Source organism: Macaca fascicularis, chromosome 1 (assembly GCF_037993035.2).
Source record: "Macaca fascicularis isolate 582-1 chromosome 1, T2T-MFA8v1.1".
In the NCBI taxonomy this organism is placed as follows: Eukaryota; Metazoa; Chordata; class Mammalia; order Primates; family Cercopithecidae; genus Macaca; species Macaca fascicularis.
Genome location: NC_088375.1, coordinates 69435503 through 69723860, shown reverse-complemented (window position 1 = coordinate 69723860; position 288358 = coordinate 69435503). Strand labels below are relative to the sequence as shown.

Sequence of the window (288358 nt, the reverse complement as noted above, 5' to 3'; positions counted from 1 at the left end):
TAATCCCCAGACTAGAAGAGATTGCTAGTACTTTGGATGCTTAAATCAATATTTCAACAGATTTCAACATGTACTTTGAAGTATCATGTTGTAGGTTGATATTTCTTGACATTAAAGTTGTTCGTGATGTCTTAAATGAGAGGAAGCAGCAGAGAGGCAGTGGGATATGATAGTTTAGAGCACAAATGTTTTAGAACATGGATCCTAATGGACTGCCCAGGTTTAAATCCCAGCCCCATTGCTTGCTCACTCGCACCTCACATTCCTCATCTGTAAAGTAGGGATAATAATATATAATCATATTACTTACTGCATCAGGTTAATGTAAGCATTATGTGAGTTAATAGGTATTTAAAAATTATAACTGCCTAGCACATAGTAAGCACGACGTAATACTATTTTTCTGTGTAGTTGTTTCGGTTATCAATTGCTGTTTTAGCAAACTAACCCAAAATTTAGTGGCTTAAAATGACAATTTACTACTTCCCATGCTCCTGTGGATTGTTCTGTATCACTTGGTACTAACGGGGGCTCTGGGGCAGCTCACATTTGGTACTGGGACATCTGGAGCTCTACTGGCGTTCTCAGCCACAGGATTCCGTTCTCCTCCGTGTGCGCCTCTTCACGTGGCTAGTGAGTCCTCCTCACATGGTGACTGGGCTCCGAGAGATGAAGGCAGAAATAGAGGTCTCTCAAGATCCAGGCTTGGAAGCTACCCAGTGTTACTTCCACTAAAGTCTATTGGCACAGACTAGGCTCAGGCCCAGCCTGGATACACCACGAGTGGAAACAGACCCCACTGTCAGTGAGGGGAGTGGCAAAGAATTAGGGGTCATTTTCAATTTGCCACAGATGTTTAATCCCACTTGTGTGTGTGTGTGTTCATGTGTGTGAGTGTGTGTGTGTTCATGTGTACGTGTGTGTGTGTGTGTTCATGTGTGCTGTGAGTGTGTGTGTGTGTGAGAAAGAGATAGAGAGAGAGAATGTGTGTATGCATAGAAAATGCCTGCAAGAATATATGCCAAAATGTGAACAATACTTATCTTGAAGAGGTAAGGTTACAATATGGTTGTCATTCTCTTCTTTATCTTTGCATGTTTTGCTTTTTCTCCCCATGAATTTTCCATGATTAAAAAAATCATGATTTTAAAAGTTAATATGAACCAAAATTGAGATCGTTCTACCAAAAATAAAATCAAAAGCTAGCTCGAATTTACACAGCATTACTAAAACCACAGTAGCTGGCTGTAGAACAAAGAAGGTCCCACTCCAACCCCCACACCCCCATCAGAGCCCGCTGGAGTGTGCGTGCAGTACTAAATTCTTAGCTCTAAGATTCACAAAGGGAAACATAACATGTCCAGCTGTGAGAGGAGAGACAAAGGTCTGTAAACTGTGTCTTGTGGAGAAGGACTTAAGGACAACTGGGAGGAAGAGGAGACTTAGAGGGGACATGGTATCATGAACACGCCCTCACTCGGTGTGGGGGAACAGCTGCCATGGGGAAGAGGCAGTAGTTCTGGTCCTACAGAATTAGGAACATTGAATGGCAGTGAAATAGAGGCAGAGTTAATATTTTTCATACGAAGAACGCTTTATTTTGTAAGAGAGCAGGCTGGTCACGGTGGCTCATGCCTGTAATCCCAGCACTTTGGGAGGCCAAGACGGGAGGATCTTCTGAGGTCAGGAGTTTAAGACCAGCCTGCCCAACATGGTGAAATCCCATCTCTACTAAAAATACAAAATTAGCCGGTTGTGGTGGTGGGCCCCTGTAATCCCAGCTACTTGGAAGGCTGAGACAGGAGAACTGCTTGAACCCGGGAGGCAGAGGTTACAATGAGTTGAGATGGTGGTACTGCACTCCAGCCTGGGCAACAAGAGTGAAACTCGGTCTAAAAAACAAACAAACAAAAAAGGAACAAAGATGGAACGAACTTCCCAGGAAGGCCACAACTCCCCCTGTTCTCCTGCAGACCAGATGCCCATGTCACAGGGGGCGTGGACAGCAGAATCCCACCCTGAGATGTGCCTGGCCCAGAAGACGTTCCAAGTCCCTTCCAAATCTCAGATTGTATGATCATAGGCTTATGTGGGAGTACAAATAAAATACACGCTCATTTATTTAGGAAGCTGAAATCTTATCCTGGCCAAAGGCAGTGACCTGAAATAAATGAGTTCCTAAGATTCCTTTTATGAGGCTATAAATGGAAATTGCCCTTCCTATGAAAATACGATGAATCAACAAATATGACCAGGTAAACACGAGACGTGTGGCAAGGTCCTGGGTGTTCAGAAAGGTCTCTCAGTCCATAGTCTTAGACTTTGAGAGGAAAGACATCTAATCACCGTATGAACCTAACATTCCTAAATATAGTCATTACATATGAGTACCTATGGGGGTAGCAAGGGCTGAAAGAATACCTGATTGATTTGTAATAGCAAAGAAAACTTGGGGCTTGTGGAGGCAGGAGGTTTAATAAGTTGTAACCAAGAGATGAGAGGAGTGGGGACTGAGAGAGGAAGAGAAGCCCTGCCCTGCATCTCTGTGTTAATGTGAACAGCTTTGGTGGAGGAAAGAAGCACATTGCCAGTGGAGGAAAGAAGGCACAATCTTTCCTAAACAGATCACAGATATCTTTATTGATGAATATAATAATTATAATTGGCTGGGCGCGGTGGCTCATGCCTGTAATCCCAGCACTTTGGGAGGCCAAGGTGGGCGGATCAGGAGTTAGAGACCAGCCTGGCCAACATGGAGAAACCCCGTCTCTACAGAAAATACAAAAATTAGCTGGGCGTGGTGGTGGGCGCCTGTAGTCCCAGCTACTCGGGAGGCTGACGCAGAAGAATCGCTTGAACCCAGGAGGCAGAGGTTTCAGTGAAACGAGATCGTGCCACTGCACTCCAGCCTAGGTGACAGATCAAGACTCCATCTCAAAAATAATAATAATAATTATAATTATAATCTCCTCCATTTACTGCGGGCCCACTGGGTAGCAGTTGCTTTACATACATTATCTCATCAAATCAGTGCAACAGCCAGGTAAAGCAGTGACCACTGTCTCCAGGGACCAGGGGCCAGAGATATGAAGAACTATGGCTGATGGCTTTTAGGGCACCTGCCTAACTGACAAGAGCCCTCTTCACTGCCCCTTGTCCACAGTGGTTCCTCCTAGCACCCTCCATTCAGTGTGAACCCTCCTCTCTGTCCTTGGCTGAGTCAGAGCCCATCCCTGAGAGGGCACACATCTGGAACTGTGTGCAAGAGAGATCCACGCTTTCCATGGGGTGGGAGCTGTAATTTGAAGCAAGGGCACAGGATGGTCATATTCTGCTATGCTGAGACAGAGGAAGATGGGAGTAGGGGTGGTCAGGGAGGGGGGAGAGAGAGAGAGAGAGAGAGAGAGAGAGAGAGAGAGAGAGAGGAAGCAGATGCCTAGAGAGATCCAAAGAAAGAGAGAGGCACCACTTGGCTCCCTGTAGGTGGCTGCCCACTTCCCTGTTTCTGGTTCTTCCTGGGATTTGGGGCCTTCCTGCCCTCCAGTAAAGACACAGCCCTATAGCTTTATAATAAATTGATTCTTATTACTTATGCCAGCTTGAGTGTCCATGACTCACAACCAATAAGCTCTTACTAATACAAGTGCTTTGTCCATCTGTTAAATAAGAAGCCAGTCTTCCAACACAAGTTTGCACCTATGCAGAGTCTGTGAGGAGCTCCTGCCTCTTTTCTGTCTGCTCCAGTGGCAGTTTTAAAGTAACATTTCCTAAAAGGAGGTCTAGTGGAATAACTCACTCTTTGCATCAACAAGGTGGGCCCTGTGCCAGTTAGGTGTCTCCAGCCTGAGGGTCAGCTGCTCTGATGAGCACAGGGGCTGACCAGCAGCAATGAAGCTAGTTCACAGAGTTGAGTGGTCACACACCTATCTCCATCATCACATTCTCCCTAGAACAGTAGTCATCTTTCCTACAACACTGTTGCTTTCCATGTTTTAATGTCATGGAGCAGGAGCAATTCCTTTAGGAGCTTGGCTTCCTAAGCCTCTGGCAGCTGCCAGCACCAGCTCCCACTTTCACTCTCACCACCCCAGAACTGCTCCTGCTTGCCACACACGTGCCTGTCAGAACTGCCACCATCACCACCCCTTTTTCTTAGCCTCCTCCTGGCCTCTGCCCACAGACTCCCGCCTGGTTGGCTTCACCCTGAACCTTGTCCCCATGTCTATGATAGCCCTGATGACACATTCCTGCTTCTACTTGTTTAGCTGCCTGTCTCCCACTTCTACCCTGAAGGGCAAGGTCTGTGTCCAGTTGGTGATGTGTCTCTAGTCCCTATCACAGTGAATGGCACATACTTGGTACTTAATAAATGTCTGTAGAGTGAATGATTGAAAGAATAAATGAATGATTAAACAAACTCATTTTTTTCCCCAGATTCATTTCATTCACTGTCCCTTCCCTCTGACAATGGAAGATGCTATGTTTTACTTCACTAACATTTCTTTTAGGATAACTTTGTCTTCCCTGTTTCTTTGTGCAACTGAAGGACTGTAGAACAAGGGCTTCCTCCTCTTTCCTTTTCTTTTTTTTTTTTTTTTTTTTTTGAGACGGAGTCTCGCTCTATCACCCAGGCTGGAGTGCAGTGGCCGGATCTCAGCTCACTGCAAGCTCCGCCTCCCGGGTTTACGCCATTCTCCTGCCTCAGCCTCCCGAGTAGCTGGGACTACAGGCGCCCGCCACCTCGCCCGGCTAGTTTTTTGTATTTTTTTAGTAGAGACGGGGTTTCACCGTGTTAGCCAGGATGGTCTCGATCTCCTGACCTTGTGATCCGCCCGTCTCGGCCTCCCAAAGTGCTGGGATTACAGGCTTGAGCCACCGCGCCCGGCCTTCCTCTTTCCTTTTCATACCTAGCACAAGGCTTCACATACAACTGGCGTCAATTTGTGTGTGTGGGGGGTTCTGTGTGTTTTGTTTTAGAGCTCAACATAATAATCTTCATGCTTATTCTTTCCCAGGGAGCTTCCCAAATAGCAATGCCATTGCTGTCCTGTCCTTTTCTTCCTCTCGTTATGGCTGCTCGCTTCTTGACAGTGGACGTAGTTCAGCATGAGGCTTTAGATTCAATGGGAGTGACGTTTGGCTTAGGCAACCCAGACAGGAATTTACTCAAACATCCAAAAATAGAGACATCTATTTAATCACCCTGATTGAGCTTAGGAAAATCTATCACATCACATTCCTGCGCTTTCTGACCTGCCTGAACAGAACAAACAAGAAGTGAAGTGCCTACTGGGGGATCACCCCTGTCCCCACCAGTCAGGCAGCAGGTGCACACGTGCAATGGGTGAGCTCCTGAGGTGGAAGGGCTACATAACATCCGCCCCCCTGCTGCTATAACCCTTACAGGCTATTTCCTTCACACGACAAGCCAGTGATAGTGGCCTTGAGGCTATATGATGAGGCTATTAGAGGAGAGAGGGCTATTAGAGGAGAGATGATGGTGATGGTGATGATGACAGTGGTGATGGTGATGATGGAGCTGGAGGTGATGATGGAGGTGATGATGAAGGGGAGAGCCAGCTGGGAGGGGCCTTGATGAGTGAGGAGAAGGCTGTGCATGGGTTATGTAGGTTGTCACCACCTCTTGGTGTTTAGGGTGCTGCTCCCCAGTAGTGGCACTTGCCATTTTACCAGACAACCCTTGACATTACATTGCTGCCACCACCTTTGCTCTGGGCTCTCTGGGCAGCAGCAGCTCCCTCTGCCATCCTGGCTTACATCACTTGGTTTTAGGTGAGCCAGGACAGCCCCTGGAGAGGAATAAACATGCTGAAAGGGAATTCACAGGAAGGGGAACTGACATTTAAGTGCCTACTTTATGCCAGGCACTGTGCTAGGCTTTCTTTTTCCTTTTCTTTTTTTTATTAAAGAGCATAAACATGAAATTCATATATCTTAAATTAGTTATTAGAACCCCACACAATTAATTTCTTTTTCCCATGTCTGGTTTGCTAAAAATTATTTAAGATCTCAATTCCCCACTGTTTTGGCAAGATATGATGAAATTGATAAAATATTTTTTTAAACTTAAAAAAGAAGGAAATCCTGCCATTTGCAACAATATGTATGAAACTTGAGGACATTATGCTAAATGAAGTAAGCCAGACACAGAAAGATGAATACTGCATGATCTCACTTACACACGAAATCTAAAAAGTGTGAACTCATAGAAACAGAGAGCAGAGGGGTGATTACAGAAGTTGGGGTGATTACAGAAGTTGTTGTGTAGCTACTGGTCATTCATTTTCATTGCTCAGTAGTATTCCATTGTAAGAGTATACCATAGTTATTTATCTATTCTTCATTGACAGATGTTTAGGTTGTTTCTAGGTTTCATTTTTTTTTTCACAAAACTGTACATAAACATTCTTGTACATACTTTTAATTGCACCTGTGCATGGATTTCTCTAGGGTATATTCTTAGGAGTACAATTGATGAGTTGTCGAGTACTTTACTAGAAATGCCAAACTCAAAGTGGTCGTACCAATTATACTTCTTCATGCGATATATTTGTGTTCTCTTTGTTTCATCGTCTTGTTTGCTATCTTCAGGTGTTTTAATTTTGCCACCCTTGTAAATATCTACTAGTGTATATATGGGGTTTAATTTATATTTTCCAATTACTAATGAGGCTGAGTATTTTTCATGTTGTTTATTGGCCATTTGTAGTTTCTCTTTTGTGCCTATTCAAAACTTTTGGAGAGAGCTCTTGGGTTATCTATCATTTTTATGTTAATTTGTAGGAATTCTTTTATGTAATCATTGATCTTTTACATAATGTTACAAATATGTTCTCTCATTTTGTGGCTTGTCTTTTTACTCCGTATCTGGTGTTTTGATGAAAAGAGTAGTTAAACTTAACATGGTTAAACTTACCAATCTTTTTATCCCTCAGTCTGTATCTCTTCCTATCTATGGTTCACATTCAGGATCTCTGAAAGTTCATCTAATTGGTTGACCAGGCACAGTATAGGGAAATGTGGTGTGGTTGATACTGTCATACCAGACCATTTCCTAGGACCTGGGCCACCTATGGATGTCTGCCTCGCAGTCAATGCCAATCTCTGGATCTAGTAGCTGGGGCCTAAGATGGAGAGTACCATTTAATTTTTATTTACTGATTTGTTTTTTTTGTTTGTTTTTTTTTTTGAGACAAGGCTAATTCTGTTGCCCAGGCTGGAGTGTAGTGGCCCGATTTTGGCTCACTGCAACTCCCGATCCTGGGTTCAAGAGACTATCCTGCCTCAGCCTCCCGAGTTGCTGGGATTACAGACACCTGCCACCATGGCTGGCTAATTTTTGTATTTTTAGTAGAGATGGGGTTTCACCATGTGGGCCAGGCTGGTCATGAACTCCTGGCCTCCTGTGATCCACCCACTTCAGCCTCCCGAAATGCTGGGATTACAGGTATGAGCCACCATGCCTGGCCTAGAATACCATTAAAAGCAATAAATAGGCCAGGCGTGGTGTCTCATGCTTGTAATCTCAGTACTTTGGGAGGTCGAGGCAGGTGGAATACATGAGGCCAGGAGTTCGTGACCAGCCTGGCCCACATGGTAAAACTCATCTCTAATAAAAATACAAAACTTAGAACACATGAGGCCAGGAGTTCGTGACCAGCCTGGCCCACATGGTAAAACCCATCTCTAATAAAAATACAAAACTTAGCCGGGTGTGGTGGTGGGGGCCTGTAATCCCAGCTACTTGGGAGGCTGAGGCAGGAGCATCACTTGAAACCAGGAGACAGAGGCTGCAGTGAGCTGAGATTGCACCACTGCACTCCAGCCTGGGCAACAGAGTGAGATTCCATCACAAAATAATAACAATAAAATTTAAATTAACAAATAAATAAATAATGGGGCAGGAGGAAATCAGACAAAGAATAAGATTGCCAAGTCTAGAAATATTACTCTTGGATCAAGAAAACATGATCTACATATACAGTGGAATATTATTCAGCCTTTAAAAAGAAGGAAATACAGTCATTTGCATGACATCATGGATGAACCCAGAGGAAATTATGTTAAGTGAAATAAACCAGGCACAGAAAGATAAATGCCACATGATCTCACTTATACATGAAGTGTGGAAAAGTCAGACTCATGGAAACAGAGTTAAATGGTGGTTATCGGAGGCCAGGGGTAGGGGGATTGGGGATATATTGATCAAAGGACACAGATTTAGACAGACAGGAGGAATAAGTCTAAGACGTCTATCGTATACCATGGGACTACAATTAATAGCAATGTATTATGTACTTGAAAATTGAAAGAAGAAAAATAAATATTATTTACTGATAAGAAAGCTCTTAATCCACATCCAGAGATGAAGAAAATAATTAGCAGGAGATTTCTTAGAAGTTATATAATTTCATAGTATGGGACTTTGAAAAAACTATTTGGTAATTGAATACCTAATAACAATAACCCACTTAAAATGTGATTTTTTTACAGTTTATTGATTAAATTAGGGTGATTCCAAAGTTAGTACCAGGAAGTTATAAGTTTAAAACTTCATGAGAGTCTGTTGAAATGGTAACTACAATTGCAATCTAACAGGTGGCAGTCCAAAGTCTAGAGGGAGGAGAGCCAGTGAGTTAAGATTTGCCAGGGTCCATCGAGGAATTTCCAGGAGAGCTGGATTGGATAGACAACATTCCTGTAACTTCAGGAAGCTCTGTTTCAGTTTTTGAAAATGAGAACGTCCTCCTACCAGAAGTCTCAAGCTCAAATGAGGAAAGGAGCTGCTGGGAACTTGCATGGGGCAGACTGCTAACAGGAAAACTCTGCAGGGAAGATCCAGAGAACCAGAAAACAACTATCCCAGAATCACTGACTCATGCAACCATATAAGCATTTATCAAATGCCTTCCATGTGCCAGATACTGTGGTGGACACAAAGTTGAAGATAAATTCCCTGTATCCAATAGAACTCTTCATGTTGCAAGCTAGAAAGAACTTGGCTCCAACTTAATAGCAATTGTTTTGGCTCATGTAAAAGGAAGTTCAGAGGTAGGACGGGCTTCAGGGTTAGATTCATTCAGTAGCTTTTGGGTCTTCTCCCATGTACTGGTCTCATCTTCAGACTGGCTTCCCTCATTGTGCCAAATTGGCTCTTTGTGACACCAGGATTTACAAAAGAGAGGAAACGTTCTAATGGAGGTTAGAACTTTCCCAGAAACACCTTTCCCAGAAATACCTAGTGAAGACTGCCTTGCTCTTCATTGGTTCACATTAGGTCACATGATCTTTCAAAAATTAATTCTTGTATCCAGAGAAATGCCATGCATTGTACGGTTCAGAAACCCAGGCATACACAAATTGGCTTGGCAAACAGCGTGGGATTGATTACCTCTAGATAATAAAAACTCATCTCTGGATATAGGGGTTGGAACCATCTTCCCCCAAAGTCAATAGGCCAGAAAGTGAATGCTGAGTGAAATTTGGGATACTATCAGAGAGTGGCAGAAAGCACACTGTGTCATCTTCCAATAAATATTCATTACAGTCTCAATTTGCAAGAAGTTTACAGTTTAGAGGGGAAGACAGGGCTGTAATTTACTCATAATGAAAAAGTGATATGAGAGATACAAAGTGTTTTGAGAAACTAGAGGAGAAGGTTGTTTATAGCACCTGAGGGATTAAGGAGCTGAGCTATGACAGATGCATTTTTGAAAGACACAAAAATAGAAATACATTTGTTGCAAGATCCTTGGGATCTCGCTTTTCTGGTCAGAAACCTCTGTGGCTGTTGGTGCTTTTGCTTGAGTTTTGCTCAGGCCTGCTGGGCTCGTACCATCCACTTGGCATGGCAGGCTGCACTCAGCTCATACTACTGGCCTGGATTGCACACCTGCCAAGGGAGAGCCAAGTGTGCAGTAGTGAGGGGTGTGTGAGCAAGTGAGTGTGGGGTCTGGCCAGTGTGCACAGTCAGGCACACCGGCTGCTGCAGTGGGGCAGGCAACTCCAGGTGCCAGCATGGGCACTGGCTCTCTGCAAGGCTGTGGCTGGACCAGGTGCACTGGAAACAGCTTCTCACAGCTGCCAATGGGGAACACGGTGGCACCTGGAAGCTTGGAGACTCCAGGAATCACAGGGCCCCAAAGAGGGAGTGACAGCCTTGGCTCAAGGAGCTCCCAAGTCTGGGCTCCCCAAAGGACTGTAGCTCTTCTCACCTTCTCTTCACCTGCAACTTGGTGAACAAGGGGCATGTTTCAGCCCTGTTTCTGTTATAGCTCTTTCAGCCCTGCCATTTGGTAGTTCCTGAGTTCTTGTCCTGCTCCAGGAAGAATGAGATATGTGGACAAGTGGAGGGTGAGTATGGAGAAGAGAAGCTTTATTGCATGACAGCTCAGAGGAGACCCTGGAATGGGTAGCTCCTCTCTGCAACTGGTTGTCCTGATGTCTCCCACTCTCAGCAGAGAGGAGGCCCTGAAGTGAATAACTCCTCTCTGCAGTTGGTCATCCTGATGTCTGCTGCCCTCAGTAGAAAGAAGGCCCTGGAGTGGGTAGGGTAGGTAGCTCCTCTCTGCAGCTGATTGTCCCAACATCTGCAGCTCTCAGTAGAGAGGAGGCCCTGGTATGGGTAGCTCCACTCTGCAGCTAGTCATCCTGACATCTGCTGCTCTCAGCAGTGAGGAGGTCCTGGAGTGTGTAGCTCCTCTCTGCAGCTGATCATCCTGATGCCTGCTCAGCTCTGGCTGAGCTGGGAGATTTTATGGGCCTCAGACCTGAGGAAGTGAGCATCAGTTGGTCCATGGGTGGCCATGGGTGGGCTCAGAAAAAGCACCACAAGTTCCCACTCTGGTTTGTGGGGACTGGCAGCCTAGCCCTCAGCCTTCAAGCCCTCCCTGGCCTGAAGGTGGGACCTCACCAGGGACCCACCCTCTTCCACCCAGGAGACTATTTGCCTCCCACTGCCATTAATGATGCCCAGGCCGTTTGCGGTAAGGAGCACCTGAAGGCCAATGCTGAGCTGCCCTCAGCCCCACCTAGGCTTCCCTTCCATGCGTGTCGGTGCCCAAAGCCTGGAGGGGGCCAAGTTGGCAGGGGGCTGTCATGTCAGCACTGCCCCAACCGTGTGCACACCCAGCTAGGTGCAACAGCACCTGGGCTCAGCCCCAACCTTGCTCCGAGATCAGATCAGGTGCCAGGAGTGGGAGAGACCAGGCAGTAGGCGCAGACACCTCTGAGCCTGTGGGGGAAGGGGGCCTTCCCAGGCTCCCAAGAGTACAGAGATGCCCAGCTCTACAGCCCCAGCTTGGATGACTGTAGCTGCACCCAGAGGGGTAGGGTTCCTGTATGCTCTGTGGAATGAGAGATGTGGGTCCACAGCTGTGATTTGGGTGACTGTAGCTGCACCCAGAGGGCAGGGCTCCTGCCTGCTCCCAGCACTCCCAAGAGCACAGGTAGGCCCAGGTCTGTAGCCACGACTTGGGTGGCTGAAGCTGTGCTTGGGAAGGTGGGGCTCCTGCCTGCTCCCAGCCCACCCAAGAACACAGGGAGGGGAGGTAGCGAATGAGTAAAATTTGTAGTAATATGGAAACATCCAAGTGAGAATATCTGAAGAAAATTTGGGGGCAGACAGACCTTGAGAAGCAGTGTTGGAAGCCATTAGCATAAGAGAAATGAACTATCATATATTAAATACTACATAGATGTCAGACTTGTTCTAAGCATTTTATTTGTATTATTTCTTTTAACTTTCATAATGCAGTACAGAGACTCCTGTCTTAATTTTACTAAAAATGAATCTGGCACTTGAAAAGGTAACTTACCAAGGCCATTCAGCTGGTCAATGGATGAGTAGGATTCAAATCCAGTAGCTGGGATCAGAGTCTGGGTGCTGAAGCTATGACTATGGCCAAGGTGGCTCAGGAATAGAAGAAAGAAGACATTTTGCAGTCTTTGTCTCCAAAATGCAGCAATCTTCGATTCACACGAATGCTTTGACTTTTTATTAATATATTTGTTCAAAATTCTTTTGTTGTCCATAGCTCTTTTTTCCCTATAATACCTGAGATCTTTTTGGCTACAAGTAACTGGAAACACTGACTCAGCAAGCCAAAGCAATAAGGAAAAAGTATCACTTCATGTAACAAGAAGTCCCAGCTGGGCTTATCGTGGCTCAGGCCTATAATCCCAGCACTTTTGGAAGCTGAGGCAGGTGGATCACTTGAGGTCAAGAGTTCATGAACAGTCTGGCCAATATGGTGAAACCCTGTTTCTACTAAAAATACAACAATTAGCCAGGTGTGGTGGCAGGTACCTGTGATCCCAGCTATTCAGGAGGCTGAGGTCGGAGAATTGCTTGAACCCAGGAGGCAGAGGTTGCAGTGAGCCAAGAATGGGCCACTGCACTCCAGCCTGGGTGACAGAATGAGACTCCATCTCAAAACAAAAACAAAAACAAACAAATCCCAATGTGGTCAGTTCCAGGGTTGATTAATTCAGCGAGTCAGCAACTCAGCATCATTATGAACCCTGATTATTTCCCATTTTGCATCTTTAGTATGTCAGGCCTTTAAGCAAACTCTCTTGATAGACCAAAGATAACAACCAAAGTTCATGTCAACACATCAAGACCTGACAACATCTGTGGGGAAAAGATAGGCCACCTCTTCAAGTTTGATTTTTTTTTTTTTTTTTTTTTTTGAGATGGGGTCTTGCTCTTGGCTCACTGCAGCCTCGACCTCCTTGGTTCAAGGGATCCTCCCAACTCAGCCTTCTAAGTAGCTGGGACTATAGGTGGGTGCCACCAAGTCCAGCTCATTTATTTATTTTTTTTTGTAATTGTTTGTAGAGATGGGGTTTCGCCATGTTGCCAAGACTGGTCTTGATCTCCTGAGCTCAAGTGATTCCCCACCTCAGCCTCCCAAACTGCTAGGATTTCAGTTGTGAGCCATTGATCTCACCCCCACCAACCCCACCTTTTTTCCTTAAAACAGCAACAACGACCAAAAAAAAAAAAAAAAAAAAAGATGGCTAATCTGCCCTCATATCCTGTTGCCCAGAATTGTGTTATACACCTATTCTTAATCAATCATTAGCAAAGAGAATGGGATATTGCTTAATTGATTTAGCAAAGTGCATGACCACATGGAAGACAATGGATTCACAACAACAATAAATTAGGGGCCGGACGTGGTTGCTCACACCTGTAATCCCAGCACCTTGGGAGGCTGAAGCAGGTGGATCATCTGAGGTCAGGAGTTCGAGACCAGCCTGGTCAACACGGTGAAACCCTATCTCTACTAAAAATACAAAATTAACTGGGTGTGGTGGTGGGCACCTGTAATCCCAGTTACTCAGGAAACTGAGACAGAAGAATTGCTTGAACTCGGGAGGCAGAGGCTGCAGTGAGCTGAGAACAAGCCACTGCACTCCAGCCTGGGCAACAGAGTGAGATTCTGTCTAAAAACAAAAACAACAGCAAAACAAAACAAAACAAAACAAAAAAAACCCCAATAAATTGGTGTTCTCTTAGGAGAGAAACCAGAAGACTGGGGGTGGGACTGAAGTAGTGAGGAGGTGGGAGATGAGAGGTTCGAGGAAGCAATCAACATGTCTACTAAATTTCCATTCACATCATGTATTCTCAACAGCAGTGATATTCCCCCAGGAGGGCAAATAAATGCTTCAATGAGGATTTTACTCTTTTTATATGTAAAACAGAAATATACATAGCGTATATTAACAGAAATATACATAGAATTCATTAACAGATATACCACATGTCTATAATATTAACATTTCATAAGAAAGATGATTAGAAACAAGTGCCTAAAGCAGCTTCCTAGAGAGGGGTGATCATTAAGAAAAGGTTAAGAAACACTGGTTAACATCAATATGTCTTTACCCAGAAATAGAAATTCCTAGAGAAAATTAGCTGTGCTGAACAGAGAACTGTGTGGTACTCAAGGTAGCACTTTGAGGACATCTGCAAAGGGGAGTAGCTGTGAGGCAGCTGCTGGTGGCGGTGGTGATGATTATAACAACACTAGCACCCTCTGACCACTTAGTGTATTCTGTCTCCATCTGGTTCAGATCTGTACATATCACAGCAGCCAACATTACATGTTTTATTTATACCTTTCACTCTGGTGAGTACTTGGCAAGTATCAACTTGTTAAGTCTTCACAACAACCAGTTGAAGAGGATATAATTATTATCTACATTTGACAGATGAGGAAACTGAGGCATGGAAGGGTTAAATGACTCTCATAAGAAAGTGGTTGAATGGGGATTTGAAAAAAAAATTTGTTTGAAATTTCAAATATAGGCATTCCTCACTTTCTATAGTAGTGCAAGTCTGTGAAAATGGTCATGCAAACAATCTGCAATAATCAATGGGGGAAAATTACAATTTGTTTCATGACCTTTAAAAATGTTTGTCAAAGCATTAAAAATGCTCTTACCTTCAGTTGTAAATGTATAGGGAAATGAAAAAATTATTTTTAAAACCCAATATTTATTTAGTACACTATAATTTAAAACATTAGAAACATTGAAAATAGGTGTTTTATTTCTTGGTAAAAAAATGTATCTGGATAATTTGAACAGTGCTTGCCTTCTCATTGTTTAACGTATGATATGGAGTGAACATTTTTCTTATGTCTTAGCTTATTGTCACACTCCTGAATTTGGATCAGCTTCCAACATTTTATCTTTTGCACTTTCAATGATGTAAAACATCTCCAAGTGTGCCCTTTTATGCCTAGTGTTCCATTATTGGAAAGCTAAGCTTGTGGGAGTTATCTTACATATTCTACTGCTCAAGGTCATCGCCAAGGTCTGATTTTCAAAATTCAAAAAATTGCATCCACAGGCATAAATGGGTTAATGTGAAGGTTTTTTCCCCCCAGTGTCACTTCCTCTGGGATATCTTCATCCCCTTTACTTTCTCCATTTATGTTGATGTCACTAGCTCCCCAGCTACATACAGAGTCTTGAACGGTGGCGGTAACGACTTTCCCATGGTTCACAATTTTCTCCTATAATTCTATTTGTGTTTGTCTTGAATTTCACTGCTATTGTTATCACTTTTCATTTGTTTGGTGCATTTTATTCTTTCTTTCTTTCTTTCTTTCTTTCTTTCTTTCTTTCTTTCTTTCTTTCTTTCTTTTCTTTTTCTTTCTTTCTCTTTCTCTCTTTCTCTCTTTCTTTAATTCCTTCCTTCCTTCCTTCTTTCCTTCCTTCCTTCCTTCCTTCCTTCCTTCCTTCCTTCCTTCCTTCCTTCCTTCTTCCTGGCCAGTTTCCTCTTTTAACTATCCATTTTTTTTGGAAAATGTCATGGGTTTATCACTAGGAGACAAGGAGGCAACATGAAACGTGCTCCCGTCTCTGTGTGAACTGAACCACAGATGGGCAGTGACCAATCATCAACTGACAGACTTTGAAAGAAGTGATGTGACTGACCACTGATCATGATGTGCATCTGTTATTTACACAGTGATTTGGGGACTGAAGCGCCAGCAGCCAAGTTTGTACTTTATGCAATTACTCACATTAATATACTGTGGAAACTGAAATCTGAACTGTGTTGTGGGGTGACTGATGTTATTTAACTAAACCATGGCAACTGAAATCCATGCAGATTGGAGCCATGCAAATTGAGAACTGCCTGTATGGCCATCCCTTAATATTCTTGGGGGACTGGTTCCAGGACCCCAGCAGAGACCAAAATCCACAGATGATCAAATCCATGATATAAAATGCCTAGTATTTGCATACAACATATGCACTTCCTCTTTAAATCATCTCTAGATTACTTGTAATACCTGATACAATGTAAATGCTATGTAAATTGTTGTTATACTGTATTGTTTAGGGAATAATGACAAGGAAAAAGGTCTGCAAGCCATGGGCCTGTAGTCCCAGCTATGTGGGAAGCTGAGATGAGAGGATTATTTAAGCCCAGGAGTTTGAGTCCAGCCTGGCCAGCACAGAGAGACACCCATGTCTAAAAACAATAAATAAGATAAAATAAAATAAAGTAAAACTGTACATGTTCAGCAGAGATGCAATTTTTTCCCATATTTGTGATCCTCAGTTAAATCCATGGATGCAGAATCCAAGGATGTGGAACCCACAGATCTGAAGAGCCCACTGTATATACAAAGCAGGCAGATTTGTACAGATTTGTACAGATTTAGATATACAAATCCTAATGTATCCAACACCTGGCTTCGACCATTATCAACTCATGGCCAATCTTGTTTCTGCAACACCCCCATTCATTTTGAGGCAAATCCCTGACATCTCATCATTTCATTCTTAAATAGCTCTATATGCAATTAAGACTGGGGATTTTGATCTAACTCTATCAAATTCCAGGGCAGGAACTTGTAAAAATACACTCACCAGCTTCTTGGGGAGGGCAGTAGACCCAGAGAAATGGAATGGCATACTAATAGGTATTTGCTCCTTTCATCCTGACTGCAACCCCATGAAGTTGAAGTCTTGTTGTCTTCATTTTTTCAGATGAGGAAACTGAGGCATGGAGGGGTTAAGTGACTTGTCCAAGGTCACACAGTAAGTGAATAGTTGAGTCAGGCATTATATTCAGATGTGATTCCACATGCCATTCTCTTCTTATACATCACAACTGCACAGAAGGGGGTCCTTAACCATCGCTGACATTCTCCTGTGTCCAACCTCCTGTACCAGTTAGCATCCCAGCTATGGCCAAGAACTTAGGAACCATATATTCTTTCCTTCTTTGCACCCCTGGTCTTCCTGGAATATACTCTCAGTGGGAAAAACAAAACAAAACAAAACAAAAACAAGGACTCAGCACACATCTTTGCTGAGGTGTTGACTTCTCCAAGTCCTGAGGGAGATAGTTCCTCCTGGCACTGAATCCATTGTCAGGGCCACACTTGTGCCATGCTGAGGAGGGCTCAGAAGAATCCTAGTCTATCAACAACCCCCTTCCGCAACAGTGTCCTCTGCCACTGACTCACAGAAAAACTAATGGAACAGGTTACTGTGTTGAAACCTACAATGCCCCTAGCTGTGCCTTATCTGGGTCTGGATTCAATGACTCTTCGTTTAGTGTTCAAACACCTTAGCCCTGGACTGTGGCCTTTCAGGGCTGAAAGTCTGGCAGGGGAAGGGACTTGCCTGGAGGGATCTGATACTGTTAAAACAGCAGAGGAGAGGAAGAGGGAAGGGGAGGGATGATGAAAAGGAGGAACAGAGGAGAGGGAGAAGAGGAGGGAGAGAAGAAGGAGCCGGAAGGAGGAAGAGAAAGAAAAGAGATCCTGCTTGCATTCTATTGGCACCTCTCTGAACACTGCCACCGATTCTAATGGGACTTGTGTCCCAGCCCATAATCCCTCAAGTGCTAAGAGAATAGGCCTCATAGTGGCTTTTCGGTCTTTTTTTTCTTTTCAACTACAGCTTTCTGATTTCTTTGGAAAACTTCCTTCTATTCCAGAACTAAGGCACATTTTTCTCTTGCTCCTAGAGGCTGTGCAGAGGGACAGGGTCTTTTTGGTCCCCTTTGGCTGGAGTTTCCCAACAGTCTCAGAAATGACTCTGGGTGTGGCTGGAAGATATTTAAGGAAGGAGGTAGGAGGCACTAAGAACAGAGGGACTGGGGGTTGATAAAAGAAGGAAGAAACAAGTGGCCCAGTTTATGTCTATTTAGATCCCAGGCATTATAGCTTTACATATGGCATCCCATCAATTGAAATAGATGGTGGCTTTTGTCTGCCCAAATCTATTCCCACTTTCCCAAACTCTTATTTTTTGGTAACAACATTTACACATACCCTGTCCTCTGGGAAATTTCCTCTCCCCATTCTCAAAGATTCTGATGGGAATGCCAATCACAAAACCCTCCTTGCCTCACAGAGGTAAGTGTGCAGCCCAGATCTGGCCAATCAGAGCCTTCCTTGGGCTTATATATATGGGTATCGGGAAAGAGAAGCCCTCCTTCCCTCTGGGGTTGCTAAGGAGAAATTAAATAAAACTAGAGTGACATGCACTGTAGTCCCAGCTACTCCAAAGGCTGAGGCAGGAGGACTGCTTGAGCTTAGGAGTTCGAGGTGGCAGTGAGCTGTGATTGCGCCACTGCACTCCAGTCTGGGCAACAGATTGAGACCTTATCTCTATTTTTTAAAAAACTGAAATTAGGCTGGGCGTAGTGGCTCATTCCTGTAACCCCAGCATTTTGGGAGGTTGAGATGGGAGAATTGCTTGAGGCCAGGAGTTTGTGATCAGCCTGGTCAATCCCATCTCAAAATTTAAAAAATAAAAAAACACCCTGAAACTATTTGCAACCGTTGCCACCATTTGTATGGAGGAAGCTCATTTGTAGTAGGAGAAAATAAGGGCAACACACAAAAAGAAGTGTGTGTGTGAAGAGAGAAAGATAAATTGAGATACATGTTTCCAGTTATTCATTTATCTATCTATCTATCTATCTATCTATCTATCTATCTATCTATCTATCTATCCAACCCTGACAATTCTATTTTAGTCTCTAAATTATGTTGTAATGTAAACTAGCAATACCTCTGTGAATAATTTGTGTGTGTGTGTGTGTGTGTGTGTGTGTGTGCATGTAAGCTGGTTTGAGTTGGGTTTTTCATACTTAGAACACAGACAGTCCTAACAGATTCCTTTAATCCTTACAGCAATCCTATGAAGTAGTCAAGGCTCAGAGAAGTACATTGTCCAAAAGTCATGTAGACAGCCCTGGAGAGTCAGGATTCATACCCGGTCTCTCTGATCCTCCAGCTCCGAAGCTGGTACTTGCCAGCTCCCAAATATGGGTTAAACCTGGTCCTGCCCCAAAGTAACAATGCCTGCAAGGAGAGTTGACCTTTATACAACTATAAAGCAAGACAGAACATAATGCTATAATATAATAAAGATACAAATACAATTCACTGGGATACACGAGAAAGTATTTGAGACCAAATTGTGCTTAAGGCATCCCAGGCCCAGTTTGGGGTGGGGGGAGATTCCTGCATACTTGGATGCCCAAAGAAATCCCAAAATGACCAAAGCTGTTTCAGGCTTTTGTGGGCACTGACCATTTATGGATGTGTGACCAGCAGCCTGTACAACCCTGAACAGAAACTTATTGTTGCGAGCTGTTGCCACTGTTCGCAGAGCGTGGTATTGCTTGTGCAGTTGCCCTGAAACCTTTGTTTCGAGAAATCCCACTTCCCTCCCTCATTCCCCATCACAGCTCTGCTGCCTGACCAGTTGGCCTTCATTACTTCTGCTACAATCACCGTGAGCCTGCAGCTGGTAGGGGCTGGCAAAAGGTTCAGTAAGGCTATTTATTTCCCGTGCATCTACCAAGGAAAATGAATTTGCACGTGCCATTTGCAAGCTATTTGCAAAGTGTGTGGTACATTCCGTTGTTTCCTAGAGTCTAAAAAAGTGGTTTTCAATCTTTTCTTTTTCCTATTCTAGGCCACTTTAAGCTGGGCAGAATAACCCACAGTCAATTTGCTCCACCCTTTCTCACATACAAGTGGAAAAATAACACAAGCATACTATTGAGGCATCAATGTAAAGTATCTTGGGCAGGGGGATTAGTTGTACACGTGCTTTCACGATCAAGGCGTAAATGACTCATATTCAAATTGCAATGCATAATTGTCTTTAGGTACAATTACCAGAAAATTAAGGGCCAAAAATACAATTAAAACAAAGATATATCACTAGTCACCTTAAGGTTCAAACAAATCCCAACGAACTTGATAATGATGAAGCTAAATTAACAGTAAATTACAATTAGAAGCAAGAATGGCAGCAACTGGAGAACTTGGCCCACACATGACAAACAACACTGATGGCAGACTGATGATAAAGCACCTGTCCACACAATGCCAGGGATGGGCAAGGCTCCAACAGCGTCGGGCCACACTTTCTCCAGAGGCCAAACTTCTCAGGGAAATACAAAATCAGAAACCTCAATAAAATTTGGTTGCACATTGACTTTTGTTTATAAATTCCAAACTAGGTTAACCTGTAGTCATTCACTTAGCAAGCTTTTAGTAAGTAGGTCTTGGATGTACATAAAAATGAGTGTGGATGAATTTGTAATTAGCTCTTCCTAAAGATAATTATTTACAGTAGTTCATCCTAAAGGGAAGACTTGCTTTCTTGGGTCAGTTTGAAGCCTATCAGGTGGGTCTTGGGTAGCATTTAAGAATCACTGGTTGGGGCCAGGCATGATAGCTCATGCCTGTATTTCCAGCACTTTGGGAGGCGGAGGCGGGGGTATTTCTTGAGCCCAGGAATTCAAGACCAGCCTGGGTAACGTGGCAAAACCCCGTATCTACAAAAAATATGAAAACATTAGCCGGATGTGGTGGTTTGCGCACCAGCTACTTGGGATGCTAAGGCAGGAGGATCTCTTGAGCCTAGGAGGTCGAGGCTACAGTAATCCATTATCGCACCATTGCACTCCAGCCTGGACAACACAGTAAGACCCAGTCCCCCTCCACCCAAAAAAAAAAAAAAGACTGGTTAAAAGGCATTGGAATGCAACTGAATTGTTTGTTATATGCAGGGGTCTTAGACTAAGACACATGAGACATGAGAACCAGAGACGTTTATTTCAACTCTCTTGCTTTCTACTACAAGAGTTATGCCAGGACCTCAGGCAAAAGCTAAGCATTCCAACCTGACACCACCAGTTAGGTTAGTACAGAGGTTAATGTGAGTTGGAAGATTTCACACTTGCTAATTTAAAAGAAGCAACTTCCTCAAAGCAACAGAGGTGAATGTCAGCAATTCACAGAAGCGTTATGATATTTTACCTTTGGCTTAAAAATTAGACAAAAGAAAGACTAGGAAGCAGTCTGCCAGAAAACCTAGCAGCAGCCATCTCCAAAGGGTGCAACACCCGGGTAACTCTGCCTTAGAATATAACACTTTATAATGGTGTAACACTTGAACCTCTCCAAACACATTTGCATGCGTTACTGCAATCTCCAGAAGGAAGAGTGAGTTTCTGAGGTGTCCTGACTCCCTGACCTCCTTTTTCTTTCCTCAACTCTCTCCTTCCTTCTCCTTGGGTCCACATGCCTCTGGATTTGTTCCTTTCTCTCTTGTTCTTGCCGTTCAGTTTCGCAGTTCCTGCTTCAGTCGCTTGCTCAGGCCTTGCATATCCTCAAGATGCTACAGGACTTTTCAGGGTTACTCAGAGTTCAAAAGGAATCAAAATCTAATTCAACCTAGATTTGTTGAGTCCTTTTTAAGGAATAAAACTACTTGGCTTTTGGCTGGGCATGGTAGCTCAAGCCTGTAATTCTAGCACTTTGGGAGGCCAAGGTAGGAGGAATGTTTGAGGACAGGAGTTAGAGACGGATTTGGGCAACACGGCAAAATCCTGTCTCTTCAAAAAAAATACAAAAATTAGCCAGGCATGGTGGCTTATGCCTATAGTCCTAGCTACTCTGGAGGTGAACATGGGAGGATCACTGGAGTCCAGGAGTTTGAGAGTAAGCTATGATTGCACCATGCACTCCAGCCTGGGTGACTGAACACGGCCCTATCTCTAAAAGTTAAAATTTAAAAAAAAGATATGCCTGTAATCCCAGCACTTTGGGAGGCCGAGACAATCCAATTTTTTAAAACTGATAAGAGGATCGGGCGCGGTGGCTCATGCCTGTAATCCCAGCACTTTAGGAGGCCGAGGTGGGCGGATCACGAGGTCAGGAGATCAAGACCATCCTGGCTAACATGGTGAAACCCCGCCTCTACTAAAAAATACAAAAAACTAGCCGGGCAAGGTGGCAGCCGCCTGTAGTCCCAGCTACTTGGGAGGCTGAGGCAGGAAAACGGGAAAACCCGGGAGGTGGAGCTTGCAGTGAGCTGAGATCCGGCCACTGCACTCCAGCCTGGGCGACAGAGCGAGACTCCATCTCAAAAAAAAAAAAAAAAAAAAAGATATGACTGTCTGAATGAGTAAGGTAGATCTCTTTATGTAAAGCCCGTTCATTCCTGGATAAGTAATTGAAGGCAAGCAGGTTTGGGAATCGTCAGGCCCTCATGTGTAGCACGGGCTGCCACAGGCCTCTAGCTTCACTGAGTCAGCCAGCATGAGCTGTGAAACCTCAGTTCAAAGTCACTGGGGGAGTACTATGTGTTGAATGTTTCTCCCTCCCCTGAAGTTCATATGTTGAAGTGCTCCTAACTTCCTGTACCTCAGACTGTGACCTTATTTGACTACAGAGTCTTCATAGAGGTAACCAAGTTAAAATGAGGTCATCGGGGTGGGCCCTAATCCAATGAGATACCAGTATGACTTATATCTTATGAGAAAGGAAAATGTGGGCACAGAAATACAGTGGAAGATAATGCAAAGACACAGGAGGAGACAGCCAGCTACAAGCCAAGGTGAAAGGCCTGGAACAGATCTTTCCCTCACGGCCCTCAGAAGGAACCCCGTCCACATTTTTTTATTATTTATTTATTTATTTGTTTGTTTATTTATTTTTAGAGATGGAGTTTCGCTCATCACCCAGACTGGAGTGCAGTGGTGAGATCTTGGCTCACTGCAACCTCCATCTCCTGAGCTCAAGTGATTCTCCTGCCTCAGCCTCCCAAGTAGCTGGGATTACAGGCGCCCACCACCATGCCTTGCTAATTTTTTTATTTTTAGTAGAGATGGAGTTTCACCATGTTGGCCAGGCTTGTCTCGACTCCTGACCTCAGGGGATCCACTGCCTTGGCCTCCCAAAGTGCTGGAGTCACTCCAGGAGTGAGCCACCATGCCCAGCCCCCTGCCCACATTTTGATCTTGAACTTCTGGCCTCCATAACTGTGAGAAAACAGATTTCTGTTGATTAAGCCATCCAGTTTGTGGTACTTTGCTACAGCAGCCCTAGTAGGCTCATTTAGAGAGCAACTAGCCCAGAAGACTAATTTTTCTCACCTCCTCACAAGGCGGTTTTAATAACAAAATGAGCTGATAGAACTAAAGCCCTTTGCAAATAGTTAAAGCTACAATGAAGATGAAAGGGATTCATATTAATAAGATAATGGTCCCTGGCTGCCATATTTAAAACTACTGGATTTTAAAAATTACCCCTCTTCTATGCATACAACTGAATCCTTTTCCTGGCTATATTTTTCTCTATAAAACACATATCACCTTCTAACATACTATGTTTTACTTATTTATTTTGCTTATTCTCTCTCTTCCCACGAGTAGTAAGCTCCATGAAGGCAGGGACTTTCCGTTTTGTTCACTGCTAGTCTCCAGCACTTAGAGCTTTGCCTGCCGCATGGCAGGTCCTCAGCATGCACTTATCATCCATGCACGTTGGATGAATGATAAATGCACATTTGCATCCTCATCTTCATTAGGCTACTGTCTACTGATCCTTTAAGGCCTAACTCAGGCCTTCTCTTTCTTAGGAAGCCTCCCCACACCACTTTCCTCTTTCCTGGTTTGGAGCTTCCCCTCCATTCTCTTACATGGGTCTTTCCAACACTGCAGTGACCACATTGTGCTTGTTTCCATGACTTCCTTGCTGTGGGCTTTGGAGGTGGGGAACACCCAGGTCTATACAACTTGTAGTCGAAGGAGGTGGCTCTGTGCCTGGCCCTTGGTGGGTACTCTGTGCTTCTCTGTTGAGTGAGGCAGTAGCTGGGGAACAAGGGAAGGGCATGGGCAGAGGGTGGATCAGAGGTGGCCCACAAAGGGGTACTGACCTTGTAGCCTAGGCTGAACCCTCGAACTAGAATAGTCAACAACACTAAACACTGAAAAGGAAGCCCACCACCACACGTTGCTGGAACCACAGAGGAAACCAAAGTGGAGAAGAGTGAGGCCAGCTGGGAGGATGACCTCAGGGTTTGGAATAGAAGAAGTAAAATAAAAATTGATAAATCAGAGCAGAAATATGAAAAGCCACTTTAAAGAGAAAACAAATGAAAGGTTCCTGGAAATGCAAAACAGAAGTTTCACCTGATGAATATGTTCACATAACTGAATATAGAATGAATTGCCTGGGGCTGAGATGGGGCATGGGGGTTGTCAATTAAGAAATTTTGGTTAGAGGTCAGGTGCAGTGGCTCATACGTATAATCCCAGCATTCTGGAAGACTGAGATGGGCGGATCACTTGAGGCCAAGAATTCAAGACCAGCCTGGCCAACATGGTGAAACCCTGTCTCTACTAAAAATACAAAAATTAGCTGGGCATGGTGGTGGGCACCTGTAATTCCAGTTACTCAGGTGGCTGAGGTACAAGAATCACTTAATCTGGGAGATAGAGGCTGCAGTGAGCCGAGATTGCACCACTGCACTCCAGCCTGGGTGACAGAGCAAGACTCTGTCTCAAAAAAAAAGAAAAAGAAAGAAAGAAATTTTTGTCAGAAAAGGGAGAACTGGCCAGGCGTCATGCTCATGTTGTAATCACAGCAATTTGGGAAGCCAAAGTGGGAGGATTGCTTGAACCCAGGAGTTCAAGATCAACCTGGGCAAGATAGTGAGACCCCCCACCTGGATTGAAAAAGAGAGAGAGAGAGAGAACAGGGAGAACTAAGAGGCCTTTGTCAGCTGAGCAGCTGGGTAGAGAGTGCCCGGACTGGGGATGAAGGTATCAGATCTTCCTAGGAAGTCTTTGATGGGAATTAAATCTCAGAGGTGGGGGTAGGGCCGGTCTGGTAAAGGGAGGGCAGCGTGATTAGCGAGTAATTGGAGGTGGAGCTCAAATATAATGGAAAATTCATGGTAAGAAGTCTCTGCCCCATGTGGAACACGGTGGTGGTGTCTGCATTTACAAAGGTAAAAAGTATGGGCCAGGGCAATGGCTCATGCCTGTAACCCCAGCACTTTGGGAGACCAAGGCAGGAGGATCACTTGAGCCCAGGAGTTCAAGACTAGCCTGGACAACATAGCAAGACCCTATCTCTACAAAAAAACCTGCACACCTGTAGTCCCAGCGACTCAGGAAGACTGAGGCAGGAGGGTCGCTCGAACATAGGAGTCTGGGGATCCAGTGAACTAGGATCACACCACAGCACTCCAGCCTGGGCAACAGAGTGAGACCCTATCTCCAAAACAAAAATAAAGAAAAAAGAAATAAAAAGGACAGGTAAGACCATCTGTAAAGGTCATTGTGCTCTGAGGGAAGAACTAAGGATCTCAGCTCATGCTGCTTGTCTACAAAGAATAAGGAAAATTATCACTGGCTTGCCAGGCTGAACTGCCTTTGGGATTTCACAGTCTTGAGGGGGAAATTGTCATCCTTTGATTGTTCATTCATTCATTCATCAAACATTTTTGAGCCAGATACTGTGCTACATCCTGGGATACAAAAATAAATGTCAACATCCAGTTCAACTAAGAACCTTGACCTCCCGGATTTGTGTAATCTATAATCCAGTTCAAACAAGCATCCTCTAACATCCCCCTGTGCTGTGGGGAGGAAGGTGGTTAGAGAGGACAGCTCAAGCACCAGAGGCAGCAAGGCTAATCAAGCAGAACAGAAGGCCAAAGTCCCAGAAGAGGAGTAAAATGCCAATCCACCAGGGGAGTCTGGAACCAAGGTTTTGCAACCTCTCCCTGGGAATGTTGAATGGTACCCACGAGAGCAGAAGTATAGCACCAATTAGGTTACAGGCACTGCCACTAAAATTCAGTGAGCCAAAATTATCATTGAACTGAACAACGAAATAATTTAGTTAAACAGATCTTTTGAGAATGCCTGCAGAGTCACTGGAATGAGTTGTTGACATTCTTCATCAACGAAGAAAATGTTGCCAGGGTTCCTGCAACAAAACAGATTTATATGATGCCACTCCTGACTCCCCAGAGACCTGCCCACCTGAAGCAGACAGATTAAAGCCAGCCTGGGACACACTTCCTGATTTTAAAAATAAACATTCTCCAGGTTTTGAAAAGTGAATTTTTCCAGGAAACACTTTATATAAGTAATACCCTAGAGTGTACATATTTTGTATTCTCTATACTCTGTGAATATTTCTCGTATTACAGACAGGAAGATATTCAGTGTTGACTTCAGATCTAAAGGGAGCACATCCTTGAGAAGGAGAGTAGAAAGTCCTTATCCGGCCTTTGTCCAAGTCATCATCTGTTTTCTGTTCATTAGACATTAGACATCTGTTCAACACTGTGCTGGGTACCAGGGTGATGCAGCAGGAGAGAAGGAAGAGGTAGATAACAAAAGACTTGACAGGTGGCCCTTTATATGCTTCCAGCCTAATGGGATGGTGTAGGTTGAATTCCCTGGGTCTGAGATAGAGAAGTGGGGGCAAGAGGTTTATTGGGGAATATACCCCAAAACAACATCTGTGTGCGACTGAAGGAAGTGGGCAGAGGTGGGGAAGTTGAGCTGTAATGCAACATAAGCTTGAGCGGGCTCCATGGGACACTCTGAAGCTGAGATGCCCTTCAGAGATGTCTCAAGTTGAGGCCAGGGAGAGGTGTCTGTGCCCTTTATTGAATGTGAAAGGGTGTGGACTTTCCCCAGGGAAGGAGAGTAGCCTTACACAAGACAGCTCCATTCTGTGGAGGGACATTTCTGAGAAGGAGCTGAGCCTGGAGCTTTCAGCAAGCAACATTCCTAGAAGCTGGGAAAATGCAAGCCTTGGGCCTGAACATGGGGATCTGGGCAGCACGCCACAGCAGCCACCACAAGGGAGCATAATACGATAGCATGAAGGGCAGTGTGACATTACGGTGCTGTAACGAAGGTACAGATACAGTAGAATGAGCATTCAGAAGGTGGAGGGACCGCATCTGATAGGGAGCAAGGAAAGCCTCCTGTGGAGGTTGAGGCCCCTGAATATGCACAAGCCTTCCACCCCTACCCCACGCTAAGGTAATTAAATCACACATTCCCAGCTGATGGGGAAGGAGGATGGAGCAGATGGGAGGAAATGAGATGTCTGCAATTATCTCCTTCCCTAGCACTTCCAGAGTCACAGCCCCAACTGGCAATCACTTCTGACTGCCACAGTTAAAGATTTCCTCAGGTCAGCAACCCCTTATAATAGGGTAGAGTGATGGCCACAACGGGCCTTCAGATGTGTCCACTGACTGCCCAGCTAACTGACTGGCTTACCTGATGGATCAAGCCGTGTTTGGTCCAGGAACAAACTGACCCAAGGTCATCCCAGAATCTACAATGCCTCCCATTTTCAAAATTATTTCTTCCTATCAAGTGAGGTTATTCATTCCTTTTTCAAGAGTGACTGTCGAGACTTGTGAAACTAGAGTCACCCTTCTGGGATCAGGGTGGATGGAAGCTCAGGATGTGAGGAAGTGCATGAGGCTCCACTCTCTAGCAAAGCAAAAACATTTTTTAGAATCAGTTTTAAGATTTATCCTTCTGTTTGGGATGCCTCCAGGCTAAAGGAAACAAATATTCCATGGATTTACCCCTAGAGAGCAACATGTCCCCTGTCCTAGTTTATATTTCTGCTCAAAAAGCTACTGTTTAACAGCCGAATAATGATTTCCCTTCTCAGCACTCTGTATACACTTGCACACTGCAACATACAGCTTTCTATGCCAAGGTTCAAAGGCATTGCTTCAAGTAAACAAAATTAAACAAAGCAAAGCACTTTGGCCCTATTCAGATAAAGCCTCATTTTCCTACATGTGAAATAGAGACTGGTCCTACTCAACAATCTTTGATTGCCAGGCCCTTCTATGCTGAATTACATTGACCTGAAACAGCTAAATTGAGACCCACTGGAAGGTATAATAGTTATATATTGCTGTGTAACGAATTACCCCTACATTTAGTAGCTTAAAACAACCAACATGTGGCTGGGTGCGGTGGCATGCCTGCAATCCCAGCACTTTGGGAGGCCCAGGTAGATGGATCACTTGAGGCCAGGAGTTCAAGACCAGCCTGGTCAATATGGGAAATCCTGCCTCTACTAAAAATGGAAAAATTAGTGGGGTGTGTTGGTGCACACCTGTAATCCCAGCTACTCAGGTGGCTGAGGCATGAGAATCGCTTGAATCCGGGAAGTGGACATTGTAGTGAGCCAATATCCTACCACTGCACTCCAGCCTGGTGAGACTCAAAAACAAACAAACAAACACAACCAACATGTATATGTCACAATTTCTTTAGGTCAGAAATGAGAGCAGCTCCACTGGGTGGCTCTGCTTGAAGTGTCTTATGAAGTTGCAGTTAGGATGTTGACAGGGGCTGCAAACATTTAAGGCTTGGCGGGGTTTGCGGATCCACTTCTAAGATGCTTCAACTTACACAGCTGTTGGAAGGATGCCTCAGTTCTATGCCACATGGACCTTTTTTTGTGATATGGTATCTGGCTACCAATGGAGCAAGTCCTAACTGGAGCAATCAGGCATGAGAAAGAAAAGGTATCCAAACAGTAAGAGAGAAAGTCAAACTATCTCTGTTTGCAGACGATAAGATTCTATACCTAGAAAACCTACATCTGATAAACAACTTCAGCAAGCTTCAGGATGCAAAATCAAGGTTCAATAATCAGTAGCATTTCTTTACTCCAACAGCAACCAATCTCCAAGCCAAATCAAGAATGCAGTTCCATTCAAAATAGGCACAAAATGACTAAAACACCTAGGAATACAGCTAATCAGGGAGGTGAAAGAGCCCTACAAGAAGAATTACAAAACACTGCTCAAAAAAATCAGGGATGACACAAACAAATGGAAAAACATTTCATGCTCATGGATAGGAAGTATCAATATTTTTAAAAAGGCCATACTGCCCAAAGCAATTTACACAGTCAGTGCTATTCTTATCAAACTACCAATGACATTCTTCAGATAACTAGAAAAATACTATTTTAAAACTGATATGGAACAAAAAAAGAGCCTGAATAGCCAAGACAATTCGAAGCAAAAAGAACAAGGCTGAAGGCATCACAAAGCAAAAAGAACAAGGCTGAAGGCATCACGTTACCCAACTTCAAACTATACTACAAGGCTACAGTAACCAAAACAGCATGGTACTGCTACAAAAACAGACACATAGACCTATGGTACAGAACAGAGAGCCTAGAAATAAAGCTACACACTTACAAACTGATCTTCCACAAAATTAACAAAAACAAGCAGTGGGGAAAGGACTTTCTAGTCAATAAATGGTGCTGGGATAATTGATAGCTACATGCAGAACACTGAAGCTGGACCTCTTACTTTTGCCATACACAGAAATCAACTCAAGATGTATTAAAGACTTAAGTGTACAACCTAAAACTACAAAATCTGGATGATAACCTAGGAAATAACACTGTGTACATGGGACCTGGCAAAGATTTCATGATGAAGACACCAAAAGCAATAGCAACAAAAGCAAAATTTGACAAATGGGACCTAATTAAATTAAAGAACTTCTGTACAGCAAAAGAAACTATCAACAGAATAAACAGACAACAAATGGGAGAAAATACGGGCCTCCCATAGAGAAAACTATGCCTCCGACAATGGTCTAATGTCCAGAATCTGTAAGAAACTTAAATTTATAAGCAAAAAAAACCTCATTAAAAAGTGGGTAAAGGACATGAACAGAAAGTTTTCAAAAGAAGACATACATGTAGCCAACAAGCATATGAAAAAATGGTCAACATCACTAACCATTGGAGAAATACAAATCAAAACCACAATGAGATACCATCTCACACCAGTCAAATTGGCTATTATTTAAAAGTCTAATAAAACAGATGCTGAGGAGGTTGAGGAGAAAAGAGAATGCTATTACATGGCTGGCAGGAATGTAAATTAGTTCAGCCATTGTGGGTGGGATAATTTCTAAAGGAATGTAAAAGAGAAGTACCATTCAACTCAGCAATCCCATTATTGGGCTTATATCCCAATAATCCCATTATTGGCTTATATACCCCAAGTAATATAAATTGTTACTTTAATATAATTTATGTATTTAATACAAAAATAATAATATATCATATTATGTAATTAGTATAATTTATATTTTAATATAATTTATATTTAATACAATATAATTTATATTTAATATAATTTTTATATAATATAAATTGTTACATAAAGATTTTTATATAATATAAACTGTTACATAATAATATAAATTTTTACATAAAGACACATGCACACGTATGTTAATCACAGTGCTATTCACAATAACAAAGACATGGAATCAACCTAAATGCCCATCAACAGTGGACTGGATAAAGAAAATGTGCATATACACCATGGAATACTACACAGCCGTGACAAAGAATGAGATCATGTCCTTTGCAGCAACATGGATGAAGCTGGAGGCCATAACCTAAGTGAACTAACACAGGAACAGAAAACCAAATACTGCATGTTCTCACTTATAAGTAGGAGCTAAACACTGAGTACACATGAACACAAAGAAGGGAACAACAGACATCAGGGCCTACTTGAAGGTGGAGGGTGGGAGAAGACAGAGGATCAAAATGCTACCTATCAGGTATTATGCTTAGTACCTGGGCGAAAAATAATCTGTATAACAAATCCTTGCTACATTCAATTTATGTGTATAATAAACCTGCACATGTACCCCTGAACTTAAAATAAAAGTTGAAAAAAAAGATAAAATGCAAAAAAGTAAAAATACAAAAAAAGAGAAAAAAAGATGAAGTATTTAAGGCTATAGAATAAAATAAAATAAAATAAAATAAATACCCAACATGCTGCACTTCCCCAAGGCTGTTATGATCCCTTCTAACCTCTGTGATAGGATAAGTACGAAGCCTAGTGATGGCTCACCTCAGAGAAGTCCTTCCTATCAGCCTCTGCATTGGGACCACAAACCCTAGAGAGATGCTTTGAGCCCCTAGTGGGTGAGCACAGTTTTGCTCCCTGAGCCCCTGTCTCCTCTCCCATGTTTCATCTATTGAGCTGAACCACATCCCATCCCAGAGTGGAAAGCAGACTCAAACCTGTTTCTTGGAGTCTTTCTGTGCTGGGTTTTGGAGGCTGCTCCTCCTAGGCCACCATTAGTCACTGTATTCTCTGGGGACCTACCCAACCAGGCCTGGATTCAGCAGGAACATGGACAGCTGGACCTGTAGCTGATTGGCAGTTTGCAGATTGAGCATCAGTGGTTGGTTGCAAACACCAGATAACAGGAAAAGCCCTGTTGATGCTTTTAGGTACCCAAAGAGTTCTCTCTCTTCAACTCCACCCTTGCAATAAACCTTCTTACTTGTATTAAGGCCCAGCTGAGAGTGTCTCTCAGCTTGCCCTCTCACTTTCAAGGGCAATCTAGCACCTAGGCTTAGCAACATGAGGGCTAAGGGCTAGATTTCTTCCTCCATCTTTTGCTTCCTCTCTGGCCCTTACCATGCACAGATCTGGGCTCTAATGTTCTCTAGTCAGACAATTGTGAGGGCCTTTCTACTGTCTTCCAGGTTCTGCTTGGCACACTTCAAACTATACATTGCTGCCGGCTTGCCCCCTCCAGTCATGTGCCCCAACAACTTTCAGTGGCTCTTTAATGTGTCTCCCGAATGAAGGATGCATTCTACTCCCTAGATCTTCCAGCCTCATTCCTACCACTTGCCTTCCTCCCTAGATGGGGTTATCCAGCCAAATTAAACTCTAGGTGAGTTTCCAAACAGATTCTGACATTTTCCCACCTTTGCTTATGTTGTTCTCTCATCTGTAATGTCTTCCTTCCTTACTGTCATTTCTTTTTTTGAGACAGTCTTGCTCTGTCACCCAGGCTGGAGTGCAGTGGCGTGATCTCCGCTCACTGCAACTTCTACCTCCTAGGTTGAAGTAATTCTCCTGCCCCAGCCTCCCAAGTAGCTGGGATTACATGCATGCACCACCACACACAGCTAATTTTTTTGTATTTTTAGTAGAGATGGGGTTTCAGCAAGTTGGCCAGGCTTATCTCAAACTCCTGATGTCAAATGATACACCTGCCTTGGCCTCCCATATTGCTGGGATTATAGACATGAGCCACCATGCCCAGTCTCTACTTCCATTTCTTTGTCCTTCAAATTTCTCATCGCTTTCACTTCAAGCTATGTCCCTCATGCGCATATATAAACAATTCTGTCCAAAATTTTAGCAAATCAACATTTGCTAAAAAGACAACACAGTTATAAAAGGACCACACACCATGGTCAAATAGGGTGTATCCCAGAATGTAAGGTTGGTGTACCATTAAGAAATCAATGTAATTCACTGTATTCATTTTCTTTTTTTCTTTTTTTTTTTTTTTTTTTTTTTTGAGACAGAGTCTCGCTCCGTTGCCCAGGCTGGAGTGCAGTGGCACAATCTCATTTCACTGCAACTTCCACCTCCCCGGTTCAAGCGATTCTCCTGCCTCAGCCTCCCAAGTAGCTGGGATAACAGGTGCACACCACCACACCTGGTTAATTTTTTGTGTTTTTTGTAGAGATGGGGTTTCACCATGTTGGCCAGGATGGTCTTGAACTCCTGACCTCAAGAGATCCACCCACCTTGGCCTCCCAAAGTGCTGGGATTACAGGAGTGAGCCACTGCACCTGGCCCATTGTGTTCATTTTCTGTTGCTATGTAAAAAATTGCCATGAATTTAGCAATTCAAAATGACTCAAATTTGTTAAGTTTCTGTAGATCAGAAGTCGAGGCCAAATTCTCTGCTCAACATCTTAACAGGGTGAAATCAGATTTGACCATTGCTGTGGTTCTCATGTGGGGCTCAAGTTTCCCGTCCAAGTTTGGAATTTCCATAGCCTTTTATTATACCTCTTTATATAGCCTATTTCATTGCAGAAATGCTTGTGTCTTTGTCTTATCCCCACCACATCCCCGGTACTGAAGGCTGAAACTGTCCTCTTATTCTCAGTTTTGTAGACCTGAACTAAGAAGTTCAAATGTGCTGGTGCTTTCCTTTTTTGCTTGAGCATTTTATAACAGTGAATAAAGAGAGAGTCATCTTCGGTTACGTATTTCTACCATTTTGCCACAGTCCTTGTCTGCATTCTTCCCATTTGGCTGTGCTTTCCCCTAGTCTGGTAGTCAGCATTTCTGACAGCTGTTTGGCATGGCTTTCAATTAGAGACAGCCATCTGTAAAAGGTACATTGCCATACAGCCCATTATGGCTCTAGAGCTGGCGATGTCTAGAGCAACAATGACAATTATTTATAATCTAGTGGGCCAAAGTATTTTTTTTAGAGCTCTTACCTGAACATGGCTCTGCCATTTCTGGATAAAATTTTCATTTTAAGAAATTGCATCAAGTATACTGAACTAGACAAAGACATACCTGCAAAACTGGAACAAATGCCCACACTCCCAACTAGGGGGTTACCTTTTGGCACGCAGGTCCAGGTAGTGCTATACTTCTTTCCTCATTTCGGCTGTACTTACTGCTTTTTACTTCCCAGTAATGGGTGTGGGCAGAGAATTCCACTATGGGAGCAGGCAGGGATTCCACCTCCCTTCTCCCATAGAGATCTCCAGCGGGAGGAAGTAAGCCAGTCAAGGAGGGTCAGGTACACAATACTAGTTAACAACCCAGCTGTCTGGGTTTGAATCCCAGGAATCATTTCTTAATATTTTGTACCTCAGTTTACTCACCTGTAAAATGGGAACAATAATAATACTTATCCAAGGCCAGGTGTGGTGGCTCATACCTGTAATCCCAAGACTTGGGGAAGCCAAGGCAGGTGGACACTTGAGGTCAGGAGTTCAAGACCAGCCTGGCCAACATGGTGAAACCCTGTCTCTACTAAAAATACAAAAATTAGCCAGGCATGGTGGCGTGTGCCTGTAATCCCAGCTACTTGGGAGGCTGAGGTGGGAGAATAGCTTGAACCCAGGAGGCAGAGGTTGCAGTGAGCCGAGATCATGCCATTTCACTCCAGCCTGGGAGACAGCGAGACTCCATCTCAAAAAAAACAAAAACAAACAAACAACAAGAAAAACCCCAAACTTATCTGATAAGCTTATTCCAAAGACTAAATGACTAAATGAGTTAATTCATTGAAAACAATGACCAACACATAGTAAGTACTTAGTAGTAAAAGTTAACTACTGTTACTATCTGTAGAACTCTTGTTCGCAACCTGGGTTGTATGTTCAAATTAATTGATTTGAAAGATTTTGAAAAATGCTGAGGCTCAGAACCCCATCCTAGTTCAGGGCTTCTCAGCTGTGGTACCACTGACATTTTGAGCTCGGGAATTCTTTGTTGTGGGGAACTTTCCTGAGGATTGTGAAATGTTTAGCAGTATTCCTGGTCTTTACCCATTAGATGTCAGTAACAAGCCCTCATCCCCAAGTTGTGATAACTAAAAATGTTTCCAGACATTGTGAGATCTTCATCCCCCGGTGGGAGTGCGGGGCGCAGGTAACTGGGAGATCCATCCCCTGAATGGATTATCAGATGGGTTGGCCCTAACTGCGATCCACTGCCCTACATCAATTAAATCATCATCTCTGGAGATGGGGCGGGGGCTTGGGCATGGGTCTTCCCGAGGGCAGATCCAAGTTGTGTGGGGCTTGACGCTTATAAAATTTTGTAATTTTTCTGTAAGAAAAATAACAAAGATTATAAATACAAATTTAAGTATGGAAGTGAATAGAATATTAGAATATTTAGAATGAGTAAAAAAAAGACAATAATTATTATTTATATGGAGATTTATATCCCTTTTATTTGAGATCACTGTGGGCAGTTTACCAGCAGAAATTCTTCTCGATCACGACGTGGCTTTCTCTCCCCACCTAGGTCACTGTACAAGTTTCAGCACTCACAGGGGCCTGTGTGATTGAGGTATCCTGAAGTCTAAATGTTCCGAGCAAGCTTCATGGTGAATCTACCTCTGGGCCTTCTCCTGCTACAGCACACTAGCTCTGGATGGAATCCCAGACCAGCAGAATAGGCATGAGGCCCACGAGGCCCAGCCATCTTAATCACAATTTCAGAAAACTTGGCATTGGAACATAGGTTGGAGGTGGGCAGGGAGCACAGCAAGAGGGAATTGAGATTGCAGCCAAAACCCGAAGCCTGGAGTACCCCCCAAGCCTGGAGTGGCTCCAAACTAGAAAAAAACAGCTCCAGCTACTCTGCTGAGCTTTGATTTTCAGCATCAGCACTGACTTCCTGGACAGGGTAACTGGGAGGAATTTAGGACTGGGGTGGTGGAAGCCAGGCAGCGAGGAGAGGTATGCCTCACAGGTCAACATGATCCCCTTCCATGTTCCTCGGGAACATTAAGTCCTAGATTCTCCCAGAAACCAAATGAACCAAGCAACGAAGAGACAGGCCACACAGGCACCCAACAGGCATAAACAGGGGGTCAGACTTCAGGTCTTAGATTGTAAACTTACTTCTCAGCTCCATGAGACGACATTGTGAGGGACACTAAGCCTGTAATATACTGAACTCCCCGCCTAGTCAGGATGGGATCAAGAACTGTATGAGGAGAAGTGGCTAGGACTGTGTGTAGAGGTCCAGAGTGAATGCAATTGGAAATTGCAGAGGATGAGATAATGAGGCCAGAGCTGATCCGGGGTAATAGCCACTAAACAGAGGCTCTCTTGACCCTGTGGATGGAGCATGGAGCTAGGTAGTCCCCGCAAGCTCTTCATAACACCAGCAGGGTATTACACTTGCTCATGGAAGTATCATGGAACTTGCTTGATGTTGATAAAGGGTTGAGGAATTTTTTAGACCCTTGAAATCAAGAGTTGGACCCTACCACCACCAATCCAGTCACCCCATCACCATCTGGATTAGCCAGATACTCATTTTATCAGAACTGGAGATGAGAACTATTTGACTGTGAGCTTTGCTCCTCAAGGTTAGATGGGCAAGCCAAGGATCACATAGGCTATTTGTTAATTGCCATCTTTAACACAGTTAATAGAGGGTGTCTATGTTATCAATGTTGTTACTGCTATTGTTTCAGTAACCAAGATTCCTGACAAGTACCGGATATTCATTCTAACAAGAACAGACTCCTTTTCTTCTGGAATTCCCGACAGTGTAGACTTTTGGGTAAGATTTTTGGGGAGATTGATTATAGCACATGTGATGGAATCTGGCACAAGGCAAAGAGGGACTTTTCTGGTCTCTACCCCCATGTAACTGTATTCATCTCCTCATCCCACCTGTGTTGCAGTTATCCCTAGGTATGGTTGCATGTGTTCTAATCTTTATATTATAAACCTTTAGGGAAGAGGCAAACTGCAAATTAAGGTGTGTGTAGTTGATACCCTAGTCAAGCAAGCTATACCAATGAACCAACAGATTCCCCTCTGTGGCTTCAAGTGTTCGTCTAATCACGGGTGTTTGAATCACTCAGCTAACTAGAAAATTAATTTTAACCAGTGATTTCATCCACTTTGCCATTCTTTTATCAAATATTTAATCAAAATTTATTTATGGGGCCAGGCGCGGTGGCTCACGTCTGTAATCTGAGCACTTTGGGAGGCTGAGGCGGGTGGATCACCTGATGTCAGGCATTTGAGACCAGCCTGGCCAACATGGTGAAACACCGTCTCTACTACAAAAACAAAAATTAGCCAGGTGTGGTGGCGTGTGCCTGTGATGCCAGCTACTCAGGAGGCTGAGGTAGGAGAATCGCTTGAACCTGGGAGGTGGAGGTTGCCGTGAGCCAAGATCACACCACTGCATTCCAGCCTGGGTGACAGAGTGAGATTCTGTCAAAAAAAAAAAAAAAAAGAAAAGAAAAGAAAAGAAAAGAAATTCTTTACGGACACGGGTCCATTTTCTTTTCCCTTTCCTTGCCCACGCACTGGTAATCCTGAAAATAGTTAATAAAGTGGTCCAAAGAAGGCAGTGGTAGAAAGAAAAGCAACAAGTTTGAATAATTTTCAAACTGAAACTTCAAACCACACCTTAAGCAATGAGGACAAGTTGCATAACATTAGAAGTATGTTTTTCCTCCCCAAATAACCAAAGTTTTCCTGTCATATTCCTAATTCTAGGAACTCATGTTTACTATAGAAAGTTGCTGTCTTATTCTTTCAGGTTTGTTATTTGCAAAGATTAACATTCAGAGGCCAGGTGCAGGGGCTCATGCCTGTAATTCCAGCACTTTGCAAGGCCGAGGTGGGTGGATCTCCTGAGGTCAGGAGTTCGAGACCAGCCTAGCCAACATGGTGAAACTCTGTCTCCACTAAAAATACAAAAATTAGCTGGGTGTGGTGGTGCACACCTGTAAACCCAACTACTCGGGAGGCTGAAGCAGAAGAATTGCTTGAACCCGGGAGGCAGACGTGAGCCAGTATTGCACCACTGCACTCCAGCCTGGGTGACAGAGCAAGACTCCATCTCAAAAAAGAATAGTGTTTAGATCTTTCTTTGAATTATGTTTATTCTCTAACACTACCTCTTTCTATACTTTTGCTTTTAACTGTTCCAATACATTTGAGAGACCAGAGGTTTCACCCTACTCCCCAACAAACAAGCTGCTATATCCACAGCACACTAAATGAAGATTACAAAAGAGTTAGAGAATTGTGCCCCTCACGGGATCTCTTCCATTACTATTTTCCCTACTGTGTTGGAGTCGGATCCCAAGTCTGTCAGAGCTAGGCCTGTCTGGCTTTGACATCCACACTCTATCCACTCTCTCCCACTGCCCATTTTCACAGAAGGAACAAGAGGAGAAACAGATGCTAATGATGATTTACTTTTTAGGAAATTCAGTATCGGCTTTTCATACTTTTGAATGTAACTATATATCAAGTTATTATTAATAGTTAATACAGTAATATCCCATAAATGCCTGTAATAGCTACCTCCCCAGGGTGCAGTGAGGAATAAATATAATGTATATAAAGTGCCTGACACATCAGTAATATTTATTAAATAGTAATTATTATTGATAATATGAATTTGCTCCAACTCTGGAGATAGACTGGATTTGAGGCCCAGCCCTGGTTGTGTGATACTGAGCAACTTATTGAAAGTTACAAAGCCTCAATTTCCTCATCTATAGATAGCAGGAAATAGTGCCTACTTCATAGTATTGTGGTAAGATTAAATATGATAATGCTATGATAAGGTAATGAGCATTGTGCCTGTCACATAGTAAATGATAAATAAACATTAGTTATATTAATGTTATTAGGAGGCACTTATCATTCTGTTTTTTTCTGATTTGTCCCTAATAGCATCACACATCCTACCTTCTTGTTAATGACTCCACATTCCTTTTTTTTCCATTTGACATACCTATGCTTTTGAAATTCTGAAATCTACTTGGAAGAAATCCATTGGATTCCTTTCTTCTTCTGATCTTTATTGTTATAAGGAAGGCATAGTACTTGTTAGGAATGTTGATTACTGAAACGACAGCAGTAATAATGTTGATAATATAGACACTGTCTATTGAGCATGCTAGAGATGGTAATTAGCAGAAAGAGCCCACATGATCCTTGGTGCACCATCTAACCTTGAGGAGCAGAAGTCATAGTCAAGTAGTCCTCATCTCCAGTTCTGATAAAATGAGTGTCTGCCCAACCCAAATTGTGGTGGGGTGACTGTAGAATCCAACTTTTGATTTCATGGGTCTAGATAACCCCTCATTTCAAGCCTTTACCTTGTATAACTAAGACCAAGTGAGAATTCAAAGAGAGTATAATATGTAATGTCTATCTGCTCAGGCAGTATGGATATGAGAGAACTTCAAAACCGGGATTGGGCGGGAATAGTGAGCACATATGTAAAAAAAATAAAAATATAAAAACTCTTTTAGTAGCACATTTGTTAAAAAAAAAAAACTATTTTAAAAACGTGTTCTAATTATAATTGCAGTATTAGCGTTAGCATTAGTATTCTGATACTGTGTATTTGACTTCATAATTATGAAGTTTTACCATTTTTTTTTTTTTTTTTTTTTTAGACAGTCTTGCTCTGTCACCCAGGCTAGGGTGCAGTGGCATGATCTCGGCTCACTGCAACCTCCACCTCCACCAAGCCCAGCTAATTTTTGTATTTTTAGTAGAGATGGGGTTTTATCATGTTGGCCATTCTAGTCTTGAACTCCTGACCTCAAGTGATCTGCCCACCTTGGCCTCCCAAAGTGCTGGGGTTACAGGTGTGAATCACTGTGCCCGGTCAAAGTTTTCTAATTCTATCATCCCACGTGTCCCTAGGAACTGAGATTCTTGGTATGGAATAAAGTTGTAATGTAAAAAATGTTATAAATAAAAGAGAGAAACTAACTAAACAACAGCAACAACAACAACCCTATATCCCTAAATTTGAATGAAAGTGTCATAAGGCCTAGAACCCTAGAAACAATTACCAATCCAGTAAAGATGAGCACTGCTAGCACCCAGAAAACAGTCTTAAGATACAATTTCACTAAAAGAAAGCAGGCTTTTTGAGGGCAATGGCTGATTCTAGGTCTGAGGCAGGAGATTTACAAAATGAGCCTGGCTAGCAAGGAAGCTATTAAAGATTACTAGAGTCATGTCAAAAGGACTTGGGAACTGACTAGAGTCTCTCTCTCAATGGCTAAAGACAGGATGATTGGAGCTTCAAAAAGTTCATATGGGAACTTCTGGTTTTCAGTCTGGTATGTAGGGAGCTTAGAAGTTGCTACCTTGTCCTAACAACTAGTCAAAAGCTTAAAAAACTGAAAAATCAGCCACTCTTCTTAGATCCATCAGAGAAGTGAGCTTAGGGGGCAAACGACTGCCCCCAAGAATGGAGAGAATGACAGACAGATACAGAAAATCATAACTGGCCAGAGACTCATGAGCAGAAAACACTATGAGAACCAGTGGCTGGGTAGGAAAATCCAAACTGTAATTGATGAATTGCTGGAAGCTCAGTGTGGATAAGCCTGAGCGATAACAATTCCAGGGGGATCCAATAATGCAGAGATTGGGGGTTGGGAGGAGAGACAATATTTGAGATTTACCCCCTGAAGCTCTACTAAATTCTCACAATGAGTATCTCAGAAAAATTCCCTTGGGCTTCTGGTAGGGAGACGGGAGAAGAAACCACTATAAAATATGCCAGAAGATTCTGTTTCTCCTAACAAAGTCTACCCTCAGGAGAAACTATTTTACCAGAGTCTAACCTGCTGGGGTTTTACCAGTGCTGAACCAATCTGGAGGAAGGAAAATAGCCACTTTCAGCTCTCTCTAGCCTTCCACATGGTGGAAGAGAAATACCCAACTCCCATCCCCTTTAGCAATCTTGTCCCAACTAAGGAGGGAAAAAGCAAAATGAAACTGAGGAGCACTGGTGAAGTTGATGTTCCAGGGGCACAGGATCACCAAAGACTGAGACCGAATCATAGGACTGTAGGACACTTTCCCTCCTCCCACACCTTACCATTAATTTACTAAAGGCCTGTATAGCACAGTTCCTTTTACTCAGCACATCATGTCTACCCTTCAACAAAAAAATGCAAGCATACTAAATAGCAAAAAACACAGTTGAAGAGACTAAACGAGTGTCAGAGTCAGATGTGGCAGAATGTTGGAATTATCAGACTAGGATTTATTTTAAAACTGTGATTAATGTGCTAAGGGTTTTGGTGAAAAAAGTAGACAAAATGCAAAAAAAAAAAAAAAAAGATGGATAATGTAAGCAGAGAGATTGAAAGTCTAAGAAAGAATAACAAATTATAGAGATAAAAAACACTGCAACATAAATGAAGAATGCCTTTGATGGGCTTATAGTAGACTGGTCACAGCCAAGGTAAGAATCACTGAGCTTGAATATATTACAATAGAAATTGCTAAAACTGAAAAGCAAAGAGGAAAAAAAGACTGAATAAAAAGACTAAGAACCATGGTACAGGTACATAGGGTGTGACATACATGTAACGGGAATATCAGAAGGAGTAAGAAAAGACAGAGATGAACAGAAGCAATATTGAAGCATTAATAACAGAATTTCCCCCAAATTAGTGTCGCACAACAAACCAGAGAACCAGGAAGTTCAGAGAACACTAAGTAGAATAAATGCAAAAAATCCCACTCTATCTAGACATATCATAGTCAAACTTCAGAAATCCAAAGATAAATAAAGATGTTCTCAGACAAGAAATTGAGGGAATTTGTTGCTAATATGCTTGCCTTGCAAGAAATGTTACAAGATGTTCTTCAGACAGAAGGAAAATGATACAGGTCAGAAAGAGATTTACATAAAGAAAGGATGAATGTCAGAGAATAAACAAAAGTAAAGTAAAAACCTTTATTTTTCTTATTCTTAACTGATCTAGCAGATAAGTTTGTTCAAAATAATAATAGCAATAATGTACTTGGGGTTCTTGATATTTGAATATATAGGCACATCCTTACATATAAGTGAAATGAATGACAGCAATGATGCAAAGGTGGACAGGAGGAATTAGGATTATTTTGTTATTACTTGCACTACTTGTGAAGTGGTATATTGTTATTTGAAAGTGAACTTGGGCCAGGTGTGGTGGCTCATGCCTGCAATTCCAGCACTTTAGGGGACCAAGGTGGGAGGATCGCTTGAGGCCAGGAGTTTGAGGCCAGCTTGGGCAACATAGTGAGACCCCCATCTCTACAAAAACACTAAAAACATCAGCCAGGTATGGTGATGTGCACCTGTGGTCTTAGCTACTCAGAAGGCTGAGGTGGGAAGATCACTTGGGCCCAGGAGGTCAAGACTGCAGTGTGCAGTGAGCCATAATTGTGCCAGTGCAATCCAGGCTTGGAGAAAGATATATAATGATAACACCAACTAATAGAAAATGAGAGTAGCTATACTAATTTCAGGCAGAGCAGATGTCAGAGCAAAGGAAATTATCAGAAATAATGTGCACTATTACAAAATGATAAGAGGGTCAAAATAGACAATCTGAATTGGCCTGTATCTATTACATAAATTGAATCAGTAATTAATAACTTTCAACCAAAGTACCAGGCCCAGATGAGTTCATTGGTGAATTCTACCAAACACTTAAGGAAAAAAAATTATACAATTTTTTTTACACTACTCCAGGATGACATAACAATCCTTAATGGGGATGCACCTAACAGAGTGTCAAAATATGTGAGGCAAAAACTAGTAGAACTGCATTGAAAAGTAGATAAATCTACTATTATAGGTGGAAATTTTAACATCTCTCTATTAGAAGTGGGTAGATCTAGAAAGCAGAAGTCAGTAAGGACAAAATTGGACTCAACAGTGTCATCAGTCAACTGGATATAACTGACACCTGAGAACTGCTTCATCCAACAACAGCAACTACACATTCTTCTTAAGCTAACATAGAACATTCACTAAGATAGATCATATTCTGGGCCATAAAATGCATCTTAACAAATTTAAAAGAATAGAAATCATGCAATGTAAGCTCTCAAACTACAACGGAATTAAACTAGATATCAGTAACAGAAAGATAGGTGAAAAATCCAAAAATACTTGGAGATTAAACAGTAGACTTCCAAATAACACATGGCTCCAGGAAGAAATATCAAGAAATTAAAAAAATACTTAAATCAAATGAAAATGAAAACACAACTTATCAACATTTGTGGCATGTAAGTAAAGCAGTGCTTAGAGGGAAATATCTGGCACTGAATACATATATTAAGAATAAAAGATTAAAAGTCAATAATCTAAGCTAAAAGATTATTTCTAGAAGTAAACTAGAAAAAGAAGAGCAAATTACATCCAAAAACACAGCAAAGAAATAATAAAAATTACCTGGGCACAGTGGCTCATGCCTGTAATCCCAGCTACTTGGGACCCTGAGGAAGGAAGATTGCTTGAGGCCAGGAATTCGAAACCAGTCTGGGTGACAGAGCAAGGTCCCATCTTTAAAAAAGAAAAAGAAAAGAAATAATAAAAAATTAGAACAGAAATCAATGAAATTGGAAACAAAATTAATAGAGAAAAATCAACAAACCAGAGACTGTTTGTTTGAAAAGATCAATAAAATCAATAAGCCTCTAGCTAATAGAAAAAGGGAGAAGATACAGATTACTTACATCAGAAGTGAAAGGGGGGACATTACTAAAGATCCCATGGACATTCAAAAGATAATAAAGGAATACTGTGAATGACTCTGTCCCATAATTGACAACCTAGATGAAATGGACCAATTCCTTGAAAGATATGATCTACTAAAACTCACACAAGAAAAAATAGACAATCTGAATTGGCCTGTATCTATTACATAAATTGAATCAATAATTAATAACTTTCAATACAAAGTACCAGGCCCAGATGAGTTCATTGGTGAATTCTACCAAACATTTAAGCAAAAAAAATTATACAATTTTGTAAAAATTATATAATTTTGCATAATTGTATAACTATACAATTTTTTTACAATCTCTTTTAAAACATAGAGGAGGGAATACTTCTTAACACACTCTATGAAGTCAGCATTACATTAATACCAAAACCAAACAAAGACAACACAAGGAAAGAAAACTACAGACCAATATCTCTCATTAATATAAATGTAAAAATCCTCAACAAAATATTAGCAAAATAAATTGAACAGTATGTAAGAAGAACCGTAAACCAAGACCAAGTGGAAAGTATCACAAGTATGCAAACTTGATTCAACTTCTGGAAAGCATTTAAGAGAAATCACATCGCCGGGTGTGGCAGCTCATGCCTATAATCCCAGCACTTTGGAAGGCCAAGGTGGGCAGATCACTTGAGGTCAGGAGTTCAAGACTAGAATGGCCAACATGGTAAAAACCCATCTCTATTCAAAATACAAAAAAAAAAAATTAATCTGATGTGGTGGCACACACCTGTAATCCCAGCTACTTGGGAGACTGAGGTGAGATAATCGCTTGAGCCCAGGAGGCAGAGGTTACAGTGAGCTAAGATCATGACACTGCCCTCCAGCCTGGGTAATGGAGCGAGACCCCGTCTGAAAAAAAAAATAATATAAAATAAGAAAATCACATGATCATATCAATAGATGCAGAAAAAGCATTTGACAAAATCCAATACCCACTCATGCTAAAAAACTCAGCAAACTAAGGATAGATGAAAACTTTCTCAACTTGATAAAGAACATCTACAAAAATTTATAGCTAACATCATGCTAATGGCGAGAAACCCGAAGCTTTCCTGCTAAGATCAGGAATAAGATAAAGATAAGGATGTCCCCCTCACAACTGCTTTTCTTTTCTTTCTCTTTTCTTTTCTTTTCTTGTTTCTGTGGGTTTTTTGTTTTTTGTTTTTGTTTTTGTTTTGATGGAGTCCCACTCTGTTGCCCAGGCTGGAGTGCAGTGGCTCAATCTTGGCTAATTGCACCCTCCACCTTCCTGATTCAAGCAATTCTCCTACCTCAGCCTCCCAAGTAGATGGGACTACAGGTACGTGCCACTATGCCCAGCTAATTTTTGTATTTTTTGGTAAAAACGGGGTTTCACCATGTTGGTCAGGCAAGTCTTGAACTTCTGACCTCAAGTGATTCACCTGCCTCAGCCTCCCAAAATGTTGGGATTACAAGCACGAGCCACTGCACCCAGCACAACTGCTTTTCAACACCATACTGGAAGTCCTAGCTAATGTAATAAGAAAAGGAAAGGAAATAAAGATATATGGATTGAGAAGGAAGAAGTAAAACTGTCTTTGCAGATGGCATGATTATCTATGTAGAAAATCAAAAGAATTGACAAAAATTACCCTCTTGGGTCTAATAAACAATTATAGCAAGGTTGCAGGATACAAGGTGAATATACAAAAGTGAATCAGTTTTCTTTCTTTTTTTTTTTTTTTTTGAGATGGAGTCTTGCTTTGTCACCTAGGCTGGAGTGCAATGGTGTGATCTCAGCTCACTGCAACCTCTGTCTCCCAGGTTCAAGCGATTCTTCTGCCTCAGCCTCCCAAGTAGCTGGGATTACAGGCAAGTGCCACCACGCCCAGCTAATTTTTGTATTTTTAGTAGAGACAGGGTTTCACCATATTGGCCAGGCTGCTCTTGAGCTGCTGACCTCAGGTGATCCACCTACCTTGGCCTCCCAAAGTGCTGGGATTACAGGCATGAGCCACCGTGCCTGGGCTCAGTTTTCTATATACTAGCAATAAACAATGGAATTTAAAATTTAAAACATATTTATATTAGCATGCTCAAAAATGAAATAGGTATAAATCTAGCAAAATATGTACAACATCTATATGAGGAAAACTACAAAACTCTGATTAAAGATATCAAAAAGGAACTAAATAAATGGAGACATATTCCATATTCCTGGTTGGAAAGACCCAATATTGTTAAAATGTCAGTTCTTCCCAACTTGATCTATAGATTCAACACAATCCCAAGCAAAATCCCAGAAGTTACCTTGTGAGTATCTCTTATAGAAAGTGACAAAAGACTCAGAATAGTGAACACAATATTGAAGGAGAAGAACAAAGTTGGAGGACTGACACTAGCCAACTTCAGGACTTACTATAAAGTTATAGTAATCAAGACAGGGTGGGCCGGGCATGGTGGCTCATGCCTGTAATCCCAGCACTTTGGGAGGCCGAGGTGGGCAAATCATGATGTCAGGAGTTTGAGACACGCCTGACCAACATTGAGAATTGCTTGAATCCAGGAGGTGGAGGTTGCAGTGATCAGAGATCGCGCCACTGCACTCCAGCCTGGGCGACAGAGCAAGACTCCTTTTCAAAAAAAAAAGACTGTGTGGTATTGGCAAAGGAACTAAGGAAGAGACAAATCAATAGAAGAGAATAGAGAGCCTAGTAATAGACCCACTTAAATACAGTCAAAGACAAAGCAGCAAAGGGAACATAATGGAGCAAAGACAGTCATTAATCTAGTTGTCCTGGAACAAGTAGACAACCACATGCCAAGAAACAAAAAGCAAAACAAACAGAAAGAAAACCAAAATAACCTAGACACAGACTTACAGCTTTCACAAAAATTAACTCAAAATTGACCAGAGACCTAAATGCAAAACTATAAAACTCCTAGAAGATAACACAGAAGAAAATCTAGGTGACCTTGGATTTGGTGATGACTTTTTATATACAATACCAAAGGTACAATACCTGAAAGGAATAATTGATAAGCTGGGCTTCATTAAAATTAAAAGCTTCTGCTTTGCTAAAGATATTTCCAAAGGAACAAGAAGACAAGCCACACACTGGGAGAAAGTATTTGCAAGAGACATGTCTGATAAAGGTATTCTTTGTGTATTTTAAGTAAATACTGACTTAAATATTTTTTAAATTGTTAAATACTTACTTAAATATTTACTTAAAATAGGCCAGCCGCAGTGGCTCACACCTGTAATCCCAGCACTTTGGGAGGCCAAGGCAGGTGGATCTCTTGAGGTAAGGAGTTTGAGACCAGCCTGGCCAATATGGTGAAACCTCGTCTCTACTAAAAGTACAAAACTTTGGCTGGGCGCAGTGGCTCACACCTGTAATCCCAGCACTTTGGGAGGCCGAGGCGGGCAAATCATGAGGTCAGGAGATTGAGACCATCTGGCTAAGACGGTGAAACTCTGTCTCTACTAAAAAAAAAATACAAAAAATTAGCCAGGCATGGTGGCAGGCGCCTGTAGTCCCAGTTACTTGGGAGGCTGAGGCAGGAGAATGGTGTGAACCCAGGACGCAGAGCTTGCAGTGAGCCAAAATCACACCACTACATTCCAACCGGGGCAACAGAGCAATACTCCATCTCAAAATAAATAAATAAATAAAAATAGTAAAATAAAAATACAAAAATTAGTCAGGTGTGGTGGTGTGCACCTGTAGTACCAACTATTTGGGAGGCTGAGGCAGGAGAATCTCTTGAACCCTGAAGGCGGAGGTTGCAGTGAGCTGAGATCGCACCACTGCATTCCATCCTGGGTGACAGAGTGAGACTCTGTCTCAAAAAAAACCAAAAACAAATATTTACTATTTACTTAAAATGTATGAAGAACTCTTAAAATTTAACAATAAGAAAAAACCTCATTAAAAAATGGGTGAAAGATCTGAACTGACACCTTATTAGAGAAGATATACAGATGGTAAGTAATCCTATGAAAAGGTGTTCAACATCATATGTCATTAGGGAATTGCAAATTAAAACCACACATCATTAGAATGGCCAAAATCCCAAACACTGACAACACCAAATGCTGGTGAGAGTGTGGAATAACAGGAACTCTCATTCATTGCTGGTAGGAATGCAAAGTGGTATAGTCACTTTGAAAGACAGTTTGTCAATTTCTTACAAAATGAAGCATGCTTTTACCATACATTCAATCCATCATGCTCCTTAGTATTTGCCCAAATGAACTGAAAACTTATGTCTACACAAAAACCTGTAGAAAGATGTTAATAGCAGGTTTATTTATAACTGCCAAAGCTGAAAAGCAACCAAGATGTCTTTTGGTAGGTGAATGGATAAGCTATGGTACATCCAGACAATGGAATACTACTCGGTACTAAAAAGAAATGAGCTATCAAGCCCAGAAAAGACAGGGAGGAAACATAAATGCATATTAGTACAAAAAAAAAAAGCCAGTGTGAAAAGTGTACATACTGTACCAACTACAATCATGCATTGCTTAGTCACAGGGATACATTCTGAGAAATGCTTCATTAGGAGATTTCATCATTGTGCAAACATCGTAAGTTGTACTTACACAACCTAGATGGTATAGAAAATTACTCCTAGGCTACCAACCTGTACATCATGTTACTGTACTGAATACTGTAGACAACTGTAACACAATGGTAAGTATGTGTGACTAGAATGTCATTAATCCAGCCCATGACTATATTTGACATTCCTGAAAAGGCAAAACCACGGAGACAGTGAAAAGATGAGTGGTTGCCAAGGGATAAGGGAAAGGGAAGGATGAACAGATGGAGCATGGAGGATTTTGAAGGCAGTGAAATTACCCTGTATGATACTATAATGGTAGATACATGTCATTATACATTTGTTCAAATCCACAGAATACACACGAAGAATGAACCTTCATGTAAACTACGGACTTTGAGTGACAATAATGTGTCTATGTAAATTCATTGTAACAAATGTTCCGCTTTGGTATGGGATGTTTATAGTGGAGGAATTTGTGAATACATGTGGACAGGGGATATATGCAAACTCTCTGTATCTCCTGCTCAATTTTGATGTGTCCCTAAAACTGCTCTAAAAACTAAAACGTATTAAATAAGTAAGAGTGATATGTACATGTGAGAGTACATATAACATTTTCCCAGCCTTTCTCCCCATCTGCCCCCTCACTTTTCCCTCCTGGCCTGGCCTCTCTTCCCCTGGTCCCATCCCTCACTTCTCATCGCCTTCCCATCCTTTCTCTTGCTTTTCTGTTTCTCCTCCCACCTGCTCCCTCCCTTCATCCTCCTGGTCCCTACCACCTGCTTCGCCCCACCTCCATCCTCTCTTTTGCTACTCCCTTTCCACTTGCCCCCTTTTTTCTCCCCTCCAGGCCTTACCCACCCGCTTCTCACCTCCTCCATTCTCTTTAGTCTCCTCCTCGTTCCCCCAACACCAGCCTCCTTCCTTCTTCCCCTGGTCCTGCCCCTCACTTTCCCAAGCCCTGCCATCATTTCTACCTCCTTGCCCCCTTGCTGCTGTCTGGCGGAGCCTGCACCCTTTATTTCCTTCAGTTTCAAATTCTTCAATCCTATCTTGTAAAAAAAAAAAAAAAAGAGAGAGAGAGAGAGAGAGAATGAGAGTACACATAACTTTAATTAGTCTTTAATATACCACCTGCTTTGAAATTGTTTCTTTTTTCCTAATACATAGTGTTGAAATATTGGAACATTAAAAAATACAGAAATAGAATCTAATTTTGAGGCCCCCTTTGAGATCTTAAGGCTCAAACCTAAGGGTCTTGAAACTGACCCAATAGTCCCACAGACAGTTTTTTTGTATAAACATGGAAATTGACCATTCTGGTCTTAAAACTGAAACTTCACATTCTTTTATCTGAGTTCCTTCCTCAGGAAAGGGACCCCAGGCCTCTCAGAAAGTATTAAAGAACTGAAACTCACCAGATCATCTCATCCAGACAGTGAGATGCCAGACCCCTCATACAGCATGAGTGCTTCCTTACCCCTCCCCTATTCCTACCCATAGTTACATTTCTTCCCTGCTACATAAGCCCCTAATTTTAGTTGGTTGGGGAGATGGATTTGAGACTGATCTCCCATCTGCTTGGCTGCAGCACCCGATTAAGGCCTTCCTCTTTGGCAATAATCGTTTGGCAATAATTATTGTCTCTTTCTGTGTGGTGTGCAGCAGGACCTAGATGGAACCCCTGGTATTTTGGTAACACTCTTCCAAACATCAGATGCAAACTCCAGGCCTCCTTTACCCTGTTTAGCTATTGGGGGGCTATTCATAATGCTAATTTCAGAAGCTGAAAGTGTTTTCCAATCAATTCTAGCTTTTCTAAGAATACATTTTAAATCCAAATATGTTTCATTCTGGGAAAAGATAAATAAAGTGTTCAAATTTATCCCACTTGGTACATTCTTACTATATAGTCATGAAAATAAATGTGTTAGAAATGTGTATTTAGACATTGTGTATTAGATAAGTGTAATTGAAATGCTCGATCTTGAAAACGTCATGGTTAGTGACAATACCAAGTTGTCCAGTATTATGTATAGCATACTATTTTTGCATTTATTGATTTTTTAATGACATTATTTATGTAAGGTATAAAAACAACAGGAACTTATGGGGAAGGAAGGAGAGTAGGTGGGATGTAAATGGAAACATAAGGACTTCAACTCTATTTTCAAAGTTTTCAAAATAATATATTATGAAATTTCTTCTAATTTTCTCAAAGGGCCCTAAGTGGTAAAAGTTCCTTACCCTTGGTAGGGAAAGGAAGCGGAATCCTTTAGTTTAACTTGAACAGGACAGGCATTCTTTGCTCATCCATATTGTCCTTCTGTTGCCCAGACTTCACGATTAATTCCTTCCTCAAGTAGGGGACAACAAACGGGCGTTCCTTCTCCTATGTTCAGGTGTATAATGGCCCTTGCTTTTGCTAGACTGTCTCTCCCTAACAACAGAGTGGGGCTTTCGGCATAATTAGAAAAGCACGTGAAAAGAGTAAAGTTTCCCAGTCACAACTTAGTGGCTGGGAGAAGTATCTATGGTGACTGGCTGTCCTAGGACCTCTCAGATAGTGAGATCTGGAGGACAGTTGTCTGGGACAGGAGAGTAAGATGGAGAAGGCCGTGCCAGTGTCCAGGAGACAGTTAACCTCCTGGCCCTCAATGGTCAAGCATACCCGGGGTTCTGTGAGTGTGATGGCATGGGCTGGCGCTTACCCCAGGCACCCTCAGTCCTGCTGCTGGATCATCTGGCTAGTGGCTTCTGACTCAGAGGACCTTCATCCTCTGGGTCAGTGGGCCTTCCAGTGATTCCCTTGACATAAGGGGCATGGACGAGGGGGCGGCTTACTTCTACTTGGACAATCTTTTTTAAAATGTCCTTGTAGACCGCACTGGAAGCAAGCCCTATTAGGCATTCGATTTGCCCAGCTTTTCCCTTTTCCAGAGCCTCCAAAGTCCAGTTGCCTGAGGGCCATGACAAAAGCGGTGGCCTTTTTTTATCCCATTTGTCCCGTTCCACCTGCTTCTCCTGATCTCTATTATAAAAAAACGAGGTTGCCAAGTTCAATAGGGTTTCTAAGTTTTGCTCCGGGCCTAAGGCAGACTTTTGATGTTTGTTTTCTTTTTTTTTTCTGAGACGGAGTCTGGCTCTGTCGCCCAGGCTGGAGTGCAGTGGCCGGATCTCAGCTCACTGCAAGCTCCGCCTCCCGGGTTCACGCCATTCTCCTGCCTCAGCCTCCCGAGTAGCTGGGACTACAGGCGCCCGCCACCTCGCCCGGCTAGTTTTTTGTATTTTTTGAGTAGAGACGGAGTTTCACCGTGTTAGCCAGGATGGTCTCGATCTCCTGACCTCGTGATCTGCCCGTCTCGGCCTCCCAAAGTGCTGGGATTACAGGCTTGAGCCACCACGCCCGGCCTTGATGTTTGTTTTCTAATGTCTGCAGCTGACTGAGTGATAAACTTATCCTTTAGGATTAGTTGGCCTTCAATAGAGTCAGGTGACAGGGAGGTATGCTTCCTCAATGCCTCCCTTAGTCTCTCCAGAAAGGCAGTAGGATTTCCTTCCTTTCCCTGTGTTATAGTGGACATCATTGAATAATTCATAGGCTTAGGCCCAACAAGGACTCCAAAAGATTGTTAAGGACCTAAAAGCCCAAGACCTAGTAAAACCATGCAATAGCCCCTGCAATACTCCAATTTTAGGAGTACAGAAACCCAAAGGACAGTGGAAGCTAGTGCAAGATCTCAGGATTATCAATGGGGCCGTTGTCCTTCTAGACCCAGTTGTCCCTAACCCTTATACTCTGCTTTCCCAAATACCAGAGGAAGCAGAGTGGTTTACAGTCCTGGACCTTAAGGACACCTTTTTCTGCATCCCTGTACATCCTGACTCTCAATTCTTGTTTGCCTTTGAAGATCCTTCGGACCCAACATCTCAACTCACCTGGACTGTTTTACCCCAAGGGTTCAGGGATAGCCCTCATCTATTTGTCCAGGAATTAGCCTAAGACTTGAGTCAGTTCTCATACCTGGACACTCTTGTCCTTTGGTACGTGGATGATTTACTTTTAGCCGCCCATTCGGAAACCTTGTGCCATCAAGCCACCCAAGCACTCTTTAATTTCGTCACCACCTGTGGCTACAGGTTTCCAAACCAAAGACTCAGCTCTGCTCACAGCAGTTTAAATAATTAGGGCAAAAATTATCCAAAGGCACCAGGGCCCTCAGTGAGGAACGTATCCAGCCCATAGTGGCTTATCCTCATCCCAAAACCCTACTAACTGTTGGATGTGTCTCTCCCTGCACTTCAGGCCATACATTTCAATCCCTATACCTGAACAATGGAACAACTCCAGCACAAAAGTAAACACTACTTCCGTTTTAGTAGGACCTCTTGTTTCCAATCTGGAAATAACCCATACCTTAAACCTCACCTGTGTAAAATTTAGCAATATTATAGACACAACCAACTCTCAATGCATCAGGTGGGTAACTCCTCCCACACAAATAGTCTGCCTACCCTCAGGAGTATTTTTTTTTTTCGTGGTACCTCAGCTTATCATTGTTTGAATGGCTCTTCAGAATCTGTGTGCTTCCTCTCATTCTTAGTGCCCCCATGACCATCTACTCTGAACAAGATTTATACAATCATGTTGTACCTAAGCCCCACAACAAAAGAGTACCCATTCTTCCTTTTGTTATCAGAGCAGGAGTGGTAGGCAGTCTAGGTACTGGAATTAGCAGTATCACAACCTCTACTCAGTTCTACTACAAAATATCTCAAGAATTAAATGGTGACATGGAATGGGTCTCCAACTCCCTGGTCACCTTGCAAGATCAACTTAACTCCCTAGCAGCAGTAGTCCTTCAAAACTGAAGAGTTTTAGACTTGCTAACTGCCAAAAGAGGGGGAACCTGTTTATTTTTAGGGGAAGAATGCTGTTATTATGTTAATCAATCTGGAATCGTCACCGAGAAAGTTAAAGAAATTCAAGATCGAATACAACATAGAGCAGAGGAGCTTCAAAACACTAGACACTGGGGCTTCCTCAGTCAATGCATGCCCTGGATTCTCCCCTTCTTAGGACCTCTAGCAGCTATAATATTGCTACTCCTCTTTGGACCCTGTATCTTTAACCTCCTAGTTAAGTTTGTCTCTTCCAGAATCGAAACTGTGAAACTACAAATGGTTCTTCAAATGGAGCCCCAGATGCAGTCCATGACTAAGATCTACCTCGGACTCCTGGACCAGCCTGCTAGCCCATACTCCAATGTTAATGACAGCAAAGGCACCCCTCCTGAGGAAAGCTCAACTGCACAACCGCTACTACACCCCAATTCAGCAGGAAGCAGTTAGAGCAGTCATCAGCCAACCTCCCCAACAGCACTTGGGTTTTCCTGTTGAGAGGCGGAACAGAGAGACAGGACTAGCTGGATTTCCCAGGCCGACTAAGAATCCCTAAGCCTAGCTGGCAAGGTGACTGCTTCTACCTTTAAATATGGAGCTTGCAACTTAGCTCGCACCCAACCAACCAGATAGTAAAGGGAGCTTACTAACAGGAGATAAAGAAATAGCCAATCATCTATTACCTGAGAGCACAGTGGGAGGACAATGATAGGGATATAAACCCAGGCATTCGAGCTGGCAATGGCTACCCTCTTTGGGTCCCCTCCCTTTGTATGAGAGCTATGTTTTCACTCTATTAAATCTTGCAACTGCAAAAAAAAAAAAAAAGTTCCTTACCATTTCCTGACCATTTAGTAAGGTAATGTTTTCATCTGACTTTAAATTGCCTTTCTATTTCGTCTGACTTTAGATTGCATGCCCTAATTATGGAATTCTGAAGTTTGTGAATTTAATTTTTTCACTCTATCCTTATCACTGTGATTTTATAGGATGTAGCCAGAAAGAGTTTATTCAGAGTTCATCAGACCTAGGGTTAAATCCTAGTTGTATCAGTTGTTAGCTGTTTGGTGTTAAGCAAATTATTTAGTTCTGTTCTTTTGTCTGCAAAATGGTGGCAGCAAAAACATTCCTCTCTGGTTGGTGTGAGGTAATATGTAATAGTGATATGGAAGTGCTGGGAAGGGAAGAGTGTGGTCCCTTTAAAGGATACAGAATGGGGGTTGGGGAAGGGAAGCGCTGGGTAGAGGAGGGCATGGTCCCTGGCTAGGGTTCCACCCCCATGGACCTAGGTGAGGACAGGCATTTCCTGCCCAAATGTTGCATTTCCCAAGACCACCCTGGCCTGCCACAACCCCATCCTGTGCCTATAAAAACTCCCAAGACGCTAGCAGGCAGACACAGGCGGGGGGACATCAAGAGGAACACATCAGCGGAAGAAGACAGGAGTGGCTGGATGGTGAAAAGATGTCAAGGGGAGCACACTGGCAGAAGAGCACATCAATAGATGCTGGCATGCTGATAGACCATCAACAGGCAGGATGAGGCAGAGGTTTGCCCAGGGCAGTTGGAGGAGATCTGGGGCTGCCCAGCGGCCCAACTCCAGGGGAAAACCATCTCCCTTCTGGCTCCCCCACCGGATGAGAGCTACTTCCATTCAATAAAATCTTGCACTCATTCTCCAAGCCCACGTGTGATCCAATTCTTCCAGTACACCGAGGCAGGAACCCAGGATACAGAAAGCCCTCTGTCCTTAAGACAAGTTAGAGGGTCTAATTGAGCTGGTTAACACAAGCGGCCTATAGGTGGCAAAACTAAAAGAGCACCCTGTAACACACACCCACTGGGGCTTCAGCTGTAAACATTCACTCCTAGATGTTGCCTTGAGGTTGGAGCCCCACAGCCTGCCCGTCTGTATGCTCCCCTAGGAGTCTGTGCAGCGGGGCAGTGAAGAAGTGAGCCACACCCCCATCACACTCCCTGCAAGGGGGACAAGGGAACTTTTCCCGTTTCAACAGTGGCTGGCATAAAGCTAGTACTCAATAAATGCTAGCTTCTTTAAGACTTAAATCATATTCTTCTTCAGTCCTTGAACTTTTTCAGATAAATAAATGACTGAATTCCAAGAGAAATATATAGTCTGAACATAGTAGGTACACTGAGGCAGCTGGCTAAAAGTTTTACAGGGAAGTTTAAGTGATATGATAAAAATTACAGTTCATGGATAAGTATATTTTAGGGATTAAACAAAAAAAAAGTGAATATTTCCAAACACACCATTGAAGAGGAAGCTTGCATGTTGTAAAATGTGTGATGTAAGCAATTAAGTGGTTTCTACCAGCTTCAAAATACATCAACTGATTTAGTTATGTCATATGACACATCCCATAGATTACCTGTATTAACTGGGAAATAAATGTTATGATCCAGAGTTACTAAGAATGAAATGGTTGGGGGGAAAGGTGGGAAACTGCCTAAGTTATTAAAAAATATGAAGGTGTGTCGTGGTTTTCAATGTAATAGCAGTTGTGGTTAATATGTGATCATATTCTAAAGTAATTAGGCAATAGTTAAAGATGCCCCTTAACAAATTACAATCAATCAGAACATTCAGGAGAGAAGTCTTGTTGTTGTTGTTGTTTTTACTATTTTATATTCTGAGGCTTCTTAGAGCGGAAAGTGGCTAGTCAAATATCTCTCGAAGTAGTCAAATATTTCTTAAGTGTGGTTTAAGTGTGCTTGTTGCTCCAACAAGAAGCAAGTGGATATCAAGTGTCTCCAGAGACAACACTCTGAAAAGGACATATCATTTATGTGAGATAAATCTCACATTTATGTGAGATAAATCTTGCTGTGTCACCCAGGCTGGAGTGCAGTGGTGTGATCTCAGCTCTCTGAAGCCTCTGCCTCCCAGGCTCAAGCAATTCTCCTGCTTCAGCCTCCCAAATAGCTGAAACTACAGGTGTGTGTCACCACACCCAGCTATTTTTTTGTATTTTTGGTAGAGATGGGGTTTCACCATATTAGCTAGGCTGGTCTTGGACTCCTGACCTCAGGTAATCTGCCCACCTCAGCCTCCCAAAGTTCTGGGATTACAAGTGTGAGCTACCACACCTGGTCATATCATTTATGTGAGATAAATATCATTTATGTGAGATTCCAGTCAGAAATGCATAACCTGAATCTAATCAACAGACAACGTCGGCCAAACACACAATAAGAGATGGTATATAAAAGAATTGGTTTTTATTCTTTAAAATATGTCAATGTCATAGAGAACAAAGATAGACTGAGGCACTGTTCCAGACTGAAGGAGAAAAAAGGAATGTCATTCTAAATATAACATGTGATCCTGGATTGAATCCTGTATGGGGAAAAAAAAAGTAGCTATAAAAGGCATTATTGAGACAATTGATAAAATTGTAATATGTGTTATATATTAGATAAAAGTATTTTATTAATGTTAAATTCACTGAATTTAATAACTGAACAGTGGTTGTGTAAAGAGAATATCCTTATTCTTAGGAAATATACACTGAAATTTTAAAGGCTATAGAGATGATATGTAACCTACTCTCAAATAATTTAGGAAAACATTTTTATATATAGAGAGAGAAAAAGATTGATAAAGCAAATATAGCAAAATATTTAAAATTGATGAATCTTGGTAAAGCATATGTGAAAAATTCGGGATTGTTTTCCCAACTTTTCTGTAAATTTGAGATTATATCAAAATAAAAAGTTAGTTTTAACAAGTATCCCCGAGTCACCTGAATCAGAATACTGGAGTATTTGCTACAGATGCAGATTCATGGGACCTGCCACTGACTACTGAATCAGAAATTCAGGGAGTGTGGACAGGAGAGGTTAGAGCCTGGCAATTCTCATTTACAAAAATATTCTTGGTGATTGTAATGTATACTGAAGTTTGAAAAACATTGGGAGTGTACTTCAATTAAAAATCGGTTATGACCAGGTGTGGTAGCTCACACTTGTAATCCCAGAACTTTGGGAGGCTGAGGTGGGCAGATTACCTGAGGTCAGGAGTCCAAGACCAGCCTAGCTAATATGGTGAAACCCCATCTCTACCAAAAATACAAAAAAATAGCTGGGTGTGGTGACACACACCTGTAGTTTCAGCTACTTGGGAGGCTGAAGCAGGAGAATTGCTTGAGCCTGGGAGGCAGAGGCTTCAGAGAGCTGAGATCACACCACTGCACTCCAGCCTGGGTGACACAGCAAGATTCTGTCAAAAAAAAAAAAAAAGTTATAATGTACCTGGGTACAGTGGCTCATGCCTGTAATCCCAGCACTTTGGGAGGCTGAGGAAGGAGGATCCCTTGAGCCCAGGAGTTCAAGACCAATCTGGGCAACACAGAGAGACCCTGTCTCAAAAACAAACAAAAGAATCATAATTATAATGCTTTCATTAGCCAATGCATTTTCTTTTCATCTTAAACAAAATTTTAAAACTCGAAACCTTTTAATCTTTATTCCATCTCTTATTTTTAAAATTTTTTTATTTTAAAAAGAAAAAAATTAAATTTTCTAATTGTCCACCTACCCTCCTTCAAGCCAATGCATTTTCTTAGCTTAATCAACTAAATGCCTTGAAGGATACTACCAATAGCTAAAATGTATCGTGTGTTTATCATGTGGTAAGCACCATACATATTTCATTCAATTCTCACAATAATTCCTATGAATTGCTATAATTATACTCCTTACAGATAAGGAAATGGGGTTACATAAATTGCCAAGGTCATATAGCTATTAAGGGATAAATCCAGGATTGGAACCCAAGGACAATCTGACTCTAGGGCCCTACTTCTGCCACTCTGCTTTTGAGCCTTGCTAGGAAACCACATGGTAAGGTTATTGCCTTTGGCTATTATAAAATTGACATGTTATTTATCTCTTTTAAAGTCAGCCTTTAATTGCATATTAAAGAAGAAAGCAGTGGTGCAGCTAATACAATGGATGTTATGATAAGGCATAGAATTCCCTCCCTCCGCCCCCCCCCCACCCCCACTAATCTTCCATCCTGGTGACAAAGCCTTGGCTCTGTGATTAAGATAAGGCTATACAGCCTGTTGTTTCTTCCTGAGCACTACTATGATTTTCCCATCACAGATCCTTAGATACTCTTCAGCCTGCAAGTACTAGGCTGGGTGAATCTGGGTATACCTTCTTTAGAGATCCACCCTTGGCATTGGAGGATTTCTTCAATGAAGTAGAACGTCATCACAGTTTTAAACTAGGAAAGGAATTGTCCCCAGTGAAACCCAGGAAGTGACTTGACTAAAATAAAAAGTAAGCGTTGCCCCAGGGCCTCTTCTGGTACCTCCATTCTTCTGAGTTGCAGTTCTCTGCAACAGTCATTCCACAGAGAAAAGCCTGAGGTAGCTCACTGGACTCTCAACAATAAGCCTGTGAATTGAGTTGGGTGAGCTTTAGTCTCACTGATAATATGGATAGAGCTGGATTGAAAACCAGCCTCCCAATTCCAGAGGCCAAGCTCTTCCATAAACCACAATGCCTCCTGAATAAAAGAGATCGATACTGAAAGTTTGTTGGAATCATGGTCTCATGTGTTTGTGCAGATTGATAAGTGCAACCCTTGCGGTAAAAAGTAAAACATGTTTTTTCAGCTGTGGCCAGCTGAAATGTAATATGTAAAGAGTTAGTAATAATTTTTATTAGGGGATTCATCTTTTCTAATGAGAAAAAAGAAAAGCTTTCAGCAAAAAATACATCACTATTTTGAAAAGATTGATGAAGCACCCCCAGCTCAGCCCCACCACAGTTGTTGTAATCCTCCATAAGAACCTTCAGGTTGCAGGTGACATAACCTTATATAAAAAAATCCTAAGAAAGCCACTTAAAAACCATAAGAACTGATAAATGAGTTCAGCAAAGTTGAAGGATACAAGATTGATATACAGAAATTATTTATATTTCCATATGCTTGCTATGAAAACTGTGAAAATGAAATTAGGAAACCAATTCTATATATAACAGCATCAAGAAGAATAAAACACTTAGGAATAAATTTAATAAAAGATGTATAAAACCTGTATTCTGAAAACTACAAAATATTGTTGAAAGAAATCAAATAAGACAAAAAAAGAAAAGATTTAATATTGTTAAGATGGCAATACTCCCCAGAGCACTATAGATATAACACAATCCTTACCATAATTCTGTCTGGCCTCTTTACAGAAATCAACCAGCCGATCCTAAAATTAATATGGTAATTCAAGGGACCCAGAATAGCCAAGCAATTTTGAAGAAGAAGAATAAAGTTGGAGGACTCACATATTGTGATTTTAAAACTTACTATGAAGCTACAGTAATCAAAACAGTATGGTATTGGCATAAGGAGAGATAGTTCATGCAGATTAATGGATAGAATTGAGAGACCACAAATAAGTCCTCACATCTATGGTCAATGAATTTTGACAAGGGTTTTAAGACCATCCAATGGAGAAAAGATAGTATTTTTAACAAGTGGTACTGGGAAAACTAAACACCCATATGCAAAAGAACAAAGTTGGATACCTCCCTATCTTGTACCACATATAAAAATTTATTCAAAATGTAGGACTAAAACTGAAAGTCTTAGAAAATGTAGCTGTAACTCTTTGTGATCTTGAATTAAGCAATGCTTTCCTAGATATGACACCAAAAGCACAAACAACAACAACAAAATATAAATTGGACATCATTAAAATTAGAAGTTTTGTGCTTTACCCCCCAAAAAGTGAAAAGAAGCCAGGAGTGGTGGCTCATGCCTGTAATCCCAGCACTTTGGGAGGCCAAGGTTAGAGGGTCACTCGAGTCCAGGAGTTTGCAACCAGCCTGAGTAACATAGCAAGACCTCGTCTCTACCAAAAAAAAAAAAAAAGTAGCCCAGTGTGGTGGTGTGCACTTGTGGTCCTAGCCACTCAGGAGGCTGAGGTAGGAGGATAGCTTGAGCCCAGGAGGTTGAGGGTGCACTGAGCTGTGATTGTGCCACTGCACTCCAGCCTGAGTGATAGAGCAAGACTGTCTCAAAAAAAAAAAAAAAAAAAAAAGAAAGAAAAAGAAAGAAAGAAAGAAAGAAAGAAAATAATGTGAAAAGAAAATCTGCAGAATGGGAGAAAATATTTGCCATATATACCTGATAAAGAAATTGCATTTAGAATATATAGGATATTACAACTCAGCAGTAAAAAGATAATCCAATTAAAACAAAGCATCTCAATAGAGATTTCTCCAAATAAAATATACAAGGCCAGATGCAGTGGCTCACGCCTGTAATCCCAGCACTTTGGGAGGCCTAGGTGGGCAGATCATGAGATCAGGAGTTTGGAATCAGCCTGGCCAACATAGTGAAACCCCGTCTCTACTAAAAATACAAAAATTAGCCAGGCATGGTAGTGTGCGCCTATAGTCCCAGCTACTCAGAAGGCTGAGGCAGGAGAATCTCTTGAACCCGGGAGGTGGAGGTTTTGGTGAGCTGAGATCATGCCACTACACTCCAGCCTGGGCAACAAAGTAAGACTCCGTCTCAAAAAAAAAAAAAATAGTAATGCAAAATGGGGACATATTAGGCCATTCTTACATTGCTATAAATAAATATCTGAGACTAGGTAATTTATAAAGAAAAGAAGTTTAACTGGCTCATGTTTCTAAAGGCTTTACAGAAAGCACGGTTCTGGCATCTGCCTGGCTTCTAGGGAAGCCTCAGGAAGCCTACAATCATGGTGAAGGTGAAGGGGGAGCAGGCATGTCACATGGCAAAAGCAGGAGCAGGCAAGGTGGGGAAGGGTGCCAATGCACTTTTAAAGACTAGATCTCTTGTGAACATAGTGTGAGAGCTCACTTATCACCAAGGAGATGGCCCAAGCCATTCATGAGAGATCCACCCCAGTGATCCAAACACCTCCCATGAGGCCCCACCTCCAATACTGGGGATTATATCTCAACATGAAATTTGGGTAGGGACAAATACCCAAAATCTCTTTTTTTTTTTTTTTTTGAGACAGAGTCTTGCTCTGTTGCCCAGGCTGGAGTGCAGTGGTGCCATCTCAGCTCACAGCAACCTTCACCTCCCAGGTTCAAGAAATTCTGCTTTGGCCTCCCAAAGTGCTGGGATTACAGGCATGAGCCATCATGCGCGGCCAAACTCTATCAGAGGAAATTTCTAGTAACTCTTTTGCTTAATGTGTCTTAAGATGCATGAATTACAACTTATCTAGTTGATCAAAAACTCATAAAGATGGTTGAAAATAGGTTTCCAGTTGGGGGTCAGAAGACAAGTCCTTTTGTTGAGACTGAGGAGAGAAAATTTAGATTGAAGTTTAAAGTAAAGAAGACATCGTATCTGAAATGAGACAAATAGGATGGGAAGCTGATCAAGGAGCTATAAAAGGCTTTCCAAGTCACTCAGGGCCTAATCGAGTTTGGAAGCCATATTGTATTGTGTTGCCCTTCTGTACAGAGTTGTGTGATTTTTTTCAACTGAGCCCAACATCCCTATATGAGTATGACAAAAAAGGAAAATGGATTCAGGGCCATCTCTCATATTGTAGGGCAGGTGTAATATAAAGACTAGGGGAGACTGGGTGCGGTGGCTCATGCCTGTAATCCCAGCACTTTAGGAGGCTGAGATGGGTGGATCATTTGAGATCAGGAGTTTGAGACCAGCCTGGCCAACATGTTGAAACCCCATCTCTACTAAAAATACAAAAAATTAGCTGGGTGTGGTGGCGGGCGCCTGTAATGCCAGCTACTCAGGAGGCTGAGGCAGGAGTATCTCTTGAACCCAGGAGGCAGAGGTTGCAGTGAGCCAAGATCACGGCACTGCACTCCAACCTGGGCAACAGAACAAGACTTTGTCTCAAAAAAAATAGACTAGGAAACAGGTAAGTTAAAGGAAATAGTGAGTTATTAAAGTGACAAGTGAGGTAATAAAAGCCCAGGGGAGAGATAGGGAGTGGGAGAAAGAAGAGTAGGGTGTTTCAAGGTAGCAACAGTGAGTGAGTGAGAAATAGAAGACCAGGAGGCTGTGGTCAGAGGCCTGAATAATGGAGCTTAAGATTTCATAATCAAAGCAGTTCTGGGTGGTGACCAGGTCCAAGGTGACCCTGAGAGTGGATGCTATATAATTCCTAAATCTGTTTCTTTGGAGCCCCTAGATGGTGGGGCGTCCTTTTAGCTTTTTGACTTAATCAATTATGCCAGAGCTGGAGGCTGGATTTATCACCACCTTTTAAAAGTAGAGAGAAACATATCTGCCCTTGTCATATATGCAAGTAATCTAAATGTATACTGGTCACAATCATAAGATTTTCAGAATAATTTCATTCATATTATTTTTCATGTATTTTACAATAAAGTTAATTCAAGCTAAAGTGACTAAATGCTGCAGGATGAAATTGGGCTATTTTATAGTAATATATAATAACATTAAGATGTGCTAATTATTATGTTGCAAAGAAAATATATATGTATTTCATTGACGTAAACAGTACAAAGAAGTACTCCTGTGGGCTTATTACAGATTAAATATATTAAATTAAATATAGATTAAATAAATACAAATGGAGAAAAAGAAAGCAAAAAAGTAATTTAAGTGTAAATTTTTATTCTACACAAAGCTTTTTTATTATTGTTTGCTTGGCTCAACCTCTTAATGGTAAAGCCACTAATTAGTTTTATGGTGCAAAAAGAGTGTTGCAATTAAAAAAGTATTCAAAAGGTCTTCCAAAAGTTCACGAAAAATGCATATTATGAAAAACTATGCATGAATTTCAAAACTTTTTTTCACTGAAACAAACTTGTACTAACTTGTTTGTGTCTGAACAGGATCGAGTTTGATGCACTAAGAAGGCTAACACATCAGTTTGATTTTCTCAAAATCCCAGTGAAAAAATGAAAACAAATCAGTTTGAAAAGAGCCCCTAGTGGAGCAAATTCTGCTAAAATGAAGCAAAAAGGAACCTCAAATTTATGGTGAAGCTTGAGTGGAAGAATGTTGTTGAAATCATTGATGCCTTATCAAAAGTTTATGGTGACAATGCCCCAAAGAAATCAGCAATTTACAAGTGGATAGCTCATGTTATGAATAAGAAGGGTTGAGACGATGTTGAAGACAAAGCCCACAGTGGCAGACCATCCATGTCAATTTTCAAGGAAAAAATAATCTTGTTCATGCTGTAATTGAAAAGGACCGACGATTAACAGCGCAAACAATAGCCAACACCATAGACGTCGCAACTGGTCTGGCTTACATAATTCTGGCTGAAAAATTAAAGCTGGCCAGGTGTGGTGGCTCATGCTTATAATCCCACACTCTGGGAGGCCAAGGTGGGTGGATCACTTGAGGTCAGGAGTTTGAGACCAGCCTGATCAATATGGTGAAACTCCGTCTCTACTAAAAATACAAAAAGTAGCCAGGCGTGGTGGTATGTGCCTGTAGTCCCAGCTACTGGGGAGGCTGAGACAGCAGAATTGCTGGAACCTGGGAGGCAGAGGTTGCAGTGAGCCGAGATCACACCACTGTACTCCAGCCTGGGTGACAGAGCAGGACTCCATCAAAAAAAAAAAAAAAAAATTAAAGTTGAGCAAACTTTCCACTCAATGGGTGCCAAAACTGTTGTGCTCAGATCAGTTGCAGACAAGAGCAGAGCTTTTGAAGGAAATTTTAAATAAGTGGGATCAATATCCTGAAGGATTTCTTTGAAAAATTGTAACCAGAGATGAAACATGGCTTTACTAGTATGACCTTGAAGACAAAGCACAATCAAAGCAATGGCTGCTAAGAGGTTAAAGTGGTCCAGTCAAGGCAAGAGCAGACTAGTCAAGAGTAAAGGTCAGGCCGGGCACAGTGGCTCACGCCTGTAATCCCAGTACTTTGCGGGGCTGAGGCAGGTCGATCATGAAGTCAGGAGTCCAAGACCAGCCTGGCCAAGGTGGTGAAACCCCTGTCTCCATTAAAAAAAAAAAAAAAAATTAGCTAGGCATGGTGGCAGGCACCTGTAATCCCAGCTACTCAGGAGGTTGAGGCAAAGAATTGCTTGAACCTGGGAGGTGGAGGTTGCAGTGAGCCGAGATTGCCCCACTGTACTCCAGCTTGGGCTACAGAGTGAGACTCCATCTCAAAAAAAAAAAAAAAAAAAAAAGAGTAAAGATCATGGCAACAGTTTCCTGGGATCCTCAATGCATTTTGCTTGTTGACTTCCTGGGGGGCCAAAAGAATGACAACGTTTATATATGATGAGAATGTTTAGAGATAGCTAAAGCTTTAGTAGAAAAATGCCTAGGAAAGCTTCACGAGAGAGTACTTCACCACAACAATGCTTCCGCTCATTCCATTCATCAAACATGGGCAATTTTGTGAGAGTTTTGATGGGAAATCTTTAGACATCCACCTTACATTCCTGATTTGGCTCCTTCTGACTTGTTTTTGTTTCCTAACCTTTAACAATCTTAGGGCACCCATTTTCTTCAGTTAATAATGTAAAAAGACTGCATTGACATGGTTAAGTTCCCAGGACCCTCAGTTCTTTAGAGGTGGACAAAATGGCTGGTATCATCACTGATAAAAGTGTCTTGAATGTGATGGAGTTTATGTTGAGAAATAGAGTTTGTATGTTTTATTTTATCTTTTAATTCCATTTTTCTATGAACTTTTTGCAGTCCCCTCATATACGCTGTTTGTTATACTGATTAAAAAGGTAAAACATATTCAAAGAATGTTAAAGCTATTACAAAACCACAATGATAACCATAAGTAAACAATAATTTCCTTCACTATGTTTAGTGCATGAGTTTAGAAATCTGATAGAACAAATGAATATTTGCAAGTGTGTCCAGAAGCACAGTTCTCATACCAATAAAACCTAGATAAGTAGCTCATGGAAACAACTGGAACACTTACTAGCAGGAGGAAAAAACATTTTAGAGCATATCTAGGTGAAAGATTTTCTTGGCTTCATTTCTAGCGAATCTGTGTGGGGTTAGGTGTGGTTGTTAGGCTATAAAGAAGATCATTTTCCTTGGGGAACACATTGATCTGAGGTGGTTGAAATGCCTAAAGGCAGCAAGTTAAAGAGACATAACTTTTCTTTATAGCCTTTGATTTTGGAAACTAAGGTTCAGACCAGAGAGTTTATTTGAGCATACCTCGTTTTATTGCACTTCACTTTATTGTGCTTTGCAGATACTGTGCTTTTTACAAATTGAAGGTTTGTGGCAACACTGTGTTGAGCAAGTCTTTACAAATTGAAGGTTTGTGGCAGTGCTGCGTTGAGCAAGTCTAACAGTGCCATTTTTCCAACAGCATGTGCTCACTTCTTGTCTCTGTGTCACATTTTGGGAATCCTCACAATATTTTCAACTTTTTCATTATTATTATATCTGTAATGGTAATCTGTGTTCAGTGATCTTTGATGTTACTATTGTAATTGTTTTGGGGTTCCAGGAACCTTGTCCATAGAGGGTGGGTGAACTTAATCGATAAACGTGTGTGTTCTGTTCATTCCACCAACTGGCCATTCACATCTTTCTTCCTCTCCTTGAGCCTCCCTATTCTTTGAGGCACAACAATATTGAAATTAGACCAATAACCTACAATGGCCTCTAAGTGAAAGTGAAAGGAAGAGTTGCATTTTTCACTTTAAATCAAAAGCTAGACATAATGAAGCTTAGTGAGGAAGGCAGATTGAAAGCCAAGACAGGCCAAAACCTAGGCCTTTTGCACCAGTTACCCAGGTTGTGACTGCATAGAAAAAGTTATTGAAGGAAATTAAAAGTGCTACTATAGTGAACACATGAATAAGGAAGCAAAACAGCCTTACTGCAGATAGGGAGAAAGTTTTAGTGGTCTAGATGGATCAAATTAGCCACAATATTTACTTAAGCTAAAGTCTAATTCAGAGCAAGGCCCTAACTCTTTAATTCGATGAAGGTTGAGACAGGTGAGGAAGCTGCAAAAGAAAAGTTGGAAGCTAGTAGAGGTTGGTTCATGAGGTTTAAGGAAAGAAGCCATTTCCATAACATAAAGTGCAAAGTGAAGCAGCAAGTGCTGATGCAGAAACTGCAGCAAGTTATCCAGAAGATCTAGCTAGGATCATTGGTGAAGGGGGCTACACTACACCCTAGATTTTCAGTGTAGACAGAATAGCTTCATATTGGGAGCAGATGCCGTCTAGAACTTTCACAGCTAGAGAGAAGTCAATGCCTGACTTCAAAGCTTCAAAGAATGGCTAAGGCTCTTGTTAGAGACTAATGTAACTGATGACTTGGCAGAAGCCAATACTCATTTACCATTCTGAAAATTCTAGCCCTTAAGAACTACGCTAAATTGACTCTTTCTATGCTCAGTGGGACAACAAAGCGCGGATGAAAGTGCATGTATTTATAACATAGCTTACTAAATATTTTACTGCTCAGAAAAAAAAAATCATTTCAAAATATTACTGTTCATTGACAATGCACCTGAGCATCCAAGAGCTCTGATGGAGAGGTACAAGAAGATTAATGTTGTTTTCTTGCCTGCTAACAAAGTATCCATTCTGCAGCCCATGGATCATGGAGTAATTTTGACTTTCACGTGCTATTATTGAAGAGAAATATATTTCATAAGGCTATATCTACTATGGATAGTGATTCCTCTGATGGATTGGATTAGGGCAAAGTAAATTGAAAATCTTCTGGGAAGGATTCACCATTCTGCATGCCATTATGAATGTGATTCGTGGGAGGAGGTCAAAATATCCACATTAGCAGGAGTTTGGAAGAAGTTTATTCCAACCCTCAGGGATGACTTTGAGGGATTTAAATCTTCAATGGAGGAAGTCATTGCAGACATGGTAGAAATAGCAAGGGAACTAGCCTGAAGATGTGACTGAATTGTCACAATCTCACGATCAAACTTGAATGGATGAGGAATTGCTTCTTATGGATGAGCAAAGAAAGTAATTGTTTGAGATGAAATATACTTCTCCTGGTGGAGATGCTGAGAACATTGTCAAGATGACAACAAAGGGTTTAGAATATTACATAACTTAGTTGATAAAGCAGCGTCAGGGTTTGAGAGGACTGACTCCAATTTTTAAAGAAGTTCCACTATGAGTAAAATGCTATTTAACAGCATAGCATACTACAGGGAAATCTTTCATGAAAGGAAAAGTCAATCAATGCTGCAAAATTCATAGTTGTCTTTTTTTTTTTGAGACGGAGTCTTGCTCTGTTGCCCAGGCTGGAGTGCAGTGGCGCGATCTTGGTCATTGCAACCTCTGCCCCTTCAGGTTTAAGCAATTCTCTGCCTCAGCCTCCGGAGTAGCTGGGATTACAGGCGCGTGCCACCACGCCCAGCTAATTTCTTTGTATTTTTAGTAGAGACGGCGTCAGCTTGGCCAGCCTGTCTTGAACTCCTGACCTCGTGATCCACCTGCCTCAGCCTCCCAAAGTGCTGGGATTACAGGTGTAAGCCATGGCGCCTGGCCCATAGTTGTCTTATTTTAAGAAATTGCCACAGCACCTCAACCTCCAGCAACCCTCACTGTGATCAACCAGTAGCCATTCAACATGGAGGCAAGACCATTCACCAGCAAAAAATTACAACTTACTGAAGACTCATAACTGTTAGCATTTTTCAACAACAAAGTATTTTTAAATTAAGGTTTGTATTTTTTAAGACATAATGCTACTTTACACTTAATAGACTCCAGCATAATGTAAACATAACTTTTATATGCACTGAGAACAAAAAATATTTTATCACTCACTTTATTGCAGTGGTGTGGAACCAAAATTGCATTATCTCAGAGGTACGCTTGTACTTTGGATAAGGCAAAATCCTCTTACATAGACCCCAGTATTTTAGTGCTCAAGAGTATATAGAGTAGTCCTATGTAGAATTTGAATCTAGATTTCCCTCTTGTATTTGAATTAATCCATGCAGTCTTAGAAGTAGCATTTCCATCTCTCACTATGTCCTGCCAATTTTACCCCTGCCAATTTTACCCCTAAACTTCTCTCAAGCCCATCCTTTTTTCCTCAACTCCACAATCATCACCCTAGCCCAAGCTACCATCCTCTCTTGTCTGGATACTGCAATAATCTCCTGTCTTATCAATTGCACTTCTTCCTTCCTACAGAAAAAATCAGATCATATAACTACAAGGGTGACCAATCCCTTGGTTTGCCTGGGGCTGCTCCAATTTTAGAACTGAAAGTCTCACATCCCTCAGTCCTAGGCAAACTGGGATGGTTGGACACCCTAGGATTCTGCTCAAAACCTGCCAGCACCTTCCAGTCATCCTTGGAATAAAACCCTTTATGATGGTCTGCGAGGCCCCATAGAGTGTATCTCTTGCCTGCCTCTCCAGCTCATCTCAGACTAGGCTCCCCTTGGACTCACCACTGTGGGTGCATTAGTTTTATCTTAATTTTGAGAATTCATTGTGATCTTTTTCACCACATGAACTTTGCCCTTCATTTCCCTTCAGAGGATGTACTTTCTGCCTCTCTTAGTTAACTCAGGTTCATCCTTCATATCCCAGCTTAATTGCACTTCACTACATTAGGTTCCTGTAATACAAGCTCTCAGAATATTTTGTTCCTTTCCCTCAGGTCATGTACCTTAGTTTGTCATTCTATAATTTTCCATTAGTAGTTTTATGTTTGACTCCCATACCAGCCTGTAAACTCTTTGAGCGTAAGAACCATGTGTGTTTTGTTTATCACTGTGGATTTGACTCCTAGAATGTGCCTGGCACATCTAAAAAGGGGTTCAATAAATATCCACTTCAGTTCCACTGCTAATGCCACAGGCCAGACTTGAGATTTCTGAGACATTTCCCCACTTCTAATCTATTCACCTTCCAAATCATAATACCCACTAGTGTCATGGTAATCTTCTAGATGTGGATATCCTTCTAGATGTGGATTTCCACGGATATCACTGTGTCCCATATTGGTCTGCTGATGTGCCCCTGTATATACTTAGAAAAGGTACATTTATTAAGAGTATTCTATGCACTAGCACTGTGCTAAATACTTAATATATTTAATATAATTTGCACCTCACAATTACCCTTGAGGGACATTCTTCCTGTTTTACACAAGAGGAGACAAAGGCTTAGAGAGATTAGGTAACTAATCCATTACCACATGGAGTTTATATGAGATGCAACCAGAATGGTGCCTGATGCATAATCCCTTACATTTTTGTCTTTCAATTGCATGTTTTATTAGTTATAATTAGGCTTGGCTATACATGACAAAGTACAATAGTGGCTTATGCAAGATAGAAAATTACATCTCTCTCATGGTTTCCCTCTGGTCTCTTCTGTTAAAGAGACCAGAGGAAAGCAGTCCAGGGTTAGGATGACCTGATCATCAGGGATCTACACATGTGCTGTTTGCTCTCCCTAGCTTGTGACTTCCATCTTAGGTCCAAAATGGCTACCTGGGCTCCAATTTCCTAATCCCTATTTAGTTAACAGGAAAAAGGAAGATGTGTCTCTCATCCTCTAAGGATACCTTAGAGAAGTCACAGCTTCTGTTTATATTTCATTGGCCAGATTATAGTCATATGATCAGACCTTACCGCAAAAGATTCTGGGAAATGTAGTCCATGCTTTTGTTGTCCATAGGCTGAACTTAAAAAAAATCCTCCTATAAGGAAGAAAGAAAGAATGGATATTGGGAGAAATAACAGCATCTGCAAAACACACGCTAGAGCAAGTTCTACTTAGGACTTTCAAAATTATCTACAATTTAGTTTCATTCTACGTAATGTTCTAGTTTTCCACCTCTCACTCACTTTAAACCATTGCCACAATGGGCCACTAACCTCTCTGTTTCCTAGACATATCAAACTCATTTTCGATTTTACTCTCCTTGCTTTTTCTCCTACTTGGGAGGGCTTCCTGTCAACCTACATAAATTCTACCCACACTTTACTGATTAGCTCATTAAAAGTTTCCTCTATATTAGCTTTCTGTCCCCCAAATAGAGTGGAAGAAGCAAAGTTCTGGGTACATAGCAAACACCTAGTAAATACTTACTGATTAATATATAAAATAGAGTTACTTAACTCCTTTAATTCTCATGTGGACCACTGCTTTATTCAGGATTTTTCAGGGTTAGTTTACCACCAGGGGACTTCTGTAGTCTCTCTCCCCATCTCTTGCAAAAATATACGCACTTAATGAATATTTATTAAGAACATGTTTGGTTTTATTTTATTGTTTTTGGAGACAGGATCTCTCTCTGTCACCCAGGCTGGAGTGCAGTAGTGCAATCACAGCTCATCGCAACCTCAAACTCCTAGGCTCAAACAATCCTCCTGCTTCAGCCTCCCCAGTATCTGGGACTACAGGTGCATGTCACCATGCTCAGCTAATTTTTTGTAGAGAAAGGATTTCGCTGTGTTGCTCAGGCTGTTCTCTAACTCTTGGCCTCAAGTGATCTTCCCTGTCTTGGCCTCTCAAAGTGCTGGGATTACAGGTGTGAGCCACTACACTCAACCATTAAGTACATATTGAAAGCCCCCATTGCTCCAAGTTATCCATTTAGAGCTCTCACTTGGTTTCAATTTCTGAATTGATGTGGTGGTATTTGCTGTATTGTAAGGCACTACTTCTGAAACTTTATATGCATACAGATCACCTAGGAATCCTATTAAAATGCAGATTCTGATTCAGGAGATTGAGGGTGGAGCCTGAGATTCTGTATTTCCAAAATATTCTAGGTGGGGCTGGGTGCAGTGGCTCATGCCTGTAATCCCAGCACTTTAGGAGGCCAAGGCAGGAAGATCCTTGAGGTCAGGAGTTTGAGATCAGCTTGGGCAACATAGCAAAACCCTGCCTCTACCAAAAAAAAAAAAAAAAAAAACCACACAAATTAGCCAGGCATGGTGGTGTGTGTGTCTTTTGTCCCAGATACTTAGGAGGCTGAGGTGGCAGGATCACCTGAGCCCAGGAGGCAGAGGTTGCAGTAAACTGAGATCACACCACTGTACTCCAGTACACCACTGGATAACAGAGTGAAATCCTGTCTCAATAAATAAATAAGCATAAATATAAATAAATAAAAAATAAATAAAATATCCAAGGTGATGCCAGTGTTGGCAGATGTAAATAGCAAGGCTGTAGAGATCCTCAGATTATCTGCCCCAGATCACATGAAGATGCATTCTAAAGCAAAAGATCCCTGGGTCCCACTCCAGACCTATGGGATCAGAATCTCTGAGATGGGACCCCAGAATCTGCTTTTTAACAAACTCTGTAGCAGATCTGCATATACACTGATATCTGAGTTTAAAAAGAACCCTAGATGATTTTTATGATTAGACCTGTTTATGAGTAGGCAGCTTTTTGAAATAATGTCATTCAGTTCAGCATAACATGGAGTAACTGAAACTACCAAAACTTAAGAAATTAAACAATGTATTAATACAACTTGAATGGTTCTAAATTTTTTTAAATCCCATACTTTAAGCTGCAGCATTTTAGCATCACTCTTTTGCCCATAGCTTTGTTTGATTCTTAGCACTTAGAGCAGGAGAACCTCCCCTGCCCCACTTTGGGATTTCTCATGGCTGTAGGCTTGCCAGCAGCTGGTTCCAAATAATTCAGATCTCTACTTCAGCTTATGCTTTGAAGATAAAATTTAAGAGAAACAAAAGGTTTGAAATTGTGTTTCATAAAATATTTCTTGAAGAGATTTCAAGAGAAAATCACTTATAAAGAAATTCTTTCCTTAACCTTATTCTTATTTCTTTTAACCAATAAGTACCTTCTTACTTAAGGGGGTTATTGATAGCATCTAACAAGATTGTGTGTGTGTGTGTGTGTGTGTGTGTGTGTGTGTGTGTGTGTGTGTGTGTGAAAGAACTTTGTCAACTGAAAAGCGCTGGAGAAACGCAAAGTGGCATGACTTTCATTACAACAGAGTATTAGCCAATGGGCTTAGCCCCAAAAATATAAATTAATCTTAAACATACAGTTGGAGTAGGAACAGAGTGAAAAGTTCTGCTCACATCTCTTATGATTTAAGCTGATGTGATGAGAAGCATGGAAAGAGCCAAGCTACACTACAGAAGGCTTGGATAAGAGGGGGAAATTTAACCCAGGTAAGGACAACTAATAGAATTTAGAGGAAACATTAAACACCACTATCGACCCTGAATGTCTTGTTAACCTCTGATATATCAGATCATCAGGGAGTAGGTAGAGCAGATCAAAAAGTGGGGAAGAAGGGGAGCAGGAAGGCTGGATCTCCGTAACCTAAGGGACTGTATGGGGACCCTGGAGCCAGGAGACCACGCACAGGGCCACCAACCATTTGTCAGGACTGAGGAATTTCCTGGGATGCAGGACTTTCCATAGTAAAAATATGGGTAAAGTCCTGGGTAAGCCAGGATGAGCTGGTCACCTCGATATCACACCAATTCAATTTCTGGTCTACTCTATGATGAACAAGCTGCATAAGTTCTCCACAACTTATTTTCCCCATTCATAAGTGGAATTATTCTGTGTTTTCTTTCTTTCTTTCTTTCTTTCTTTCTTTCTTTCTTTCTTTCTTTCTTTCTTTCTTTCTTTCTTTCTTTCTTTCTTTCTTTCTTTCTTTCTTTCTTTCTTTCCCTCTCTCTTTTTCTCTCTCTTTCTTTCTCTTTCTTTCTTTCTTTCTTTCTTTCTTTCTTTGAGATTTGAGAGAAGAGTCTCTCTCTGTCACCCAGGCTGGAATGCAGTGGCATGATCTCGGCTCACTGCAACCTCCTCCTCCCGCCTTCTGAGTATCTGGGATTACAGGCATGCACCACCACATCTGGCTAATTTTTGTATTTTTAGCAGAGACGGGGTTCACCATGTTGCCCAGGCTGGTTTCGAACTCCTGGACTCAAGTGATTCACCCACCTCAGCCTCTCGAAGTGCTGAGATTACAGGCGTGAGCCACCACGCCCCACCCGTCTTCCTTTTCTACAAAAAAAAAAAATTCCTTTCTCTTGTCAAATATGACTAAATTACACCATCCCAACACTAGAACAAAGATGTTCCAATTATTATTTTTTTTAATTTGTGGGGGGCCGGGCGCGGTGGCTCACGCCTGTAATCCCAGCACTTTGGGAGGCTGAGGAGGGTGGATCACGAGGTCAGGAGATCAAGACCATCCTGGTTAACATGGCAAAACCCCATCTCTACTAAAAATACAAAAAAATTAGCCAGGCGTGGTAGCGGGTGCCTGTAGTCCCAGCTACTCAGGAGGCTGAGGCAGAAGAATGGTGTGAATCCAGGAGGCGGAGCTTGCAGAGAGCAGAGATTGCACCACTGCACTCCAGCCTGGGTGACAGAACAAGACTCCGTCTCAAAAAAAAAAAAAAAATTTGTGGGGAAATCCAGAAACTTAGGTACTTAGGAGATAAAAGGTTCCAGAAGAAATTAGGGGCTTGCTGTCAATGATAAGACTTGAAGTTATAATATGAAAGAAAGCTTGAGATGTGAGATTCAGTGGTCTCCTGGAGATGCAGGTGAGGACAGAGGAAAGAGGGTAGAAATCAGGGCAAACAGCTTAATCTCCCCATTTGTACAATGTGGGTAACAATACGGTCCTTTTAAAGTCGTTGTGGGCTAGGCATGGTGGCTCATGCCTATAATCCCAGAATTTTGGGAGGCTGAGGCAGGTGGATCTCCTAAGTTCAGGTGTTCAACGCCAGCCTGGGCAACATGGCAAAACACTGTCTCTACAAAAAATACAAAAAAATTAGCTGGCTGTGGTGGCATGTGTTTGTAGTCCCAGCTACATGGGAGGCTGAGCTGGGTGGATTGCTTGAGCCTGGGAGGTGGAGGTTGCAGTGAGCCAGAGATCAGGCCATGGCACTCCAGTATGGGAGACAGAGCGAGACTATGTCTCAAAAAAAAAAAAAAGAAAAGAAAAGAAAAAGAAAGTCATTGTGAAGATTAAATGAATTAACGTATGTAAAGCACCAAGAACATGGCCTGGACTATTGAAAGTGATCAGTAAGTGCCAGTGATTATTACTTTTTTGACATAATCAGCAATAACATGTCATAATTTTGAATCGTATGTTATGAAAATACAAGTCTAAATCTGAACTTGTCTTATTCATAGGGGTACTATGTGATTTTGTAGGTTCTGTGAGTAGAGGAACTTGCCAAAATATCCTTTTCCAAAACATCTTACAAATATACTCATCCATTACAATACCTGATAATCTGCCAGCAGAAATACGTTAAGGCTTTGGGGGTTTTAGTTTCTTTATAAAATACTAATGCTTTAGGAATAGAGTTCTCTCTTCCATTTTTTAACCATAAGCCCCTTGTCATGGATTAGCTGACCACACCAGGAAGGGGAGATAAGGATTGAGCAAACATTGGACAGGTGAGAAGGAAGGTTCTAATCATCTGTTTGGGGAGCAGAGGGAGGCCTCATGTGGAGTCTTCAGGGCCCTTTGGAAATTAGGGATAATTTTAGTTTTAAGAAGGGAAAAAGAGGCCGGGCGCGGTGGCTCATGCCTGTAATCCCAGCACTTTGGGAGGCCGAGGCGGGCGGATCACAAGGTCAGGAGATCGAGACCACGGTGAAACCCTGTCTCTACTAAAAATACAAAAAATTAGCCGGGCGCGGTGGCGGGCGCCTGTAGTCCCAGCTACTCAGGAGGCTGAGGCAGGAGAATGGCGTAAACCCAGGAGGCGGAGCTTGTAGTGAGCCGAGATCGCGCCACTGCACTCCAGCCTGGGCGACAGAGCGAGACTCCGTCTCAAAAAAAAAAAAAAAAAAAAAAAAAGAAGGGAAAAAGAGAAGCTAGCTGAACAGCAGAGGAGCATGGAGGAGACACAATTGTTTACTTTACAGTATTGTTTAGGGTCAATCATGTTAATAAAAAGAGTTGCTGAAATGGCTGAGAGTTGCAGTCAAGTCTGGATGATTTTTTTTTTGAGACAGAGTCTTGCTCTGTCGCCCAGGCTAAAGTACAGTGGCATGATCTAGGCTTACTGCAACCTCTGTCTCCCAGGTTCAAGCGATTCTCGTGCCTCAGCCTCCCGAGTAGCTGGGATTACAGGCGGGCGCCACCACGCCCAGCTAATTTTTGTATTTTTAGTAGAGACAGGGTTTCACCATTTTGGCCAGGCTGGTCTTGAACGCCTGACCTCAAGTGATCTGCCTGCCTCAGCCTCCCAAAGTGTTGGGATTACAGGAGTGAGCCACCACACTAGGCCAAGTGTGGATGATTTGGCTCACCCTGTCTAAAAAATTTTAAGGTTATAAGCCCTGGAGCATTTTATATAAAAATAATTATTGACATGAATACAGAAGAGAACATCCACATATATTTCCATTTTTTGTTTGAAGTTAAAGCTGACAACAGTCAGAATGCATGACTCTCTTGGGCTGCTGATTTCAAGCTTGCAACTGTTTCCTAGTAATGTGGGGGGCCTGTGCCAAGTCATTGAAGGTTATTGCTGGTAGGGTTTCTCCCTAGACAGGAAATAGTTCATTGGAGCTTTAGTGCTGCAGAAACCAACACAGGTAGGTAAAAATGTTTTTATAATTGCCACTAGGAAAAAGAGAGGGCCCAGGAGGTACTCTTCTGCCCAATGGAACCCGTCCCTGGTTATAACCTAATTTGTTGTGTGTATGTGGACCAGATGGGTGGAATTAAACCTTCTAAGGTATTGTGGTTAGATTGCCAAGGTATTGTGGTTAGATGTGAAAATGACCAGCGATTCCAAGAAATGTAAGAAATTCTCTTTGTCTCTCAAAGGACCATTCTCTTGTGGTTCAAATGTGGGCTTTTGAAACAGAAACAATAACGTCTGTGGCTATAAGGTGGGGTCTGTTTGTTTCCCTTTTTTCTCTATTGGGGTGTACATGAAGGTGTTGAAATTGTTGGCTTCATGTTTGTGTTTTGATAAAGATGGCTCTAAGGTAGCAGGATAGGGCACTAGAAGCTAACTAGTCATCAAAGAAGATCCTTGTTTTCCACAGAACAGTCTACCCTGGAGAACTGGCTGTTTCAACCTTCCTGTTACACTCATTCAGAGCATTCATACATCTCTCTGTCGATGGTGCAATAAAATAGACTATGGAAAAATCTCAGGAGGTTTCCTAAGTAGTTGAAAGGAGGCAGGGCAAAAAAGTTGTAGTATAGGCAAGAGGAAGGTACAACTAACTAAAATGAACTTCAAAATGCGAGAAATAAATGCAAGCATCATCTGAAATTGTTCTCTTAAGTCAGCTCTAACAGTTTCTTATCAATAGATAAGGATAGGAGCTGAATTATCTTGAAACTGTGATACAGTGGTCAGAAAGTTAAGAAGATAACCCCTCTCCGACACCCTTGGCACAAAACCAGGGCATATCTATACCTGGAACATAACGTGTTGTACTGTTTGTTGAGCTTCAAGAAAAGTCTAACGAGGTTAGAAGCAGTTAATAGGAGGACATCTGAAAAGATCAAGGAGATTAAGTGTTCCCTATTCCTTTCATGAGGAGATACTGAAATGGCAGAATTCTGCAGCGAACATCCAATGAGAGATGGTGATTAGCAAGCCGAGGGGATAGGCCTCAGAAGAAACCAGACCTCCCCACACTTTGATCTCTGACCTGGGCCTTCAGAACTTTGAGAAAATAAGCTTCTGTTGTTTAAACTACCCAGTTTGCAGTATTTTGTTATGGCAGCTCTAGTTGAGTAACACACATGAGAATACATATGATCAAATGACTTAAAATTATTAAGGGTCTAGAAAAGAATGGAATCATCTCAGAATACCTCTAGGTCAGGCCTTCTTAAAGCAAGGTCTGCATACTACTTGCATCAGAATCACCTATGATGCTTTTCAAAAAGCAGGTTCTCAGGTCCAGTGGACCTGGATTATTAAAATGTTCTGGTATGATGCCTAAGAATCTGTCTCTTTGGTAGACACTTCAAGTGTTGTTTTTGTACACTAAAGAGCCAGAGGTCCTGCCCAACCTCTGGCTCTTTTCTGAGCCTGAAAATGAGTTCTGGGCCTGGTACTAATTGCATTTCATCAAGTGCTGCTTGTGTCTGGTCCTCTGGCAGATGGTCCCTGATCCAGGAATCACGTGTAAATCCCATTGTAGGTTATCTCTCTCCAGGTGTCAGCCAACGTTTATGCAGCATGTTGGAAAACTGAATGGGATGGACCAGATGGAATCCTTAGAGTTTATTCTTGATTCTGGAAATAAATATGTGCCTCACCTATCTTACTTAAGAATGACATATTTTGAACAATAAAGTATATATATTATCTCTCTCATGAGATTTATTTAAAGATCTTACTACCTTGTCAATAGAGAATGTAAGGAATAGAATGGGGCGTATCTTTCCGGAACTGAAATTAGAGAAAGTTGAGAGTCCACAGCAAACCCTGTGATGAACATTTTCAAAGCAGGCAGAATACGTGGCATTCTGATTCAAATATGGCAGTTCCCTAAGGAGTGTAAAATCTGCCTGCCCCTACCCCCTCCATTTACAAATGTGCTTAAGGGACACAAGGTTTTATAAACAGGGTTTTTAAAAACTGAAATCTAGGCAGATCATTTAAGAATGTTCATGGGTAGGTCAATGGACTATTTCTCTATTTTCTTTCAGGTGGTCCAGCCTTTGAACCAGAATGCAGCTGTAGTATCCCAAGTGACGGGGTCTGCCTAGGAGTTCCCATGGCCACCGTTTTTTGTGGTTTAGGTTTTTCTTTTTATTGGTGGGGCGGGGGGCGGGTGAGTACTTACTTAAACCTAGGCACTTGGCTGTTTTTTCCTTCTTGACTAGCCAGATTTCAGTTTCTCTGTGTAGGCCATTCATTCCCACTGAATTTCTTGGTGGGGTGGTGGGGGCGGGGGCGATGAATGGGAAAGCGGAATTGCCATTAATGTTCCAGCTGCTTTCCTGAAACAAGACTTTTGACCCTAAAAAGAATGAATTTGAAACTCTAGACAATAATACTCCGCAGAGGTTAAGAAGAAAAGCCATGAGTGCAACTGGGTTTCATTAAGAATGATCAAGAGGACATTTAGTCTTCAAGGAGACAGGTTCCTAGTTTGGGCAGAGAAGAGAGCCCTAACAATGAAAGGCGGCCGTGTTGGCTGAAAGGGGGCTCTCAACTGAAACCAAGGCACTCCCGGGGTGTGAGGATGGGTGTTCATTCCTAGACATTTCCGAGCGGCCCTTTCCCTCAGTATGTTCTGGACTCATTGAGGTCCTGGCCGAGCGTCCAGGTAGCCCCGAGGGCCCCGACTCCCTGGCGAAGGGGTAGGGGGCGCGGGCCAAGCGAGGCAAGCGGGCCAGGCAGCTGCGGCCGCGCTTTCCTTAGAGGGCGCTGTGGGGGCGGCTCCGCCGCAGTCCCGACTCCCGCCGCTTCCTCCCGCCGCCCCTCCCCGCCAGTCCCGGCGAACGCGGCCGGGCCCTTGGGAACCGAGTCTCGGCGCCACCGGGGAACGGGCGCGGGCCGCGCCACAGCCGGAGCGGGGCAGGGCCCCGCCGCCGCCTTCTTCCGCCGGCTCCGCCGCCGGCCATGCATTCTTCCGGCTCCTCTGACTCCCAAAGCCCCGGCCGGGGCCCGGCCAGCCCGAGGTAACCCCCGGCTCGGCGGCCGCAGGCCCCGGAGCGGCAGCGAAGCCGAACCAGGGGAGGCGCTGGGGGCGGGAAAGGGGGTGTCGCCGTCGCGTGGCCCGGGCAAGCGGCAGCGGCCTGAGGGACGAGGGCGCGGTAGGCCCCGGGGAGGAGGCGGGGGCGCGGGGCATCCGCCCGCCTCCCTGGGACCCGCCCCGGTGACAGGTCCGGCCTCTGAGTCCCCGCCGTCCCTCTGTCCGCAGGCAGTCGCGAGGGGAGTAGGGCGCCAGCGCGCCCGCTCGCGCCGCTCCTCGGGCCGCCTGGGTCGCCGCCGCGTCCATGACCGCGACCCCTCGGCGGGGGACACCCGCCCCCGCGCTCCGCAGCCGCCCGCCGTCCGCGCCCGCCGAGGTGAGCCCAGCGCGCGGGCCGCGCCCGCCGCCACGACCCTTCCACATCCGCGGAAACCGCTGCAGGCTCCACCGGCCCCCCCGCGCTGCGGTCGCCTCTTCTTCTTTGCTCCTTTCATCATCCCTCGCTTCCCTGCCCTCTGGTCGGAGATCTCATTCCCTTCATCCCCAGTTCCTTGGCTTTTACCTCTTTCTGGCTTTTGCTCCCCTCCCCCTACTCCTGTCCTTCCTCTTTTTCGCCTTATAACCCCCTACTTTCTTCCTCTCACCTTTTAAGCTTTTTTTTCTAGGCCCCCCATTTTTTTCTTTAAAAAAAAAAGGAAAAGAAAAACCCTTTTGCTACAAATGAGAATTTTGAGGGTAACTCTTCGCTAGAGCCAGAGACCTTTTAAAGGACTGCATCAGTGTGCAGGAATGGTGGTGGTGAGGAGACCGAGGTCCTCAGTATTTGGGAAATCTGATCGAGAGGACTCTGTTTCAGTCATGTCCCTCATGTCTTCAGTTTGGATATCATGAGGGTGTCTGAAGCGAGTGGATCTATTTTTCTAAGTCCAATAGACGACTGCAGTGAGACACAGTGCGGGGACGGTCACCAATTACTGAATGGGAATTGTGTTATCATTTGCTAAATATATTGTGACATACTCCGTGCCTCGGTGAACAGCTCCCTTGACCTTGTGCGGCTCCTCCTCCCTAGCTCTCTGTCCCCCTCTGGAATTTCCCCTGAGAGATCACCGAGGTCCTACACCCGGAAAGCTTCGACCCTCGCTTTTTTATTTTGTGCTGGGGGCAATTTCTATGTTGGTGACTGTTTAGATATGTTTCATGCATTTTCCTTTTTAAGTTAATTTTCTTTCACCCCAGAAAGACAGGACGGAGTCCAATGTGAGAATGGCTATGACTTTGGAAGAAGCTCCGTGGCTGGGCTGGCTCTTGGTGAAAGCACTGATGAGGTTTGCCTTCATGGTCGCCAACAACCTGGTTGCTATTCCATCCTACATCTGCTATGTAATTATACTCCAGCCCCTTCGAGTGCTGGACAGTAAGCGGTTCTGGTATATCGAAGGAATCATGTATAAATGGCTTTTAGGAATGGTGGCTTCCTGGGGATGGTATGCTGGATATACAGGTAAGAGTGAGAACACTTTTGTTTAATGCATAAGAAAAAATCTGTCAGGAGCCATGATTAAATATATATTACATTTTGGGTTCAGGTTGCTTTCATGTCTTCACTGTTGAAAAAAAATAAAAAGAAAACAATTCTATTGGGTTTCTCTTCAGAATCTCAGGAAGACTGATGTTTTCAGAAGTATAATTTCATAATTGTGTATTGGTAAATTTCAAAATGTTTTTACTGTGATTGACATACATTGATGAAAACTGGTCTGCAAAAGCTCTGGTAGAGGAATAGGAGTGCATTGCATAGGACTTGAGAACTTATAAAGTGAAGATGTAAGATATTTCATCTATTTCATGGAGGATGCCCTTGGAAATGTAGAAAAATGATGGAACCATATTTGTGCTAAGATAGTTTAATAAGTTTCTTCATCATTTAATGTGATATTGTACTGTTAGCATTTTGAGCAAGCAAAATGGCTTTATTTTCTCTTATGTATGTTTTGTTTACTAGAATCTATATTTTATCTCATAAATCTGAGAGTATTAAATATAAAAAATAAAGTTAACTTTGTTAAGCTAATTTATCTTCTGAGTGTCTTTAAATAGATTGTAATTTCTGCCTTTAAATTGCATTTGGGGAAGCAAGAGTAACACTATTCAGAAGTGGACTTTTATAGAACTAAATGAGAAGTGTTTATTTTCTGAGGTAAACCTTATATGCTTTGAGAACTTATGCCCTTGCTGTGAAAATTCTGTATCATTTATTGTATTTATTTGATTTTTTTCCCTTAAGAATTAAGATAATGAAAAAAATCATAGAGGTTTTTTGCACTTGTCAGATGTGGAGGCTTTTAGCACAGAAATTTCTACCTGGCAGGCTCCTTGGAGATCATGCAGATGCTGTGGTCAGTGGAGGCTGTAGTTCATAGCTTGGCAGAGTGAGGAGGGGTACTCCCAGGGTCAAGCAGTATGGCGGTTCTCCATTTGAAATTCTGTCTCCCTCTTTCCTACCCAGGCTGCACCTGCACATTTTATCCACACACACAAGAGAAGGACTGATAGTATACAGCTTTTGTGGAGTCTGACAGACTCTTGCTATGTCTGAGTGCTCTCAGTTGCCCCAGATGAAGCCTTTTCTCCTTCCAGCAGTGCCATTTATTATTATGCAAGTGCTGAAGCCCCTGGGATAGTGTATGCATTGATTCCTTGTCATCTGTCTTGTTGAGATTCTAGTGCTTTTTGGATATAGTAGGTGAGCTTCTAGCCCTTTTTTAGGGCTTGGTGGTGGCAATAGCAGTAATAGAGAAAAAATGAAGTTCTAGTCTATGGTGCTGAATTCTTACCTGAATTGCACTGCTGTCTTAGAGTTGCTTGGCTTGGTATAGTTTGAGCGTTCCCAAATATATGTTATATGGTACTAGTGGCTTTATTCTTGTATAGTATACTTAAGTTTGCTTGTTTTAAATTAGCTTATAGTATTTTCAGAAACGTGTTCTAGAAGTTCATTCTGCTTAACAATGAAATTACTGAAATGTTTGTGCTTGTGTATAGTGTATTTAAATGTTAGCATGATGGGAAGGTAAAATTAATTTGGCATTGACCTTGAGATTAGGAGTGCAGTGGCGCTGCTTGAAGTCAAAGTTAGTTATCCTATGGCCATAGCATTTTTAAGCATGTATTTTTAAGCATATTTTCTTGGGGTGTCTCTTCCTTGCTGACTATAGAACTGTGTAATTTCTTTTGCCACCTGCTTGGAATGTGGTCTTGGCATGATCTGCATATTTTAGTCTCTCTGAAGCATCTGCTCTTCTTCAGGCTACTGAATTTTGACAATTTGATCAGTTTGTCTTATTTAAATATAGACTGTTTTAATATATGTATTTTAAAAGGTTTTCCTATAGGTAGAATACTTGATTTCAGAGGGCCTGGTCATAGTCTGATCATAACAGAAAATAGTCAAGAAGTTACACAAATATAGGAATGAATTTGGTTGAAAACCTCAGCTGAATTTAAAGAAGCACATGTAAGCAGAAGTTGATGAACAGGTGTACCCATAAAACAATCTCAGGGGTTATATTAGCCTTTCTTTAGATAATATATTTCACTTCTTCCCTTTACATCAAAAGGAGGGTGGGCTTGTGAAGTTCTTTTTTCCCTATGCCCAAGTTTCACAGATGGAAAATTGAACATTGCCAAAGGAATTCTGCTCCGCAGATTAAGTATGTTCATGTTTTAGAATAAAAATTGCCAAAACTTTGTTGTAAAACCACTTATGAGGAAACCTTAAATAGTAATTAGGAAGCTAAAAATTGAATATTGGTATATTGGTATAGAATATATATATATTTTTTCCAAATTATGACATTCAGTGTAATATGAGTGAATTCTCAGCTCTGCTGATGAGGACTATGCTGATTATCTAACCTGCACAGCCCCATATAGTAGCCACTGGCTGCATGTCACTATTTAGATTTAAATTAATTAAAATGAAATAAGATTTAGCATTTAGCTCCTCAGTCACACCAACCAGATTTCAAGTGCTCAGTACTAGGTGGCTAGTAGCCACCTAGTTGTTGTATGGACAGTGCAGGTACAGAACACTTCTTTCATCACAGCAAGTACTATTGAACAAAGCTGATATAGTAAGCATGGTTTTCTTTTCTTAGAGAAACTAAATTTTATCTTTATTAAAAAATCTTTCCTTAGTTCTAAACAGATTTCTTTTGTAAAAGACAAGAAGTTTTATTAAAGTTTTATTAAACTGTCTCTTAAGTCATCACAAAAATGAGCCCTTTAAATTCATACATGCTTCTTGGATGGGGAATGGTGAGGCCAGTAAGCCCAAGAACGTAAATGAACATTCTTGTACTTTAGTTTGCATTTTCAGAGCTGGGGAACTGTCTGTAGACACAGAAGATGGAAAAGGGATTTTCTGGTCTGTTTCTGACTTTAAGTTACATATTTTAAAAAGTACTCTGAAGACACTGGGGTTTGTTCATCCCTGGCTTGCTACTAAAGTAGTAATGATTGTTGTTTTCACATTTTCCTTTTTTTTTTTTTTTTTTTTGAGACGGAGTCTTGCTCTGTTGCCCAGGCTGGAGTGCAATGGCGCAGTCTCGACTCACTGCAACCTCCACCTCCCGGGTTTAAGCGATTCTTCTGCCGCAGCCTCCTGAGTAGCTGAGACTACAGGCGTGTGCCACCACACCCAGCTAATTTTTGTATTTTTAGTAGAGATGGGAGTTTCACTATGCTGGCCAGGCTGGTCTTGAACTCCTGACCTTGTGATCCGCCCACGTTGGCCTCCCAAAATGCTGGGATTACAGGCGTGAACCACTGTGCCTGGCCTGTTTTTACATTTTCTTTAGTAGGAAGTGCTGTACAGATATCTCATGCTGAAATAACATTTTATATTGCCTTTGTCTTAATATTTCAAGGGCAAACCAAAAGAGATACTAGCTTAACTAATGATCCACTGCTGCATGCTTTATTTGGATCTAGGATAAATCAGTACCCCACCCCCCCGGAGTTTAAGTGACGACTGGCAAATTTGAGAGAAAGATTTCATACCAAACAAAATATATTCTATTTATTTAAAATGGTTGATTTTTATTTTCATTTACTTGTTTTAGTAAAGGAATTGTCATCCAAACACATTTAATTAAAGTCTCAGCCAGGCACAGTGGCTTCTGCCTGTAATCTCAACAACTTGAGGAGCTGAGGTGGGAGAATCACATAATCCCAGGAGTTTGAGGTTACAGTGAGCTGTGATCATGCCACTGCACTCCAATCTGGGCAACAGAGACCCTGTCTTTATTTAAAAAAAAAAAAAAAAAAAAAAAAGACTGTGCATGAAATACTTTAAAAATATTTATTGTTAATAGAAACTCCAGAATTTTTATTTTTGTATAGGATGAGAGCCATGGGCCAAAGTCTGACTGGAAGGGAGCTGGGGTACCAGGGGACTTGCTGCCAACCTGTTTTTGTGTAGCAAACAGTTTTCCTTAAATTGAGCATTATTTGGGGAGGCTTTAGGGAAAACTGATGGCGATTACGTTTAGTTACCTCCTACTCCCCAACTGACAGCTGCTATGTCTTTCTGGGTTATTTGATTATTTGACAGTGTCCTGCTTTTTGGGGAGGGATGCATATTCATTGTGTGACAAAAAATAATTTTTAGGAATTATTTCTGACCTTGAAATTCTACAGAAAGTTTCAAAAATGTATTTCAAGAGCAATATCTTATAACCTTCGAGCCATAAAAGCAATTTAGTATGTGAAGATGAACATTTTAAGAATGTGAAATAAAATAGAATTCAATAGAATATATTAGAAGTGCATGTGTTTATACTGAGTGGTGCTGCAGAATGTGTTTTTTACTATGAGTACAGTCAACATTTGAGAGGCATTGTTCTAATGGAAAGAGCACTGGGATTTTGGAAAACTCTGGGAGTCGGTGGTCTAGCTTTAACTTTAAATCTGTTCTCACTGGTAGGGGTAAGATCCTTACCTACTCTGTGCCCACTGGATGGATCTTCTTTATAACCCCAGGGTCTGATTTGTTACCTGATGCTTACAGAGTACTCAATAAGTGTCTAGTTCTTGAATGATCCTTTCTTATTTTTTTGTGAGACAGTCTCATTCTGTTGCCCAGCCTGGAGTACAGTGGCACAGTCTTGGCTCACGACAGCCTCTCTCTCCCAGGTTCAAGCGATTCTCATGCCTCAGCCTCCTGAATAGCTGGGATTGCAGGTATCCACTACCGAGCCTGGCTAATTTTGTATTGTTAGTAGAGACAAGGTTTCACCATGTTGGCCAGGCTGGTCTTGAACTCCTGACCTCAAGTGATCCACCCGCCTTGGCTCCCATAGTGCTGAGATTACAGGCGTGAGCCACTGCACCAGGCCAAATGTTCTCTTTTCCTTTCCTGGTTCTGAGATTCCCTAGCTGCCTACCTTTCTGAAAGGTCTATTATCAAGGTCATTGCAATCCACAAAATATGAAACCTTGAATCACATCATGTTTAATATATGTAATCTCTTACCATACCACATTCGTTAATTTTTTTTTGAGAGACAGATTCTCACTCTATTGCCCAGGCTAGAGTGTGGTGGCGAGATCATAGCTCACTGCAGCCTTGACCTACTGGACTCAAAAGGGATTCTCCTGCCTCAGCCTTTCGAGTAGCTGTGACTATAAGTGTGCATCACCGTGCGTGGCTAATTTTTAAACATGTTTTTGTAAAGATGAGATCTTGCTGTTGCCCAGGCTGGTTTTGAACTCCTGGTTTCAAGGGCTGCTCCTTCCTTGACCTCCAAAAATGCCGGGATTATAGGAATGAGCCACCATGCCTGGCCACATTTACTAATTTAACACACCTTTATTGAACTTCAGTTATCTGTGGGAACAGGTACACTGGAGGTACCTGATAGGCACAAGACATAATCACTGACTTTAAGGAGCTCACAGCAGCCTTGTTGGGGAGACTGCACCAGCAATGAAAATACACAGGGGTACAAAGGGAGGTAAGAGGAGGTGCTCCTGATCTAGCTTCAGTGGTGGGGGCTGACAGGGAAGGAATAGGGGATTTAGCGAGAGGCTTCGAAGGAATTTGAATTCCTTTGAATCCTTAGTAATTATAATTCATTTAAAAGATGCAATTATAATTCATTTAAAAGATGCATAAATTTTATCAGGGTGGTACTGTTATCACTTCTCCTTTTGTTATGGATGTTGAAATTCAAAGAGGTTTCACAGTTACTTCCCCAGAAGCATTAACTGGATTGATGTTGCCACAAGTTGATTTTTGTATTTAAAGAGCCAATACTGACCTTTAGGTAATGTTCCTAGAGTGTTTCTTAATTTTTACTAGCCATATGCCCTTTTGCTTTTGAGGCATGAAATCTCTTTCTGAAGATACAACTCTTTAACATCTGAAAGCAATATCATAGCTATAGATTTCTTCAAGAGGTTAAAAACTTGGTGCTTCAATGGAAATGTTGTAGTATAATGGAAATTTCATAAAATCTAACTTCCTTAACTCTCTACTCATGTGGAGAACAAAAACTCCACTGGAATTTTGGTTTTGGTGCTTGAAAGTGGATTATCATCAGAGTAAGGAGTTATTGCATGGTGTTAGGTTGACAACTGATTTTTTTTTTTTTTTGAAGTCTTGCTCTGTCACCCAGGCTGGAGTGCAATGGCAAAATCTTGGCTCACTGCAACCTCCGCCTCTTGGGTTCAAGTGATTCTCCTGTCTCAGCCTCCCGAGTAGCTGGGTTTACAGGCATGGACTACCATGCCCAGCTAATGTTTCGTATGTTTAGTAGAGATGAGGTTTCAGGCTGGTCTCAAACTCCTGACCTCAAGTGATCCACCCGCCTCAGCCTCCCAAAGTGCTTGGGTTACAGGCGTGAGTTACTGCGCCTGGCTGACAACTGATCTTGACATAAATCCAGGAGAGGAGTTTTCAGTACAATGTTTTGATTTTTATATGGAAAATATATCATGAAAGGAAATATTTTTGTTCTCCATCCTGTGATAGGTAATTAAAGGTAAATATTACTAAATGCTTTAAACTCAGCAATCTGGTGGTACTGTACCTTTGATGTCTGGTCTTATTTCAAAGATAGTTTATAATTGAATAATTTATTTTAGATACTTATTTTGAAAAATGTATAATGTTGCATACACACACCTTCACATACACTATTACAGAAGCTCAGGGGGCAGTATTTGCAATGTTTGTAGTAAGACCTCAAGTTCTGGAGTCAGAAAGAGCTGGGTAGAGTAATTTTTGGTTTATTTTTGTTTATATTTGCCTGGCATATCTTTGCCAATCCTTTTGTTTTCAAACTCAAACTTTTATGATTTGCTTTGATTTAGATGTGTCTCTAGTATATAGCATGGAGTTAGGTTTTGCTTTATGAGTGAATTTGAAAATCTCTGTTAATATGAGTTGAATCCATATTCATATGTCAAAAATTTATCATGGTTCTGCCATTGTATTTTATGTTTTCTATTTATATATACATATGAATGTTAAGTCGTTCACTGTGTAGTATCTTTTTCTTTGCTTTTCAGTTCTGATATTTAGGAAGGTTTGTATTTCAGTCTTATTACTTTAATATTCTTAGTTGTCTATTGATAGTAACCATTCATTCTATTCTATAACCAGAGGTAAAACTCTTTTTAATCCTTCTCTCTTCCCCTTTCTCTTCTTCCTCACCCAATCTTAGTCAGTAATATTCATTTAAAATAGCGTATACATCTGTGCTATCATGTATACTTATGCTTCTACGACTTGAGCTTTAAGACTATACACTGACTCCCAGCTATTACATCAAGGTAATCAGTAAGCTTATTATACTTCTCTCTACTTTCTCCCTTATTTCAATTTATGTTGTTTGAATTTATACAGTGTTATAGCCTGTAATATTTGCATTCTATTTTATCAACCTCATTTCCATCTGTTTTTGTATTAATTCTTCAGTTGAATGTAATGTTCACCCAGGTACTTTGTGCAGAGTCATTCTTTGGTTGGCTGAAGTTTATCCTCCAGCAGTTTCTCAATAAGGGCTCAGGGGAACAAGATGGGGATATTACTCTTACATCATTTTCAGAATTTGTCTTTTGTTGCTTTATATGTTTTTTGTTTTTTTGAGACGGAATCTCACTCTGTTGCCCAGGCTGGAGTGCAGTGGTATGTTCTCAGCTCACTGCAACCTCCGCCTCCTGGGTTCAGGCAATTGTCCTGCCTCAGCCTCCTGCGTAGCTGGGATTACAGGCATGCACTACTACGCCCGGCTAATTTTTGTATTTTTAGTAGAGATGGAGTTTTGCCCTGTTGACCAGGCTGGTCTCAAACTCCTGGCCTCAGGTGATCTGCCCACCTCGGCCTTTGAAAGTGCTAGGATTACAGGTGTGAGCCACCATGCCCACAGCCTGTTGCTTTATGCTTGAAGGATAACTTAGCAGGTTATAAAGTCCTTGGCTCACACATTCTTTTTTTGAGTATCTTACAGGTATTATACAAATGTCTTCTGGCATTAAATGTTATATGAAGCCAGATTGATTTTTTTCCTATATTAATGATTTGGTCTTTTTGCCTGTCTGCCAAAAGGGATTCTCCCTTTATCTCTCATATCTAGTGACTTTATTCAGATATAGTGGTATTGACTGTTTAGCTCAATTTTTAATAGTATATGTGTGCCTTTCTAATATTTAGATTCAAATGTATTTTCATTTCAGGAAAGTTTTCTTTAATCATATCTTTAAATATTTACTTTGTCTCATTGTTTTGGTTTTCCTTTTTGGAGACCTTAGTTATATGTATGTTGAATCCCACTTTTTTTTTGTTATGTCTTTTATATCTATTTTTCCTTTAATCCTTTTAAACACTTTTTCATTTGTTTCTTTCATGTCTCTTACTGTATTTTCTGCAATGTCTCTTCTTTGTTCTCCTATCAGTTTCTTCTTCATTTCTGTGATGGCTTTGTTTATTCTTCTATTTTGTTGTTGTTGTTGTTGTTGTTTAGTTTTGCCAATTCATGCTTCCCTATTCCTGTTATCTAGACATTTCTCTGTTGAGTTCTTGTATTTCTTTTTTTTTTTTTTTTTTTTTTTTTTTTGAGACGGAGTCTCGCTCTGTCGCCCAGGTTGGAGTGCAGTGGCCGGATCTCAGCTCACTGCAAGCTCCACCTCCCAGGTTTACGCCATTCTCCTGCCTCAGCCTCCTGAGTAGCTGGGACTACAGGCGCCCGCCACCTCGCCCGGCTAGTTTTTTGTATTTTTAGTAGAGACGGGGTTTCACCGTGTTAGCCAGGATGGTCTCGATCTCCTGACCTCGTGATCCGCCCGTCTCGGCCTCCCAAAGTGCTGGGATTACAGGCTTGAGCCACTGCGCCCGGCCGAGTTCTTGTATTTCTTATTTGTGGTCTTGCTCATAGTGATGATGGCTTCACTGATTTTCTTAAAATCAAACAAAATTATTCAGTTATAAATTTTGTCTTCTCCATTGTAATTTTTTTGGAGTGTCGGTACATTATCTATCATTTTTCTTAAAGTATCTCTCAGTCAGTATCATGCCAGTTACCTTTTTTTCCTTGTGATTTAATGAATTGGCTTTACCCCAATCTGTTATTTGTAGGAGGTTTGGGTGGGGCCGGGGTAGATTTCCGGATTTCTGCCTCAGAGGTAGTCTTTTTCACATATGAAACTGGGTGTGTGTGTCTGTGTTGCCACAAGTCTTCTGCCTCTCCAAACCAGAACAAGTCTAGAAGGCATTTTGCCACTAATTCTGAACTTCCCACTCCTTCCTTTGCAGCTATGATTGGAGGGACATGGCTCCAGCATGCCAATGCAAACCACCCCCCCACCTTTTTTGTTTGTTTTGAGATGGAGTCTCACTCTGTTGCCCAGGCTAGAGTGTAGTGGTGCAGTCTTAGCTCACTGCAACCTCTGCCTCCTGGGTTCAAGCGATTCTCTGCCTCAGTCTCCCGAGTAGCTGGGACTACAGGCATCTGCCACCATGCTTGGCTAATTTTTGTATTTTTAGTAGAATTGGGGTTTCACCACGTTGGCCAGGCTGATCTCGAACTCCTGACCGCAGGTGATCCACCTGACTCGGCCTCTCAAAGTGCTGGGATTACAGGCGTGAGCCGCTGTGCCCAGCAACCCTTTTCTTAAGGAAATGTATTGTAACTGTTGCTTTCTGAGATCTGCCACTGTCAGGCCCTCCTCATCACATGCCACAGTGTCTTTCCCTATAAGCTGTTCTCCACCGCAGCATGGATTGCCTGCCTTGTTTGATCTCAGCCTTGCTCTCAGGTACTTTGGTGGTTTTATTTTTTAAGTTTAAAGTTTTTGGCTTTTTTGGTGGTGGTTGTTGTTGGAGACAGGGTCTTGTTCTGTCACCCAGGCTGGAATACCATGGTGCATTCCAACTCACTACAGCCTGAAACTCTGGCCTCAAATGAGCCTTCCCACCTCAGCCCAAGTAGCTAGGATGACAGGCATTGCCACTATGCCTGGATAATTATTTTAATTTTTTTGTAGAGATGGGATCTTGCCAGGTTGCCCAGACTGGTCTCAAACTCCTGGCCTCAGGCTGTCCTTCCACCTGGCCTGCCAAAGTGCTGTGATTACAAGCATGAGCCACCGCACCTGGCCTGGGATTTTTATATTTTTGTTTTTCTCCTAGGTTTTCTGAAAAAGCAGTTTTGTGCAGTTTTTTCTCCTTGTTGCTATCTGTATTTTCCCAGAAGATTCATGCCTATAATGCTACTATGTCCATACCAAAAAGTACAACACAAGATTTTTGTTTAACTAATTATAATTCAAATAGCACTGTCAGCATCCTATTGTACGTTGGTTGATTATTAGAAAATGAAGAGCAATTTTACCATCTAATTAATTTTCTTTGAGGTTTGTTTAAAAGCATAAAGTAGCCTCCAAAATGTATTTCTTTTGTCTCCCAGTGGTTTCCAAACTGTTTTGATTCTTAGACTGCTTACCAGTGGCATACGTTTAAGACATCCACTCTATTTCCATTTGGCTGCAGTAAGAAAATGTCATCAAAATGAATGGAAGGAGTGAGTTACCTTTGGTAGTTTAGTAAGGAATATGAAATAAATGTGACATTAATACAGTAAAGCTCTAGGGTCTGGTCTGCCTTGAGAACTTTAAAGATCACTAGTGCCCCCCAAAGTTTGACAAATATTGTTACATATGAGTTTACCATTCCTAATCTAAACTTAGGATTTACTGAATACTTAGGCTTTGTTTTAGGAGTTTCTTTTCAGAGTTTGCAAGTTAGTGGCCATATTCAGAAGCTGATATGTTGGTCTTAGCACTATTTAAACTTAAAAAAAATTAGTTGTCAACATTTCAAATTTGGGAGATTTCACAACACATGAAAACAAATGCCACATTTCCAGCTATTCTTGAGAAATTAGAGATCCGGCCATGCTGAGCCCTCGTTCCTGCATAGTAACAATTTGCTGGAGCTGCGTGATGACCACCCCCTTTACTGTCCAGTTTATCCAAGATCCTGCTGCTGCTTGTCTTGTTTTGGGCCTACTTTACTCATTAAGAGTACTTGCTTGGATCCCAGAGACTTGGGTGATGTTCATTTTAAAACATTTAAATTACAATTACTAGTCTATTTCTGTTAAGCATAGTTTTGCATTTATATGCCCTAGTAGTGCCTAAGACCAATGAACTCTACCCTTAAAAACTGAAATTGGCTGGCCGCGGTGGCTCGCGCCTATAATCCTAGCACTTTGGGAAGCCAAGGCAGGTGGATCACTTGAGGTCAGGAGTTTGAGACCAGCCTGGCCAACATAGTGAAACCCCGTCTCTACTAAAAATACAAAAATTGGACTGGCGTGGTGGTGCACGCCTGTAGTCCCAGCTACTCAGGAGGTTGAGGCAGGAGAATTGCTTGAACCCAGGAGACGGAAGTTGCAGTGAGCTGAGATAGGACCATCACACTCCACCCTATCTCTGGACAGAGTGAGACTCTGTCTCAAAACAAAACAAAACAAAAAACTGAGCGTTTGTTAGTAATCTCAACTGCTGATTTTATGAAGCAGAGGCGTTTAATAGAAACTGAAAAATGAAGCACTATTACCAAAAGCTGTGGTCACAAGGTTTTTCAAGTTTCATGTACCCTATTACTGACATGGTAAAATGTTGCCAGCTGTTTATACACTCATTAGTTAGTAGAATGTCTCATTTCTTCTTAAGAATATAATTATCTAAAATCTAGATTATTAAACATTCTTTTTTTTTTTTTTTTTTGGAGATGGAGCCTCACTTTGTCGCCCAGGCTGGAGTGCAGTGGCATGATCTCAGCTCACTGCAACCTCTACCTTCTAGGTTCAAGTGATTCTCCTGCCTCAGCCTCCTGAGTAGCTGGGACTACAGGCGCCTGCCACCACGCCTGGCTAATTTTTGTATTTTCAGTAGAGACGCAGTTTTGCCATGTTGGCCAGGCTGGTCTCGAACTCCTGACCTCAGCTGGACCACCTGCATTGGCCTCCCAAAGTGCTAGGATTACAGGTGTGAGCCATAGCACCTGGCTAAAAATTATTTCTCTTTTCTGTTTTATATTTTAAAATATGAAAAACAAAGCAAACCTGGTTGATTTCTGTTTCTTATTTTAAATTATAGTACAAATAACTAAAAATGAAATATAGATAGTATTATAGAATGATTAGTTATGATGTTATACTTTTTCTCTTTTTTTGTAAAGCTATTTCATCACATTTTATTTTCTTGGTTATACTTTTCACTTTGTTACATAGGCCTTGCCTTTCTTGTTCTTTTCTTTTTTTTTTTTTTTGAGACAGAGCCTCGATGTGTCATCCAGGCTGGAGTGCAATAGCGCAATCTTGGCTCACTGCAACCTCCGCCTCCTGGGTTCAAGCAGTTCTCCTGCCTCTGCCGCCCGAGTAGCTGGGACTATAGGCGTACATCTCCATGTCTGACTAATTTTTGTATTTTTAGTAGAGACGGAGTTTTGCCATGTTGGCCAGGCTGGTCTCGAACTCCTGACCTCAGGTCATCTGCTCGCCTCGGCCTCCCAAAGTGCTGGGATTACAGGCGTGAGCCACCACACCCAGCCAGGCCTTGCCTTTCAAATGCCTGGAATTAGATTCAGTTTCCCAGTTCTATCCATATATGACTCTATATATTTAAATTTAAGGCCGGACGTGGTGGCTCACGCCTGTAATCGAAACACTTTGGGAGGCTGAGAGGGTGGATCACAAGGTCAGGAGATCAAGACCATCCTGGCTAACACAGTGAAACCCATCTCTACTAAATATACAAAAACTTAGCTGGGGGTAGTGGCACGTGCCTGTAGTCCCAGCTACTTGGGAGGCTGAGGCAGGAGAATGGATTGAACCCGGGAGGCAGAGGTTTCAGTGACTCAAGATTGCGCCACTGCACTCCAGCGCCTGGGCAATAGAGTGAGACTCTGTCTCAAAAAAAAAAAAAAAAAAAATTTAAATGAATTAAAATACATAAAATCTAAATTTCAGTATCCTAGTCACATTAGCTACATTTCAAGCAGTCAATACCCACATGTGGCTTGTGACTATTGGTTATACTTTTTCTTAAGGTTTAATAGATTCATCAAATTTTAGTACAAAGAAACTTCCCCCAAACTTTTTTTCTTCATTAAACATTAAGAAAACATATGAGGCTGAATGCAGTGGCTTATACCTGTAATCCCAATACTTTGGGAGGCTGAGGCAGGAAGATAGCTTGAAGCCAGGAGTTCCAGACCAGCCTGGGCAAAATAGCAAGATCCCATCTCTACAAAAAATTTAAAAATTAGGTGGGCATGGTGGTACACGCCTGTAGTCCTAGCTACTTGGGAGGCTGAAGCAGAAGGATTGCCTGAGCCCAGGAGTTCAAGGTTGCAGTGAGCTGTGATTGTGCCATTGCACTCCAGCCTCGGGGACAGAGTGATATCATATCGCTCTAAAAAAAAAAAAAAGAAAGAAAAGAGAAGAACCGCTATGAATCAAGTATCTAATGCACATTTTGCTTGTGCTTTTAATTAGAAATTTGTATTATTTGACACTAAGGGAAAAAAATTATAAATTTAAATACATCAAGATGTTTCTGAATCATAAAAAGACAAAACTATGTTCAGTACAGCTTTAGTGTTACACACATATGTACATATGTAGTTTTTAATTGGGATATAATTCACCTACCATAAATTAATCATTTTAAAGTATATAATTTAGTGGCTTTGAGTATATCCATACAGTTAAGCATCCATTACCATTATCTAATTCCACAACATTTCATCACCGTCAAAAGAAACCTCAAACGCATTAGTTGTCACTTCACGTTCTCTCCTACCTTTAGTTCCTGTCCACCACTAATCTATGTTCTTTCTCTATGCTTTTGCCTATTCTGGACATTTCATATAAAGAGAATTATATACAATATGTGTCTTTTGTGTCTGGCTTTTTTAACTTAGCATTATGTTTTTAATATTCATCTGTATTTTGTGTCAGCACTTTATTCCTTTGTGTGGCTGAGTAATATTCCATTGTGTGGATAGACACACATTTTATTTATATATTCATCAGCTGAACATTGGGTTGTTTCTGCTTTTTGGTTACTATGAATAATGTGACTATGAACATTCATGTAGAAGTTTTTGTGTGAATGTGTGTTCTCAGTTCTTTTGGACTAGGAGTTAAATTGCTGGGTCATATGGTAATTCTGTGTTTAACTTTTGAGGAGCTGCCAGACTGTTTTCCATAGCAGCTGCACTATTGCACATTCCCACCAGCGATGTAGGAGAGTTGTAATTTCTCCACATCCTCACTAACACTTGTTATTTTCTGTTTTGTTTTTTTTTCTTTTTATATTAGCCATCCTAAGTGGGTGTGAAGTGGTATTTCACTGTGGTTTAGATTTGCATTTCTCTAATGACTATAATAATCTTTTCATGTGTTTATTGGCCATTTGTATGTCTTCTTTGGAGAAATGTCTATTCAAGTCCTATGTCCATTTTTAAGTTGGGTTATTTTTCTTTTTATTGTTGAGTTATAAGAATTCTTTCTGTATTCTGTATACTAGACCCTATCTATTTTTCATTGGTTACTTATGCTTTTAGTGTTCTGTCTAAGAAACCATGGCTTAATCCAAGGTCATGAAGATTTATATCTATGCTTTCTGTTGAGTGTTTAGTGTTTTTGTTGTTGTTGTTGTTGTTTTTTGAGGTGGAGTCTTGCTCAGTTGTCCAGGCTGGAGCGATTCTCTTGCGTCAGCCTCCCAAGTAGCTGGGATTACTGGCGCCCACCACCACGCCTGGCTAATTTTTGTATTTTTAGTAGAAACGGGGTTTCACCATGTTGGCCAGGCTGGCCTCAAACGCCTAGCCTCAAGTGATCCACCCACCACAGCCTCCCAGAGTGCTGGGATTACAGTTGTGAGCCACTGCACCCGGCTGAGTTTAGCTTTTGTATTTAAATCTTTGATCCATTTTGGGCTAAATTTTCCATGTAGTGTGGGGTAAAGGTCCAAACTTCATTCTTTTACGTGTAGATATCCGGTTGTCCTAGAATAATTTGTTGAAAATGATTTTCCACATTGAGTGATCTTGGTACCCTTGTTAAAAATCAATTGACCGTAGAGGTATGGCTTTACTTCTGGACTCAATTCTATTCCATTGTTCTGTATGTCTGTCCTTGTGCCAGTACCACACTATCTTGATTAGTTAGTGTAGCTTTGTAGTAAATTTTGAGTGTTAAATAATTTTGTTGTATTTTAATTTCTTTTAAATTCATAATTCTGGCCAGGCACAGTGGCTCAAACCTGTAATCCCAGCATTTTGGGAAGCTGAGGCTAGGAGTTTGAGACCAGTCTAGGCAACATAGCAAGACCTGTCTCTACAAAAAATTTAAAAATTAGCCAGGTGTGGTAGTCTGCACCTGTAGTCCTAGCTACTTGGGAAGCTGAGGTGAAAGGATCACTTGAACCCAGGAGTTTGAGGTTGCAGTGAACTGTGATCTTACCACTGCCCACTGTAGCCTGGGCAGGAGAGCAAGACCCTGTCTTTGAAAAGAAAAATCCTTGTCCTTTTTATTATGTATTATGATTTTAATAATGAGGCTAGTTCATGACATAGAAATACTAATTTAAAACAGTTTTGGATTTAAAAGTGTTTACTGAGTTAGAACAATGTTTTTCAAGAATTAATATACATAATTGGGTTAAATGACCCTTATCTCCATGTTGAGGAAATATTTACTAGTTATGTGTTTCATTGTTAGGAATAGCAATAGTTGCTGTTTACTCTCTTTAAAAAGCTGGACATCCGTTGTAGAATTGTGTTTATTGTGTGACTGATCAAATTTTTATCGACTACCTACTACCAGTTAGCAAAGTTATTGATTTATAAATACTGGGTTGGGAGTGTGATGTAGATTAATTCCTACCAAAAGGACTTTTGGCATAGTTTTTATTCTGGTTGTTTTTGATGGATTTTTTTTTTTTTTTTTTTTTTTTTTGAGATGGAGTTTTGCTCTTGTTGCTCAGGCTGGAGTGCGATGGCACGATCTTGACTCACTGCAACCTCTGCCTCCCAGGTTCAAGTGATTCTTTTGTGCCTCAGCTTCCCGAGTAGCTGGTATTACAGGCGTGCACCACCACGCCTGGCTAATTTTGTATTTTTAGTAGAGGTGGCGTTTCAACATGTTGGTCAGGCTGGTCTCGAACTCTGGACCTTAGGTGATCCGCCTGCCTCTGCCTCCCAAAGTGCTGGGATTACAGGTGTGAGCCACCACACCTGACAATGGATGATTTTATGTATAGTTGAGTTTGTTATGAACTGCATGTTCAAAATGCATTTGTGACAAGTTTTTTGAAAAACAGAGATCAATATATACATTTCCCCCTAATATGATGGTTCCATTTATTAAAGTTAATTGAGGTCCTTGAAGGGAAGAAAATTAATTGGAGGCTAAATTTATAAGTATAGGTTACAAGGATAAGGAACAAGAATGTCATTTGGAATAATTGTTGCAGGCTATTTTATACAGTTGGGATAGAACTTGTTTTTGTATATGAGACTCTGAATTGAGCAGCTATTGTAAAGTGTAAATAATCATTCTAAGCTGTGTTAAGCCTCAGATACTTGTATATAGATGTATTTTCAACAAATAATAGATATTGCAAAATAAGTATGATATTAGAGGTTGCATGATGTGTTGGGAAAAAAACATTGATTTTTGAGCTAATATGAGGTTGGATCCTGTTTCTACCACTTGCTAGTTGTATCTTTGAGCTAGTTGCCTAATTTCTCTGAGCTTCATTTTCATCATCTGTAAAAATGGAGGTTATGAAACTTGAATATAAAGTGAAACATGGTGTTTGGTACTCTACAAATGATAATTTCATTATTATTAGTATGATCATTATTATATTAATGCCTAGGAAAAGAATTATGTTAGCCTTTTGGGAAAAGGCATGTGTAAATGAATAAAAACTAACATATGAGGTAGTCTTAGAAATATATCTGAGGCTACTCAGGCCTAGCTAGTAGTGTAGCTCAGTCAAATTCTTGCTTTAATCAATCAATAAAAATAATTTAGGCCATAGTCTAAATAAAATATTAACTAATTAGATTTTATGTTTGTAAATTTTGCAGTGCTTCAAAGCAATTTATTAATTCAGTCACCTATTCTGATGCAAACATTTGAGTGCCTTCTCTGTGTCAGATATTGTGCTGGTGGCTGGGAGTACAGTGGCAAACAAAACAACATAGTTCCTGTTCTTAAGAAGTTTACAGGTTAGTGTGGGAGACAGACAACAGGAGTCACGTCATAACCATGGAATCACGTGTGGAAAGGGCTAGGAGAGGATGAGACAGAGGACTTGATCTTGAGACTAGTGGTACCGGGGAGGGGTGCCCTTGAGAAAGGGACATTGAAATTGAGACCTGAGGAATCAGTAGGAGTTGGCCAGGTGAAGCTAGGAGGAGGGACAGCATGCACAAAGGCAGAAAAGAATTTGTCATGTTTGAGGAACAAAGGGAAGGCCAGTGACTGCAGCAGGGAGGGAGTAAGGGGGAGAGGAGCTTAGTGTTTGAGGGAAGCTGGTGAGGCCAAATCCTTTAAAGCCTTGTAGTGCATATTAAGGATTTTGAAATTTATCTTGAGAGGAAACCATCAAAGAGTTTTAAGTAAGGGAATGATGAAATCAGATTCTTATTTGTAATTCTACTCTGCAGCTTTGTAGAAATGAACTCAAGAGAAGCCAATGTGTGTGGCCAGGAGACCCTGTGGAAGATTCTCACCTTTTCAGGTGAAGGTGATAGTTGGTTGTCTAGTGATGATGGCAGTGGAGATGGAAAGTGAACTGATTGGAGAGTTTTATAGGAGGGAAAATTGGCAGGACTTGCTTAGAGATTAGACCTGGAGGATGAGGTAGAGAGAGAGGTGACCGGGACGCCCCTGAGATTTCTGGTGTGAGCTGCTGGGTGGATGGGGAAGCTCAGAGAGGAAGTAACATTGAGAGGAAATTTTTTAAAAGTTTAAAAATTTAGCATAGGGTAGATGAAAAACATCCAAGTGAAGCTATGAAATTGACATGGATGTGCAGTCTGGAACTTGTAAGGGAAACTTGAGCTAGAAAGAGAAATTGGCAAATTATCCATGGTGTTTAAAGCTGTGATCACCTAGAGATATCTCAGTATGAAGTGATTAGAGGCCCAGGATTAACTTGTGAAGGAATGCCACCATTTGGAGGTTAAGAGAGGAAGATGGGAAGAGAAGAAGCAGAAGGAATGCTGGCCTTAAGAGTGTGGGGTCACAGAAGTCCACAGTGTTTCAAGGCAGGGACATGCTGAATGCAGCTGAGCATTTATTTACATTTTCCAAGATGAGAGCTGACATATCTTTTATTGTATTTAGCAAGAGCAGCTTCATTGAGGTGGTAGAAGTGTAACTAGACTGGAATGGGTTGGAGATGAATGATGAATGGGAGGGGACAAAATGGAAACAAGAATGTATGACTTTCCAGAAGTTTGGCTGTGAAAGAATAGAGGGTGATACTGGAGGGGGTGATATAGGGTCAAGGGAAGACTTTTTACATTTTTTTTTTTTTTTTTTTTTTTGAGAGGGAGTCTCGCGCTGTCACCCGGGCTGGAGTGTAGTGGCCGGATCTCAGCTCACTGCAAGCTCCGCCTTCCGGGTTTACGCCATTCTCCGCCTCAGCCTCCCGAGTAGCTGGGACTACAGGCGCCCGCCACCTCGCCCGGCTATTTTTTTGTATTTTTTAGTAGAGACGGGGTTTCACTGCGTTAGCCAGGATGGTCTCGATCTCCTGACCTCGTGATCCGCCCGTCTCGGCCTCCCAAAGTGCTGGGATTACAGGCTTGAGCCACCGCGCCCGGCCACACACATTTTTTGTTTTTTAAGGTGGAAAAGTCTAGGTCCTGACCCACTTAGGGTTGTACCTGATGAAACCAGGATCATTTACTTACACAGGTAGTGTATTAGGAAACTCTTCTTGGTGAGGATTGAATGAACGAATGCATATCAGCACTCCATACATGGAAAGCGTTTAAATGTTGACTCTGTTGGCAGAATCAGGCTGAGTGGTCCAGAGCCCCCATGGATCTGGTCCTGTTCCAAGCTCTTTAGTAAGGATGCTCTCTTGCAACCCCTCTGCATTTTCTCAGTTTCATTCTTCCTCTCCCCAAAATCTATTCTTTCGTTTCTTTGAAAATTTCTACCTGCCTATCTAACCCCATGACATGCTTCCACACTGCTCCAGTTTCCACTCTTTTCCTCCCTCTGACCCTCTTTGGCATCAACTCTGTAATTGTGGTTCCTAACTATTGGGCTGAGATTTCCTGCAGTGCTTCAGAGTTATCTCAGGGGGTCAGGAATCCATACGCATATTAAGTGCCATCTGTGGATGAATAAATAATGTGTCTTGTAAATATGTGCTAATGTTTTTCAAATGTATGTGGCTGCTGTTTTGATTAATAAGAAATCCTTTAAAAGCTTTTAAACTTTGTTGTTACTTTTATTATGGATATTTTCACTCAGTTCTAAAAGAACTGATTTATTAAGGCTGGACACATTTTTTGACCTTAAAAAAGAATGTTCATACTTGACAAGGTTAGGATCATTGCTCTACAACATTGAGTTTTCCTTCATGTTCTTGACTATTATCTTTTCTTTTCCTGTCTCTTTAACAGACTCGTAAATTACTTAAGGGCAGGGGTTGTGGTTCTTTCTTCTTCCTTGTACCCTACTGCAGAGGTTGGCAAGCTACAGCCCTTGGGCCAAATCCAGCTCACTGCCTGTTTCATAACTCCCTTCCAGCTAAGAAGCTTTTACAGGTGAACCTTTGCAATCAACCTGATGCTAAGAGAACACTAACTTTGAACTCCAGTTAAGCAAAATGTTCTTCCTGAGAAATAATTCCATTCTTGTCATTAGTAGAACTGTATTATATAAATTATATTCAATTATTATTAATTTTTTATTTTGAATTTTGTCAATAAAATTCTCATAGAAATTTGTTAGAAAACAAATTTGTTTTATAAGTACCTACATAATACCCTCATTTGCCTCTTGGCCTGCATTTCTGAAAATTTTGTTGTCTGATCCTTTATAGAAAAAGTTTGAGGACCCCTGCCTCGTAGTCATAGGTTTTTTTTTTTTTTTTTTTTTTGAGATGAAGTCTTGCTCTGTTGCCAGGCTGGAGTGCAGTGGCACGATCTCGGCTCACTGCAACCTCTGCCTCCCGGGTTCACACCATTCTCCTGCCTCAGCCTCCTGAATAGCTGGGACTACAGGCGCCCACCACCACGCCCAGCTAATTTTTTGTGTTTTAGTAGAGACGGGGTTTCACTGTGTTAGCCAGGATGGTCTCGATCTCCTGACCTCGTGATCTGCCCACCTCGGCCTCCCAAAGTGTTGGGATTACAGGCGTGAGCCACCGCGCCCAGCCCATAGTCATAGTTTCTATCTGTTTAATATCTGAATTGTTGGAGGAACTTTAAGAAAATATACATATTTATAAGCATAAATATATATATTCCTCTACCCTGGGGAATCTGAATCAGTACATCAGGGGTGGAGCCTGGGAACTTACATTTTTAACAAATTATTGAATTGTTTGGGAATCACTTCCTTTTAGTGCATTCGTAGAGTTGAACCCTGAGAGATAATGAAATGAATATTGAGTTAGTTATATGTCAGAGGATAAATTCTTACTTCAGCATTTATTAACTATGAGACCTTATCCAAGTAACTACTTGTTTTGCTGGTTTAAAAATTTTTTAGTTATTTTGTTTATAGACAGTTTTGCTTACTTTCTACAGTGGTAGTTCTTTTACCTTTGGAGGTTTATTAGAACCTCTTTCAGAATCTGACAAAAGTAAATAGCCCCTCCCTCTAGGAGGGTGCACCTGTGTTAGTTTCCTGTGACTACCAAAACAAATTACTACAGGAGTGCTTAAAGCAACATAAACTTATTCTCTGACTGTTCTGGAGGCCCGACATTCAAATCAAGGTATCTGCAGGGCCGAGATCCCCCCGAGAGGTTCTAAGGGAGATCCCTCACCTCTTCCAACATCTGGGCTGCGTTCCTGGGCTTGTGGCTGCATCACTCAGCCTCGGTCTCCAGGGTCACATTGCCGCCCCTTCGTCTCCATGTATCTCTTACAGAAGGACTCTTGTCATTGGATTTAAGGTCCATCTGGATAATCCAGGATAAGCACTTCCTCTCAATATTCTTAACTTAATCACATTTTTTATCATATAAAGTAACATTCACAGGTTCCAAGGATTTGATATAGATATCTTTGGGGTTGTGGAGGGGTACATTTTTCAGCTTTCCATAGAACCTTTGCACATGGTCACAGTTTTACAGTTTCAAGGAGTCACAACTCTGAAGTCCGTTTATGGATCCTATGGACTCTAGGTTTGGGCTCCTTGCTCAGTGAGAACCTTACACCTATAGTGTGTTCTAGTTAATCTCTTTATCCTTTCCTGTCTCTGTGTCATATGCTTACATTCATCATCCCATTAATACCATTTTCAAAATGATGTTTTTTTCTTGTAACTTTAGATTTTTCCATGTATGGTTTGCTGTTTAGGTTAATTTCTCTGATTCCCTTAGGAACTGTTTATCCTTTGATAAGCTTCTTGTTAAAAAGAAAGCCCTCCCTAAGCCTTTTTACTTCATTCTGCAGTAGGGAGACTAACTTCTGTGCCAACACAGATAACCAGTAATGCTTCTAGTGAGAAGGAACACCTTGATTGAGTATCTGCTGTGCCAGGCCGTTTGACAAGTGCTTACACGTGGTTTGTTATTTAATATTGAAAACAATCCTGTCGAGGAAAGGTGGTATCAGTGAGCAAATAAAGGTCTGTGGAAGTTAGGTTACGTGCACAATGTGAGTGATAGAGCTGGCAAGAGCCAAGCTAGTCTTTGAGTGAAGGTCTCGTCTAAAGCCCGTGTGTTTTCATTATACCATGAAAACACAGCACACTTCACTTTTAGTTAAATGGTTAGTAATCTCATTAGACAGGGGCTACCTATGTTTTGTTTTCACTGGGTTCTAGTCACATGTACAGTGCTTACTTACAGTATTACTTTGCACAAGTATCTTCTCTGATCCTTAGCTTTAAATAACACTAATATCTGGGTGGTATGTCTTTTAGAGCTGTTGTAGAAATTGAGAAAATATAGATTGAAAGCCCCTCCAAATAGAAAAATTTTGCTACTATGTAGTATAAATACAATTAATTGATTTCTCATTTTAGAATATTCTTAATACTTTATTCTTTTCCTTTTTTAGATTTCAAGATTTGGGAATGTGGCCAAACCTCAAACCAGAGGATACATTAACCCCAACTATATATTTCATTGCTTAAAACCTCTTAGATACTTGGTTGGCTGTTGTGAATTCTTACATTCTGCTTTCTGTTCTTTTAAGGGGCATCCCCAACTTTGTGTAGCTCAGTTCTACTTAGGATATCTACATTTGTGATAACTTTCTGAGCAGTTCTCTTTCCTAGGTCAGTTTTTAACTCCTCTCATTACCTCTTTGCCATGGGTTTAGCTGGTGGCTTGGAACTGTGCTCTGGAGACTTCCTCTTTTTTCTTGTCTCCCTCTTGTAATTTATTCACACCATCATTTATCTATAGATAGTCTCTTCCGCAGGGTTAATATCCCATCTTGCTGCTTCATCTCACTAGTACTGTCTCCTTCTATCTTTGCTCTTATCCTGCAGGATATGAAGATACTCTCATCTTTTTTGTTTTTTAGGCAGAGTCTCACTCTGTCGCCCAGACTGGAGTGCAGTGGCGGGATCTCAGCACACTGCAACCTCCACCTCCCAGGTTCAAGCAATTCTCGTGCCTCAGCCTCCTGAGTAGCTGAGACTACAGGTACGCACCACCATGCCTGGCTAATTTTTGTATTTTTTGTAGAGACAGAGTTTCATCATGTTGGCCAGGCTGGTTTTGAACTCCTGGCCTCAAGGGGTCCACCCACCTTGGCCTCCCTAAGTGCTGGATTACAGGCGTGAGCCACTGTGCTCAGCCAAGATACTCCCATCTTTAAAAAAAATCCACATTTAGCAAACTAGCCTCCATCATTCCCAACAGCTCTTCATTCCTTTCCTCTGACCCATATGTTATCAGTTCCTTTTACCTACTGGCTTTTCTGTTGTTTATAACATAACATTAAGGATTCTGATGCTCTAATAACCTGACCCAAGCCTGTCTTATCTTTTGGGTGCTCCCTCCCTTTATGCTTTCTGCTGCAGTGTAGAATGTCCCTCCTATCAAGACCCAGTCCTTTTGTTTGGATTTCATTCCTCCCTGCTTGCTCATAAACCTTCCTTCATTGTCAATGTCGTCTTTCTTTAACTGTCATAAAAACTCTTGACTTTCCAATACTTTTAAAGAATTGGAGGATATGGTAGCCTGGGTCTATGTTTCCAAATATCAGCAAGAGACTGGAGCTAAATAGTGTCTCCCCACTTTGGGTGGTGAATGTTCTCTTTATTTAAACACAGTCCCACTGCTCCCTGTTGTCATATAGGAAGCCTGCTTCCCTCTATTGTCACCTGTGTGGTGATAAAACAGGAATTTTGTATTCCCTGGCCTAAAGTCTGGTATCTGACTTTTAAAAGTAATCCTATAACCTGAATTTGTATTTATAGATATAATCTTATTTCTTCTTGTTCTCAGTGCCAGCTATCTCCCCCAGAAGTTTACTACCCAGGCATGTTCTCCCTGTCTTTGGTATCTCTTCCCTTCCTATTTCAGCTCAAAATGACTTCTTTTCCTAGCTTCTGTGGTACATATTTTCATGTGTATTGTATTATTTCACAGTTTGTTTTTTATTCCCAATAAGTGAGCAAACTTCTTGAAGACGGGGATTGTATTAGATCAATTAAAAAGTTGACTTAAGTTTTATATGGAAGGAAACATAACTTTATTTTTTTTTTTATTTTATTTTTTTTTTTTTGAGACGGAGTCTCGCTCTGTCACCCAGGCTGGAGTGCAGTGGCGCAATCTCGGCTCACTGCAAGCTCCGCCTCCCGGGTTCACGCCATTCTCCTGCCTCAGCCTCCCGAGTAGCTGGGACTACAGGCGCCCGCCCCTGCGCCCGGCTAATTTTTTCTATTTTTAGTAGAGACGGGGTTTCACCATGGTCTCGATCTCCTGACCTTGTGATCCGCCCACCTCGGCCTCCCAAAGTGCTGGGATTACAGGCGTGAGCCACCACGCCCGGCCGGAAACATAACTTTAAAAAACAAAAATCACACAGCTAAGTGAGATGCTGGCGTGATGATGGGCATGAGAGCTGAATATGACAGGGAACAGCATATTCAAGATTCCGGTCTATCCATACTCCAGGGCATACATCTGTTGACTGGAAAGACAGGCAAATTGTGTATACTATTTAAAATGTTTATCTGTTTTAATTTTTCTTTTTTCCTTCCACCCTCTATCTTCCCTCATGTTCTACTTTCTCTTGAATTGCATTAATGACTTCATGATAGAATTCTAGTATACTTTTATATCTTCTGCAGTGGTAGAACCCTGTGTCTCTCTGAAGAAAATAAAACCAGTTGAATGAATGAACGTATCAATAAGTGCTTTGGGGGATAGTGAACAGGAGGTGGTGTAAATTAATTATATTTACCATCTGTGTTTTTCTTTGCAACTAATTCAGTCAGACAGGGAGGAACCATAGAGTTATGTTTCTTCTGCTTGACTTAAAATATCTCAAAATTCCTTTCCGGCTCTAAATTTCTTTAAGATCAAAACCCTTACTATATATAATAGTTCAGTTCTAAAGCTTTTTAGAGCTGCGTTAGCGAAACAGAGAGGTATCCATGTTGTACACGTATTCCTGGCAATTTGGTGTAATCCTTTACCTTTAGGAGATGTTAGAATTTCCTTCTTTCCATTTGCTCATTTTAGGAATTGTATTAGTCTGTTCTTACACTGCTAATAAAGACATACCCAAGACTGGCTAATTTATAAAGGAAAGAGGTTTGAATGACTCACAGTTCCACATGACTGGGGAGGCCTCACAATCATGGTGGAAAGCGGATGAGGTGCAAAGTCATATCTTACGTGGTGGCAGGCAAGAGAGAGCTTGTGTAAGGGAACTCCTCTTTATAAAACCATCAGATCTCGTGAGACTTATTCACTATCATGAGAACAGTGTGGGAAAGACCGCCACTCATGATTCAGTTACCTCCCACCAGATCCTTTCCACGACATGTGGAAATTATGGGAACTATAATTCAAGATGAGATTTGGGCAGGGACACAACCAAACCATATCAGGAATCTGAGGCAAATACTGCTAAATTTCATTACTTAGTTTAAATTTTCCCAATGTTATAAAATTAAAGGACCTTTGATTTACATTTGAATCTCTGAATTTAGTGTAGTGTCCTATTGCTCAACTTATGCATAAATGAAAGGAGCTATTTAAAGGGATGAGACAAGAAACCTTTGAGCAAGTTGGGGATTTTGTACAGGTGGAAGTGCTGTTATTGGGACATACTATAGAAAGAAACTTAAGATGTAAAGTCTTAGCTACCTCAACTGTGAGTGGTTTAACACAATTATTTTTATTTTTTTTTGAGACGGAGTCTTGCACTGTTGCCCAAGCTGGAGTGTAGTGACGTGGTCTCGGCTCACTGCAAGCTGTGCCTACCAGGTTCATGCCATTCTCCTGCCTCAGCCTCCTGAGTAGCTGGGACTATAGGCGCCTGCCACCACACCCAGCTAATTTTTTTTTTTTTTTTTTTTTGTATTTTTAGTAGTGACGGGGTTTCACCATGTTAGCCAGGATGGTCTCGATCTCCTGACCACGTTATCTGCCCGTCTCAGCCTCTCAAAGTGCTGGGATTACAGGCGTGAGCCACCGCGCCCTGCCGACACAATTAATTTGAACCAGGCTACTTTGGGGGAGAGGTTGTTAGATAGTAAATGGAAGCAAATAAACACGAAACAAAAGGAGTGCAGTCCATTTAGTAATGTCTCCCATTATTACTTTGATCTGGAGGAAAAAAGATATTTACTATTTGGCCCATCACAGAAAAAGTTTGCTGAGTCCTGCTCCAGGGTAAATATCCAGAAGCAGGTTTTCTGAGTCACATTGTAAATGTATGTTTAACTTCATGAGAAGCTGCCAAACTCTTTTCTGGAGTGGCTGTACCATCTTGCATTCTGTCAGCAATGTTCCAGTTGTTCTCTACCCTCACTAGCTCTTGATATTGCCAATATTTTAAAATTTTACTCATTTTAGTAAATGTATGAAGGTAGCTTGTCGTGTTTTTAATTTTCATTTCCCTAGTGGCTAATGATGTTGAACATCTTTTCATATAGTTATTTGCCATCTGTGTGTCCTCTTTGGTGAAGTGTCCAAGTCTTTTCTTAATTTTTTTAATTGGGTGGTTTGTTATCTTAATGCTGAGTTTTGAGAGTTGTTTTTTATTTTTTTGTTTGAGATGGAGTTTCACCCTTGTTGCCCAGACTGGAGTGCAATGGCATGATCTCGGCTCGCTGCAATTTCCGTACCCCCGCCCGGGTTCAAATGATTCTCCTGCCTCAGCCTCCCGAGTAGCTGGGATTACAGGCATGTGCCCAGCTAATTTTATATTTTTAGTAGAGACCGGGTTTCTCCATGTTGGTTAGGCTGGTCTCGAACTCACGACCTCAGGTGATACACCAACCTCAGCCTCCCAAAGTGCTGGGATTATAGGTGTGAGCCACTGCGCCCGGCTGAGAGTTTTTTATATACTCAGGATATAAACCCTTTGTTGGATATGTGATTGCATATTATTTTCTCTCATTTTATTCTCTTAACAGTGTCTTTTGCTCATTAAAATGTTTACATTTTGATAAAGTCTAATTTATTGACTTTTTAAAAAAAAATTGGGCAGCCCCCAAGCCAGAATAGGTTGAGAGAGACTCCCCAATTCATTGATGTTATTTTCTTCTATGGATTGTGTTTTTCATGTCATGTCTGAGAGTACTTTGCCCAAACCCAGGTTATGGATATTTTCTCCTGTGTTTTCTTCTAGGAGTTTTATAGTTCTGCATTTTATGTACATCTCTGTGATCCATTTTGAATTAATGATTGTATAAGGTGTGAGGTTTGGGTCAAGGTTCACATTTTTTTTTGCAACATTATTTGTTGAAAAGACTATTCTTTTTCCATTCAGGTGACTTTACATCTTTGTCAAAGATCATTTGACCATACTTACATAGTCTATTTCAGGACCCTCTTTTCTGTTCTGTTGATTTATGTGTCTGTCCCTTCACCAATACCACACCATCTTAATTATTATAGTTTTATGGTAAGTTTTAAAAATGGGTAGTGCGATTCTTCCAACTTTATTTTTTTTCAAAGTTATTTTAGCTAGTCTAGTTTGCTGACTTTTCTATATAAATTTTAGTAGCCACTTATGTGCAAACATTTTAAATGCGGTTTTGACTAGATTTGAGTTTTATTTGTAGATCAAGTTGTGGGTAAATAGACATTTTTGCTATGTTGAGTCTTTTAATCCACAACCATAGTATGTCTCTTCATTTTGGGCCTTTTTGATTTCTTTCTCAGTGTTTGGTAGTTTTGACTATATAGATCTTGTTCATGTGTTGGAGAGGAGCTTTTGTAAATAGTATTTTTTTAAAATTTCAATTTCCTCTTGTTCTTTTCTCGTGTAAATAAATATGATTGATAGTCATGTCAGTCTTGTATCCTGCAACTTTGCTAAACTCACTTACTAGGAATAGGAACTTTTTGTAAATCATTTAGGATATTCTACATAGGCAGTCTTGTCATTTGTGAATAAGAATTGTATCTCTTCCTTTCCAATTTTTTGTTTCTTCTTATTAAGCTAGCTAGGACTTCTGGTACAATATTAAGTAAGAGCGATGAGAGTGGACATCTCTGCCTTGTTTTTAATCTTAGGGAGAAACATTCTAAATACTACTAAATACTATGTTTGTTGTAGTTTTTATGTGTAATACTTTATCACACTGAGAAAATATTTTTTAATCCTAGTTTGCTGAGAGTTTTTATTATTATTGGATACTGAAATTTATTGAATGCTTTTTCTGCATAAATTCATATGATTATGAGACTTTCTTATTTTAAAAAATTTTATTTGTTAGATTTTTGATTCAGAGGGTACATGTGCAGGTTTGCTACATGAGTATATTGCATGATGCTAAAGTTTGGGCTTCTAGCCCAGATAGTGAAAACAGTACCTAATAGGTAGCTTTTCCATCCTTTCCCCCTCCCTCCATGCCATTCCTTTTTGGAGTCCTCAGTGTCTACCATTCCCATCTTTGTGTCTGTGTGGATCCAATGTTTAGGTCCCCCTTATAAGTGATGACATGCAGTATTTGGTTTTCTGTTTCTGTGTTAATTCCCTTAGGGTAATGGTTTCCAGCTATATCCATGTTGCTGCAGAGGACATGATTTCATTCTTTTTTATTTTTATTTTTTTTAATTGCTGTGGAAGGTTTTCTTCTTTAGACAGTTAATGTGGTGAATTATATTGATTGAATTTTTTTTTTTTTTTTTGAGACAGAGTCTCACCCTGTTGCCCAGCCTGGAGTACAGTGGCTCAATCTCTGCTCACTGCAACCTCCGCCTCCTGGGTTCAAGCAATTCTTGTGCTTCAACCTCCCAAGTAGCTGGGACTACAGGCATGCGCCATCACACACAGCTAATTTTTGTGTTTTTAGTAGAGATGGGGTTTCACCATGTTGGCCAGGCTGGTCTCAAACTTCTGACCTCAAGTGATTGCCCACCTTGGCTTCCCAAAGTTCTGGGATTACGGGCATGAGCCACTGTGCCCGGCCTGATATTTGGATATTGGACCAGCCTTGCATTCCTAGGGTAAACCTAACTTGGTCACGGTATATACTGTTAGATTCCATTTGCTAATATCCTATTGATGATTTTTGCCTCTGTTCGTGATGGTTTTAGTCTGTAGCTTTTGTTTGCTTGTCTTTTTCTGGTTTTGGTATCTGGGCAATACTGGCCTCATAAACTTGAGAGGATTCCTTCCTTTTCTGTTTTCTAGGAGAGATTGCATACAGTTTGTATTATTTCTTTTTTGAAATGTCAGGTAGAAAATGCCAGTGAAACCGTCTGGGCCAAATTATTTTTTGGAAGGTTTTTGACTCTAAAATCAATTTCTTTAATAGAAATTGGTTATCTGTTCATCTTAGATGAGTTTTGATAGTTAGTAATTGGTGGTTTTCAAGGAATTGGTCCATTTCACCTAAGTTGTCAAATTTAGTTTCTAAAGTAGTTCATAGTACTGATGGTCCCTGACTTTTCATGGTTTTACTCACAATTTCTTGAGTTTATGATGGTATGAGAGTAACATGCATTCAATAATGCTTGTATCCATACAACCATTCTGTCTTTCACTTTTAGTACCGTATTCAGTAAATCACATGAGATATTCAACACTTTTTTATAAAATAGGCTTTGTGTTAAAAATGCATTTTTGACTTGCTGTATTTTCAGTGTACAATGGGTTTATCAGGAACCCCATGATAAATCAAGGAACATCTGTAGTGATGTCTTCTCTTTCATTTCTGATATTGGTGATTTATGGTTTTTATGGGTTTTTTTTGTTGTTGTTGTTAAAAATTAATTCGATTACTTGTATTGGCCTTTTCAGAGTCACTTTTGCTTTCATTGATTTTCTCCATTTTTTTTTTTTTTTTCATTTCATTGATTTCTGTGTTTGCCTTTGACTTTTGTATTTTGTTTTTTGATTCTTTGGTATTTAGTATTCTGTCAATCTGGAACTTGTTTACATCCCCCCAATTTTAAGTTTCTCTATGAATTTATTCAATGGCTGGCTTGAAGAACATTTTAAAAAGTCTCTATGTCTTCTACAATGTGCAGTTATATGACCACCACCACAGTTCCATTACCTCCTAAAGTAAATTTTTATACTTTTGATTTATTTGCTTTGGTGACTTAATATTTGTGGGTAGGGATATTTTTACTCTTTATTTTAGGAAAGTCATAGTACTTTTTGTAACACACACCCATTAGTTCTTTGATTTGTATACTTACTGGTCTAGCATTTTACTATAATCAATAGCCAGTAGCCAACATTAGAGAACTAACTAATCTGTGCACTTACATGTAATAAATTATTATGTGGCCATTAAAAATCATATTGTGGGAGAATAATGACAGCTAATTTTGTATGATATATTGAATTTCAAGTTGTATAAACCAGAATTTAAGAATCATTCATTTTTTATTTAAAAAAGTATACGTATACACAGAGAAAAATAACTGGAAGATATAGTATAAAATTTGAATAGTGTTTTCTTATCCCTGGATAGTGAGATTTGGGGTAATTTTCTGCCTTGTGTTTTTCAGTATTCTGATTTACTACAATGAATATATGTTGTTTTAATATTCAGAAAGCCTTATCTTTTTAGAAACCTATTTAAAATAATGTTTTAAAAATAAATTTTTGTCGGGCATGGTGGCTCACACCTGTAATCCCAATACTGTGGGAGCACAAGGTGGGAGGATCGCTTGAGCCCAGGAATCTGAGACCAGTGTGGGCAGCAAAGCGAGACCCCGTCTCTACAAAAGTAAAAAAAAAATTAGCAGGGCATGGTGGCGGAGGCTGAGGCAGGAGGATCACTTGGGCTCAGCAGGTTGAGGCTGCAGTGAGCTTTGATTGTGCCACTGCACTCTAACCTGAGTAGCAGAGCAAGACCCAACCTCAAAAATAAAAATAAAAATAAGCCAATTTTGAGGGCTGGGTATGGTGGCTCACGCCTGTAATCCCAGAACTTTGGGAGGCCGAGGCGGGCAAATCACCTGGGATCAGGAGTTTGAGACCAACATGGCCAACATGGCAAAACCCTGTCTCTACTAAAAATACAAACATTAGCTGTATTTCATCATACATGCTGGCGGTCCCAGCTACTTGAGACTGTGGTAGGAGAATTGTTTGAACCTGGGAGGTGGAGGCTGCAGTGAGCCAAGATTGCGCCACTGCACGCCAGTCTAGGTGACAGAGCAAGACTGTGTCAAAAAAAAAAAAAAAAAAGAAAGAAAGAAAGAAAAGCAAAGAAACTGAAAAATAAACGCATTTTCTAGTTTGTATTTGAATTTTATTGTAATTTTGGTAGTGTCAGTATTTGGAGTTTTTCTTTATTGTGAATATGTAAATCTACTCAGAGCTGAGCTATGTATAAAACTGTTTACTTTTACTTTCTTGCACAGAGTTGTTCCTAGATTTAATAATTTTTGTTTCTTTTGCTTACTTTGGTATGAAATGATCACTAATTCACCCCCAAGTCCTTTTCATTTTTAGATCTCCTTTCAAGTCATTCAGATGCTTCTCTGCCAATTTCATCTTTTTTGGAAAGTCTGTTTGGGAAATGCCTAACTTGCTCCAGTTTGGACTGGTTATCCACTAAGTCTGGTATACAGCCAACATCCTGATTATCTTTCTTCCCTATCATCCTCTCTCCTTGGTTGTGTTCCCAATTTTTTTTTCACATGTCTTTCTCTTTCTTGGTTTATTTCTCATTTTAGGGAAGCACATCATCCAATATCTTCATGAGAGCAAGAGGTTAATTTTTCAAAATGTCACACACTTGAAAATATTTTTCTTTGCTTGCACCTGATTGATTATTTTGCTGGGTGGAGAATTCTAGGTTGAAAGTAGTTTTTCTTTGGGATTTTTTTTTCCCTTTTTTTCTTCCCCCAAGTCAAGTGCAGTAGTGAGGAGAACAAGTTCAGTCTTTGTGAACAATCAATTGAAATAACTCACTACGTTTCTCCAGGATTTTGAAGTCATTATTATTTTAATAATAATCTCTACAATATTTTTTGCTTTCAGTAGCTATTGAGAAATTCCAAGTTAATCTGATTCCTTATCCTTATATGTGTCTTCTTTTTCCTTTCTGACGGTTTATTGGATTTTCTCTTTTTATTTATTGTTTTGAAATTTCATGGGGATGTATGTCTTGGTATAGGTCTGTTTTTATCCACTGTGCTAGCTATTTGATGTCCCATGTCAGAGTGGAAATCCACACCCTCAAATGCTCTTTAACTACATCTTTGATTTCTTTTTCTCTGTTCTTTTTTCTGGAACTCTTGTTATTTGAAGGCTGGATTTTGTGGAATTGTCTTCTAATGTTCAAGTCTTTTCTCGTTTTTCATCTTGTTTTTAAATCTCCTGTTTGGAAGATTATCTCAACTTTATCTCTTGGTTTTTCTGTTGAGACTTTTATTTTTACAATTATGTTAATTTCCAGCAGGTCCTTTTTTTTCTTATTCTTGTCTCATGGTTATTATCATCATCTCATCCCTTACCTCAATATAGACATTAATGCTGGTCTCTTGAAGTTTTCTTTTTTGTGTAATGCCTGTTTCCTCAGATTCTTTATTTTTCTGTTTGCTTTGTTCTCTTTCACGTTAACCTTTTTCAGGTCTCTGGCAATACATGACTATGTAGGTAAGGAAAAACGTTTCCTTTGCTCTCAGGTTTCGCAGCTATGGGTTGTTTTGTTAGCCTAATTAGGCTAACAAAAGACAGATTGACAAGAGAAAAGGATACACATTTTATTTGATGTTAGCATTTTTTATGTGGCACAGGGGGCTTCATAGAAAAGAAGTGAAAACTCCAAAGAAGCATTTAGATTCAGGATTTTATATACTCCTTCCTTCCTTCCTTCCTTCCTTCCTTCCTTCCTTCCTTCCTTCCTTCCTTCCTTCCTTCCTTCCTTCCTTCCTTCCCTCCTTCCCTCCCTCCTTCCCTCCTTCCCTCCTTCCCTCCTTCCCTCCTTCCCTCCTTCCCTCCTTCCCTCCTTCCCTCCTTCCCTCCTTCCCTCCTTCCCTCCTTCCTTCCTTCCTTCCTTCCTTCCTTCCTTCCTTCCTTCCTTCCTTCCTTTTGTTTCTTTTTTTGATAGAGTCTCACTCTGTTACCCAGGCTGGAGTGCAGTGGTGCAATCTTGGCTCACTGCAACCTCCACCTCCCAGGTTCAAGCAGTCCTTCTGCGTTAGCTTCCCGAGTAGCTGGAACTACAGGTGTGTGCCACCATGCCTGGCTAATTTTAAAAAAAAATTTTTTAGTAGACATGGGGTTTCACCATGTTGGTCAGACTGATCTTGAACTCCTGACCTCAAGTGATTCGTCCTCCTCAGCCTCCCAAAGTGCTGGGATTACAGGAGTGAGCCACCATGCCTTTTCTTTTCTTTTCTCTCTTTTCTTTTTTTCTCTTTTCTTCTCCTCTTCTTTTTTTAAGAGACAGGGTCTCACTCTGTCTCCCAGGCTGGGGTGCAGTGGCGTGATTATAACTCACTGTAGCCTCGAACTTCTGGACTTAAGTGATCATCCCCTCTCACCCTCCCAAGTAGCTAGGACTATAAGCATGCATCAGCATGCCCAGGTAATTTCTTTTTAAATTTTTTTTTGTGGAGATGAGGTCTTGCTTTGTTGCCCATGCTGATCTTGAACTCCTAGACTCAAGCAATCCTCCCACGTCAGCCTTAGTGCTGGGATTACAGGTGTGAATCACCAAGCCTGGCTTTATATCCATTTTAACAAAGGGTAATAAATTGAAGAGAAATGACTGGATGAAGGAAACATGTTTGAGCTTCTAAGAGTGGCAAATTGTAGGAAAGTGACTAGGAACTACATGGGGGAAACTAATGGAAGGAAAGCATTATTTTAATATGGTTTGCTGTGACGACTCATCCCCATGTTGACACCCCATTCGTGGTGATAGGAATATTCTTTTCTTCCTAGTATCAGGAGGGTAACTTTCGCATGGGGAGTGTATGCCTTATTTCAAGCCAGAAGTGGGGATGACATAGAGCCCTTCACACATCTGCTTTTCTCATCCCCTTCAGCTGTCTGTTCTTGTTTTAAGAGTAAGGGATTAAAATGTTGATTTGTAGCCAAGCAAGTGGCTGTGGCTTATCAACATTGAGCCTCATTGTAGGGTGATCTTATTGGAATATTTCACTGGGGAACCCCAAATGTCAATATTTTTAGGTCTTTCCTCTTGAGGTGATAGATTTCCTAGAGGAGATTGTTCCAAATTCTTGGCTGCCATATCCTGGGAGCTTAGTGGGTGAAGGGGAGGGAATCATAGAGATGGATCTTTGTTGGCAGTAAACACATGTTTATTTAGTCCTAATGTTGTCAGGATGATTCTAACTTGTTATTTAACCTCACCCTGATTTTGCCACAGGCTTGTATTGACATAATTTTAACTTAGTTCTTCTCAAAGGAGATTGGGGTGGAGTCAGGATGTTTGGAATTACCTTTTGGATTGTAACAGACTATTGGCCAGGCAAGCTAAAAGTTTTGCAATACTGGTGAGCTGTAGGAAGAAGAATTGCTTCACCCAAAATGCCACTAGCTCCCCTTTTGAAAACAGTACAAGTTTAACTTAAACCAAATCTTAATGCCAGTGAAAGTTAATTCCCAGGTATTATCTTTGACTTTCCTGCTGTTCCCTAATTCATGCTTGACAGTGGTATTTCTGATTTTAATGATATTTGAAATTGGAATTCTAAAGATTTCTTTTACATAGGTGGGCAGAGTGGAAGCAAGAAGACTAGTTAGGAAGTCATTGCAGAAGTCCAGGCAAGAGCTATTGGTGGCTTGGATTAGAATGGTAGTAGTAGAGAGGGCCAGGCATGGTGGCTTATGCCTGTAATCCCAGCACTTTGGAGGCTAAGGTGGGCGGATCACCAAGACCAGCCTGTCCAAGATGATGAAACCTTATCTCTACTAAAATACAAAAAAAAAAAAAAAAAATTAGCCAGATGTGGTGACGCACACCTGTAGTTCCAGCTACTCGGGAGGCTGAGGTGGGAGAATTGTTTAAACTTGGGAGGTAGAGGTTGCAGTGAGCTGAGATTGTGCCACTGCACTCCAGCCTGGGCAACAGAGTGAGACTGTCTCAATAATAATAATAATAATAATAATAATAATAATAATAAATGGTAGTAGTAAGAAGAAGAAAAATAGAGGATCCGAATGTATTTTGAAGGCAGAGGCCACTGGACTTAGAGATGGATTGAATGTGGAAGATTAAGGAAAGGGAGGAATGAAGATAGTCTTAGATTTCATCTTCAGATGACTGGGTGAACAGCAGTGTTCTTTGCTAAGATGAGGAAGACTAGGGAAAAGAGCCAGTTCTGTATCAAGCATATTGTATTTAAGATAATCCCATCTGGGCCCAAAGACAATGTTGATTTTTTTTCTTAGATACCTTGCCCCTTTAGACTTGGTTATTATTCAGCTGTCACTAAAAAAAATACTTGATTATTTGGCTATATACCTCTCTACCCCTCCTTGTTGTTGCCATCCACCATCCTTATTTGTTGAGGATTTTGAGACTTGGCTTGTCCACCCTATTCCCTGGCATAATCATAGGCAACTTTAGGGGCTGCAAGTGCAGTTTATCCGAGTTCCTGTCCTTAACATTTTTTGACATGAAGCATGTCAGCAGTGATGATATGATATTGTGGTTAGGAGTAGGTTCCCCTACTTCCTAACTGTATAAGTTTGAAAACAGTGCTTAACCTTTTGTGTCTCATTTTCTTCATTTGCATATTGGGGATGATACTATCTGTACATTTGGAATTTTGTGAAGATTAAATCAGAAAATAATGTAAATTATTTTCTATTACTAATTCTAGTGCATGGCACATAATAAACATTCCATAAATGTTAGCTATTGAGATTACTACTTATACATCTGTTTAATAATATCTGCTACTATTAGTATTTTAGTTATGTAACCCCTGCAAAAGCTACCTCTTGAGCCTTGCCCTCTCAAATTTTAACCTCTTAAAATTTAAGTGCCAAAGGGATACTGACCATGATTTCCTAGTGTGTACAATGTACTTGCTTTAAAAAAAATAAAATTAAACATCAGCACTTCAATTCCAGTGGTTCTTACTTAGAGATATGTATTAGAAGGATTTTCAAAAGTCTGGGCCTTCCCTTGGGAAGCTTGACTAGAATGTTGTGGAGAAAGGGATGACATTAGCATCTCTATGTATGATTGCCCTCCCTCCATCTCTTTTCTAGGTAGTCAGCTGTTTGTTTGCAAGGCTTCTTTCCCTCACCAGTCTCTCCTCTATTAATCAGTACTTTAAGCCACTCTCTCATGGCCACTCTTAATTAACACCCTCCCTGGGATGAATCTAATCCGGTCTGCCTCAAACCTGAACTGCTGAAAGCCACAGTTCTCCAGCTATGTGAAATTCACTTATGATTATTTTGACTCTCTAATTTCTTATTTTTGTTGTTGTTGTTGTTGTTTGTTTGTGTGTTTGTTTTTAGAGAGAGTGTCTATATATGTCACCCAGACTGGAGTGTAGTGGCATGATCACAGCTCACTACAGCCTTGAGCTTCTGAGCCCAAGAGATCCTCTGCCTTAGGTCCCTGTGGTCTCTAGAGTAGCTAGGACCACAGGTACATGCTACCACACCCAGCTAATTTTTAATTTTTTTTATAGAGACAGATTCTCACTTTGTTGCCCAGACTGGTCTTGAACTCCTGGCCTCAAGGGGTCCTCCTGCCTCAGCCTCCCAGAGTGCTGGGATTACAGGTATGAGGCACCGTGCCCAGCTGGCTCTTTAATCTTTACTATTAGACTGATTTTCGTATGACACAGTAGGCACAGGGCTCTTTTAGTTACTAGTGATTCCAAAAGTGACTTTAATCCCATTGCTCAGGATCTCTATGATACTATCAATTAGATCTCCTTCATTTTTGCAACAAGTTTAAGTAGCATTAATGACATTGTTTCATAAGTGAGAAAATGAAGGCACAGAAGGATAGAATAGTTTGTTGCATCAGCTTGTGGGCATAATAAGCAACCTTTCTTCTCTCCGTTAATTCTGTTTTGTGGGCCAGTATAAATGGCTTTAGTGTCACTGTTTTAAGGAGTTTTTGATGGGTTGTTGCTTCTATTTTCTTTTTGAGATGTGAACTGTCCAGATTAATTCTAATCTGTAACTTTTGGGAAAAGTATATTGATATACATGTTAGAGAGTGTGAGTGTGTGTGTGCGTGTGTTGTGTGTGTATGTAGTAGATGATAACCCTTAGCTTTGGTTTTCAATAACAATTTTAAAATTTATTACAATTAGAAAATTTTTCCTCCAGTTTTTATTCAGTTGTCCTTTTTCCCTTTGGAAGTAGTAGACCTGACCCAATTCTTTTTTGAGAATTCATTTCATAGAGCAGCATGTTAGAATATTTTTGTTCTTCCAGTCAAGTGCAGTGTAAGAACTGGCAGGCATCCATAGCTTCTTTTCTATCCCTTGGTTAAGATATTAGCTTTATTACTCTATTTACTGGTCCTGGGATAGCAGGGCATAATCTGAGGAGCATAACTACTTCATCTGTGTAATAAATTGCTCATTTTAATCTTGATTTTGTTGGTGATTTAACTTTCTAACAGTTGTCCTTAAATGATGCTCTAAAAGAATACCATATATATTGGAAATTAAATTTGTTATTGAATAAAATTAGGATTATTATAAAATTCAACATGACCTTATTGCTACCTCAGGATAATTTCTTAGTAAAACGTTGATCCGAACTGGGTGTGGTGGCTCATGCTTGTCATCCCAGCACTTTGGGAGGCTGAGACAGGAGGATTGCTTGAGCCCAGGAGTTCCTGACTAAAAAAAAAAAAACACACAGAAAGAAAGAAAAAAAGAAGAGTTGATCTAAGTACCTTCATTTTGTTTTGTTTTGTTTTGTTTTTCAAGACAGAGTCTCACTTTGTCATCCAGGCTGGAGTGCAGTGGCTCAATCTCGGCTCACTGTAACCTTTGCCTCCCAGGTTCAAACAATTCTTGTGCCTCAGCCTCCCAAGTAGCTGTGATTACAGACATATGCCACCACACCTGCTAATTTTTGTATTTTTTAGTAGAGACAGAGTTTCATCATGTTGGCCAGGCTGGTCCCGAACTCCTGACCTCAAGTGATCCACCCACCTTGGCCTCCTAAAGTGCTGGGATTACAGGCATGAGCCACCACACCTGACCACCTTCACTTTTTTGATTTAGCATGCTATGTGAGTCTTGGTAAACTGACATTTGGTCTGAAAATAAATTTTGACTAAGTTCTGGTTGAGAGATAAAACATGTAGTGGATTAACTCTTAATAATTATACTTTAAAGTATAATTTCTGAAAGTATTTAAAAGTGAACATTAAAAACCATTTATAATACATAATGTTAGATTATATATAATGTTCTCAGTATTAAAAGTATAATGCAATTCTTTTCCTATACTTGATAAGAAAGACTATAATTTTGGGGAAAATAGAATGGAAAGGGGAAAGAGAGGATGGGAAAAATTGAGGGAGGGATTATATTAATTCCTTAGGGCTGCCATAACAAATTACCACAAACTGGATTTTACAGCAGATATTTATTCTTTCACAGTTCTGGAAGTTAGAAGTCTTGAAATCAAGGTGTCAGCAGGGCCATGCTCTCTCGAAAGACTCTTGGGGAGGCTCCTCCCTTGCCTCTTCCAGCTTCTTCTGGTGGTTGTCCACCATCCTTGGTGTCCCTCGGCTTGTAGGTGCGTCACTTGAATCTCTGCCTCTGTCATCACATGGTGGTCTCCCTGTGTGTCTCTCTGACCACATTTTCCTCTTCTTATAAGGACTCCAGTCTTACTGGATTTAGGTTTAGGTCCCACCCTAATCCAGTATGACCTCATCTTGATTCACAGATTCTGGGTAGACATGAATTTTTAGAGTATACTGTTCAACCCAGTACAGAGAGATCCAAATTCAATTTATATTTTCATATTTAAACCAGTCACACTTAACTAGATTTATCTGCTTTATATAAAGCAAACAGATAAGATATATTTTATGTAAAATCTTATTCTTATTTGCAGTTATATTGACATATATGCCTTCCCACTGCATGGGCCTAGGTATCTAGTATTTTCCACTCATGCAGCACAGACTGTGTTAAAGGACTATTTGGTTATGAGACATCTATTAATACAGATGGAGAGCCAGAAAACTTTCCACATTACCCGCTATTTATAGAACCAAGCTAGTCTTTCTTGAGTTTTAACTGCTGTTCACTTTAGAATAATACTTGAAATGTTTTTATTTATTTTATATCCACAATACCTAACCGTGCCTGATGCTGATTTATTGAATGAAGAATGTATTGATGAAAGAATGTTGTGCGCGTGTGTGTGTGTGTTTGTGTGTTCGTATGTCCGTGTGTCTCCATTGGAGGGTTGTCAAGAGGGGCATATGGGGAGTTTTCATTTGGTTAGTATATTCTCTGTCCTTTTTAAAAACATAACTAGGCTGGGTGTGGTGGCTCAGGCCGGTAGTCCCAGCACTTTGGGAGGCCGAGGTGGGTGGATCACCTGAGGTTGGGAGTTCGAGACCAGCCTGACCAACAAAAACCCCGTCTCTACTAAAACTACAAAATTAACTGGGCATGGTGGCGCATGCCTGTAATCCCAGCTACTCGGGAGGCTGAGGCAGGAGAATTGCTTGAACCCAGGAGTTGGATGTTGCGGTGAGCCGAGATCACGCCATTGCACTCCAGCCTGGGCAATAAGAGCAAAACTCCATCTCAAGAACAAAACAAAAAAACCACGACTAATGGCATCCCTCATCCTATTCTACACTTTGCTTTTATTACTTAAAGTATATCATTTCATATTAGTACATAAGTGCTATGTTTGCATAATATTCCATTTCATAGATATAATTTACTTAGCTGGTCTCCCTTAAAAATGTTTTTAATTGTGGTAAAATATGCTAACATGAAATTCACCTGAATTTTAAAAATTCATCTTAATTTTTCAAATGTACTTAATTTTTCAGTCTTGTTAAGTATATTCACATTGTTGTGAAACCAATATCTAAAACTTTTCCATCTTGTAAAACTGAAACACTGTACTCATTAAACAACAATTTCCCCCTCCCCCCAGCCCCTGGCAACCACCGTTCTACTGTTTTCATGAATTTGAGTTAGCCTCTCTTTCTAGTTGTTTTCATCTTTGCTTTTACAATCAAAGCTGCAGTGAGTAGCCTTGTGTACATGTCATTTTGCACATAAATGAGTGTATCTGTAGGATGCATTTCTAGAAGTAGAATTCCTAGGTAAAAAGGTTTGTGCATTTGTTAATTTTGAAATATAGTGCAAAATTGGCTCTAAATAGGTCTCCCTATCCCTATTTCATCCAGAGCTTTTACACACAGGTGGCTTGACTTCTTTCCTTGTAGCAGTGAGTGAGATAAAGATAGGGTAAAAGTGAATACTAATATAGAATCGACCTTTGGTAATTCATATCAAAAAATGCTAGAAGCTTCTTTGCAGAATTCTGATGTTTGAAAACTGAGGCTTGAAATAAATTTACTGCAAAATGAGGTGGCCGAGTGCGGTGGCTCATGCTTGTAATGCCAATACCTTGAGAGGCTGAGGCTGGTAGATTGCTTGAGCCCAGAAGTTTGAGATCAGCCTGGGCAACATGTCAAAACCCTGTGTCTACAAAAAAAATACAAAAATTAGCTGGACGTGGTGACACACACCTGTAGTCCCAGCTACTCAGGAGGCTGAGGTAGGAGGGTCACTGAGCCCAGGGAGCTTGAAGCTGCAGTGAGCCGTGATTGCACCATTGCACTCCAGCCAAGGTAACAGAGCAAGATCCTGTCTCAAAAAAATTAAAAATAAATAAAAAACGAAATGAGGCATAACTACATAGAAATACCAATGTTTCCCTTAGAATGTACCGATGGATTTTGGTGCAGTGACTTTTCATCTGATAACTTCAAATAATTTGCATTTTTATTAGTTTTCTTTTTTTAAGGTGAAAGTATGTATTATTATGTCTGAATATTTTCTTATAAAAATAGAATCTGAAGGGTTGGGAACCACCTGTCATTGATGATCAGTATTAACAGTTTGAAATTTGTTTTTCTAGACTTTTTTCAGTGCATTGAACAACACATAGATGGTATTCCTGCTTTAAAAAGATGGGATCATGCTATATTTACTGTTTGGTGATTTGGCTTTGTTTAGTTGATAATATGTCTTTTTTGGGTTAGTGAATAAGAGGTATCCTCCATTATTTTAATGGGTTTATACTCTCCTATTACATCATAATTTTCTTGTCCATTCCCTTGTTGGTGAACATTTAAGTTGTGATAAACATTCTTTATACATATATCTTTGCTTATTTGAACAAAAGTTTCTGTAGGATAAATTCTAGGAAATAGAACTTCTAGATCAAAGGTATGACCATAGCTGGGCATGGTGGCTCATGCCTGTAATCTCAGCGCTTTGGGAGGCCAAGGCAGGTGGATCACTTGAGGTCAAGAGTTTGAGACCAGCCTGGGCAACATGGTGAAACCCCGTCTCTACTAAAAATACAAAAATTAGCTGGGCGTGGTGGTTTGCACCTGTAATCCCAGCTACTTGGAGGCTGAGGCAGGAGAATTGCTTGAACCCGGGAGGTGGAGGTTACAGTGAACCAAGATCGTACCACTACACTCCAGCCTGGGTGACAGAGCTAGACTGTCTCAAAAAGAAGGAAGGAAGGGAGGGAGGGAGGGAGGGAGGGAGGGAGGAAGGAAGGAAGGAAGGAAGGAGAGAGATTATTTGGGGGCTCTATAAAAGTTATATTAACATTCTGATTTGCATAGGAAATAAACTTAGTTGTAAACTTTTGGATGTTTTAGCTAGGTGACATATCATTAATATACATCAGTTTTTCTAATATAAGGTTTGTGATATTATAAAAATCTTTAAAATGACAGCTTTGAAACTTTTTATTCTTACAGTGATGGAATGGGGAGAAGATATTAAAGCAGTTTCAAAAGATGAAGCAGTGATGTTGGTGAATCATCAGGCAACAGGAGATGTGTGCACACTGATGATGTGCCTCCAGGACAAAGGACTGGTAAGCTACCCTGAAGGCAGTAGGTAGACATCCAGAAAGGAAGGTTAAAAGGAATCCATTCGGCCGGGCATGGTGGCTCACATCTGTAATCCCAGCATTTTGGGAGGCTGAGGTGGGCAGATCACGAGGTCAAGAGACTGAGGCCATCCAGGACAACATGATGAAACCCCATCTCTACTAAAAATATAGAAATTAGCTGGGTGTGGTGGTGCGTGCCTGTAGTCCCAGTTACTCAGGAGGCTGAGGCAGGAGAATCACTTGAACCAGGGAGGTGGAGATTGCAGTGAGCCGAGATCATGCCACTGCACTCCAGCCTGGAGACAGAGCAAGACTCCATCTCAAGAAAAAAAAAAAAAAAGGGAATCCATTCAAATATCTTACTGTGCTTTGAAATATAGACATAGACTTTACTACATACTTTCAATAAAAGTTTAGAAAATATTAAATTTTAAAAGGAAAAATATATCATTCTAAGTCACCCAGAAGTGGGATGTAGAGACTTAAAAAAAAACTGGGACAATGTGAATTATATTTCTTTCTTTTTTGTTTTTTTTTTTTTTTGAGGCGGAGTCTCGCTTTGTTGCCCAGGCTGGAGTGCAGTGGCCGGATCTCAGCTCACTGCAAGCTCCACCTCCCAGGTTTACACCATTCTCCTGCCTCAGCCTCCCGAGTAGCTGGGACTACAGGCGCCCGCCACCCCGCTTGGCTAGTTTTTTTGTATTTTTTAGTAGAGACGGGGTCTGAGCTCGTGATCTGCCCGTCTGAGCTCGTGATCTGCCCGTCTCGGCCTGTGAATTATATTTCAATAAGACTGTTTTAAAAAATAGTAACTGGGATGAAAGCAGGTTAATATAGTTCAAATTGAGGGCTATCTGGAGATGAAGCAGTGGATTGCCAGTTTGAAAAATACAAACACAAAAAGCTGCTTCGGCCTGGCACAGTGGTGCAGCTACTTGGGAGGCTGAGGCAGGAGGATCGCTTGAGCCCAGGAATTTGGGCTGTAGTTCTTTACGCTGATAGGTGGTCTGCACTAAGTTGAGCATAAATATGGTGATCTCCTGGGAGCAGTGAACAACTAGCTTGCACAAGAAGGGTGAACCAGCCCAGGTTGGAAATGGAGCAGGCCAAAACTCCTGTGCTGATCAGTAGTGGGATCATGCCTGTGAAGAGCCACTGCACTCCAGCCTGGGCAACACAGCAAGACCCCATCTCTAAAACAAAAGGTTGGGGGAATATTGCTTATGATAGAATAAATATTTATAAACTGAGTGGATTTAAAAAATAAATTCAGTCTTTAGCCTTAAGAGGTTATGTTCATAGAAAACTAAATAAATACAAAGTGTATAAATTAATGGAGTTAATGTGTGACGTAATAGTAAATAATCAAATCAATGGAAGTTCATTAAGGGCTTAGTAGTTATGATCACTGACTATACGAAGTGTAAATACCATCCTATAAGATACAATTCTTCTCATCAGGGTGCTGACAGCCTAGTGGCAGTTGGAAGAAGGGTATCACAAACAATGCTTTTTTTTTTTTTTTTTGAGATGGAGTTTTGCACTGTTGCCCAGGCTGTAGTGCAGTGGTGCAATCTTGGCTTGCTGCAGCTTCTGCCTCCTGGGTTCAAGAAATTCTCAGCCTCCCAAGCAGCTGGCACTGTGGGCATGGGCACCATGCCTGGCTACTTTTTGTATTTTTAGTAGAGACGGGGTTTTGCCATGTTGGCCAGGCTGCTGGTCTCAAACTCCTGATCTCAGGTGATCCACCCACTCTTGGCCTCCCATAGTGCTGGGATTATAGGCATGAGCCATAAACAATACTTAATTGCCAAATGAGATGGCTTCAGTGGAGGGTAAGTGCACCGTGTACCTCATGGACATGGAAAACTTTATGAAGGGGAGAGGACATACACTTGGCCTTGAAGGATGAGTAGAGTTTAGTTAGGTAGAGTGGTAAAGCAAGGACTCCTTTCTTAATGAAGCAATCTTGGCAAAAACATCAAAGTGAGAATAAGCCCTAGTGTGTTTAGGTTTCAGAGGTTTTGATTCACTAGGTTAGGGTAGAGTCAGAAAATGAGAGGAGATTAAAGAAAAATATGTTTTATTATTGTAGAATCTGTTTTTCTTGTCTATCTGAAAAGCAGTGGCATAATCTTGCTGGAATGTGGAATACATTAAATCTTTTCTTATATTCAGGATCTTGAATTCTTAAAAGAGTATCACTGTGTAGATATATTTGCATTTATAATAATATTTATTGCCTGTCCCCTAAGTTCATGACATTAAAATTTTGCCAAACTAGGCCGGGCACGGTGGCTCACGTCTGTAGTCCCAGCACTTTGGGAGGCCGCGACGGGCGGATCACGAGGTCAGGAGATCGAGACCATCCTGGCTAACACGGTGAAACCCCATCTCTACTGAAAAATACAAAAAACTAGCCGGGCACGGTGGCGGGTGCCTGTAGTCCCAGCTACTTAGGAGGCTGAGGCAGGAGAATGGCGTGAACCCGGGAGGCGGAGCTTGCAGTGAGGGAGATCCGGCCACTGCACTCCAGCCTGGGCGACAGAGCGAGACTCAATAGAATAGAATAGAATAGAATAGAATAGAATAGAATAGAATAGAATAGAGCAAAACTAGTTGATTTGGCTTTCTATAAAAGAGACTCTCCAATTAGTTAACATTGTTACTCTTACAGATAGGATCATTACATTTATAGTGATTATCCTGAGGGCCTACAGTGTCCTTAAGTGTTTTTTTGAATCTCAAAGGGTGATTAAAATGGTCAAGATAAATATATCTAACTGTATTCTAACACCAGTTTGGCATAGATGATAACTGTATTAACCAGAATATTAGGTAATTTAAAATTCCCCACTCATGTGGACAAAAGAAAGTTTGGTTGGCTTGTTTGCCTTTATAAAAATGTTTAAGTCCCAAGTAGTTTTTTCATTTCGGATTAGTTAATACTGAGCATTCTAAATAATGCTCTGATAATATTGAATAATTTGAAATCTAGAAGAATATTTTACTTTCTTTTATAAAGGAATAACTGAGAAATATAAGGGTAGAAGCATTATAATCTCTCCCTGCTGCCTAATAATTACAGAGCAATATTAATTTGTATTCACTAGTAGGAATGTTTACTTGATTTATTTTATACTTTATGGATACATTCGAAGAAGGAAGGCTATTGTGGGCCAGTTAAAAAATATTACTTTGATGGTAATGTAATTATAGCATAGCTTTTTGAATTCAAGGGATTTCTTGAAGCCCCTATTAGTTTCTCAGTGGGAGTACTATTGGCATTTTAATAGGACAACAGTGTTGCTGAGAACTGTCCTGGGCACTGCCAGACGTTTTGTGTACCCAACTGCCACACAGTAAATGCTAGTAGTACTCCTTAGTCCACAGTAAATGCTAGTAGCACTCCTTAGTCCACAAGGACCAAAATTATCCTGCAGTTTCCATACTCACCCAATGGAGAACCATTGACCTTATTATAATTTCAAAAGGAAAAAAGAGTGCAGTCATTTGTTTAAGTCTCTATACGGTGTTCTGATATGTAAAAATCTGTGCATTCAGATAAAGAATAATTGATATAGATTGATTTTGTCTCTTAGAAATAATGAAAAAGTTCTGAGTGACGGACCTACCAAACATTGACAGAGTTGATTTAGGCAGCTTATGTTTACTCATCCTTCTTTTGAAGAATATGAAACAAAGGATTAATTGTATTTTCTGAAAGTGTTGGTCCTTTTTTTTTTTTTTTTTTTTTTGAGACGGAGTCTTGCTGTGTTGCCAGGCTAGAGTGCAGTGGTGCCATCTCAATTCACTGCAACCTCCGCCTCCCGGGTTCAAGCGGTTCTCCTGCCTCAGTCTCCCAAGTAGCTGGGACTACAGGTGCCCGCCACCACGCCCGGCTAATTTTTGTATTTTTTAGTAGAGATGGGGTTTTGCCATGTTGACCAGGGTGGTCTCAATCTCTTGACCTAGTGATCCGCCGGCCTCAGCCTCCCAAAGTGCTGGGATTACAGGTGTGAGCCATCGTGCCTGGCCTGGCACCTTTATAATAAGTGTCTGTGAATTGTCTTGGCCTTTTATGACAATTTATGATAAAACTAAGAATTTTTATTTCTGTCAAAAGAACTTTATTAAATGTTTTATAAACATTTATTGACTTATAACATTTCCCCTAAAATAAGTTGGAACAGAGCTATCCTTACAAATCTCAGAAAATAGTTTGGCTATCTTTACTGAATTTATGTTTTAAGTGACCCTTCTAACTGAAGAGATAAACCCATCGTGAATGAAAAGTTAAATATAAAAGCTAGTTATTTGGCATTTAAAACCCAGAAGTCAATAAATTACAACTACAATTCATAATGTGTCTAAAGCTAAAATGCTTTATAGGTTGAATCCACTGCTTTTTGTTTGTTTTGGGGACACTTTTCAACAAATTTCATTTAGTCCAAATCTCAGTCTATTTAAACAAAGTACTGTAATCATCATTTTAAAGCGAAACAAGATGGGATGCTGGTGATTATCTTACTCTATATTAATTGCTTGAGGTATCAGTTCTTTATTAGGCATATATCTTCATTTAAAAAAATGATTTAATATTGTAAAGGTGATGGAGCAGGAGTTGTGTAGCTGGAAAACTAAGGCAGAAGCTGTAATATATATCATCTGTGGGCTTTTATAATGCTTTTATAAAAGCAGCACATGGATATCAGTGTTTTAGTTTTTTCCATATGTGTAGGTTCACATAAATTGGTTCTTAGAGATGATGTTTGCATCTATTGTTCCCATGGGAAACCAAAGTAGAGCTTACTGCATTCTTGATTGAGGTTGCAGCTTTCACTTCAGTTAAGGCTTATAACAAGGAATGCTATTTCCTCAGCGGGAAAGAACAATTAACTGATTCATTAATTAGATCCTGTTTGTACTTTTAAAATTTTTTTTTTTTTTTGATACGGAGTCTCTCTCTGTCACCCAGGCTGGAGTGCAGTGGCTCAATCTTGGCTCACTGCAACCTCTGCCTCCCAGATTCAAGCAATTCTCCTGCCTCAACCACCCAAGTAGCTGGGATTACAGGCATGCACCACCACACCTGGCTGGGGTTTCACCATATTGGCCAAGCTGGTCTCAAACTCCTGACCTCAAGTGATCCACCTGCCTCTGCCTCCCAGAGTGCTGGGATTACAGGCATGAGCCACTGTGCCTGACCTGTACTTTTAATTTTTAAATTTGCATGGAAGAAAGTCTTCTGTCCTCGATATAGGTATTAACCCTTATCAGCAGTGGATAATATTTTTCTATTTAAGGACTAAGGCACTACAAATATTTTTATCCTGGCAAAGAGCATGATTTTGCATACACTAATAAATATTCTTCATAATAGAATATGTAAATCATTCTATTATATTAATTTTTAAATGTTTTTATTTTGGACACTAACTTTTTATACTTTGCCATGAAGCTACACTCAGGTTCTGTAAAGCTATAAGTGAATGTTCATTAAATATATAGTCTTCTTTGATAACTTAACCATTTTGTTGTATTGTTTCAAAATATTTTGCAAGTTATGTAAGAATTACCAGAGACTTTGTTTGGGGTAGAACAAATTTGAAATCATTAAGTCCAAATTTAAGAAGTTAATTGAATTTCATTTTTTATATAGTGATATATGTACCTATGACTTAGGACTCAAAGACTTGGAATCAAGACCTGTAATTTTTCATGTAGACAGTGTTAGTAACTGTGCTTTGTTTGTAGAAATAGAGGTAGATTTAAAATATTTTGGTTAATTAAAAGTATGCTTGGATGATTATATTTAAAGCTTGGAGACTCGGCTTGACTATAGTCAGGTTTCTTCTATCCAATATTATTTCTTGCTTTTCAATATTTTAGGTTGTTGCTCAGATGATGTGGTTGATGGATCATATTTTTAAGTACACAAACTTTGGAATTGTTTCTCTGGTCCATGGAGACTTCTTTATAAGACAGGTAAGTAATAAGCACTTTTTTCCTGCAGTGATAGCCGGTCAAATTGATTATTGATTATAAAAAGAGGTATAACAAAACCAATTATAATAGGTAGGGCTACTGCTAACCGGTTTCAGGGAGCTCTGTTTTGTTTTTTTTTTTTTTGGAGACAGTCTTGCTCTGTCACCCAGGCTAGAATGCAGTGGCACCATCTTGGCTCATTGTAACCCTCCACTTCCTGGATTCAAGTGATTCTCATGCCTCAGCCTCTGGAGTAGCTGGGACTATAGGCATGCCACTACGCCCAGCTAATTTTTGTATTTTTCGTAGAGATGGGGTTTCACTGTGTTGGTTAGGCTGGTCTGGAACTTCTGACCACAAGTGATCCACCCGCCTGGGATCCCAGAGTGCTGGGATTACAGGTGTGAGCCACCGTGCCCAGCTCAGGGAGCTCTTTCTCTGAATCTTTGTTCCCTAACCATTTATTTCAATCTCAATTTGAGTATGGATAAGTACTAAAATACTTAAAATGCAAACATTCTAACCTCTACTCTTCTCCCATTTAGAGGGTACAATTTAGTTTAGTAAACATTGCCCACTATTCAGTTTCTTAGCTATGTGAATTGGGCAAATTATTTAAACACTCTAGTTCGTTTGTTTTCCAAACTTGAATAATATGTAATATCCCCCACAATGGTGGTTGTGGGGATTAAATGAAGTAATACCTATAAAGCACTCGGAACAATGCCTGCTACCTTCATCATCATTTTTATCTTGATTACTACTATTGTATCACTATTATTTTTATTTATAAGGCACTGTTGTATAATATAGTAGATATCTAAATTACGAGTAGGCAGATTATTAAATAAATTAATAAATAATAAATAAGTTAATGTAATAATAATAATGGGAGATGTTTTGGGAATTCATAGTGGGAAAAATAAGTTATCAGTTTTATGTGAATCCAGAAAAACTTCAGAGGAGAAGATGATACTTGGCACAAGTTTTAAAGAATAAGTATGGATTTGATGGAGGAAGGTGTATTGGGAAGTCCCAAGCATTAGGAATAGTTTAGGTAGGAAGAAGAATGATAGCCTCTTATCAGCACTACATTATTTTCTTGACTTGTTACTAGTATTACATGCTTTATTTTCACCAGAATGGATGACTGAAATATGATATGTAAACGCTTTTATGTATGACAATACCACACTTATTTGGTGTTTACATATTTAACAACCTGGATTGTGCCGTGCTTCGCACATAATAATTACTTAATAAATAACTGGTGAATCTAATTAAGCCTTTTCCAAGAACCGCAAATTCAGAAATAATCTGGAAGTGAGTAGAAAAACTTCTAAGTTCTGTGAAAATAGGTGTCACAAGACACCTATACTTTACTCCAGACAGTTTTATGTACTGGACATTATATCATTTTTTTTTTTGGAAACACCCTTTGTTCTTCTGAGCAGAGAAACAAATATAAGCATAGCCTGGAACCACAAGAAGTGGCAATTGGGAGTGGACACAAGGTCAAGACAAAATAAACTGATCAGGACAACTTAACAATGATCCTAGTGTAATAGCTCAGAGAAGGCAGCAGAACCAACAATTAGAAATCTTAGCAGTCTCAGGGATCTGAAAAGCTAGCTGAGCACCTTACCTCGTTTCCAGCTTTAGGAAATAATTGAATTTATAGTGTAGTGTAACAGTTGACCCTAATGATGATCCTCAGGCATCAAGAAGAGGGGCTGGGCTCTGTGGCTCATGCCTGTAATCCCAGCACTTTGGGAGGCTGAGGTGGGCAGATTGCTTGAGGCCAGGAGTTTGAGACCAGCCTGGCCAACATGGCAAAGCCCTGTCTCTACTAAAAATACAAAAATTACCTGGGATGGTGGCACGCACCTGTAGTCTCAGGTACTTTGGAGGCTGAGGCAGCAGAATCACTTGAACCTGGGAGGCGGAGGTTGCAGTGGGCCGAGATTGTGTTACTGCACTCCAGCCTGGGCAACACAGCAAGATTCCATCTCAAAAAAAAAAAAAAAAAGAGGCTAAATTATACTAGATTATCAGTGTACTTTTAGATAAAAGTCGAAAATTAGGTACTCCAAAATATTTTCTTGTGATTACTATGTGAAGTTTTGCATACATAAAGATTATATTTCGAATTATCTAGAAAGTTTACAAATTTATTTCTAAAGAGCAACATTTTTTTCTCTGATAGACTAGTAATAAAAATCTATAACATGAGGGGAAGGAAGGGAAAAAGCATTAATGTTTAAAAGAAAAATTCTCTTGAGACTTTACTACTAGACCATTTTGACAAGCTTTTCCAAGAATAGTAAAAATATTTTGTGTATAATCTTGAGAACTTAATAGCTATCTTAATCATAATCAGTTCACCTCAGTAAACTAAGAAAATGTCTTACATGTTTTCCATTTGGGATACATTTGATCTAAAGACTGAAAGCATACTAATTATTTTGAGGAGCTTCTGTAATTTTGTTGGCTGGAAAATACTGACAAATTGATCACACTGAAAGAAAGAACCTTTGTTGTAAGCTTTGGGCCTTCCTACAAATTTTTCTAGATTCTTCTTTTTAGACTTCAGGTCATCTTCTTTTCTCTCTTTCCCTCTCAACTAAGATACAGTCCATTAGAATGTCTTTTTAGCTTTTCTTTCACATTTTTTCCCGAATGTAACTACTTATCATCAATGCAATATAATTGAATCTCATCACATTCCCTTGTGTGCAATACTGCAAGTCTTCTAACTTATTATCTCCTGTGGTCTTTTGGTCACAGGAGCCAGCAGATTTTATTTATTTTATTTATTTATTTATTTATTTATTTATTTATTTTTTGAAACAGGATCTCACTCTGTCACCTCAGGCTGGAGTGCAGTGGTACCATCGGGGTTCACTGCATCCTCGAACTTGTGGGCACAAATGATCCTCCCGCCTCAGCCTCCTGAGTAGCTGGGACCACTAAATGTGCCACCACACCCGGCTAATTTTTGTATTTTTTGTATAGACGGGGTTTCACCATGTTGCCCAAGCTGGTCAGACTTTTAAACATAAATAAGATTATAACACTTCCTTGTTCAAAACTATCCAAAGATGTCCCCTCCAAAACTACTTACCATGCATAAGGCTCTTCTCATTTGGTCTCCACCTCCCTCTGTAGCTTATTTTCCTACCACTGACTTCCTTGTTTATCACATTTCAGCCACACTGGCCTTGGTGCTGTTCTTTGAACATGCCATACTCATTCCCATCAAATAAATGACCTTTGTCCTTTTCGTTCTTGTCACCTGGAATATTCTGCCTTGCATCTTCACATGACTTATTCCCTCACATTTTTACCTCCTCATAGCGGGTTTCTCTGACCCTCTTGACCCTTTCTATCCTTTTGCTGTTTTCTTCCTAACACATATTACTAGTTGAATTTCCACTCCACATATACCATCTTCCCAAACTAGAGTGTAAGCTCCATGAAAGTCTCTTATTTCCTCCTCTATGTCTAGTGCCTAGGACAGTGCATGGCACATAGCAGGCACTCAGTAAATAGTCGCTGAATTGATGAATGGCTGAACTTTCAAGGGCAATCAGAACAATTTCCTTTTCCTTCAGAAAGACAGATTTATTTATATAAGTGCTAATAACCTCTCTTTTTACCACTGTGGTCAAAAAGGGAAGTAAGGTGCCAGGGGAGGGAAATCACTATTCTATTCTATGACTGGATTTTAATTTAGAAGCTGTAATTTCTATTTAATTTTATGGCATTAATTTTGGATATACCTGTACTTATTACATGTGTGTGTGCCTTCTAGGGAAGATCTTATCGTGACCAACAGCTGCTGCTTCTCAAGAAGCACTTAGAAAATAATTACAGGAGCAGAGATCGAAAATGGATTGTTTTGTTTCCAGAAGGGGGCTTCCTCAGGAAGCGGCGAGAAACAAGTCAGGCATTTGCCAAGAAAAATAACTTGCCATTTCTTACAAATGTTACTCTGCCAAGGTCTGGGGCAACAAAAATTATTTTGAATGCACTTGTAGCACAACAGAAAAATGGAAGTCCAGCAGGAGGAGATGCTAAAGAATTAGGTATGATGGTTTTTAGCATTTTTTACCTTGTTGGAGTTAAAGGATTTTCTGGAGTTACAGAAGATGATCATTGTTCTTTTTTGTATTTATAATTTGTGTTAAAAATAATACTTAGGGAGAAGATGAAACTGTAATTTTTAAAAAATGTTTCCATTTACAAAAATAGTCTGTGCTTTTAGTAATGTACTCAAATAATACAGAAATGCATAAAGTCAAAGATGTCTTTCTCCTGTCTTACTTATATGGAGCCATTCCCACGGCTGCAGTAAACATTCTTACAAATGTCTTTACATATTGGTGGAACTATTTCTGTAGTACAGATTCCTAGAAGTAGAATTGCTAGACTAAAAGATATAACTATAGAAATGACATGTTTGAAAAACTAATCTTTTCATTTATCAAATAATATTTTCATTTACCAAATTGAGAAAGCTTTTTGGTCTTCTTTTTGTTTGTTTGTTTGTTTGTTTTTGTTTTTTTCCTGGATTTTCTTGGGAGACAGTCTTGCTCTGTTGTCCAGGCTGGAGTGCAGTGGTATGATCATAGCTCACCATAGTCTTGAATTCCTGGGCTCAAGCGATCTTCCCACCTCAACCTCCTGAGTAGCTGGGGTTGTAGGCACATGCCACCATGCCTGGCTAATTCTTTAGTTGTTTTGTAGAGATGGGGGTCTCACTATGTTGACCAGACTAGTGTCAGACCCCTAACCTGAAGTGATACTCCTGCGTTGGCCTCCCAGAGTGCTGGGAGTATAGGAGTATAGGTGTAAGCCACTGTGTCCAACCTTGTTTGTTTTTAATACAGAGAACTAATTTAATGCAATTTGATAGTATTAAGAGCATTAAGTGTTAATAAATGACTCAGTTATTCCACTGCAAATATTTATCAAAAGGAAATAATCTGAAATGCAGGCAAAGAAGTTTATTACAGATTATTTATAATAGCCAAAACATTGGAATTAGCTAGAAGTGAGAATGGATTAGTAATTATCAAATATCCATACAACGAAATACAACACAGCTGTTACAAATGATGTTTATAGAGTGTTTGTATTGGCTTGGAAAAATATTTATGCTCTTCTGTTAATAGGGTGGGCAAACATGCAACTCTTCTGAAAACAATTTGAATTCAAGTCTGTAAACAACAAGGCAGTAGGAAATACGTGAAAGGAAAGACACCAAAATGTTAGCAGTGATTGCTTTTCTGAGTTGTAACATTATGGATTATTTTTCTCTATTAATGCTTTTCTGAATTTTCCGTTTTTAAAAATAATGTGTGTGTATTACCTTCTCACCATCAAAAAGCAAATCATACTCAAAGATGCAACTATCTTTCAGATAGCCTGGTAAATTATAAAGTTTTGCAGAAGATATTTGTGCCCATAGCGTGGAGACTGTTTTGAACAAGTTACCTAAGATACTGCTGTGAAAGTCTGGTTATAAGTTAGAAAGCTGAAAGGCATTCACTAGGCCTGTTTCCTTTGCAGTATTTTGCTATTTCTTTTCATATTCTTTAAATAAAATAAAATAATAATTGAAATGATTGGCCCTCAGAAACAGTATGTTTTTAAATGGCAATTAGGACCAGACATAGAAATAATGTCTGTGATTTAACTCAGATTTAACTGCGTTTTCCTTTTATTTGTTTTTCCCAAGCAACTGCTTGGCAGTCAGCTCTCTTAATCATCTATTAAAAAGATAAATTGGAAGAGTCTTTTAATAGAAAAGGAACGTTCAGAATAGTTTCACTGCTGGAGAGACACTGTGGCAATGGCAGCCAAGCCAAAGCTTGAAGGCAAATGTCTTCCAAACAGGATTAGTTGCACTAATAAAGACTGCTGTTTTAAAATAGTTCCACCCAGGCAATATCCTGTGGTGGTCTAGATCTCAAATGTAGGGGCAACTGTTATACTGATTGCATAATAGTGAAGAAAAATTGTTGTTTTCTTTTAGAGAGGACTAGTTTACGTTTGTAACTAAAGCAGAGTAGTTTATTTTTTAATCCTACCTTAAAGTTTTTCATTCTACCTGTTTAGAAGAAAAACCGTAAGTATACCTGAAAACTAGTTTTACCTGTATTTTATTATTATTTTCCATGTTTTGATATTTTACATTTTATTTTCTTTTGTGTTTATGTTAATTAGCATTTTATTTCATGTATACACAAACCATGCCTTTGTGTTTGTTTTAATATGTGATCCATACACATATACCAAAATTAAGTTCTGTCTGATTAAAAAGATTAGTATTTTTGTTACCACGTGATTTAACAGATATTAAACTGAATTTTGGTGTTTTTTCTCATCATTTAATTATAAAAATTTTCAAACATACATAAGAGTTTAAAGAATTTTGCAGTGGATATCTGTGAGCTGACTAGATTATCTCTTCATCATTCTATCCATCCATTAATCCATCTTGGTTGTTTCATTTTTTAATGTGTCTAAAAATAAGCTTCATTAGTATGCTTTACTCCTAAACATTTCAGCATGCATATCATTGGTAGCTTGTTAAAGTGTGTTTCTTTACATAAACTCAGTTCATTTAGCAATATGTTATTTTTAAATTATTTTTTTTACTTGTTTTACAAGTATATTTTTCTCCTTCACAATGTTGTTCTAAAATCTTTACAGAATTTAAGGCCAGTTTTAAATTATTTGACATACGAAAGTAATATATCATTGATTCCTAATGCACATTTGGACTTATGCTTGAAAATGAGTTTTCTTTTTTTAGGAATTTCTTACATACTTCAAATAAAGAATGGACCATTATACTCTTAAAGTCTGGCCATCAGTATCCTCTGTGATGATTCTGCTCTCAGTTCTCGCTCACCTTTGTACCCCATGCTGGGATAAAAACAATGTGCAAAGGATCAAACTTAGCAGAACTTACCATCCCCTCTCCACAACAGTAGTCACCAGTTGTACGTTCCAAAAGGCAGGAAGCTTTATTGCTTTATGTGTACATATAACTCTTGCTAAAACTGAGGGAGATATTTTGCTTTTTATTTATTTATTTTTTCTATTTTTTATGTATTTTATTTTTTTGAGACGGAGTTTCACTCTTGTTGCTCAGGCTGGAGTGCAATGGTGCAATCTCAGCTCACTACAACCTCCACCTCTTGGGTTCAAGCGATTCTCCTGCCTCAGCCTCCCGAGTAGCTGGGATTACAGGGGTGCACCACCACACCTGGCTAATTTTGTATTTTTAGTAGAGACAGGGTTTCGAACTTCCTATCTTAGGTGATCTGCCTGTCTTAGCCTCCCGAAGTGCTGGGATTACAGGCATGAGCAACTGCGCCCGGCCTTTTTTTTTTTTTTTTTTTTGAGACGGAGTTTTGCTCTTGTGCCCAGGCCAGAGTGCAGTGGCAGTGATCTTGGCTCACTGCAACCTCCACCTCCTGGGTTCAAGCGATTACCCTGCCTCAGCCTCCCAAGCAGCTGGGATTACAGTCACGCACCACCATACCCAGCTAATTTTTTGTATTTTTAGTAGAGATAGGGTTTCACCATGACCTCAGGTGATCTGCCCACCTCTGCCTTCCAAAGTACTGGGATTATAGGCGTGAGCCACTACGCCCAGCCTCAAGAGCAGTAACAAAGTGTGTCCATAAAGAATGCTTAATTTTGTTGCCATGTTCCAATATTTATTAATGCCTATCCTCAGTATCACAAATCTTGGTGTTTATATTATATTATATTATATTATGTTATGTTATATTTAGTGAATGATTTTGTTTTGTTTTGAAGTCTGTTTTTTCTGTGATGTGAGTTTAGCTTCTGACCTTTTCATAGGTCAGTTTTTTATAGGAGTGTTAAATATAAATTAGATCTTCATAGTGCATAATTGTATCAGATACTTGAATGGTGCATGTCCAGTAGATAATAGTGTTCTTTGTTTTGAGGTTCATCCATTTTATAACACAATAAGTAATGCTTAATTTCTTCTAAAGAACATTATAGAACAGTAGCACCAAAGTTCATCCTCAGAATTTTTCTTAAAGCAGAAGGTATATTGATATACCTTACACTGGTCAAGTAATCTATGTTATTTGCTATAGATAATATAAAAGTTGATTTATATTAAGTCTTTTTTTCTTTGTTCTCAGACAGCAAATCAAAAGGCCTCCAGTGGATAATAGATACGACGATAGCTTATCCCAAAGCTGAACCTATAGATATTCAAACGTGGATCCTTGGATACAGGAAACCAACAGTCACACATGTACATTATAGGTAAGAATTCTATATTAGTACTCAGTATATATCCAACAATACTACCTCAGGACAGTATGAATGTCTTAATATTTAGTTTTTAATCATACAGTAGAAATAGTTGGCTCAAGTTCATTCTTATGCTGCATTTTTAATATTAAAATATCATTTGAAGTAGGTATTTCACTCAGTTATAGAGATCTCTAAAAGTGATATTCTAGAGGCACTATGTTTATTCGGTTGCCTGACACTTGAGTAAAAGTTAACTTAAAGGGCAAACATCAAGGATAAATATATACTCACTTGGCTTAAGAAGGTATATATTAGTAGAGATATTACAGAAAAGGAGTCCTCATCCAGAACCCCAGAATGTTCTTGGATCTTGAGCAAGAAAGAATTCAGGGCGAGTCTGTAAAGTGAAAGCAAGTATGTTACAAAAGTAAAGGAATAAAAGAATGGCCACTCCATAGGCAGAACAGCCCCAGGGGCTGCTGATTGCCCATTTTTATGGTTGTTTCTTGATGATATGCTAAATAAGGGGTGGATTCTTCATGCCTCTCCTTTTTAGACTATATAGGGTAACTTCCTGATGTTGCCATGGCATTTGTAAACTGTGATGGCACTGGTGGGAGCATAGCAGTGAGGATGACCAAAGGTCACTCTCGTGGCCATCTTGCTTTTGGCGGTTTTTAGCTGGTTTCTTTACTGCAACCTGTTTTATTAGCAAGGTCTTTATGACCTGTATTTTGTGCTGACCTCGTGTCTCCTCCTGTGACTTCGAATGCCTTAACTATCTGGGAATGCCGCCGAGTAGGTCTCAGCCTCATTTTACCCAGCCTGTATTCAAGATAGAATTGCTCTGCTTCACACACCTGTGACGGAAATTGAATTTCTTTTTAAATCATTAATCCACATAAGATTTTCTGAATGATTAAATTGGTAATGTAGCTATGACTTACACTTTTAAATTTTTAACATTTTAATATGTCATTTGCATAAACAATAGCAAAAACATTTATTGAATATGTATGCTAGCTTCTTGTTTTTTTAATGTAGTTTTTTTAAGGAGTTTATATAAATATGATAGGTATTTGTATGAAGCATAGGCTGATAAGGCCTGTTGGGTTTTGATCACTTTTATAGGCCTTTTAGCCTTACCGTGTTTCCATGTGAAAGACCTCAACCCCTGGCAACTACGTTACAAAGGTGAGGAATTGGTCCCAAGGAACATCACAGTTGCCACAAAAGCCCTCAATTCTAGAGGAAAACAACTCAAATTACGTACCATTGATAGTACATAGGTAGCATATTTTTATATGTGTAAACCATCAGAGTTTTATTAGTACAAATGTAAGTACAGAGTTGGAAGAATTTGAATGAAAATTAAATTCTGAAATTTAAAATTACATAATTAATAGTTGGGCTTTTTGATGTGTGAGGGATGACTATAAAATTACAGTTGATTCTGGTGTGTGGCTTACACTGAGTAAGGTAAGAGTGTAATTCTTTGTGTCTCTTTTCTCAGTCAACTCCACAGGTTTCCCTTTTACTTAAGTTATTGAGCACTTACTCTGTATAAGGCAATGTGCTAGGCCCTGGAAGAATTGCTCTAGGAACAGTTTTATTTCCACATATGTGAAACATAGCAAACCTTCAGTAAGTTTTTACATTGTAATCTATGAATGAAGGACAATGTTAATGCCCAAGCTAGGAATACATGGCTGTTGGATATATGACTATATGTGCATTCGATATATGTGCATTGGATGTATGTAGATCTTCCTAGCAAATCATACCCCAAAAAGAACTGAGATGAGGAAGAAAACATTGTGTGGTATGGGCATTCTAGTATAGGTGACCCTGCTTTTCTTTTTGAATCAATAAATAGAGGAAATTTTAGTTTATAATCAGGAAAAAAATGAATCAAATCATAAAGGATCATAGAAAGGGAAGAAATGGCCTACTTTTAGCAAGATTACTTTAACAGGCTCTTACATTCACTTGAAACAGAGGTTCTTAGTGCTGGGGCTCATGGATAGACCTCAGAGAATTTTTTAACTGAATAAATGAAATTTTGAGAATGTTTATACCTTTCTACAGAGAAAGTTCATAGCTTTCACTCTGTTCTCAAAATTATTTATGACCTCAAGAAATTAAGGACCCCTGACTTAAAGATGAAAACCTCATAATAGATAGAAGATGAGGAATGGTCAGTTTGATACAGAAAAATACTTCTAATAAAGAAAATTTAATATGTTAAACTAGTAGAGATTAAATCATGTTATAGAATCATACTCCAAGATATTAAAGTACAAATTATGCCTGATTATGAATATGCACATATACAAACCCTAGGAGTCTTGGGACAGGTGAGGAGATACACTTTTCTTCCCAGGAATTTAATCAAGATTATTGTCTAACCAATGTTAGACAGGAGAGTAAGGACCTGTGTTCAGAAATGGAGAGCAAATGAAAAGAGCAGAAAAGAACAGAGGTGTCCTGGTGTCAGGATAGTACTGTGCTTTTGCAGGAAGCCTGTGAGAGGGGATATGGGCCATGTCTTTAGCAGCTCCCAGGAATAGTCTCTATCAACTATAGAGTGACTTCTCATGTATTGTTCTTGGCCATCAGGACACCATGGTGCATAGGGAAAGAAACAGTGGTTTTAATTCAGACTTTTTGTTCATTTGGTTATATTTTTAAAATTTTAAACAAGGACAAGATGTTTCAATAAAAGTTTTAAAATGCAGCATTAGAAATCACATTATATATATAAATGTTAATAATATAAATAATTGGGATTAGATCCCTTTCTCTTGTAATGTGGGGAGGTTGGCAAGAAAAACTGGGTAGTATCAGCCGGGCATGGTGGCTCACGCGTGTAATCCTAGCACTTTGGGAGGCCGAGGTGGGCAGATCACCTGAGGTCGGGAGTTTGAGACCAGCCTGACCAACATGGAGAAACCCCGTCTCTACTAAAAAAATACAAAGTTAGCCAGGCGTGGTGGCACATGCCTGTAATCCCAGCTAGTAGGGAGGGTGAGAATTGCTTGAACCTGGGAGGCGGAGGTTGCGGTGAGCCGAGATCACGCCATTGCACTCCAGCCTGGGCAACAAGAGCGAAACTCTGTCTCGAAAAAAAAAAGAAAAACTGGATAGTATCAACTGCTTAAAGTGGGGAGTGGGTGCCCAAAGCATAGGAAAAGGTGGTCTGGAAACTATAAAGTTCACTAAAAAATAGTAGTTTTGTTCATTTTTGGCTTGCTTATCTTCACCTATAGGGAGATTTGAAAAACTATTCATGAAAGTTTTTTTTTTTTTTTTTTTCCTGCAGTTGAGCATAATTTCTCCCTTTCTGCAGTTAAGCATAATTTCTCCAGAACTCTAGAACTATTAAACCATATGGGACCAGCCAATTTTGTTTCACATGATGTAGAAAGGATTTGTTTTCATCTTAGCAGACTTAAAAAGATAAATAAATAAAGCAGCCCTCATTCTTGAGAATTTAATTGAAGTGATCACTTAGTGATTATGGTATATAACTGGACAAGTCAGTACTGTTGCTGGTTTGTTTTTTTTGAGACACAGCTTCACTCTGTCGCCCAGGCTACAGTGCAGTGGGCACTGCAACCTCCACCTCCCGGGTTCAAGTGATTCTTCTGCCTCAGCCCCCTGAGTAGCTGGGATTACAGGCACATGCCACCATGCCTGGCTCATTTTTGTATTATTAGTAGAGGTGGGGTTTCACCATGTTGGCCAGGCTGGTCTCGAACTCCTGACCTCAGGTGATCTGACAGCCTCGGCCTTCCAAAGTGCTTTAGCCACACACCTGGCCTGTTGCTAGTTTTTTAGTGTAATCTTGGGAAATGTGACATATGACAGTCAGAAAGTAATCCATCCTGCTCAACTTTTATTAGATTCCACTTAAGATATTTCATGTATTTTAATTTCTCCGTTTTAAAAGAAATAATGTGATTGGTAAAATGTTATCTATAGAGTTGACAAGCATGAGAAGCCTAGAGAGTTCTGTAATTTAAAAAAACAAAAAAGAGAGCTAACGTAGATGAGTCCTAGAACACTAGTACCACTTAAAAGGCAGCTATTATGGATCAAATCAAAACAAATTCATAGGTAGTAGTAATTAAATGAAACACAATTTTTTTTTTTTTTTTTTTTGAGATGGAGTTTCGCTTTTGTTGCCCAGGCTGGAGTGCAATGGTGTGATCTTGACTCACTGTAACCTCCGCCTCCTGGGTTCAAGTGATTCTCCTGCTTTAGCCTGCCGAGTAGCTGGGATTACAGTAGGCATGCGCCACCATGCCCAGCTAGTTTTATATTTTTAGTAGATATGGGGTTTCTCCATGTTGGTCAGGCTGGTCTCGAACTCCCGACCTCAGGTGATCCACCCACCTTGGCCTCCCAAAGTTCTGGGATTATAGGCATGAGCCACCGCGCCCAGCCATGAAACAGAATTCTAAGAGAAACTCCCAGTTGAAAGTACAGGTTAAGAGAAAGGTTAACAATTCATAAGTGTTAAATCTATAATAAGTGTATATATATTTGAGATACTTCTATTATATTTTAGGTAGATTTCATATAGGGCAATAACTCTGCTTCCTATGTAGTACGTCTTGGTATCTGCTGAGAGCCACAAAAGATGGCTCTGGGTGGCTGGGGTATTATATTGTTATACGATAGCATTCCTTACCATCAGAATTCACTTGGGAAACAATATAGTTAGCATAACTTATTTAACATTAATCAGTGGTTTGTCTATTTATTTATTTTGAGACAGAGTCTCGTTGTGTCATTCAGGCTGGAGTGCAGTGACGCAATATCAGCTCACTGCAACCTCTGCCTCCCGGGTTCAAGCAATTCTCCTGCCTCAGCCTCACAAGTAGCTGGGTTTACAGGCACCTGTCACCATGCCTGGCTAGATTTTATTTTTCCATAATACATTTATTTTCACTTCTTACAAATTATAGTCCAAGCTGCCAAATAAATTCCACTACCTGTTCTGTACCTCATTGGAACATAACATGACAAGCAAGTATATGGAGATCTCTGAGCAAAAGTGGCATTTTCCCACAGAGTAACTCCCTTCATACTGTGTTAATAAGTTCTTTTTAAAAAAAAAAAAAAAAAAAATCTTTCTTTAAATAGAAAAATAATATCTAGAGTGCCAGAATGTACAGCAGAATGTTTTTCTTGATTTGAAATTTCTGTACTGACGCTTAGGAAAAAAGCATAAGAATGTAATAACTTATTTTAAATATTCTGAAACTGTTTATTTCTTCCAATAGCAGTTTTCTCCATTAATTTACTACTCAGGCTTATGTTGGTTTTTAGGATTTCTAGAAGACATGACATGTTATATATGAAACACCATAAAATACACATTATTTTTATATAAAATACTACTGAAGTACTTAAAATACCACATAGATGAGAAAGTAAACATTTGTGGCAGAGTTGTATACTAGAGCCTGTCTTACAAATAGGTAGTATTGCTATGTTTCAAAAGTTGAACTTTTAGGGCATGCATTGAGAGCATATTCCTCAGAAAATTTGTGGCAAATGGTGATTAAGTGCCCAGGCAACTTTGCTAATGCTGGGACTCTGGTGGCCAGAAGTTGCCCTGACTTTGGCAGATGCATTGCTGTGAGATGCAAATGATGTACAGGTAAAAGGGTCTTTTAGGCTGTGCACGGTGGCTCATGCCTGTAATCCCAGCACTTTGGGAGGCCAAGATGGGCAGATCACTTGAGGCCAGGAGTTCGAGATTAGCCTGGCCAACATGGTGAAACCCCATCTCTACCAAAAATACAAAAATTAGGTAGGTGTGGTGGCATGTGCCTGTTACTACTTGGGAGTGAGACAGGAGAATCACTTGAACCTGGGAGATGGAGGTTGTGGTGAGCCGAGATTGTACCACTGTACTCCAGCCTGAGCAACAGAGCACGACTCTGTCTCAAAAGAAAAAAAAAAAAGACTTTTAAAAAACACAAAGCACCTTTTAAATATAAAGCGCCATTATTAAAATATATAAAGAATGACAGATTATTGATAAGTTCGGTATTTATAAATCAGCATTCTCCATATATATTGGATCACAGTCATTTATTACTTTAAGAGAAAAGATGCTTTTTAAAAAATACATTTATTACCAATATTATTTATTGTTTAGGTAAATATTTTTTATTAGCTTGCATACAACTACATTATTGAACTTTTTCAAAAGTAATGCTTATTTTAAAAGAACTAAGACTTATCTAAGGGAAACATCTGAGAGTAAAGAACTTTTTCCTCCTCCTGACCTCTTTTTATTTCTGTCAAACTGGAAGACAGCTTATTCCTGCTAAGCAAGTAGTGGGCACAGTGCACTGCTGTTCAGTGGTTAATAGGAAAATTAAACATGATTAGATTTTAATTACAGGGAGAGTATTTATAGGGGTAAAGACAAAAGTAATGTCTGTCCTTAATATAAATGTCTATTTCCCTTCAGTTAGGACAGTGAGTTAGAGAAAATGATCCTTGTGCAGAAGTAGCTTATTTTTTCGTGTTTAAAATCTTGAGAAAAGATATAACCATAAGTGTAGTGGCATAGATAGATTACTAAAAGCAGAGGTGGTGTTTTCATGTGTAACTTGATTAGGACTTTGGTTACTTGGGAGAAGGCATTCAAGTATGAACTTTGGGAAATAACTTATTTTAATTTGGGGAGGGGGAATTAATTTAGAAAAGAAATATTAATATTTTTTAAAGATACATATGCTGTCTAGCAAGAGTAAACAAACTAACATTTTGACATATTTGCTTTAGGGTATTTGTAATTGATAAAAGAAATGATACACCATTTTAGGCCAATCAGATTTGGAAAAATCAAAGATGGTGACTTGGTCACCAATATGGGAAAAGGTGATCTCTTATATACTGCTAATGAGATTACAATCTACTGTGATCACTTTGAGGACTAGCTGACTATACTTATAAATTGAAAATGCACATACTCTGTGATCTAGCAATTTCCATGGCTGGGCACATACATAGCCTACATTAGTTTGCAGAGTATTATTAAAATTACATCTGCACAGTGAGAATTATTGTCAAAGAGATGAGGGAAAAGTTATTTGTGAGAAAAATTACCAACACTTAAAAACAGAGAATAATATTTTGTAATTTTATGCCTAACCCTGTATGTATTTTTGATTAATATACCATTTTGGTCTTTCCTTCTGCTTTTACCCTTACTCCCTAAGACAACAAAACAAAAAAGTCATGAGTTTTTATATGTTTTAGGGGCTGTAATTTCAGAAATAGTTATTCCTTCAAAATCTTTTTATTACAGAAAATTTCAGACTTGTAAATGAAATCTCATGTGCACATCACACCCCCTCAACAATTACCAACTTATGATCAATGTTACCTCCTATATGTTATTTTCAGACCCCAGTGGATTATTTTGAAGCAAGCCTCAGACATCATATAATGTCATTTGTAAATATTTCATTATGTATTCTCTAAAATGTAAAAACATGAAAGACCTGAATATATAGAAAGAGAATACGTGTGTTCATAGAGGTGAAAACTCAATATTATAAAGATGACAGTTCTTCCAGATTAACCTATAAATTTAATGTAATTCCAAACAGAATTCAGGATGGTTTTTCAAGAAACTGGACAAAAATTTGGTTATAAAATTCATTTGGGAGAGTAAAGATAAATGAATAGCTAAGATAGTTTTGAGGATGAACAAAACAAAGGAGTTCTTCCTACTAGATGTCAAGTTTAGTTACACTAATGTAATTAAAACAGTGTAGTTATAGGAGAAAGTCCAGATCAATGGAGAGATTAGAAAGTTCAGGTCAAGATTTATTTGTGAACTCACACATGTGATTGAGTAGCCCTTTCCTATCAATGGAGAAAGGACAAACTATCCAATAAATGGTTTTGGGACTGTTGATTCACAATATGGGAGGAAAAGCTAGAATTTCACTCCATACCATATACCAAAATTAATTCCGGGTGGATTTTATCTCAACAACAATGATGGGAGCCTAAAGTATTTGGGTGGGTGCAATGAACCGTGCCTGTATTCCTAGCTACTCAGAAGGATCGCTTGAGCCCAGGGGTTTGAGGCTAGCCTGGGCAATAAAGTATTTGAAGAAAATATAGGAGACTCTTAATGTCTTCAAGTAGGGTAGCCCTTCCTTACAAGACACAGAAATCAGAAGTCATAAATCATTAAGGAAAATATAAATATGAGTACATCAAAACTAAAAACTAGGCTGGGCACAGTAGCTCACGCCTATAATCCCAGCACTTTGGGACGCCTGAGGCAGGCAGATCCCTTGAGATCAGGAGTTCGAGACCAGCCTGGCCAATGTGGTGACCCCATCTGTACTAAAAACACAATAAATTAGCTGATAGGTGAGCGCCTGTAATCTCAGCTACTCGGGAGGCTGAGGCATGAGAATTGCTTGAACCCAGGAGGCGGAGGTTGCAGTGAGCTGAAATAGCGCCACTGTACTCCAGCCTGAGTGACAGAGTGAGACTCTGTCTCAAAATAATAATAATAATAATAATAATAAATAAGTAAATAAAAATAAAATGTCCAATTAAAAAAACCCTAAAAACTAGAGTGTTCAAGAGACACAATAAAGTGTTTGAAATGCACATAAGAAAAGTGAGTATTGAGTATATAGTGATGTGTCACTTAATGACAGGGATAGTTTCTGAGAAATGTGAAATTAGGTGATTGCATCATTGTACGAACATCATAGAGTATACTTAGACAAACCTAGATGGTATAACCTCCTACACACCTAGGCTGTGTGGCATAGCCTATTGCTCCTAAGCTGCAGACCTGTACAACATATTACTGTAGTGAAGACTGTAGGCAACTGGAATACAATGGTAAGTATTTGTGTATCTAAACATATCTAAACATAGAACAGGTACGGTAAAAATACAGCATAAAAGTTTTTTTGTTTTGTTTTGTTTTTTTTGTTTGAGACAGTGTCTCTCTCTCTGTTGCCCAGGCTGGAGTGCAGTGGTGCGATCTTAGCTTACTGCAACCTCCACCTCCCGGGCTCAAGCAGTTCTCCCACCTCAGCCTCCTGGGTAGCTGGGATTATAGGCATGCGTCACCATGCCCAGGTAATTTTTGTATTTTTAGTAGAGATGGGGCTTCACCATTTTGTCCAGGCTGATCTTGAACTCCTGGGATCAAGTGATCTACCCACCCTGGCCTCCCAAAGTGCTAGGGTTACAGGTGTGAGCCACGGTCCCCGGCCAGTATAAAGGATTCTTAAAATGATACGTCTACCATATATGGAGCTAGTAGGACTGGGAGTTGCTCTGAGGGAGTCAGTGAGTGATGAGTGAATGTGAAGGCCTAAGATATTACCCTATACTACTGTAGACTTTATAAACACTGTATAGGCTACACTAAATTTATTTTAAAATAAAGTAATTGTGCTATGGCATTACAATGACTATGACATCACTAGGCAACAGGAATTTTTCAGCTCCATTATAATCTACGGGAACCATTGTCATATATGCAGTCTGTCGCTGACTGAAATGTCATGTGGCACATGACTGTACATGTAAACAGCTCAACAGTTTTTACAAATCAATAATATTTAAAACCCAGAAGAAAATGTACAAAAGACACAAAGACTTTTCGTTATTTATAGAAATAAAAATATATGAAAAGATCAGGGAAATGCAAAACAGGGCAAAATACTATTTTTTTTCTTATCAATATCAAATATTGGTGAGCTTTTAGGGAAGCTAACACACACAAATCGATGCAGCCAATCTGAAGAGCAGTTTAGCAATATTTTAAATTATCTACGACATAACAATTCTACTTGGGGCTATATATCCTAGAGAAAGACAGGATATTACTGCAAGATATTTTGTAAGAGTAAGAAATTAGAAATAATCTAAATGTCCATTAGTAGAGGGATGACTAAATAAAATATTGTGTATTTTTTTTTGTTATTTTTTTGCTCAGAGCAGAGAGCATTAAAAATATCATGTATTCTTCAAAGGAATATACTAAACAGATTTTTATTTCTGAGTGCTTGACTCCTTCACTAGTATGTCTAAGGCATTTGAACCGGAGCAACTCCATCTTGAGTAGGGGCTGGGTAAAATAAGGCTGAGACCTACTGGGCTGCATTCCCAGATGGTTAAGGCCTTCTGAGTCATAGGATAAGAGGTTGTGGCACAAGATACAGGTCATAAAGACCTTCCTGATAAAACAGGTTGCAGTAAAGAAGCTGGCTAAAACCCACCAAAATCAAGATGGGAACAGGAGTGACCTCTTGTTTTCCTCACTGCTACACTTCTGCCAGCGCCATGACAGTTTACAAATGCTATGGAAACGTCAGGAAGTTACCTTATATGGTCTAAAAGGGGAGGCATGAATAATCCACCCCTTGTTTACCATATAATCAAGAAATAACCATAAAAATGGGCAACCAGCAGCCGTTAAGGCTGCTCTGTCTATGGAGTAGCCATTCTTTTATTCCTCTACTTTCTTAATAGACTTGCTTTCGCTTTAGTCTACGGAATCACCCTGAATTCTTGCACAAGATCCAAAAATCCTCTCTTGGGGGCTGGATCAGGACCTCTTTCCCATAACACTCTCTCAAACTGAACTGTGGATTTCCCTAAAAATATATACTCCTTCATAGCCTTTACTATCTCATTATTGATAACAGCCTCCATCCTTCCTGTCACTCAGATGAGAAGCCTTGGGGTCGTCCATGGCTCTTCTTTTTCTCTCATATTCTGCATCCACTCAGTTAGGAAATCTTTTTGCTTCTAAATTTAAATACATATCCCCTGATCACTTCTTTTCACCCTGGTCCTAGCCACTATCACCTCTATCCTGCTCCTAGATTACTACATAACCTCCTAATGTGTCATCCTATTTTTACCTTTGTCCCCTGGCGAATTCCAACATAATATCCAGAGTGCTCCTTTTAAAAGTCAAATTGTGTCAATGCTAGGCTCAGAATTCCATCATGGCTTCCCATCTAAAAACCCCAAAGTCTTACAGTGGTATCTAAGGCCTTATTTGACCTCTTCCTTCTACTCTTTAGTCATTCCCCTGTGTCTATACTGGCTTTCTTGCTGTTACTGAACATCCCAAATGTATTCCTACTTCATGTTCCTACTGACTGTTTCCTCCTCCACAAAGAGTCTTCCCTTGGAAATCTGTATGATGATCGCCCTCACTGCCTTCAGGCCTGCTCAAATGTCCTCTTTCCACCCTACGTCAAATTGCAGTTGTTCCCCTCAGTCTAATATGCGTAAGTGGATTTGGGATGATTTTCTAATGATATTTCTTGTATCTGAGAGTTATAAAAATGGTATTCAAAGCCCATTCCATAGAGATAATGTCACACCATTGATACCAGAATTAAGCTCTGAAAACCACACAATAGAGATGTATGTTTTGTCATATATTAACATCTCTGAAATCGGGAGACATCTTAAAATCAATGTAATAATGCATTGGTTATAATTTAATTGGACATTTGGCAGGCAGCACTTCAAACAAAAGTCTAAACGATAAATGCTGTTCCTTTCCCCGCCCCACAAAAAAAGGGCAGGCAGCATAGTGACTGCCATGTGGTTAGAGTTCAGCTGTTAACAGCGGGTGCCTCTGGGGAGGGACTCGTACTTTTCACTGTACTATTTGAGTGTTTTTTACAATATGCATGTATTCTTCAATTAAAAATAACTAATTGAAAAAAGAAATTGCCCACAGAATTTAGGGTTTTGGATTAATAACTATTTGAATAATTGCAACAAAAGCATTTTCATCTGGTAGGTATAAAAATTTAATAAGTTCACATTTAAAATACATACCATTTAATAAGATACTAAATAGATTTTTCCCTTTTAAATCAAGGATATTGAAATACTCAAATTACATAGTCTAGATTTTCATATTCTAGTGTTGTATCCATAATTTAAAACTGAGCTTTAAGAGATTTTAATTTACATAATTATTTTTTGACATAAAAGGACAAAGTAAAATAAAATTAATATAGTAGGCCGGGCGCAGTGGCTCATGCCTGTAATCCCAGCACTTTGGGAGGCCGAGGTGGGCGGATCACCTGAGGTCAGGAGTTCGAGACCAACCTGATCAACATGGAGAAATCCCGTCTGTACTAAAAATGCAAAATTAGCCAGGCACAGTAGCGCATGCCTGTAATCCCAGCTACTCGGGAGGCTGAGGCAGGAGAATCGCTTGAACCCGGGAGATGGAGGTTGTGGTGAGCCAAGATTGCACCATTGCACTCCAGCCTGGGCAACAAGAGCGAAACTCCGTCTCAAAATAAATAAATAAAATAAAATAAAATAAAATTAATATAGTAAAAATCAGTTATTCAACATATTGGGGACCAAGTTTTAGGTCAGCTTTTTGTAATAACTGTGAGTAACTCAAATAACATATTACCCTTGGATACAATAATGATGTATGTTCAGGTGTTTGCCACCCTCAGCCCCAGCCCCAAAATTACTCATCTAATGATAATATTGCCCTTAAAGATTTTTGAGCTAATAGTTGCATTTTTTTCCCCTAGTAGAAGGAAACAGTGTCCTGTCTTTAGTTTTTCTTAGGCTAGGACTTTTCTCTATCATTGCTTATAATTATTGATAATGTCATCTCTACTTCAGCTATCTAATAATTTTCTTCTTGTCTGCTTTTCTTATCATTGCTTGTTTTTTATTGCTTTGCCTCCATATCCTGTTTTCCCTAGAAAAGTCTGTATGTTTTTTGCCATCAGCTACTGTTCAGAGCTACCAATTGGAAAATGGAAAATTACATATTAAATTTAAACAAGTTTTTAGTTCTGCTTTGCTGTTGTTATTAATGTTCACTGCCTAAAGGTTTTTATTTTCTACACCAGCAGGTTTTCCCCCTTTCCTTTAAAAGCAATTAATAAAACTTTTCAGGCTGGGTATGGTGGCTCATGCCTGTAATCCCAGCACTTTGGGAGGCCGAGGTAGATGGATCACTTGAGGTCAGGAGTTCGAGATCAGCCTGGCCAACATGGTGAAATCCCATCTCTACTGAAAAAAAAGAAAAAAAAAAATTAGCTGGGCATGGTGACATGTGCCTCTAATCTCAGCTACTTGGGAGGCTGAGGCAGGAGAATCGCTTGAACCCAGGAGGCAGAGGTTGCAGTGAGCCAAGATCACACCACTGCATTCCAACCTGGGTAACAGAGTGAGACTATGTCTCAAAAGAAAAAAACAGAAAAGCTTTTCAGTTTCATGCTATTCAGGATGGAGACATGAAATAAGTGGTCTCAATTGAGGTTTGGTTATATTGTGAATCAAATTCTGTGTTTCTGTAATGATGTTGAAGAATCAGGTGAATCATCATTACAAATAAGGTAAAATTTCCATTCTCTAATTAGAAGATATGCCTAATTTCAGATATTTAGAAAAAGTATACATGAAATAAGTTTTTTATGTTACCATAGTAAGTCAGGGTTCTCCAGAAAAACAAAATCAATAGGACAAATAGATGATCCCTGACTTACGGTAGTTAACTTCATGATTTTTTTGACTTTATGATGGTGTGAAAGTAATAGACATTCAGTAGATACCACAGTTTGAATCTTGAATTTTGATCTTTTCCCAGGCTAGTGATATGCGGTACAATACTTTCTTGAGGTACTGGGCAGTGGCAGTGAGCTGCAGCTCCCAGTCAACCACACGATAATGAGGGTAAACAGCCAATACTCCACAGTGTACTGTGTTGCCAGTACTTTTTGGATATTGTGTTTTGTGTTTTCACATCCCATCATCTCTACAAAATGCCCATCTGTGTGCAGTATTAAACACTTTGTTATAGAATAGGCTTTGTGTTAGATGATTGCCCAACTGTAGTCTAATGTAAGTGTTCCCAGCACATTTAAGGTATGCTAGGCTAAGCTATGATGTTCAGTAGTTAGGCATATTAAATGCATTTTTGACTTACAATGGATTTATCACAATGTAACCCCATTGTAAGTCAAGGATCATCTGTATAAAGATACATAGAAAGAGATTTATTATGAGAAATTGGCTCATGTGATTATGGCTGCTGAGAAGTCCCACAGTCTGCTGTCTGTAAGCTGGAGGCCTCGGAAAGCCAGTGGTGTCATTCCGGTCCAGGCCTGAAGGACTGAGAACCAAGGGAGCCAATGTTGTCAGTTCTAGTCTAAGTCTGAAAGCCCAAGAACTAGGGAGCTGCTGGTGTAAGTCCTGGTCCAAGTCGAAAGGCCTTGAGAATTGGGGTACTAACTCTGTAAGTCGCAGTCTCAGTCTGAAAGCCCAGGAGCCAGGAGCACTGATGTTGAAGGGGAGGAGAAGATGGATGGCCCAGCTCAAGCAGAGAGAGTAAATTTGCCCTTCCTCCACCTTTTTGTTCTCTTTGGGCCCTCAGTGGATTAAATGATGTCCTCCCACATGGGGTGTAGGGAGCATCCACTTTACTCAGTTCATCAATTCAGATGCTAATCTCTTCCAGAAACACCCACACAGACACACCTAGAAATAATGTTTTACCAGCTATCTGGGCATCCCTTAGCCCAGTCTAGACTTAGGCCAGATATCAAAAATTAACCCATACACATAGAACTAAAATAATAACAGATAAAGCTAATTTACTGGGATATTATCAATAGATGAATGTGGACATAATATGATTTTGAAAATGTAGTAATTTGGTAAGTAACTGGAAGTAAGCATTGGAAATAAAGAATTCTCTCCCCACCTCCTTGACTCTTTGGGGGTTCACCATGTCTTTTTCACTTTTAGGTCTCCTTAAGGTCTAGCAAAGTGCCATTGTTATTCCAAAAATACCTCTTATTTTCTAATATAGTTTTGTGGAAATATTATGCCCCCAAATACAAAAATTCCTAGGGTTTTAATTTTAATTGAACAATGGTTAAACATAATTCTCACTGATAATTGCTGTTTATCTTTTACTTAGTTATTGAATCTGAGAAATGGAAAGACTACCTAGGTCTTTTTGTCTAACCTTTTCATTTAACTTATTCTCAAAATTTGAGTGAAAAAATGACAGAAAAAATAGCTATGGATAGAGAGAATGATAAAGTAAAGCAAATGTGAGAAATATTAACATTTGGGGAATCTGGGTGAAGCATATGAGAATTTTTATACTATTTTTACAACTTTTCTTTGAGTCTGAAATTATTTCAAAATAAAAAGTTTAAAAACATCATTAGACACATGAAAAGTGTAATAGTGAGTCTCCTAAGCAGAGAAACCTATGTCAGATTTTGCTTACTGGAGAGTTCACTTCTGCTCAATCAGCAACCATTTGTTAAGCATCTTACTGTGTGTCTCAAAGGATATACAATGAATAAAGATATAATAAATTCCAGTTCTAAAAATGCCATCTCATGGTTTATATCTCCAAATGGCATTTTGAGGGCTCTTGATTGTTGCAAGGAACAAGGCTCAAGAGGAGGGCTCAGTTATCCTTGACTGAGAAGGGGAAGCATTGGCCTAGGTGCTAAGTATTTGCCATCTTCCTATCTCAAAAGTATCTGCTGGTATGTCCCTAGGTTTGCTACCTGTATAGTCTTTGGAAATATCTGCTTTGGTTTATTTCCTGTATTAAAGTAGGTAAAAGTTTATATCTGAGTTTCTGAAATTTATTTTCAGATAACTGAGTGGTTTCTTTTTTAAACTGTTCTAATAGTTCCAGGGGGAAGCTATAAATATTACATTATAGTATGTTATTAGGCCTAGCAGCTTAGTTCAGGATAATGGCTCAAAGTAAAACTTCTGGGAATTGAATGCTGGGAGATACTCTGATATGTTAAATTTGACAGTTTCTGTTTTTGTCCATAAATCTATTTTTTGTAACAAGTAGTTTCTGGATTTCTGTGTTGTTCTTGCCACACTAACCCTGGTAGTGTCCGTGAACATTGATGATTATCTACAGATGACACCACATAAAGTTTTGTGCTTACAGATTACTGTAATTTAATTCTGTTCAGCAAACCTGAGTTCCTACTAAGGATTAGGCACTGACTTATACACTGGGTGCAAAGCTGAGAATAGTGCAGTCTGTTAGACAAAACAGGCACATAGGAAAATAAATAGAATACAAACTAATAGGTATAATCATAGACATAGTTACAAAAGACAGAGTTGGCACTGAGAAGGAATTTTTTTTTTTTTTCTTTGAGATGGAGTCTCTCTCTAGTCGCCTAGGCTGCAGTGCAGTGGCACGATCTCAGCTTGCTGCAACCTCTGCCTCCTGGGTTCAAGTGATTCTCCTGCCTCAGCCTCCCACGTAGCTGGGATTACAGGCACGTGCCATCATACCCAGCTAGTTTTTGTATTTTTAGTAGAGACGGAGTTTCACCATTTTGGCCAGGCTGGTCTCGAACTCCTGACCTCAGGTGATCCGCCTGCCTTGGCCTCCCAAAGTGCTGAGATTACAGGCATGAGCCCCAGCACCCGGCCCAAGAAGGAATTTTTAATTACCTAGGAGAGGAGAAGGAGGAAGCTGAAGGAGAAGAGGACAATGGTTTAAGATAGTCAAATCCTTACCTGCCATAATAGGAAACCAACAAATAAATTTTAAATAGGATAATCTGGAAATAGTGCTATTAAAACATTTATAATATATATGGAAGTAAGTAGCAAAAGAAAGAGAGGGGTTGTATCTGAGAAACAGGTGTCTGAGGAAGGAAAGTATAGGGCCATTATTTTTTGTTGTCTACCCTGTGGTATGCTTTGACTTTTGGAAATTATATGCATATGTTACTTAACAAAGTAAAAAAATCCTATATCTAAGTTTATTTTCTATTGCTTTAATAAAATATCTGAGACTGTGTAATTTATAAAGAATGTAAGTTTCTTTCTCACAGTTCTGGAGGCTGGGAAGTCCAAGATCAGGTGGCTGCATCTGGTTGGCTTCTGGTGAGAGCCTTTTGCTGCTTCATAACATGGCAGAAAGCATCACAGGGTGAGAGAGGAGCACTGAGAGCCAAAGTGGCTTTTAGAACAGACTCATTCTTGTGATAACTAACCTCCTCCTTTGATAACTCATTAATCCATTAATCCATGAATGGATTAATCTATTCATGAAAGCAGAACAATCATGACCAAATCACCTTTTAAAGGCCTCACCTCTTAATACTGACATTGGAGATTAAGTTTGAACATGAGTTTCAGAGACAAAACACATTCAAACCATAGCATTCTTCTTACTCTTTTAGGCCAAATTCAAGTGATACCTCTTTTATATGTCCTATGCCATAAGTAAATACACACATTCCCTTATTTAAACTCACACAGTAGTTCTCTAAAATCCTCGCACAGTGTTTATAATATTCTGGTTGTTACTTTTCCCTCTGCTAGATGATTAGCTATTTGAAAGCAGAAACTGTTTATTTCAGAATCTTCTTCAGTGCTTAGTTCCTTACACAATCTTGACATAATTGAATTGAAGGTTTAGCCATGTTGTTTGTCAGCTCACATTTTGGAGTCTTGGCATAAAAATTCAAATGCTTCAACTCCAGTATAGGGGGTGCCAGCTGCTAAGCATTACTTTACATTTTTTTGAAAGTGTAATTTCATCTAGTACTTCTAAATCTGACTGGATTTTGGTAGTATAGTCTCTAAGAGCACATTCTGAATTACTGATAATAAGAATGTTCATTTCTTGAAAATTAGGAGCTAGTTTTTCATTTGGGCAGCTATTGGTATTGTAAAGGTTTATTTCTGGTGTATACGTGTTTACTTATTTAAATCCCACAAGCACTCCTCTTATTTGATTTCAAGAGGACTGGTATTCCATGTATTTAATCCTTTACCATATTAGGGGATTAGTCGCTTTAATATTTTAATCCCATGGTGACCAATCAGAGTAATAGAAGTAGATTGCTCTTGAGGGAGCATTTGGTCTGCCCTCCTGGCTGTCTCCTAAGAGAAGAGAATATCCCAGCTATTCTGGGCAGATGGTGGAGTAGGTTCTCTTTCAACACATATCCCCACCCCCATGTTCAACCCTATTGAAGCAATAGATACTTCACCAGCAATAGATACTTCATGCAACAATAGATTGTTGCACCAGCATTGCAACAAAGCAATAGATACTTTCGTGAATTCAACTGGTAAACCCAGACTTCCTCTGTTTAATTCAGCCTTATTTTTAATGTTCTTCTGTTTAATTCAGCTTTATTTTTAATGTCAATTTTCTCCTTATAAAGATATTTTCGATACTATTTTGAGATCTCTTTTAGCCCTATGGCCCTTGCTAAGTTATCCTTAAGTTGATTAGACCTGATTTTATATTAACAGAAGCTAAATTAATCTTATAAAGTAATTACATACTGCAAGTATTAGCTGATATGATTCAACAAGTTATTATCTGTCTTACAAAGAGTACCTATTCTGTGCTAACCAATGGGACTATGGCCTTCTTAGACCAGAGGAAACTTTATGAAGGCTTTATTTCTATTAGGCTTTAGAAGATGGTGGATAGAATTTAGGTAGGTAGAGATGGGAAGGGTAGGTGGGTGGGCATGTTGTGCGGTAGTAACTATGAACAAACACACAGAACTATGGAAGTATAGCACACGTGTAGGAAACAATAAGTAGTCTGTAATATGCATGCATAAATTGAAGCTCTGGGAAATATGGTTGGAAAGTTGAGTTCAGATTTTGGTATACCTTAAAAGCCAAGCTAACTATTTGTATCTCTAAGTAACTCAAAGTCCAATTCAAACAGACTTTCACAATAAGGGAATTTATTAGCTCACATAACTGGACTTCGAAAATAGGACAGGATGATGTACTTAATCTGGTGACTCAAACTCTGTTTCTCCCAGGTCTGCTTTCCTCTCTGTATTGGTTTCATCCTCAGCCAGTAGCTGTGAGGAAATGTAAGACCTCACACTTCCATGAAGATAAAGACAAGAGAAAAAATAGATTTTATTTTTCTTGTAATCCCTCTTAAACTTTTCCCTGAAGCCCCTACAGAACTTTCATTATCATCTCCTTGGCCCTAATTGGTTATGAGCCCATTGCTACACCCCAATACTTGTCATGAAGAGAATGATATATGATGACAGGTCTGACATGGGTTATTAATGAGAAGGGTGCCAAGACTACAAGAATTGGCTGATAACAGATTGGCAGACATTTGCTTTTGATAAATTTATTTTGTTTTTTAAAGAAGAGCTAGAGAATCCTTTCCCTTGAGAGGATTCCTGCAAGTGGTGGCGTGCATAGCCTTTTATATTAAGCAATGAGTGTCAACAAGGCAGAAACAGAATAGTTTTAGGAGGCAAAAAGTAATGCAAGTATTTGGCTGCTACTCAGGATGGTAGAGGTGAATAGTTAAAAGTGCTACATAGGCTGCACAAATGTGTTAAGACCATATTAAATTATCTAAAAGTAAAAACTCAGTAATTTGTAATACCTTTCACTTAAGAAAAATCTGATTTTTAAATTTTAAGATATGCCTCTAATATCAAAGTGAAGTTAATTGACCTTCCTAAACATCCAAACATTTAAGGACATTTAAATTGGAGGAAAGAGAAAGAAACAATTAGATTTCCTGAATAGTTAACATCTCCTGTGTTGCTCTGAGCACCCTTGCTTTTAGAACCGTAATGTATTAACTAAGAATTGTGAAGCTTTATTCTGCTCGGAGTCTGCCCCATGCATACATAGTTCAGAGGTCATCAATTTTAAGAGGCGAGAAAATAGAGTGTGCTTTTAAGTATGCACCCGTTTACTTTTCTGGACCTTTACTTTTTAGTACTGCTTTGTACCAAAATGGTTATAAATGTAGGCACCAAAAAACAATGGTAGTACTTAATTATAGATACTTTATGATTCAGAATGTTTTTATTAATGAAGATTAATGTTGAAATGAAAACACAAGATATCTGTATTCTTTTTTGAGGGGGGCAGGGTGACGGAGTTTCGCTCTTGTTGCCCAGGGTGGAGTACAGTGACGCAATCTCAGCTCACCGCGACCTCCTCCTCCCGGGTTCAAGTGATTCTCTTGCCTCAGCCTCCTGAGTAGCTGGGATTACAGGCATGTGCCACCACGCCTGGCTAATTTTTTGTTTTGTTGTTGTTGTTTTTTTTTTTTTTTCTGAGACGGAGTCTCGCTCTGTCACCCAGGCTAGAGTGCAGTGGTGCAATCTGGGCTCACAGCAAGCTATGCCTCCTGGGTTCACGCCATTCTTCTGCCTCAGCCTCCCTAGTAGCTGGGACTACAGGCGCCCGCCACCACGCCCGGCTAATTTTTTTGTATTTTTAGTAGAGACGGGATTTCACCGTGTTAGCCAGAATGATCTCGATCTCCTGACCTCGTGATCCACCCGCCTCGGCCTCCCAAAGTGCTGGGATTACAGGCGTGAGCCACCGTGCCCGGCCATTTTTTGTATTTTTAGTAAAGATGGGGTTTCTCTGTGTTAGCCAGGATGGTCTCGATCTCCCTACCTCAGGTGATCTGGCCACCTCGGCCTCCCAAAGTGCTGGGATTACAGGCGTGAGCCACCACGCCCGGCCCGATATCTCTATCTTAAAGAGACTTCATGGATGAATTTCCATGACTATGTCTTCAGTCAGGCATAGCCCAGTTAGTTAAGAAACACTATTAGCCATCCTCTATACCTAAACGAGAGCCTTCTGACTTGGTAATACTCCAATTTAAAAGTCTTTCCGTAAGAATCAGTCTCACAAATTTCTAATGAAAATATAAATTGATACAATCTTTATTAAGGTAATACAGCAGTATCTTTTAAAATTACTACTGCATTTGACTTTGACATAGCAATTTCACTTCTGGAAATTTATCCTTTAAACTTACATATGAATGAACATTTGTATAATGCTATTTGTTGCCACATTGTTTCCAGTAACAAAAGATGAGAAACTGTTTATCAGTAGAGAATAAAAGGAATTTAATATTTACTATATTAAGAGATTACAATGAAAATTCAAAAATATTGTTAGCAGAATGATAATGAAAATATCTATCAAAAGTTGTGAGATGTAACTTAATCTATGCATAGGAAGGATTTATAGCTTTAGAATGCTAATATTATTATAGAAAGTAAGAAAACTAAAAACCAGTAATCTAAATATTTATCTCAAGAAAAAAAGCAAATTAAATCCAATTACAGTAGAAAGCAGGGAAAATGAAGGAGAATGTTGAAATAGCAACCATATGGTAGAAATAGCAATATCAGAAAATTATGTTTCTTTGAAAACACTATTAACTACATTACCAATATCAAGAATGAAAAGGGGTATATCACTACAAATCTTACAGTTACTAAAAAGAGGAGCTGGGTATGGTACATGTGCACCTGTATTCCCAGCCGCTCAGGAGACTGTGGCAGGAGAATCCTTTGAAACCAGCCTGGGCAACAGAGGAAGACCCCGTCTCTAAAAAAAATAAAACAAAATAGTAAAAGGACATTAAACACAACTCTTCCAGAGCATAGAAGAAGAAAGGATACTTCCTAAGCTTGTTTTATTGGGATAGCATAACATTGATACCAAAACTTGAACTAAAGAGATTATAAGAGAGGAAAATTTACAGGCAGACCTCTTACATGGTTATAGATGCAAGATAAAACCCAGCAATATATATTAAAATATGTAATGTTATATAGTGACAGCATACATCCTAGGATTGAAAGTTTAGTTTAAAATTCGAATCAATCAAAGTAGTTCATCATATTAACAGAATATAGGGAAATATGACATAAGCATTTCAATAGATAAAAAAATTTTTAATAAAATGCAACTCTCATTCATGATAAGAAAACACTTTTAGCAAATTGGAAATAGAAGGGAATTTCTTCTATTAAGGTTAATCTGATTAATGATATCCCTAATAAATTTTACAGCAAGTAATATACTTAATTGTGTTGAATATTTATCCCTGAGAGATTAAGAATGAAAGAGAAGGATGCTTATTATCACTACTTCTATTGAACATTGTACTAAAGGTTCTTTTTGTTGTTGTTGTTGTTGTTGTTTTTCTTGAGACAGAGTCTCACTCTGTCGCCCAGGCTGGAGTGCAGTGGCACAATCTCGGCTCACTGCAGGCTCCACCTCCTGGGTTCACGCCATTCTCCTGCCTCAGCCTCCCGAGTAGCTGAGGGACTACAGACACCCGCCACCATGCCCGGCTAATTTTTTTGTATTTGTGGTAGAGACAGGGTTTCACCGTGTTAGCCAGGATGGTCTCGATCTCCTGACCTCATGATTCGCCCGCGTCAGCCTCCCAAAATGCTGGGATTGCAGGCATGAGGCACCACACCCGGCCCTGTACTAGAGGTTCTTACCAGAGCAATATGACAAGAAAAACAAAAGTGTTAACATAGGAAAGGTAAAAACAAAATTGTCATTATTTGCATTAATTTGTCTTTTAACTGCAAATTAAAATTGTAAGATTCCTTGGTAGGTACAGACATTCAGTCATTCACTGACTCAAATTGAGCCTAACCCTTATATGTAAATGACTATTTCATAGAACCAGATACCTGGAAACTTCTTAGAAAAGAAGTTAGGAAAAGGCACTTTATGAAACTATTTTTTAATCATCTTTTCAAATCCACTTCAAATGGAGATGGTGGCTTGAGACAGGAGTTTGGCTTTTTGCAGCCAAAGAGCCAAGATACAGCAGGGTGAGGAGATGTGAGCCTAGCATTATATGGTGAACACAGAACATTTTTCCATGGAAACATGTTTGCCTGGTGGCTGAATGCTGTAGAATTTCATATACACTGTAAGCGAAGTAGCCTATCAAAGCAAACTTAGGATCTTCTATATCCTATAACTTTCCCACCATAGGAATTTTTAGTTAAAATGGGACAAAGAGGAGACAATAAAATTCTTGGGAAGTCTTTTCTAACATGAGCATTTCTTACAATTCAAAAGATGGAAGTTACCCTTTGAAGAGATGGAAAGATAAACCTGTTTAATTAGGTAGAGACCCTTCATTTGAAATTTTATCTCCTTGTCTCTGTTCCTCTGATTATATCAATATTGATATCAATAGCATCTTCAGAATCTCTGTCATGACTTCATCTTTTAAATTCTTGGTATTGACTTTATTATCTGACTATATGAAAATAGTCATGGAATGCCAAACCAATGACAGCTGCAGATCCAGTATAGTCACTACAACTATTGCTGAACCCAAAAAAGCCAGAAGCACAATAATGCTGGCCTTAAATGATCTGGCACTTAATCGTCACAACCAACACTAGCATTTGTATGAGTGTTTACCATATGCCAAGTATATGTATATATGTAACTTTGTAAGATAAGTAATATGATTAGCCCCATCTTAAACACAAGGGAAGTAAGTGTAAGTCATACAGAGGTTAAACAATTTTCCTAAGGTCACACAACTGGCAAGTGGTGGAGTCAGGATTCAACCCCAGGCAGTCTGTCCAATAGCTTGTTGTTTTTTTTGTTTGTTTGTTTGTTTGTTTTGAGATGGAGTTTCACTCTTGTTGCCCAGGCTGGAGTACAGTGGCACAATCTCGGCTCACTGCAACCTCCACCTTCCAGTTTCAAGCTGTTCTCCTGCCTTAGCCTCCCAAGTAGCTGGGATTACAGGCACCTGCCACCACATCTGGCTAATTTTTGTATTTTTAGTTAGAGACGGGGTTTCACCATGTTGGCCAGGCTAGTCTCGAACTCCTGACCTCGTGATCTGCCTGCCTCAGCTTCCCAAAGTGCTGGGATTACAGGTATGGGCCACCGCGCCCGGCCTGGTAGCTTGTATTCTTAATCACTAGGCCACACTGTCTTCTGGGATTATTTTAATTGTGCCTAAAAAGCAAAGACTCTCCATGTGGGAAAAAAAAAAAAAAAAAAAAAAAAAGCAAACACTGTTTGTAGAAGAGAATCTCAGCCATGGAGTCCTACTCACTCAATAAGGCATATCAGAACCTGAGCTGGGGCCGGGCGCGGTGGCTCAAGCCTGTAATCCCAGCACTTTGGGAGGCCGAGACGGGCGGATCACGAGGTCAGGAGATCGAGACCATCCTGGCTAACACAGTGAAACCCCGTCTCTACTAAAAAATACAAAAAACTAGCCGGGCGAGGTGGCGGGCGCCTGTAGTCCCAGCTACTCAGGAGGCTGAGGCAGGAGAATGGCGTAAATCCGGGAGGCGGAGCTTGCAGTGAGTTGAGATCCGGCCACTGCACTCCAGCCTGGGCGACAGAGCGAGACTCCGCCTCAAAAAAAAAAAAAAAAAAAAAAAAAAACAGAACCTGAGCTGGACAATGCAGAGGAAAAATGTTTACTTTGAAAGAGATCTTTCAATTTCTTAGGAGTAAAGGTCTTAAAAGGGCTACAAATACTAACCTATAGGATGATTTTATGTAGTATAAGCATTTCCAATATTTTTTCTCTTTTTAAAAGTTGACTGAGCACAGTGGCTCACTCAATTCCACCACTTTGGGACACCGAAGAGGGTGTATCTTTTGAGCCCAGGAGTTTGAGACCAGCCTGGGCAATATGGGGAAACCCCATCTCTACAAAAAACCAACAACAGAAATTAGCTGGGCATGATGACGCGCACCAGCGGTCCCAGCTACTCGGGCTGAGGTGGGAGGATCACCTGAGCCTAGGAGGTCAAGGCTGCCGTGAGTTGTGATTGTGCCACTACGCTCCAGCCTTAGTGACAGAGTGAGACCCTGTCTCAAAAAAAAAAAAAAAGACATTTTTTAATTCATCCTTCTGTTGTTAGCTTATTCAGAGCAATGGTAAATTCAAGTTGTGATAATAAGGGATGATAGGGTTGGTTTTTTGTTTTTGTTTTTTGTTTTGTTTTGTTTTGTTTTTTTGAGATGGAGTCTCCCTCTATTGCCCAGGCTGGAGTACAGTGGCACAATCTTGGCTCACTGCAACCTCCTCCTCCTGGGTTCAAGCAATTCTGCTTCAGCTTCTCGAGTAGCTGGAATTATAGGCGCATGCCACCACACCGAGCAAGTTTTTGTATTTTTAGTAAAGACAGGGTTTCACCATATTGGCCAGGCTGGTCTTGAACTCCTGACCTCGTGATCCACCCGCCTCGGCCTCCCAAAGTGCTGAGATTATAGGCGCGAGGCAGATGATAGGGGATTTTATAGCAGCAAGCTGAAACTTGAAGTTTCTGGACCTTAGGATCTCCCACTCCATTAAAATATTTCATCAACCAAAATGCTTTTATATTACTGATGTAGAGCAATGTAGTATTGTATTTTGGGAGATAGAAGATTATTAAGAATGGGAGAGTTATTTCTGTGTAAATAAAACTCTATTTTGGTTATCTTTCATCCTTTCAAATTTTTGAAAGTAAAATTTTAATCAAATGCATGTGAGTTCCTTTTTTTTTTTTTTTCTTTTTTGAGATGGAGTCTTGTACCTCAGTCTCCCAAAGTACTGGGATTACAGGCGTGAGCCACCATGCCCAGCCCTGTGTGTTTTTCAAATTGATTTTTAATAGATTTTTCATGCCACACTCCTTCCTTCTTTCCTCTATTTTTTTTCTGTCTACTCGCACTTAAATTTCGGTTTTAAAATGCTCCTCCAATCTGATATTTAAATGTTTAAATAACAAGAGAAAGACATATCATTGTAATGTAATTCATAAGTAATATTCTTTTCTGATTATTTTTTCAGTATTTATTTGCTGGTCTAAACTTCGTGTTCTGACTATACTATAGAATTTTTTTAAATGTTTTTTGTTTGTTTTTTTGTTTTTTTGTTTGCTTGTTCATTTTTTTGATACGGAGTCTCGCTCTGTCACCCAGGCTGGAGTGCAGTGGTGTGATCCCGGCTCACTGCAACCTTCACCTCCCGGGTTTGAGCAATTCTTCTGCCTCAGCCTCCCAAGTAACTGGGACTACAGGCGCACGCCGCCACGCCCGGCTAATTCTTTTGTATTTTTAGTAGAGACAGGGTTTCACTGTGTTAGCCAGGATGGTCTCGATCTCCTGACCTCGTGATCCACCCGCCTTGGCTTCCCAAAGGTGGGATTACAGGCTTGAGCCACTGTGCCAGGCCTTTTTTTTCGAGACTGAGTCTCACTCTGTCACCCGGGCTGGAGTGCAGTAGCGCCATCTTGGCTTACTGCAACCTCTGCCTCCCGGGTTCAAGCAGTTCTCTGCCTCAGCCTACCTAGTAGCTGGGATTACAGGCACCTGCCATGCCCAGCTAATTTTTGTATTTTTAGTAGAGACAGGGTTTCACCATCTTGGCCAGGCTGGTCTTGAACTCCAGACCTTGTGATCCACCCGCCTTGGCCTCCCAAAGTGCTGGGATTACAGATGTGAGCCACTGCGCCTGGCCTGAAATGTTTTTATGATGGTATGCATCATTATAATTTTCAAACCCCTAGTAAGTAACCAACACTCATTTTGCCTAAACCCAAAATAGCAACGGAGGCCCTTTTAAGAATGACAAGTGGTAGGCCCTGGCCAAAGATAGCAAATCATTTTAGATCTTTCAGAAATAACAGGTGAACTTTTCAAAAGACATAGTAGATTGGACTCATGTCTACTTCCTGCTCTCCTAAAACCCCCATAAAATAACACTAAATGGGTTTTTAAAGGTGTAAACCCACAAAGATGAGAACAGTCTGAAAGACAATGGCAGCAAAAGTTGGGAAGTTGGAAAAAAGAACGAGCAGTAAATAACATGACAGAACCCCAAGCCAGCTGTGGGAAAGCCATAAGCCAACCTTGTACCATAGAACTTCCAAAAGTCTGGCAGCATCAGCACCTGTAGAAATGAGGTTGAAAGCATTACTAAACTTGGGAAGACTGGTTGAAATCTGTTTAAGAAGAATGCAGATACCCCAACCCCTACCCTATATCCCACAGCTGGGTAATTATTTTTCCCTACCCTGGCAAACATTGGAGGCTTACTCTGGAGAGGGAAATAGGGGCTCTGTGGACTGAGGAACAACAAATACAACTGAGGCAGCGGTCCCATAATGAAAACAGCATGGTGAAGTGATGTCAGTGTGCTGAGTGCTAAGATTCCCAGCCCTCTTATTTCACTGGTTACCGGAAAGCTAGCAATCGGGCCTTCACTCTCTAAGCAGGAAATCAGAGGATCTTTCTTTGGGGAAGCGGGTAAGTTTAAGAGAAGAGACCAATTTAAATGGCCCAGCCAAGATAATCCTCAGTGAGGGTAAACAGGCAACAGACTCCACTCATAAACTGAGAGCTTTTAATCAGCCATTCAGTCCCGTATCTGTAAATGTGATGGAACAACAAAGAATGTCAGATAACTAATAATCTAACAGACCTGAACTCTTGAAAGATAAAGACTAAAGCAAACACAAGAAGGTGACATGGAGGACCAGACTACACAGGGCAAGGTCTGCTTCTAGAATTCCTAATAGTACATGGGGGTTCATTAACCTTTTTCTCTCCTCTTGCAAATGTTTAAAAATTTCCATTATAATTTTAAAAACGTATTATAAACATAAGATATTGTAACAATAAAACAATAATAGCATACTATAAAAAAGAAACACTCAGAACAATAAGAGCTCTTAAAAATTAAGAAGACCTGAGTGTGAGCAATTTATTAATTGATAAAAAGAAAAAAAGTGGAAAAGCAAAATAAAAATAAAATACAATAAAGGAAATTAAAATGCCATAAAACATTTAGAAGTTAAATAAGAAATCTCCCAGAAAGGAGGTCAGAAAGATAAGAGATGGAAGAAAATGATTTTTAACCTCGAATCCTATATCTAACCAAACTATCAACCAAGTTTGAGGACAGAAAAAAGACATTGACAGACATCCAAGATTTCAAGTGCTCTTTCTCAAGAAACTGCTAAAGGATGTCCTCATCAAAAGTAATCAGTGAAAGAGGAAGACATGAGGTATAGTTAACATTCTGTTCGATTTAGGAGTGCAGGGACTCAACCAGGACAATAGTGAAGGGACCTCCTAATGTGAGACTACAGGCAGCATCTGGGTGAAATTTCTTTAGGAAAGTGAAATTGAAAGGATGTCTGATGCAAGGGGATTGCTTAGGAGAAAGATTTAGACCACAGGTCTGCCTGCCTACTGCCTGTTTTTTAAATAAAATTTTATTTGAACACAGTTACTGTGTATTGTTTATACATTGTCTCTGGCTGCTTTCATACTACAAAGACAGAATTGAGTAGTTGTGACAGAGATAGTATAGCTTGTGTCAACTTTAAATAAGATTCAGGAAATATGTCAAATGTAGAGATTATTAGAACACAAAGCTTGAGGACAGCCACCCAGGAAGCACAGATTCCAAAAATTGGAAGTCAGTATTCCAAAGTGTAGAAGTTTGGGGTTGTTTATATAGACAAGGTTTAGGGAAGCTTAACAAAATTTCAACACCTTTCTACATAAGGTTTAATGCATAGTTACAGTGATCTGATTGGGCAAGGTGGTCTTTTTCTTTCTGGAAAGGTATATTTAGCATTCCACACCGAAGGTGTCACCATCATGAGGTCTTTTGTACCATCTGGTCTGAGTTAGGTACAGGACAATAAAGGAGGTGGTTAATCTATAACAAAGGTCAGAGATTAGAAGGGCAGGAGGTCTGATCTTTGGTGTCTCCTAGTCATTTACAGAACAAGAACAATGAGGAGGAGAATTAATCTATAAGAAGCAGAAGTTGCAACTACATGCTACGTGACTCAGATCAAGGTCACATCTCTCTCAAGATTTAAAGTGTTTTGGGGATTCCAATAGCTTTTAAATTTTATTTATTTTCATACCTGCAAAGCGTAGAATATTTTCTGTTTGGCCCTTTAAAAAAAAACTTATAAACCTGATTTAGAGCATTGATTATAGACAATTGCCTGAGAGCTTATGGTTGAATTTGTTACATGTACATGGAAAATTAAGCAAAATGAAAAATGATACATAATTGCTCAATCCAGGGAAAATAAAAAATTGGTAAAGAAAGGAAAAGTAGCCATGATTTACTCCGTGACTTAGCAATGAATATATTTACATGATTATATTAATATAAATGCCTAATATTGAGCTAACTGAAATTACTCTACAACTGTATTGGGAAGATGGGAAGAATGTGCATATGTTATGGGAATAGGAAGAGGAAAGAACTTCATCCTCATCTTCCATAGTGGGAAGTCAGTAGAGAAGGCCTAGAAAAGAAGAAGCATGGTGATAAATACCAAGATAATCAGCTGAAAAAGGCGATAATCAATTCTGGGGAGGGCAGAAATGAAGGGAAGAGGGACAGGACTCCCATTTTTTCATACAAATATGTTTTTTGCTGACTTTTTAAACTGTGTGCCTTTATACCTTTGATAAAGGGGACAAAATAAAATCCCCCACTAAACTGGAAAACAAAAAATAAAACTATTTTTCAAGGTCAGCAAATACGTAGTCCTCATGCTGCCTGTCCCCTCTCAGTCCATGGGTATCATGAATCACAATAGTGTTTCCTGGTGAGTTAGGACATGGTCTCAGGTCTTGAGAATACTGTTCCAGTAGCCACTCCCAACCAGTAAAAGTTACCCCATTCATGAAAGCAATTTCTCTGATACTACTAATATTACCAATTCGGGCTGAGTCTCTGTGCTTCTCAGACTTTCCCACCAAAAGAACATTGCCTGACATTTAACTAAATGACTGAACATCCTGATTTAACTGCATTTTAAAACTTCGTCTGTTCTAAATACCATTTCTACTTAAACCCACAAACATGGGAAGACATAGTTATTCTCTGTAGTTATTCGTAGATATAATGTAATTTAATAGTATGTTTTCAGCATCTAACACTGGACCTAACATAGTAGGCTAGTAAATGTTTGAATGAATGCATAAATGAACTCTGTTGTATAGTCAACAATTTTTAATAACCAAGATACCTGAAAAGCTGAAGAAACCAACCCTTGCTAAAGCAGAAGATGATAACACAATTTTATTCAGCTTTTCATCATAAGTTGTGGTTCTGAATAATTTTGACTTCTGAATTAAAGTAGTTTTTGTTCTTTTCTTCTAACCCTTAAAAGGATCTTTCCAATTAAAGATGTACCCCTGGAAACTGATGACCTTACCACTTGGCTCTATCAACGGTTTGTTGAAAAAGAAGACCTCTTATCACATTTTTATGAAACAGGTACACAGTAACCTTTAAATAGTTGCTAAATTATAGTAACAATAATGGAAGCCTCTCTTAAAGAAAGCTGTTTGCATATTAGATCTTGAAACTTGAAAATGCACTCCGTAAATTGCTTGTGAGAAGCAAATCCCCTCATGAATCAGCTTACCCTGAGGATTATCAGTAAGGACAAAGACTATTTGAAATGCTGAAGAGTGTTATCACGATGACCTTAGGTAATATTGCTCTATGAAGTGATCTAGCATTCCTTTCCAGAAACGAATTTAAAGACATCTGTTTACTTTGTATTTCTTTTATTATTAAGATATATTTCATAAAGCATATTGCCTTTTGAAAATAATGTCAGTGTTATACAACTACTTTTTTGACAAAAAACAATTTGTAAATAGAGGAATCAGCATAAAGTATGCTATTTCAGAAATTATTTCATATCAATCTCACATAATCCTGGGTCCTGACCCCTGTGGGAATCTCTAGGGATCCAGCAGAGACAAGGCAGCTAGAGTGCCTGTTCTCATGCAGATTATATTCCAGTGGGAGACGTGGCAAACACGTCTGCAGAAAGAAAGAGAATCGGGATCATGACCAATTGGGAAAAGTTCCAGGAAGGAAATAAACAGAGATGGGAAGGGGAGTATTTTTTCTGATATGGAAAGGATGCACATGAGCCAGCTATTCACTAAGTGGAGGCGGAGAGTGGAGAGCATTGCAGGCAGAGAAAAAGCGGAGGCTCAGATGCAAGAAGGGGCTAGGTAGTATGGAAATTATATTTCAAGTAAAATCTCTCCTCTGGGGCCCTGGAAAGTCACTGAAGGTGCTTTAACACACACATGTACAACTCTAGTTAAGCTAATATTCAACTTTTATTCCAGGAGACCTACCGCTACAGAGTAAAACAAGCTAATATTTCTATCTTGTCTTTTAGGAGCTTTTCCACCTTCCAAGGGCCATAAGGAAGCTGTTTGCAGGGAGATGACCCTCAGCAACATGTGGATATTTCTCATACAGTCTTTTGCATTTTTGTCAGGCTATATGTGGTACAACATCATTCAGTATTTTTACCATTGCCTGTTTTAGGAATTGACGTGGACTTGTCAAGGTCACCATAGGAGTTGAGACTTTCTTTCATAAGTGTGCATTATTTTACATGTGCAAATCAGAATATATTTAAAAAAAAAAAAAAAAGCAAAAGAAATTCAATGGATGGATTAGTATTTATCCCCCTTTGGGATATTTTAAAACTCTACTAAAATGAGGATTAGTAATATAATGACCTGCTAATATATTTTAAGAACATGTTTTAAAAAGATACACTCTATCACATATTTAAGCAAACATCACATTTGGAGAAGAGGAAATCATAAAATCATCCTAGAAGACTATCAGAGAAATTCTGTTGCCACCAGTTACACTTGACAATTTAGTTGAAGCCCAGAAAGGTATATTCATCCCTCTTACCTGTAGTCTATATTAGGGCAGTACTCTAGAACGCCCACATTTCCACCAACTCAGTAACCTTGAGGGGAGCTGGTTGGCACCTCGCGAAGAACTCTTTCCCTGTCATTTGCAGTAACAAACTCCAGTCTTCAACAGCTAACTGAGGTACATTGTTGACATTCTCTGGGGGAAAAGCAGTGTCCACTGGACCCCTTCTGGTACTGGATGTGTTCTTTACAAAGGCTAGCTCGATCCAACACTGTGTTTACATGCACTCGTGCTTTTCCTTATCTGATTTCTCATTTTGTATCAGAGGCATATCATAAATTGGTAATTTTACAAAATGGACTTTTTTGAGATGCAGATATAGCAAAGAATTAGTAATACAGCCTGAAAACAAATGGGAGCATAGCAGTGTGTGAGGTTCTCGAGAACTGTCTTGTCTCTGTGTGTTTATTTGCCTGCCGATGCTCTCCAGCACCATCCTGCCTTGGACAGCACCCTGACGTGATGCCTCTGTTGCAGCTCAGAGGCTTTATTTTTTCCATTTTGACATTGGCACTAAATGCATTTGGGGATGGTTGGAACAAATTAATATAGAACATTTAAATGATCAGTTTAAGGGGAAATAGGCTAGTTTATAGAAAAATAAGAGCTAGTGGCTTATAATGGTGACAGGTTCTCCTGTGGCACCCCAAGGACCTGTGCAGACAGTGGTCTGTTGAATCATCACATCAAGGAGGCTGCCCCTGTCAGGGTGAGTGTAATTAGGAAAGAGACCAGCACAAAAGGCTCCCCCAATCTCTTCCAGTTGCTTTTTCTTTTCTTTTTCTTTTTTTTTTAAGACAGAGTCTTACTCTGTCACCCAGCCTGTAGTGCAGTGGCATGATCTCAGCTCACTGCAGTCTCTGCCTCCCGGGTTCGAGCGATTCTCCTGCCTTAGCCTCCCGAGTGGCTGGGACTACAGACACCCACCATCGTGCCCTGCTAATTTTTGAACTTTTAGTAGAGACGGGGTTTCACCGTGTTGGCCAGGCTGACCTCAAACTCCTGATCTCAGGTGATCCGCCTGCCTCGGCCTCCCAAAATGCTAGGATTACAGGCGTGAGCCACTGCCCCCAGCCTCCAGTTGCTTTTGAAGAGGGTAAAGTCAAGTTTCTATTTCTAGAAAACATTTTTTAGAAATACGTTGCTATGTTTGTACAATTTACCTCATAAGAGAACCACACCCTTCTCCAAAAGTGCTGGTACTGCATCAGTGAGATGAGTAGGGTTTTTGTTTGGGATTGTAAAACTATTAAGATCCTAGTAAGTCAGTGGTAGTTTACTGTGATATGAGCGTTGTAGATTCCCCCGTTGTCACTAATCACACAGATAACAATTTTGAGAAGTAGGCTATTAAACAAAAAAAGGTTAATGTTTTCTATTTTTAAATAAACCAAAAACACAGAGAAGATATGAGTTTTCCCCAGTTATGTGGGAAAGGTAAAGCAACACCAAATAAAAGCCCAGAGCAGCTTCATATTTAGGATAGCTCAGTGCGTATGTGAAAGAGAATGATGCATTAACTGAAATACCTCATTGAATATTATACTACCACTGGTAAAATGCAGAAGACAGTGTTAATGTGTTTGGTTTGGGGACTGGTTGTTATAAAATGCAATTTTTTTGAAATCTAAGCATTTCATTATGTGTTCTACAGTGACAGTGAATAAGTGAAACCAATCTCAATTTAGAGGTATGGATGATGACAGAAAGCCCAATAGAAGCTTAATGATGCTTCTGTTTGAGGCCCAGCAAGCACCACTAAATTACTGGATGAAATGAAATTGTTCACTTGAGGGATTAGTCAACCATCTGGGGGAGAAGTTGCTCACTGTCAAAGACAGCATGCACAGTCCTAGCTGACAGACCTTTTCCTCATTGCTACAGCAAGCCACAGGGTAGAGTGACCAGTTCTCCTATCCAAAAATAAATGCGAACATGCATACATAAATGTGGCTGAGGGCCACTTTTGACATCACTGTGCTCCAAAGGAACATGATATTGTTAAATATACTGTACACATTAAACTATCCTATAAGATGCTTTACTTTTCAAGTGCAGTATCATTTTCACAGTCTCCAGGGTGGCAAATACCAATAGATATGTGAGTTAATTTTTGAAAATATTTTTGTGAGTTGTAAATAGATGTGTATTTGATGTGCCCTATCCCTCTTTGGTTATTTAACATGTTCTCTCTCTTCTGTTTGCAAAATATGTTTGAAAGCATTGGTAGTGCTTTCCTTATCAGTAACTGGAGTTCTTCTGCTTGCACTAGAGAAGGTAAAGAGAGAATCAGTGTTCTTATATGGCAATTTGGGGAAGCAGCAATATGCCACTGTACAAAACTGAAGAAAAATTCCTAATTTGTACTTTGTGAAGGGAGATGAAAGGACGTTTAAAGTGTATATATTTTGTCAAGAGGAAAAAAAAATAAAACTATGCCAGTTTTATATCAGTAGCTTGTAGAAGCTCAGCTCTTCTTGGTCTTGGCTAGACTGCCTAGATTCCCAGGGCAGACAAGGTTGAGAATCCATTACTGGAATCTTGGTACTGATGAGTTACAGTGATTAGAGATCTGCATGACCACAGGCAGGTCCAGTCACTACAAAAGTGACCAAGCCAGCAGGTCACCCTTAACTTCAGAAACAATTATTGGTGGTGAACTATACTTAAATGGCAGAGAGACCTATAAGTAATGGAAAGTAAAGAAAAATTACAGAACGGAAAATAATGTGTTGGGTAAGCAAACAAATTCACTGAGAATTCCAAAAGTATATTAAAAAAGAAGATAGCTGTGAGTTCAGATCTATCATATTAGTCTTTAATATTACAACCAATCCTTAACTTTCCACTGTAAAGGAAGGATTACTAGATTAATTAATTTCTGGATAGATAATCTGGTAATAAATGATAGGTAAATCAAAAATTACTTTTATTTAGGAGTTTGAATTCTTATTCTCATCAGACTCATTTTTTTTTCTAGGGATGCTTACTAATTAAATGGTTTAAGTTGTTTCTTAGGGTTTTTTTGCCTATATATTTATGACTGTGTTAATGAGTAGTGAAATTATATGGAAAGACAAACAGCTATCAGGAAGAGTAAATACAGAAGCCTGAATAATCTATGGGTTAGAAAAGCATCCCTGAATAATCAATAGTTGACAGTATTGGCATTGTTCTCAAGCCTTTTTATGAAAATGAAATCTGAAATCACCAAATGTAAACCTGGGAGCATTATTCGAGCATTACTGTCTTGGATTCATGTTAAGAATGCCTCTTCATTCTTTGCTCATGTTGCTCACTTCTTGTGGATTTGTCTGAGTGTTTTTTGACAATCACTTCCCTAAAGACTCTTCTGAACTAGTTGGACCTGGCTAATCATACAGAGTAGCCTTTAATCATGGATAGTCTTCTTGGATTATTTTTATATTTGAAAAGAAAATGTTTTATTTGCACTACTGAGTAGGAAGAGTTAATTGTTTTTTTGTTCTTTTTTTGAAGTCATTACACAGGACTTTACTTCAGAGTTACCATTATGAGTGTGTTCAGCTCTGGTCCACAGAGGATGGATAAAAATGGTTTGTTAGGTTCTTTTGCTCTGCAGTGCTATGAGCCTTGTATCTGTTAACACGAAGAACAAAGTCAAAAGCAGCAGTGGGCAGCAGGAAGGGTAGAGACTAATATGTTTGGGACCAAAACCATCTAAGTTAGAGATTTCCAGATCACAGAGGGGCTGGGTATTCTCTGGAGCAGTCATTGGTTGGTGCTTTATTGTGATCATTTTGCACCACTCCCCAACAATTAGGAACTGGACCCTGGGAATAAGCTGAGGGTGCTGAACTGTTGGGGAAGGGTGACTGTAGCCATATGGAAGATAAAATATGGGTTTTTCTGCAAAATTTCCATCTGAGGGTTTTTACATTTAATATTTTTTTAAGACAGTTTAAAGAGCAAACGTTTTTTAAGTGTATTCTAGTTGCAAAGTATGCACACATATCTTGAATGGCTTTATTTTTATTGTGTAAAACTGTTGAACACATGACTGTGATGCACACATTCTTTACGTGTAAGGAGTCTATGCATTTTACAGTAACTTATTTTATGATTGAGTGATGAAACAGTTATACATTCAACTGCCATTATTTTTATTAAGTGCTTTCATTTTCTTTACAGTTATTACAAAATTGTATTTATTTTATACAGATGGGTTTTCATTTTCCTGATGCTGTAATGTTTACTTCAGCTTGTTGACCTTTCTTTGTGTTATCTGCATGTTGTAACGTGTGATAAGAATGAATGTAAAGGCTGTGGCAACTGTAATTAATTTTTGTAAAGGGCTGGTCACACGTGGATCTGGTTTATGAATGCATTTGGGGTGATTTTAGTAACCAGATCACCTTTTCAGAAGTTTAGACATGAACACCAAAAGAAGCGTTTTCTCAACAAAAATTAATAGCTGGTTCTATTTTTTTTAAACCTAGAAAAAATAAAGTTGATTTTTTTCAAGTAAAGTGCTTTTAATTCTTAGTAGTGGGGAGAGTGCATGTGTGTTTTACCAGAGCTATTTGGGCATTAACATCTGCAGGCAGGTACTTAAAAGCTCACTGTGGCAGTTGGATGCTGAAAGCAAACTGAAAAACCAAATGAAAAAACATCAGACTTCCTTCTTTGGTTTAAAAATATTTCCCCCTTTCTCCCCATTCTCCCAATCCAGTGGTGTGCTGGTAAATGTTTAGCAGTCCACTCTTCTGGGAAGAAATTATGTATTCAGCTGTACATGTTTGTTATAAATTTCGCTGATAGCAAGAACATACAACACAATTAACAAATAATAAGATATAAATACTTTATTGCAAATCCCATATAGCCAATTGATTCTCACAGTATACTTGAGATATATATGTCTCAAGTATACTGTGTATATATATGATTCAATTTTAATAACCAATGCTTAACAACTGCAGGCAAAATTCTAAAATGTAACCATTGGCTCTTGGGAGCCAGTAGGGGCTGTATCCAGCTCAGGAAAGAACTAAAATGCTTTTTTTAAAGGATGCTTAATTGCTTTTTGCTGAACTACTACAGTCAACCTATGATTGATTGTATTTCAACCATGATTTGAAAAACAGCAGACCGTCCTAATCTAACTCATTTTCCAATGAATTTATTGTCATTCAATCTGATAACGTGCTCTACTGTTAAAACTGTTTCTTACCATAGTACATATTAGACTTATTAAGCCGAAACCACTTTTAGCTTTAACATTGGTTGTAAATTTATATGATTCAATTTTAATAACCAATGCTTAACAACTGCAGGCAAAATTCTAAAATGTAACCATTGGCTCTTGGGAGCCAGTAGGGGCTGTATCCAGCACACCACTGCCCCATCCTTTTTTTCTTAACTATTAGTGTTGAATAAACTTCTCATAGTTATGTACTTGCTGAACTCAGGAAATTCCTATCACTGACCCTGGCAAGGGCTTTAAAGGGTAGGAAAAGCATTAATGTCAGTCCTACACAGCGAACTTTTGATTTTGAAGAATGTGATAGAAAGAAAATGTTTACTGAAATACATGGGAAGCTTGCATATTTCTAAAGTCAGCTTTATACTTTCATTTCTCAAAGCTAAGTAAACTGTGGTATAGGCATCTCTAAGATGTTAGCATTTAAAATATCAATTGTTTAGGTATTTGTAGACCTTATTTGATCCCACTGAAAATTTTAAATATTAAAATATCTTGCACAGTCTACCAAATGAGTTAAATCGTTATAGTTGTGTCTACCTCTTATTTTTCTATCTGTATTTAGGCTGCTGTTTTGGTGAGATTCTAATTTCTTTTTCCCCTGGAACTACTTTCTGTGGAAGACAAGGAACAGACTGGGGACAGAGGCCTGAAAACAAATTGGAGGCACTCAGAGATGTTGCTGACCAGCCCTATTCCTCATGAGTTGGCGGAGGGGGAAGCCATTGTTTTTAATTTCCACTTAATATGAAAATGCTTGTTTTTAAAATGTTTTTTCCTGCTGAACAACTGTATTTTTAAAAGGAAAAAAATTCTCTTTTGGCTCTAAGAAGTCAGCTGTATGAGCAGGCGTGACCATATCATAACATGCTGATATGATAGAAATCAATAAATTTTTACCTCTCAGGATCTGGGTAACCTTGTTCTTAACTCTTAGAGGCTTGAGTAACATAAACCAAGTCTCAACAGTTCAGATCACATAGAAACAGGCACACACATGGAACATGGGAGGAGGGTTGGCTAACCGCTGGAAATGAGATGGGCCCCTTTCATAATCAGAAAAGCACTCTCTAGTAGGTACAAAGGAAGAAACTGGAACAATGTTTTCTACTGGTGAGCAGGGAGCATATCACAGAGCTCATTTCTGAGTTTTTGCCTGGAAAGATTTTAGTGCCCCACTCTGGAATACTTTTTGCCTTTTGGGTGTGGGAGCACTGCAGATGGAGATGGTAAAGTTCTCACTGTTCAGTTACCCAAGGCAAGAGAACACTCAGCCATTCTTTGATTGTAGCAGCTGTCTGTGTGGTGTCATTGAAAAAACCTGGCACTAGGATACTTCCCTTAAAATATCAGTGGTTGCATCTTTATTCCTTTGTTTCATTTTTGATGGAAAAACTCCCTGAAAGGGGTCTTACCTTCAGTTTCTTACCAGTGGACACTGTATCAGGACCAGCTGATGGACATTTGAGGGAAACGCAAATAGGTACCTAGAAGTGGAGAGATCAGAAGAACTTGGAGTGCTAGGAAGAGGAAGCCAGGAGTGTTAGAGGACAAAAGGAAGACCAGAGGCTGCTGTCCACAAACAGGTACACACATCCTTGATACACAAAGACTTCCAAGGAAGAAATCAACTTCCATGAGAACTCTGACCTAAGAGTGCCTTCCCTGGGAACTCACCTGTAAAAGATCCCACCTCCCATTTCAGATAACTGCCCACTTTTTTTTTTTTTTTTTTTTTTTTGAGACGGAGTCTCGCTGTGTCTCCCAGGCTGGAGTGCAGTGGCGTGATCTCGGCTCACTGCAAGCTCCGCCTCCCGGGTTCACGCCATTCTCCCGCCTCAGCCTCCCAAGTAGCTGAGACTACAGGTGCCCGCCACCACGCCCGGCTAGTTTTTTTTTTTTTTTTTGTATTTTTAGTAGAGACGGGGTTTCACCGTGTTAGCCAGGATAGTCTCGATCTCCTGACCTCGTGATCCACCCGCCTCGGCCTCCCAAAGTGCTGGGATTACAGGCTTGAGCCACCGCGCCCGGCCGATAACTGCCCACTTTACGGAGGAAAGGCAAAGGCATACCTTAGCCAGTAGGGATGCCCCTCCAGGGTAACAAACAAAGGGACAATTCAAAATATTGATGACACAGAAGCTTCTTTCAATCAAGGAATCTTAGCCCACAATCAGGCTTTTTGTCTTTCTCTGATTTATGCATGTTTCAGTAAGGACAAAGGATGGCATCAGAAATGGTGCATTTGGGCCTGCATTGGCTGTATTGAATTCTGATATATTTAGTGTGGGACAGTGACAGCAATGGCAGCTCAGGACTCAGAGAAGTAGAAGGTACCAAGACTTCTTATGGCGTAGGTTCAAAACTGGCACAGAGTCACTTTTGGTGCTACATTCCTTTAGTTAATATGTCACAGAGCCAGTCCGGATTCAATATGGGAAGGTCTATAAATGGATAGAATACTATCGAATACTGAGAGGCATGTTTCATTGGGAGCTGTCTTTGAAGATCAGCTACCACAGTTAAAAAAAAAAAAATTCCTAAACTATTTGAATAAAGAACACTAGATGGGTCTAAAAGAGTTCTTGCCCTTTGGCAGGCTTGCCCATAATTTCCATTAGTTAGAAATATTTTGAGTTCCCAAATACTTTAAGAGGATTAGATTTGTTGATCCATCCCTCATACATATAAGTCACATTAATCAAATGGACACCTAGCTAAAAGAATAGAGGTTTTGTTTGGACATAATCTTTATATTATTTTTGGCACCGATTGATGCATGACTCATTGGCCCTTAGAATTTCAGAGCAAGTAGTCACCTTGTTTTGGGTTGCAGATTTCATTCTGATACAATTTTGGTACATTGCTGGTAGCATCAAATGGCTACTTAGTAAAATTGTGGGGACTAGAACCAGCTTTCTTTTATTTGCATTCATATATTTTCCCTAAAATGGCATATTGCTTTGGTTCAGATTTATGTATTTCATAAATAAGAGTTAAATCTAAAGGAACAAGTATACTTGTTAAAAGGGTGATGGATCTAGAAGCTAAAGCTTCCATAACATCCTTATCCTCAATTTTAATAACCCCAAAACCCCAAAAGATAATTTTTATTAATATTCCTCTCAGCCGCTGCAGAGATACAATTAACCATGAAAAAAGTCCAGAAATTAATTATTTTTATTTTTTTGGATGTGGAAGTGAAGTGCATTTAAAAACTTTTGCCCTATATAGTAGAAGATAAAAAGAACATTTTTATGTTAGACCAAAGGGGATACAGATTTCAATCTCATAATAGTTTCTTTCTTTTCTGAATTCTAGGTGTGAAACTAGAATGCGTAATAAGTTCTAGGCCACGATTGCCACTAGTGCCAAAATATCCCTCTGTCATGGTGCCATCAAGTTTTAAGGGCTTGTCCAAGTAGGAGCCCAAGAGCAGCAGAACCAGGGACTTGAATTCGACCTTGGCCCTTTGGCAAGTTTCTTATCCTCTCAACCTCACTCTCCTTATGTGTTAAATGGGAAACGCTCGAAGACTTCTTTTCTTTCCTTCCTTCCTTCCCTCCTTCCTTCCTTCCTCCCTCCCTCCCTCCCTCCCTCCCTCCCTCCCTCCTTCCCTCCCTCCCTCCTTCCCTCCTTCCTTCCTTCCTTCCTCCCTCCTTCCCTCCTTCCTTCCTTCCTTCCTTCCTTCCTTTTCTTTTCTTTCTTTCTCTCGCTCTATAGCCCAGGCTGGAGTGCAGCTGCACAATCTTGGTTCACTGCAAGATTGTGTGAATCCGCCTCCCGGGTCCTGGTTCAAGCAATTCTCCTGCTTCAGCCTCCCAAGTAGCTGGGACTACAGGTGCGCACCACCATGACTGGCTAATTTTTGTATTTTTAGTAGAGATGGGGTTTCACCATGTTGGCCAGGCTGGTCTTGAACTCCTGACCTCGTGATCCACCCACCTCGGCCTCCCAAAGTGCTGGGATTACAGGCGTGAGCCACCGTGCCCAGCCAAGACTTATTTTCAGTATTAAGTGAGATTGTATACAGGAAGCACATAAGACACTGGCACATTATACCGAATGTGCAGTAAGAAAACTGTTTTTATCCCACCCCAACTGGGTTTAACAGAGGATGTAAATTATTCTCATATTGAGATGTGCCTAAACTCCAAGTGATGTGTTCCATGCATACCCAATGCAGTGGTTCGTGCCTATAACCCCAGCACTTTGGGAGGCCAAGGCAGGAGGATCACTTGAGCCCAGGAGTTTGACACCCGGCTGACAGGAGACCAGCCTGGTCAACATGGTGAAACCACGTCTCTACTTAAAAAAAAAAAAAAATTAGCCAGGCATGGTAGTGCATACCTGTGGTCCCAGCTACTTGAGAAGCTGAAGTAGGAGGATCACTTGAGCCTGAAAGAATTGAGGCTGCAATGAGCTGTTATCATGCCCTAGGTCCCTTGGGTTTCTAAGTTAGATACATGCAATCAGCATACCCAAATCCTTAGCCCTGCACTATCAGACTATATTTAATATATCTAAGGCTCTAGACAGCAGTGAGAAAAAGCTTTGAGGTTGGAGCGCCAATTAGGAAGGTGAGGAGACTAGGGCATAAAGAGGAAATCAGATCTGCTAGACAAGACATTACATAGGCTTAATAGGGACCTATTTTTGCTTCTGAGACATGATGTCTCTTGTGGTGAAGACCTGAACTAATTATCAAAATGGAGGGAAATATAATTTCTAGTATTTGGAAGCTGTCCACGATCCCATGGTTCTCTGTATAATTCATATGATTCTAAATATAAAACTACATTGAAAGTATTCTAATGCTTCAGGAAATTGAAAGTAATTTTGAAAACCTTTCTCCTTTCTAGTTGCAGAAGTCTCAGAAGTTTTTATTTTGAGAATTGACACTTTACCTTCCCGTGGTAAGTTCTGGGTGCTCAGTTCTTAGTGAGTACCAGAAGGAAGTGGGCAGATTAAAATAAAATATTGCTTATGGCTATTGAGGTTATCATGGTAGAGCACAAAGAAACGAGGCAAAGCTGGATTAGCAGGCGTGTGTTCGAAGCTCTGCCCTGCTGGGGGTGGGGGTGAGGAGATGAGAAGCAGGTGATGTTTCAAAGCCCCATCTGGCCCTAAGAGCCTTTGATTCCCCAGGCAAATATCCAACAAGCTGTCCAGGCCACCTTTCACAGAACTTCAGAGTAACACCAGAAAGTGGGGATTCCAGGAGAGAGAGGCTTCAGGGCCATGATGAGGTTATGGAACTGTTCTCTTAGAGAAGATTTGGAAATACTTCAGAGCCATCACCTGGTGGGAAGCTTGGCATAAACAGCAACTCATAGATATGGAGATGGCTGCTCAGGCATTACGATATTCAGAGTGGTCCTGGGCTGGATTATTATAAAGAAGACCTGTCCTTGTTTTCCCAAAGGATGGCTAGAAAAAGCAAGGGAATAAATGAGTTAATGAATATGGAATTAATAAAGCATTTTTTCCTGGAGGCAGAGAAATGGAACGGTTGACTACTGAAAGCCAGCCTTCAGAATCTGTGCTATGTCAGATCAGGAATAATCATTGAAATAGTCATTGGAGCAATGTCTGAGGGATGCAGAAACCTGGTGTCACAGGAAGCACTGCCTCAGACTCTGTCTTCCTCTTTATTAGGCCTTGAAGAGGAAGGAGAGGAAGGACAGCAGGGTTACCTCACCAGTCCAGCTCCAGCACCCCCTCACCCCCTTCCCAGGTACCTGTCTGACTGCAGCAGGAGATTCTAGCACAGAGGGTGCCAGCAAGCAGGGGTGCCCAGAGGGTTTCTCATTTGAAAGGTGTTTACTGTTAGGGGAGAGTGGGAGGAGAGACGGGACAGGCACGGGTGGGCAGAGCATAGGTACTAGGAATCTGCAAACCACAGACAAGAAGAAAGTGAAAGTAAAGACCTGAGGGTTTGCTGTAAGCTGCATTAGCAGGAGGAGCACTGGGCCTGTGGGAGTGGACACGTGTGTCTCCTTCCAGGGGCTTCTGCCACAGCCTCAGCCCCAGACATCTCAAGGCTCAGTATGTGTGTCTGTCTGCCAGTGCACCCCAGGGGGGCCTCACAGTGAGGCTTCCTCTGCCTGGGTTCCTCCTGGCATGGGCTTCAGTTTTCCCCTCAACCCTGCAGCCTACCAGAAGACACAAGCCAAAGCTGGTAGGGACCTCCACTCTGGGTACTGTCCCTGCCCATCCCCTCTGGCAGTCGCTTTCCTAATTGAAGGGTACAGGTGAAGTGCTCAGGATGTTCTTGGTGGGCGTATTTCCTCCGGGGGGGGGTGGCATAAAAACCACAGCCTTTTAGAAGCCTCTGTTTCTTTCCTTGACTGGCACTTTAAAAGGTGTGTGCTCTACTACCCTTATCAGTAGGAGAGGGAGGCTCTGTGATCCTCCTTTATTCTCCCATCTTTCCACCGGGGTCTAATACATTTAACAAGCCTATGAAAAGGCTGCCTACCTCATGCCATTTTCTGACTGTTATTCAAAGTGAAGGACATCTGAAAAAAGGTATTACATTACCTACAGCCTGGGGCGGAGGGGGGAGGGAATAATTTAGTACAAGGAATTAGGAGGCATTTCTTCTCTTTTGACAGGCTGAAAGGCTTCCTAGGTGAGGAGAGATTTCCATCGCTGGTTGAAGGAAGGGAAAAGGCTGAGTGGGAGGTGCAAGGGCTGCTAATCTGAAAATTACCGGAATTTCCTCAATTTCCAGTCTTCAGAAAATGCCTGCTGCACAAGGAGAGGGTGGTGAGAATCCAGTGAGATAATCCTCATGGAAGGGTTTGGAGAACCTTCGAATACTTCCCCGGAGTGAGGGGCAATGACAATTCGAGTCCACGATTAGAAAAAAAAAAAAAAAATGGCCCTTATCACTAGAAGAATTCACAAAGAGGCTGGGTGAGCCTGTGCCAGGGTGATGAGTGGGAGAACCCACTCTGGGTGGGGGATGGACCAGCTGGCCCGTAAGGCCTGTCTCCCCCTGGCCCCTAAGGCCTGTCTCCCAACTTCCATGTGCCCTTGTCACAGGGACCCTGATAAAAGCTCCCACTGTGCCTGGGTTTCTGTTGTGCTCAGAGGAGGGAAGAAACAATGAGCTCAGCTTGGCCAGAGGACAGGGCTCATTTTGCTCTGTCACTTGCAGAGGCCTCTCCCCAAGCAGCAAACTACCAGGCAGGAGCAGCCACATTGTCTGTGTGGCCCAGTACAAAATGAAAATGCAACTCCCTGTTCAAAGAGCATTACGAATTTCAAGTTGGCAACAGAAGAGCAGTAAAACACAAGCACCTCATGAAGCCTGCCCTGTCACGAGGACCATGAAGGAGGAAATGAGGAATGGGAAGGAGCCAGGCCCGTGGAGGTGGTCCATGTCCCCTCATTGTCCCTCCTGCCAAGGCACTGCACAGGATGCTCTTAGAGAGGAGGAGATGAGAGTAGCAAACTGTAGGGTGTGGAAGCTTAGCCCGCCAAGGCATCCCAGAATTGTGCCCTGAAGTTGAGGAGACCAGGCATCCACCGACCATCCCCTGGTGATTAAGGGCTGCCCCTGCAGTGGGTGGAAAAGGCTCCCGTGGCACCAGAGAAGCCACAAGGCCCAAAGCTGAAAGGCTCAAGGTGTGGGAAAGATGATGCCCGGGGCGAGCGTGAGTCCCATGGAGCAGGAGCCACCTGCCACAGGACAGCTGAGCACTGAGCCAAGGGAACATGGCCAGGGGCACCTAAGACATCTGCACAGGGGCCACCAGACTTCCTGAGGAACCAACCTCCCAGGGCAGCATGGGGTGGGACCGCAAGGTCTGTGGACAAAATAACATTTGCACTGCTCTGTGAATTAACGTGACCTTCCTTGCCTCAATGACTGCAATTGTCCATTATTTGAGCTTCCCCCTTTCCTACCCACTGTGCAGTCACACCACGGAACCAAAACCAGGTTGCACAGGAAAGCAGGACAAAGGGGTCGGATCAGTCAGCTAGTGTTTGCAGAATGTGTCTACTGGGTGGACTGGAAAGGGGGCTGGGGATGGGACACAAGCTCTGCCACCATTACAGTCACATGTTGACATGTGCAGATGGCATCACAGATTAACTGTGGAGGTGCTGAAGTGCTTCGCGGCAAGGGTTAATCCCTAGGGGCTGCCTAGAGAGGGAGGCGCAAAGCTCAGGGAAGAGTTCAGAGCACATTTCACTGCTGGCAGAAGGATGCTGGAGACTCGCGCTGCCTCCATCCTCAGTCACCCGGGGAACAGCAGCTCGCCTCCAGGCTCCACCTGGCTGCCCGCCTGATCCAGCAGGCCAGCTCAGATCCCCTTGCCAAGTCCTTCCCTCCCCAAGGCCCTCTTTCTTGCCCACATTTCCTGGAAACCACTTTCTAGGCCCTTGTTGACTCCCACATTGTTCTGAGAAATGGGTCGGCAGGTTGCCCAGGCCAGAACCCCTGAACCTTCGAGCAGAGAAGCAAGTTGATCATTGTTATTAATCAATCTTCGACGGGGAAGGATCCAGGCATAGGAAACAGGAACCTTAGGGCAATACCCCAGCTCAGCTCCTTTCTAGCCAGATAGGTCACATTTCCTCAGTTTCCACATCTTGGGACAATAATCAGCTGCCGTGAGATCAAATGAAATCACACCTGAGAATGGAATTTTCTAACCAATGGAGTTTTATGTAAACATAACATTTAATAACCACCGTTTGCTGCTGTTGTGCCTTCTCCTACGCTCTCCCGTGGCACACACAGTGGGCTTTGTTATGTGGAACTTGTTATCTTGGCAAGCTCCCATCGGTCTGGAGTCTAAACTGGACACTCAGACAGGCCGGTTGTGGGTTGTCTCAGGCCCGCAGGGGCACTTGATCCTGCTTCAGAGCCAGGAATGCACAGATCCAGCTCTTCGGAGCTCCGTGGCCTTGGGCAAACTCCTTGATTTTCTGTCGCCTCTTGTGACTCATCTTGTGACTCATCTGACAAAGGAGGTTATTATGCCTGCCCTGTCTGCCTGCTGGGTTCCCAGAAGGGTCATGTTAGATGTGAATGGTTCTACACAGGGGCACGCTAGATGGTCAAGTGCTGCGGAGATGCAGGGGGTAATGATTGGGGGAAAAAGCTTTCTACCTTGATTCCACAGCACACATCCTTTCATCAGGCCTAATGTGGACCGGGAGGCAGAGACAAGATCCGGAAACATTTTCTGGAACATCTGACCGTCAGTGCACAAAATAAATACTCACCCTCTTCCTAGGCAGGAGTACGTTAGTCCTTACCATTATGGTGGTGGTTATCATGGGCCAGAACAAAGAAAAGGGGAGGGGATAGAGTGGAATTTGAGTCCCAGGAAAGGAAGACGAAAGTGTCAAGAAGTCTTGGGAGGACTGGCAGAAACCCAAAGGGAGGAGCCAGACAGCAGGGGATTGGGGAGGTGGCCAGATGAAGGAGATGGCATGTTCGTTCCTGCACCACCCAAGAAGCTCCTAGAGGGAAGGAGGGAAAGCTGAGAAAGCGTAAAGCAAGGGCGAGCAGTCTTTCCCAAGCCTGAGGCCACTGACGCCCTGGCACATGCAGGCTTGTATGAATGGGCAGCAGAGACAAAGGAAGGAGGGAAGACATAGGTTGCCTGGAAGGAGCCAAACAACCATGGTGGTGGTCTGAAATGGTATATAACTGTGTGAAGGGACAAGGAGGGCAGTGGCCCTGTGGTCTCTTTGGGAGCAGGAGCTTCCTGCACAGGCATCACCAATAATTGGGAGTGTAAAGGAGCCTGGACTTTATTCTTTTATTCTTCCTTCTCCCCTTCCTTTCAGTCAATATGTACTGAGTACTTACTGCATGCTAGGCACTGTGCCAGGTGCTGGGCATTCGGCAGGGAGCAAAACAGACAAGGTCTCCTGGAGCGTGTATTCTATAAATGGACCTAGGCTGTTCAAGCTCGTGTTGTTCAAGAGTCAACTGTGTATACCGCTGATTCATTTGTAGTGAACTCATGGCCAAGAGCACTAACTCACACCTGAACGAAGCTTATCTAACATACACATTTTATCTGTCAGGCCTGTCACTGCTTCCTTGCACTCAGAAACACGAGACAGCAAAACAACTGAATAAAATACAGTTGACCCTCCTCCTTCACAGATTTCATTTTTGCAAATATGCCCACTCAATGAAACTTACTTGAAACACCAAAATCAATATTCATAGACTATCGGAGTCATTTGCAGAAGTGCAGAGAAGCAGCAGTTTTGAGTTGCTCGAGACCTTTTTGTTTCTGCTATCATATCATAAACAAGCATCCTTTTCACGGTCTGTTTGATGCTGCAGTTTTTTTGCGTTGTTGTGTTTTTATTTGGTGAGTTCGCTATTTAAAAAGGCCCCCAAGCTTAGTGCTGAAGTGCTGTCTCGTGTTTCTGAGTGCAAGGAAGCAGTGACAGGCCTGACAGAGAAAATACGTATGTTAGATAAGCTTCGTTCAGGTGTGAGTTAGTGCTCTTGGCCGTGAGTTCACTACAAATGAATCAGCGGTATACACAGTTGACTCTTGAACAACACGAGTTTGAACAGCATAGGTCCATTTATATGCAAACTTTTTTCAATAAAAGTCACACCAAGTGTGCCTGCCTCTCCTGCTGCCCCTTCCACCTCCACCTCTTCCACCGCTGAGGCAGCAAGACCAACCCCTCCTCTTCCTCCTCCTCCTCAGCCTACTCAAGGTGAAGACAAGGATGAAGCCTTTTATGATGATCACTGCTACTTAATGAATAGTAAATACGTTTTCTCTTCCCTATGATCTTCTTAATATAATAACATTTTCTTTCCTCTAGCTTACTTTACTATAATAAGAATACAGTATATATAATACATATATATAACATATGTGAATCAACTGTTCATGTTACCAGTAAGGCTTCCAACTAACAGTGGGCGATTAGTAATTTAAGTTTTGGGGAGTCAAAAATTCTACATGGATTTTGACATGCACAGTGGGGGTTAGTACCCCTAACTCCCTCATTGTTCAAGGGTCAGCTGTATTAACTAAGGTGTCTTTAAGCGGAAACACACATAAAACGAGGTTATATATTGCTTGAAGGATGGAAATGTAGCCAGTGGCTTGCAAAAACCTAACCTCCATTTCCCCAGTAGTTCAGTACTCACTAGCTCAGTGTTCCTGGTGACTTTATAAAGCATAGCTACGCCAAATAATGAGGAAGGACAGTAATTTTATTTATAAGTCTGATAAAGAAGATCAAATGGGGATAGATTAGAGTATGATTGGAAGGGGGCTCGTGATCCAGGAGGCTCTTTGGGGAGGTGACAATTGAGCTAAGACTGGGATGACAAGAAGCAGGCAGCCATGTGAGGACCTTTGCAGAGAATTCCAGGAGATGGGAACAGCAGGGGCACCAGCCCTGGGGTGGGAAAGCTATGGTGGGCATGGCCGGGGCAGATTGAGAACCCGGCTGGACAGTGGAGCAACTGGGAGAGGAAAGCATCACACAAGAGGAGGCAGAGAGTCGGGCGCAGTGGCTCACGCCTGTGATCCTAGCACGTTGGGAGGCCAAGGCAGGCGGATCACCTGAGGCCAGGAGTTTGAGACCAGCCTGGCCAACACAGTGAAACCCTGTCTCTACTAAAAAAAAATAGATAGATAGATAGATAGATAGATAGATAGATAGATAGATAGATCGACAGACAGATAGATAGACATAGACATAGATATATAGATATATACACACACACACACAAATCAGCCGGGCATGATGATGCATGTCTGTAATCCCAGCTACTTGGGAGGCTGAGGCAGGAGAATCGCTTGAACCTGGGAGGCAGAGGTTGCAGTGAGCTGAGATGGCGCCACTGCAAGCCTGGGCAACAGAGTGAGACTCCCTCTCAAAAGAATAAAAATAAATAAATAAAAGAGGAGGCTGAGAGAAGGCCCCTGGGGGCCACATGAGGACTGTGGCTTTGATTCTTAGTCCCATGAAAGCCACTGGAAAGTTTTCAGCGGAACAACAAAACTGATCTATGGTGTTCACAGATGCCCGGCTGCTGTGTGGGGAATGAGCCAGAGAGACCAGGCTGGAAGTGGAGGTCCCGTTGGGAGGTGACTGCACTATCCAGGCTTGAGACGGCATAGCCTCCATCAAGACTGTGGCACTGCAGACAGATTCAGGTCTATTCTGGAGGAAGAGTTAAGCTTGATTTGCTGATGAATTAAATGTAGAAAGTGAAAGACAGGAATTAAGATGACTCCTGGGTTTTGAGCTGAAATAGCGGGATGGATTGTGTTGCCATTTGCTGAGATGGGGATGACTAGGGCAGGACAATTATGAGCATGTTAAGTTTCAGACACTTGCTAAATATCTAAGGACACGTGAGTGATTGAATACATGAATCAAGCTCAGGATGTGTCGGAATTGGAGAGAGAAATTGAGAAGCGATTAAACTGGATGAGGTCCCTGAGGGTTGGTGGGCAGTTGGGAACCTCTGCAGGATTCAGACAGAAGTGGGTTGTGGCAAGAGAGGCTGAGTGTGCAGACAGGGTCCACACAGGTGGGAGTACAGGCTGAGAGGCAGCTGATGTTTCTGGTTGTGAGAGTGGTGAAAGGGGATCTGAGAAATGTGGAATCTCAGGGCTTGGAAACTGAGGAGGCACCCCCTGCAGCCCTGTTCTGTAGACGCTGGCGGGAACCCAGCCTCCCTGTGAGTAACAGGATCTACCATCCAGCCTGGGGCCCATCCACAGCTCCTCCACACCCTCATTCTGTCCCACCTGACATTAAGCACCTGAGCTGGCTTATAGCTGGCTCATATTTCTAACCAGCTCATTTCCCTATGTAAAAGATTTTTTGCTACTGGGCTAGACATCCAGTGAGAGGAAGAAAGGCAGGGGTTGGCCTGAGCAGGACTTGGGTTAGAGAACGTGGGAATTCAGAGCCTGCTCTCCCCTTAGGTAATGGGGAAAGAGACAGAGAAGGAAGGACCAGTTGGCAGCCCAGGGCTCTGGCGGTAGCTGTGTTGTGCCCAATGAATCGGGAAGGGATGATTCCTCTGCCTTGAAGCAGTATGGCGAGGCAGTCAGTGCACAGGTTCTGGAGCCTGACCACTTGGATTCAGATCTTTGTTCAACCGTATACTAATTGTTGTGCCTTTTCCCCTGTCTGCAGAAGAGCACCAAGCACACAGTGTGCCCATGGGGTGCCTAGAACAATGGCTGGCACATAGCAAACACTCAGTAAACAGAATCTTGAGCTGGTACTGAGCCCATTTCACATCTGCCTCTGAGTTCAACATTGACTTCCAAGCTGCAGGTCACTCCTGCACAAATAAAAGGTGGCTGCTGACTGGATTAAGGTGTGGCAACAATGTCATAGGTACAGATCTGTGCTCTGAATCAGGCACAGTAACTGTGAGGTTCATAGAGCCTATGGAATCACTGTGCTTGCTATGATAACATCCTTGATCCCATGAAACTGTGCATTTTTCACACTTTTCATGCTATCTTATGTGTTAATCTCTCTCCTAGGGCTGCCATGATGAATTGCCACAAACCTGGTGGCTTCAAACAAAAAACTTTTTCTTTCACAGATCAGGAGACCTGAAGTCCAAAATCAAAGTGTCAGCAAGGTTAGACCCTTCTGAGGGCTGTCAAGGAGAAAGCATCCAGGCCTCTCCTGGCTTCTGGTGCCTGCCAGCAATCCTTGGCTTTCCCCAGCTTGTCACATGTCACTCCAATCTCTGCCTCCATCTGCACATCACCCTTTTCTCTGAGTCTTTCTGTGCCCTCTCTTTTTCTTCTAAGGACACCAGTCATTGGATTCAGGTCCCACCCTAAAACCAGGATGATTCCCTCGTAGGATCCAAAATTAATTATATCTGCAATATAACTTATTTCCAAATAAGGTCACACTTTGAGGTATAAACATGAATTTTAGGGGGACACTATTCAACCCACTCTATCTTTGCAGTGGCCCACTGGAGCAAGAAAGACAAGTACTATAATTGCCTTTGTATAAGTTGGAAAGCCAGGGTCTAGAGAAGAGAAGTTAGCTGGCCTATGGTTATATAGTTAGTTGGTGGGAATAGATCCCAGATTTAAATTCCTCCTCCAGGACTGTTTCCCCACCCAAGTTTTTTGTTTTTTGTTTGTTTGGTTGGTTTTTGTGAGATGAAGTCTCTCTCTGTTGCCCAGGGTGGAGTACAGTGGCTCTATCATAGCCTACTGCTGCAGCCTTGATCTCCTGGGCTCCAGTGGTCCTCCTGCCTCAGCCTCCCAAGTAACTGGGACTATAGGTGTGAACCACAGTGCCCAGCCCTCACCCAAGTTTTACACACATACATACACCTTGTATGTATGTTATGTGCAAGGAAGACAGACAGACAGTGAGGGCAGAAAAGAGCTGCTGTCTTGTCTGTCCAGCTCTCTCCTCTCTTCTTATGGCAGATCAAGCTTTTCCAATCACATGGCTCCATGGAGGCCACCATGCTCTAGTAGGGCCCTCTTCCTGGTACAGGGGCTGCCTGGGGCCCAACACTTGACACCTTTGACTGCATTCAACTTGTCCAGAGATAAGTGTGTGATTCAAGTTGAGGAAAACAGAGCCAATTAGCAATTTAGACCTCAGGGCCTGACAGTGTGAGTCTCAGTTCCATCCTAATGGCAAAGCTGCTGAGCTCAAGCTGCTGGCGGCTACGAGGACAAGGCACTCAGAGAGAAGAGCAGACACAGGGCTTGCAGAGGGAGGCCTGGTGGACCTGGAGATCTTAGTTGCGGCTGTCCCTAAGGCCCTTCCCATGCCTTGGTTACCTGAGCCAACTTATTTCCCCTTTCCCCTCTTTTGCCTAAACAGGTTCACATTTATTTTCTGTCACTGGCAACCACAGCAGTCTGAATTATCATCTCAGTGCAAAAATAAATGTTAGCTTGTGTTGGTAATGAAGAGGTCAGTAAAAAAAAGAAATCAAGCTGGGCAACATTAGAAATCAAGCTGAGCATGGTAGAACGCACCTGTAGTCCCAGCTACTCAAGAGGCTGAGGCAGGAGGATTGCTTGAGCCCAGTAGGTCAGGGTTGCAGTGAGCTATGGTTGTGCCACTGCACTCCAGCCTGGGTGGCAGAGCAAGAGACCCTATCTCAAAAAAATAAAAAAATAAAAAAAATAAAGAAATCATGTTTTGTTTTCAATTTAATATTTGAGAATAAAGTATTAAGTAAACCAGTGTGTTTTAATCAGGTGGTTAACAAAAAAGTATTGATGGCTCTCTCATTCAATATAAAAGAGTAAAAGTGACATATTCAAATAGTCTCTTTTTTTAATGGCTTCATCTTGTAGAAGACCAACTTCCAAAATGGTCCCCAATGACCCCCATATCTCAATACTCATATCCTTGTGTAATTCCCTTCCCTTGAGTGTGAGTTGAATCTGGTAACTTGTTCTGACAAGTAGAATATAGCAAAGGTGATGGAATACCATGTCTGTGATTAGGTCACAAGAGATTGTAATGCAGGCTGTCTCTCTCGCTGGCTTTGATGAAGCGAGCTGCCATGTTACAGAGGCCCACATGGCCAGGAACTGAAGGTGGCTTCCACCAACAGCCAGCCAGGAACTGAGGCCCTCGGTCCAGCAGCCTGTAAGAAACTGAATCCTGCCACCAACTGTTTAGAAGCAGATCAGTGCCCAGTTGGACCTCGACTGCAGCTGGGTGAGACTCCCAGCGAAACCATACCCAGATTCCTGACACACAGAAACTGGGACATAATACATGCATGTGGTTTGAAGCCACTAAATGTTGGGGTAATCTGTTACAAAGCAATAGATACTGAATTCAACTCTGGTAATAAAAGTCCCATTATATAAAAAGCAGACAGAATTTTTAAAAAATCAACAGAATAAACAAACAAATGAAGTCAAGGAGCTGTTCTGTGTACTCAAAGTACTTAAGTATGTAAATTACTTGCTTTTAAATAACTGAAATATATTTGGCATTATTCCTATCATTTATTTCCATATGGTTACCTCTGAAAAAGGAGTGGAAAGTGTTAGGTCCATTTGTGCTGATCCCGTGGATGTTTTCAGTCCCATGAGCTGCAAAGAGATGATTCTGAGAATATCTTTTCTATGGCACAATATTCAGTTCAGAGGATTCAACTTAGAAACGTTTTCTTACAAAAATACTTAAAGGACATTACATCAATACCTGTAACATAGACAACAAGGATAGAGTGAGTGACTATGAGTGTGAGTGTGTGTGTGTGTGTGTGTGTGCCTGTGCATAGCTTAAGGAGTGTTTTTTATACAGCTATGTTAGGAATACAAAACCTGTATTCCTACTGTAAGGGCTACTGTAGTATGAAAATTAAAACCACCAAGGGCTACTGTAATATGAAAATTAAAACTCAAACTCACCACACAATGCAGAAAAACTACGTGACTATTCACATTTTCAAATTAAAACAGGTAAATAAAGCATTGCATGTACACACATCCACACACACTGCAGATTTCAGTTCTATAACATTTATAGTTGGACAAGGTAAAGAGTTACACAGAGATAGAAGGATAGAGAAAAAGAACATGGGCCTGGAGCAGTGGCTCACACCTGTAATCCCAGCACTTCGGGAGGCTGAGGCGGATTGATCGCTTGAGGTCAGGAGTTCGAGACCACCCTGGCCAACATGGTGAAATTCCATTTCTACTAAAAATACAGAAATTAGCTGGGTGTGGTGGCACATGCCTGTAATCCCAGCTACTTGGGAGGCTGAGGCAGGAGAATCACTTGAACCCGGGAGGTGGAGGTTGCAGTGAACCAAGATTGTGCCACTGCACTCCAGCCTGGCTGACAGAATGAGACTCCATCTCAAAAAAAAAAAAAAAAGAACATGAGCATTGGGAGTTTGGAAGTTGATGAGAAAAAAACCTTTGTTTCATAGTGGTTCACTAAGGCCTTAGAACTTTTTTCTTTTCTTTTTTTTAAGCTATAGGGTGCTTTCATTTGCCAGTCTTCTTGAAGGGCTGGGGTTGGTTTATTCATTTATCCAGTGTCTACAGTGCACTGGGTGCTATCCCTGCTGCTGGGCTGAGCAGTGAAAACCAGAGCTCCTGCCCCTGAGGCGTCCTTAGAGCATACGCACACACAGCACATGCTGCAGAGCCAGACAGTAAATGGTTATGAGGCAGGGTGATGGCTGCTAGGAGAGGAATATGGACTACTGTGTTAGTCTGTTTGCGTTGCTAAAGAGAAATACCTGAGACTGGGTAATTTATAAAGAAAGGAGTTTATTTTGGCTCATGGTTCTGCAGGCTGTACAGGAAGTGTGGCGCCAGCATCTACTTCTGGTGAGGCCTCAGGGAGCCTACAATCATGGCAGAAGGTGAAGGGAAATCAGGCACATCGCATGGTGACAGAGGACAGGAGAGAGAAAGGAGGAGGTGCCAGTTTCTTTAAACAACCAGCTCTCTTGTGAACTAATAGAATGAGACTCATTACTGTGAGGTGGGTACTAAGACATTCATGAGGAATCCACCCCCACAACCCTAACACCTCCCACCAGACCCCACCTCCAACACTGGAGGCTACATTTCAACATGAGATTTGGAAGGGACAAACATCCAACCACATTAGCTACCAAAGCAGAGAGAACCAGGTCTGACCCAGGCTAGGTTGGGGAACAGGAAATTCCCTGAAAGAGCAGATACCTTAGTACAAGTTAGGGGGGCCCACGATAGCAGTCCTGGCAAGAACAGGCAGAGGCCTGAACAGACACAGACAATGTCACAGAATAGAAAGGAATGGCTCCTTCCCCAAAAAGGACTTGGCAGAGGGAAATGGCCCCAAGATTCCCCCAGTTTCTAGTTCATGACGTTGCAGGGATGGAGGATACCATTAACTGAAATAAGGAAGAAAGCAAGAGAATAGATCTATGGGCAAAAGGATTTTTCCCCAAAAAATATAACCCGATCATATAAATATCTGATACAACATTTTTCAAAGATTCTCTATAGCTTTCACGATAACATTCAAACTCTATTGTATAGCACATACGGCCCTCCACATTCATTCTTCTTCTCCAGGTTTATTTCTTGTCACTCACCCAAGTTCATCCTTAGTTCCAGCAACATAAAACTACTAGTAATTCTCAGCCGTGTTCTCTGGCTGTTGAATGGTTTTGCATGTGTGATTCTCTCTGTCTAGAAAGCTCTTTGTTATGAACATCTGTTGCTGTAGTGTTCTCAGAATCCCCCCTCATTCCATGTGGTCCTAATGGAACTGCCAACCACAGTATCCTGTCCCCTACCCCCAGTGCTGGGTAGCAGATCCAGGCCCGTTCAGACACAGTACCCATCCCCTGGTCACAGTGATTGACCCGGGATTGGCACATGACCCAAGCTGGGCCAATCAGAGCCCTTCCCTGGAATTTTACGTATGGGTGCTGGGAGAGTTCTCTCTTTTTATCTGTAGCCAAAAAACTGGGTTAATATAAGCCTGGAACTGCCTGTGGCCAGGGCCCTCCTGCCTGTGAAACCTGGAGGAAGCTAACCTGATTAGGAGAGAATGAGTCCAACACAGTGGAAGAAGCAGCAGAGGTAAGTCTGAGGGAAGCAGCAAACCTGAATGCGTGTGTGTCTGAGGCCAGCTTCACCCAGTCGTCCCAGTTATACAGTTCCCTGGTTTGCTTCCTCTGGCCTGAGTAAGGTTTCTGTCATTTGAAACTGAAAGCATTCCATAGCCAAAATCCCAATTTCTTCTCACTTTCTACACATCCTTCAGATCTCAGTTCCAGTCCCATTCCTCCAGTAAGCCTTCTCTGAAGGACGAGTTGCTCTTCCTCTCCCAGTTCGATGCTCTTCCCTGGGTTCCATAACATCTGGGCATATATCAATTGTATCCCTTAGCAACCAGACTGGTAATAGTTTACATCGCTGTTTACCATCAAGCCATAAGCTTCTTGACCCTCATAGTATTGACTTGATAGTTCAATGTCTGGTGCAGAGGAGTTGTTCAATCAGCTTTTGATGAACATCAAGTTTTTAGTTTCCTATGGAACACCCAGGTGTCTGTGATATATTTGGGTATTTAAATCACAGAGGGGGCCAGGTGTGGTGGCTCATGCCTGTAATTCCAGCACTTTGGGAGGCTGAGGTGGTCAGATCACCTAAGGTCAGGAGTTTGAGACCAGCATGGCCAACATAGTGAAACTCTATCTCTACTAAAAATACAAAAATTAGATGGGCATGATGGTGCATGCCTGTAGTCCCAGCTCCTTGGGAGGCTGAGGCAGGAGAATGCTTGAACCCGGGAGGTGGAGACTGCAGTGAGCTGAGATCGTGCCACTGCACTCCAGCCTGGGCAACAGAGCAAGACTCCATCTCAAAAAAATAAAAATAAAAAATAAATAAATCACAGAAGGGCTCTGCTTCTGTGGGGCAGGAGGAGGAGACCAGGGGGCAGTGGGCAGTGGGAGGAGAGGAAGCGGGTAGAGCCCAGAGCCACTTTTCAGTGGCTTATCCAGGAAGGGAAGGACAGAGGTAGAGTAGCAACTGGAAAGACAAAAGGGACATTAACATTCCAAGACGTGGAATGTTTCTATGTTGAGGGGATAGATACAGTGGAAAGAGAGGATGAGTAGATGAGTAGAAGCAAAACTATGGGACGGGGGAGGAGATGGGCCCAGAGCACAAGTGGAAGGAAAAGGAACAAGAATGACTAACAGACACTCCAGTTTAGACAGTGCCCTAGAAGGTGACAGTAATCTCACTCAGCCTCTCCCCAGGCTACGAGGTTGGGAAAAACAGAGCCTCCATCTTTTTTCCTAAGTCTCTCAAAGCATTTGATTTTCTTTTTCTCAATTACCCTTTACCTCCCAGCAAGTGGAGGCCCATTACTGAGCTTAAGGGGCCCTTCTGGGTCACTGGCCTTCACTAGGTCCAAGTCTCCCATGGTGCTAGCCAGAGTTCAAGGTAATCCTTTGGATTGTTTCCCTTGTTGTTGTTACCAGACCTAGGAGATTGGGTTACCCCAGGATAATGTTCACTGACTTTGTCCAGGGCCCCGTGATCCTGTAAAGGGAGGAACATGGATATAAATTATTAAGGAAATCTCAGGTTCTCAACAATTCCCTAGTGATTCAAATATGCCAAGAAACCTGAGAGAGCTCGGCCCTTGGGGTGCTGCAGCTAGGATTGAGCTGGCATCAGTTCCCAGGCTTGCAGGCCTCTGAGCCTGCCAATGATTGGATCCCAAAATCTGATGGCTCACTAGGACCCCATGTGAAAAGCTATCTGCAGCAAGGATTTCTCAAAAGATCTGTAGGGGTGAGACAGCAACAGCCCATTGACAGAAACCCGAATCAGAAACCACGCTTATTCAGGGCCCTCAGCGAGTGTGAAGACAAGGAAAAAGCAATGCTTTTCTCTGGCCAGGCATGGTGGCGTATGCCTGTAATCCCAGGACTTTGGGAGGCTGAGGCCAGCAGATCACTTGAAGTCAGGAGTTCGAGACCAGCCTGGCCAACATGGTGAAACCCCGTCTCTACCAAAAGAATACAGAAATTAGCCGGGCACAGTGGTGTACACCTGCAGTCCCAGCTACTCAGAAGGCTGAGGCATGAGAATCACTTGAACCCAGGAGGCAGAGGTTGCAGTGAGCTGACATCACACCACTGCACTCCAGCCTGGGTGACAGAGTAAGACTGTCTCAAAAACAAACAAACAAAAAACAATGCTTTTTTCCCCACTGGAGGATCCCAGGAGAGGCATGGTCTCCCCTAAAGAAATGCTCAGCCTAACTGTGGGAGGCATGAGCCCTGCTCTTAGGAAGCTCCTGGGCAGACAGAGGATATGGACACACATACACACACACACACACACCCCACACACACGCACCCACACACACCATGATTGCTATTGATAGGAGCTGGAACAAGGTATAGGCAAGATATAAGCATTGAACAGGAGGCCAGAACTAACCCCACCGCAGTAAGGGCATGGCCCAAAGGTGAAGATTAGCACGGAAGTTGCCCACCTCCCTGAGGCTTCCCTATCATCTAGTGCAGAGCTGTGCAGATAAAGGTCTAAACTAGCTTGCTGCTTGCTGGGCATCCTCACAGGATGCTGTGGTCCTTATAGGAGGCAATAGCTGTAAGGATCTTGCCTGCCTATTGCCTGAAGTCCTACTTTCTGGAAAAGAGAAAGGAGGGTGGGGAGTAGTTCAACATTTAGCTTTTACAACTTTCTTTGACTTCGGTGGTCAAGAGAGAGCTCAGATGTTTGCTTGGGGCTCTCATGTCCCTGCCCCTTAACACTTGTTATCACATTCAGCTTTGTTTCTTGGGCCACAAAGATTACTGAGCGTGTGTGTGTTCATGGGCACTTTACAAGTATCTCTGCATGGCTTGCCATCCAAGTGTACGTTTGCAGATATCCATGTGGGTGTGATCACGTGTGACAATTCCTGTTTTTGCCTAAGTTGTCCCTGTGCATACATGAGTGTGCATAGTTGTGTGCACTCTGGATCCTCTTTTGCAAACACACTGAGCATTCATGTACCAGGTTTTAATGTCCAGCAGCATGACGACATCCACACTGCAGGCTGGACATTGAACTGAGCCTTGCCATTTCCCTGGCTTTACCCAGAGATGACACATGCACATGTACCCTAATGTCCCAAACTTTCTTCCTCCCTTGTCAGTCTGCCATGGGTTCCTGAAAATTATTGTATGCTACACCTAAGACTTTCCCAGAAGTGCTGAGAATACCTGCTCTTTTGTGTTTCCACTGGATGTCAGTTCACTTGTCCATTCATTCACTCCTGAAACAGCCACTGAGCTTCTTCCAGGCCAGGTGCTGTGTTAAGAACCAGAGATCCAGAAATGAGTAAGACATGGCTCCTATTTTTATGAAATACTATAGTCTGGGAGAAAAGCCTGGACACAACTAATCGTGTTCAAAGACAGACTCTGATAAGCCATAGGAGGACATAGAGGATACTAACGCCCCCTGAGGAACCTAGGAAGACTTCATGGAGTTAGCATTTGGCCAGGCCATGAAGGTTGGATAGAATTTTGACAAATAAACGAGCAGAACAGCATTCCAAGCAGAGAAATAGTGTGATCAGAGATCTAGAAATGACAAAGCCATGGAGCTTCTACTTGCATACCCTCCCTTACAACCCCAAGGGACACCTCAGGGTGTCCACTGAGCTTGTGCAATACTGTGGTCCTGCCCTTCAGCTGTGTTCTTATCAGTTTGTGCACACAGCCTTACTCATGTTGCATTCAACTAATTCCAAACAGGAGGAAACGAACTAAAGTGGGGCTCAAAGAACATGGGGTAGGGGGAACAGCTGCACCTGCAGTGGGAGAGACCGAGGGCAGTCCCATGGAAATCCAACCCGATCCATGAGGGCAGTTACAATCACAATGTTGAGAATCATTTCACGTATTGCATTTAACCATTTACCTAACAAACATTCATCTGATGCAATCTCTGCAGCTCTCAGGGAAAAGGGGAAAAAAAGAAGAATCTCATATTTGTTCATGATGACTTGGTTTAGTGTTCTTTCAAGTATGTTCCTAGGAATAATAAATAATCCAGAGAGATTCTGAGAGCAAATAAGAGTTAATGGGATCAAATATATTTAGGAAACATGTCAACAAAGCAAACAGGTTTCGGTACTACCACACTTATCAGGGCCTCTAAAATCATCATATGTGCTGTGAGGCTTCATGGGTGAGATGTGGCCGGCAATACTTCCCAAAGGTATTTGAACTGTAAATCACATATGTTTCATAGGACTGGTAGGGTTGATTAAAATGTTCCTGGGGAAACCTGAGACTGGGGAGAGGAGTTCCAAGGCGTTCTCTGTGATAATGGAAAACAAAGGAAAGAGGATTTGCAAACTCCTGGGCTGATAGTGTGGCAAGAAGCATCATCTTTCTCCATCCAGGAAGACTTCCTGGAGGATGTGTGACCTCAGGAGACACCTAATGGAAGAAAGAGCAAACTGAAGGGACTGAAGCTTAATTTGTATCACATGAAAGCAAACATGAACTTGGGTGAGAATAACCACTCCATAAAATGCTATGGCGTTAAGTATCTGTTGGAATGGGCTTGTTTTGCATGCTTTAAGGGAAGGATGAGGAGGAAGGAAGAGGCTTAGATCTTGCCTGCTCTCAAGTAGTACCCAGTCTGATTAAAAAAAAAAAAAAAAAAAAAAGCATAGCCCCTGCCTTCTGGGAGCTCCTAGCCCAATGGAGGGCTATAGGAAAAATGGTTTCCAAGACCCTGTGTGTCAGGCAACAAAAGACAGTGATACCTGAGAGATGGGAAACAAACGAAGCAAGCCTTACAATGCCGTTTGCTGTCTTGGGAGAGGAATGTGCAGGGAAGAGATACCAAAGCAGAGCCCAGCAGATTTTGTAAGTGAGGAGGAGCTGGGAGTCTGGGGAGGTTGAAGCAGCGCAGCACACAGAGCAGAGTACTCAAGAGGAGAGAGTCACACAGAGGGAGAACCCCAGAAATCTGCAGAGCCTTCTCTGCAAGTACTGAGCAGAGCACTGACCAGCATATGTGCAAGAAAAGAACCATCCAGAAGGATAAAAGACGAGTATCCAGAGCTCACACAGGGCTGGGACTACTTTCCAGCCCCACCAGTCAGCCTAGAAAAATTCATTATCTACCGAGCATTGGGGAGAGCACTCAGGAGGATCTTGCTTCAGCAGTGGAAAAGAATTAGCTCCAGACTAAATACTGTTTTCATCCCACCTAACAAATCTTGAAGACCTGAAATATAAAACTGTTTCAAGGCCAGGCGCGTAATCCCAGCCCTTTGTAGGGGCGAGGCAGGCAGATCACGAGGTCATGAAATCCAGACCATCCTGGCTAACACGGTGAAACCCCATCCCTACTAAAAATACAAAAAATTAGCCGGGCGTGGTGGCAAGTGCCTGTAGTCCCAGCTACTTGGGAGGCTGAGGCAGGAGAATGGTGTGAACCTGGGAGGCGGAGCTTGCAATGAGCCGAGACTGCGCCACTGCACTCCAGCCTGGGCACAGAGCGAGGAACAAAAACAAAACAAAAAATAACAACCAAAAACCTGGTTCAAGTTGTTTAATTGCCCCAGAACAAAATTCCAATTTTAGAATATTTATAGGAATACAAAAAATATCCAGGCCAGGTGTGGTGGCTCATGCCTGTAATCCCAACACTTTGGAAGGCTGAGGCAGGCGGATCACTTGAAGTCAGGAGTTCCAGATCAGCCTAGCCAACATGGTGAAACCCCATCTCTACTAAAAATACAAAAATTAGCCTGTCATGGTGGCGTGTGCCTGTGGTCCCAGCTACTTGGGAGGCTGAGGCACGAGAATTGTTTGAACCCAGGAGGCGGAGCTTGCATTGAGCTGAGATTGCACCACTGTACTCCAGCCTGGGTGACAGAGTGAGATTCTGTTTAAAAAAAAAAAAAAAAAAAAAAAATCCAGCATCCAAAAAGTAAAATTCACAATGTCTAGTATTCAACGAAAAACTTACCAGGAGGGCAAAGAAACTGGAAAATACAATCCATAATGAGGAGGAAAATTAATCTTTGAAACAGACCCAGAACCTACAAGTAGGGTGACCAAACATCCTGGTTTGCTCAGGACTATCCCAATTTTAGCAGTGAAAGTTGTACATCCTTGGAAACCCTTCAGTCCCAGGAAAACCGAGCTCACTGGTCACCTTATCTGCAACTAATATCAGACTTAATGGTGAAAACTGAATGCCTTCCTCCGAAGATCAAGAGCCCATCAGAATGTCTGCTGTCACCACTTCTGTTAACATTTTACTAGAGACTTCAGCCATTGCATAAGTAAAGAAGGAAAAGAAACACAGATTAGAAAGAAGTTAAACAGTGTTTATTCTCAGATTATACAATCATCAATGAAGAAAATCTGATTGACTCTACAAATAAGACACGAGAGCTAATAAGTGAGTGTAGCAAGATTGCAAGATTCAGGTGGGTATATACAAATCAACTGTATTTGTATATGCTAACAATGAATTGAAATTAAAATAATGGTACTATATTAGTCCATTCTCACACTGCTGATAAAGACATACCTGAGACTGGGTAATTTATAAAGAAAAAGAGGTTTAATGGATTCATAGTTCCACATGGCTCGAGAGGCCCACAATCATGGTGGAAGGTGAAAGGCACGTCTTACATGGCAGCAGGCAAGAAAGAGAATGAGAACCAAGCTAAAGGGATTTCCCCTTATAAAACCATCAGATCTCGTGAAACTTATTCACTGTCACGAGAACAGTTTGGGGGAAACCGCCCCCAGGATTCAATTATCTCCCACCAGGTCCCTCCCACAACACATGGGAATTATGGGAGCTACAATTCAAGATTAGATTTGGGTGGGACACAGCCAAACCCTATCAGGTACCCTTTTTAAGCACATAAAAAATATGAAATAGGTTTGGAAGGCAGAGGTGGGAGGATTGCTTGAGGCCAGAAGTTCAAGGCCGAAGTGAGCTATGATTGCACCACTGCACTCCAGCCTGAATGATAAGCTGGAGACCTTGTTTCTAAAATAAATAAATTAATTAAATAAATAAAAGTTTTTTTTTTTTAAAAAGGGATAAATCTGGCCGGGCGCGGTGGCTCAAGCCTGTAATCCCAGCACTTTGGGAGGCCGAGACGGGCGGATCACAAGGCCAGGAGATCGAGAGACGATCCCGGCTAACACGGTGAAACCCCGTCTCTACTAAAAAATACAAAAAAACTAGCTGGGCGAGCTGGCGGGCACCTGTAGTCCCAGCTACTCGGGAGGCTGAGGCAGGAGAACGGCATAAACCCGGGAGGCGGAGCTTGCAGTGAGCTGAGATCCGGCCACTGCACTCCAGCCTGGGTGACAGAGCAAGACTCCGTCTCAAAAAAAAAAAAAAAAAAGGGATAAATCTGATAATAGATGTGAAAGACCTGTACACTGAAAACTATAAAATATTGCTGAGATAAATTTTAAAAGATGTGAATAAATGGAGAGACATATCTTGTTTACAGTTTACATTAAGTCAGTGTAATATTGACAAAAAAGACCAATGGAACAAAAATTAGAATCCAGAAACAGACCTGCACGTAAATGTGTGTAGTGGATTGACTTGTGTCCCACCCAAAAAAATGTGTTCACTGGGACTTGTGAATATGACCTTATTTGGAAAAAGGATCTTTGCAGATGTAATTAAGGATCTCAAGATGAGATTATCCTGCATTTTGAATATGCCCTAAATCCAGTGACAGGTATCCTTATAAGAGGGCCACACTGAGAGCCATTGGGCTAGAAGGCCTTATAAAAACGGAGGCGCTGGGTGCGGTGGCTCACGCCTGTAATCCCAGCACTTTGGGAGGCCGAGGCGGGCAGATCACGAGGTCAGGAGACTGAGACCATCCTGGCTAACACAGTGAAACCCTGTCTCTACTGAAAAATACAAAAAATTAGCCGGGCGTGGTGGCAGGCGCCTGTAGTCCCAGCTACTCGAAAGGCTGAGGCAGGAGAATGGCGTGAACCTGGGAGGCGGAGCTTGCAGTGAGCCGAGATCCGGCCACTGCACTCCAGCCTGGGCGACAGAGCGAGACTCCGTCTCAAAAAAAAAAAAAAAAAAAAAAATGGAGGCTACCACAAGCAAAGGAATGTCTGGAGCCACCAGAAGCTGGAAGAGGACAGGAAGGGTTCTCCCCTAGATCCTCCAGAGGGAGAGTGGCCCTGTGACACATTGATTTCAGATGTCTGGCCTCCAGAACGGAGAGAGAATAAATTTCTGTTGTTTTAAGCCACGAAGTTTGTGGTAATTTGCTATGCAACCCTAGGAAACAAATACAATACATAACTCATTTTGACAAACGTGCAAAGGCAATTCCATAAAGAAAAAAGTATGGCCGGGCGCGGTGGCTCAAGCCTGTAATCCCAGCACTTTGGGAGGCCGAGACGGGCGGATCACAAGGTCAGGAGATCGAGACCATTCTGGCCAACACGGTGAAACCCCGTCTCTACTAAAAAATACAAAAATAGCCGGGCGTGGTGGCAGCACCTGTAGTCCCAGCTACTCGGGAGGCTGAGGCCGGAGAAGGGCGTGAACACGGGAGGCGGAGCTTGCGGTGAGCCAAGATCCAGCCACTGCACTCCAGCCTGGGCAACAGAGCGAGACTCCGTCTCAAAAAAAAAAAAAAAAAAGAAAAAAGTATTTTCAACAAACGATGATCAACAATTAGATATGCAAATTCAAATAAATAAACTTTTTTTTTTTTTTTTTTTTTTTTTTGAGACGGAGTCTCGCTCTGTCGCCCTGGCTGGAGTGCAGTGGCCAGATCTCAGCTCACTGCAAGCTCCGCCTCCCAGGTTTACGCCATTCTCCTGCCTCAGCCTCCGGAGTAGCTGGGACTACAGGCACCCGCCACCTCGCCCAGCTAGTTTTTTATATTTTTTAGTAGAGACGGGGTTTCACCAGATTAGCCAGGATGGTCTCGATCTCCTGACCTTGTGATCCACCCGTCTCGGCCTCCCAAAGTGCTGGGATTACAGGCTTGAGCCACCGCGCCCGGCCTAATAAACTTTTATTCATACCTTTTACCATATATAGTAGGCACCCTCCTTATCTGAAGGGGATACATTCCAAAACCCCTAGTGGATGCCTTAGTAGGGATAGTACTGGGCCCTATACTGTATAGACCTGTTTTTTCCTACGCATACATACTGCATAGTGTGAATACACTGGACAAAGGGCTGATTCATAACTCTAGTGAGTTGGAGCAGGACAGTGTGCACATTAAAACTCATGAATTGTTCATTTCTGGGATTTACCATTTAATACTTTCAGACCATGAGTAACTGAAACTGTGGAAAGTAAGACTTCAGATAAGACTACTACATAAAAATTAACTCAAAATTGATCAATGTAAAACCAAAGCTGTAACATTTCTGGAGGAGCTCATAAGAAAAAACTTTTGTGCCCTTCTGTTAAGCAAAGATTTCTTACGCATGACACCAAAATATGATCCATAAAATTTTAAAATAGATAAATTGAACTTTTAAAAATAAAACTTCTGTTTTTCATAAGACACTGGTAAGAGAATGAAAAGACAAATCTCAGACTGCAAGATATATATCTAATAAGGAACTTGTATTTCAGTTATATTTTTTAAAGCTCTCAAAATTCAATGATAAACAACCCAATTTTTAAAATAGGCAAAAGATTTAAATAGACTTTTCACCAAAAAAGATATACAGATGACAAATAAGATGCTCAAAATTATTTGCTGTTAAGGAAATATAAATCAAAACCACAATGAGTTATTACTAAACACCTAGCAGAATGTCTAAAATTAAAGACTTTCAGTACCAAATACTAGCTAGGGTATAGAGCAACCTGACTCTTGTGCACTGCTGGTGGGACTGTAAAATGGTATAACCACTTTGGAAAAGGGTGAGATAGTTTCTTAAATAAACATGCACCTAACATGTGATCCAACATTTCCACTCTTAGGTACTTACCCAAGAGAAATAAAAGCATATGTCCATACAAAGACTTGTACACAAATGTTCATAGCAGCTTTATCTGTGATGTCCCCTGTATTAGTCTGTTCTCACACTGCCATAAAGAACTGCCTGAGACTGGGCAATTGAAAAAGGAAAGAGGTTTAATTGATTCACAGTTTCACATGGCTGAGAAGACCTCAGGAAACTTACAATCTTGGTGGAAGGTGAAGCAAACACGTCTTTCTTCACATGATGGCAGGAAGGAGAAGTGCGGAGCAAAGACGGGAAAAGCCCCTTATAAAATTATCAGATCTCGTGAGAACTCACTCATTATCATGAGAACAGCATGGGGGAACTGCCCCCATGATCTAGTCACCTCCCATGAGGTCCTTCCCCCAACATGTGGAGATTACAATTTGGATTACAATTCAAGATGAGATGGGTGGGGACACAGAGCCAGACCATATCATCCCCACACTGGAAAAAACCCAACGTCCATCAGCAGTTAAATGTATAAATCAATCACGATATATTAATACAAAGGAATACTACTCAGCTATTAAAGGAATGAACTATTGATATGTGCAACAACAGATGGATCTCAAAATAATTATGCTAAGTGAAAAAACATGGACTAAAAAAAGTACATAATGTGCTGTTCTATATATATAAGATTCTATAAAAGAAAATCAGTCTATAATTTAAAAGCAGATCAATGGTTACTTGAGAGTGGGGGGAAGGGACTGGGGTACGGAGGGGGTGGAAAGGATTACAAGAGGCTGGAGGGAACATTCAGGGAAAATGTATATGCTCACTATCTGGTAGTGATGGTTTTACGGGTATATACATATGTCAAAACTTATCAAAGTGTATACTTTGAATATGTCATTTATTATATGTCAGTTATAATCTCAGTAAAGCTATAAACCAAAAGATAAAAGCTGATGTTGGCCAGGCACAGTGGCTCAGGCCTGTAATCTAAGCACTTTGGGATGCCAAGGGGGGCGGATCATCTGAGGTCAGGAGTTCAAGACCAGCCTGGCCAACATGATGAAACCCCATCTCTACTAAAAATACAAAAATTAGCCGGGCATGGTGGTGTGTGCCTGTTATCCCAGCTATTCAGGAGGCTGAGGCAGAAGAATCACTTGAACCTGGGAGGCAGAGGTTGCAGTGAGCTGTGATCACGCCACTGCACTCCAGCCTGGGCAACAGAGCAAGACTCTGTCTCAAAAAAAGAAAAAAAAAGAAAAACCAATGTCTCCAGTGTTCCCAGCATGAGTGCTGTGGCCACCACATTAGGATGGAGGCAGAGGGAGGGGATGAGGCACTGAAGGACTTGGGAGGTCTCTCTGCTGGTGGCAGCGTGCCAGCCCACTCGCTCGCACATATACACCTGCAGGACTGGATCACAGGCAGCGCCTCCCACCCCTCACCCCTCTCAGCCCCAGGCTCTGTCAATCCCTTCACCTCAGGAGAATGTCCCGGGCTTGCCTAAGGGTTGGCTGGAGGAGGAAATTAGGGGGAAATTAGGTCATTAGAGTCCTCAGAGTAAGATCCCAAGAGAGTTATTGCAAATAAAACATTTGGTTCAACAGATGCTGTAAAGCCCCTTGGAGTAATCTCCTTTCTTTGCTCCATTTGCTTTTGCTGTCTATCTACAGCTGGATCTTTCCTTAGAATGGGGACTCTGCTCAGTTGCCCCCTCCCAGTCATGCGGTGAGTACTGGGAGGAGGGGAGAGTCCAGACCTCTGGCTGGTATGGTGGGATTCCAGCGGAATTGGGGTCTACATCTCCCAGATTTTAAAAGGTGCGATTTTTTTCCTTTCTCTTAGTTTTTGATTTTTTGTTGCTTTTTTTGAGACAGGGTCTTGCTCTGTCGCCCAGGCTAGGAGTGCAATGGCACAATCATTGCTCACTACAGCCTCGAACTCCTGGGCTCAAGTGATCCTCCCACCTCAGCCTCCAGAGTAGCTGGGACCACAGGTGCACCACCACCATACCTGGCTATTTTATTCCTTTTAATGAAATTTTTAATTAAATGTAATTACATTTTATAGTTTCATGAGACTTTTTATGAATATATATTTTTAAATGGTTTGCACAACAACGTGAATGCACTTAACACTACTGGACTGTACACTTTAAAATGGTTAAGATAGGCCAGGTGCGGTGGCTCATGCCTGTAATCCCAGCGCTTTGGGAGGCCAAGGCAGCCAGATCGCCTGAGGTCGGGAGTTCGAGACCAGCCTGACCAACATGGAGAAACCCTGTCTCTACCAAAAATGCAAAATTAGCTGGGTGTGGTGGTGCCTGCTTACTGTAATCCCAGCTACTCAGGAAGCTGAGGCAGGAGAATCACTTCAACCTAATAGGTGGAGGTTGCAGTGAGCCAAGATTGTGCCATTGCACTCCAGCCTGGGCAACAAGAGGAGTTGACCAGCCTGGACAACATTGTGAAACCCCATCTCTACCAAAAATGCAAAGAAAAAAAAAATAGCTAGATGTGGTGGTGTGCATCTGTAGTCCCAGCTACCAGGGAGGCTGAGGTGGGAGGATTGCTTGAACCCAGGAGGTGGAGGTTGCAGTGAGCCAATATTCCATCACTGCATTCCATCCTGGGTGACAAAGTAAGACCCTGTCTGAAAGAAAGAAAGAAAGAAAGAAAGAAAGAAAGAAAGAAAGAAAGAAAGAAAGAAAGAAATGTTTTCTGCACTAAACCTAGTGTGTGTCTAGTACATGTCAAAAATGAGGTCAGCCTCACTCTTGCCTGGTTAAAGACTCAGGAACATCTGCCTTCTCTTTATAAATGATCACAAACTCAAAATTATTAGAGTCTACATAATTAGGAAAACTCAGCAGTTCTCCTGGGATCCAGATGTTCAAATAAGCATTGATGAACTCCTCTGTCTTGCAGGGTTGATTCCCAAGGACTCAGAACAGACTTCCCTCTTACAACTCCACCCCATCCCCTTCCTCAGAAAAGTTCATCATCTAATACACCTGCTTCCTGCCCTTCTCAACATGAAACATAATCGCCGACACAAGAGCAACTAGATGGCCAGGCACCAAGGAAATTGATTCCCTGAGCCAGTCCTCACCACAACCCTAGGAGGTAGATATTCTGATTATTCCCATTTTACAGATGACAAAGTAGAGGCAAAAAAAATGAGGTGGCCGGGCACACTGACTCATGCCTGTAATCCCAGCACTTTGGGAGGATAAGGTGGGTGGATCGATCACTTGAGGCCAGGAGTTCACCAGCCTGGACAACATGGTGAAACCTCGTCTCTGCTAAAAATACAAAAATTAGCCAGGTGTGGTGGTACACACCAGTAGTCCTCACTACTCGGGAGGCTGAGGTAAGAGAATCACTTTGAGCCTAGGAGGCAGAGGTTGCAGTGAGCTGTGACCACACCACTGCACTCCAGCCTGGGTGACAGAGCAAGACCCTCTCTCAAAAAAAAAAAAAAAAAAAAAAAGGTGAGGGTACAGAGTTTCAGGGTTTTTAAAATGTTTTAATTGTGGAAAAATGCACAGTATAAAATTTACCACCTTGTGTGTGTGTGTGTGTGTGTGTATATATATATATATATATATTTTTTTTTTTTTTGAGATGGAGTCTTGCTCTGTTGCCCAGGCTAGAGTGCAGTGGTGCCCCATCGTACTAGGGGATAATATTCTCCCCAGAATCACACTGTGTCTGCTTTTGAGATAAGAGTAGACCTACTTTAAAAAGAAAAAAAAAAAATAAGGACCAGGCACGGTGGCTCATGCCTATAATCCCAGCACTTTGGGAGGCTGAGGCGGGTGGATCATCTGAGGTCAGGAGTCCAAGATCAGCCTGGCCAACATGGTGAAACTCTGTCTCTACTAAAAATACAAAAATTAGCCAGGCGTGGTGGCAGGCTCCTGTAATCTTAGCTACTCAGGAGCCTGATTCGAGAGAATCACTTGAACCCAGGAGGTGGAGGTTGCAGTGAGCCGAGATTGAGTCATTGCACTCCAGCCTGGAGGACAAGAGAGAGACTTTGCTCAAAAAAAAAAAAAGAAAGAAAGAAAGTCTTTTTAATAAATGAGTTTAGGTGGCTTTCAAGAATTCAGGCAACAAAAGAAACATAAATAATAAAACAGAAATCAGGATAACCAGAGAAAATTGATATCTGAATGTGAGGTCAAAGGGGATAGATAACTTTTTCCCTCTGGTTTGACTGTGGCCTGGCATATCTTTTGCTGGGGTGTTAGCTCTTTCACCCCATTTTGTGAGCCCCAATGAGGAAGGCAGGGGAGCACATGGGGACATGTACTGGAGCCTTCGCTGGTTGTGTGTGCAGCGGTGGAGAGGGAGTGGGGTAGGGGAAGGGATTAGAGCCCCCTGCAGAGGGAAACCTAAGTCAAGAGCAGGTTGTACACACAGGCCCAGGGCCTGTCAGCCTCAAGTAAGGCCACTGCATCCCAACCTGCCAGGACCTCATCCCAGCAGTCAAGGGCCTTGCTGTGGTTTGCCTGTGTCCCTTACAAAGTGAAAGCATGTGTTGGAGAGTTAATCTCCAAGGTAACAGTGTTGGGAGGTGGAGCCTAGTGGCAGGCGTTTAGGTCATGAGGGCTCCACCCTCATGAATGGATTTATGCCAATTAAAAAAGAGCTTGAGGCTGTGAGTTTGATTTCCTGCTCTCTCTCCTACAAGTGCACTCTTGCCCTTCCATTTTCTGCCATGGGATGATGCAGCAAGCAGGCCCTCGCCAGATGCAGGCCCCTTGACCTTGTGTTAGAGGAAGTGGTCCCAATCCAGACCCCAGGATAGTGTTCTTGGATCTCGAGCAAGAAAGAATTCAGGGCGAGTCCACAGTGCAAAGTGAAAGTAAGTCTATTAAGAAAGTAAAGGAATAAAAGAATGGCTACTCCACAGACAGAGCAGCCGTGAGGGCCGCTGGTTGCCTATTTTTATGGTTATTTCTTTATGATATGCTAAAGAAGTGGGGAATTTTTCATGCCTCCCCTTTTCAGACCATACAGGGTAACTTCCTGATGCTGCCATGGCATTTGTAAACTGTCGTGGTGCTGGTGGGAGTGCAACAGTGAGGACAACCAGAGGTCACTCTCGTCACCATCTTGGTTTTGGTAGGGTTTGGCCGGCTCTTTTACTGCAGCCTGCCTTATCAGCAAGGTCTTTATAACCTGTATCTTATGCTGACCTCCTATCTCATCCTGTGACTTAGAATGCCTTAACTATCTGGGAAGGCAGCCCAGTAAGTTTCAGCCTCATTTTACCCAGCTCCTATTCAAGATGGAGTTGTTCTGGTTCACATGCCCCTGACATTGACCCCCTCCCTTTTATAAGAGATCCCTTAATCCTAAGGGTTGCAGAGGGGCAAAGATCCATCTTCTGCCACTTCTTCAGGTTGAATAGGGGCGATGAATAGATTAACTTTCCTAGTAAGCAATTTTAATTGTGTACTAGGTGCAGGGTCTAGCCTAGGACACACCAGGCCGAAGTGCAGATAAGGGCTTACTCTCCAGCATAGCTAAGAGAGTTAACCTATTCAGGCTAACTCCACATGTCCCCAGGCCTCACCTTACTGAAGCAGGCAAGTTGTACAGTAAGAGTCATGGTGGCATTTTATGAAGCATTTAGGAGGCCAAACAACCTTTGAATTGCACAGCATTTCTTACATAAATTCCCCTCCACGAATCCGTTCATGACTTACACAGACCATCTGAGACATTCTCGGACTTTCTGACTTGCCCTCCTTTTAAACAACCATTCGTTTTACTTTAGGACAAGAACTTACCACACAAGATCCTTTCTTATATAAAATCTCTTTCTTTATAATCTTCATTGTATAATTAGGGGGCATGGCTAATTCCACATGTCCCAGGTCTTATCTAGAAACTAATGGCTTTCAGGTAGGTAAATTGAACAATTTTTAAAAGTTAAAGAAGCAGTTTAGGCCGGGCTTGGTGGCTCATGCCTGTAATCCCAGCACTTTGGGAGGCTGAGGCGAGTGGATCACGAGGTCAAGAGATCGAGACCATCCTGGCCAACGTGGTGAAGCCCCGTCTCTACTAAAAATACAAAAATTAGCCGGGCATGGTGGTGCATGCCTATAGACCCAGCTACTTGGGAGACTGAGGCAGGAGGATCACTTGAACCCAGGAGGCAGAGGTTGCAGTAAGCCAAGATTACACTACTGCACTCCAGCCTAGTGACAGAGCAAGACTCCGTCACAAAAAAACAAACAAACAAACAAAAAGGAGTTTATGACCTTAAAGTATTTAGCAGCTTAATATCTAACCTGCATAATTTAGACTATATGTCTTTATCAATAATTTTTGTTGTTGTTGTTGTTGAGATGGTCTTGCTCTATCACCCAGGCTAGAGTGTAATGGTGCAATCTTGGCTCACTGCAACCTCTGCCTTCTGGGCTCAAGCGATTCTCATGCCTCAGCCTCCCGAATAGCTGGGATTATAGGTGCACGCCACCACACCTGGCTAATTTTTGTATTTTTAGTAGAGACAGGGTTTTGCCATATCAGCCAGGTTGGTCTTGAACTCCTGACCTCAAGTGATCTGCCCGCCCTGGCCTCCTAAAGTGCTGGGATTACAGGCACGAGGCACCATGCCTCGCTTATCAATAATTTTTAAAGCCGTTTTTATTTCCCAAAGATTACTAAAGCTACATGAACTAAAAGGTATTACAGTTTTTATTTTGCTTTTAAAATATTTTATTTAAGTGCTTATTTTTGTTTAAGCCAATTAATTAGAGCTCTTTTATATAAGCATTACACACAACACATATATAGCTACACAGAAAGGCAGAAGATTACTATGGTAGTTGTAAGATTTCTCATTTGCCAGTTGTTTCTTAATTGGATTACGGGCTTTACGGTGGAGCTCTTGGAAAAATAGGGCCAGGAAAGGTGTCTCTGATGCTTCCTGCTTTTCCCAAGGAGTCCAGGCTGTTAGAGCTTGAGTATTCGCTTTTAATTAAACTGATTTTAACCATAGCACTGTTTAATAAAGTACTTTTAGAATTTCTTATGCCAAACTGCCGATATTTCTGGCTTTTGAATTTTACCAAAGGTAACCTCCCAGGTGCTTAGAGAAAGGAAAATTTAGGACGATCTGTGGAGGAGAAGAGAATAGACAAGGTCACGAAGATATTAAACCAGAAACAACTCACTTTCTAGGTTGGGAATGGAATCCAGATCGCCACTGGAAAGAGCAAAACCTCACTACTGAGCTACAGCACAGGGCAGTGTCTAGGGACTTTCCCAGAAGGAGTCTAGAGTTATTAACTTTGAGCTTGCAAAGGCTTTTAACTATCTCACATGATTTTTAGAGCTAACTATGATGTGAACCCTAAAATTCCTGTTCCCCAGAAGGCAGAGACCAAGAGAAAGTACAGCCACATGGTTAAAATGTTAAGCTCCCAAGGACATAAAACAAGGTGGAGACTTCATCCCATTTTTTTGGTGGTTTCAGGGACCTGCAGCCAAGTTTGTTACTGACCAGCTTGCAGGTCATCTTGAAAAGTGGGCTTACAGGTGTTCTAAGCCCGTGTTTTATCCTGAAGTACCCTTCAACACAGAAAAACGAATGCATAGCACAAAATACACCAGCTTAAAACTAGCCTTAGAATTCTTTTTCACATTAATCAAAACTTTACAGAGGAGATAAGCACTGATTTATTTTATTTCATTTTTTTTTTAACCATTCATTCAACCGTTTGCATACAGAGAGAGAAGCCAGAAATCTGACTGGTAAGAAATTCTTACCCTTTTGTCAGCATACCAGGTTTCTGGGTTCCCTTTCTCTGAGTGGCCCTAGTGATCCGCCTTGTGGCACCATCGCCCTGGGGGCCAAGCTGCCAATATCAAACTGGCAAAGTTTAAATTTGCCCCTAGATAGACCCCGTCATCTTTAATCCAGCCTCTGACTTGGAGTTTCAACACGTGGTCACTGGGCAAGATGGTTGCCCTGAGTAACAGGAAAGATCGGAAAGGAAAAGTAGAGAAGGAAAGTATTGGTTGTGGCAGGGTGGGGAAGGTGAAGAGCTTAGGGAGGCCAGAGAAAGACCCACTCATTGCAGCCAACAATGAAAAGTTCAGCAGAGCAGAACTGAAGGAGACAGAGACACAAAAAACCCTCCAAAAAATCAATGAATCCAGGAGCTGGTTTTTTGAAAAGATCAACAAAATTGAGAGACCGCTAGCAAGACTAACAAAGAAGAAAAGAGAGAAGAATCAAATAGATGTAATAAAAAATGATAAAGGGGATATCACCACCGACCCCAGAGAAATACAAACTACTATCAGAGAATACCATAAACACCTCTACGCAAATAAACTAGAAAACCTAGAAGAAATGGATAATTTCCCGGACACTTACACTCTCCCAAGACTAAACCAGGAAGAAGTTGAATCCCTGAATAGACCAATAGCAGGCTCTGAAATTGAGGCAGTAATTAATAGCCTACCAACCAAAAAAAGTCCAGGACCGGATGGATTCACAGCCGAATTCTACCAGAGGTACAAGGAGGAGCTGGTACCATTCCTTTTGAAACTATTCCAATCAATGGAAAAAGAGGGAATCCTCCCTAACTCATTTTACGAGGCCAACGTCATCCTGATACCAAAGCCCGACAGAGATACAACAAAAAAAGAGAATTATAGATGATTAGAGACTCTAACTCCCCTACGTTGGGCCTCTAACCCAATCCCATTCTTTCCCCGGGTACCCCACCACTTACCTGAAGCTCTCCAATCAGTGCAGCAGTCTATTTCCTTTGGGTCGGGGGTCTCCTCAGTCCCTTTTGTGGCCCAAGAGAAAGATGTTATTGGACCCCAACACTTACCCCAGGTTAACCTTTGGGTCGGGGTTTCTGCAGTATAGTCGCTTCTGTGGTCGCCAGAAATATGTTACCAGAAGCGGGTCCCAATCCAGACCCCAAGAGAGGGTTCTTGGATCTCGTGCAAGAAGAATTCAGGGCGAGTCCGCAGTGCAAAGTGAAAGCAAGCTTATTAAGAAAGTAAAGGAGTAAAAAATGGCTACTCCATAAACAGAGCAGTCCCGAGGGCTGCTGGTTGACCATTTTTAGTTTATTTCTTAATGATATGCTAAACAAGGGGTGGATTATTCATGCCTCCCTTTTTTAGACTATATAGGGTAACTTCCTGATGTTGCCATGGTATTTGTAAATTGTCATGGCACTGGTGGGAGTGTAGCAGTGAGAACAACCAGAGGTCACTCTCGTTGCCATTTTGGTTTTGGTGGGTTTCGGCCGGCTCCTTTACTGCAGCCTGTTTTATCAGCAAGGTCTCTTTATGACCTGTATTTTGTACTGACCTTCTATCTCATCCTAGGACTTAGAATGCCTTAACTGTCTGGGAATGCAGCCCAGTAGGTTTCAGCCTCATTTTACCCAGCTCCTATTCAAGATGGAGTTGTTCTGGTTCACATGCCTCTGACACTTGGACTTCCCAGCCTGCAGAACTGTAAGATCTCTGTTCTTTATAAAGTACCCAGTCTCAAGTATTCTGTTATAGCAGCACAACACAGACTAAGACAGTCCCCAAACTGGTCTGTGTCTCCTCCTTTGGGACAGGATGAACCTGGTACTTTGTCCCAACAACTTGACAACCTCCCAGGGAATTCTTGGAAGGTGCTGAGGAAAACCCATTTCTGTCTCCTCTGACACAAGGCTGCCCTGGGGTCCCAAGTGGGGGAAGCAGGTGTGTCTGTGACTCAGTCGCACCGTGCAATGAGCCCTGGAAGTCTTTTTTTTTGACAGTCTCTCTCTATCACACAGGCTGGAGTGCAATAGTGCGATCTCAGCTCACTACAACTTCCACCTCCCAGGTTCAAGCAATTCTCCTGCCTCAGCCTCCCTCAGCTGGGATCACAGATGTGCACCACCACGCCCAGTTAATTTTTGTATTTTTAGCAGAGACAGGGTTTCACCGTGTTGCCCAGGCTGGTCTCAAACTTCTGTAATCGTGGGACCCGCCTGCCTCGGCCTCCCAAAGTACTGGGATTACAGTTGTGAGCCACTGAGCCCTGCAGGCCCTGGAAGTCTTAAAGGCACAGGAGGATTCCTCCAGTATCACTCAGTTAAAACTTTCGTACAGAGGAGTGGGGCGGACAGAATGTGCGTGCTCTGGAAATCAGCTCAGTGCATTTGCAAGCCTCCCTTGGCCTTTCTGACCTGCCTGTGCAGCTGTCCCCCTGCAGTGGCACAGCTGAGAGCTTTATTACAGCTTAGAGCAACCTCTTATTTGGGTAAACAAATAGCGATGCTTAAATAGACAAACTCATCAAGAAGTCAAAGAGGCAAGACACACTCGGCTCTTCTGGCACATGAATCCCTGGAGTGCTGAGGCTCTTCCATGGAAAACTCTGGGCACTCTGCCCTTCACACACACCTATTTAGCACGTCACCCTCCCGTGCCCTCTTCTCCCCACAAAGCCAACACCCTTGTTTACATCATGCATGAGGCACTGATTTTGCACTATCTGGTGTTGTGATGACAGTTTGCAAATGTAGCCTGATTGTGGGCTGCAGTTCCTGGAGCAAGTTGAGGCCCGGATTCCTGACAACTCTTGTCCTATAAGCCCTCGGGCTAAGGAGGTGCTGAGCCAGAAAGCATCTCTGGCCTCACCAGTTCTGCTTGGTGGGCAGAGAGCACAGGGCCAGGCAGGCAGCCAGCTCAAGAAAGGGCTACGGTTATACTGAGGTTTGCTTGATAACCTCCTAATGCTCCAATGTTTGCGCCAAGGAGGCCTGTTCTCCATAAGCACACAGGAGAATTATCATTCTAATAAAATAATAACTAGCTAATGTTTATGGAACTTGTACTAGGTCCCAGGCACTTGACATGCATTGCCTAATGTAATCTTTGCAATTTTAGAAGTCAGTACTAGAAGTTAGGTGCTATTTTTATCTCCTTATTAAAGATAAGAGAAATGGACCTGGAGCAGTAGCTCATGCCTATAATCCCAGCACTTTGGGAGGTCCAGGCGGGTGGATCATTTGAGGTCAGGAGTTGGAGACCAACTTGGCCAACAGGGCAAAACCCTGTATCTACTAAAAATACAAAAATCAGCTGGGCATGGTAGCGCGCCTGTGATCCCAGCTACTTGGGAGGCTGAAGCAGGAGAATTGCTGGAGTCCAGGGGGCAGAGGTTGCAGTGAGCTGAGATCATGCAACTACACTCCAGCCTGGGTGACTGGGCGACACAGCGAGACGGCATCTCAAAAAATAATAACAATAACAATAAGAGAACTAAGTCTCATTAAGTGGAAGGCCAGCTCTTAAAGCGAAGTCTGCTTGTCCCCAGAGCCATGTTTGTACCCTGTCCCAGGCTTCTCAACTTCCAGGAGCATCAACATCCTGCGTCAGTGGCCCCCAGAGGGCAAGGTGAAGCCGCCTGCTGGGCCCTCCCAGCTCCTGATTCACTAGGTCTGCATGGGGCCTGGATTCACCTTTCTCAAAAGCTCAGGCAGTACTGCTGGCCCGGCACCCACCCTTTGAGACCACTGCCCTGCACTACAGTTGGGGTCCCAAGCTTCCTGCAGAGACCACCTGGGGCTTTTACAACCCTCTAGTGTTATCACTGTTTGGTCTTTATCCAGGAAATCCACCCCCTAAAGTGTGTCATGCATCCCTGCCACTTCAGCCAGAGCGTCCCTCAGTCCTCTGCCAAAAACAGTGCTGCAGTGGGGACAGGCACAAACCAATGCACACATCTGTGCTCAAGATGCATGTTTTGCAGCTGGCAGAACACTTAACAGCACAACGAGGCTGTTCTACACCTGAGTGGTCTTTGTCCTTACGTGGAAGCACAGGCTTCACTAACAGGCCAGGGGGGGCAACATCAGGGTTAGCTGGGGGACGAAGACACCCAGCTAATTGCTCTTGCATCCACTTGCTGTCATGGGCAGCACTTACCACCATTGTCATTTTACACTGATGTCAGTATTGTTTAATCAGCGACCTTTCCTCCCACTGTAATGAAAATCCCGCAAGGACATGGCTCTTGTCTGTCTTGTTCCCGCTGTGTGCTCAGCAACTGGACCAGCAGCTGGCATACAGGTGTGGGCAAGAAAATGTGTTGGATGAACAAAAAAACAAATGCACAGGTGGACAAGGAAACATGAGTAAATGAATAAACAAGTGCAGAGCCGGTCATAGGCAGATCGTGGAGTAGGGACCCATTGACTTGCTGGGAACAGCTGCAAAACTTGGCTGGACAGAGAAACAAGAAGGGGAAGTTGGGAAACTCAGCTTCCCCTCCTCCCTTCTGAAAGAGGCCCCCCTTTTCACAGGTGTGAAAGGTATAACGCTGTGCGTCTTGCCCACACAGTAATCTGGACAGAGGTGCATTCGTTTGCTAGGACTGCAGTAAAATGTAGCACAGAATGAGACGTTTATATAATAGACCTTTAGTGTCTCACAGTCCAAGAGGCTGGAAGTCCAAGATGAAGGTATCAGCAGTGTGGGTTCCTTCTGCGGGCTGTGAGGAAAATCTGCTCCAGTCCTCTCCCCTAGCTTTTGGTGGCTTACAGGCAATCTTTGGAGTTCCTTGGCTTGGAGACAAACCATCTCAATCTGTCTTCATCTTCACATGGGTGTGTGTGTGTGTGTGTGTGTGTGTGTGTGTGTGTGTCTGTAGCCAAATTTCCCCTTTTTATAAGGACATCAGCCATATTGGATTGGGGCCTATCCTATTCCAATATGATCTCATTTTAACTAAATACATCTGCAAAGACCCTATTTCCAAATAAAAGTCATATTGAGAAGTACTGAGGGCTAGGATTCCAACATATCTTTTCTGAGGGACAAAATTCAACCCATAACAGAGGTGTAGTTAGTAGTTGTGCTTCCAGGCACAATTTACAAACACAGGTGTTTTTTCCTTAGTTTCTGGAGGCCTTCTGTTGAATGGCTTTTCGTCTGTTAGGAAGCTGTGTTGGAAGCAGTGGGAAGCTGTGACCTGTGAGGCCTGCTGAGAAGGTGTTCGGAGGCTCCTGTTCTCCATAGCTCTTTACCTTTAGGCTGTGTGAACAGGAACTATGTGTCCCAGGCAGCGCATTTACTGTGGGAATTTTTTTTTTTTTTTGAGACAGAGTCTCGCTCTGTCACCCAGGCTGGAGTGCAGTGGCGCACAGCAGGAACTTTTATGCAGCTCCAGCTGTTCCCTGGACAGGTAGATAAGGACTGAGGGCCTGAGGGGCGAGGTAAAGCTCCCTGGCTCGTGAGCCTTGCTCGCTGTACTCGTGGCAAGAGCAAAAGTGGCCAGAGGAATGGCTCCTCCTCGAATTTCGGACTTCCTTTTCTGGGCCTTTCCCACCGTTGGTACAAATTATAATCCCCTCCCCTCTGCCCGCCACTACCTCTTTCATTTGGTACAGGAAGAAAGGAAGTCATTTCTGGGAAATGGACCCAGTCGGGCCAGGTTGAGCTGCTGCCATCTGGTGCCTATCTTTCCTCATGCCCTAGGGGCCCTATTTCAGCCCCCTTTCACCACCTCCATCTCTTCCTCCCAAGACAATCACAGTGGGCAGTGTTTACACTTGCACAGGATTGGGGGGAGAAGAGGACACCTCTAATTTGCTCCTCTATTCTAATTTTCTTTCTCATTTAATTAGGCTAAAAAAAACCCCTCACTTTTAACACTCTTACCAACAGCTCCTAATGAAAGCGGCAGCCACTAATTACATAAATCATTTATTGGAGAGCTATTTTAGATTCCTCATTTAATGAATGCTGCAGAATTTAGCTGGTTTCCGATTCATCAGAATGGAGCTTGGCAAAGTCATGAAGATAGAGACCCCCCTCCCTGCACACTCTGTTTCGCTGGTGACTGTCCGCCTGTGACCTCTGCTCACTTCACTCTACCCTGCAGGCTCCCCTCCAACTGCCCCTCCAGACACCTCCTCCTCACTCACCTCTGTGGCTTCCACTGTCATTACCTGTTGGTGACCCCAGATCTCTAATGTCTCCTTCCCAGATCATCTATCCACTGCCTACAGGAATTTCCAGTTGGAAGGCTACAGGAATGACATCCTCCTCCCCAGACCTGCTCCTCCGTCCTCCTTATCGCACATGACATTATTCACTCGCCTGGTTGCTTGTCCAGCAACTGAAGCTCAGAGAGGTTAAAACCCTTGCCCAGAGGCACACAGCTAGTGAGTTACGGTAAAGCAGAGATTTGGACCCAAGTCTGACTGTTCTCAAAGGCCATGCTAGTACCAGCATGCTGTGCCACCTTACTGATGAGGTGAGCACGTGAGCTCCTTTCCACACCTCATGCTGTTCCAAGCACTGGCTCTATACGATGTAATTGAACTGACACACCCCAACTACCCATTTGTGATGTGCCAGGCTGTGTTCCAGGTGTTGGGATCCCAAGTTGCCTAAGATACAGTCTTGCTCTCTCAGACTCAGAGAGGAAAAAAAAAAAAACAACCAACCATGGCCATTTAGTGTCTTCCATGCTTTGACAAAGGTAAGTACATGTGCCTGTGCTCAGGGAACACATGTAAGAGCACCACCTACCTCCTTCCTTGGGGATTAGGGAAAGATCCCCAGGAGGTGAGCCTTGAGTTGGGTTTTGAAGGTCAAGTAGGAGGAGCCGGAAAAAAAGGTCTTGGGTAGATGAGAAAAACACAGTTTCTTTACACTCACACAATATTTCTGACACCAGAGGTGTGGGTTATTTCCCGCAGTGACCAGTTCTCCATCACCAGCTGTGTGTCCTACAATTTAATTCTGACACTATCAAGCTGCAGTTCCTGTCAGATCCCACACGTTAAGGGCTCAGTCCCACCAGACTGCCCCCATTGCAGATGCCAATGGCAAGTCTGGGCCTCAGGTATTTCTGACCAAACAGCTATAAGTTAGCGGTTCCCATGGCCCCCTCCCTTGGGTTCAATAAGGTGCTAGAATCGCCCACAGATTCAACGGCCCACAGATCTCAGAGAAACACTACTACACTTACCAGCTTATTATAAAGGACACAACTCAGGAACAGTCAGATGGGAGATGAATAGGGCAAGGTAGGGGTGGCGCAGGGGGTGGGGCTTCCATGTCCTCTCTGGGCACCCACCCTCCAGCACCTCCATGTGTTCTGCAGTCTAGAAGCTCATCAGATCTCACTGTTCAAGAGCTTTCACAGACCTCAAAATCCAGCACCCAACTCCCATTCCCAGAGGCTGAAGTGTGGGTGGGGTAGGTGAGGGTGGGGTTTGAAATAATATATATTGATGATGCTCCAGCAGTTTTAAGCAAAATCTTCAGCCATTTATGTCCAGAATTTTTGACAAACAAAACCAGACAAAACAACCAATCACACAAAACGAAACAAAAACCAACCAGCCAAATAACCAAACCAAACCAAACCAACCCTAGGCTTCATTGTTTGGGGATGCACTGAGTCACACTGAATCATGCCTGTGCCTGATGTTCTGGAAGAGTTCCGTTTCCTCTCAGGGTCATCAGTTATGTGATAAAGAAGTGTTAAATACTTGGTGATGATTTAAAATCCAATCTCAATTTGGTCCCACCTTGAGATCTGTTCATTCTTTTTTTTTTTTTGAGACAGAGTCTCGATCTATCTGCCAGGTTGGAGTGTCATGCCGTGGTGCAATCTTGGCTCACTGTAGCCTGGACCTCCTAGGCTCAAGAGGTCCTTCTTCCTCAGCTCCCCTGAGTAACTGGGACCAGAGGCATGTGCCACCCTGCCCAGTTAATTTTAAACTTTTTTGTAGAGACGGAGTCACATTATGTTGCCCAACTTGGTCTCAGACTCCTGGGGTCAAGCGATCCTCCTGCCTGGGCCTCCCAAACTGCTGAGGAGATCTGTTCTTACTTTCCTTCTTTCTTTTCTTTTCTTTCTTTTTTTCTTATTGAGACAGGGTCTTGCTCTATCACCCAGACCGGAGTGCAATGATGCAATCTCGGCTCACTGCAATCTCTCCCTTCCAGGTTCAAGCAATTCTTCTGCCTCAACCTCCCGAGTAGCTGGGACTACAGGCATACACCCGGCTAATTTTTGTATTTTTAGTAGAGACAGGGCTTCGCCATATTGGCCAGGCTGGTCTCGAACTCCTGACCTTGTGATCCACCCACCTCTGCCTCCCAAAGTGCTGGGATTACAGTCATAAGCCACCACACCCGGAGATCTGTTCATTCTTAATGGAAAAATGCTTGGTACTTTATAAGCCAAATGGTGACACAATTGGCCCTATTTTAGTCCAACAGGGAAAAAGGCAAAAATTATACATTTCAGCAGACCTGGTACACTTGATAGCTTAAACTGACAAAAATTGTCTTCTAAAACTAAGATAAAACAAAATGGGAATAATGATACTTCCTCATGGAGTTGTGGGAAGGGCGGAGTAAGATTCATGTGCAGAGAGTTTGCACAGTGCGGGGCACATCAAGGACATTGATGGGTCAGAGTCCCCAGTGTTGGCACCATTGCTGGGGTGGGAGTGGCCTGTGCTTCCAGCAGGGAAGAAGGGCAGATGAGCCTTCCGAAATGTACTCCTCAGAACCTGGGTCCTAAGTCTGTTTGCACACATGTGCCCTGCGTGTGTTCTCTGAGGGGCATTAGCGGACAGGGACCCTTGTCCACATGAAAGCTCTCAGGGAATCATGGCTTGCTAAAGCCAGAGCACAAGGCGGAGATCACTTGCACCAACCCACCCCACATGGAAAGGAGAGCTGAGTCCTGAGAGGGCTGTAGGGTCACAACTTCCTAGGAAGCCGGGGCTGGAGCCAGGCCCGCTGCCTGCTCTCTCCGTCGCTGTGCCCCGCGCTGTGCTGCCCAGGCAGCTCCTCAGCCACAGCGCCTTCAGTCCCACCTGGCCTACAGGGAAGGGGTGCAGGGTCGCCCGGCCCCTGGAAGCTCGCCTCTAAAGCCCCAAGGGCACCGTAGGGGACGCTATGTCCACAAAGGCTTCTAGGAGGAGCTTTCATGACACTTTATGAGAAAAAGTCCCACAGTCCTGGGCTGAGCCTTCACCTCACCTGGGCTCTTCTTAAAGTCAAGTCACAGCGGGCGGGGGGCGGGGGGCAGAAACTGAAGTGCAGAGTGAAGGGCTCCGAGCAAGCACTCCCAGGCCTGGGCCAACAGGCCTCGTGGCACCTTCGGGAACATCTCTGTCCATGAAAAGCTGCAGTCTGCTGTTACTGTTTCAGTAACGGGGTCAATATTTCTATATTCGGACACTGCGCAATCTCTAGGCCTCCCGAGGGTTTGAGTTCCCCGAGGTCCAGACTCATAATCCACACCTCCCTCCCGCTGCAAAAAAGAGCGTGCAGACCCAGGTGGGTGAGCGGCGGGACTGTCCCTTCAGCGCCAGGAGGGAGAGTGCGCCCCCACCTGGTGACAGGCAGGATGGCAGCGAGAGGCCAGGGCTGAAGGCGGCGCAGGATCCTCTCCTGGTGGCCTTCTCCCTGGGAGCCCCTCAGAACCACCGGAGACATCCCCAGATTACAGAAACCTGGGCCCTCACCACAGACCCTGAATCAGGAAGTACGAGGTGTGCCCCCAGGCATTTTTTAAAAACAACAACAACAAGCTCTATAGAGCTTCTGATCAACACCCAGTTGAGAACTGCAGAGTATAAGGTGTCACAAATAACTTCTAGCTAACAATAGTTAAGGTGCCAACACTTGTGAATCATCTGTCGTTATATGCAAATTAGAGGCCCGTGGCAGTGACTCATTCCTGTAATCCCAGCACTCTGGGAGGCTGATGCAGGAGGATCACTTGAGCTCAGGAGCTTGGGACCAGTCTGGGCAACATGGTGAGACCCCATCTCTACTGAAAATAAAAGCGAATTAGCCAGGCCTAGCCTGTAGTCCCAGCTACTGGAGAGACTGAGGTGGGAGGATTGCTTGAGCCTGGAGGTCAAGGCTGCAGTGAGCTGTGATTGCTCCACAGCACTCCAGCCTAGGCAACACTGAGATCTTGTCTCAAAAATAAATATATATAAAATATATTTATATATATATATATATAGAGAGAGAGAGAGATACACAGCTCCAAGATGCTGCTAAACCACATATACATGTATGTATGTATAATTAGAGCAGATATGAGGCCATTCCTCTAACTCTGCCTTTCCCTTGCATTCTCGGAGAGAAAAGGCCAGTGTGGGGGCTCTGCCAGGTGCCCAAATGCCTGCAACCCTCCTGAGCCTTGCTGGAGACTATCATTGATCTCTGCCCCCAGTTGGGATGTTTTCAAATTGGTCTAGTCTAGGGCTTTACTGGCTTCCCAAAAGCTTTGGGCTAAGTTCAAATGGGGAACTCCCCTGGAAGTGTGCCTCAAAAGCAGATGTCATCCACAGTGTGTTTCTCAGCAGGAAGTCGCCCTCCCAGCACAGCTGTTCTCCACTGTGACAAGCATGGGAGCCCCCAGGGACTGTGCTGAAGAGCAGATTCTGATGCGCAGGGCCGGGTGGGGCCTGAGAGTCTGCATCTCTAACAAGCTCCCAAGGGACACCTTGTTGCTCTCCAAGGACCACATGTGAGGGTCTACACCACTTACTGACAACACTGCTCTAGCTATGACCAGCTGGAAGGGCTTCCGAAGAGGAGCTTCATAGCTAAGCTGACCAACCCTCCTGGTTTGCATGGGGCTGAGGAGTTTGCCCAGACTTGAAACCTGGGATGGTCCCACGGAAACCAGAATTCTTGGTTACCCTGTGCACAGCCATGATCCAATACAATTAGTTTAGGTAAAGCCTTGACATAGACATCTGAGAAAGGCTCCAGAAGGCTTACAAAGAAACAAACAAGGTGCCCTAAATCAATCTAGTGTAGAAAAAATACTCTTAAAGCACCGAGGGAAGGTAGATTAAATTCAAGGTCATCATGAAACTGAGCTTCTTGAGAGCTGAGTTCTGAGTGGGATGGGAAAGAAAAGGGATGAGGGAATGATCCAGGCTGGGTTGAAGGAAAGGGCTCCCATTACTATACCTGCCAGCTTTGGTTAGCGCTGATTTCATGAAAAGCCAGGTTCATCTGAGTTGTCAGAACCTACAAGACTGTTAAAATCATTTTCAAGTGAGTGCTGTTGTATTTGTATTAAATTCCTGTATCTATTTTAGGCCACTTTCTCTCCCCAAAAGCCATGGCAGTTAACCTGGCCCTAAACATAAGTTGCCCTGGCCTCCCTGTCCAGGTGGCTTCTAGAGAATGTCACATAATGCAGTAGTTTAATGGCCTTCCCTGGTGACCACAGCCCTGGTCTGGACGTGGTTCTGTCTCCGCCCTGCCGTGTGCCATGTGACGTAGGTAGGAAGGGAGTCAGTGTCTACCTGCTGTGCCTGTCCCGCCCTTACAGGGATGGCTGAGGCATGAGGGCTCTGACAGCCCTAGAGACACACAGAACCTCACCAATATGGAAGAGTCTGGGAAAACCTTGGGCCACCCTGAGAAGGCACCTCACAACAAAGACTGCACATGGTATTTTTTGGAGGGCAGCCATACTCTAGCCTATGGGTTTGGTTCCTCGAACTCAAAGTATGTGGGTTTCCCGAGTGTGTAAAATCCTGAGAGATGGTAATAAACCAAACCCTTTGGGATGAGGTACAGGGAGACTTCATATTTACAAAATATTTGAGGCCGGGTATGGTGGCTCATGCCTGTAATTCTAGCACTGTGGGAGGCCAAGGCAGGAGGATTGCTTGAGCTCACAAGTTTGAGACCAGCCAAGGCAACATAACGAGAGCCTGTTTCTACAAAAATAAAATAAAATAAAAAGTTAACTGGGCATGGTGGTGTGTGCCTGTGATCACAGTTATTCAAGAGGCTGAAATGGGAGGATTGCTCTTGAGTCCAGGACTTTGAGGCTGCAGTGAACTATGATTGCACCATTGTACTCCAGCCTGGGCAACAGAGTGAGACCCTGTCTCAATTAAAAAAAAAAAAAATATATATATATATATATATGTATATATGTGTGTGTGTGTATGTATACGTGTGTGTGTGTGTATATATATATATGTATATATACAGCTTTATTTCTTTAGCTGTGGTTAAGATTTGAACTTTGGAATCAGGCAGAACTACAGGTCCAGCTGTGGCATTTTCTCACCCTCTAGAACCTGGATTTCCTCATCTGTAAAATAGAAATGGTAACAGTGCCTCCTCTTCGGGGCACTGGGCCTTGGACGGCACACGGTACTCCTCCAAGAGCAGCTATGTTATCACCACTCTTATCTCACAGACAGCTGGAGGAGGGTCACCAGGTGGGCTAGCGCTCTGCAGGAGGCCTCCTTTAAGGGCAGCCATCATTAGCACACTGTTAGCAATGGGAAGCTCCAAGATGCTGCCAAACCACTTAAAAAGATGTGTTAGAAATCCCCATTTGATAAAGAACAAAATTCTCAGTTCATGGAGCTTAGTCAATGCTTTTGTTGTCATTGTTGTTAATAAATGCTTTATTTTTGAAGAGTTTTAGATTTATAGAAAAGCTGTAAAGATAGTACAGAGAGTTCCGATTTCTGACAGGGAGTCCTGCACCCCCTCCCTGCTGGGGCGGGCTTGCAGTGGTCCAGTGGTTCAGTTTTTGTCTGGCTTCCTTTTTTCTGTGGTAAGCATCTAGCCCACAAGCTGAGTTATGGAGATGCTACAGCTTTTCTGTTTGTAAAAATGACCTCGATCCCCGCCTATACCAGTTTCCTCTGTGTGCACAAACACATGTGTGCACAGGCCCACCCACAGCATGCAGCAATGCAGTGTGAGGAGCACACCCACTGAGCTAGGCTCAGGTGACCCCTGACTGCTACCCCTTGCAGACCCAAGGTGGATCAGAGCCCCTGCAGAGGAGGCACCGTTACCGTCTCATGGCTTCTGGCTGGTCCAGAGGGGGTTTCTCGGAGATAAGTGAGCCAGGCCTCCAAGAATCTGTAGGGTGGGTGGGCACATCTGGGTGTTCTCTTTGGCAGATGAGAAGTATTCATGGTGGCCTGAGACTTGAGGTTTAAACACTATGAGCCTCGGTTTCCTTTTTTTGGAAAATGGGAATAAACCAATGCTTCAGTCCTGGGAATGTGGTGAAGAGTGAAGGAGAAGCGTGAGTAGCACTGGGCCTGGCACGGATGAGTGTGGTGCTTTTATCATTCCAGCTGTGTGGATCACACCAGCCACTCCAGGTGGACATGTGGCCTCAGCGCACCAGATGATCCTGCCCTCTGCCTCTGTCCAGGGTGGAGGGCAGTGAAGAAGGCAGTGCCACAGCCCGGCACAGACCTGAATCTTTGTATGCTTGAGAGGCTCCAAGGCCTCCTTAAGTTAGGTCTTCGCTCTGTGTACCATGACGTTCCTCCAGAAAAACAAAAGTGCAAAAAACATCTTCTAATTTATTTTTATTTTTATTTTATTTTATTTTATTTTTTGAGACCGAGTCTCGCTCTTTCGCCCAGGCTGGAGTGCAGTGGCGCGATCTTGGCTCACTACAAGCTCCACCTCCTGGGTTCAGGCCATTCTCCTGCCTCAGCCTCCCGAGTAGCTGGGACTACAGGCGCCCGCCACCAGGCCCGGCTAATTTTTTTGTATTTTTAGCAGAGACGGGGTTTCACGTGTTAGCCAGGATGGTCTCGATCTCCTGACCTTGTGATCTGCCCGCCTTGGCCTCCCAAAGTGCTGGGATTACAGGCGTGAGCCACCGCACCCAGCCACATCTTCTAATTTAAAGCATGTTTTATGGCCAGGCTTGGTGGCTTACGCCTGTAATCCCAGCACTTTGGGAGGCCGAGGCGGGTGGATCATCTGAGGTCAGGAGTTCAAGATCAACCTGGCCAACATGGTGAAACCTCGCCTCTACTAAAAATACAAAAAAATTAACCTGCCATGGTTGTGGTGTGCCTGTGATCACAATTATTCAGGAGGCTGAAGTGGGAGGATTGCTTGAGTCCAGGAGTTTGAGGCTGCAGTGAACTATGATTGCACCATTGCACTCCAGCCTGGGCAACAGAATGAGACCCTGTCTCAATTAATATATATATATACTTATATATATGTATGTGTATATATGTGTGTGTGTCTGTGTGTGTGTATATACAGTTTTATTTCTTTAGCCGTGTTAAGATTTGAACTTTGGAATCAAGCAGAACAACAGGTCCAGCTCTGGCATTTTATCACCCTCTAGAGCCTGGGTTTCCTCATCTGTTTGTAAAAATGACCTCAATCCCCACCTACACCCATTTCCTCTGTGTGCACAGGCCCACCCACAGCATGCAGCAATGCAGTGTGAGGAGCACACCCACTGAGCTAGGCTCAGGTGACCCCTGACTGCTGCCACTAGCAGACCCAAGGTGGATCCAGCTCATCCAGCTACTCAGGAGGCTGAGGCAAGAGAATCGCTTGAACCCAGGAGGCAGAGGTTGCAGTGAGCCAAGTTCGCGCCACTGCACTCCAGCCTGGGTGAGAGAGTGAGACTCTGTCTCAAAAAACAAAACAAAAATAAAAACAAAAACAAAACAAAACAAAAAACATGTTTTACTCAAGAAGACTAGTTTTTAATGTAATCAGTAGCAAGTACTTTTACAAAGTGATGAGAGCTTTATGTCACAACTCCCTTCCCCCAATTATTCTGTGGTCAGTTCTGATTTCACTGTACTTTGGGTTCAAGCTATGTATTTGGGAGAAAGACATACGTGTCATTTCTCATAATATTCACCAAATGAAGAACTTTGGAAGGCTATGCAGGAGTCTACAGTTCAACGGAGGCCACACGGCAGATCTCCCCCAAGGAGTTTCCAGATGTTTCCTGAAAAAGAAGAGAAGAGAGAGAGAGGTCTCTGCATTGTATCTCAGATCTGAGTGAGGCCAGTTCTGGAACTTGTGGCCTATTGGGGAAGAAATTAGGTCTGGAGGGCCATGGACCAAGGCCTGTCCTCTCTTCAGCTGCCCCTCGACTGCCTCTCTGCCCTAAATGGGTAGCTGAAGGGGGATGAGAAAGAAGAGAGAGAGAGATAGAAGACAGGAGCAGCAGCAGGAGAGTGCGGGCACTTGGGAGCAGCTCACATCTGCCTCTTGGTTGGGGAGTGTATTGAAAACCACCCTGAGAAGGCTCATGCCTTGGCCTCGCTCCCCTTGTCTTGGGCTGACAGGACAGCTATACACTCAAATGCCCCTAAATGCAGGTTTGAGGACCCTCCTGGGGCAGGATGCCACATGGGGACAGGCAGAGCAGAAGCCAGGTGACAGAGCCAGGCCAGCTGGGAAAGTGTGCACCCTCAGAAACGCTGGCTGGGCGGCCCTGCTGGAGGTTGTGTAAAATGCCCATCGTGGTGCCTCAACAGTCAGCAGAAAGCTTGAGGTGTTAGGTTTCCTCTATGACTTCGTCCCTCCCCCAAAATAATTATACTAAAAACCATAGTAGCTGTTGTGTCTGGGGCATCTAAGCAGGTCAGACACTACATGCCTTATTTCATTCACCCTTCATTGAAACCCTATGAAACAGGCATTATTTCCCCCATTTTACAGGGAGGTACTGGGTCTCAGCGGGGGCGTAGGCAACTGCCAGGGGTCTCGCCCAGCTTGTAGGTATAGGGCTGGGCATCAGTCTCAGGTCCACATGACTCAGGTCAGGAGCTCAAAGCCACTGTGCCACCACACAGCCCTCAGCGTGTTGCGCTGTTGCAGTGGACAAGCTCTCTGGGGTCTGGCAAGGATGGTGAAGTCCGGTCAGAGGGTAGATGCCAGGCCTCATGGCACAGCTATCACACCAGAACCTAAACTGGAAATTGGGTTGTTGCTGCTGTTTTTTTAAAAATCCCCTGCATCTTTTGTTCTTGTTGTTGTTGTTGTTGTTGTTGTTGTTGTTTGAGATGGAGTCTCGCTCTGTCACCCAGGCTGGAGTGCAGTGGTGAAATATTGGCTCACTGCAATCTCTGCCTCCCGGGTTCAAGCGATTCTCCTACCTAAGCCTCCCAAGTGGCTGGGACTACAGGTGCCTGCCACCACATCTGGCTAATTTTTGTATTTTTAGTACGGAAGGGGTTTCACCATGTTGGTCAGGCTGGTCTTGAACTCCTGACCTTGTGATCTGCCCCCTCAGTCTCCCAAAGTGCTGGGATTACAGGTGTGAGCCACTGTGCCCCGCCAACATCTTAAACTAGGTAAGCTACATAAGCTGGCTTTCAAGATCTTGGATCTCAAGTAGATCCCAGTTGGTCTTCAGTTTGTATCTGCCACTCACTACCCTGAGTCAAATACTTAAGGTCTTTGTGCCTCAAGTTTCTCACCGGTAAATTCTCATGGGCTGTTGTGAAACAGAATTAGATGATGCTTACCAACTGTCTGGCCTGAGAGCTCAGTAACCAGCCGTTCTAAGAACTGGAGAAACAGGCTGTAGCTTTAGGCTTTCCTTTCTGCCCTGGGATGTTCTCCCTGTCAAAAAGAACAGCATTGAGACTGCTGTCCTGGTGGGTTCCACCAAAGGATTAACACTGAACAGCAACAAAAAAGGGCGGGGGACTCTTCCTTCTGGACCGAATGCACACTTGAGTTTGTTGCAAGTAGCTGAGAGCTCATTACCTGCTTTGGCTGTGGAATAGGCCCATACCAATGCTTACGTCTTTCTGTTCTATCCCCTGAAAGTCAAAACAAAAGTTTCTCATCTTGAGGTGGGACTCGACTCCAGAGGTGGGGCTTGGACACTAGACTAGATTGAGGACTAGCTAAAACAGAGCCGGGGTGAAAGCAGCTTTGAATCAGACATGCCCACCACTGAGACATGTCAGTTTACTGTAGCCATGGCAACACCCGGGCGTTACCACTCCTTTCCATGGTAATGACCCCATGACCCAAAAGTGCCTACCCCTCCCCTAGAAATTTCTGCTTAAACCGCCCCTTAATCTGCAGGGGCAGATTAGAGGGAGGTACTGGGTCTCAGCATCGAGTTAAAAGTGGGCATAAATATGACTGCAAAACTGCCCTGAGCCGCTACTCCCTGCCTAGGTTAGCCCTCCTCCGCAGGAGCAGTCATGGAGTTGTAACACTGCCTCTTCAATAAAGCTTTCTTCTACTTCTGGCTTGCCCTTGAATTCTTTCCTGGGCAAAGCCAGGAACCCAGCAGGCTAATCTCCACTTTCGGCCTTGCCTGCCCTGTATCACTGACCTCCTTCTGAACCTTCCTCACACTAAGCAAATGCTTAGCCACCTGCCACGTTTTCCCCACTCCCTTAGCCCTTCCCAAGGTCTGGGCTGGGTTGAATTCAGATTGGTGTGGTCACCACTTTCACAGTGGCACAGCTTGTTTGGGGAACTCACTGATGGCGGATAAGGGGAAGGCGTAAGTTGTGACATGTCCTATAAGGTGATATGTCATGAGCTTGTAATATGAAATCAGCTGCAGGCTGATGCCATGTGGGTGGTGCCCTCCTCTGTGGGAGTAGAAGGCCTCCTGGGCAGGATTCTTGTTCTCCTGGGGCACAGGAACAAGGTGCAAACACGCAGAAGGGTAGGTTCCACGGCTGCTCTGGAAGGCTGACCGGGCTGTCCACACACACTCTATCAACCCCCCTCACTATCTTGTCCCAATGTAACTTCTGCTGGCTGGCTTCAGCCCCACTCAACTTGCAAATGCTCTTAGGGAGGTCGCTATGCGCTCCAAATGACCAAACCAAGTGTTTACAACTCTGCCCTTACCTTATTTGCTCTTTCTGCAACATCTGGCGTCATGGACCACTTCCGCGTTCTGGAAACCATTTTTCTTCTGTGGGAACCTGTGTGACAATTTTTTCCATATTCTCTCCTAGTCCTCCGGATGCTTCCCTTGGTCTCCTTCACTGAGTTTTCTTCCTCCTCCTGCACAGAATAACCTCCATGGTTCCTTCCTGTCTCCCTTCCCGCTCTGCCACTCTTGGAGCATATTCAACCCCAAATGTGGCTTCTGTTATCACCTCCCAGCTCTCTGTCTCTGGCCTAGACCAATCTATTGAGACCTTGTATCCAACTGCCTGTTGACCAGCTAGCTCCTCATAGGCCTCTGGGGCTCAACATGAACTCAGTATCAGCTTTGCCCAAGCTGCTCCTGTCCCAGCATTTCCTCCTGTGGTGAACTACGCTACCATCCACCTGGTCACTCAAGCCAGGAATTTCCCTCCCTGTTTACTTTATGTACAATTGATCACTATGTGTCATCTAACCCATCTCCCAGGCATTTCTGGACTCCCCTCTTCATTCCCACAGCCATTGCCTCAGTTTAGTCAGTGTCATTTCCCCAGCGTTGCTGCCATAACCTCTCACACTATATTCCTATGCCCCACTTTCACTCTTTACCAGAGAAGTCTTTCTAGAGCACACATCTAGTAGTGCTCGTCTGCTCAAAGCTTCCACTGCGAGTCCATCATCTTCAGAAGACTGCCTCAACTCTTGCGTCTTGCTGCTCACCTGTCCATCCACCTATCTTACAGGTAATGAACCACAGGTACCCTTTGGTCCACCAGCCCAACCTGCAGGTCACAGCAGGCCTCCATGCTTTTACCCACAGTTTCCCTTCTCCTCATTCCAACTGCTCCTTTAGATGGGATTCAAGTGTCACCTCTCCAGGAACATTTGCCCTGACCTCCATGCCCTGCCATCTTTATCAAAATCTGGGTCTTCCCCTTTGCATTTTAGGCAAAGCTCTTTCAGAGCAATTATCATACTACATAGAAAGAGCTGATTTACATAGCAGTTCCAGTGAAGTTTTGGTGAGAGGGGATGGAATCACAACATTTAGATCAGGAAGGATTTAACAACTTCATTTTATAGAGCCCAGAGAAGGGATGTTGAAAAGTTAACGCAGACATAGCTACTCAACAAAAATTGTCATTCGGAGTCAGACCAATGACTAAACAGCCCAGTGTTCCAGTGAGGTGAAATGGATTCCCTTGGTCACATAACTCATTAAGACAGAACTAGGCCAGGCAGGGCGACTCATGCTTGCAATCCCAGCACTTTGGGAGGCCAAGGCAGGAGGATCACCTGAGGTCAGGGGTTCGAGATCAGTCTAGCCAACATGGTGAAACCCCGCCTCTACTAAAAATACAAAAATTAGTGGCATGGTGGCGGGTACCTGTAACCCCAGCTACTCGGGAGACTGAAGCAGGAGGATTGCTTGAACCCAGAAGACAGAGGCTGCAGTGAGCCAAGATGGCGCCACTGCACTCCAGCCTGGGTGACAGAGCGAGCAAACAAATAAATAAACAAACACACAAAGGAGACAAAACTAGAAGAGCCTGGGAACCTGCAGCTCAAGCTCACTGCTCCTACCATCACTGTGCTGCCCCCCTGGTTGAAAAGGTAGGTGTGTTCTCTAAAAGCTCTTAGTCCCTTAGAAACACATTATGGTCCTGTGCAAGGTGGTTCAGGCTGCTATAATAAAATACTTTAGACTGAGTAATTTATGAACAACAGAAACTTATTGCTCACAGTTCTGGAGGCTGGAAAGTCCAAGGGGAAGGTGCCAGCAGATTCAGTGTCTGATGAGGACCCGTTTCTCATAGATGGCATGCTCTATGTGTCCTCACATGATGGAAGGGCAAACACATGGCAAACAAACTCCCTGGGGCCTTTTGTATTGATATAAGGGCACTAATCACTCCCCCAGAGGCTCCACCTCTTAATACCATTAGCTTGGGAGTTAGGTTTCAACATATGAATTTAGGGAGGTCACAAGCATTCAGACTCTAGCAGGCCTCACCGTCCATAATTAGTTTTAACATTTGTCTTATCACATTTAAGTGATGAATATTCTTAGAGATAATAAATATCCTGAATTTACAAATAACAGGAAAAAACATGGAAAATTATGAATGTCTATCTTTGAAAGTTTATCCTTATATTGAACAGAAATATGTTTTTCCCTAATTTGTACCCTTGGGTTGCCGGGTGCAGTGGCTCATGCCTGTAATCCCAGCACTTTGGGGGGCTGAGGTGGGTGGATCACGAGGTCAGGAGATCAAGACTATCCTGGCTAACACGATGAAATCCCATCTCTACTAAAAATATAAAAAATTATCCGGGCGTGGTGGCGGGCGCCTGTAGTCCCAGCCACTCAGGAGGCTGAGGCAGGAGAATGGCGTGAACCCGGGAGGCGGAGGTTGCAGTGAGCCGAGATCGTGCCACTGCACTCCAGCCTGGGCGGCAGAGCAAGACTCAGTCTCAAAAATAAATAAATAAATAAACAAATAAATAAATAAATAAAACAAAAAATTTGTACCCCTGGGCATAAATTTAAAACTATTCCCTTTTAAAATGTGGTGGAGCTCTTAACTAAACACTTTGGTTTCAAAGATAACTTTCTTCTCATCATATTCTTCCATCAGCTGCCTGCCATTTAGCTGAAGCTGTCTCTCAGTCAGCATCTTGTCCTGTTTGTGTCACGTGGTATGTGGCTGTTAAGAACAGTCTGCCTAACACCTCATTCTTTCTTCTAGAACGTGTTTATTTGTTGAGCGTATAGTATGTCATGCATCTTTTTTTAAAAGCATCTCTTAGCTTCTGATTGTTATAAACAAAGAATCTCTCCTTTTTCCTTTCTAGAAATCTTTTTTAATCACTCGAAAGAATTTCCATAATCCCTGACTTCAAATTGCTTCAAGTAATTGTGGAGATAAGACTTATACACAAACATCTTGTCTGTTTTTAAATCCTCACACATGCAAATCTGGGGATTTCCTGTAGGGACAGGCTCCTGCAGGCGGAGTAGTGCTGCCGCGCAGGCGCCAGCTCCTCGTTTATTATGCAGTGATATACAGCCCTCTAGTGGGTCTTTAAAGCAACATTAAAAAAAAGAAGCTGAGGGCAACGAAGTATGGCTTCGTTCATTCACCCATTCACGATGTACAAGTGCTGGGTGCCTGCTTTGTTCCAGGCACATTTTAGGTGCTGGGAATACTGCAGTAAATCAAACAAACAGCAACAAAATCAGATGCATTGGTTACTGGAGACTACGAAGATAGAGAGGAGAACAAATTTGGGATGAAGATCAGAAACTTGATTTTTGGCACATTAAGTTTGGTATGCTCATTAATCTTCAAGTAGCTTCTTTTAAAAATTAATTAGGTGCTGGCTGCAGTGGCTCACATCTGTAATCCCAGGACTTTGGGAGGCCGAGGTGGGTGGCTCACTTGAGGTTAGGAGTTTGAGACCAGCCTGCCCAACATGGTGAAACCCTATCTCTACTAAAGCTACAAAAATTAGCCAGGAATGGTGGCCCGCACCTATAGTCCCAACTACTCAGAGGCTGAGGCAGGAAAATCTGTTGAACTCGGGAGGCGGAGGTTGCAGTGAGCCAAGATGGCACCACTGCACTCCAGCCTGGGTGACAGAGCGAGACTCCATCTCAAAAAAAAAAAAAAAAAAAGAAAGAAAAAAGAAAATTAAAATTAATCAGGCCAAGCGCGGTGGCTCACGCCTGAAATCTCAGCATTTTGGGAGGCTGAGGTGCTTGAGCCCGGGAGTTCAATATAAGCCTGGGCAACTTAGTGAGACCTCATCTCTACAAAAAGTTAAAAAAATGGCTAGGCATAGTAGTGTGCACCGGTGGTCCCAGCTACTCAGGAAGCTGAAGTGGGAGGATCGCTTTATGCCCAGGAGGTTGAGACTGCAGTGAGCTGTGATCGTGCCACTGCACTCCAGCCTGTGCTACAGAGTGATACCCTGTCTCAAAAAATAATAGTAATAGTAATCAGTGTCCCTATGGATATGTACAGAGTGCCTGCGGGATAAAATGCAAGTGCAAATATTCTCTTATTTGAGATTTCACCAAATTTAAATGAAAACTGACAACATGAGCACAGTTAGCAAGAAAAGTGTGAAGACAGTGAATTAGACCGTGGATGTGGGGAGAGTGGGTATAGAGAAGTTCAAGGGTTGGCCCCACTCTTATGCAGCTGCTCTTCTTCGTCCTCTGTTTAAATGGAATCATCTCAGTTCTTCATTTGTTTTCTTCTTAATTCTTGCCACAATTTGTCACAGTGGAGTTTCTCTGTGTACTTAGGTTATATCCATCTCTTCCACCTACAGGATTATATATCTGTCCTATTCACTGTGGTATCCTCAGCATGTGGCACCTGGCTGAGCCTCTATTTATACTTGTTGGAGGATGAATTTTCCACGTAATAAGGCAGACAAGATGGATACATATGAGAAGCTAGTAATATGGCCTAGTATAATTCTAAATGAGTAAAAACACAGTTGATTACTCTTAAGAGTAATTAGAAGATCATAGTGGGTTGAAGTCAATCAGGAAAAATTTCAGAGAAGAAACTGCACGTGAGCTGAGACTTAAAGGATGGATGGAATATGAAGGGAAAAGGAAAGAAGTTATGGGGGAAGAGATGTTCCCTGTAACCTGTCCCTGTTTGACTCCCACATGCTCCTCATCTCTCAGTGTCTCTTTCTATTCTGGTGTCTAGTGGTCTCTGCTAGGCTATCCTGCCCTCACTCATGATGCGGGCTAACTCTGGCCAATCTTTAGGGTTTGTCACATGATTCCTATGCCACCCTTTTTTTTCTCTTTCTTTCTTTCTTTTTTTTTTTTTTTTTGAGACAGGGTCTCGCTCTGTCGAGCAGGCTGGAGTGCAGTAGCGCAATCTCGGCTCACTGCAACCTCCGCCTCCCGAGTTCAAGCGATTCTCCTGCCTCAGCCTCCCGAGTAACTGGGACTACAGGCGTGCCACCACACCCAGCTAATTTTTGTATTTTTAGTAGAGACGGGGTTTCACCATATTGGCCATGCTGGTCTTGAACTCCTGACCTCAGGTGATCTGCCTGCCTCGGACTCCCAAAGGGCTGGGATTACAGGCATGACACTGTGCCCAGCCTCCTATGCTACTCTTTATTATTGTCTTTGTGGCTCCACTGTCTTTTTTAAAATGAAAACCCAGGATGTCAATGCCTGGCCCATAGCAAGTACTCAATAAATACTTGTTGAATGAGCATATGTGCCTAGGAGCCACATTCCGTACTCTTGGGATGGCTCCTTCCCAGATATTTAGTCTCTGCCTAGAGCTGGGGCATTTGGAAATTGCTTGAGGGGTCACTCAAAATCCTTGCATAATTATTAATAAGGGTCTTTCTCAGATTTTTATTTAACAAAGCTTTACTGCATGCCTTCTCTATTACAGGACTTACGCTGGCTATAAGCAGTTTGGAGTTCAGCTACTGTGAGACCCATGTAAACAAATAATGAAAAGCTTTGATTTATGTATAAAGTGGTCTATGAACACTGTAGACAGAGGACTGACTGTCCAAGTACACCAGAGAGGCTTCTCAGATTACAGGACAGAAAGTTGGAATTGAATCTTGAAGGATACGTTATGTCCTCTAGGCAGACATGACTGGAGAGGATAAGGGAGTGGGTTGGATGGTATTCTAGGCAAATGCAATCACAGGTGCAAAGATGGTGGTGGTGGTGAGGAACTGAGAAAGTGTGTGTTTAGAGCAAAAGCAGAAGTGGCCAGAGAGAAGGTGCAGGACTGGATTTGGGGCAGGATAACCAAAGGGCTCTTTTTTCTTTTTTTTCTCTTGAGACGGGGTCTCACTCTGTCGCCCAAGCTGGAGTACAATGGCGTGATCTCCGCTCACTGCAACCTCTGTCACCCGGGTTCAAGCGATTCTCCTGCCTCAGCTTTGGGAAAGTAGCTGGGATTACAGGTGCCTGCCATCGCACCTAATTTTTGTATTTTTAGTAGAGGCGGGATTTCACCATGTTGGCCGGGCTGATCTTGAATTCCTGACCTCCTGATCCACCCCGCCTCTGCCTCCCAAAGTGCTGGGATTACAGGTGTGAGCCACCGTGCCCGGCCAGGGCTCTGTCTTATACAGTTTCATGTTGCTATAACAGGATGCCACAGACTGGGCAATTTATAAACGATAGTTTGTTTGGCTCATGATTCTGGAAGCTAGGAAGTCCAAGATCAACAGGTAACATCTGGCAGCAGCCTTTTCTCTGGGTCACAACATAGCAGAAGGCATCACATGGTAAGAGAAACAGCAAGGGAAAGCCAAACTCATTTTTATAACCAACCGACTCTCAAGATAACCCACTCCTGTGATTACATTAATCCATTCGTGAGGGCGTAGCCCTCATAAGTCAATCAATTTAAACCTCTCACCTCTTAACACTTTTGCATTAATGATAAAGTTTTCAACACGTGAACTTTGGGGGATACATTCAAACCACAGCAAGCTCTATGGATACCGATCTGTAAGAGGCACAAAAATAAAAAATGATGCTAATTAACATAGCCATCTGCAGTGCCTTACATAACTTTTGAAACCTAAAATTGTCCTATTCCCCTGAGGTAAGACAGTACCCTTGAATGTTAATTTAAAAATTCTCCTGGTTGGCAATTCCAGTTATCTTATGTTATATTCAGTGCATGTAGTAAGTCCCTTATTTTAACATAAAGAGCTTTTAAATTCTTATTAATAGAAAATCAGGTTTCTTTTAATCCTATGCCAAATAGATATTTAAAGAAAACTGGCCTGTTTATGCATTGCCAAATTATTAGCTTTCTGGTAATGTACGTATTTCTCCAACAAGCCCTGGATGGAGGCCTCTAGGTGCTCCTTCCCTGGTAAACATGGGACTGTTCATTTGGCTGGGTAAGCTGGGAAAGTTGGTTTGTGTGGGTGCCTAACAAAGAATCTGTGTTCAATGAAGTATTGTCAATAGGGTGAATTATGTGTTTGGCACACATAAACGGGACAAGATGTGTAAAGTGCTTGGTCAGAGAGCGACTGTATTTCTTCTTCTTTTTTTTTTTTTTTTGGAGACTGGGTCTCACTGTGTCACTCAGGCTGGAGTGCAGTGGCGCAATCTCTGCTCACTGTAACCTCTGCCTCCCGGGTTCAAGCAGTTCCTCATGACTCAGCCACCCAAGAAGCTGGGATTACAGACATGCACCCCCATGCTCGGTTAATTTTTTTTTTCTTCATTTTTAGTAGAGACGGGGTTTCGCCATGTTGGCCAGGCTGGTCTTGAACTCTTGGCCTCAAGCAATCCCAATCCGCCTGCCTCGGCCTCCCAAAGTGCTAGGATTATAGGCGTGAGCCACTGCGCCCGGCCTAATTTTCGTATTTTCAGTAGAGACGAGGTTTGCTATATTGCCCAGGCTGGTCTGAACTCCTGGGCTCAAGCGTTCCACCCACCTCGGCTTCCCAAAGTGCTAGGGTTACGGGCGAGGGTGAGTCACGGCGCCCAGTCTAATTTCTAATTTGTATTCAGCTCTCAGCGTGTCCTCAACGTGACCCCACCCAGGTTCAGGGTACTGGAACCTGAGCGAGGAAGGCGTGTTCCGGGGAGAGTAGGTAGTGTGAGGGGCCAGAGTGCAAAGGTCAGAAGGCATTTGGTGGAAGCTGTGTGCAAAGAAGCCTGAGGGGAGGTCCTTCGATCTCGGTTACCTTGGCGATCTCTACCAGAGGGTTAGAGTTGCCAAGAGGCGCCTGCTGCCGCTTCCTTTCTCCCGCCCTCCCTTTGGTTTAGCTCCGCCCCCTGCTCCCACAGGTTAAAAGCAGACGCCGACGCGGCTGCCTAGTGACACTTTTCCCAAGATGCCTAGGGTATTGTTGTGTTCTTCTTAGCCAATCAGAGAGGCGAAGCGGGCCCACCGCCTGCCAATAGACTGCGAGATCAGGGCCCGCGACAGTTAAACGGGGCCGAAGGCAAGGGTGACTGGTTAGCGCTGCTCGGGGGCTTCTCCGTGCTGGTCCCTGAAGCTCCCGGTCCCGGTCCCTGGAGCTCCGCATTTGGGGGCGCAACCTGCGTGAGGCAGCGCGACTCTGGCGACTGGCCGGCCATGCCGTCCCGGGCTGAGGACTATGAAGTGTTATACACCATTGGCACAGGCTCCTATGGCCGCTGCCAGAAGATCCGGAGGAAGAGTGACGGCAAGGTGAGCGTGGTCCCTTCCCTGTGCCAGCCCCTGCTTAGGGGCGAGCGCCCTGCGCCACCGAAGGGAACCGAGAGGGCTGGTGAAGTGGGTGCCCGGAAGACTCAGCCGTCTTTACTGAGTCTGCATCTGACAGCCTGTCCTGGGTCGCTTAAAGGATGGGAGACCGCGTCTTTTGATATATGTATTTCCATCTTTTCCCGTTTCTCTCCCCATTTCTCTCTTCTGTTTTGGGTTGCTAAGGACCTTCCATTGGTGACACGTAGCTAACTCCTGAGCTGTTTTTAGAGCTCTAAGAGTGGCCCTCTCAGACACAAGAAAGGGGCAGGACCACCAGAACCCGAAGCTTTGTATCTGCAGTCAGACTCCCTCAAAATACCCATTATTCGGATTATTGGATTCATATTTCCCAATGTATACAGGTAGACCTTTTACAGAAAGTAATATTGGACAGGAAACTGCCTGGCTGCTTTTCCAAGGTGTCTCATCCTGGGAAAACACGACTGAGGTGGAATGGGGCAGGGACTTTGACCACCTCCACCCCAATTTTGACTAAAGTACCTTTTTGCCAACTTCCCACTAACCAACTGAGGGTAGGGGTTGGGGGAGACCTCATGTGCCTTATTCCCCTTTATCTCCCTACAACATCATTTACTGCTTAGAAATTGAAAGAAGATTATGGAAGTAAACTCACAGTTCTTTAAGTTCATTGAACTAAATTAGATAATGACCTTGATTGTAGGATATAATTAAAAGGAAGGTTATTTTTTAAATCTTGGAACTTTCATTCTTTGTTTTTGAGCGTAATGAGTTCATTCATACCTTGGAAATTCTTATTTTAGATATTAGTTTGGAAAGAACTTGACTATGGCTCCATGACAGAAACTGAGAAACAGATGCTTGTTTCTGAAGTGAATTTGCTTCGTGAACTGAAACATCCAAACATCGTTCGTTACTATGATCGAATTATTGACCGGACCAACACAACACTGTACATTGTAATGGAATATTGTGAAGGAGGGGATCTGGCTAGTGTGATTACAAAGGGAACCAAGGAAAGGTAAGCATAATCTTTTAAAAATGTAAGCTGAAATTAGGTCTACTTTCATTTATTTTAAGCATCTTGTTTTAGGATCAGTAATATGGAAGAGTATACTTGCATTTGTTTGGTAGGTCCATAGTACTTTAGAAAATTCCCGGTGAATCAACACCCATATTTTATATCAAAATAACAATCTATAGGCTGAGTGTGGTGGCTCACACCTGTCATCCCAACACTTTGGAAGGCCGATGCAGGAGGATCACTTGAGCCCAGGATTTCAAGATCAGCCTGGGCAACATAGTAGGACCCTGTTTCTACAAGAATTAGCCAGGTATGGTGACATGTGCCTGTAGTCTAAGCTACTTGGGAGGCTGAGGCAAGAGGATTGCTTGAGCCTGGGAGGTCGAGGCTGCAGTGAGCCATGATCGTGCCACTGCATTCCAGCCAGGGTGACAGAGCAAGGCTCTGTCTCAAAAAATATAAATAAATAAATAAATAATTTATTTCCCTATTAGTACACTGGATAATTTATATCATCCCATCTTGGCAACGATTTTTTTTTTTTTTTAGAAGTTATATGCTGTATAACTGCTTTGGTTTCAGGCAATACTTAGATGAAGAGTTTGTTCTTCGAGTGATGACTCAGTTGACTCTGGCCCTGAAGGAATGCCACAGACGAAGCGATGGTGGTCATACTGTATTGCATCGGGATCTGAAACCAGCCAATGTTTTCCTGGATGGCAAGCAAAACGTCAAGCTTGGAGACTTTGGGCTAGCTAGAATATTAAACCACGACACGAGTTTTGCAAAAACATTTGTTGGCACACCTTATTACATGTCTCCTGTAAGTATTTCAGAATTTAGATACTTTTTAAAACATCTTTTATTTTTGTTTTTTTGTTTGTTTTTGAGACAGAGTCTCGCTCTGTTGCCCAGGCTGGAGTGGAGTGGTACGATCTCGGCTCACTGCAACCTCTGCCTCCTGGGTTCAAAGGATTCTCTTGCATCAGCCTCCCGAGTAGAGTAGCTGGGACGACAGGTGCATGTCACCATGCCCGGCTAATTTTTGTATGTTTAGTAGAGACAGGGTTTCATCATGTTGGCCAGGCTGGTCTCAAACTCCTGACCTCAAGCAATCTGCCCACTTCAGCCTCCCAAATTGTTGGGATTATAGGCGTGAGCCACCGCTCCCAGCCAAAACATCTTTTAATGTTAAGCATTCTGAAGCAGGGAAATTGAGTTTTCTGTTTGTTTAAGAATTGAAAATACTGTTATATTTTTCCACATGGACCACCAGACCAATAAAGTCTATGAGTTTTTGTTTGCTTCATGAATTATGTGTAATAATGTAAGTATGATGAAGACAGATTCCTACTCTAAGGTTTGCTACTGTTTGTCATCTCTCAGTGGGTTCAATTTTTTGAGCATTCATGCAAATTAAAGCATATTCAGTTCAAGCTTTTATGGAATGATTACAATGCATTAAACTTAAGGATTACAAAAATGAAATGGATTTTGTCCCTGCCCTCAAGAGCTGTTTCCAATGTGTAGGTCCTGGTCATCTGCATCAGACTCACTTGGAGTATCTGTTTAAAATGCAGAGTTCTGGGTGCTAAACCAAACCCAAATCCGTCGAGTGAATTTCGATCTCTGGGTAGGTTCTTGAACTCTTGTTTTTTGGTTTTTTTTTTTTTTTTCTTCAATATTGTACTTTTTATTTTAGACTTTGCATTTTAACAGACTCTGTAAATGATTCTTGTGCATGCAGAATCAGAGCTCAGGAAGTTTGCTCACTGAGATAGCATGTTTTTACAATGTAACTTTTTGTACGTGTTATTTTTTTGTTGCCTTTTCCTGAAATATCGCGCTGAGTCCACTCACCAATTACCTCTATTGCTGGATATTTTGTTTCCAAAATGTTTCACCATTCTTAGAAGTACTGTTCTGCATATCTTTGTATGAATTATTCTTTCTTCCTTTTTGGTTATTTCCTTGACATGCAGCTCATAAAATGAAATTGCTGGGGTAAAAGGTATAAGCAGTTTATGGTTGTTGTTAGATATTGCCTGACGGCTTTTAAAAAGTTTAAGTCAATTGTGATAGCACTAATGTGTTAGTATATGACATCTGAACAGATAAAGATGAAGAAATATTTATTAGTATTTTAGTAGTTCACCTTTCTAGGATTTTCCAGATCTTTATAAATTATGTTAACAGATCTGACTGTAGTATAAAACTTTATAAATTAGTGATTTTGCTTTTGACTAAGAATGGCCAGAACAGTACCATTTTCTCACTGTATCAAATTCCAAATAGAATGTTTTTAACATAAAGGACAATTATCCAGAAGTGGTTTTTGGAAAGCTTGAAACCTATTCTTTTGTTCCTTTTCCCTCCTGCCCTTGTAATTAGAGTGGTTCAGCTTCCCTAAGGCACTGATTGTCAAAAAGTGGCGTCAGACTTTAGTGTTTTAAAGTTGGACTTTAAAACACTAACCAGCCACTAGAGATTGCTTCTATTCCCTCTGTTAAGAATAAGAGCTCTGGTAGGCTGTTGTTACTGTAGATGTGGAAGAAAGGCAAACAATAAAATAGGTAATGATAATATTAGTTACTACTGTGATTTATGCAGTGGACTAAGAAAAAATACAAATGGGTAATTCAATTAGCTATTTATGTCTATATCCATTTAAATGTGGACTAGATACATATTTTGATTATTCTTAAATTTTCTCTAGTTCTTTTAAAATGGTGTTTCTTAATTTGCCTTGAGAGTAGAAGTCTGTCATATTTACCTCTGAATTGTCAGTGCCTAGTCTATACTAAGCACTTTCATTTGTGAATGAAAAATGAGTGAATGAATTATATATGACAGTGTATTGGGACAAGAGCATTGCCTTTTTTTTCCATTATAAATTTCAAGATAAAGTATAAGCTAAAAACTTTGAAGTTCGGTTTTTACCTCAGGAGTAATTTAATGTGTTTTATAAGTTTCAAAACAAAATAAACTCTTAAACCTTCCACTTTCTTACCCTTTTTCCCTGTATAGGAACAAATGAATCGCATGTCCTACAATGAGAAATCAGATATCTGGTCACTGGGCTGTTTGCTGTATGAATTATGTGCATTAATGTAAGTATGATGAAGACAGATTCCTAGTCTAAGGTTTGTACTGTTTGTCACATTCCACTGGGTCTAGTTTTTTTTTTTTTTTTTTTTTTGAGACAGAGTCTCCCTCTGTCGCCCAGGCTGGAGTGCAGTGGCCGGATCTCAGCTCACTGCAAGCTCCGCCTCCCGGGTTCACGCCATTCTCCTACCTCAGCCTCCCGAGTAGCTGGGACTACAGGTGCCCGCCACCTCGCCCGGCTAGTTTTTTGTATTTTTTTAGTAGAGACGGGGTTTCACCATGTTAGCCAGGATGGTCTCGATCTCCCAACCTCGTGATCCGCCCGTCTCGGCCTCCCAAAGTGCTGGGATTACAGGCTTGAGCCACCGCGCCTGGCCAGGGTCTAGTTTTTTGAGCCTCCACGCTAATGAAAGTATATTCAAGTCTGAAAGAATTGTACCTTGGCTAAAATTAAGGTAGATGGACAGGCTAAAAGAAACTTCACAAATTAAAACTGTAAGCCATGAGGCTGGGTCTTGACTGTTCAAGTGTCTTGGCTGGTTAGGCGCTTTCCTGTTAGACTGACACTTAGCTCAAGGGAGAACACATAGGTCAGGCAGGTAAGGTAAAGCTACTGTAAGGATATGGAAGAAATGAAACAAGACCGGGGTAGAGATCTGGGGATCTTTAGAGCAGGGAAGAGCTCCAGTTCTTTTCCTTTGTTCTTCTTTTCGTTTTTTTCCCTTTGAAACTATTCTGTAGAGCAGTGATTCTCAACCAGGGATAAGGGAAGCAAATTTGCCTCATGCGGGGCATTTGACAATGTTTGGATAAATTTTTAGTTATCACAGCTGGGGAGTGTTCCTGGCATCTAGAGGTACAGGGCAGCAAGGCTACAAAATACCTATAATGCACAGGACAGCCCCCCACAACAAAGAATTATGTGACCTCAAATGTCAATAGTGCCAAGGTTGGGAAACTTATAAGAAGAAAATCCCACAAGTAGAAACTTAAATACAAACTGGAGCTTAAACTGTGCTTTTGATTTAGTTCCTATTGTATATTTTCATTTTTACAATTTGAAAATGTCTTCGTCGTCTTTTCCTTCTTCTTTTTTAATCCCAGGCCTCCATTTACAGCTTTTAGCCAGAAGGAACTCGCTGGGAAAATCAGAGAGGGCAAATTCAGGCGAATTCCATACCGTTACTCTGATGAATTGAATGGAATTATTACGAGGATGTTAAACTTAAAGGTAAAGATGATAAGATGATATATTGTCTGTTTCTAGCTGTCAGTTAAGTGTTGGAACATACATTCTCTCTTGTAGATCAATGGAGACTGAGGAAACATTAAATATAGTTTCTTAGCTAAATATACTGTGTTAACACAAGTGAAAACATATGTAAATTTGGCAAATTGCACATCCTTGCTGGCCCACCTTCTGCGCTTTCTTTATTTCTCTGCCCACTCTGCCATGCTAACAGATGGGTTGGTAGCAAGGAAAGATTGCAAAAAGAATTCAAATCCTCGTTCCCCTTGTCCTTGCCTACCTCACAGTGGCAGGTGGTGAGGGAAGGGGCCAGAGATAAGACTTTATTACTCTGCCTCTAGCTCTAATTGAGAGATTAGAGATCAGAAGAAGGGGAGGGGTGATGGAGGGTGGAGGGAGGACAGCTAAAAAGCAGAGGGAAAATCAATAAAGAGATTATGTGGAAAAACTCTGGCTATAGAATGGGGAAAGAAATGTTCTGGGGATCAGGCTGACATAAGAGAAGAAGGAAAATGCTGTAGGATCACAGACAAGGATACAGATGAAGTGACAGGATTGAGAGTCAGTGAGAGAGTATCTTGCTAAATGTAGTTTAGAGATGCAAGGACAGTACTTCCCCTAAAACAGACTCTAGCAGTGCTACCAAGCATCAGCACAAGATGTACCAATCTTCAGGGATTGAACCTTCTTAGAAAGGTGAAAAGGGGAAAAGGGAAAAAAGGTAAGTTAACATCTGCATTACCTTGTGGACCCAGAACCTCGTGGGTTAAAACCACCAGTGAACTTATTTTTCCAAGTGTTTAAGACCTAGCCATAAAGGAGTCCTTTCTTTTGTCTTGGAAATACATATATGTCCTTTTATTGTAACTGCTGTCTTAGGAGAACTCTTCTGTTACACAATCTGATTATATACTGCGTATTTTTTCCCCAGGATTACCATCGACCTTCTGTTGAAGAAATTCTCGAGAACCCTTTAATAGCAGATTTGGTTGCAGAAGAGCAAAGAAGAAATCTTGAGAGAAGAGGGCGACAATTAGGAGAGCCAGAAAAATTGCAGGATTCCAGCCCTGTATTAAGTGAGCTGAAACTAAAGGAAATTCAGTTACAGGAGCGAGAGCGAGCTCTCAAAGCAAGAGAAGAAAGATTGGAGCGTAAGTCTGAATGGGGGTCAAAGCAAAGGAGAACTACCAAGGGGGTTATTTTGATGTGTCTGAATATCTCTTTGAGCAGAATATTTTATACATACAGATCTTATTAGAAGCTTTTAAAAATACTTGAGAAACCAAAATATGTATTGTAGATTTTTAATAATCAGGCTTGCTAGCACCTTCATGTTGGACGTCTTTCTCTGAGATCAGTTGCTAGTTATATAATATTGGGCCTTAACAGTGATGGCCTTATACTTTATTGTAGAGTTACTTTTTTCTTTTTCATCTCTACTATGAATACCCTAATGTTTTCCCACTGTAAAGGAAGGTCTTAAAATTGCTGCTTTCCATAATAAAAACCATGACTTTTGTCTTTTGAAATGGCCACTCCAACAGAATTCCAGGTCTAAAACCCTACAGTATGTAGATGAGATATGTTCAGGCAATTCTTTTCTTTTTTTTTAACTTTTTATTTTTGAAAATGAGATGGGGTCTCACTATATTGCCCAGGCTGGTCTTGAACTCCTGAGCTCAAGCAATCCTCCCACCTTGCCTCCCAAAGTGCTGGAATTACAGGTGTGACCTACCACACCTGGTCTGTTCAGGCAATTCAATAGAGAGTCTAGATACAAGATATTTTAAGTCTATAAATAATACTCTGGTGGGTATTAACGTTAACTTACGAGTATTAACTGATTAGGTGTTAATTTAGTTTTGATGTTGAAAGTGTATCTACTCCACCAAGATGAGAGCTACTAGCAATCATTTAGGGTTACGCAAGGTAGCTACAGAGTGAGGTTCTTCATTTTAACATCAGGAGATGAGAGATGGGTCATATTTGTCACCTGTCACCCTCATGACTCACCTGATTTTACTTCTGCAGCTTTATACCTAATCCAGGCTTTAAATAATGAAATACTCTATAGTCCTGTGAGATATGCTTACTGTATAGGTACAACCTATACTTACATAGAAACCTCTGTAAAAAATAAGAAAACTTTTTCTTATAACTTTCCCCAGTGTTTCATAATTTCTTTTCTTTTCTTTTTTTTTTTTTTGAGATGGAATTTCACTCTTGTTGCCCAGGCTGGAGTACAGTGGCACCATCTTGGCTTATTGCAACCTCTGCCTTCTGGGTTCAAGCAGCTCTCCTGCCTCAGCCTCCTGAGTAGCTGGGATTACAGGCGCCTGCCACCATACCTGGCTAATTTTTGTATTTTTTAATAGAGATGGGGTTTTGCCATGTTGACCCAGCTGGTCTTGAACTCCTGACCTCAGGTGATCCACCTGCCTTGGCCTCCCAAAGTGTTGGGATTATAGGTGTGAGCCACTGTGCCCAGCCATAATTTCATATAGCAACTGAAATCTGAATACTTTCTGAATTTTGGGCCATGAATAAATAGTAACCTTTGTTATTAATACTAATCCTATGAACTACCGCCTAACTGAATTGCATTTTTTTTTTCTTTTATTTGAGTGTGGTCATTCAACCAGAAAAAAAGAAGATTTTTGTACTGTGAGGCCAGATCATGTCCTGAAAATTAGCTGTTGCCTATCTTCAATGAAGAGCAGAGATAGCTTTAGTTTTTTGTTTTCCCAATTGAGTTACTCCCACAAAAGATGACCAAAGGTTGAAGCTAACTTTGTATTTGTTTAAACAAGTCCTTTCAAGAAAATCTAAGATAAACATACAGCCTACTAAAACACTCAATTAAAAACTAACACAATCAGTTTGACTGAGGCATAGTGAGAATCCTTTCCCCAAACATTGCTTATCAGTATCAAGCATGCTAGTAGTGATAAGATTGCCAAATGTAAATCGTTTTTTAGTGAAGGTCACTTGTTAATTTTTTTTTTCTTTGTCCATTCTCTTTTTAAAGAGAAAGAACAGGAGCTTTGTGTTCGTGAAAGACTAGCAGAGGACAAACTGGCTAGAGCAGAAAATCTGTTGAAGAATTACAGCTTGCTAAAGGAACAGAAGTTCCTGTCTCTGGCAAGTAGTCCAGGTATGAGAATCAACTTGGTCAACAGAAGCTGGTGCTACAAATGAAGAAATGTGCACCAGTGTTGCTCCCAAAGTGGCTTAGGTAGCCCTTTTCATTTACAAAGTCTCAAATTTTAAGATGGATTTCATTGAATATATGCATTTCAATGGAAACAAAATTCTGTTATAGCAATGATTTATTTCCTGGGTTCATAGACCTGAGGCAATGAGTCACAGAATTTCATGTTTGATTTTCTTAACCTTATCAAACCACATGTTTAGTAATTGATACTTATTAATATTATTATTATTATTATTATTTTCTGAGATGGAGTCTCGCTCTGTTGTCCAGGCGGGAGTGCAGTGGCGCGATCTTGGCTCACTGCAAGCTCCGCCTCCCGAGTTCACGGCATTCTCCTGCCTCAGCCTCCCGAGTAGCTGGGACTACGGGTGCCCGCCACCACGCCTGGCTAATTTTTTGCAATTTTAGTATAGACGGGATTTCACTGTGTTAGCCAGGATGGTCTCAATCTCCTGACCTCATGATCTGCCCACCTCAGCCTCCCAATGTGCTGTGATTACAGGCATGAGCCACCATGCCTGGCTGATACTTATTTTTTAAAATTAGGGCATTTACAAAACTATTGTGTGTTTTAGATTTCAGAGAGATAAACTGCATTTCAAGTAAAAATCAAAATTTTAATACTGCCATGCCTCATCTTTCATAGAAAGCATGTCTTAAAAGGCATGATAAGCCACCTGCAGAATAGGCTGTCACGTTTGGATCTTTGCTAACACCCTTTCAAGCTGAAACACATATTTGTGGAAATTTCATTGTTTAATATCTACATATGTTCTCTGCATTTTCTTCTTTATTTAAAGTCTGGTATATAGATGTTCAGCTTTCTCAGGGTCCTGCCTTTGTGTGGCGTTGTCCCTTCACTCTGCCACACTGAGATGTGGTTATCGTATATACCAGTGAACCATTGTCTAACATTCTCCATTTTATAGAAACCTCTCAATCTAATTCAGTTGACTCTATGTAAAATGCAAACTGTGAAACATCTTTTTGCTTGATTTCTTTAGGGCACAAACTAACTGTTAAAAGTTGTTGGTTTAAAAAATCGAGCATCTGAATTTTCAATAAAATTTAGAGTTTTTTTTAACTCCCTTATTCCATGTAGGACAGCATATATGAAAGCTATTATTCTTATCTTTAATAAATTGAGATATGATCAATTTAGTGAGTATTGGCAGCATTTTGTAAATGGAACAGACAAAAAACCCTACTTAAGTTAGATTGATGATCACAATAACTTTGTAGTGAACAAGTGATGGAAAGAAATGAAACTACTGATAGAAGTAAATGAAACAAAGATTGTATGAAACTTTGGCTTGATCTCTGTTAAGATACCTTCTTTTTTCTCAATATTGCCATCTACCATTTCAATATTATAAACATATTTATTTTGGCTTTTCATAGATTCCACACTGTCATCCATAAAGACAAAGTATACTTAAATCATGATTAGGGTGATAAAATGAGGAGAAAATTATACTGGATGAATTTCATGCATCAAACCCATTGCAGGAAATTACTTAAGACCCTGTTGGGGATGGCTCTTCAGTTAAAGAGTTTATTTACATTTGCCCTGATAGTCTTTGAGCAAAAGATGAAAATAGCTAAGTAAGCATGATGTGTTTTACTTTATAGGATACACAGATAAGTATGGGAATCTACTTATATGTGAATCATGGCAAATATTTAAAATGAGCCATAGGAATCAAGTATCCACTGGGGCAAGCAGACATTTTAGAGTATTGAGTGCTGAAAGTAGTGAACACATCAGAGCTATAAGATAAGCATCATAGCAGTGGGGAGCTGGTACTATTCTGAACTCAGGACAGTTGGAAATATCCTCTCCCCATCCTTGGGCTATAAAATCCACACATGAGGAAGCCATCACAAGTGTATTGAAATCATCACAGCAAGCAGCAGTATCTTTTTTTAAAACTTCTTTTCTTATTTGATGAAATAGTCATTATTCTATTTAATGGAAGAATTTTAAACATTTTTTAAAAACACTTTTTTCTTATAAAACTATCCCATTAAGAGCCAGGTGTGGTGGTGCACCTATAGTCCCAGCTACTCTGAGGGCTCAGGCAGGAAGATCACTTGAGCCCAGGCGTCCGAGGCTGTAGTGCACTACAGCTGCACCTGTGAATAGCCACTGCACTCCAGCCTGGACAACATGGCAAGACCCCATCTCAAACAAAAACAAAACTATCCCGTCAGTAAGACAATGTTGACTTACAAATCTATAGGTATTTGTGATAATAAGAAGGTGGATAGATTTGAAACAGTGGAGATAAAGTCTAAAGGCAATCCAGTTTGCTTTGAAGCAGAAGCGATGTATGAAGCAGGAATTCATAGGACCCTTGGAAGGCAGTGCATCTGTGTGCCAGCATTTCCTATTTCTTCTGCCTGGAGCACTCTTCATCCAGATAGCCCTGTGGCTTCTTACTTCAGAAATGACCGTATGAGGCTTTGTATCATTACACCTACCACCCAGCATGTCCCTGTTTCCAGGGTTATTTTTCCTAATAGCACATATTACCATCAAATATTCCCCACCAGTACTTGTTTATTTGTGTTTGGTTTATCTCCTCCTACTAGAATAGGGCCTGTTTGGTTCACAGTGGCCCATCCTATGAGCTCAATAAATATTTGAACATACAGAGGAAAAATAAAAAGATCTAGAATCTGTTTAGGCCTCCAGCCCCTACTAATTCTGTCAGCAGTTAATAGTGTTGCCACTTTAAGTAAATAAGATTATTATTTATTTTTTCCATGAAAAGAATAGTTTACGTTTTTTACTACTCTTACTTGATTTATCTTTTCCACACCGAATTTGTTTAGGTTTTTTGGAGACAAATTTCTGGTCAGTTAAGATGCTTTGAACTAAGTTCTTGAACATTTAACCAAAACTGTAGGTGTTCTCTATTTTAAAAAATATATACAAAAAGCAAAAACCAAAAAAACCCCACAAACTGTGCTTCTATACTTTTCTGTAGGTAAGGTGTTCTGCATAGAATGGCACTTATTTTCAAGGATAGAGATAAATAACATTGATTTCCAAAAGTTTTATATTGTCCATAATACTCAGTGTGTTTAACTTTAAGAGTAAAATTGATTGTTCGTTGTTAAGAGAACAAAACTTATGTTCCTTGAATTTCGGCACATTCCAATATTTTTTCAATGCTGTGGATTAAAAGGCTGATTTCTGCCGGTCCTACACCCCTAACCTCCCATCCCAGAGAAAATAAAACAGGTACCTAGATTTCAAATGTGAACCATAAGAGCAAATACTTTTTGATAAGTATAAGTATGAAGGAGTTGAACTCTGTTCAAGTAACTCAAAGCCCTTTTTCTTTTTCCTTCTAAAGAACTTCTTAATCTTCCATCCTCAGTAATTAAGAAGAAAGTTCATTTCAGTGGGGAAAGTAAAGAGAACGTCATGAGGAGTGAGAATTCTGAGAGTCAGCTCATGTCTAAGTCCAAGTGCAAGGATCTGAAGAAAAGGCTTCATGCTGCCCAGCTGCGGGCTCAAGCCCTGTCAGATATTGAAAAAAATTACCAGCTAAAAAGCAGACAGATTCTGGGTATGCGCTAGCCAGGTAGAGAGACACAGAGCTGTGTACAGGATGTAATATTACCAACCTTTAAAGACTGATATTCAACTGCTGTAGTGTTATATACTTGGTTCCGTGAGCCACACCTTTTTGTATAGTACACGTGATATTTCGGAATTGGTTTTGCTGTTCTTCAGCAACTATTGTACAAAATGTTCACATTTAATTTTTCTTCTTTTAAGAACACATTATAAAAAAATACTTCTTGCTTGGGCTTTTTTAATCCTGTGTGTGATGACTAGTAGGAACATGAGATGTGACATTCTAAATCTTGGGAGAAAAAAAATAATGTTAGGAAAAAAATATTTACGCAGGAGTAGCAGTCACTGAATAGTTTTAAACGACTGAGTGGTGTGCTTACAATTGTTATATATAGATTTAAATTTTAAGTCTGAGATTTTAAATGTTTTTGAGCTTAGAAAACCTATTTGGATGCACTTTGGTCATTAATACCATGACATCTTGCTTGTAAATATTCCATTGCTCTGTAGTTCAAATCTATTAGCTTTGTGAAAATTCATCACTGTGATGTTTGTATTCTTTTTTTTTTCTGTTTAACAGAATATGAGCTGTCTGTCATTTACCTACTTCTTTCCCACTAAATAAAAGAATTCTTTAGTTTCCCTGTATTTATGTGTCTTGCATTTGTTGGTCTCTTAGTTGATGGGAGTTGTGTTTATGATTTATAGGTCTTCATCATAGGGTATGGAAGGAAACATGGATCTGATGCTCAAGAGAGTGGCATTCCAGTCTTAAACTATATGGCGCTTTACCTCCCATCTCGTTAATCCATGTATGTAAGCCAGTGGTCCTGAACAGGGTGATTTTGCTCCTCAAGGGACATTTGGCAATGCCTGGGGGTGTTTTTGATTGTCATGATTTGGGGTAAGGTGCTACTGTCTGCTAGTGGGTGCAGGCCATGGACATTTTACATTGTAAACATTTTACAATGCACAGGACAGCCTCTGACAACAAAATGTCAAATGGGTTTGGATCATATTCCTAAATGACACAATTTCAAATGCTAAAATTCCGAAAGACCAAAATCCCTAATGTCTTAAATCCCAGAAGATCAAAATCCCTAACGTGTGAACTTCCAAAATCACAATCCTGAAAGATTAAAATCTCAGATGTTAAAATCCTGAAAGCCAAATTCCAAGGCAGGGATTAGTGCAGTTTCAGCTGTATACAGGATAACCGCGTCATGTCAGGCAGAACTATTACCTTGTTATTGTCTTCATTTGCACATTAAGTATGGTTTAAGAGATGTGGATGGATATCAAGTTGATAAGGGGTGAACTTGTTGATTTATATGTCAACTTGACTGGATTAAGGAATCCCTAGAAATCTGGTAAAGCATTATTTTAGGTGTGTCTGTGAGGGTGTTTCCAGAGGAGGTTAATATGTGAGTCTCAGTAGACTAGGTGGGGTATATCTTTCCTCAATGTTCAGTGTTTTGAAGATCATAAAAGTGACTTTTCAGGTGAAAATTACGAGAAATCTCTCCCGCCAAATTACTCAGTTATATACAACTTCTGCTCCTTCATGAATAGTGCCACGCTTGCCTTCAAAAAATGCCCTTTGTCTGAGAATAAAATTCGACAAGCTGAGCAGCCTTGTGAACCAAAGACACTTGCTGACATTGAGGTTCCTCCAGCGTCACAAAACTCATTAACCAAACTGTTCTTGGTTAGAGATTTGAGTGTTGAAGAAGACCGACTGCTTATATTTACCACTAAATCTAACAGAAAAACTATCACATGCTTCACTTTGGCTAGTGGATGGCACTTTCAAACTGTCCGCACTGGTTTTTATCAGCTATACATGATTCATGCCCCTGTTGGTTCTGAAGATTCTAGAACTCATCTAGTCATTTAAACAATTATTTAAAGATTTGCTGCACTTTGCAGAAGAAAACAGCTTTCAATTGAATCCCCAAACCATAACAACAGATTTGGAATTAGATGTGATCAAAGCTTCTAAAAGTGAATTTCAAAGTGTTACCAATAAAGTTTGTTTTTTTCCATTCAGTGCAATGCATTTGATAGAAAATTAGATGAGTAGATAGGCCATGAGATACAGCAATGACAAAAACTTCAGTTTAGAAGCAGGAACCCACATCAAGGAATAGAGCCCTTTGCTCCTCCTTCAGAATGAATGGAGACCAAAAATCAGATGCTTATGCCCAAGAAAATCAGGATTTCATTCAGCACTTCTCCCAGATTGTTAGAGTGCTGACTGAGGATGAGATGGGGCACCCAGAGATGGGAGATGTTATTGCCCGGCTCAAGGAGGTCCTGGAGTACAATGCCATTGGAGGCAAGTTATCACCAGGGTTTTTCATTCCGGGAGCTGGTGGAGCCAAGGAAGTAGGATGCTGATAGTCTCCAGCGGGCCCTGACTGTGGGCTGGTGTGTGGAACTGCTGCAAGCTTTCTTACTGGTGGCAGATGACATCACGGATTCATTCCTCACCCACTGGGGACAGATCTGCTGGTATCAGAAGCCGGGCGTGGGCTTGGATGTTGTCAATGATGCTGTGCTTCTGGAAGCATGTATCTACCGCCTGCTGAAGCTCTATTGCTGGGAGCAGCCCTATTACCTGAACCCGATGGAACTCTTCCTGCAGAGTTCCTATCAGACTGATCGAGCTCTTCCTGCAGAGTTCCTATCAGACTGATCGAGCTCTTCCTGCAGAGTTCCTATCAGATTGATCGAGCTCTTCCTGCAGAGTTCCTATCAGACTGAGATTGGGCAGACCCTGGACCTCATCATAGCCCCCTAGGGCAATGTGGATCTTGGCAGATTCATGGAAAAGAAGTACAAATATCAAGTACAAGACAGCTTTCTACTCTTTCTACCTTCCTGTAGCTGCAGCCATGCATGTGGCAGGTATTGATGGCGAGAAGGCACACACCAATGCCAAGAAGATCCTGCTGGAGATGGGAGAGTTCTTTAAGATTCAGGATGATCGGCCGGGTGCGGTGGCTCAAGCCTGTAATCCCAGCACTTTGGGAGGCCAAGACGGGCGGATCACGAGGTCAGGAGATCGAGACCATCCTGGCTAACACGGTGAAACCCCGTCTCTACTAAAAAAAATACAAAAAACTAGCTGGGCGAGGTGGCGGGCGCCTGTAGTCCCAGCTACTCGGAGGCTGAGGCAGGAGAATGGCGTGAACCCGGGAGGTGGAGCTTGCAGTGAGCTGAGATCCGGCCACTGCACTCCAGCCTGGGCGACAGAGGGAGACTCCGTCTCAAAAAAAAAAAATAATAAAAGGTTCAGGATGATCACTTTGACCTCTTTGGGGACTCCACTGTGACTGACAAAGTTGGCGCTGACATCTAGGACAACAAATGCAGCTGGCTGGTGGTTCAGTGTCTGCCATGGGCCACTCCGAAACAGTACCAGATCCTGAAGGAGAATTATGGGCAGAAGGAGGCCGAGAAGGTGGCCCAGGTGAAGGCACTATGTGAGGAGCTGGATCTGCTGGCCATGTTCTTGCAGTATGAGGATGACAGTTACAGCCACATTATGGGTCTCATTGAACAGTGCGCCATTTTTCTGGAGCTGGCACACAAAATCTACAAGCGGAAAAAGTGACCTAGCGACCGCAAGGGCAGGGAGAGGAGGGAGGCTCTCAATAAATTATTGTGTAACCTTGAAAACAAAACAAAAAGCTTCAGTTTAAAAATGTACTTTCCAGCTGGGCGCGGTGGCCAAGGACGGAGGAACACTTGAACTTAGAAATTCCATAATAGCCTGGGCAATGTAGTGAGACAGTGTCTCTAGAAATAATTTTTTAAAAAGTTAGCCAGGTGTGGTGTGTGACTGTGGTCCCAGTTACTTGGGAGGCTGAGGCAAGAGGATTGTCTGAGCCTGGGAGGTGGAGGCTGCAGTGAGCTGTGATCAAGCTACTGTACTCCAGCCTGGGAGACAGAAAGAGAGACCCTGTCTCTTAAAGCTGGGGGTGGGAGTGTGGGCGGAAGGGGGTTTCCTTGTGTGCAGTATGTATTAAGAGATGAGGAAAAAATGTGTCATTCGCCTGCCTTGGCATTCCTTCCAGCTGATGACTTTCTAGAAACTTTTAATGAATTAAAGCCACATTTGCCTGAAGACGCCAGCAAAGTTACTGACTGGTTTGAAAATAAATATATACGTGGTAGGATAAGAAAATACACAATGGTGTTGCTGTTTGATCACCAGTATTGTTTCTGTCAAATTTGTGGTCTAATGAGTGCATGCAGAACAGATTTCTGAGTACCGAAAACGACACAGAAGCATGACACAGAAAATAAGGAAATTTAGTAGGGAACACTCATGTCAGTGTACATGGAATCACAGAAGAATGCCAGGAAGAACAGCACCACGTAGAAAATGAATGTGAACATACTCTCCAAGTAGAGCCATGCCCTAAAAGAGAAAAAGCAGCTATTCCTTGTGATGCAAGACTTTAAAATACAGTGAATGATTGTGCAGGTTGGCCAGCTCTTACGGACTATCTCAGTGCAATTGCCCATAATCCATTCCTGTAATACACTTTTTCGTATGTCAAATTTTCTTGTTTTTTTCTGTTTTCTGTTGTTTTTTTTCACTATTTAAAATTGTCAGCATTCTTTTTTACAATTTGCTATGCTATATAATTCATCTTCAAAACATTTCTGATACTGGAGGCATAATTTGTGTAGAGACTTTTAGAAAGTTCTGGGTTTTTTGCAAATTTGACGCCATGAAAGTACACTGTCACAGCATTGACTGTGTGTAAGCATTGTTCTTGTACATAAAAACACTGACGCGTCCTCAGTAAGCGAAGAGATGTCCTTTTTGTACATCTGCATTTGTGAAAGGTAAACTTTTTGAACATCTTGGCTCGTTAGGTGGCTGCATATGCAGTAGTGACCCATCCTGTTTTTGATAGATCTCATCAAAAGACTCTTAGGTTGTTATGGGATTTCAGATGACCGAAGGCATAAAACTGGGTGCACACATTTACCAACCATAGGGATATGCATTTACACATTTCCCTTTTTGACCTATTTCTTTTTTTCTTTCCTTTTTTTTTTTTTTTTTTTTTTGAGATAGAGTCTCACTTTGTTGCCCAGGCTGGAGTGCAGTGGTGTGATCAGAACTCAATGTAACCTTGGCCTTGTAGGCTCAAGTAATCCTCCCACTTCAGCCTCCTGTGATGGAGTCTCACCGTGTTGCCCAGGCTAGTCTTGAACTCATGGGCTCAAGCAATCCTCCCACCTTGGCTGGGATTACAGGCATAAGCCATTGCTCCCAGCCCCTTTATGACCTATTTCTTTATGAATGTGGCTTGTCTGTTCATTACTGATATAATTATGCAACTTTCATTAGTATATATGAATGTTTATGCTTGCACAAAAATGTATGTTATTATTGCCTATTTTATTGCATAAAGTGACTTATGAAGTGTTCTGTGTTTTTATGTTTCTCAAATAAATTCCCTTTTAAAAATGTAAACTCATGTAAATGTAAAAAAAAAAAAAGCGTAAATAAATATCTTTTAAATAATTTTTAAATTATATTTTCCAGAATTGCATTTTTGGAATTCTGCTCTTTCAGGATTATGATTTCCAGGTTTTAGACTTTATGGCTTTTGACCTTTTGGGACTTCAGGATTACAACAGTTTGGATTATGGCATTAGAAATTGTATCTCTCCCAATGTCAATAGTGCCACTTTTGAGAAACCTGATCTAAGCTCACACCTGTTGGGATATATCTCAGCCTTGAAGGAAAGTTATTTTGGATTTTGATGGATATTTAAATATATATATATCTGACTTTTAGTATAAATTAGCAGTCTCTGCTGTGCCTTTTCCTTTGTGAGATTTTCCTGGCAATGCTAGTCCTTTTAGCTTAATGAAATAAGACCAAGTAATAAAGGGTTAATAATAAATGAGAGGAAATAGCTCCTTCATATATGTAGGATTATTATACAGCTGGTAGCATAGTTCCATCAAGTACAAATGATACTATCCAAACACAATCAGAAACTGATTACCAGGCCTTTAATCCTAACAGAATCACCTTGACATGAATGCTGAGTATAACTCCTGGCCAGCTATAAAATTTGCAAGACCCAATGCAAAATGATAATGCGGAACTCTTGTTCGAAAAGCAGGAAACAAGTACCCTAAAGGTACCTATAAAGCTTTTCCCTTTCTTCCAAGGTTTCTCTCTCTCTCTTTCTCTGCTTATTGTGATGTTATTTGCTATTTAATATTCTAAGTAAAGAAACATTAAAAATTGAAATGATTAGCATGAATTTTACCATTTATATTGTGCAATGCAAATTTTAAATGCAAATGGCAGAGCATTCAGCTGAGATAGGGAATGCATTTCACAATTCATATTTTGTGACTCTTCTCTGAGGATGCCTTAAGTTGACCAGAGGAGACAGACACACCAGACCCTCAGGCGTCTGGGAACCCCTGACTCTGACACCTGCTCAGTTCTCCCTTCCTCCAGTCACCAGACCTACGCAATGCCAGGCCTGGAGGAGCAGAGCCAGGCATCTTCCTTTCACACAGGCCAACGGCCCCAGCCCGTGGCAGATTGGCCACATCCAAGGATCTTTAAACCTCCAGGCTGGGACTTTATACTTGGATCAGGGTACCTGGATGGCCCTTACCAAGACATGGCCTCCAGCTGGCTGCCCATCAGACATGCCATGGGGCTGCCATGGGGGAGAGGGGAAATGGGTTCAGGACAGCAGCCACCGCCATGCCCTGCCTGAGGATGCACTGGAGCCTAGACACTTAACGCTGACCCTTCCCTTGCCTGTGCCCAGGCCCCTTCTGGTCATGGGAAGGGGAGATTAGGTGGGACCCAGTGCACTAGAGGGTAGGGAGGGGTCTGAGAACCATCCTGGGAGTCTATGGGGGCTGATGGCAAGTGGGACCATGCATGAGGCGAGGCCCTGAGCCCCCACGCAGGCTCCCACTGTCCCATTGGACTCCACTTACAAAAGGCAAATTCAAAGACAAAAGTATTAGTCAGGCGTGGTGGCTCATGCCTGTAATCCCAGCACTTTGGGAGGCCGAGAGGGGTGGATCACCTGAGGTCAGGAGTTTGAGACCAGCCTGACCAACATGGTGAAACCCTGTCTCTACTAAAAATACAAAACAAATTAGTTGGGTGTGGTGGTGGGCGCCTGTAATCCCAGCTACTCAGGAGGCTGAGGAAGGAGAATCTCTTGAACCTGAGAGGTGGAGGTTGCAGTGAGCCAAGATCGCACCACTGTACCCCAGCCTGGCGACAGAGTGAGACTCTGTCTCAAAAATAAATAAATAAATAAAAAGATACAAGTATTAAGAATTTCAAGACCTCAACCTCAGAGCGCTAGACTCCAGGTGCCAGGCCCTTCCGAATACCAGGTTTTTCTACACGTGGGGTCCTGTGTGGCTGTGCAGGTTACTCGGCTGTGAAACCACCACTTTCTCTAGGAAACTCCTTTCTCCCTTAGAAAATAATACGTTTTCTTCTCATTTTGAAAGCTGAGGCATGCTGGACAGCTTCTCGAATTTTCCCCATCCCAGATTTCACCTTTATTTTCATTCATGGCTTAATTCAACCGACAAGCAGTTATTGAGCACCCACTATGAGCCAGCCAGTGTTTCAGGTGCTGAAGATGCAGCCATGAAGAAACATTGAAATCCCTGCCCTTACTGCCCCCTTCAAATGGGGCATGACAGTCAGCAACTAATCAGCCACAGGGCATGTCAGCAACAAGGAGCAGAGCAAAGTGGGAGAGAGGGGCAGGAGTGGGGGGCTAGCAATTTCAGAAGAGGTGGTGATGAGGGGTGCAGCAGGAAGAGGAGGAGACTAACCATAGCAGGTTACAGTGGAGGTGGGGGTGGAGGGGAAAAGCAAATGGAATGGGAGACCTGAGGGGGCCGGGGGAGAGGGAAGGGAAGACAGCAGACCAGTGGTGGGCTAGGGGGCTGGGGAGGGGAGCGGGGGTTTGAGCGAAACTGGGAGAAGCAATATGGCAGGACTTGAAAGGGGGCAGGGGCTAGGAAACTGAGGAGACATTTTAAATCTGATCATGAATCCCTTCTTCTTGCTCTTAAGCTAACAAAACCTTGTTTCCAGTTCGTCGCTGAAGCTGGGAACGTCTGGAGTATTTGGGCAGTCATGGTAGATTAGAAGGGGGTCACTTTGATGAGGGCGTGGAGAGCGGGTTCCTCCCAAATGGTGTTTCTCCAGCATCACACTGTAAGATCTTTCTAAGATGTTCTGCTAGACACTAGCACTGTACTTACCATTACACAGTTTACATGTTTAAATAATGATGAGTTCAACCAGCACAGCCTACTCACAGGCGCTTGAAAAAGGGTCACTGGATTTTAATCTGATTAACCAGCTGTCCTGGCAGACAAAACCGCAAGGTGGCGCCATGGCTCTGCTAGAGCCGCAGTCCCACCCTCCCCGACTAGCCTGAGCAATTGGGAGTTACTGCGAGAATCTATGCCCGGCATTGGATAAATGCCTTCTCCCCATTATTTCCTTCAATCCTCACGATACTCCTGTGAAGTAGGTATTCTTCGAGTCACATTTTACACGGGGAAACTGAGACTCAGAGATTACAGCTCCAGAGCTCAGGCTTTTGGCAATAACCCTCCACTGCCTGCCTCCTCAAGACAGCAAAAGGTTGGCTTTGTTCCCCAAGTCATCCAGTTTCCCACAGTGACGGGTTAAGCGTCATAACCCATGGCTTTACCCAAGACATTTGAATTGAAGAGGAAGGTGGACGCAGAGCCAGCATGGTTAGGGCCAGTGGCCTTTCCAGACTTGCGTACCAGGAGAGATGGGTTAGCGTGGAGGAGGCCGGAGAAGGGGTTTTCACGTGACCCCACTAGGACCCCACTTCTCTCTCCCGCCTTTGCTCAGCATCATCTGTAGCATGGCTCTGCATTTCCTCAAAAGCCCAGGACAGATGCCCAGTACCCTCAGGCCGTCCAGTGTCCCCCACCCCCTAGAGACACCTCATTCAGGACTGCCCTCCCCTGAAATGTTTTATGTTTCCAGAAGACCCTCCTCCTTCCAGGGCTAAGCCCTTTCAGTTAGGCAAGCTAGTTCCCTCAGTGGCTGTCCTCCTAGGCTGAACTTGGGCTGAATGCAAAAGGCGATACAAGGCAGCTGTTTAAAAAAGAATGAAGCAAATTTATATGCACCAAGAAGAAGAGCTTATTGCTCATTGTGACTTGGTGGCTGGGAAAATAGGAATCCCTGTTAGACTGATGCATTTCACACCAGGGAGGAGGATGGAACCAGCCCTCCCAGAGGGCTGTGCTTGCTGCTGGCTAGCTGATGAAACACATGGCTTACTTTACCCCTTGCTCAGCCCCAGCCTGAGCCTCCCTCCCTCTACACGGGGAGGACAGAGGTCAGCTGCTGAGGAGTCTCCTCCATGCGAAAGGTTGCATTCCACCCCGCATTCAGAGGGGCACCCTCGCTAACCTCCATGGAGGCACCTTGCTTACATTTCTGACACCACAGCCACAGCGACAGCTCCGGGGCCCTACAGCTCCCCTCGAGCTGCTGAAATCCCAGACAACCAAGGCTGCTCATCCCTTGATGCCCTACGACCACCCATCCAGGAAACAAATCCTCCCTCCTCCCAGTGCCCGGACTCTGAGACAATCTCTGGCCATCTTGATGCAACAGAGTGTTCCATAATCCTAGTCACACGTTCACAGGAGGTGTTCACAGATGATTCAGTCTATTAAAAAAACAAAACAGTTAAATTATGAAGTGACAACATCGTTGTAAAAAATTCTAACAGTATGGAAAGTGTGTATAGTGAAAATTAGAAGGTAAACATTCCTCACCCATTACCCTAGTTTCTATCTCTGCTTTCAGAAGTAGCTATTAACAATTTGGTGTTTGGTGGTCCTTTCCAGACCGTGTGTGTGTGTGTGTCTCTGTGTGTGTGTGTGTGTGTGTGTGTGTGTTGTGGGGTGGGGATGGTGGCTCTGTGTATGGGGGTCTGTGTGTGTGTCTGAGTGAATGCATCTGAGTATGTATATTTAAAACATACTTAGGCTGGTTGTAATGGCTCACGCCTGTAATCCCAGCACTTTGGGAGGCTGAGGTGGGCAGATCACTTGAGCTCAGAAGTTCGAGACCAGCCTAGGCAACATAGTGAAACACAAAAATGCAAAAAATCAGCCGGGCGTGGTGGTGCATGCCTGTGGTCCCAGCTACTCAGGAGGCTGAAGTGGAAGGATTGCCTGAGCCTGGGAGGTGGAGGCTGCAGTGAGCTATGATTGCGCCACTGTATTCCAGCCTGGCGACAGAGTGAGACCTCATCTCAAAAACAACAACAACAACAAAAACACACTGGGAAAAATGGGATCTGAATACATGTACTATTCTTTAATTTTTTTTTCCAATTAAAAAGAATCCTTTCTTGGCCGGGCGCGGTGTCTCACGCCTGTAATCCTAGTACTTTGGGAGGCTGAGGCGGGCGGATCACGAGGTCAGGAGATCGAGACCATCCTGGCTAACACGGTGAAACCCCGTCTCTACTGAAAATAAAAAAAAAAAATTAGCCAGGCGTGGTGGCGGGCGCCTGTAGTCCCAGGCACTCGGGAGGCTGAGGGAGGAGAATTGCGCGAACCCAGGAGGTGGAGCTTGCAGTGAGCCGAGATCGCGCCACTGCACTCCAGTCTGGGAGCCAGAGCAAGATTCGTCTCAAAAAAAAAAAAAAAAAAGAATCCTTTCTTATTGGTTGAGATAAATGAACCTTTCTTTTTCAGACAGCTGCCTTGTGTCATCATTTACCTTCACCCCGAGTTCATTATAGAAGGCAACTCACCTTGAGTCTTCAGGGAACTAGTCTGCCTAGATCAGCCAGCAAGGTGGAGAGTCAGCTCCTGCCTGGAGAACTCAAGGCCTTGCAGCTGACGTGGGCACACACCTTTGAAGCCCTTACCTATTCCCACAAAGCAGTTCACCAGCTCCAGTCACAGAATCACTGGCCCCAGCGCTATCCTTAAGAACCTCATGCTTAAGGCCAGGCTCGGTGGCTCATGCCTGTAATCCCAGCACTTTGGGAGGCCGAGGCAGGTGGATCACTTGAGATCAGGAGTTCAAGACCAGCCTGCCAACATGGTGAAACCCCATGTCTACTAAAAATACAAAAATTAGCCAGGCATGGTGGTGTGGGCCTGTAATCCCAGCTACTCGGGAGGCTGAGGCAGGAGAGTCACTTGAACCTGGGAGATGGAGGTTGCAGTGAGCCGAGATTGCGCCACTGCACTCCAGCTTGACCAACAGCGTAAGACTCTGTGTCAAAAAAAAAAAAAAAAAAAAAAAAACCTTGTGGTTGATTAACTGGGGGAGTGGTCATAACATAAAGAAGACCCCCATTAAGGTGTGGCCCCGAAGCACATGCTGGGGGAACCCCACAGTGGTTCACTGACAGCCTCAGGGCTTGCCAGAAATCTGACCCACACCTCCCCTCAACTCCCTCTCAGCGCTGTATTGGCCGCCTGCTGCCAAGACAGGATCCAGATGGTCCCTGCTGGGGCCCAAACTCTGAACACAGAGAGCTGAGATGCCCTGGCTTAGACACTCACAGTTGTCCTGAGCCTGGCTTGCTAGTTTCACCTCTCTGAGCTTCAGTGTCCTCATCTGTGCAATGGGGATAATAACACTGGCAAAGATCAAGAGGGAATAAGCCATAGTCAAGGACCTAGAACAGTGCCTACTTATAAAGTTATTCCACTTGGCTTCAGAAAAGATTTAAAGTGGCTTATATGAATACATGGTTATAATGAAATGCATATATTAAAAGTAAGGAAGAAGAAGACAAGCTAGGGTGAAGCCAGGGATCAGTCCAGCATGAGAATTAGCATGATCGTACACTTACTGTTGTTGGGCCACAAATCTGGCTCTAAGCTTCTTAGTGGCCAAAACAAAAAAGGGCAAATGGATAGTTATCCCCTAGAGGCCCTTAGTAAAATAAAGGCAGTTCACTTGCCCAGGTAATATTGAACCACTCTGGATCTAAAGTAAGGCTTTTCTTCTTTGCATCCTTAGACAAGGGACAGTGTGGTAGAAGGAGTGTGCTCCTGTGTGACATCTATGAAGTGTGTGCCACCCCTTCCCACCTCTACCCTCCATGTAGCTTGCTGGCATCACCCCAAGCTCAAGTCAGCAAAAGCTATTGTAGCTGGGAGAGTAGTTTTGAAGTACGTTCATATCTTTCTCTCTTTCTCCATTCTGTATATTTGCCTCTCTCTCCAGTGCCATTTTTAAGAAGAATGCCCTGAGGAGGATTGGGATTGTTATGGAAAGAATGTCAAGAGAAAGAAAAAGTCCTATGCAGCCGGTGACATCCAAGGCCTGGAGGCAAGATAATTGAGTTTGCAGCATCTAGAAGTCAAGCTTTGACGAGAGAGAAAGCTTTCCTAAATTTGCTGAGTTCCACCAACATATCAAGAACCAGGCCTGGCAGACCAGATCCCGGAGTCTGACATAAGGGAAGGAGAAGACACCGCCAGGATGTGCTGCAAGCCAGCACCGTTTCTCTGAATCACCTGGGCACCTTGTTAACATACAAGCCCTCGTTCCGCAGGTCCGTGGTGGGGCTTGAGAGCCTCCATTTCTAATAAGCTCTCGGGATACTAACACAGCTTGTCTGTGGCCCACTGTCTAGTGGCAAATACGTTAAGGATATCAAGGCTAAAATTGAAAGGGATTAGAGCTCCCCTCCAGGCCCAGGAAATCGCGGGAAGAAGACGGGCTGAGGCTGGGGACCTGGGTGGTCACACTCATGTGGGCTGAACTTCCTACTGCAGGCTAAAGTCCCAGGGTAGAGGACAGGATTGGTGGTGGATGAGTAGGGTGAGCAGTTGAATAGATTGAGAGAAAAGGCAAAGACAGAGTATTTTGTGCCCTGACCCCCATTTAGAACTTTGTTAGTGGGGAGTGGGTTGGGAAAAGGGAGGGTGCTCTGCTGGGGACAGGGGAGTACTTGGTTTGACATTCCCAAAGCCCTCGATGCCAGTTCCAGTGGGAGGAACTGGAAGAGACCCACTTTCTTGCGTGTTCCTATGGGGGTTTCCAATGAGGATCTGGCTGGGGGCATAGGGTCTACATGGGTCTTGGGCTTAATGGGAGTCACGACCGTACTTTGGGGGTCAGCAGAGTTTTTGAGAACAGAGGAAGTATCCAATGGGTTGTGTAAGCCGGAGGTTACACTCACCAAGGATGTCAACAGCAGATGTCCCCAGGATTGCCAGGGACAGACTGGGCCAGTCCAGCTCATGGACCAGACAGTCACCTAGAGCAGAGATCTGTGCAAGGACCAGCTGGGGACCCATCCCACCACTCCCTTGAGAAATGCCATGAGGACTTCTAGGGTTCCTAGTGCCATATTACCAAGAGGGCCCAGGAGAAGTGAAGTGGCTCATTAGGGTTGAACTTTGGATTCACTGAATATTTACCCCAGACCGGTCAATTGATTAGCCTATCAAATGCTTCTCTCACTAATCTTGTAGAGATTGTGGCAATATTCAATTTGTTACAAGTATCAGAAACAACACCTTTGATCATCTGGGTAGAGTGTGTGCATTTTTTTTGTTGTTTTTAGCAGACATAACAAAAGTGATCTGTAATGCTGCTTAATAAATAGTCCTTACTGGCTGGGCGTGGTGGCTCACGCTTGTAATCCCAGCACTTTGGGAGGCCAAGGTGGATGAATCACTTGAGACCCGGAGTTCAAGACCAGTCTGGCCAACATGGTGAAACCCCGTCTCTACTAAAACCACAAAAATTAACTGCGCTTGGTGGCGCGTGCCTGTAATCCCAGCTACTCAGGAGACTAAGGCACAAGAATCGCTTGAGCCTGGGAGGCAGAGGTTGCAGTGAACTGAGATTGTGCGATTGCACTCCAGCCTGAGTGACGGAGCAAGACTCTGTCTCAAAAATAAATAAACTAATAAGTAGTCCTCACTGCTGTTGGATGAAAATGCATAACCGGCAGCTTCTGGCTGGGATCAGTAAAGACGCAGGGACACAGGGTGGGGGCCACAGACCTGGGGAGGCCTGGGGGTTCAGTTGGAGGCATCCCCAGAAGCTACAATTTGAGCAGAAGTTGGTAAGAGAGGAGATACCCACATTGGTCAAGAGGGAGGAGAGAAAGGACATAAGAAGGTTTAGGCAAAGTATGGGGGAAGGTCCCGTTTATTTGTCTGAGAGCTTCTGTTGCATGCCTGCCACGGAGCCAGGAACCCGGGCGTCAGAAAGATATTCCATGCCTCATCAGGCTTGTTCTCCAAGGAGAGGATGAAAGGACGCTGCACACCTCCTGACCTCTGAACAGGAGCACTGCAGGGAGGTGCTTTTGAGAACCAGGCGTTCAAAATAGTCCTGCCAATCTCCCTACAGCCCTGCCCTGCCCTCTGCCCTGGAGAGTCTGGAGATGGGGATCTGGATGGTCGGAAGACCAAAGCAGTATATCCCTCACCCCATTCAGATATTTCCCAGGGAGAAGGGGGCAGCCATTTGTATTTAGAAAAAGGTTCCCAGTGAGGGTTCTTTTTTGCCCCTTTACTCCAGCTTCCGCCAAGCACACACATGCACACCCACCCACCCCCACACAAACACACACGTGTGTGCAAGCTGAGGTGTCCAGGGCCTGAAGTTCACACTGGGGCTTGAGGACAAGTGGCATAATCTACCGGGAGCAGGAAGAAGACAAGTTGGAAGACCTTTAAAGTCTCTTAGAAAGGATCTGGCTTTATTATTACATTATTTTTTCAGTTGCAAATTCACCTTCATCAAGTTCAGTCCCTTATTTTACAATGGGGACCCAGTGGAGGGGAGCAGAGAGAAGGGCTGGCCTGGGCTCACACAGAGCCAGGACTCACTGGGCGCCTGGTGGCCAGGCCTGCTGCTCTCCATAACTCGGAGGCTGCTGGCAGTTTCCCTCCAGCATGCAGGAGAGGATGAATTATTATTATACATATTTTTTGCGACATAATTTCGCTCTGTCACCCAGGCTGGAGTGCAGTGGCACAATCTCAGCTCACTGCAACCTCCACCTCCCAGGTTCAAGCAATTCTCCAGTGTCAGCCTCCTGAGTAGCTGAGATTACAGGCATGAGCCACCACACCTGGCTAATTTTTGTATTATTAGTAGAGGCAAGGTTTCACCATGTTGGCCAGGCTAGTCTTGAACTCCTGACCTCAAGTGGTCCGCCTGCCTCGGCCCCCCAAAGTGCTGGGATTACAGGATGGAGCCACCGCGCCCAGCCTAATTATTAATTTTTATAACAACCCAGAAATGTATCTGTGAACCATGAGCCCCGACACTTCTTTTCCAGTATCCAGCCACTTAATCGTGGTTTTAGCTGGGTCAGCTAAAACGGTCCCATCAGCTCAGAAGTGGAAAGCAGTGAAGGCCTTTATCAGCCATTCCTGGGGGCAAAGGCCAAGTTCACTGGGAGCAGCTGGTGATGTGAGAGCCAATAATATTCTCTAAGAATCTCAGAGGCCTTTGCATATCAGAGCTGGGCCTCGTGCTATTCCCTTTCCTGGCATGAGTCATTTCTTACCTTTGTGTTACTTAGCTGCAGTTTTCAAAGCACTTTCACAAGACAGAACACCAGACGACTCCCAAACAACACTATAACTAGACTGGGTAGATATTGTTCTCATGGAGAAAATAATGACTCAGAGAGGGAAGTGACCCATCCAAGGTCACACAGACACAACGACTTCTGCCCTCTGAACATGACCCCATCTCTGGGGACCTCCCACCTGGAGGAATCCCTGTCGGGGCCATTGTTTTAACACAGGAATATTAACTTAACCCAAGATCCTTGAGTGTGTTTTGGGGTTGTCCGTACATCCTCTGAAAGTGTCAACAGCATTTGGGGCATTTGTCTGAGAGTCCATAGAGTTCATCAGATTCTCTCTGATGCTGAACAGTAAGAACAGCAGCTTTCAAATAAGTAGTCCGAAGTCCTACTGCACAGCAGCCACTTTTATGAAGTTTATCCTAAGTATGTTGACAGATAAATGTGCAAAGATGTTTGTGCAAAAGTGGCTATTGAATGTTTTTTATAAGAGCAAAAAATAGAAACAACTTAAATGTCAAAAAATGAACGGTTAAAAAACTTTTAGACTGGGCACAGTGGCTCACACCTTGATCCCAGCACTTTGAGAGGCTGAGGTAGACAGATCGCTTGAAGTCAGGAGTTCAAGACCAGCCTGGCCAACACGGTGAAACCCCGTCTCCACTGAAAATACAAAAATTAGCTGGGCCTAGTGGTGGGCACCTGTAATCCCAGCTACTCAGGAGGCTGAGGCAGGAGAATTGCAGAGGCTGCAGTGCGCCAAGAGCATGCCAGTGTACTCTAGCCTGGGCGACAGAGTGAGATTCTGGCTCAAAAAAACAAACAAAACTTTTGTTCAACCACACAATGGACTATATGCTGCCACTAAAAATTAAAAATAATCTTACCAGCCAAGCATGGTGGCTCATGCCTATAATCCCAGCACTTTGGGAGGCTGAGGCAGATGAATCATTTGAGGACACGAGTTCGAGAGCAACCTGGGCAATATGGTGAAACCCCCATCTCTACTAAAAATACAAAAATTAGCTGGGCATGGTGGCACATGCCAGTAGTCCCAGCTACTCAGTAGACTGAGGCATGAGTATCGCTTGAGCCTGGGATGTGGAGGTTGCAGTGAGCTAGACTGCACTCCAGCCTGGGAGAGAGAACGATACTCTATCTCAAAAAAATAAAAATAAAAAATCTTACTGAACATTAATTGATTGATTGGGAAGAAATACTTAGATAAGAGTGCTAACTATGACACCAAGTAGTATATATTGTATGATATCTTAAACATACCAAAATGTACACCAAAAGGGTTATCTCTGTGTGAGGGAGTAACTTTGTTCTTTTTCTTTATTCTTTCCAAACTCACTATAATAAACCTGCTTATATCACAATTCTACCAAATTTAATAGGGATTTTTTTTTTTTCTTTGAGACAGGGTCTTGCCTTCTCGCCCAGGCTGGAGTACAGTGGCATGATCTTGCCTCACTGCAGCCTTGACCTCCCAGGTTTAATCAAACCTCCCACCTCAGCCTCTCAAGTAGCTGGGACTACGGGCGCATGCCACTACGCCGGGCTAATTGTTGTGTTTTTGTTTTGTTTTTGTTTTTTGTAGAGATGTGGTTTTACCATGTTGCCCATGCTGGTCTCAAACTCCTTATCTGCCTGTCTCGGCCTTCCAAAGTGCTTGGATTACAGATGTGAGTCAGCCACCACGCCCGGCCTTAATAGGGATTTTAAAAGTTCAGTTTAGAATTTTTAAAAATTGGGATCTAGGCTGGGTGGCTCATGCCCATAATCTCAGGGGTTTGGAAGGCTGAGGTGGAAAGATTGCTTGAGGCCAGAAGTTTGAGACCAAAGTGAGCTATGATCTTGCCATGCACTCCAGCCTGGGCAACAGAACAAGACCTTGTCTCTCTTAAAAAAAAAAAAAAAAAAAAAGTAAAAATTGGTGTATTTCCAATTTTTTGTGCATTTAAAAGTCAATTATTGAGCAGAGGTTTTACAAAAGCTACTCTTTTTTTTTTTTTTTTTTTTTGAGTCAGAGTCTCACTGGAGTGCAGTGGTACAATCGCAGCTCACTGTAACCTCTGCCTCCTGGATTCAAGCAATTCCGCTGCCTCAGCCTCCCGAGTAGCTGGGACTACAGGCGAGCACCACCACACCCAGTTATTTATTTATTTATTTTCAGTACAGACGGAGTTTCACCATGTTGGCCAGGCTGGTCTTGAACTCCTGACCTCAGGTAATCCACCTGTCTTGGCCTCCCAAAGTGCTAGGATTACAGGTGTGAGCCACTGCACCTGGCCTACAAAAGATACTTCTCATCTTTGTTTCTCAAACTGGGGTAAATCTGTGGCATCTGCTAATAGGTCATCACAAGAACATGTGCGCAATTTACTTGACTAATCCTCCCTTAGACGTTACTTTTATATGAAAACAAATCCAAATGAATTATAAGAGAAATACGAAATGCTTATGGTTTCTTTTTCCAGATAGAGCAAGAGACCAGGCAGCCATCGACCCCCAGATGGCAGCTGCTTAGGCAGGTCCCTGTCCATGAGCTCTGCCTTAGCTGCTTCGGAGAGGAGGAGGGGCCTGGTGCAAGCCCATGGCACTGCAGCGACATTTGTCCCCACACCCGGGGAAGTAGCCAGTGAAGCCTTATGTTTTCTTGAAAGTTCAAAGTCTCAGGTGTCACAAATCCCCTCAGCCAAAGATTCCTCAGGTGGAGCCTTGCTTCCCAGAAGTCTCCAAAACAAACAGCAATAAGTCAATGAGACCTGAGAAGCTGGCAAGCAGCCAGCTTGGGGCAGGATGCAGGGCTGGGGGTGGCAGGAGTGCAGAAGAGGCTGAGCGCTCCCAGCACACCAGCCTGGTGGGGCAGCTCCTTTCCAAGGACCTCATGCTTCCCTCAGCAGCCAGTGCCTCTGGACAGGACACGGTGCCCAAAATGGGAATGCCCACTACCTGAGTGAAACTTGGCTGGGTCTGGGAGCAGGCTGGGCTGGCGGGAATGCTGTGAAGCTGGCAAATTCTGTGCAGGGTGAGGCAGGGCTCATACCAGCTGCCCGCACAATGCCAAGGCCTGGGGTGCTAACTGTGGCTCATCTCACCAGGGCAACCTGTGTCCCAGGCTGCTCAGGGGTGCCAGGAAAGATACCCAGGGGCTGAGCTTTGGCGTGTCTCGCACTTTCTGGGCCTCTGAGTCCACGGATGTTAGCCCACACCAAAGAAAGAGGCTCAGCATTCAGGGGCGTGGCGGGGCAGTGAACTTCCCACAAGCTCTCCCTGCTCTCACCATGGGCTGCAGCCTTGACCTTGGCTTTGTTTATGACGGAGATGGTGAGGAAAGCTTTCCAGCAGGGGGCACGTGTGGGGGAGACTACAGGACAGCCAGCATTCATGGAGCTTTTATTCCAGGTCAGACCCTGTAATAGCTGCAGACATGCATTTTCTCACATTTCTCGTCACAACTGCTGGATTATCTCCATTTCACAGGTGAGGAAACTGAGGCTTGGAAACAATCAGTGGAGATAGAGGAAGGTCACACAGCTAGTGAATTGCTAGCTGGGGTGGACGGATACACACACACATCCACCAGGCTCCTGAGCTAGGCCATGTCCATTGCCCCAGCCCTGTGTCATTATGGAGCCCACCCCTAGGCCCAGCCACTGCCACCCTCTAGGCCCTTCTCAGCCCACAGCCCCCCTGTGCTCCCCTGCCTTGCATCCTTGATCAAGTCCCCAGGGATCTGCCCAGTTTCCTCTCTTTGAGAAAGCTGTCACTCCCCTCTCTGGCTAGGACATGGCTGGAGGTAGAACGCTGACCTCCCCTCCTCTGCCTCCAACACAGGCTCATGGGCTTCTCCTCCCTGCTTCCCTGAGTTGGTTTTCCTCTGGAAAATTAGGTAAGTGATCATCAAAATGGCAAGCATGAGTTTACAAAGGTTCTAGAACCAAGCTGAGCTCTCATACCCACTCCCTGATTAGTACTCGCTGACTGCCTCTGAGAAGGACATTGGAAGCCCAGGTGGAATCTGAACTCTACATTTATTTCTGAGAGTTAAGTTTATTAAGATCCCCACTTTTACCCCCACCCAATTCTTTCCTTCCCTTAGCCCATTTCTCTGGTCTCTTTTGGTGGCCAGAGGCAGTGAAGGCAGGAGGGCTCACCCTTTCTGGTGGGCTGTTTGCTTCTCTGTGTTTTCCATTCCATCCCACCCCAGCCTCCTCCTGTTCCCAAGGAAGCCAAAAATGGGGCATTAGATTTGCGTGTTTCGGAGTCTTCTATCTTCGCATGAGCAACGCCCAGACCCTAATTGACCCTAGAGATGAAAGCTGTCTCAAGATCCGCTCGGGAGACCACACCTTAAAAACATGGAAGAGTGGGGTCTACTGATTTTGTTTTCTAAGCTAAGTCAAAGGTTCGAAACAATAACTCTTTCTCTATGCGGGAGGAGCAGTGCTATTAGCTCATGGCTGCTGAACCTATTGGATTTCACCCACAGCTGTGTGTGGGCCAGCAAGGTGGAAGCTTAGAGATGCAAAAGTGGGAAGGGGTCTGGGCATGATGGCTCACATCTGTCATCCCAACACTTTGGGAGGCCAAGGCAAGAAGATCACTTGAGTCGAGGAGTTTGAGACCAGTCTGGGCAACATAGTGAGACCCCATCTCTACAATTTTTTTTTTTTTTTTTAACTAAACAAACAAGTGAGAAGGGAAACTCTATTTCACAGAGTTGTTGAGTGAATTCACTAGACAACATTTATGCCATTCCTGGTACATAGCACCAAATACATGTTAGCTGTGATTATGCTGTGGAATCATGACTCTTTGGGGTCCCTGACATTCACTGAACAATATGACAATGTTCACTGGATGGAGAAGCTCCATGGACGAGGCACGGTGCAGGGCACCAAGGAGCCAGTGGTGGCAAGATCTTGCCCTGACTTTGGGAGTCCAGTGTGAAGATAGACAATAAACAAGTAACTGCACATGGTAGGCACTTAAAAAATATTTACTGCAATATATAAATGCAAAATAGGTGTGTGATGAGTTTTTGATGGGAATATGCTGTTAAATCAAGTTTAGCCTAAAGCTGCCTCTTCACATATTTTAAGTTCGGCTTAAAGGTTTCTCTGTACATTGTGAACTATTACAAGTGGAGGTGTAGGCCGGGCGCGGTGGCTCAAGCCTGTAATCCCAGCACTTTGGGAGGCCGAGATGGGCGGATCACGAGGTCAGGAGATCGAGACCATCCTGGCTAACCCGGTGAAACCCCATCTCTACTAAAAATACAAGAAAATTAGCCGGGTGAGGTGGCGGGCGCCTGTAGTCCCAGCTACTTGGGAGGCTGAGGCAGGAGAATGGCGTGAAACCGGCGGGGCGGAGCTTGCAGTGAGCCGAGATCACGCGCCACTGCACTCCAGCCTGGGGCACAGCAAGACTCCGTCTCAAAAAAAAAAAAAAAAAAAAAAAAAAAAAACCCAAGTGGAGGTGTAAACTGACCGTAGCCTGCACCTGTGCCAGTCACTGAGTTTTGGCCAATCAAATGTAGCCAACTGTTTGAACTATGTTCAAATAAGGCAAACACCGAGGTGTAACCAGTCTGGCTGTTTCTGTACCTCGTTTCTGTTTTCTGTACGTCACTTTCCTCTTTCTGTCCATAAATTCCCTTCCACCACGTGGCTGCGCTGGAGTATCTCTGCATCTACTGTGATTTGGGGGCTGCCTGATTGTGCGTTGCTCAGTTACACTCCTTTCAATTTACTTTGGCTGAAGTTTTTCTTTTAACAATGCAAAGTGCCGTATGGGTGGACTTGGGGATCAAAGCCAGCCCAGGCCTCCCTGGGGAGGTGATGCTGAAGTGGAGTCTCAGGATGAGAAGGATTCAGCCAGGGGCTTCACAGCAACTTTGGACATTTTCCAAGAGCTTGGTTGGGCTAAAGGGTTGGTCTTGGTTAGGAGGGTAGACCATTCAAATGTACCTCAATGGATAAATGGATTTAAAAATGTGGCGTATACATACAATGCAGTATTATTCAGCCTTAAAAAATCCTGACATTTGCGGCAACATGGATGAACCTAGAAGACATTATGTTAAGTGAAATAAGCCAAATACAGAAAAACAAATACCGTATGATGTCACTTACACGTGAAATCTAAAAAAGTTGAACTCATAGAAGGAGAGAGTAGAATTGCTGTTGCCAGGAGCTGAGGGGACGGAAAATGGGGACATGTTGGTCAAAGGGTACAAAGTTTCAGTTATGCAATATGAATAAGTTGTGGAGATCTAATGTACAGCGTGGGGACTATAGTTAACAATTCTATATTATACACTGGAAATTTGCTAAGAGGATAAATTTTTTTTTTTTTTTTTTTGGATATGGAGTCTCACCTTGTCATCAGGCTGGAGGGCTGTGGCATAATCTCAGCTCACTGCAACCTCCGCCTCCCGCTTCAAGCGATTCTCCTGGCTCAGCCTCCCAAGTAGCTAGGACTACAGGCACGTGCCACCACGCCGAGCTAATTTTTGTATTTTTAGTAGAGACGGGGTTTCACCATGTTGGCCAGGATGGTTTCGATTTCTTGATCTCGTGATTTGCCTGCCTCGCCCTCCCAAAGTGCTGGGATTATAGGAGTGAGCCACCACACCCGGCTGAGGATAGGTCTTAAGTGTTTTCATCTCTCACATACACAAAGAAGAAAATAGTGACTGTGTGAGGTGATGGATATGTGAATTAACTTGATGGTACTGATCACGTCATAATGTGTACATATGTCAAAACATCAAGTTGTACACCTTAAATACACACAATTTTTATGTGTCAGTTATATCCCAATAAAGCTGTTTTTGTTTTTTAAAAAAGAGTTCAAAGTTCTAATACCTAGATTACTTTTCCAGGCCTGGTTAATTCCCATTCTCTTGCCAGTAACTTTTAGTAGAAGGAAGGACAGTTCCCCCTCTCCCTTCCCAATCCTCCCCTCCACCCTAGCCCTTGTCCCAGTACAGCGGCTTTGATGAGTTCTGCTCTGAAGTGCCCAGTAGTCAATAAGCACCAAAAATCCTGACCCAGCCAGACATTATCTCCCGGCAGGCTTGCTTTTCACCAAGGCCTCCTGGTCCTCACATGTTGAAGTTATTTCATCTTGCCTTCAAAGCTTGTAGTGATCAGAGGTATTAAACTCTGGAGCCAACAGCTAATATTTGTTGAGCAAGATCTCATGCAATCTTTCTAGCAGCCCAGAGAAAGAGGTTTCCTCGCTATCAGCCTGATTTACAGAGCAGAAAAGTCACTTGCCTGAGATCACACAGCAAGCTGAGAGGCTGAGATTCAGATTCACACATCTGACTCCCAAGTGCTTGGGTTTAACCCCCGAGCTGCCTGTCTCTTGGCAGACCCCATGGATCAGTCCGCTAAAGTCAACCCGAGGAATGTCCCTCCTTCACCTCTGAGCTTATATCCAATCCTCACCCTTCAAGTTTTCATCACTCCTGGGATATTTTCCTTTAGAGGTAACTGACTTACAGACCCGTGGAGTCAGAAGTTTACATTGCACTGACAGATCAGTCAGTCCCCAAGGGAGGATGTAGAGTCCCTCCTTGCAAGAAACCCCAAGGACCAGCAGGTCTCTCTGCTCCAGTGCCCCCAGGCCCCTTGTCAGCCATGGCCAGGGTTGGGGCAGGCAGAAACCAGCCTGAGAAAAGCATGGAAAACAATGTCCAGAGCCATGATCAGGGGTGGGTCCGGGGTCCTGGCATGCTGAGCTATATCGGGACTCAAACATCGCTGGAGCGAGTGTGGAACCAGATAACTCAGTTTCTATGCACATCTATTCTCAACTGTGATGTGAAACTTGGTCTAGCTTCTGCCAAAGAAAACGCAGCCATTGAGTAGTAATAAAATATGTATTTGTCCCTGGTCCACTCATATCTATTGAAAATGTTCTCATAGGCTGCCTGGTACAACTTTTCCTGAAGTGGGCCGTGCCATGACAGGAGCTGTTTCCAGGGAATAAGAGGCTTATTAACTGAATTTAAAACACTTTGAGAGGCCGGGTGTGGTGGCTCATGCCTGTAATCCCAGCACTTTGGGAGGCAGAGGCAGATGGATCAGGAGATCAGGAGTTCGAGACCAGCCTGACCAATAAGGTGAAGCCCTGTCTCTATTAAAAATACAAAATTTAGCCAGGCGTGGTGGTTGATGCCTGTAATTCCAGCTACTGAGGAGATTGAGGCAGGAGAATCGCTTGAACCCGGGAGGCGGAGGTTGCTGTGAACCGAGATCGCGCCACTGCACTCCAGCCTGGGTGACAGAGCGAGACTATGTCTCAAAAACAAAACAAAGCAGAGGCCGGCCGTGGTGGCTCAAGCCTGTAATCCCAGCATTTTGGGAAGCTGAGGCAGGTGGATCACGAGGTCAGGAGATGGAGACCATCCTGGCTACGGTGAAACCCCATCTCTACTAAAAATACAAAAAATTTGCCGGGCGTGGTAGTAGGCACCTGTAGTCCCAGCTACTCGGGAGGCTGAGGCAGGAGAATGGCGTGAACCCGGGAGGCGGAGCTTGCAGTGAGCTGAGATCGAGTCACTGCACTCCAGCCTGGGCGACAGAGCGAGACTCTGTCTCAATTAAAAAACAAACAAACACTTTGATAGGTTGGGATCCGTGGCTAATGCCTGTAATCCCCACACTATTGCTGGAGGCCAGTTTGAGACCAGCCTAGGCAACACCGGGACACCCAGTGTGGTGTTATGAAATAGATTGGGTTTTGTCCAGGAGGGTTCCTGGCTCATAACTCCCACAGCCCTTGTTTCAGTCTTTTGTTAGATGTTGGGTGCATTAGGCCTCAGGGGCAGCATCTGACCTTCTCCCACCCTCTTTTCACTAACATTCCCTCGCCTTTCTGACTGTGGATTTTAAGACTGTCCCATGAGAGGGTCCCACCCTATGCCCTGGGGAAAAGAATGCTGTTGTCAAGAAGCTTCCATAAAAGCTCAAGAGGACAGGGTTCAGGGAGCTTCCATCCGGATAGCTGAACACAAGGAGGTTCCTGGAGTGCGGCGCCCAGGGAGGGCGTGACAGCTTCGCACCCCGTCCCTCATACCCTGCCTTACATGCCTCTTCATCTGTATCCTTTGCAATATCCTTTGTAATAAACCAGTAAATGTAATAAGTGTTTCCCTGAGTTCTGTCAGCCGCTCCAGCAAATTAATCGAACCCAAAGAGGGGGCCATGGGAAGCCCAACTTGAAGCTGGTCAGTCAAAAGCTCTAGAGGCCTGGACTTGCAACTACTGTGTGGGGCGGGGCGAGGGGGCAGTCTTGGGGGTCTGAGCCCTCAACCTGTGGGGCCTGACACTGTCTCCAGATAGATAGTGTTGGGACAGAATTAGAGGACACTGGCTGGTGTCTGCTGCTTGGTGTGTGGGGAGAACTCCCACACATTTGGTCACAGAAGTCTTCCGTGTTGATGACTGTTGTGGTGTGACAGTTGATGAAAAACACACAGAGAGCTTTCCCTATGCACCCTGTCTCTACAAAAAATAAAAATAATATTAGCCGGGCAGAGTGACGTGCACCTGTACTCCCAGCTCCTCAAGAGGGTGAGGTAGGAGGATCGCTCGAGTCCAGGAATTGGAGACCGCCACAAGCTATAATTGCACCACTGGTGAAGGCTGTGAGACTCTGTCTCTAAAAACAAAATTAAGGCCGGGCACAGTGGCTCACATCTGTAATCCCAGCATTTCGGGAGGCCGAGGCAGGCAGATCACCTGAGGTCAGGAGCCAGAGACCGGTCTGGCCAGCATGGTGAAATCCCATCTCTACTGAAAATACAAAAATTAGCTGGATGCGGTGGTGCATGCCTGTAGTCCCAGCTACTCGGGAGGCTGAAGCTGGAGAATCACTTGAACCCAGGAAGTGGAGGTTGTAGTGAGCCGAGATTGTGCCACTGCACTCCAGCCTGGGTGACAAAGCAAGACTGTCTTAAAAAAAAATTAAAAGAAAACAAAACCACTTCGATGTATCTCCTGTTGTGAGCAGTGTTGGTTGTGTACTGCATTAGCCAAGGGAGGGCTAGGCTGCGGTAACAAAGAGATCCAATATTGATGTAGGGCAGGGACCAGCAAACTTTCTGTAAGGGGCCAGAGAGTAAATAGTTCAGGTTTCACAGGTCATATGTTCTCTGCTTCAACTGCTCCACTCGATCCTTGCAGAGTGAAGGCAGTCATGGACAATATGTAGATGAATGATTGTGGATGTATTCCAATAAAATACTATTTACGAAAATAGGCGACGCGAGTGTTTGCCCACCCCTGCTGCAGCTTAAAGATGATAATTTCTCTTCTATGTAACAATGGTGGAGTGAGTGGCCCTAGTTTTGGGCACAGTTGTTTAGGGATCCAGGTCCCTTCCATTGCAAAGGAGGCTGGGAGATGTGGTCTGGTGGTGTGTCCAGGAAGAGGGAAGAACGGATGTTGGCACATGGCCCACAGTCTCTGCTTCCCCACCAGCTTCCATTGTCCCTGCCCCTTCTCACTGCCTCCATTTTTTGTGCAGGTGTCCACTCTGCCCTGCTCCCCTACCCCTATGCTCCTCTGCCTCCCCACAGAGCCCCTGTCCCAGATGGTGCAGGGGAGGTTGACTCTACTCTTTTTTTGTTTGTTTGTTTTTTGAGGTGGAGTCTCGCACTGTCCTGGGCTGGAATGCAGTGACGCGATCTCGGCTCACTGCAACCTCTGCCTCCTGGGTTCAAGTGAGTCTCCTGCCTCAGCATCCCGAGTAGCTGGGATTACAGGAGGCCACCAGCATGCCCAGCTGATTTTTTGTATTTTAGCAGAGACGGGGTTTCACTACGTTGGCCAGGCTGGTGTTGAACTCCTGAACTCATGATTCTCCCACCTCGGCCTCCCAAAGTACAGGGATTACAGGCGTGAGCCACTGCACCCAGCTGACTCTACTCCTCCATTGGGGTTGGCCTGATGGGTCATCGCAGGCCTTTTGTCACAGTGATTGGGGCAGGCACCCGGGCCTAAGCCCAGGAGTGCAGAGCATGCTTCCTGGCCACAGGGATGTTTCAGGAGTGAGAGAATGTGACGCTATTGAGAGGGCTGGTTTGTTAGTAGTATCTGGAAAAGAAGTGTCCTTTCCCTTGAAAGGGAGTCTTTCTCTTCAAGGGGATATGGTGGCAATTCTGGGGCTACTATAGCCATTTTTTTAAAAATTGCGGTAACATATTTATAACATAAAATTTATCATTTAACCTCTTTTTGTTTTTTGAGATGGGGTCTCGCCATGTTGCCCAGGCTGGTCTTGAACTCCTGGCACAAGCAATCTTCCTGCCTCAGCCTCTGGAGCAGCAGGGACTTCAGGCGGACACCTCACACCTGGCCGTGTACATCACATGTTGTTTATACATTCGTCTATCAATGGACATGGGCATCACCTCCACCTTTTTAGGCTGGTCACTGCAGCCTAAATTCTGTTTAATTCTGTTTTTAATTTTAATTCTGCTCCTCTGAGATGAGCCAGCTTGAAGCAAGGCTTGAAGGAAAACATGGCTGCATGGATCGCTGGGCCACTGGACTGAGCTGCTTTGAAGCTGGCAATCCAGGAACCTCCGGATTTGCGGATCTGTGAAGCAATGAGTTTCTTCATTGCTGTATTGAGGTTTAGGTCTCTTACAGCTATAAGGCACCTAATTGATGCATCTCCCGAGAAGCTGCCCAGTTTCAAAAATTACAGAAGAAAACAAAAATGAACAGAACCACAGGAAAGTGGGAATTATTCTGCTGATGTGAATGCTGGAAAAAAAATTTAAAGTATGTTTTACAGCAATTTTAAAGCAAGATTTTGTAATTCTATCTGTGCGAGTTACTTCTTTCCTGATGTGTGTGAGTGACTAATCTTATGAGTGGTGGAAAAACAGAAAAGAAATACAAATTTGGTTAGGTTAAAATGTTTTGTTATATCCAAAGTATGTCATAAATCTCTTATTTTGACCTTTAAAGAAAGACTTTTATTGGCCAGACACAGTGGCTCACGCCTGTAATCCCAGCACTTTGGGAGGCTGAGGTAGGCAGATCATGAGGTCAGCAGTTCGAGACCAGCCTGACCAACATAGTGAAACCCCGTCTCTACTGAAATACAAAATTTGTATTACTGAAAATACAAAAATTAGCCGGGTGTGGTGGCAGGCGCCTGTAATCCCCGCTATTCGGAAGGCTGAGGCAGGAGAATCGCTTGAACCCGGGAGGCAGAGGTTGTAGTGAGCCGAGATTGCACCATTGTACCCCAGTCTGGGGGACAGAGCCAGACTTTGCCTCAAAAAAAAAAAAAAAAAAAGGAAAAATCGGGTTTCCATATACTCTGAATAAATGCTGTGTGTATATGCAGAGATGGAGAACCAAATTATAAGCCTCCCCAGGGCTCTCACATGTCCCCATCTGCCTCAGCTGATGGATGAGCTAGAGGTTCATACATGTAAGTCCCCCTCCAAGCTATGACACCATTTGGTAGAAAATGCCCTGAACCAAATGGTAACTCTGGGGATCTTCCCCAACTGAGTGACCCTGGGACTATCTAACAACTCTGGGCCTCTGTTTCCTCATCTGTATAATGGGTTTCCTAATACCTACCCTATCTACTCTGTGGTGTTGGTAGTGAATGAGAAAAGACCTTGAAACTAAAAAGGGTTGTGCAGATTTAAAGTCCCTGGGGGCAAAATATTAACCCATTCTTTTATGCAAGTTCAGCGGCCTGGGGGAGGGTGGTAATCACTCTCACAAAAAGCTAAGTCAGCCTTCTTATAATTATTATTTATTTTGAGACAGTCTTGCTCTGTCGCCCAGGCCAGAGTGCAGTGGTGTGGTGCCATCCTAGCTCACTGCAGCTTCGACTTCCCGGGCTCAAGTGACTCTCCTAGCTCAGCCTCCCTGCTCCTAAAAGCTAGGACCACAGGCATGTGACCTCGCCTGGGTAATTTTTAAATTTTTTGTAGGGATGAGGTTTCACTCTGTTGCCCAGGCTGGTCTCGAAACTCTTGAGGCCAGCCCTTTTGAGTTGGCAGTATGGAAGCCCAGGCTGCTAGGCCCAGCAGTGGTGGAGCACCCTGGAAATGGGCTCCTGAATGCCTGTGGCAGCAGCTAATCATGCATGTGCCTTCAGGGAGGAAGATACAGATTTCTTTCCCTTGATCCGCTTGTAAAGAGCTGGATTCTGACGCTGGGGTTTGCACACTAACAGACATTTCAGCTCCTCCAGCTACCATGGGAGATGTGATCCTCATCTGACAGTGAAGTAACTGAGGCTCAGAGGGTATACACACTCAGGGTCACACAGCTTGTCAGTGTCAGAGCCCAGATTTCAACCAAGAACCCTTGTCTTGGTCTCCAGAGTTCTCCCCAATCTTCCGTGCTGCCTTTGTCTCCAAGCTTTCCGCTCTTTCTCCTGCCACGTTCCTAGATCTCTGAGGGTTTCCTCTCCGCTCTCCAGTCTGTGGCCCTAGGCATTTTGGGGTGGGAGTTGGGTAACCAGGAGAAGAGCAGATCCTTATGAGTAGAGACAAGGCTTTCCAGGGACAAGGGTTGGCAGCCCTGGGGGCCACGCTGCCTGTGGTCTTGCCCCCTCACTCTCGCCCTGCCGTGGGAGCTGCCCATGGAGTAAGCATTGACACTGGAGAGGTTGCGGTAATGACAGTTTTTTAGTGAAATCGTTTTCCATTTATTGATGCCAGAGGAATAGTCTCCTCTGGATATGTGTGTAGGTGGCAAAGGGACCCAGAAGCAAGAGCTACCCATCTTCTATGGGTCCAGTGAATCACAGAGCCCTTGGCTCCAAGGGCAGGGACACTATCTCATTCAATCAAGTGTCCAGAGCCTGCCAGATGGCCTGCTGCACAGCTGGCACTCACTACGTATGTGTTAAATGAGTGAATGAATGAATGATGACTGCCGTGAAGGATCGTCCCATCTGCCTCCCTTCCCGTGCACTCTACATCTCCCGGCTCTTGCATTCTCCTGCTCATGGTCTCTCCTCCAGCTCCTTCTGGCTGTAGTCTCCACCCACTGACCTCCTGACCTGAGTTCATCTCTTCATCTCCCTCTTCCTGCCCCTCCCTATGTGCTGCCAAGGCACTAAGGGCTGCTTTATAGGTTGGTTTTAGTTCATCCTTGCAGGCTGACATCCCCCAATCCACAGCTGACAAAGCTGGGACCTGATGAGGCCAGGTGGCTCACCCAAGTTTCACACGTAGGAAGTGGCTGGGCTGAGACACCAGCTCCCAGTGGCTGAGCTCTGCACCTCCAGAACCCGACTGCACAGTCTGTGGAGCCCTTCCCCCAGAGACAGCTTCCCCTGGAACCTTCCCAAGATAGAGGTGAGGGGAACAGCCCGAGCTTCTCAAGCATGCTGCCAGCACTGAGCGTTCTCCAGCCAGGCACAGGCCTGTGGCCTTGGCTGCATTCCCCGTGTGGGGAGAGAGGAGCTGTGGGACTGAGTGAGCTGCCAGCAGAGACCTTCTCTCCTGCCCAGCTGCTGATACGGGCCCGCGCCTCGGAGCACAGCCCCACGAAGGCTGCCCCCTCACTGTCTTCCTCCGGGACCAGGCCATGTGGCTCCCTCTGGGTGGGGTGGAAGAGAGGGCTTTCAGAGAACCCCCTCTGACGCATGACTCTGCAGCAGCAGGGGAAAAATCCCAGGCCTGTAACAGAACCTGTGGTTTCTTAGGGAAAACCACAGAAAACTCACAGCTTGGGATGGTAAACCCACAATCCCCACTGCACAGGGTGTGACCCAAGGGTACCTTGGCTGTCAGTACCTATCTTGGCACAAGACTCCACCGGCAGCACCTTCTGCTTGCAGCCATTAGCGTTTTTGTCTGGCAGTGTCCCCTGCACGGGGTGGCTGTGCTGTTGGTGGCCCTTGCTGAGGGGAATTCCATGGGAGGAGGAACAGGAAGGCGATGTCGTGTACCCTCCTTTAGCCTCTACTGACCAGCAGCCAGGTGGGGGATGGGGAGGCTACGATAGCTTTGATCCCACCGCAGCCTGCAGCAGCTCCTCCAACATTGACTCCTGACTCACCCTTACTCATAGCCTTCCCACCCCAGCCTAGTGGGCACCCTCTCCTTTCTAGGCCTCTACAGCCACAGGCCTGGCTACAGGTGGCAGAGCTGCCACCATGAATTTCTAAGCCTCGAAAGCACACCGCGCTTAGATGCATCGCTTGGCAGTGGCCTTTCTGAGCAAGGCCCCGGGGGACTGTGTGGAGCTCGGGCGAGAATGCGGTTGTGGAGCTGTACATGGAGCACTCTCGGTGGTTTCTGTGGTGGGCCCACACAGAGACCTCTGTTGTGCTTTTCCCCTGAAGCCAACAATGTGCCCCAGCTATTAGCTCACTGGACAGTCTCCGGGAACTGGGCCCATTGCTGCTTCCTCCCGTAAAACAAAGCTATAAACTATTGTTCCTGCCCTCCTCTGTCCACAGGCCCCACTGCCCACAGCAGGCATGTCTGCCAAGACCAAGGTCAAAATTTGCCAATCAGCTCAGCAGCGGAAACTCAGTAGGCTGCGCTGTTACCTCCTCTCTCCCCATCAGGGCATTGGAGGTCATTCCTCTCATTTTCTTTCTTTTTTTTTTTTTTTTTTTGAGACAGTCTTGTTCTGTCTCCCAGGCTGGAGTGCAGTGGCATGATCTTGGCTGACTGCAGCCTCAACCTCCTGGACTCAAGTAATCTTTCTACCTCAGCCTCCCAAGTAACTGGGACTATAGGCGTGCACCGCCATGCCCAGCTAATTTTTGTAGAGATGTGGTTTCTCCATGTTGCCCAGCTGATCTCGAACTCCTAGGCTCAAGTAATCCTTCTATCTTGGCCTCCCAAAGTACTGGGATTACAGGGTTGAGCCACAATGCCTAGCCCCTCCCTCTCTTAATCTTCCCTTTCCTTTGCCCAGTGGTGACATCTCAGTTAGAAGGAGCCTTGGCCGTCGGAGATGGACCAAAAGTCAAGGGTTTGATGCTGACTTCCATTTTATGTGTGTGTGTCTTCCCAGGGCTTCCTGGCTGAGCCTTCCTGGCTCTGCCTTGACATCCCAACCCAGGAGTAAGGACAGTCACTAAGGTGTCGGGACAAGGGTCTACCTGCTGTCTCTGCTTAGGCTCCTCTGCTTCTCTTCTCGACATTGGCTGTCTGTCTGGGGTTAGGAGAGGATGAGAGGATGTAGAGGATGAGGCCAGGGTCCACACTCATGGGCAAGAGTTCCCTCCTCTGATTTGGAGTCACAGGCAGTAGCCACGACCCAGCCAACCCTGTCCCAAGGAAGATCAAGAAAAAGCACAAAGGGCTTAGTTCACAGCTCCCTTTCCTGATGCAGCCAGAGAACCTGCCTCCTGCCTCTGGATCCACCAGCGAGTGCTTAGGCCAGTGTAGATAACTTCCTTTCTTGTCACCCCTACCCCTGCACTCGGAAAGTCTCCTGAATTGGAGTGGGAGAAACAGTATGAAAAAAGCTGGGTCTGACCCGGCGTAGGAATAACGATCTGGGAGCGTGACAGGCTGTTCTGGAAGAAGGGGTGCTTCTTTCTCTCTTCCCACTCTTTCAACAGCCTGGCTCTAGTGGCAACATGTATCAGGGAATTACTATTATTATTTCCATTCGGGATATAATTATAGTAGCTCTGAGAGCAAAGCCTTACACCCTTGGCACTGCTGGGGAACATCGGCATGTAATTACATCACAGAGTCATCTTATCTCACCCCCTCCACTGTCTTCTCATTGCCCTCCAGCCACGTTCCACCCCTACAGACATTTATGAGACTTCTCCGGCTCTGGGCCAGGAAGATCGTTTTGACTCCCTCCCCACACCCCAATGCCTCTGGAGGGCCCCCCTTTTAGCTGCATCCTTCACTGGGTCCAAACCCAGCAATCCCTTGGTTGGAGACTGAACAGCTGAGATCACTTGTCTAGAAGGGCCTTGCTCTGGATTCTCAGCTGGGGTGGGGTTGGGGTACACAGAGCCCTGGCAGCCGAAGGAACAGGGTCAATGGCTGGGCAGGGTTGAGGAGGTACAGGGACCTGGGTGTGCAGGGCGCTTTGGGGTCAGTTCTCTGACTGGGATTGCTTGTGGAAACTCCCTCCAGCTCCACAGTAGCCCGGGACTGAGGGGGGCAACCTCAGCGATGTTGACCGGGCATGGAGAGGGTCCTGGGGCCGGCCTGTGGCCAGGAAGCCTGGCTGCTGGGTCCTCTAGGAGCTGCTCAGTGCGGAGGTGAGGCAGCTTGGTCACATGCTGGCTTCTTGGCCATTAGTTGTGGATGCAGTGTGTGGCACCAGGGCTGTGGAGATAAGCTGACAGCCTCCCCGCCCCGGGGGCCCCCTGCAGTGGCGATACTGTAGCCTTGTTATCCTTCCGGAGGCGGTGACTCATGAGAGAGGCAGTGTGGGGAGGGCGCCTGGAGCCCTCTATCTGCAGGAACACATCCCAGGAATGCCTGCCGCCTATGAAAAGCCTGTGAAACCCGTTGAGGATAGCTGGTGGCCACACGACTCCCCCCAGGATTCTGAAGGTGTGAGAACAGGCACAGCCCGTGGTCTCCCCATCAGCTACTCCCCTACTTCCCAAATTCTCTTATGACAAAGCCATTTGAGATTTATGTCCTTGGCTGTCCTTCTTCTTTCCATTGAGTGCATTTCTGTTTTTTTTAATTTTAATTTAATTTAATTTAATTTTTTGAGACAGGGTTCCCTGGCTGGAGTGCAGTGGTGCAATCTTGGCTCACTGCAGCCTCTGTCTCCTGGGTCCAAGTGATTCTTGTGCCTCAGCCTCCCAAGTAGCTGGGATTACAGGTGTGCACCACGATGCCCGGCTAATTCTTGTATTTTTTGTAGAGACAGGGTTTCACCACGTTGGCCAGGCTGGTCTCGAATTGCTGACCTCAAGTGATCTGCCCACCTTGGCCTCCCAAAGTGCTGGGATTGCAGGCATGAGCCACCGTGCCTGGCCTAATTTTTATTTTTTAACTTTTGTGAGTACATAGTTGGTGTATATATTTATGGGGTATATGATAAATTTTGATCCAGGCATAGAAGTGTAATAATCACAGGGTGGATAGATGGGGATGCATCCCCTCATGTTTATCCTTTGTGTTACAAACAAGCCAATTATATGCTTTTAGTTAATTTCAAATGTACAATTAAATTCTTATTGACTGCAGTCACCCTGTTGTGCTATCAAATACTAGATTTTGTTCATTCTTTCTATTTTGTGCCCACTGAGAGTACTTCTGCTTAATCAAATCGTTCAGGAGGTTCAGATCATTGTAGGGTAGAGAATGCTTACAGGGATGGGATGACACGACCTTAAAGGACAGCCTGAGTTGCTAGGGAAGAAAGTTGCCGTTGGATTTTGGTAAGCCATCTTCTCTTTTTCACCATTCAGAGAATCTACAAAGAATCATGTAAGGAAATCAAGTGCTAGTGTGGTCACCTATCAGAGGCAGGACACACCTACAAAGTCTAAGACTTGTTCTCGTTATCCTCTATATATGTTTCTGACTTTTTTCCATCCCTTTTCTCAACACTCACCCTTCTATGTTCTGGGGGTGTTAAGCGACAGATTTACCCACGGGCAGGGGACACAGAGGGGGACATAGGAGGGAGATGGCCATCTGTGCGTGATGACCAGATATGATGTGGAGCACAGGCTAGAATGGTGAGTTCTGCCTGGGGTGGAGTGGAGTATTAGAGGAAGCTCCTTGAAAGGAGGAGAAGATCCCCCAGCGGACAAACTGAAGAGGGTACTCTGGGCCCAGGCAGAGTCGCCAGAAGAAATACAGAACGCCCAGTTAAATTTAAACTTCAGATGAACAGTAAAACAATTTTAGTACATGTCTCAAATATTGCATGAGACATGCTTATACTAAAAAGGTGTTCATTATTTATCTGAAATTTAAATTTAACTGGACATTCTGTATTTTGATTTGCTAAATCTGGCAATCCTAGATCCACGAAACAGCAAGAGCAAAGACAGAAACGGCATATGTGGGAAGGAGGAGTGGTTCCATGGGGCCTTGGGCCATCAGCAGCTGTGATTGCTTTTACTGGGAGGTCCTGACTTAGCTCAGGATTACAGACCACCTGCCAGCCAGTGCCCACACCCGTTGCTCTTAGCTACTGCTTCAGCTCTTTCTTTCAGGACCACCTCGTCACCAGCTGGAGAAATCCAGCTTCCAGTATTCATAATCTCTTCTTTTCTTCCTCAAGCTTCAGTGTCTAGTCCTTTCCCTTGGGTCAGTATTCATTCAAGTCACCCAGCATACATTGAATGCCAGTCCTGTGCCAGGCAACGTACTTGACATTGGGAATTCAGTGGCACATGGGACAGACATAGCCCTTGACCACATGGAATTTACAACATACATTTTAAAACCTCTCTTGACAGTATACGTGATGAGTGGGCACAGACAGTAAAAAACGCACAAACACATATACAAACTAAATTTCTCCCATCCTTTTTTTTTTTTTTTAAATAGCTATTTTAGAGAAAGGAAATTTCTGAGCCAGACATCTCTGTAATTCTTAACTCCTTCTGCATTTACAGCATGGAGCTGGAACAACTGAGTTCTCCAAGTGCTCTCTCTTCCTTCTGTCTCATGCACTGGCTTGAGAATCCCCTGGGAACAGAGCATTGCTAGAGGACACAGAGGAAGGAAGAAGGTGATTGCCCTAGCCCCCAAATACTAGTCTGGTGACAGACACAAAGCACGCATTAAAAACAGAACACTAGCCGGGTGTGGCGGCTCACGCCTGTAATCCCAGCAGCACTTTGGAAGGCTGAGGTGGGTGGATCATGAGGTCAGGAGTTCGAGACCAGCCTGGCCAACATGGCGAAACCCTGTCTCTACTAAAAATACAAAAATTTGCTGGGCATTATGGCAGGCGCCTGTAATCCCAGCTACTGGGGAGGCTGAGGCAGGAGAATCGCTTGAACTCAAGAGGTGGAGGTTGCAGTGAGCCGAGATCGCACCACTACACTCCAGCCTGGGCAACAGAGTGAGACTCCATCTCAAAAGAAAAAAAAAATTAACAAAAAAAATGGAACACCAACCCCGCCAAACCACCTCTAGTACAAATGTTAATATTTAGTTAGAAACACAAATCGGTAGCAGCAGTACTGTTATTTCTGTCAAGGCTAATGCTGGCTTCCAGGTGCTGGACATGTTGAGTACTGAGCACTTTCCATGCATCGCCCTCTTCAGCAGAGGCCCCAGAACAGTCCTGTGAGTTTGATACTATTATTAGCCTACAGTTGAAGAAACGACAGCTCAGAGAGAGTGGAGGATTTGCCCAGTCTGACAGCTGGCAAGTGGTAGGGCTGGGACTGAAGTTTAGGGTTTGAGACCAGGGTTTGAGACTGCAGGCCTCACACACTTAACCACAGTGCTAAAGACCTGGAGGGACTATCGCTGAAGTCTGGAATTGCCTGTGAGTAAATGCAAATGTGTGTGCATTTTCACAAGTGTGTTTGTAGTCCACATCAAGGAACTGCTCTCAACCAACCCTTTCACTGGCTAAGGGCAGTGATTAAGCCAAGAGACAGTAATTAAGTAAATTAGCTCAAGGGTAGAAACACAAACCTCCTCTCTTTGTTCTCTCCTGCCTTGGAGAATCGTAGGCTGGTTTGGAATGTCTAGGACTGGTAGTTCTTAAAGTGCAGTCCCCAAACCATCACCATTACCTGAAAACTTGTGAGAAATGTACCATTTTCTGGCCCCGCCTGTGATTTCTACTGATTCAGAAACTCAGGGTGGGAGGTGCGGTAGGGCCCAGCCATCTGCGTTTAACAAGCCCAGGTGATTCCGATGTTCCGGAGGCAGCATCACTTTCCAGATGCTACGAAGTTTCTAGGGCCTTTGCTCTACCAATGAGACAGAAGGCAGCACTAAGGGATTTGCAGCTGGGACTAGGGCTCCCTCAGTCTAGTGCACCTGACATGTGATAGATACTCAATATGTGTATTTTGGATAAATGAGTAGATGGCACCCAGTGTCCCAAATCTCTGTTACTATGACAGGGGCAGAATGTCAGTAGGATGATACCTTGGCTCAGTTGGCCATGTCAGAATTCTCAGGGGCTCAAGCTGACCAGAAGCACCCTGAAGAGCAGAAAGATGAAATTTTCTGTTCACTTGAGTTTCAGGATGAACACAGACCATGAGAGGGGCTCACCATCCTTCTAATCTTTGGAGTTTTAAGCAGGAGGTGTCAAAAGGATTAAGTTACCACAGGGATAACTGGCTTTTCTAGTGATGTGCTGAGAAACCAAGTCTCTGTATAGAAAGCCCTCACTCGTAGCATTTGCTAATTCCCTTGGTGTAAATACTTCCACCATGGCCCGTGGATTTTCAAATCATGAGCCGATGGGAGCCCGCTGCAGCATACAACTGGCCCTGGAAGGCTTTGTTACCAACTTCTTTAAAACTGAAAGACTACTTGTCTTTAAAGCACACAAGTTATATATATGTGTGTGTGTGTATACATAATATATGTATATATGAAAATCAAACAGCACAGAGGGCCTAAAATGAGAAATCTTCCCCTGGTACCCCGAGTCCCACCTCCAGAGGGAATCATCTTTTCTGGTTTTAGTTCTACTGAAGATCCCTTCCATAGGTCCAAATGGTGTGCTTAAAGCAGCACATATTGGTCTATCATCCACAGGGGGCACCAATGCCATGGTTTGGAAGACCAGGAACCTAGCTCTTCTCCAGCGCTGCCCACTCCCCACTACACTCCTCCATTCACATGGCTATTTTGATGATATTTTGCAATTCATCTATTGGTTACTTCTTTGCCTTTAAGTAATAATAGCAGTCACTTATGTAGTATTTACTTTTAGAACAGGTGCTGATATAAGCACTTAAGACATTAATGATTGAATCCTCACAGTGACCCTCAGAGGTAGGTACTATTTTCATTCCCATTTTATAGATGAGAAAACCAAAGCACAGAGAAGTTAAATAACTTGCCCAAGCTAGTAAAAGGCAGAGATAGGATTCAAACTCAGACAGTGTGGCTCCAGAGTCCATGTTTTTAAACTCTCAGAAGAAGGTTATAGAAAGTTACTTACTCAGTGTTGGGGGGGACAGTTGCAAGGGAAATGACAATAGGAATATAAATAGATGAGCAAACTGCAGACTATTTGCTTTTATTGCCCTTAGAAAAAACCAAGGCAGGTGAAGGATGATGTCTATACAAGCCTATGTCTGCTCTGTCGTGTAGACAGAGATGCCCACAAAGTTCAGGACACTGTCCACCACAAGAAATATGGCAGATGGGAGCTGTTAATGGTCTGTGGATAAAATATCATTTGTATTTGCATATGAAGGCCCTGGTAATTTAATGAAGATATATCTATGATGTGGGCTTTCCCCCAACCCATTTTTCCTTCATTGTACTTGGTGGGCCCTTTCAAACTGGAAGGTTTCAGTCCTTTTTCAGATTTGGGAAACTTTCTTTCATTATTTATTTGATAACATCTTCTCTTTTATTTTCTCTGTTGGAGTTTAGGCTTCTTAGATCGATTCTCTGTCTCCATTTCTGTCTTTTTGGCTTATATTCTGGGAGACTGATTCACCTTTTCTTCTAGCCCTTGTATTAAATATTTTATTTTAGTGATTATACTTTTAATTTCCAAGAAACTTTCTTCTTCTTTAATTGTTCCTATTCCACATTCACCTGTTTTTGGTTTATAGCCTCCATATCTTCTTGGGTTGCTCTGAAGTTACAAATTAAAATTATCACAGAGTTCCTTGAATTAGCTTCATTTCCTTTGGGGCCAGTTGTTCTGGTTCTTATCTTGATTTGACTACTTCCTTTGGTTCTTTGAAATCAGCTCACACTCAGTCCTCATTTGTTTAAGCTACTCTCATTGAGCCTGTACTCTGTCTCTGTGGGGTGCTCTGCCTGGGCTGGGAATATAAGGTTGACAAGCCCCTGTCCTCATGGGGCTTTCCATTTTTCAATAGACTCTATTGTGACAGATCAGACTTGCTGAGCATTGGACCACCCTGTGTTGATATTTCCCACACTGTACTTAACATTTTGGGTTGTCTGCCAGACCCACGAGGCTGTGAGCAGGGGCTTGAGAACCATGACTGTGTCTTATCGATATATTTATCACAAGGAGGCCCTTGGTAAAAGTTTGATAACCCTTGGGTTACATAGAACTGAACTGAGTTTTGTGATGGTTGATATATTTATATATGCACACACTCACAGATGAGGTAGAGGTGTGTCGGGGGCTGCTGGAAGGATGAGAAAGACGAGTACCAAACGGCATTCTTCTGAAAGGTTTTGGAGGAGCATGAGAATGTGAGTTTCCCCAAGCTCACTGCCCATCCTGCTCACACTTCATTCACATTCTAAATAAACACTAAGGCCACCATTGCCTCTTCTCTCTCCAACAGTTACAGTCACTTTTGCCTGGAGTTTTTTAGCATCCAACCTTCTGCCTTGTAAAGTGTGAAAACCTGTAATTCTGTACTCAATCATTTTTTAAAAGGAGGGTGGGCAGGAGTGTACTTATCTGCACTTCCAGAAATGGAGGCCTCCTTCCAGAGGGCATGGCCCATGGGTCTACAACTTGAATACATTCATTGGTTCATGTATTCATTCATTCAGCCAGCCATCAATCTTTTTTTCCCTACAGATGTAGCCTTGCTATGAGTGACTCCAAGTATAATCATACCTCACGGCAGCCTCTAACTCCTGGCTTCAAGAAATCCTCCTGCAGGCTGGGCACGGTGGCTCACGCCTGTAATCCCAGCACTTTGGGAGGCCGAGGTGGGTGGATCCCCTGAGGTCAGGAGTTGGAGACCAGCCTGGCCAACATGGTGAAACCCCATCTCTACTAAAAATACAAAAAATTAGCTGAGTGTGGTGGCACGTGCCTGTAATCCCAGCTACTAGGGAGGCTGAGGCAGGAGAATTGCTTGAACTCAGGAGGCGGAGGTTGCAGTGAGCTGAGATCACACCACTGCACTCCAGTCTGGGCAACAAGAGCAAAATTCCATCTTAAAAAAAAAGAAAAAGAAAAAGAAATCCTCCTGCCTTAGCCTCCCAAGTAGCTGCAACTAGAGGCATGTGCCACCATGCCCAGTTCATCAATCCTTTATTAAGGAAATCTTGTGTGTTAGACTTAGCAGTAGGCTCTGGAAACAAAAAATTAGATATGATGACCACCTTCCAGGAGTTTACAGTCTGGGAGACTGTAAGTGAAGTATTTGACATTTCTCCAGGAATGAGCAACAGGGTCTTACCTTCCTTAACCGTGTGCTTTCATTGAATTTGATCTCTGTGGGTCTGTCCCACATTAGACTACTGCCTCCTTAGGTTGGCACTCAGTAGATATTTGTTGGTTGTATGAATGAGTGAATGAATGAATGAATAGCATTGCCTAGCATGGTGGGACATGCCCAGCTTCTGCACTCTGAGGGGACCCATTGCCCACTCCCTAAGTACCATGGAATCCCAATAAGAGTTTGAGGCCCATGATAAGCAAAGAGAGACCCAAATTATCTGCAGCCTTCTTACTTCTTCCATAGACTCACCCTGGGGAGGAGCTGACTCCAGACCCAGGCACCCCACTGGGGACAGCTGGGCTTGTTAAAATGGGGATCAAAGTGAGCATGAGAAATGCAGAGTCTCATTAACAACCAGCCCAGACAGCCAGGCCAAGAGGGTGAGGGGAGCAGGAGTAAGGGGGTGGAGGGGTGGGAGTAAGTGGATGGGTGAAGGGAGGCTCCAGGGTGCAAGGAGTTGCTGCTGGTCCATTTTAGGGTTAAAGAAAGAAAAACACATGTTAACATTAGGGCCAGGGCCTGAAGTCTGTGCTGCCTGTTCTGAGGCTGAGGCTATGGCAAGCACAGAGGGCTTCATCAGGGCGTTCTGCCAGGTGCGGTCCTGGAGCCAAACTGATCTGTGAAGTCACTGGCCAGTGATAGGTGACACTGGAATTCCCTCTTTCTCCTGTCAGAAGCATCTGGCCTGTCAGAGCATAGGTTCTCCCATTTGCTTCCCAGGAGGTGGGGGAGGCCCTTCTCTGAGAAGTCATCAATCCTCTCTTCTCCATGCTCTTGTGCAGGAGGGCTGGGCTGGAGGTGTAGATGCTGAGTTCTGGGAAGTGGTGGCCAGGAATTCACAAGAGGAACTGGCTTCCTCCAGGATGCATGAAGAAGCTATAGGAAC

At 42.5% G+C, this 288358-nt stretch overlaps 2 protein-coding genes, 1 long non-coding RNA gene and 1 pseudogene across 22 annotated transcripts; 3 read left to right on the top strand and 1 right to left on the bottom strand.

Annotated features, from left to right (window-relative positions):
• Window positions 1-55687: 55687 nt before the first annotated feature.
• LOC123574600 (uncharacterized) lies at window positions 55688-77688 on the bottom strand. Its single transcript, XR_006699610.3, has 6 exons — window positions 77609-77688; window positions 77236-77392; window positions 69069-69136; window positions 57810-57895; window positions 57653-57722; window positions 55688-55829 (listed from the first exon to the last, which is right to left on the bottom strand). It is a non-coding gene; the product is annotated as an uncharacterized lncRNA (long non-coding RNA).
• Window positions 77689-77885: 197 nt separating this feature from the next.
• On the top strand, window positions 77886-173742 carry LPGAT1 (lysophosphatidylglycerol acyltransferase 1). Of its 19 annotated transcripts, none has more exons than XM_074035901.1 (10): window positions 77886-78076; window positions 78319-78466; window positions 79334-79594; window positions 102410-102531; window positions 121491-121609; window positions 127520-127615; window positions 131430-131703; window positions 135814-135940; window positions 165997-166103; window positions 167032-173742. In XM_074035901.1, the coding sequence occupies exons 5-10, from the start codon at window positions 121493-121495 to the stop codon at window positions 167181-167183; spliced, it is 873 nt and encodes a 290-aa protein (XP_073892002.1). In that variant the 5' UTR covers window positions 77886-78076; window positions 78319-78466; window positions 79334-79594; window positions 102410-102531; window positions 121491-121492; the 3' UTR covers window positions 167184-173742. The 19 variants fall into 19 exon arrangements, with proteins under 19 accessions (XP_073892002.1, XP_065397443.1, XP_073891992.1 ...); XM_065541371.2 differs by lacking the exon at window positions 102410-102531 and adding an exon at window positions 116167-116259 and having other exon boundaries at window positions 79330-79594; XM_074035891.1 differs by having other exon boundaries at window positions 79330-79594.
• Window positions 173743-235024: 61282 nt separating this feature from the next.
• Window positions 235025-248136, top strand: NEK2 (NIMA related kinase 2). Of its 2 annotated transcripts, none has more exons than XM_005540761.4 (8): window positions 235025-235268; window positions 236108-236325; window positions 236911-237151; window positions 239356-239438; window positions 240538-240664; window positions 241614-241833; window positions 243711-243836; window positions 247286-248136. In XM_005540761.4, exons 1-8 carry the CDS (start codon window positions 235173-235175, stop codon window positions 247486-247488), a joined length of 1314 nt encoding a protein of 437 aa, XP_005540818.3. In that variant the 5' UTR covers window positions 235025-235172; the 3' UTR covers window positions 247489-248136. The 2 variants fall into 2 exon arrangements, with proteins under 2 accessions (XP_005540818.3, XP_005540817.3); XM_005540760.4 differs by having other exon boundaries at window positions 247262-248136.
• A 1401-nt stretch (window positions 248137-249537) lies between these two features.
• LOC123574588 (farnesyl pyrophosphate synthase-like) lies at window positions 249538-251242 on the top strand (annotated as a pseudogene).
• The last annotated feature ends 37116 nt before the right edge of the window (window positions 251243-288358 follow it).

Coding starts and splice junctions, on each gene's coding strand:
- LPGAT1 (XM_065541371.2), top strand. CDS start 78,395: ATGACCGCGACCCCTCGGCGGGGGACACCCGCCCCCGCGCTCCGCAGC. Junction 78,467..79,329: donor CGCCGTCCGCGCCCGCCGAG/GTGAGCCCAGCG, acceptor CTTTCACCCCAG/AAAGACAGGACGGAGTCCAA. Junction 121,610..127,519: donor GCCTCCAGGACAAAGGACTG/GTAAGCTACCCT, acceptor TCAATATTTTAG/GTTGTTGCTCAGATGATGTG.
- NEK2 (XM_005540760.4), top strand. CDS start 235,173: ATGCCGTCCCGGGCTGAGGACTATGAAGTGTTATACACCATTGGCACA. Junction 235,269..236,107: donor GGAGGAAGAGTGACGGCAAG/GTGAGCGTGGTC, acceptor TTCTTATTTTAG/ATATTAGTTTGGAAAGAACT. Junction 240,665..241,613: donor CGAGGATGTTAAACTTAAAG/GTAAAGATGATA, acceptor TTTTTTCCCCAG/GATTACCATCGACCTTCTGT.